The sequence below is a fragment of the Brachyistius frenatus genome, unplaced genomic scaffold (assembly GCF_029030835.1).
Source record: "Brachyistius frenatus isolate BFR_SWC_R1_liver_20210118 unplaced genomic scaffold, ASM2903083v1 Contig_22, whole genome shotgun sequence".
NCBI classification, from domain to species: Eukaryota; Metazoa; Chordata; class Actinopteri; family Embiotocidae; genus Brachyistius; species Brachyistius frenatus.
In genome coordinates this window covers 126,762-339,964 of record NW_027210621.1, presented here as the reverse complement: position 1 = coordinate 339,964, position 213,203 = coordinate 126,762, and the positions used below count along the sequence as shown (strand labels likewise).

Below are 213,203 nucleotides of genomic sequence, written 5' to 3'. Positions count from 1 at the left end.
GCTCTGGTTGTACTTGCTCACATTAACATGCTCACATCTTCCAGTGGCAGAAATATTTAGATCCTCTACTTTGGGTGTAAGTACAAATCCAGAAATGTAAAAATACTCCAGTAAAAATCGTGCTTAAGAAACTCCTACTTTATTAAAAGTAAAGAAGTATGAGCAGCAAAATATAATTAAGCTACCCTCACAGAAAAAACATGAATTTCACATGCAAAAATTGATGTGATCACATGTCCCCACATACATGTGATTGTGCAACATGTGAAATATGTGGTTTTGGAACATTTTCATTGTGTAATGGGTGAAGCTCGTGTAGGTTCCCATGTGAAAACCTTTCCACATATGTTATCATATGTTGTAACATGTGGTAAACATGTGTCATACGTGTGATCACATGTGTCACATGTGAAACAAATTTGAAACTGTGTTTTTTCTGTTTTTCTATGAAAGTAAAAGTTCTGGTTTGATCCCTCTGACTAATTTATTATTGTACATGAGACTATAAATTCTGCTGCATCAATGTGTAAAAGTCATGTTACTGTTGTAGCTGCTGCACGTGGAGCTGGTTTGAACTATTTAACATACAGTTTCATATCCAGGGATATACAGGGCAGGTAAATCACAATGACTGGCTGCAAAATGCCCACAGTGCCTCAGATGACAACCATAAACACACACAGATTACCTGTTTCAACAAATTTATGAGAATCAGTGACACTAAAACAAAAAAAAAAGGAGCAGTCCTAAAAATCTGTAGCAAGAAAAACAAGCCTTTATCTCTTCATCAACAGATTACATCACTGTGTGAAGTCAGGCTCTCACTTAAATATGTTTGTCTTGATACATTATGCCAAGTGTAATTGTCTATTTTGACCATAAGGGCAGCAAACGTCAAAGTAAAGAGTCCAGCTATGTGTGACGCTCCCTGGCTGGCTGATAGAGGGAGACTGTACTCTCGCTGCCTACCAGTGAAAGTGGAAATGTGCTTTGTTGCCCCTCAGTCAGGCGGAAAATTGCAAACCCATTTGTCATTGTGTGCCAAGATGCAGAGGTCAGTCAATGGATTCCTTCATGACAAGCTTATGGAATCGAATGTTTTTCCACGGCCTCACCCTTTCACACCTGCACCTCCAGGTAAAATAACAAAACAAGGGGAGAAGGAGAGAAAAGAGGGCTTAGAGCGAGCAACTTAAAGACAGGGGAGAGAAAAACGATATGCGAGAAGAATTTACCGTGAAACCCTGTACGTCTATTGGCCATTTCAGCTCATTTGAACCCAGTATACATTTAGCTCACAGTGGCAGAGGAAACGCCAGATTCTGGCCTTCGTCCAAACCCGAAGAATACCACTAATTATTCCTGCGTGTGACCACAGAACATTCTTACAGGCTTAAAAAGATGCTGTTTGTTTTCCTCTAAAAAAGAAAGCAACTGCTTAATTTGAGAGAAAAACAGCCACACTTAACAAAACTTTTCTACCGCTTGAACCTGCAGAGAGGCTCCGAGCTGCAGCAACGTTTCCCACTGATCTGACAGAAAGTGACCTTATTCTGCTTCAAATCAGGTTTTAATAGTTTGAGTGAGTCTCAATGTGTGCAGCAAACAAATCCTGCTGAGGTTGAATGGGATCAATGGAAGTGACAAATAGGCTGGTTTTTCTATTTTTGTTTGCTCGAAAGATCCCTTCAGAAATACATATTTCAACAAAGTTTCAAGGAGGACTTCCAAGATCAGTTTCACCAATTCAGTATCCGACTAAAAGTGAAACATGGTCACAATCTCCCCTTCTGTCTGAGAGCTATGCCGTCACGTTTGCGAGAATTGGGTTTGACCTTTGACCCCTGACCACCAAAACTTAGTCATTTCATTCTTGAGACAAATTTAAAGGAATTACATTTTAGTGATCTACTATTATTAATTCATTTTAACCAATACTTTATTGTTGTGGTTGTCCAGGGTGGAAATCTATTTTATTTCTATATTTTTATATTTTTGGGATCATTGGTGATCATTCTTTAAAGAAACCCTCACAGCCTCCTTGTCACCAATGATCCCAAAAAATATGAAAATGAAATAGAACTTGGTTGAACACAGCTGCGGGTCATTTTGACCAGAGGACAACACAAGGGTTAATTTGAAACGAAACTTGTAACTATACGTGTAAATTAACTCTGTAATGTAGTAGAAGTCCAAAATATCATCAAGTGGAATTTCTCAGGTAAAGTACAAGTACATGTACTTAGTTACATTCCATCACCGGTTCAGAAAGAAAGAAAGAAAGCCAGTGCACAGCTGTATAGACTGAACTGAATGTTTGAGATGCAGCATCTGTCTTCAGTCTCCGACTGAACTGACAAGTCACCAGAAACTCCATTTCTTCCTGCTGTTTCCCTCCACTCTCTCTTCTTTATGTTATGTTTTCAGTTTGTCCCTCCGTCTGTCCGTACGTACCAGCTTTGTGAACGCAATATCTCAGGAACTCTGTGAGTGAATTTCTTCAAATTGAGCACAAACACTCAATTCATTTTCAGGAAGAACTGATTAGATTTTGGAGTCAAAGGTGAAGGTCACTGTTACCTCACAGCATCCCGTTCTCCTGAATACAATATCTGCAACTTGCAATTTCACTCAGTTTGAAACATTTTCAACTTGCATGGATTCATCTTTGCATTCATATTGGGCAAGTTTATATCATTCCACTGAATTTGCATGCAATTGCACTACCTCCATTGCTTTCTGCTGGAGCACAGGGTCAGAGGCTGTCTTTGAAGTCTCCCCCTGTTTACTATACAGTGCATTACATTTATTGTCTGCCATTTTATTTGCGTGTCTAAATTGTGCGTGTAAGTATATCCACTTTAGAGTGCCCTGAAAAATTCATCAGCTGATTGAAAAAAGTAGTGTCCTCAGCATACACACTTCTCTCTGCCAACAGTCCCACAATGCAATGCCTGAAGTGCCTGAATCAATATGTCAACAAAGCTCGAGTCTACAGCCAAGATAGCAGCTTAGTGAGGTTGCAATTAGGCAGTCATATACTTAGCACTAACTGCCAACATCAGCTCACTAAAATGCTCACAATGTTGATGTGCTGATGATAAGCAGATATATTGTTTACCATATTCACCATAGTGTTAGAAAATTAATATTTACTGATTAGCATTATATGCAAACTACAGCTCACGCTTTTGGGAATGTCATTGGTTTTGCAAATATTATTTGAAATGTAAATTTTGGAGGACATCTGACCAACAGGCCAATCTTGCCATCCTTTGAGCTGTGCTGCGTGCATGGCTAAAAATTCCCTGTTTTCCAAAAGTAATTTTCCCATAAATCACCATTATAAAAGATACATAAGGAAAAACCCTGACAAGAAGATACATCTAACAAATAAAGTCATATGTTTTACCCTTTAATCCCAGACAGTTTAATGTTCACGTAACATTCCCAGAACCTCGAAATGTACATTTGTGTAATCTGGAGGTCGAGCTGCCCAAAGGACGGAGACAAATGGGCCGTAGGACCCACCAGGGAGAGAAAAGTTTGGTGGAGATTTGCATAGTCTCACTTTAAAGTGTAAAATTCCATTTGCACTGTTCTTAGAAGGATTCTCGTCAAGTAATCCTCAGATTAGGAAAACAGAAATCATTTTCCTTTCCCTTCTAGAAGAATGTGTTAAGTAATTGTGGACAGGTTATCTCCTATGTCAAGACAGTTTAAACACAGCTTTGCCATACAGTGTGATAATCTGCAGCTCTCATATGGTTACATTAGATAAATCACAGGGCTAAACATGAACAAGCCCCGGCGAGTCACGAAGCTCTGAGAGTGCCTCCAGAGTCCCGGTTGTTTTGGAGAATAGTGAGGAGTCTGAGCCAACACAGAAAACCACTTCAGAGGAATCAATGTGAATCAATAGACCTGTAATCTGCTGCGCTGCAAACGCTACATTCAATCTCTAATTATATCACTTATGAATAATATATATGTGAAGCTGAGTGTAAGTGGATTGAAACAGTTTATAAAACTATTGTGATTGTAACCTCAGATCACATTAAAATAGTTCTTTATGAAAACAGAAGACTTTTCGGTGCGTGAGCTCACTGCTGCGGCTGCTCTCGCTGTGATCTCGGGGAGTGTTAGCGGTGCAAAATGTTGTGGGGAACTTCAAACAGGCGTTGTAGCAGAGCTCAGATCCTCCTCCACAGTAATAACTTTGAGTGCTTCTGGAAGGAGGAAATCCCCTGGCCAGGAAAGACATCACTCCACTACAGAGGCAACGAGAGGGGCCGTTGAACACAGCCAACACACAGACTACACCTTCAGATAACAACACACAACGCGAGTGGATGGTGCTAAACCAGTGACACAGTCAGTGTTAACTCAGATACAAACTTCCAATTATTTAAATACCACTGAATGTAAATCTGAGGTACATTATACTTTTGTAAAATAGCAACAAATATTGCCTTTGTGGTGTTTATCGTAAAAGATATACATTACCTCAAATCCAGGTTTCTAAATCAAGTAAATTAAGCTGACTTAGAATCTATACAACAATATCTGGATTTATCCTTAGACCTCGACTCAGGAAAAACTCCATGATGAAAGTAAAGGAATGAAGAAAGAAGGGACAAACATCAGGAGGAGCAACAGAATTTGTCTCTCTCTTCCAGCACTAACAGAGATACAGTATATTAGGTACGATAAAATAATATAAAAAGTACAACTGAGTAAAAGGTAATACAAATTTGTCGTAAGAACTTGATTATTTCCTGGGCTAATAGAGTGACTCCAAAGTCAGTGACAGGATCTGGTCGATCAAAATCCACTCCGGCATGCTGCTTACGACTGCTGTTTTCTCCAGCTTATCACAGATTCAGAGGTTAATCAGTAGAGCCTCGAGCAGGCCTGTGCTTTGCCAAAGCCTGCATTTCCCCCAGTATCAAAGGCAACATGAAAAACCAGAGCGAGAAGCTGCAGCAGGTGATAACTGCGAGAGCTCAAAAAGACTGGAAAGATAGACTTCACCCGTCACAGGAAACTTTTGCACTCTTATATTTATGTCCAGAAGATGGTTAATTCCTGATGTAAAAATATAATTTAATGTGGTTAATGGGATGAAATATTTCTGTTATGAAGGATTTTATGAGATTATTATATTTGTAATTTTTTTTTTAAGTCCTTGAGCTAATGTAAAGTTTGGAATATGTTTAGTCCCAAATAAAAAAAATAATTTTAAGGAGTAAACGAGGGTGTCTGGCCATGCAGCTCTCAGGCACAGTGGTGCTCCAAGCTAAATGCTAAACGTGAACTCAAGGTGCTAACGTACAATCATAATGCGAACACGCAAATGTTTAACAGGCATACTTGTGATCTTAGTTTACTATTTTAACTTCCTAACATTTGCTAATGTATATTCTAAAAAGAATATATCTGGGAATGTTGTTACTTCTGCAGCTATTTGATGATAAAGTAGAGGTCAAGTTCAAATTTATGATCTGACATTTAAATGTCTAAAAGCAATTTGATGGCAATCCATCCAATAAAGCACAGACGTCAACTCCAATGTGACGCTGGAGGAAAAGTGACCAAACTCAGTGGGATTACTAATACCAGTGATATGTTAAGATGTAGCCTTTATTGGGACTGAAATGATCCTTTGACCAGTTTGAGAGACCTTCACAGTTCAGTGGCTGCTATAACAAGAATACATAGATTAGCAGTAGTTGAACACAGAGGGGTTTTGATGAGGCTTTGGCCTCTTCCTCTTTTCCTCCTGCTCATAAGGCGTGCATACCTCTCCACGTCCCAGTAACTAATCATCACACAGATCTGGCCAAGAATAGAGAAGCTGAACACACAGGAAATATCATATTCAAGCTTTCCAGAGCTTCACTTGTGCTTCTCAACTTCATTTCCCATGCCTTGTCTGAGAGGACGTGAGCACTGTCTGCTTCAGTAGGCAGAAGTTTGACTTCAAAGCGTTGAGACTCGGCAGAATAGTTTTGGGGAGTTGTTTAAATGTTCCAGGGGTTTGAGAGGGGAGCCATTTATTTCCTTACCTTTCCCTATAATGTTTAATGTGCTCGCACTAATAGGTTGGTCCTGCTCACATCATTATTCTGTCTGGTTGGCTCTGGTCCTTCTCCAACCCAGGTGTGTTTTTATTGGATTCAGACTTATCAGCGAGGTGATCAGAAACCTGTTGCCAACTCGGCAGGTCGACCTCTCTGTGTTATGAAACCAGAAACTTTTGTTGGGAAAAAGAAAGACAACACAATCCCCATGTGAGGTAGAATCAAGAAGTAAAATCAGCATCAGTGGCCCGAAATGTCACACTTTAACTTCAGTTCTGGTTTAAATTAAGGGAAAACTGAGTTTACCTTCAAGAGAAGTGAGACAGGAAAAGCTGTGGCTTCATCTCTCAGGTAGTTGACACCCACCTGCTCGGAAGGATCAAAGTGCTTCTCTGTGCACATTAGGAAAATACAGGGGACTCATTTCAAGCGCTCAAAGTGCCACATAGATGCTTAGCCACACATTCCCCCTGTCAGAGGCAAACAAAGACAGTTTTCTGGGAGGAGAAAGGCATGCCGTTTCCCCAACATGCCTCACCTGTGGTGACCAATCACAACAGCAGGTACAATCCCGAGCCCTGAAGGAAGATAGGTGAGGGTTTATGTTGTCAATGGTGGACGTTTTACAATCAGGTGTAATACATCTTGCAGTTAATGTTTATTTTCACAGGGACCACCTCATTCCTTTGGTGTGACCCAGAAAGATGCCGCGTGTAATCATAACAGCATTGATAGGAGCGTCTTTAAATGTCTGCAGAGCGGCAGACATTACACATTCATTCAGCTTCTGCTGTGTCAACAAGCGAGCTGTCACTCTGTGAGCTGAAACATTATTTTAGAGGTCTTACTTCGCCTTTATTTGATGTTGCTGTCCATTACGACAGAGGCTGTTCAGTGATAATGAAGAAGAACATCTTCTGAGGACAGTGACTGCAAAGGCCATATTGTGTTTCTGTCTTTCACCCACCTTCATCATGTTTGCTACACCTAAACAGACCAATGTTCAGATCAGTGGTGGAAAAAGTATTCCGATTCTTTGACTTACATATCAGCAACACTATGTAATAAAAGTTAAAGTTCTTACTGTGTTTTTTTGGGCAAAAGGACAAAAATATCATCCACAAAATCCATCCATCCATTATGTATACCTGCGTTATCCTGAGCAGGGTCATGGGGGAGCTGGAGGCTGTCCAGCTGACTTTGAGTGAAGGCACGCTTATATTCACACCCACAGGCAGTTTAGAATCACCAATTAACTTGACATGCATGTTTTTGGATGGTGGGAGGAAGCCGAAGTACCCAGAGAGAACCCACTCAGGCATGGGAAGAAAATGCAGACTCCACACAGAAAGCCCCTCGCTCCAGTTACGGTTCGAACCCTGGACCTCCTGCTGTGAGGCGACAAAGCGAACCAGCATACTGGAGAGATGCATTGGAGGCAGCGCAGCAAACTGTAAACACTGTTCATACACCAATCAGCCACAACATTAAAACCACTTGCCTAATGTTGTGTAGGTTCCTCTCGTGCCACCAAAATAGGCCTGAACCGTCTCCAGAAGACTTTAGAAGGGGTGGTATCAGGCACCAAGGTGTTAGCAGCAGACACTCCCACAGACACTTGATCGGATTGATATCTGAGGAATTTGGAGGACAGTTCAACTCCTTGAGCTCTTTGTCATGTTCCCCAAACTATTCCTGAACAACTTTTGCAGTGTGGCAGGGCACAGGGAATACCGTTGCCATGAAGCTGTGAACGTGATCGGCAAAAATGTTTAGCTAGGTGGTACACGTCGAAGTCCACATGAATGCCAGGACCTCCGGTTTCTCGGCAGTACATTGTGCAGAGCATCACTGTGCCTCTGCTGGTTTGCCTTCTTCCTATAATGCATCCTGATGTCATTTCATCCCCATCTAAACGATGCACACACACCTGGCCGTCCCCGTGATGTTAAAGAAAACGTGATTCATCAGACCTGGCCACTTTCTTGCTCCACTGTCCAGTATCCATTGTAGGTGGAGTGGGTCAGCAGCTACACAGCCCCATATGCAGTAAGCTGAAATGCACTGTCTTATCAGAAACCTTTCTATCATAGCCAGCATTATGGCTTTCAGCTTTTGTGCCACAGTGGCTGTTCTGTGGTATCAGACCACACGGGCCAGCCAGCGTTCCCCGCATACATCAGTGAGCCTCGGATGCCCTCGACTCTGTCGCCTGTTCCCCGGTTGTCCTTCCGTGAACCATTTATGGTTTGGACTAACCACTGCATACCAGGAACACCCCACACCACACACACACCCTGCTGTTTTGGAGAGCCTTTGATCCAGTTACCTATGTTAACTATGGCCTGCTTTGCACCAGCTCTTATTTGTCTGGCTGCAGTTTGAAGCTGAACATCATGTATACGGTGTGTTTGTCCACTTTTTTTTCTTTTTGCTAAGAAACATCTTTCTGCTACGGCTGGAAACAAGACTGATGAAATCCGTGAGGATGAATCAAAACATTAAAAGTAATCAGATGCAAAATCAAAAAGATGATCTGAGACACCAAAACGCTCCATATAGCTGATGTGCACACAGTTGGGTGATCTGCAGGTTTGACACAGAGAGACTGGTTATGGTACATAATGTCATGTGATTTATTGTTACTAGAAATTATGTTTTGATCACAGACGCTTTAAGTACAGTGCAGAGATTTCTACCTCCACCTAATTCCAACGGAAGAGAAAATAATTTCATTCATGGTCCTCAAGGCACTAAAAAACTATTTGAAAAAATTAGCAACATCTTTCCAGAAACAATGCCCTGCTGGTGTAAAGCATTTCTTTGGCGTAAAGTAATTTCAATGAAAAATGTTGGCAGTGTATCAGGAAAGCAGCCAAACTCTATGAAATTAAAATTTCAAGACCTTTGCAAATACAACCCAGAAGTATTTTCAAGGCTGCATACCACTGGGGGTCAGTGGGAAAATATATGTATATTTAAATTTTAAGACTTCTTGGCCTGAGACTAAAGACTGATTTATTCAAAGGAGAAGGGTTGTTGAGAGTGGAAATAACAGCTTTCATGTGAAAAATGAACATGAACCACACCCCTCTGTCTGACGGAGAGCCATCATTGTTTTCAACAGATAAAGTAAGATTAGTCATCTTTGAAGAAACAATGTTTTAAGGGTGAAAACGGAGAGTGTAAATCTGCTGGCTGCTGCTCACAGCCGGCCCGGCACTGGAACTCAGGACCTCCTGAAATCAGCCATAATCTGACAGAGCATCAGATCAATAATAAAACATTACCGCGAGCCTCGAGCTTTAAGACGTCCACAGACACGTACTGTAAATGGTTATAATGGACACAACAACAGAAGAGCCAATGATAATTATGCGAGCAGACGTCTGCACAGCCTTTCATGTTCATTTGAAGCCCTCGTCTTTGGCCTCTGAAAAGCAGAAACATGCAAAAGTATTGTCTATTCGCCCTGCTGTGATGTTGTAGGGCAGAAAAGAGGAGAAGAAAAAACCTGATGACAGGGTACTTTCATGTTACTTATCATGACACCCTATCACAGCCATCTAGATGGGCCAGACAAAGTACCACCAGGTCCCGTAGCTCTGGGGAGAATTTCATCTGTTTCATCATATCTGCCTGCCTCTACTCCTCAGGGGAGATGAGAGGTTGGTGGTCCACGCATTCAGACCACAGTGAAAATAGAGGAGGGAGCCTGAATGACAGATAAGTCTCATCTTATTCAAGAGGAGGCATCTGTGTTTTATGAAGAACTTAGAAATAGGGAGCTGGATGAAAAGAGGGAAAAGAAAAGCTCTGATAAACTCCACACACATCGTCTCACGCAACACTTCTCAGGAGGCGATAGCGTGCTCATCTCTTAAAAGTCTCTGAAGCTTTGAAAGGGTGCATGTGAGGATGGAGCAGGATGAACACGTCACTACCAAAAATAAACATTGTGAGAGACAAACTAATGGGTTGTTGACTTATCAGTGTCGGTGTATCTCTGCTCGTGACGTGGAACAAACTCAGCAGCTTTCATCTCAGAAAGTACTGATTCGCTCGCAGCACACTGTGTCGCCTCTCTCAGCCCTTCAGGATGATGTTCCCAGATGTCACTAGATGTGTATCACACAGTCAGGGAGACGTTACCGTGAGTGCACAGCAGGGATGGGCATAAGGTACCAATACTTTTTTGTTACAATTGTAACGATACCATTACAGATTATTTCTTAAATGGAGACATGATTTCTCAAAAAAAAGGTTAATATTTAGAAAAATAAAAACATCACTACACTTCACATGACACATACCGGCTAGCCTTCTTACAACTTTCAGGGTGTGTTGTTTCCAAATGTTTAGGGAGGTTTCTTGTGTTGCTGCTGTGTGGTACTCTCTTTACCACAAATAGTGCAACCTGTATTTTTATCTCCAGGTAAAAAGTGGCATCACGTGTCAGGTGTTTTTTTTTCTGCCAGAACACTGGTGTTGAGTGGTTTACGTGTGATTCCTTTGAAAGACTGAAATGTTTTTGCGGGTGAACGAACTGAAACGATCAGTTTCCCACAAGATCCTTTCATTTTGTCAGTTGGGCTCAAAGTCAGATGCGAGCTAACGTGCAGGGATACACTCAGTGTAAGGTAACAGCTAAAGAAGCCTGGAGTTAGCAAAAGATAATTGAGGCCCAAACAATGGCTTAATTCCTCACATATTTACACTTCTATAGAACATAAATATACACAACCTCAAGTTCCCCTTAAAGTTGTTTTAACAACCTTCTCCAATAAACACAAACCTAAGAGACACTTCTTTAGTAGAGACTCTTCAGCGCTGCGGCAGCTCAGATTGTTTCTGATACTTTCACTGTGGGGGTGCCGTGCTTGTTCAGTGATTCATTCACTGAACATGTTGAACGTGATAGTCGGTGGCTCAACCTGCCAGAATCAGGCAGCAAGTTCAAGAGTGATGCCAAACTGCAGATAAGATAAAAATACAATAAGAAAAAATTTAATAATCAGTTAGAAAACTTTTAAAATATCAAGAATTATAAATGGAGGTTGGTATGTTTGTCAAAGTGACAGCACTTCAGATTCCTAAGATCATGAGAAAATACACCATTCAGACATGTTTCAGTTTAGTAAGTGGAAATGCAGTCGAGCTCTGAACGATTCGCTGAATGAATCTTTGAATAAATCTTTTTAAATGATTCTAATGATTCGGGACACTGAAAAGAACCTCTTTGCACATCAGCTTTCTGACATCATTTCCTCACATTTTTGATGTGCGATTCAAAAGTACTGCAAACATTTTAGTGGTGCAGCCACTGACGCTTGGTTTCATTTAATTTTACTATCAATATTCTTTGAAGGAATTAGTATCAAACGAGTAGCTTGTGAGTATCGAAGTATCGATCCCACAGTACCGATCTGCCCATCCCTGGTGCCTTGAGTTTCAAATAGTGAAGAGTGAGTGCAAGGTGAGAGAAAAAACAACAACTGTGCGAATCCTAACCTGTAAAAATAAATCTAAATCTGCTGCCAGATTTATGTGACATGGTAATTAAAGAAAACAAGAGGAAGTCTACAGCTATAATACAGCTCCGTGAAACTGTAAACAGTGGTGCTTTAAGCTAAATGCTATCGTCAGCCTTGTAACTTGCTCAAAAAGACAATGCAACACGTATATTAGTTTACCGCTTTAGCATATTAGAGTTTGCTGCCTCGAGCAAAAGCTGATGGTTTGAACATAAACCCAAGAACTGGACCAGTTAAAAGCATGATCTGATGATTGCACCGGTTAAAAAAAATTAAGCTGCACTTCTATTAGCCGTCAGCATGGCTGCAGGCGTATTTACAGCTTGTGCACACAACTCGGCATTAACGTGCAGGAGGTGCATCGTAGCGTCTCTTTGCATATGTCTGCACTGTACTGAGCAGGACGGGAGGGTGCCAAAATCTGCTTGAAACGAGCTGTGCTGACCTTCATGTGCGTACTAACGTGTTACTATGTTGAGATCGGACAAAACAGATATTTGCTTGGTGAAATAGCAATGCAGACGCAGCCACCGGGGTTTTTTTTTTACAAACCAACCAACCAATGAAAACTTTTCATCGCAACATCCTTCTTTTTACGCTGTAATGGAAATACAGTATACCTCCACTGAACATGGCGTACACGAAGCAACGTACTGGCCACTTACCGATCGGTGTGACCACACTAAACCCCTCTCAGTGTTAATAATAATAACTACAAGCACAGTTAAGAGTGCAGATATTTGGCAGTCGAGGCATGTAATTTCCTCTTTTCCGTTGCTCCAGTGCTTGTTCCTGCAAGGCACCGCAGTGGGAAACCCCAGATCCCCGAGATAGAGCACACTCTGCGCACCTGAAACAGTGCTGCCAGGTGTCAACTTGTGACACTGTAATAAAAAAGCATTTTTTCCGTGCTGGTAATGTATGAGTAAGTGAGTCTATAAATGGCTTGAAAGCTGTCTTGATTGGTTTGTTCCTCCTTAGTTTAGTTCGTATTTATAGATTTGTCCCGTGGTGGTAAATTTGGAACATTATGCACTGAGGTATCTGTCATCTTTTATCACACCCGCTCTATCCACTGTTTGCTGTTAAATATAGTACAGCTACTATAAACTGAGCCATACAAAGTCAAACACAATTGCAAATTAGACTAATTTTAGACCTTTTTGCTTTACATTGTTCAAAAACGTGGCCTCAGACACTCCAGTCTCCAGCAGCAGAGGAGGAATTCTTACATGTAGAGATAAGGACAGACTGCTCTATTTGTCAGTGCATGGGGCCCCTTAAGGGCCCAGAGAATCTAATGTCCACACACTCTTTCTCCTGCACTCTGACATTTTCTCAGCAGTATGAGGTTACATACGAGGAAAAAGACATCTACATCATCAAGCCTGCTTTTTGTCCGAACAAAACGGCCTCCCGCTCCTGTTTCTGGGGACGTCAAGCCAAAATGTCAAAAGTTCCCCAAACGGTTTCCCGCAAAACAAAGTATTCTCCAAATGAGAGTGGACAGGAGCTGGTATTTTTAGATGACCTATGTATCAGTAGCTATTTTTATCGGCAACTTCTGTTTGGTACGCTGACCTGTGACCTGTTAGGTTCTTACTGAATTTTAGAAAGGGGCAAAGAGCACAAAGTGTACGGAGGTATATCCGAGGAATTACAAGTGTTCCAGGGTGAGAGTTTCTAACCTGCGGTGGCTGCAGGCAAGCAGGGTCACAGCCCACCCATGGGGGGAGGGAGGACAGGGTCACAAAGGCTGAGGAGGATGCATGTTCCCAGACAGAAAGTCGAAAGCTTCAGAGATCAAAAACACTGGCAGACACAGGCAGGAACGGCTTGATTCTTGATACTTTCAAGCGAAACCTTAAGTTTAGAAAGTTGGCTTTACTGGGTTAAAAGTTTAAGATACCGTCAGTGGATGTGATGAAGCCAACAGAGACCCAATTTCAAGTTAAATCATGCTGACAATTAATTGCACTTTGAATCTGAAGATATCTCTAAGTAGCACAGGAAAGATTACAGTTTGGACAGCGTGAGTAAAGCGAATGACAATACGCTCTGGCATACTAGATTGCAGCAGGGTCCCTCAGGAAGAAAAGGTTATAGGATCTCTGAAAAGACAGCCATTGTTCATCATCTCCAGCAAAATGACTTTGTAAAATTGAGAGGAAGAAAGGCAAACCACTGGACCAGTGTGATAGCAGTCCCTGAAAGTGGAGAGCACTGATGCATGAGTGAAAAGCGCCTTATGTCAAATATAATTGCCCTGCCCTGAAAAACAAGCTAGCAATGTCTGATTTGATTCCCTCCTGTTTGGCTCAAGTTACTTCCTGTCTACTTTAAGCACGTTTGCCGTGACAATGAAGCTCCCAGAGATGTTCAGTGGATGTAATTAATGACCTCTTTTTTTTTTTCCACCTTTGTTTGAAGTGAAATGTCCCTAAAAACTTGCTTTCAAATCTTGAAGCTGTGGTGGACATTTTGGGAAATATCATTTTTTACTTTCTTGCTAAGAGTTTAAATAAAAAAAACTAAATGATGTGTCTATGTAGTAAGCTAGCAGCCAGTTGGCTTAGGTTACCTTAAAGACTGGAAACAGATGTAAAAACTAGCCCAGCCATGTCCCAAGCTAACAAAATCCATCTCAGAAGATTACTCAAATTTAGAAGAAAAAAAATAATTAAATCCCACAAAGGTATAAACATGACATTGTGGTTTTATTAGGAGTTATGAACTGCACTTTTTCCAGTCAACGATGAGCCATTACTTTTAAAACAATGCTGGATGGACAGTTTTGTTACTTGTGGACAGATTCAGGTCGCAGCTTGTTCCTGTTTCCAGTGTAGAGAGCTGTTTGTAGTCTTTGTCCTGAGCTAACTTTTGCCTCTAATTTAATTTGTGATGGACAGGTGGGGATTGATATCAGGTTTCTCATCCACCTCCCAACATTTGGAGACCGATTCTATCATAAAATCTTTAATATATGGCATTGTTAGGGTATAGTTTGGTTACATTTGAGTGAGGGTGATCTGGAAATACAAGAAACACAAACAAGCAACCTTAAATCCTGACTGTGACAACAGCCTTAACTGATGCAGTGAAGTCAATCAAATAATAATTTAGCATTTTACTAAAGTCATAGTCTCAAAGATTTATTTTTGAAAGCTCGGTATGAAAAATTATTGGGATCTATTGGCAGAAATGGAATATGATATTCACAATTATGTGTTCTTTGGTGTATAATCAATTTAATCTAAGAATCGTAACCTTATAATAAGACCTTGATATCTACATAAAGAACAGGTCCTCTTCCACAGCCCATATTGCAGCGCCATGTTTCTACAGTAGCCCAGAAGGAACAAACCAAACACTGCATGGGTCAAGAGAGGGAGTTTCACGTTTTCTGCGATTCTCTTACACACTCATATCTCCGAATGAGGTAACACAGCGGTGATTGAGCTCGTGGCCCTCTGATGAAAACCATTGCATTTGCAGTATTAGAAAGTGAACAAGCTGGGTATCTATAGCAACATACCAGGTTTGATTTATATACTTGGGGTGCAGTCAGGGTGCCAGTACAGGTGGGCGGGCAAAGTGCTCTTGGGGTTTTCAGGTAAATCCTCTGCTTGTTCCTCCCCAGCTCATCCAAATGTGGTCAAATACTGTATGGTCGGGTGCACTTGCAGCCAAATGACTGACATCACACAGACGACACTGCTTGGATCTCTGTAGTGTAGTATAGACTTCACTACAGTAAAACAGAACATATGATGCATATGATGAAATTATTATTATTTCTTACATTAAAACTGAGACAAAACAATCTTAAAATACTGTATTTATCATATTAGTGTGAAACATTTTGCCACAATTTACAAAAAAAACAAACCCATGGTTCTCTAATTCAAACCTCAGTGATTGCAGATGCACGTTGTTTAGATGGAGGAGGTAGACGTCTCCCGAGGACACGTCATGCTCCATCCTGCTTTGGTCTGCTGTCCCGAGCTGTTGGCTCCGTGCTGAGATGTCTGCAGTGGCCCTTCTCCTGGCTTTTCTTTTGCCCGATGCTGCTGGCCTGGAAGCATGTCCAGCTGTCCCATCATTCTGTCAGCGCCGCTGTCTCCCTCAGCCCCAGATTAAAAACGCCAAAGGGGCCGCCAGGAAAAGTGGCTCGCCCCCATCTCTCAGGACTTATGTCAAAAATGTTTCAGTCCTCAGGTAATTTGCTACAGTCTGGGATCCTTTCACTATTTTACTTCAAAGAACCTTGCAAAAAGAGGGAAAGAGAAAGAAAAGAAAGGGAGGAAAAATGATATTTAGTTGTGGGTAGTGACAGATCTACATTCTTGAGTATTGACATGTGATCTGGGTGAGGAGTCCTCCTCCTGTAGGGATGCTGACTGAGTCTACAGCAGTCCTTAAATCTGACTGATAAAAAGCAGTGGGTCCATGGACTGTCTTCCTAAATAGAGCTTAGTCAAACAAATCGACTCAACTCCAAAAGAATGCACAGTCACTCCTACACAAATAGACACTATAATAGAGTTCAAGGCTTGGAGAATCACAAACAGGTACCCAATAGAACAGTTCTTCATTTGTTTTTTAAACATGGTAATATATGACATACAATGTGCATAATGTTGTTTCAGGATTTTTACTTTGCATACTGTTTCATGCAATTAGCAGCAATATCTTTTTGTTGCCAAAATTAAAGAAGGAGCACTTAATGCAAACAAACCTATTCGTGATGTGGAAGTATGTTAAAATGTCTGAATCAGTCTTGGACAAGTGCACTAGTTTTCTTTATTTAAATGTTAGCCAGTTCTGCCCTCTGTGTAAAATAATCTTCTGCTGTTGGACTTTAACACAACTGGTTAAGACCTGTGGAATGAGGAAAAGAAACCAGAAATGTCAGTTCAATTACATTCTCATGTTAAAACTCACGGTGAATTTTGAATTATTAACCCTCCCGTTGTCCTCGGGTCAAAATGACCCGCAGCTGTGTTCGACCAAGTTCTATTTTATTTATATATTTTTATATTTTTTGGGGATCATTGGTGATCATTCTTTAAAGAAACCCTCACAGCCTCATTGTCACCAATGATCCCAAAAAATATGAAAATAAAATAGAACTTGGTTGAACTCAGTTGCGGGTCATTTTGACCCAAAGACAACGGGAGGGTTAACCTTCATTAACCCAATCAGAAAAGAAGAATATTTTTGCCTCCCTTAGTGGTATTTCTTCTGCACTACAATCTGGACACGACTTTGTGCAGAAATTGCTTACATTCTTTTATCTATATTTGCAATTTAACTTTAAATGTTTACTTATACAACCTCTAAAAAAAAAATCCGAAATATTGCACTGCTATGATCATTTCAATAAATGGTATTGAAATGATATTTGTCATATTAAGAATTTACATGACATGCTGATTGGTGGAGCAAGTTTAAGAAATATATAAGAAGGTGATGTGACATTTGGGGGTATTTCTTGGCATTATTTTGTCCTGTCAGCCATGAAACCACAGTGCACTCTGTGTGGTGAGTGGCTCGATCAGGTTAAGTTGACCAAGATTCATTTTCAACTAGTTACTCCAGCTCCTGGTGAGGTTCAAAGAAACCATGTAAATCTGTTTGAGTAGACACGATAAGAACTCTTGAAACAGAGTTAATCAGTTGTAGCTCTGAAGAGATGAGCTGTGGATTTCCCGTTTTCTATGTCAGGATGTCTCTTTCAGGGACGGTCGTGATGACCACCTGTGCTGCCGAGCTGCTGAGCTTCATGACAGCTGAGTACAGCGTGCATGCTGTTTAGTGTATACCAAGGTGAACAAGTGAGCACATGTGTGATGAAAGTGTCTGACTCCGGTTCCGTGTCAGCATCTGGATTTTTGAAATGCACCAACATGAAGGAATTCACAGATTGTCAGCAGGCCGTGACAAACCTGTGACATCTTCACAGCACAGCATCTTGAGTTTTCTCCACGTCAGGAATGCACGCTGGCAAACAAAAAAACACAGTAATTAAAGAGGGTAACTGGATCAGGTCTAATCAGCTTGTCCTGAGAAAATGCCAGGGATTTTTCAGCCATTGTCAGGTCACTCCAAGAGGTGATTTCTTTCCCTATTAATTATGTGCCGCAGAAATCGTCCTCTCCAGCGTGAACGACCTTCTCTGCTTTCATACGTCTGTGCAGGATGATCAAAACACGCAGACAGATGGTGTGGAGAATCAAGCTCCCTGTGATGTGCCTGCCCTCTCATTTCTCTGACAAAGAACAATGGCCACCTCATAACTAATGGCACTCGAACAGAGAGAGTTTTTTTGAGTGCAAAAGAGGAGCGAAGAAGGGGGAGAAAAATAACGATTATCCAAAGACATGTTCTATCATGTGATAAATTCTGTTTTCTCAAGCCAAATCCTTCAGTGCCTCCCTGCTGAAAATATACAGAGCTTGTAATAGAGATTTAATCAGCAGATAGCGAGTGGGCTGAGCACTGAGAGACAAAAAGAGAGAAGAATGATGATCATGCATCTTGAGCTTATCGCTGATGGAATAGCTCAATGACATCCTCTATTCAGCCCAAATGACAGCACCCTTTTATTTTACTCACTGTGAGGTGAGGAAGGAATGGAGATCACCGACTCTGCCACACAGCTGTATGCTGTGTCAATGCTGCCCTCTGTTGATCACTCATCTTCACTCCCTAATAATTGTCTCACTCAGTACCTGCCTGCCACTGGAGGGATTCCTTCTGGGACCTGAATGTGTCCAATTCAGGCTTATCACTCACTATCAAGGATTTCCATGATAAAGCAGCTGTTAGTCCCTGGCAACGATTTACTACAAATTAGTTATACTTTGTAGTATATAATTATACACATGGGATGATTATGAAATGGGATTCCTCTTCAACAGGAGCAGCAACAGTGTGGAACCAAATCAGGACCAAATGTTTTCTTAGTTTTAAAGACTACTTTTATTTTATTTGAATTTGAATTTGAAACTGAAAGTTACAATTTTGCTCTTGAACATTTTCAAACAAAAAAAAAGCGTAAGCAATGTTTTAATATAATTATATATAATAATTTTTAATTCTAAAATTATTTTGAATAAATAATTTATTTTCTTTTTCATTTAATTATATATTCTGATATTTCAGGTCTTTTTTTCAATTGCTGATTTGATATTTTCAGATTAGGATATTATTTTTTTCACTTTCAAATCTAGTTTTCCCTTCCAGATCATATATTTTCAGTTTTAGATTTTTGGCCCAGATTTGGCTTTTGTGTTCAGCTTCAGCCTTCAGATAACACAAAACATGATGCAGTCACAGGTAGAGGGATGATGAAATTTATTGTGCTCATCTCCCAGAACAGTGCAGCTCAGTGGCAAAAATGTAGGTAGGTAGGTAGGTAGGTATATACTTTATTAATCCCCGAGGGGAAATTTAAAAAAAAAAAAAATAATAATGTATTTACAAATAGAAACAATACCAACAAACAAAAAGTGTTTGCAAAAAAAAATAAATTCTAAACCAAAAACTTACAAAAGTTTGTCAACGGTATCTCAACAAAGTAGCTATTACCTTCACTGTATCCAGGCTCATACTGGCACCTCTTCTCCTTCTTCTTGTGGATTTCCAGCAGGCCAGATGCCTTACGGCACATTGCTGCCTCTCAAAGGTTAGATTTCACTTCCAGGAATGTTTAAATCCAAAGGTGTTGCCTTGTTGCGGCGATAAATTGAAGGACTGCTTAAACAATCCTTGGCTGATCCTCTGTTGGATTAAGAAGGCTCTTTAAAGTGACCGTCTTTAACCCAGTTTGTGATAGTGTGGAGTACAGCTGAGCTCTTTGTTCTTCATACATCCCATAATGTTTAACAGTTTGTTGTTTCCTCCAGGTTCCACACAGTCCATCTTCATGATTGCCCTTCTTTGAGAGATCCCACGCCAACCCACAGTGCCCTAGTCTTATTCTGGTCATGATTACACCGTCGTCTCTCGTTGTCTGGGTAGCACTGTTCTGTCTTTACACTCTTTTGTATTGAAAAGTAATGACAACCCTTTTTTTTTCCTTTTCCCACTAATCCTGCCACAAAGCTGTTATGTTTTCCTTGATAATATAATGTCACTCAGATATACCAATGCATGTGGTCAGTCAATATCTCTCTTTAATGCCCTTTTAGCTGCCATGTCTGCCACATCACTCCCTTCCACCCCAACATGGGCTGGCACCCAAAGAAAACCACCACGCCTCCAGCCGGTTCTATTTTATATAAAAGAACCAACAGCTCCACCACAAGGTCAGATCGGGCCCCCAGCTTGTTTCCTCTCCGTGTTGTTAAAACTGAGGCTGAGTCTGAGCATATGGCTGCCCTCCTCATCGTGGCATCCTCTACCCATTGTCGTGCCCATATAATAGCTCTGTTATGTAGACAGAAACCCCCTCAGACAGTGGTTTGAGCTGTATAATTTCAAGGTCTGGGATGGAGCAAGCAAAGCCTGATTTTCCAGTTTTGGGATCTTGGGCCTCATCTGTATAAATGTGGAAGTGGTGTTCCCCGTAGTTTTGGAGCCTTTCTTTTACCACGCCAGAGTATGCTGTGTTGCCATGTGCTCTTATACTTCCCAAAATATTGAAATCTTTTTCTGGTGAAGGTAGCTTATAATCCACAGTGGTGTGCTATAGCCTGCCAGTGTACTTGAGAGGCCATTGACACCTCCATCCTAAAGAGCCCCCTTTAAATGCAGAAAGCCCCTCCCATCAGGCTAGTTGATTATATATGGTAATAAACACAGGCTATCTGTCTGCTTACTGCAGAAAAACAAAACAGGGAAAAAAATTTTTTAATTATTTAATGAAGCAAGTGTGCACCCTTGGAAATCTACCAGGCCGGGTTAAAACAACGTAGTAATCTGTATGGAGAGTGAATGAACCGCATGTGTGTGTGTGTGTGTGTGTGTGTGTGTGTGTGTGTGTGTGTGTGTGTGTGTGTGTGTGTGTGTGTGTGTGTGTGTGTGTGTGTGTGTGTGTGTGTGTGTGTGTGTGTGTGTGTGTGTGTGTGTGTGTGTGTGTCTTTGAATCCTCCATAACTTGCCCCCTCGCCTGCTGTGGTCAGATATGCATCACACAGCCTTTTTTCATGAACCGCTGGACTTTTTTTGTCCCTGCTGGAGATCAAGAAAGGCAACAACAGATTGACATACTATCGTTCTCAGGAGTCGTCAGAGAATATTACAGCAACCTTTGATGCAAGTTAGATTTAGCTGATGTGCAGTTCTTTTACTGTCAAAATATATTTTCTAGTTTTGATTTGACTTCTTCCATCAGATACATCTTATTGGATCAGAACCAGCTAAATTTGATCAGCTGTGAGCTCACTGACAGACACATGTTGATATCAGTTAATTAACACAGAGGCTCAGTGTGCATCTGTGATGTGCAAACATGGATGGCATGATCTGTCAAGTGTTTAACATGCCACCGATTTTTCATAACACAAGCACATAATCCACAGTTGGGATGCAAAGTGGGATTTGTTTGTTCAGTCTGATGATATTCAGCATTTCCATGGAAACCAGCGTGTGACAGGTGTTCCCAGGTAGGAGGCTGTTTGTCGGATTGTTTGTAGGGGGCATCGGGGTGGACGATTACTTTAATTCTTAGCGAGTTTGTTTGCAGCTGGAATGTGTTCTAATTCTTTCATTTATCATCCCACAATCGAGAATGAAATACTGCCTTGAGGGACTTTCCTCACATCTGGACTCAAATGTTCCCTCGGACTCAAGGATGAACTGATACGAGTTTGGTGGTCAAAGGTCAAGGTTACTATGACCTCATGTTCATCCCATGGTCATGAGTGTGACATCTCGAGGAACCCAAGTTGAGACTTTATTGTCATTTAGAACAAACATTCACTCAAACGCAAGGATGAACTAATTACATTTTGTGACCATATTAAACATTCGTTCAGATATGAACTGGTGACACTAATCTAGCTGTCCACCTTGAAACTGTGCTGATTGTACAGATCGCCAGTGCTGTTGGGTTGAAGACGTGTGTGGACCATCCACGACTTCATAGCTTCTTTGCAGCATCTCCAGTCAAAGCTTTCATGGCTGCAACTTTGTGTTCTGTCAAAATCGGCTTTATTGGAGAAATTTATTCAGTCTTCAAAACATTTATTACGAGTCGGGGCAAACAAGGACGTAAAGTGTAAAGCTGGTTGATGGCAGACAATCACAAGGTGCTAAGTGAAGTTATTGCAGCAGAGAGGGAGAGAGAGCTCCTGCTCTCTGCTGGGTGACACGGGGAAATAATCTGAGGTAATATGTTGCAGTGCGGTGCAGACATTTCCTCTGAGACGCTGTAGCCTACATTCACATGTTCAGTACTGTTTTCCTTTCAGTATGGTTCCAATCTTTCACTCTAACACTGTGAGAAAGTACTGCGACAATAGATTTTGCAAAAAGAAATACTTTCTCACTTCATTTAGATCTCACTTTTTCCTGCTATATGTTGGACCTGCAGCACCAGTAAGCACAGACAGCTGATGTATTAATGATCACAGCTGTATTAATGTTCATGCACCTTTGATAACAGATATAACAGTTGTTAGGACGCCTCCCTTTCTGCCTGCAGAGGTTCAGCTGGCCTCTTCCTGCAGCGTCTTGAGTTGATGTGGTGTCATCTGTGTGCGCCTCCAACGAGCCTATAAATATGAACCTGGTCTCACTATCTTTCCTGGGATCCCAATTTTTGGGTTTGGTTTGACATTTTTGCTGCTTTCAACACTATCACTGATCCATGCACTCCTCTCACCACAGATACCATTCATCTCCACACCCTACGCTTTTTTGAATAGCGATATTTGTTTATTTCAAACAAATTATGAATTGGGCGCTTTAACCAGACTGTTGTCTCCTCTTGGTCACAAGCACTGAGCTGGTTTGAAACACAGATGAGGTGCAAAAATACGCTTGTGCTTGTAAAAGTCAACAAACAATGTTTTCTATCTCTACGACTTTCTTTCTCTGGGACTCTTCACCACACAATAGCAGGAAGTGTTTTTAGGTGTAACATTAATTAATGATGACTGCATTGCAATGGACAGCTTAGTGAGATACTTTAATGGAAAAGAGTCATGTGTATTGTTATTTGTTCCATCTATTCTTTTTCTGCTCTGAACAGTCAACATGTATGTTTTAAAAAATGTATATTCCATCTATGACCTTCTAATAAGTTTACTTACAAGCCTCTGATAGAAACTATCATCATTGCAGATGGCCAAATAAAGTCAACACAATGGAGTCTGTTTCAGGTTAAGTTTAAAAAAATACAGTTTTATTTGAACAAAAGTGTACATTTAATAAAGCTGAGTGTACATGAGAGAAGTCAGGAGCTGTGATTTACATTTAAAACCTGGCCATGTTAAATGTATAACTACACAGATACAGTAGATGCATGTACATAGACTCCATTAGGTTTGAGTACACCATTTATTTACAAGAGAAATACAAAATATAGGCAATTATAATACTATGTACACTATACATTCTTGGCATGAAGGGTTTTTTGTCCTCTCCACAATTGTAGTTCGCTCCCACTAGGTGGCTCTGCTGTCAGTTTCTCAGTCCCCTCATCAAAACCAAGGCCTCCACACTGCTGAGGAAGAATTAGGCTCAGACTCCTCCCTGTGTGCAGGGTGTAAGGGGGGTCTCAGTGTGGTGAGTTGGGGGATGGGGAGGCCGGGAGGGCTGCAGAGAGGAAGTGTGGATGGCAAACTAAAGAAAGAGGTGTTGGAAGATGGAGGTGACATGCTGGGGGGGAAGGAGAAGTGACAGGCAAATGACGGGAAAGGAGAAGAGGTGGGGTACGTGGAGAAAGAAGGAGAGAACCAGGGAGACGGAGGAGGGGACAGGTAGTCGTGGCATGGTGTGGAGCAAGAGTGAGGCTGAAATGGAGAATGAGATGGGAAAAGCAACTTGGGAGAGTCTTCTTTGGTGTCAAATGTGCAGATGGCATTCGCAGACGCTGCATCAGGCATCTCAGTGATTCTCTGGTTGAAATCTGTTTTTTTCTGCTGGCTCTCTGTGTGATGTTTCAGCCTCTCAATCAGCCTTTCTCTCTGTGCCGGTGTTACCTTGTGCATGTAGCTGGTCATCTGGGTCACACACTGCTGAAAACCTGCGTTCTCAATGCTGAAGAGAGGAGGAGCGCTGAACTCTGTACAAGCAGGTTGAACCAGAGGAGCACCCGTCCTCGCTCGGCCATTAGTAGAGTCTGCAATAAGTAAAAAGACATCAAGGTGAGGGATAAAACAGAAGAGTCTCATTATTGTTTTTTTTTGTTTTTTTGCTACAGACTTTTATTTAGAAAATTCAGGTAATGAACTATCTGGACTAACCACTGCTCAAGTTTTTCCCCTCTGTCCACTTCTGAAGATATTCCACAGCCAAATCCAGAATCTCTGCTTTCTCTATTTTAGGATTCTGCAGTCGCTGTTGATGATGACAGTTTAAAAAAAAAAGGGACAAATGCATTTCATCATTGTGGTTTCAGCTTTTTATAAATGCATGTATTCTTAATATGTGTTTGCTTTGACTCACTGCATCAGACGTGCAATTCAACAGCAAATGTCTCAGATCAGCGAGACTTTGATTTATTCGATCTCTTCTCTTCTTCTCCACAACTGGCTTTAAAATCTAGAAAGAAGTACATTAGCATGACAATGTTCTTTTTAAATAATGCATATCTGCAATTTATTCTGAATTAATTTCCTTATTAAATCATTAACTATTATTTAGCCTATATCTGAACTTTTGGATTGCCAGGTAGGTAAAAATTATATCATAACTGTAGTTTGAAATGTTAAAAGCCATCACCTTTGTAATAAATGTAAATAACTTGTTAATAAATGAATTTTGGTTCCAAAATTGTTCAGCTCTTTTCCAGAAGATCAGAGGTCGAATGATCCTCTAAACATTTTCTCATGACTTAAACATTTTGGCAGCAACATGGCAGCCCAAGTTTTGACTTCATTAACATTAACAACCAAATTAATCAAAACAACAAACCTTTGTAAAGTGTGCCTCATTTTGAAAGTATAGTCTGTAGATAAAACACAACTTCTTACCCTCTTTCGACTCTTGCCTTCATCCAGAGTTTGGTTTTGTAGCTTCCTCGTCATGTTGAAACGTTTCATCCAAATGTCCTGACGGGGAGCAGCAGAAGCGTAGAAAAGCCTACTAGGCCTGTGGATGCTTATAAGCGGACCTCGTGCTGCCTCTGATTGGCTGACAAGTGTCAGTGACGACACTGAGGAGAGGATGGCCACGGGTTAAATAGAAATTGAAAGCTATTAATACTATACTAAAAATTATATTACATTCTATTTGAAGTGTAACTATTTCTTCGTAAATCGTTTTTTTTAATGGCTTCTAAATTCTTGTCAAAATGGACACAAAATCATGGTTTTATTTTGAAGCTTTATTAGGACGAGGTAAAATTTGAAGTTTACTTTAACAAAACTCTGATACATTAAATGTTAGTATTTGTGTTTAATACATGTTCCCATAGAAATAGAATACAATTGGAAAAATCAAACAGAGTTGTTGAAGTAAATTAAATACTGCACCAATAGTCTTGCGTCATACATGGGCTATTTATCATTAATTTCATTAGTAAATGCAGATATTTCTTGTCTCTTTTTACGTTTCCCAGAAGTGCGACGATGGGAAAGTATTTTTCCCCTCGTGGGAACAGAAGTGAAGTGAGAAAGTGAGCAGCTTCCAGGACGTTTTATGATGTGTGAGACATCAGCACTTTGCATTAAGTGGTAAAAAAAAAAAAAAAAAAAAAAAAAAGACCAAATGAGAGCATGTGAAAGAGCAAATTCAAGAATCTCTGATTGATAAATTTTCAGCCAAGCACGTGAGATTAAAATAAATTCAAAACAACTTTTGACAGCACAGAAACAGAGTTGTATCCGGGAAAAGGGAGAAGATACCGTTCATCTGCTGCTGCTGATGTGACGGAGTGTGAGGATGATTATTACACGTGAGTGTTAAGTGTGTTGCTGCTGCTGCGGGCTTCTGGTCAGCTTGATACCTGATGTTCGGACTTCACACAGGCTCTCTTTTAAAGTACAACCAGTTGTTGACTTGACTTTACTCCACGTTCCCAACCCTGTCGGGTCCAATTGATTTTTGTCTCTTTTTTTTCCAACTCTTTTGTGAGTGTGGCTGACACACACGAGGAGTCACGATATTAGAAGTAAACGCTTCATTTCTCTCCCAACAAAAGACACTTTTTAAACCAATTAGTTCCCATCACAGGTTCAAGCGAGCACATTATAAGGCTCATTTATGGGGCGGGTCCACGTGGTTTAAATCCTGTACACACGCACACACACACACACACACACACACACACACACACACACACACACACACACACACACACACACACACACACACACACACAAAGAGAGAGAGAGAGAGAGAGAGAGAGAATTGTGAATTATTCATTGTCTATTTATTATAATAAATTAAATTAAATGTACGTTTTCCCGAGGCTAGATCTGCACCATCATACTTCACAAAGTATATCTTATAAAGTGAGTTTCCTTCCCAGCTGCCACAGCAGTGATCTCTCATCCTCCACTAATCGCCCTCTCTTTGATTTCAAACGGAAGTATCAGTGCCTCTGAAAAGCCATTTAATCTCTACGGGATCCCCGTGATCCGATCATCCCGGTGTTATCGCCACACTTTAGCCTATTATGGGGATCAGGGTGACCCTAAATGCAGTGCGCAGAAAGCTACCCCCAAACTCAAAGCCCAGTTCGCTCTCAACTTCACTCTGCTTCCTTTGAAATTACGGATAGAGAAATTGTGTGCACATGAATCACCAAGCTGCACAGACAGAGTCCAGTCAAGGGGTTGTTTCACCCATTCAAGACAAACACAACTCAGTCACACAACACAAGCGTTTAGTTGTGTGTGTGTGTGTGTGTGGGGGGGGGGGGAGAGATTTAGCCTTCTTTTAATTGTAGAGGAAGAAAAGAGCAGAACAGCAATAGTACATATTTTCGTGAAAACCGGCCTAAAATGTATCTGAAAAGAAAAGAAATGAAACGAAGTAACAGACAGACCGAGTAATTTCATTCAGATTGAAAGTGGCTATTTCCTGTCAAAGTGAAGGCTTCACCTCTGTTTTCTGAATCAGGCTGTTACTGAAGAGTGTTTTTTTATGATTTGGGTGGACTTTTCCTTGATTTAGAATTTACAGTATTAAATTCATGGCATACTCCCTTAATTTAAGATTATTTTCTGAATAAAACCTTATTTGGAGCAATTTTAATTTACAGATTATAGCCTGCAATTTAAAATAGATTAGGAGATTAGATACTCACACATTTGATGTAATGTGTAGGCTATATATATATATATATATATACATTTAAATGTGACAGACATGCAAAAAAATGTTTTTGCATGTCTGTCACACTTAAATGTTTCAGATCATCAAACAAATTTAAATATTAGTCAAAGATAACACAAGTAAACACAAAATGCAGTTTTTAAATGAAGGTTTTTATTATTAAGGGAGAAAAACAATCCAAACCCACATGGCCCTGTGTGGAACATTTTTTGCCCCCTAAACCTAATAACTGGTTGGGCCACCCTTAGCAGCAACAACTGCAATCAAGAGTTTGCAATAACTTGCAATGAGTCTTTTACAGCTGTGAAGGGATGTTGGCCGGCTCATCTTTACAGAGTTGTTGTAATTCAGCCACATTGGAGGGTTTTCCAGCACCAACCGCCTTTTTAAGGTCATGCCACAACATCTCAATAGGATTCAGGTCAGGACTTTGACTAGGCCACTCCAAAGTCTTCATTTGGTTTTTCTTCAGCCATTCAGAGGTGGACTTGCTGGTGTGTTTTGGATCATTGTCCTGCTGCAGAACCCAAGTTGGCTTCAGCTTGAGGTCACGAACAGCAAAAATGGCTGCACGGCAGAGTTCCAAGACCAAAACCACCGCTGAGCAAAAACAACATTAAGGCTCATCTCATTTTTGCCAGAAAACATCTTGATGATCCCCAAGACTTCTGGGAAAATACTCTGTGGACTGATGAGACAAAAGCTGAACTTTTTGGAAGGTGTGTGTCCCGTTACATCTGGCGTAAAAGTAACACCGCATTTCAGAACAAGAACCTCATACCAACAGTAAAATATGGTGGTGGTAGTGTGATGGTCTGGGGCTGTTTTGCTGCTTCAGGACCTGGAAGACTTGCTGTGATAAATGGAACCATGAATTCTACTGTCTACCAAAACATCCTGAAGGAGAATGTCCAGCCATCTGTTCGTGACCTCGAGCTGAAGCCAACTTGGGTTCTGCAGCAGGACAATGATCCAAAACACACCAGCAAGTCCACCTCTGAATGGCTGAAGAAAAACCAAATGAAGACTTTGGAGTGGCCTAGTCAAAGTCCTGACCTGAATCCTATTGAGATGCTGTGGCATGACCTTAAAAAGGAGGTTGGTGCTGGAAAACCCTCCAATGTGGATGAATTACAACAACTCTACAAAGATGAGTCGGCCAACATCCCTCCACAGCTGTAAAAGACTCATTGCAAGTTATCGCAAACTCTTGATTGCAGTTGTTGCTGCTAAGGGTGGCCCAACCAGTTATTAGGTTTAGGGGGCAAACACTTTTTCACACAGGGCCATGTGGGTTTGGATTGTTTTTTCTCCCTTAATAATAAAAACCTTCATTTAAAAACTGAATTTTGTGTTTACTTGTGTTATCTTTGACTAATATTTAAATTTGTTTGATGATCTGAAACATTTAAGTGTGACAAACATGCACAAAAATAAGAAATCAGGAAAGTGGCAAACACTTTTTCACACCACTGTATGTGTGACTTCTCCTTCTCCTCGTTCTCAAGACCGTGCGCTAAATGACTGAGAGGTGTGTGTCCAGCGGGGCGTGGCTGCACGCTGGGAGATAGGGGAGGATACCAAGTTGCCCCATTCATTCCGTGTTTTGACGGCACGAGTTAACTGTTAGCATGAAGTCTTTATCTCCTCCGGGGTCTCCCGGAAAGAGGACTATGAGAAAAGTAAGTTACATTTAAAGAAAGACAAGTCATACAAATATTGTTCAGGCTTGTCGTTAAGTGTTTTGCTTTTCTCTCAAGGTGTCCAAACCTCTGATGGAGAAACGCAGACGCGAACGCATCAACCACAGTTTGGAGTCGTTGCGACTGCTGATGGTGGACACCACCGACAATGAAGTACGTCTGTGCATCGTGGTTTTTACATCATATTTTAGTTCAGTTAAATGTGTTGATGTGTATATATTCTTTTTTTTCTGAATGTAGAAACTGAAGAATCCAAAGGTGGAGAAGGCAGAGATTCTGGAGAGTGTGGTCGAGTTTCTGAAGACCGAGAAAGAGACGCCGAAGAGTCAACAGGCCATGAAGAGGGCCCTGTCCAGGGAGCCGAGGCCGACCTGTTCCCACGAGCAAAACTACCAAAACGGTATGAGATCATGTCTGCTGAGGGTCAGTCAGTTCATAGCCAGTAAGAGCCAAAAGTCCGAGGACACCGGCGGAAACACAGTTCAGGCTTCTTTTACGCATCCCGAGCCGCAGGCTCACGTCGCGTCGCCGGGGCCTCTCAACGGGTCGCTGATGGCCAGTCCTGCTGGTAACTCGGCCGCTCTGCCTCACCATCACGGCCGACTCTCTCGCCCATACCTGACGCCAAGGACTGACCTCCACTGCAACACGAGCAAGCTGCTCTCCTCCACCGCAGGCTCCGCGCACAACCCTGATCCCGTGTGGAGGCCCTGGCCTTAGTGACGGACAGGAACAAAATAAACGATTGTATGATTATAGTATATATTCTGTGGATGCCAACATACTGTAAATATGGTACACTACGTTAGTGTACAGACTGGCTTCTTTTGCACAGTGAAAACATTTTGTGACAACTCTCAGCTGATGTGATTGATCATTTGTGATTCACCTGTTTTGCACGCGCAGCACGAGCTTCTTGTTTTTTGGTGGAAATATTGCGGGAGTGTTTTTTTTTTTACACTACTCCATAAGAGTAGTTAGCGTTACTGAAACGCGTGCGTAAAAATGACATTTTCTGCCTTCATTTTTAATGGCGATGTGGTGCTGTTTTTTTGTTTGTTTTGTTACAGGTTTTTTTCTTTGCTATATTATTTGCAATATTTAATGATTGTGTTTGCTGAATCTTCTGTCCCCATTTTCATTAAACGCACAATTTCCATCGGAGTGGCCTCTTTGCTGTGTCAACAGCTTGTACTCAGCCTGTCTTTACAGCTGAGCTTTGAAATGAAGGGAAGCATCTACAGGACAGTTAGCACACTTATCCAGACTGGACAGCAGTTATGGCATCTATTGAAATGGTGATAGGGAGCTCTGCAGCGTTTACAATATTCAAAGGAGCTTTTATTCTGTGACTTGAAAAGCAAACGGTCGTCACCATTCGCACTGTCCAGATTACAGACAGTATCTAATCTACAAAAGATCTTTGACCAAACTGTCTCCAAACACGGAAGTGAAGCATTTGGTCACGTGATGAATTTCTACTATGTTAGGATAAATATAACTATTATAACAATACTGTCCATTTTCTGAAAGTAATTCCCTTTTCCTAATGTACTCCCAACTTCCAAGGTGCCCATTGACGCCCAGTCAGGGTATCTCTGTCTAGCCGTCTGCGATATATCTTAATACACTTATAGCCTACTTTGTGTGTCTGCATTTTGCTGCAGTTCTCAGACATCATTGTTTCCACACATTGTGGAGTGTGAAAATGAAAAGTTTTGTAGAATAATTGCAACTGCCTGGGTGCCGTGATAGTTGACATTGTGTTAATGGCCACTGTGGTGTGCTTTTCTACATTTGAAAAACTGCGCAAAGCAGGAGTCTCCCTTTCATCAGCATTTCAATACACACGGCATGTGGTACAACTGTTATCCATTCAATGGTAAGTGGTGGTAACTCCCCTGCGCTCAACTCACTCTCCCTGGCGCGTCTATTGCCTTATCACTCTTCTGGCTGGGCAGAGTGATATATCTACATTTTATATTTAGGCTACTTGAGTAAATGTCTGCAATAGCTCCGGGGTTCCAGTTTACATGTGCGGTACAGAGAGCAGCAAATGTTCTTTTAAAACTCTTCCAGAAGAGGCTACTAACATGCAAATGCTTCGTTTGTGGCTCATTAAAACGAAACACAAACAATCTCAGATCGCATTCCTCATGGAGTTATTACGTCAATTTATATGGCTCGAAAATTCCCATATCCAATTCTTCATCGTGTGGCGCTTTGCTTGGTCTCTGCCCGAAATCCTTCAGTCTGTTTCAAATCAACTTGTATCAAAGGAGGTGTTAGTCCCGCTGTGCTGATCTCTGGACAGGATGCTCTTTTGTGCTCCTTTAAGCTTTAACCCAACGAAGAAAAAGCCCACACAGGATTTAGTAAATCAATTAAAGTTGGAATCAGACTCGGGTTTCATTAGAGGGGCATCTGTCTAAATGAAGATTAAACAGGTCCAGTGTAGAATGATGAGGAATACGGGTGGATCTACTTAGTTTGTTTACTTTAACAAACATATTAACAAACATGCGCAAACGAAGGCTCTGAGAATGATGACAGAGTTGGCTCATACCCGAATTGGCCCACTTCAAAAACAAATATATTATTCAAAGTGTAGACTCAGACGGTGTTAAACATTTAATTTGCAGCTGCTCCTGAACGTGTCGGTTTTTTTTTTTTTTCCACATCAGCGTGAGCACAATAAAACGCCTTTTGGCCTCATCACCATTTGATGCCTGCAGTTCAACTAACCTCCAGATCCGGAAAATAAAATAGTTTCATTGTTTTATAAACTACATCTCCTCAAAACCTCGTGATTTAGTCAAAGTTTTTCTTGAGGCGAAACCGCTTTAGAAGAATTTTCTGGGATGAGAAGCAATCTGTTGACATGATTGTGTCACATCACATCCAGGCTATAAACTAATAAGCGACAGAAGTAGCCACCGTTTGGCTTTAATGGACGCTTCTTTTTCTTTTTTTAAACCTATAATTTAGAGGGTGAGGACCGTGTGGGTCTGCCAGGGGCCACGTGGCGGCCAGTTTCGCAGACCGACTCTGGGTCTGGTGAAACACGCACTTCGGGGTGTTAATGGGTCTGCTGCCACCCACGCGCCGGAACGTGACTCGTGCACCGGCGAGGTCGTGTTCTCCCTGCACGTCTGTGACCTCCTCGTTACCTGAAGTCACGACATACAAACGGGACAAAACATTTTCAGGTTCACTTTTCTTTCAGTGCTGCTAAATGAGTCTTTGAGTGGTGATTTGAAAACAATGATACATCCCTACTGGAAGAAAGATCTTTTTTCTTTTTTTTTTTTTTAGTCGTAAATACACTTCAGTTTTTAGCCCGGCAAGCAGTAACCAACACACATTTGAAGCTACAAACACACACACACACACAAATGAAGGATTTATAGCGGTTTGTATGAAGCAATTATCGGGATTAATTTTTTTTTTTTTCACCTGTTGAACCAAGAGGACTTCGTTTTATATTTATATTATTGATATAGCCAGAACCTCTCTGGTGGTAGATGGCAGAGAGAGCACGTTCACGTGCTCGATGCTGCACCGCTGTGCTTTTGTCACGTCTGAGTTGGGGGGAGCGGGCCGGTGACTGGACAACATCTGCTCTGGTGGCAAACGGACTGCCCTGGTAATTAAAGCAAATGCTCAATAGAAACAAGAGCACACGCACACAAAAGTGCGGCTATACCTTTTGTCTCTGATCTGTCAGCATACATCACTTAAAGGAAAACTCCCCCAAAATGACCTTTCATGAAAAACATGTTTATTAGTAACAAAAGAAAAGTCAGTAATAACACTTGCAAATGAATGACAAGATACAAGTAGAGTTTACTCAGCTTATTGTAGGCCTAACTTACATTACAATCTCGTCTACTGTGTGTGTGTGTGTGTGTGTGTGTGTGTGTGTGTGTGTGTGTGTGTGTGTGTGTGTGTGTCTGTCTGTGAGCATGCAAGCAGGTGGATCACTTGATCAGACTTTGCCAACAGCGAGGCCCTGAGCTTTCTGAAACTCCTGCTGTAAACTAGACAAGACTTCTCGATGTTGTTCAGATTTCTTTTCCATGTCTTTCAGGATCGTCTCATACCTTTGACTGCAACAGAACAAAAACAACAAAAGACATGTGAATTAATAAGAATAACTCAATTATAATAATAATGCTTTCACACATGCTGATCTCAAGTGGGCCAGACCAGTAAAATCGTAGCATAATAACGCATACATAACGACAATATTTCTCTCTGTTTCAATCATTGGTGAAGGTTTTTGGATGATAAACCCTATTTTAAGGTCTTTCTACAATAAACTAGAAACATAAAGAGCAAAAACTCAGACATCAGCCCACTGTTTATCTGCCCGGGCTCTCCTCTGCAGATTCCCTCGCTTTGTGAAAGCGAGCAGCGAGCGCTTCTTCCTCCGGAGCAGACGTCGCATTTACACTGTTTTTGAAGCAATTACTGGATCGATTAAAAAAAATGTACAAAACGTTTGTACTCATAAACCTCCATATTCTCATGGAAATGCAATTTATGTCTTTCTGTAATTTTCACATTTAGCAAAGTCATCCGGCGGGCCGAGCTGGACTCCCTGGCGGGCCGTTTGACACCCCTGATTTAAACACTGGATTTAAGGTGTCAAGCTTGTGCTGTTAGCAAATAGTCTCTGTGCTCCAGTCCGCATTTGAAGACAAGAGTTGTTTCCCCCTTGTACCACCAGAGGGAGTTATGCCCATATGTTAGAGCTCCTGTCCAAGTGGAAGGCACATATGGTCTTGCAAGGAGAAAGGCTGGACAGAAACGTGCAGCAATGTGTGGCAACGTCTGTGTGAGGAAAATAAAGATTCACACTGATTCTTTGTTCAAGTGTGCATTAAATGCATGATGGCAATAAAATGTTGCTATCTTCTATGTACTCGTGGCAGTAGAAGAAGCCACTGTAAAGGCCGAGTCATGCAAAAAAATAAATTGAGAAAAAAAAGAAAGGTGATATAGTGTGCCAGAATCTTAAAATCTTCATATTCATACCGCCCACACTAACACTGAAGTATAATATTTAATAGTCTGTGTAATCAATGTCCTGTACAGCAAGTGAGGAAGATCTCCAGAACACAGTCAGACTTAAAATAATAATAATATTGATTGGAGTTACATTAAATTAAACATTTAAAAGGCACAAGACAAAAGTTTCTGTATGAGAAAACTATAAATATGTAGACTCCTTTTGATCGGCCTGGTATGTGATACAATTTGGAAACACTGACTGATAAACCTTTATTTCAGTCTAAATTGTTAGACCATGGCCTTTTTAATGGGGAGAACACAATGTGCAAGAGTAGGTGGTATTTATTATAGAGGCACCGCTTGTTCTTGACAACTTGTATACAAATAACTGCAACAGTTAGCATGAAAATGAACACATAAACTTCTCTAATGACGCAGAGGTTGTCAGCCCGTTATAAGAGCAGGGAAACGCCTTCATGCTCGTGGAGTCATCAGTCATTCCTTCATCTGTAGATTTGAGGATTTGTGAGCCTGGTCCCACATTGACTGTCATCCAGGGCTCTGAAATCACTTTGATGGACTGAAATGTCTAAATCTTACTCTGTTTCAGATTTTTTTTTTGAACTCTTGTTACGCTCTATTATGTCCCACAATCTGGGTAGGTATTTTCCTGTGTTGTGTGTGATTGACCATTGTTACTGTTGTTTTTAGTGTTTTTATTATGACTACTGTCGCCTGGCTGTAAACCAACGATTGATTGATTGATCAGAAGTCAGGAGCCCTCTTCCCCTCCAACATTATAATGTCGTCTATAGACTTTGTCAACATGCAGACTGACCTTGAGTGAAAATCATAATGACCCAGACCATAGTGGATTATTCAAACAGCATGTGCAGGAAGTCATGGTAGAGATGTCTCCCATTGTGCTGTAGGAAGTTCTCTCAGCATGTCACTCATGTCGGACTGTGAACACGAGCACCATGGGAGGAAACCAAAGCCTGACTTACATCTCTCCGTTGATGTACTCCAGCCTTTTTGCGACTGTGGCTTTGGCCTCATCCGCGTCTTGCTTCACTAAAACGGGTCCGATGAGCTTGTAAACGGTGTTCGAGCTGTCCAGCAGATCGAGCTCCTGGAAGGACACCGAGGACATCACATCTCATCAGTGTGCGACATTCAAACACAGACAACTACCCAACACAAGGGGACATGAGCTCGTACCTCTTTGACGATGTTATTCTCTGTCATCTGCGTCTCCAGCTTCTGTCTGGCCGACATGCTCTTGCTGACATCTGGAAAACACACAGACGTCACACATCAAGTAAAACGTACCGATGACATGTTGATGATGATGCGGTGAACACACGGTGAACGTGGTTAGCCGTCCTGCTGTGGTCGGTTAGCTCGACCCAACCTGACACATTACGAGAAGCCATGCGACGCTAACTAACGCCCACCTTTCTGCATCTGGGTGTATTTTTCTAATTCCGCTTTCAATTTCTTTTGAATGGCCTCCGCCATGTTTGCGTTTGTTCTAAATAGTACTTTAAAGTGAATAAGCGTGTCAGAGAGAGAAGTAGTTAAATTCGGTACGACATGAGATCTCTGGGGGCTAAACGGAAAGGGCTGCGGCCGAACCGGATGTTACGTCATCTCTTCAAAGTAAGATACCTCAGGGGTGTTTTTGTGAGAGAAAATAAAATAAAGGGCACAAACAAAAACAAGCAAAAGCATTAAAACTCTTTTCGGGATGTGCATCATTTTCTGCAATTTATATAAATCTGTTTTGTCGTTTTGATGTATTTCCTGATGCGTTTCGACCGATTTCGACGCTCTCCAGTTTGTGGCTGTTTACGACATAGTTTTACGACATCGTTTTACGACACTGCGCGCAGGTTCTCATCGTCCTGGTTCAAGATGGCATCGTCGTTTTGGAAAGGTGTTGTCGGCGTCGGACTTTTTGCCTTAGCTCACGCAGCTTTCTCAGCGGCACAACGTACGTTTCAGTTTAAAGAGTGAAGACACGCGTCTCGACATCTTCGTTTGTCCCAGTCGGCCTTTGTTACCTCCGAGCAGGTTGATGAAACAGCCGCTCGGGCCTTCCGGTCCGGCGGCGAGCTAACAGGATGCTCCGGCAGCTTAGCTGCTCTCTGAATGAGACTCAAACCTTCACGCGCACTGCAATATTCAAATAACAATGGCAGTTATCGATAACTATTGCGTCAGCAGCACGTGATGCATTTTAAAAACGAGCTCTTGCAGATCAACCTGTCTTACCTGTTAGTTACCCCTGTCACATGATGGTGGTGCTCATCGTACTCGCTGTGGCTAATAATATATTTCTTCCTTCAGACCGATCATACATGCGACTCACAGAGAAGGAGCACGAGACGCTACCGATTGACGTGAGTGAATTCACGTGATGGTTGTTTTGATCATTTCTGCCTTTATTTTACAAAACACTGCAGAGAGTAGTCTGGATTTTATTTTACAACACACTGCAGAGTAGTCTGGATTTTATTTTACAACACTGCAGAGAGTAGTCTGGATTTTATTTTACAACACTGCAGACAGTAGTCTGGATTTTATTTTACAACACTGCAGACAGTAGTCTGGATTTTATTTTACAACACTGCAGAGAGTAGTCTGGATTTTATTTTACAACACTGCAGAGAGTAGTCTGGATTTTATTTTACAAAACACTGCAGAGAGTAGTCTGGATTTTATTTTACAAAACACTGCAGAGAGTAGTCTGGATTTTATTTTACAAAACACTGCAGAGAGTAGTCTGGATTTTATTTTACAAAACACTGCAGAGAGTAGTCTGGATTTTATTTTACAAAACACTGCAGAGAGTAGTCTGGATTTTATTTTACAAAACACTGCAGAGAGTAGTCTGGATTTTATTTTACAAAACACTGCAGAGAGTAGTCTGGATTTTATTTTACAACACACTGCAGAGAGTAGTCTGGATTTTATTTTACAACACTGCAGAGAGTAGTCTGGATTTTATTTTACAACACACTGCAGAGAGTAGTCTGGATTTTATTTTACAACACACTGCAGAGAGTAGTCTGGATTTTATTTTACAACACTGCAGAGAGTAGTCTGGATTTTATTTTACAACACTGCAGACAGTAGTCTGGATTTTATTTTACAAAACACTGCAGAGAGTAGTCTGGATTTTATTTTACAAAACACTGCAGAGAGTAGTCTGGATTTTATTTTACAACACTGCAGAGAGTAGTCTGGATTTTATTTTACAAAACACTGCAGAGAGTAGTCTGGATTTTATTTTACAAAACACTGCAGAGAGAAGTCTGGATTTTATTTTACAAAACACTGCAGAGAGTAGTCTGGATTTTATTTTACAAAACACTGCAGAGAGTAGTCTGGATTTTATTTTACAAAACACTGCAGAGAGTAGTCTGGATTTTATTTTACAAAACACTGCAGAGAGTAGTCTGGATTTTATTTTACAAAACACTGCAGAGAGTAGTCTGGATTTTATTTTACAAAACACTGCAGAGAGTAGTCTGGATTTTATTTTACAACACTGCAGAGAGTAGTCTGGATTTTATTTTACAACACTGCAGACAGTAGTCTGGATTTTATTTTACAAAACACTGCAGAGAGTAGTCTGGATTTTATTTTACAAAACACTGCAGAGAGTAGTCTGGATTTTATTTTACAAAACACTGCAGAGAGTAGTCTGGATTTTATTTTACAAAACTGCAGAGAGTAGTCTGGATTTTATTTTACAACACTGCAGAGAGTAGTCTGGATTTTATTTTACAAAACACTGCAGAGAGTAGTCTGGATTTTATTTTACAACACACTGCAGAGAGTAGTCTGGATTTTATTTTACAAAACACTGCAGAGAGTAGTCTGGATTTTATTTTACAAAACACTGCAGAGAGTAGTCTGGATTTTATTTTACAAAACACTGCAGAGAGTAGTCTGGATTTTATTTTACAACACTGCAGAGAGTAGTCTGGATTTTATTTTACAACACACTGCAGAGAGTAGTCTGGATTTTATTTTACAAAACACTGCAGAGAGTAGTCTGGATTTTATTTTACAAAACACTGCAGAGAGCAGTAGTCTGGATTTTATTTTACAACACACTGCAGAGAGTAGTCTGGATTTTATTTTACAAAACACTGCAGAGAGTAGTCTGGATTTTATTTTACAACACTGCAGAGAGTAGTCTGGATTTTATTTTACAAAACACTGCAGAGAGTAGTCTGGATTTTATTTTACAACACTGCAGAGAGTAGTCTGGATTTTATTTTACAACACACTGCAGAGAGTAGTCTGGATTTTATTTTACAACACTGCAGAGAGTAGTCTGGATTTTATTTTACAACACACTGCAGAGAGTAGTCTGGATTTTATTTTACAACACACTGCAGAGAGAAGTCTGGATTTTATTTTACAACACACTGCAGAGAGAAGTCTGGATTTTATTTTACAACACTGCAGAGAGTAGTCTGGATTTTATTTTACAACACACTGCAGAGAGTAGTCTGGATTTTATTTTACAACACTGCAGAGAGTAGTCTGGATTTTATTTTACAACACACTGCAGAGAGTAGTCTGGATTTTATTTTACAAAACACTGCAGAGAGTAGTCTGGATTTTATTTTACAACACACTGCAGAGAGTAGTCTGGATTTTATTTTACAAAACACTGCAGAGAGTAGTCTGGATTTTATTTTTTCTTCTTCACCTGTTTCTTCTCATTACAGATTGTATTGCAGACCTTGTTGTCCTTCGTGATGACCTGTTACGGTATTGTCCACATTGCTGGAGAGTTCAAAGACATGGACGCTTCCTCAGAGCTGAAAAACAAGTAAGCTGATTGTGCCCTGCAGCACCTCACTCCCCTGATAACAGATGTTTGTATCCTCCGTCAGTGGGGAAACACGCCGCTCAGCACCTCAACTGCATTTAGAGTCACATTAGTGGGACTGCGTTCCCATAGAGACACTAAACCTCTCTGAGGCGATGGGAGGTTTCTGTGGCCGCCGTCTGTTGTGCAGGTCAGGTGCAACTTTTAGGTCCTCTGCTAAATCATCAGGATCTTAAGGACAAAGGTTGTTTACCAAACAACCTTTTTTTTTTTTTTTTTTTTTGTTCCACTGGAGCTTTTATCTGCAGTGTTTTCTGACAAAACTTCATTTATGAGACATAATGTCTGAACTTTGTCCAGTTGGTGGATTTTTGACGAGAAAAAATAAAATAGGTAAAAAGCTGTGACGACTCGATGCCTACTGTAATGCTGCAACACTTAGTGTCCAATTTTAACACTGTTTTCATGAATTGTTCAGTCTGTGAAAAGTCAGAAAACGGTCATGATATTTTGCAGTTTTTTCAGATTAAAATCCCCAAAAACAATTCCAGTGATGGAAAGGAAAGGAAACTGGTTACAGTTCTGTTGCGTGCTCCTGAATGGGTTTCAGGTGTGGTGTTTTTTTTTTTTTTCAAATAATAGAGCCTGTCAGCATGGCGGACGGGTCCGTGGTGCCATGTACAGCTCACACGTTACACGTTTGCTGAAATAGGCCTCTGAAACCAGAAAATGTTTTTCTTTTTTAACTGGAAAATGTCTTGGAAAAAAATCAATCAACTATCAAATTTGTTTGCAAATAAGTAACCTTCAATCTACGTTCTGATTGATTGACTAGTTGTTTTAGCACTAGATAAATATTCAGTATTGTTTTCACATTTGACACAAAATAGCTGTTTTCTTATTGATTTGAACTTTCTGCTAAAAGCAGACGTGGGGAAAAGCTCCTCATGCCCAATTCCCTGTTCACATCATCACGCCAACATTTTCATTCCTGAAGGTTTTTACCTTTTAATTGTAACTTTGCATCAGGATGTGTTGCAGAGTGAAGATATTTCTGACCCTCCTTTTCGAGGGGAGTTAATCATGTTTGACAAATGCAGTCTAATGTCCAACAAATCCAGAACAACCTGTCTGCTTGCGAGCAGCACCAGTCTTTTCATAACTGTGTTCCTTTATTTATTTATTTTTCCAGAACCTTTGACACACTGAGGAACCACCCATCCTTTTACCTTTTCAATCACCGCGGTCGGATGCTCTTCCGTTCGCCGGAGGAGGAGCCGTCCTCTGTACGCAACCAGCAAGCTCTCCCCAACCCCATACGGCTACGCAAGCTGGAGCATTTCCACTGAGACTGGCCTTTTCTTCCTGTAACATGTTCGATAAGATTTGTTTTTGTTAGACAGAGGGAGGGAGGGAGGGAGGGAGGGAGGGAGGGGGAGGGTGGTAGGGGGAATGTAAGAATTCATCTTCCTCCACTTTAATTTTTATTTGTAAATAAACTAATATGCTGTCCGAACATGCATCTCTTTCCATCACCACCGTATTCAACACTGACTGTGCCAACCCTTCAGTTTTTCAAGCAGATTTGTTTCTATATTCAGTATGTGATTGCTTTGGAGTCTTAAGATACTGAGATATTGTCCCCTTTTGTCCCTTCTGAACTGAACTGGGATTTTGCTGTCCTTTGTATATCTTTTGTACGAGGGGCACAACAAGGCCTGTTTTATTACTGCTTCATTTCAACCACACATCAGTCTTCAGTAGCTGTCCGGGCAACGTTTTGCTAACCGAAATGATTTTTGTTGTCTGAACTGAGGACTCTTTTTATTTCCTTGATTATTGCCTGGAAGCATAACGGCTCTGTACATCCTGTAGGCAAGAAAAAGGTTTGGATTCATGCCACAGGAGCTCCAGGTTAGATGTGAGAGCAGGAGACATTAGACGGCCATTCTAATGATACTGTGAAGATGAAGTAGAAAGTTATGGTACATTCAAGTTTATTTTTCCTTCATTTTACATTTTGTTAAGATTCAGACTGTTTTTAATTTAATAAAAGGCATACTGATTTTACAATGTGTCACAATCTCTTTTTTTTTTTTTTGGCTGCTTCTCCCAGAAAAAACAAAACAAATCTGACGGGATCAGACCTTTATTCTCCTGCTGATCTCTGAAGAAGTCAGTGACAAGTGCTGCTGTTATTACCAGTTAATGAGGAGAGTGCACTAATGATTATGCAGAGGTGTGCGGTACCTGTGACCTTGATGCAAGACTGCTGCATCACAATAATTCCCACCTGATAAAAAGGCTACAGTTGGTGCTGTTGACCTGTAGGTGGCAGGAGAGGATGAAACTCGAGGCTGGAAGCTTCTGTTTCAAGTTAAAACTGACAAATATTTTAGCACAAAGTATTTTATGTCTACTGATTGCTTTCAGCTGAATGTGGTTCCTCTTGGGGAACAGTTGCTTCGGTTACAGTTGGGTGACTTTCAGACTAAAACAGTTTATGCTCCCTTTTTTTTGTTCAACCATCAAATGAAAGAATACAGCTGAAAAAAATTGTCTTTAATTAAATATTTATTTTCTATTTAGTAGGAAAAACTGTTTTTTTGTGTTTGCGATCAGAAATGTTCAAATTGATTGCGTGGCACCAGAGCCTGAGGTTCCCAACCTCTGGGTCAGGGCCCCACTGAGGACCGCAAGTTGATTATGAAGTTAAGAGCAAAAAACTCAAATAGTTCTGCTAAACAATTTATTTTTCATATTCTTTTTGTCAGAGTAAAGTCTGACAAAAAGAATATGAAAAATTAATTGTTATGTTCGCTTTCTCTCCTGTGAATAATTTTGTTCCTTCGCTTGTGATTAAAAAAAGGAAAACAAAATCCACTCAGTTAAACTTGAAACAACCAGAGGACATGATTATGCAAACAGTGATGAGGCGTCAGGAGGAGTTGAAGTCAGTCCCACTGCAGTGAGTGTTAGTGACACTCTGCTGAACTTCATTCTTTTGTCATAAATGTTCACATTGTGATTTAATTAAATGAAATACTGCAGACCCAACCGTTTTACTGTAATTATACACTGGGTCTGCAGTATTTGCTCAACTTACAATAGATTTTATGTAGTCGCAATTGACAATGAGGTTGTTTTTTTATGTTGCTTTTTTTTTTTTTTTTTTTAAATGTACGGGAACCTCATTTCATGGTGATTTTACGCTATGAATACCACCAAATTTAATTTAATTTCAAACTCAAACTAAGATACCACGAAGAAATGTGTGGATATAAGTTTGATGTTTCTGTTCATACAGAACATGAATGTGACTGAAGCGTGTACTTAACAGCTGTTGTGGCGTTATAGGCCTTTAAAAACCTCCTTTCAGGGTAGAAATACACACACGGACACACGAAACAGCACGTACCACTCTACCTGTGGTTTATTTTGTTTGTTTTGTTAAAAAAAAGTAGCTTCATAAAACTTTCCACTTTGTATATGTATTTAACAGTTTACAAAAATGGCTTTAAACATTTCTTTCAAAATAGTTCTTATACTCTGAAATAAACAAATTCACAAAAATAATCTATATTCCCTATGAACATTGAAAAGTAGTGTACATCTGTCGTAAAAACAAGGAGAACGAAGGAGGAGCACAGGATGTAAAAAGGACAGACTACCTGTAATAAAAGGAAACTGTCAGCTGAGCCTAGACAGATGCAAGACTTCCTTGGAAAAAGGCTGTAATGCTGAGAAGGTCATTGGAGTGTCTGTGTGGTTGGAGGAGTAAACTCATGGATACCAGCAGCTGCATTCACTGAAGCTGTGTTCTATTGCTGTAATGACAGGTAGGAAGATAATGATCCTCAACCATCCAACCAGGAAACGCCAGTCTGAGAAGGTACGTCCGTTTTTCTTGTTCAAGACAGTTCGAACACTGTTCAAAACACTGTTTCATCTGGTGTCCTTTAAAATCAGTCAAAAAGTTTGTTTTCTGAACATGTCAATACAGGCGTCCAATCAGAAACAAGATGACCCATTGTGGACATTTAAAAGCTATTATCATAAAGTAGGCATGTGACTGGAAAAAAAAATGCCAATAGGGGTCGGGCAATATGGTAACATGTACTAGGAGATAGTTGAGATTTTTCTATTCCATTTATTCTGAGGTACATGTGCCTTTAACTTTGCCTGGATGTCGTGTGGTAACTTTGCTTTGCTGGGACTTTAAAGACCGGATCATCCATAAATACAGTGTTAGATTTGGATATTATATATTTCTGTGGTTTCTCAGATGAATGTCCTGAGAAGTGACTTTACATCACAACATATAGTATATTGTTACTGCGACTTAAATGTACATATGTGCTCATAGACTCCATCCATATTGCCCACCCCTGATGTCGATGAATGTCAGTGTCAACCACTAACAACAACAAAATATTAGATAACAGTATCAACATGGACTAAAAAAAAACAATAACATTAGAAATGTAAGGGCCTGCCTGAATGGACCAGATTTGTCCTGCTAGCCATAAATTTACATGAATGCACAACATTTTATTTATCATAAAACTTGCTGCAGTCATACAAACATTTTTCAGACCAGCTGAATAAAGGTCTGTTTTTGAAGAAGAAGAGCAGCAGGACTAATAAACCAGTCTGTTCTGCCACTTAAGGATCTGCTGGCTTATTGTGTATCTAATGGAGTGTGTGTGTGTGTGTGTGTGTGTGTGTGTGTGTGTGTGTGTGTGTGTGTGTGTGTGTGTGTGTGTGTGTGTGTGTGTGTGTGTGTGTGTGTGTGTGTGTGTGTGTGTGTGTGTGTGTGTGTGTGTGTGTGTGTGTGTGTGTGTGTCTGCTGAAGAGTGTGTCCATACAGACAAAAGCCATATGGATGTTTAAGGCATCTGTCAATATGAAGAGGATTTTCTTTAAAGTCTCTTGCTCGTCCGCTGTGTATTTGTCCTGAAGGCCCCTCCTCCAGTTTAACCCCCCCGGACCCTCTGCCTCTGACAGGATGTGATGTAACAGCACGGGGGCAGCCGGAGCGTCTGCCAGCAGTGCGTTGGTCCTTTTCCCTCTCTGGTTCCTCAGTAAGTCTTTTTGAGGATCGTCATCGTTTATGATGGTGATGTCCAGCGGTCAACAAGATGTACTTCAGAGGAGAGACGCTGCAATCCTTTTTCTGGGGACAACACAAACATGGCTTCCTCACTACGTGCCATAATCATTGGGAAGCTGTGAGGATGCTGCTTGCTTCTCCTCCAACTCAGCGAGGACCGTCTCCAGCTGCTGGATCAGCACCCGCTTCTTGAACCTGTCGGAGAGGAAAAAGAAAATTAGAAAGTGGGGAACGGCGCTTATGCTAAAAGTTTCGACTGAGGGAGGAGACTCCTGCACGGGAGTCTGCAAAAGTTTTAGGCCCTTAAGGTGTTTACATTTTCCACGCAGTACCAAACAAGGAGGGTCTGATCATTCCCCAAAATGATTCTGCAACATGACAACGACTCATGAAGAACAAAAAGGAGTCCTGCCACAGAGCTCAACCTCACGTAGTCGGTCTGGGATTACATGAAGAGTAAGAAGACGGACTGAATCCAAACAAGAACTGCGGCAAGTTCTCCGAGATGCTTCCAACAACCTACGTGAAGGCACCTTCAAAAAAACAGCACGGGCCCACCGAGGACGGGGATGTTTTACAAGTTGTTTGACATTATCAGAGTTCGTTTTTTTTTTCTGTTACTGCACATTGTGCCTAAAGCGTTTGCACAGCACTGCAGGTCAACCTAATTTAAAAGGCTATGAAGATAATTGCAGAGCATGAAGCTGCAGAGCATCAAGGAAACACAGTCTCATATAAGGTGACGGCGGTGGCGCAGGTTTAATTGACATGTTTGGGGACGATTGTGCCGCTTTAAAAAGATGAAAAACTCGCCCACGACTGAAAACAGAGTCACTGTTTCTTACCTGACAGCCTCTTTGATGGCGTGTTGGATGAAGTACCGTCGCACATTTATTGGTCCTTTCACCTGCTGCAGTAGTTGGATTATTGCCTCGTAGTCTGAGAAAAAGCACATGAGCACAGACAGAGATGAAGAAACTGATGTACAACATGACATCTGCTCTACTGGACAACCAGAGAAATGAATGTCACGTGACACACTGCACCGGCTCACGCTCACTTCGTCCAGGTTTGCGGACCTCCTTGATGATCCGAGTCCGCAGCTCTGCTTGGTTGCCGTCCAGTGGAGCTATGAATACGGTGTCGTCCTCGGCAGGGTCGGCTTCAGGGACCTCCAGCTGGCTCTGTGGACTCAGACGGTCACAGTTGTGCTTCTCCTCCGGCGGCTGCTCATCCAGATGATCCTCCACCGGTCTCTCCTCTGTCACGCTGATGTCCTCCCCCTTCACCGCTGCTCCTGTCCCGGCCTTCTCCTCTACGCTCAGTGAAGATGGACTCTCCGGCTCAGTGTCCATCTCAGCGGGCCACATATCCCCCGAATCGAGCCCAAGAACGCTGTCGCCGTTACTCTCAGGGACTACCATACTGATGTCGTCCACTCCTGAATGGGTGACAAGAAATAACATATAACTCGTATCCACCGTCTTATTATGACATGCTCATAGATCACCTGTGTGTCTCCAGTCCAATGATCAACACCTTCACCAAACTCTCGTGCTTTAGCTCTTCGTCTTACCTTTGTGCTGTGGAATGGCTTTGAGGAGATTCTGCTGCCCCTGAACGCCTGTCAGACTCTTTCCAATCACATGGTTGGTGTTCCCTGGCGGAGTCTGCGGCCGCCGCAGCAGCGGCGACATACTCCGCCTTCTCTTCAAAGTAGCACCTGAGTTGGAGTCACCGGAACTTCCTCTTTTCTTGTTCTGAGGGCCGGCTACGAACTCATCGGCCTCATCGATCATCATTCCCTGGAAACCATGAGAGAACACAACATTACAGGGCGTAAATACTGAGGTATAGACATGTGGTATGACAAAACTGTGTACAGCTGAACTGCACTGACCAGTATTTTGGGTTGAAATATTTTTACCTTCTTGTCCTGCTTGAAAGGATTCCCGAACGTGTGCAGCCGTTTAGGTTGATCAGGGTCGATCTCTCTCAAAGGAGACGGCATCATTTTCAGGTACTCCTGATAGTTTCCCATCTGAGCCACTGGAATACTGTGCAGGTAGTCTGACAACCACAAGAAATTCACTCACATTAATCGAATGTTGTAATAACTACACTGGTTTTCTGTTCGGTTCGATTTAAAAGAAACTTTTGGGATATTTGGCATTTGGAGTAAAGTTCCTGCAAGCTTATATAATCGTTCCACCAAACACGTACCAAATACATGAAGATGAATGATCAACGAAAACTTGAGGGTGCATTATTGACGATATAATATACCTTCATCTTGCCCTCGGATCAGTTTCAGTGACGTCCGCAGTAGATTGGAGCGCATCCTGGTGAGTTGGTCCAGGAGGTTCCGTCTCGGGATGTCGTAGGCGTTCCGGTAAGCTTGAGGTTTTACATCCTGTGAACACGTGAGTAGATCTTGTCAGAGGAAACCCAACGCACACTGTACTTGTCCTGTTTACCCGCCGACAGAAAATGTGTCATACTTTTGCTACCTTATTAAGCAGCGCGATCTGGAAGCCAGCAAACTCTTTGAAGTTGATGTCCACCAGGCGCAGGGGCCCCTCCCCGGTGATTCCCTGCAGCAGCTGCTTGAAGTCCGGCCGGTGGGCCAGAGAGAGAGAGCTGGAGTGGTTCTTCACCTTGATGCCGGTTTCCTGAGGAGCCTTCTTCCCCACCGACACAATTAGACGATCCGATTCCATCTTAGCCTTCAGTCAGAAGACATTTTACTGTCAGTTCACGCAACATATTTGACCATTTTGGGGACCTTTTTTCTACTTTGTTTCTTAGGGTATTTTGGAGAATATAATACACAGTAGATCATTGCAGCTACAAGTATTCATGTTAAAAAAAAAAAAAAATCAACAGCAAAGTTTGCTTGTCATACTTTATTGTTTCTACCTCTCAGTTGTATAACAACAGCAATTTTATGAGGGAGGGTTTTTATCACTTTGGCAACGTAGAGCCTCAACAAACCCCACTGTGACTTCATGCTTCGGTTGCACAGCATTCAGAGGAAAAGAAAGCCTGCAGGAAGCACACCACAGCTGGCATGATGTACATGTATGTGTACATACAGCAGAGATTTCCACTTTCATATTGGGCTCTACAGATAAACCAAACGTTGCGCAACAGCCACCTGAGAGGACGACCAGGTAAGACACATGAATTTCCATGTGGTCTATACAAATACTTCCACTCAGACAATGCTGGATTATGCTTCCAGAAATGTAAGACACAAGTCATTACAATGGCACCTGTGAACAGTACTTTTTTGAAGCTGATGTGTTGAAAGCAGAAAGACATATGCCATTCATTTTGAATTGGAAATGTAACCTGAATGATATTCTTCCCCTCAAGGACACCTTGACAAATGATGAACACACTAGCTGTGTGTTACAGCTTGGGAGTTTTCTCTCTCACACGAGCCCTCTATGACTATTATACCTGCGACACTGCTTGGGAACTGTGTTGAAGGACCCTGCGTGTGAACGCAGTATTTACCTGCTGGCTGAGCTTCTTCAGGTAGGAGATGACACTGTAACTCAGGCCGCAGTCCAGGGTGTCTGCGATGAGGTTAGGTGCACCCATCATCCTCAAAGCCTTTTTTAAGGGCTGTAAGAGAATAGCAGGGGAAATTGTGAAAGTCAGTTTTATGAAGAAAATCAGTGGACAGTATAAGTGATGTAGCGTCAGTTTACCAGGAGGTAGTACGGAGGTATTGTCTTCAGGTACATCTCAAAGGACTGTCGCCACTTGAGGTTTGGTTTTAGTTTGTGCACTTTAAAAAAATCATCTGAAAGGAGAAAGAGAAGAGTGGGTTGGATCAGTGACCAGCAGTAAAAACATCCAGCTGTAGCTGGGCTGACTGATGCACACTCATCAATATTGAGACGGTGCTGGTGGTCGTGAGACTACAAGCATCAAAATATGCACTATGATGCACTACTCTTTACCACCAAAAATACCCCAGTATCCCTAAATGTCTATTTCTTGTTTAGAGATATTAAAGGTGAGTTGCTCTGGTAGAAGTCTGGTGTTTGTGATTATGATCATAGCTAAAGATGACTGGGACACTGCAGATGATGAGGTGCACCAGAGAAGGAACGCTTTTTAAGTCTAATATCCGCTCAGACCTACTGACCCAGAAGTTTTGAGGCTACGTTAAAGACAAATTTCCGACAACATGTCTTACCGAGGAGCGGGAGGAGGACCGGGTAGTTGTAAGGCATGGCAAACAGATTAACACAGGTGAGAGCGGTGCTTGCTTTAAGGTAGCCAAATGGCTGCCCCAGGTCGTTCTGCTTCCCACTGCTGTTAACGAACACCTGAACATGACAAGGAAAATTGAAAGTCGAAACAACGTTTGTTTGTGTAACTTTATAAAACCAAGACCGAGCTCTAACTCACAACTGCCAAACAGTGAAAAGATACTATGAATGAAGCTTCAGACCGGTGCCCGAGGCAACACCTGTGACTTTAAAAACAAGGAAACAAAGCTGATGAATGTGTGAGTGTTTACACTACCTGCCAGCACATGTGCGGAGACTTCCTTTCCAGGATGAACTGGGTGAGAGGAGAGGGCTCCAGTTCATACTTATCAAAGGGAAGCTTGTCAATCACCATGGGCTCACAGTCCACACAAGAGAAACGCACCACCGGGTGAGCAGAGCGAGGTGGCTGGGAGCAGCAGATGGGAGATAATTCAAGAAACTGTTAGTCATATTTATTGGTGGTACAGTCCCATCTGATGCCCTCGCAACAGCCGTGTACAACAAAGCATTAAAGATTTACAGGTAATCAAGGTGGCAGACTGAGTTTGTAGGTTGAACACTTGATTATAGTGGCTGTAAGTCAAGGTTACTGACTGATGTTAGAGGAAAAAGAGGACTGCCAGTAAAAGAGAAAAAAGACAGAAAGATAAGGGACAAAGTGAAAATAATAGAGCAGAGGATGTTACATCTATAAAAGGTACACAAAGGCCATATGAATAGCAGAAGATGAACAGCTTTACAACTTTCTGTCCAAGTCAACTTTCTGCATTAATCCAGCACTGAAAGAGGCTTCCGAGATATTTTGAATCTTCTCTGCTCACCAGGGTTGGAGAGTTCTGGTCCGGCCAGAAGGACTCTGGTATGGGCCAATGTCCCACTGGCACCCCCGTCTTTGGGTTTGGTCGCACATAGATTAGTTTGTGGCAGCTGTGCCAGGGCTGCTGGCTGAAGGAGGACACAGGACGGATTGACTCTACGGAGTTATCTGCAAAACAGAAGTATGAACAATATAAACTGAAGGCCAGCAAATACAACTGTAGAAATAATGAATGGACTGACATTAAACTGGCTTTTCTATCATTTTCTAAAATATTTTTTCGGTTTCTCAAGTACCTCAAAGTCTGTTTAGAAACTTTAAAATCTTCAAACAAAATTACATAGAACTTGTAATCTCTTCTTTTAACAATAAAATGAATGATATGCGAGTTAAACTCGCCTACATTTGGTCAAACTATAAAATGCACTCAGCTCTAATTTCTGGGTAAAACTGCACTGTGGAAACACAGAATTAGATTCGGCTCTGCTTTCATCTGTTTTCTTCATGCTCTCAGTGTCTTTGCTCCAACTAACTGTATGAAATGTGATTAGATGATGTGCAATAAAATGTACTTCTTTCGGTGTGATTCATATTTCATGCACCTGACTGGACTCTGGGAGAATTTTGTGCGATTCAAACTGTTATGACAGGAACAGACAGTATTTGAAGATGTTGTGGTTGTTGCCTTGTGTCCACTCAGTGTGCATCCGTCAACAACTCACCCTCCCCGACGAGAGGCGGATCAAGCCCAGTCTTCTCAAAATTAATGACAACACCACTTTGAACTTTTTGGACCAGAGACTCCAGACACTGGTTCAGCATCCTCTGTGTTCGCACACAGTATGATCGCCCTGGAGGGAAAGAGCAGGACGCAGAGCGACACAGCGTAAGAGACTGAATTATTGAGTTTGAACCCAAAGAGCACAGACACAAAATGAAAGAACCAAAGTAGAAAGGAAATGCCAAACCTCCAGTAACTTCACACATCTGGGTGATGGCAGACTCATCTGTGGGGACGCTGCCAAGTTGCTCATTGTCTGGTGTCGCTGCTCCTGGCAGCCTCAGTACCAACGCAAACAGACGCTGGTCCCAGCGAAAAGGCTCTTTGGTCAGCTCGCTGCCAGCCAACGGAGAGTTCAGAGGAAGGTGCAGCTACACAGCAGGCGAGGATGATGGAGGTGATGGAGGTTATTATGTGAAACTGTAATTGGTCACCATCCGAACAGTTTGACAAAGTTTACCTTTAACGTCCTCTAAAGTCCAAACAGATAACAGTGCTTAGCAGCGCCATTGCATTTGTTTGTGCTCTCACCTCATCTGGCACCCCGGAGCTGTGTGTAAGCTTGTTCCCATCAGTGATGGTGATGATCACAGATGGCTCGAGGAAGAATGGGTTGCGGCCCTGAAGGGGAACGGCAATATTCAGCAATTAAATCCAAGTTGAGTCAAACAGTGAGCCTCGTTTTATTCTCACCGCTCTGCGTTCCCGTCTTTACATTTTAAAACACTCTTCTGGGCTCCGGGCCCGAAACAGATTTATTTCTGGTAAAACACAAAATGTAATTGGTCTTTCATGCTTTCACTCATGGCAAAACACTGGATGAAATATTTTAACAGAGATCCACTTAAACACTGTAATTAGTATGGAAACACCATTACACCTCTGTTAACCCTGCGGATACTAATGTGAACTCCAGGCTGCAGCTTGTAATCTTTGAGTTGTGTCAGAATGCATCTGTAAGATGCAGAGTGTCCTTGTGTTACTCATTGAGGACAGAGGCCTCTACCACTGTGCAGCAGAGGTCTGCCTCGTCTAATTCAAACACACACAGAATAGCTAAGTAGATTTACAGGCTACTGAAACACAGAACTTGTGTCACTGCCTGAGAGTAGTAATCCATCTCTGCCTTCGAGCAGGAGTTTAGAGAAAAGATGTGCGTAAGGAGGAAATGACTGCGTTAACTGAGACAAGGTGGAGTAGATTAAAGCTCCAGTCGAGAGTCAATATTCTCCTCGTTGTTGTCAGGTAAAGGAGTAAAGAAAGAAATCCCATCTGAAACATATGTGAATGTCACGCTCATAATTCAAACTTTCAAAAACGTCTTTAACTCCAGGGAAAGTCTTTTCAGTCACACTCGGTTTCACTTGAACAAAGTTTAACCTAAATTTAATTAGCGTGGATTGAGCTGTAAAGGGTCTCGGTTACAGCCACTTCCCATTCTCCACCTGTATCATTTGTAACTGTTCTTGAATTGAAGCGAGTAACTTTTAGTTTCTAAGCCTTCTTCTATGACCTCGAGGTCACTTATTCTTGACATACCTGGCCTCAGTCACCCATTTATCTTTTTAGGAGAACTCCTATTCTGTAACAAGAAGATCACAGGGGATCTGCAAGACCTCTCAACTTGTCCCAATCATCCTAAATGTATCCATAACCATTAATAAAAAGGCTAAATGAAAATATCAAATAATAACATTAAATTCAAATCCAAATCATTTAGAAACCTTTCAAAAACCACTGAAACCCTGAAGAGTAATATCCTCTGTTTGGCCAATGAAATGCATAGAAGCATGCAGTGTGTCAGGGAGTAACTAGTCGGGCCAACATGTGACACTGTTAGGTAATTAAACTGCAAAATGAACATAACTTGAATGTGTTCCAGTTTCTGAGAACAAATATGGAATTAAATTACAGTTACTATTTAAAATGTCGATGATTACAAAGGAGCTACATCCAAATATATTGTTGGAATATAACATTCATTCTGTTGCTTCGAGTCTCTTTGGTTCTCTTGTCTGAGTTCGCACCGCCTCCGATCTGCCGAACAAATCATTGTGCATTGCTATGAGCAACCGCGCCAAGGTGGTTGGCCAAGTAGCCGGTTAAAATGAAGGTCTTTCAAAAGTCCTTCGGGAACCAAAAACCTGTGAACAGCACCGAGCCCTGTTTAGAGTTCTATCATCAGTATGGAGTCGACCTGAAGGTGGACTTTGGTTGAGGTTCTGCGAACATTTTTCCTTCACTGCAGTCTTTGTTTGTGATCTACGTACTTGTAATTTGTTTTGGTGATTGTGCTTTGAAATCAAAACATTCAACTGTTAGTTGGTTTATATTGAATATTTGATATTTATATTCAATTTGACAGTGATAGAAAACATTTGTTTGAAAAGTAATCAAAAAGTAATTAAATGTACCTTAGATTACTTTGATGATGCAATTCAAATAGTCACATTATTTATCAAATTTGTAACAGTGTAACTCGTAATCTGTAATCTATTACAAAAGTAATTGGTAGTACGCCGATGCCAAATACCTGTCCGTAATTGTCGATTCCCGAGACGAGGCGGTTGAGGTTCAGCAGGTCGAAGGCTGTGCGGAGAGCGTGACCTAAGGTGGTCAGCCCCGATGCCTGAAGGTTCTTCAGCTCACACATGAACGTGGCATGGTTCTCCTTCCAGCCTGCCTGTAATACACCGACAGTGTGATGAACATGCCGCACAGCAAACAGCCATACAACGAGCTGCAGAGGAGGCCTGAAGTCACCGTGCATGGTGAACAGGCACAAACCGAAATAGATGCACACCCACAGATACCCATACGGTGTAATTACAAAGAAAACCGGCGAGGTTTTGTTCACTGACAAGCACAAACTCATTATTTCGAGCAGATGACTGTCGCCATCGGTAAGAGGAGTTATAGAGTCTTAGCAACCCATTGATGCTGTGCAGCATGACACAACAGTACCCGTGAAATTAGATCAGGTTGTGTGAAGCTCTGGAAATGGAAGATAATATTGTTGAAATTCAAGCCCACATTTGAGCTGCATGTTGCTGTTTAAGAAAGAGTCTAATGTCATAAATGACAAGCCACCAAAAATACACTTTCCACAGCTGCCTGTCCTGCTGTGACAGAGATATCCTCCCAGTGGAGAGGATGTGAGTGTGTAACTGCTCTTGGACTTTTCTCCAGAGGGGTCAAGTACTTTACTGCTACAGCTTCATGCTTAATCTAAGGATGACCTGCAAGCTTACCACTTCCTTTGTTGGAGCGGGAGGGGAGGAGGCTAAAGACACAGAGAGATGGAGAGCAACAGAGAGAGAGAGAGAGAAAAGCTTGATTTGCCAGTATCAGCGTGTGTGCTCTGAATCAGGCCAATGGGCAGATTTCTGGATTATCGTGGGATATCATTCCAAAGTCATGATTTGGGTGGAATTCTTAAGAAGGCGTAGTGTTACATGAATGACATTTGATAAGTGTTAGACAGTCAGACCTCACTGAGCTGCTGAAGCAAAACTCAAGTTGGAGACATTCACAGGGGCAGCAAAGTAAGTCAGACACAGACCCTTGCGTAGGCCATCAGAAATGTAAGGCTTAGCGTGCGCTCAATAATTCAGACTACAGAATATTTCTGTTTTCTTCCTGCCCAACCTCCTCCCTCTCCCTCTACATCAACAATTTATTGCTTGTGTAACCGTACAATCAGAGTTGCCCCATTCCCTATAACTTTGTCCTTTCATCATAATCCTCAGTGCACAAAGCAGGCAGAAACAACAAAGGGAACGGCAACGAAGACAAAGAGAGGAAGAGCAGGAGGAAGAAGAGTCGAGGAGAGACTTAGCAACGACGGAGAAACACTTCAGGCGGCAGCACCTGGATGATGATCTTATGAGAGGGAGGAAGCCACAACTTGGATTATTGGACTAACGTATTATACATGAGACTGTCTCAGTGAGCCATGTTTACAACTCGTGGTGAATACTATGACGACATGAAGTGGGAAAGCATGACGTGAATGACAGCATCCACTCACGACCTCAATCCAACAAATAGTCCTGAAAATCATACAATTATGTTTTAAGTGTTGGGGCGCAAATGACGTGTTTTATTGTGAAGGTCAATAAAGAGACGGGTACAAGCTCAGTCAATAGTTTCTTGTACAGCACAGCCTGTATATTAGTTCATTGAACAAATATCTGTGTTGTTGTCTCATTAATTAGAATGAGAAGGGTTTTAAAACAGACAGTAGAGGAAAGTATAATAAAAAATACTGTAATAAAACAACAATAAATTGCAGTTTGTTGTTAAGAAAAAGGAAGTAGTTAATCTTATCTATAATGCAAAAAAAGCATTTCATTTGAGATTAATTTATTATAAGTGTATTCTGATTAAAGTAAAGCTGTAAAGCCCTCCAAATGACAAACATTAATAACAGACGAGTCAAAAGTATAATTGAGCGCATTAATCAGAGTGAGTTGAATATTTCAGCTGACTGAACAGAATCAAAAGCAGTTTTCTTAAATCTCTAATCTGCTGATAAAATGCAGTCTATTTATTTAACACCCCGACATTCAAATTTTCCAGCTCTATCTTTCAACTCTTTTGTCCAAATTACTCGTAGCAGACATATCCTCTTCCTTTTGGTGTTTGTGCGATTATCACAAGTGTATACATAATGTCTGGGCATATAAATGAAGCGTGTAAAATGTTACACTATATTATTTTATAGTTCGTAGTCAATCATCATGACATAGATTGTAGGATTTTCACTTCTGGTCTGGCTCTCTTTAAAAATCTGCATGTGTTTAAATGGTTCAGCGAAGTGCATTGAAATTCCACTTCTTTGAGTATTACAAAACACGCATTGTACTTTATAACATATGCCTCTTCATCTCTCTTTCCAGCTCCAGCATTTTCGTCATTCGGTTATGAGGCATGCAAATAAAAATATATATAAAGTGTACAAGGAAAGTAATCTACTCCATGTGTCTTCAGGCACTGATTACATGGGATGGATTGAGCACTCAGCATATGGTGTAGAGTTTGTAGACAGAGTTAGGCTAGTCTAATACAGACCACCCACTGAAACAGATCAGGGGCTTTAAGGTTTCATATGAATACTGAGGATTGGATTTTATTGGGCATGAAACGCTCAGAGAGAGATATGTGCCAGGTCATAAAAGAAGTCCACAGATAGGGATAGCTTGGCTGAAATGAACCCCATTCAATTATTACAGTGATTCACAGGTTGCATGTTTGTTTTTCCTTCTTAATGTGCGTGTCTGTGAATGGAAACTACAGTGTTTCTATGCCGGACCATAGAGCTCTCAGTGTCGGCATGACAAGTATCACATGAATAATGATAATTCTCTTCCAGCGAACTCGTATAAATATTAAAAAAAAAAAAAAAAAAATGTCACGATGAAGAGGGTTTATCAACTTTCAGCCCATATTGGCCAATAGTAATGCGTGGCTGATGCAAGGGGCGGGGTAGAGGATGATTGGCAGGCTACTTGACCAGTCTAGACGTTGTACTCTTAAAAAAAAAGAGCGACGTCATAGCTGATAATCAATCTCTCCGCCTCCATCTCAACGCCCGAGACTTTTCTCAACACAAAAGCAAAATGTCCGCTGGATGTTCGGAGGCAGCGCAGCTCCGGGTCTGCGAGTATTTGGAGCAATAATTTTGCCGTTTTCGCCACCGGGACGCCGCCCAACTCTGACTACAAACCAGAAGGACAATAAAGTCTCACTGACAGAAAAATACGTTCGACTTGTGAAATGTAAAAATGGTATCAGTTGCTAATTACCTTCACTCCGTACGGTGGATCATCGAATGTAACTAGCATGTACCTGTCGCCTCTACTAGCCGGGTCTCGGGCACGCAGCTGTCAAAAAAAAGAAATCCAAAACAACATATGTTAATTTCGACCGACCTTGCCCAAGGAACCCTAAAGTCACCAGCGGAGCATACTTGCTGAAAAAAGTCGGGGTAAAATCATGCTTTACCTTCATAAAGACCTCAACCGCGCCTTTAGCAACGTCCAGATACGTCGTACCCAAATAAGTGCGCTGATTCATAGAGGCGGACGTGTCTAACAGGAAAAGTAAAATAGGCATTTTAAATGTAAAGCCGCGGTTGTATGCTTTTCTAAAATAACTGTTATCCACATATGACCTATCGGGCGGCCAAACAGTTGACACATGTGTATATATATTTGTTATAATAAGCCCCCCCTCCAGAAGAGGGCCGTTGCCTCTGCCCTCTCTCGATCTGCCTTTCGAGAGCTCTGTCTCGGCTCGCGCTGTTCAACTTCTGCTCCGAACCGAAGGGAACGCCCACCTCCGTCCGCTGCCACGCCATTGGTTGATCCCGAGTCCGATGACCACGCCCACCCCCCTCCGAAGTATAAATATATATAACGAGGTCGCCATGGCTCGTGTAGATCGTACGTCCGCCTACATGCTATACGGTTGCATGACTGCTCACGAGCCAAGATATTCAAATTAATTATTGTGCATCCCTGTAAATGTCTGGGACCCTTAGTTGCATGTTTGCCTGGCTTTGAGACCAGACGATTGATGGTTGTAGCTGTGTGGAGATTATATTCATAGACCTGAATTTTCTTGCTATTGGCCCTCGTATCCCGCCCCCCATCCCGCTCACACACACACACACACACACACACACACACACACACACACACACACACACACACACACACACACACACACACACTATCTCTCTCTCTTGCTAACTCCCTCTCCTTTCACTCTTTTGATGCGTTCAAAGGCCCCTCAAAAGGTCCGTCCTTCCGACTCTGAAACACAACAAGAACACGTGGAGTTACCTGACCCAACCAAGTAAACAAAAATATGTAATAAGTTCACGTATTTAGATCTACTGTCATGGAGACATACATGCATGTTGTGCTGCGATGGCAGACTCCAGATAAAATGTATAATTTAAGTCAGAAACGAAAACTGAAGTGGACATTTAACACACAAAGCCAAAACATTGTATTTGAATTTTAAAAGTAATTCTCGCCATCAAGCCTCAAAATTAAAACAAATATGTTTACCCCCTTTTTCCATTTGGTTTGGCAGTTCAAAATTATAGTACATCTGACAGCATCGCATTGAAGGGTGATGTGCCCTTGATGAGAACATTTCCTCAAAGATTACCTGGTACAATACCAGGTACAAGTTTCTTTCCTGGGCATATTTGTCTGCTTAAAGCTATTACTTTATTGTAGTACAAAATTCCTTACAATTACATTTGTTGTTTTCATTTGAAGTCTTTGAAAAACAGGTTGCATGGATGATAAATATGTTTTCCGGAATGATTAATTAACACAACATACTAAAACAATTCTATATGACTGAAAATGCATAGTTATGATTTAAAAACATTTCTGTCTGTTGCAGGCCGAAATAGCCCGATAAACAATGATATCCTTGCGCGAGGGTGAAACACTAAAGACAATTTGGAGCTATTTTGTACGAATAATTTGATTTGATTACAGTTAAGAACTCAAAGTATGACGTCAATAAAACTGAATATGCTTGGCTTATGTGGGGTTTAATAGCATAAAACAAGTTTCACACGCCCTTATTTACGTGCTTTCCAAGCGGCACGTTATGAAATTATGATGTTACTCCGCATGCTTAGACAACATCTGACGTCCGTACGTCGCCTGCTCGCCCTCCGCCATCCCAGAATGCACCGCGAGCTCTGCAGTATAATTATTCACAAAAAAAAAGAAAAAAGAAAAAAGGAAAAGGTCTGAAGAGAAACAACAACAGGGTGGCAGCAGAAGCACAGACTCTTGCTTATAAAGCTCTGACCTTTCACGGACTTGCATGCTGGCAACAAGGTAAAGTCCCACGCTCGTGTTTGTGTTGAGATAAAACAAACCTGTGCGGTGTTTTGTTGTTGTTTTAATTAAACGAAGACAACGTTTATCAGCCTCAACATGGGGCTTTCACAGCCGGCTAACGCTAGCCGACACTATTGTACGACGTTAGCGTTACACTTAAAAGACGTGTTAGTGGCAGCGAGACAACATATAAAACGGTTGATAGGACTTAATGGTGGGACATTGGTACGATATGTATGACTTCAATACCTCCGTAAGGAGCTGCTATGTGGTGTGTGTTTACGTCGTCGCCTCCGATCCCGGTTTAAAGGAAGCTCACGTCCTGTACGTAAGACAGCCGGAGTTATAACCTCACGACACACCGAGCAGCGACTTCACCAACACGTTGCTGTCGGTGTCGTGAATGGATGGAGATCCTTTATATGCGTGTGTGACGTCAGTGAGGGGACAAGTGTTGCGACACCGCGAGCCTCGCTGCTCCTCGAGACGTGTAAACACAGCGAGTCACGTGACCAGCCGCATGGCGTTTACACGCTCGTGCCGTTCACCTTTGTTAAACTTGTGCTTAACCTTCAAAGTTATACACCTTTCCATTTTCCTTCGCTCGTTTGAAGTCGTCCCCCTTTGCAGGAGTACTAGTACATACTTAACAAGGAGCTGCTGCACTGAAGGGTCAAAGGTTATCGTGTGTGTGAGTTAGTGTACAAACATGCCCAATTTTTTTTTATTGAAATCCTATCAATATTGTTGTAGGTCCCAAAAATGCAGTATTAACTGGGTTTTAGTGTAAACCTTTGGAAGTAGGGCTGTGAATAATAATCATTTTTAACGAATTGTTTGGTCTTTAAAATATCAGAACATGCTGAGAAAGGTTGTGCAAAGCCCAACGTGCTGCCTAAAATGTCTAGTTTTGTCCCGACTAACGATCCAGAACTGAAACATATTCGGTTTATTATCACTGAAGACTAAAGAAACTAGAAAAAAAATCATATTTAAGAGAATATAATCAGATATTCTTAGTTTTTTTACAACAAAAATATGATTCAAAATCGATTGATTATTAAAATAGTTGGGGTCTAATTTTCTGAGTATCAACTACTCGATTATTTGCATCATATGAGGCCTATGAGCAGCATTGGAGCCGGCGACACCAACAGACTTAACAAACCGGTTAAGAAGGCTGCAACCTGGACAGTCTGGAAAAGGTGGTGGAGAGGAGGACGCTGAGGAGATCGTTCCTGATCCAGGAGATCATTCCTGATACAGGAGATCGTTCCTGATCCAGGAGATCGTTCCAGATACAGGAGATCATTCCTGATACAGGAGATCGTTCCTGCCCGCTGCAATAAGACTGTACAATAACTCACCTCTGGCAAAATCCATCACACAACAATAACACCCTGGCACTGCTGTCTTGTATGTTGTTTTGTTCTAATCCATTGCACTGTTGTTTAGGTTAGTTTTGTTTAGTTTATTTAATTTTATTATATAGAATGTGCATTTAAAAAAAAAATTATATTACATTTTTTGCCCTGTATATGCTGCTGTGACATTAAAAAAAACTTCCCTCTGAGGGATTAATAAAGTATCTATCTATCTTATCTCTCTCTCTCTCTCTATCTAAATACAGTATATTTAGGTGCAAAGTAACTGGAAAGCATCAGTTGCATAAATAAATGAGATAAAGCATGTAATGTGAAACATGTAGTGGAATAAAATATTGATGTGTCACAAAATGGTAATGGGGTGCTCCGTTAGTGCCTCTTACTAAATTCCCTTTGTGTCTCTCCCCCCCCCCTCCCCCCCATCTCTTCACAGTATCATATCATGGCCTTAAGGAGCTGAGAGAGGGAAGTGGCATTTCTACCTGAAGGGAGTTCACACAGCTTGATAATTGCAAGAGAAGAGTGGGGGGGCCAGGCAGACCGTGGACGGGGAAGGGGCAGAGCACAGCGGGAGCCAATGCAGCAGCAGCATCGACAGCCTGAGCTGGTGGAAGGAAGCCTTCCCGTGTTCGTTTTCCCCACTGAGCTCGTCTTCTACGCAGATGATCAGACGTCACACAAGCAGGTGCTCACCCTCTACAATCCCTATGAGTTCGCCCTCAAGTTCAAAGGTCAGTGAGCAGAGGAGAAGACGATCTACACGTGTCACTAGTTCGCGTTTTGTGAATTACTGCGCTCCAGATCATCCGGATAATTTGTGTGTTGTTTTCTTCTTTGTCAGTGCTGTGCACGGCGCCAAACAAGTACACCGTGGTGGATGCCACCGGGGCCGTCAAGCCACAGTGTTGTGTTGACATGTGAGTTTTTGAGACCTACGACTTTTTTGGACAGCGGTCGAAGGTTATTGTGTCATTTTCATTGGGTTTTTTTTTTTGCCTGCGTTGCTAAATCTTTACTTGTTGTCTTTGTTTGGCAGTTTTGCTTGTTTGTTTTCCACCAGCTAGTAGTTTTGCAGGTCACCTCTCACCCGGTTAAGCAGACCGTCTAACTTTCTGCGTCCACACAGAGTGATCCGACACCGAGATGTGCGGGCGTGCCACTACGGGGTGTACGACAAGTTCCGACTGCAGGTGTCGGAGCAGAGTCAGCGCAAGGCTCTGGGTCGCAAAGAGGTGACGGCCACGCTGCGTCCGTCCGCCTCGCAGGAACCGCCGAGCCCACGACCCCAAGACGAGGATCGCAGAGTCAAGGAGCAGTTTGCAGACAGCGAGTTTTTTGAGCAGACTGCATTTCAGACAGGTAGGGTGAAGGACTGTTCTGCGATGCACCACCAGATGGAGCCAAATGTTCATGAACTTCAACTTGTTGACATTAAGGGGAACATTGATCATTACATCATTTTATGTCGACTTATCTCACTCCGTATGACAATTATGATTTAGTAATATTGAAGGTCGTAACCATCCTCTTGATCTCGTTGCTGACACTTAGTTACCGTATGCACACGTGTACATATATATATATATATATTGTCTGGCAGTAATAGGTTGTCTACACGGGATTAACAGTGGACTGATGACAGAACTGGTTTTAATGTACACATGTTCTGATCAAATACACTACAGCCGTACAATGACTGTTTGGATTTAAGGGTTAAATGAAGTAGATTACATTATTTATCTTTATCCGCCAATAAGCTTATTTTAAGCTGATGTTTGCCCGCCACCAGCACATCATTTAAATTCAGAGCAAAGGCCAAAGGCTCAGTGTATACAAACTGCATTTTTATCCATTCTTAACCTTAACCCTTTTCGAATTTGTTTGTTTGTTTGTTTGTTCAGCAGAGAGCCGTCCTGTTGCTGGAGGTCCCAGTCTGCTGACGGTGCTGCTTGGGCTGGTGTGTATGGCCGCCCTGATGCTCCCCACGCTGGGGGAGCTAGAATCCACTGTGCCTGTCTACCTCCACTTAAGTGTTAACAAGAAACTTGTAGCTGCTTATGTTCTCGGTAAGTACAAAAAAAATGCCAACTCGTGCCGTTGACTTTGCACTGCGTGTGAAACTTAATTCTACACTGCAGTGCTTTTGTTAATGAAATCACTTTGTTGAATGTACCCGATTTTAGGTCTTCTTACAATGGTCATCCTCCGCACATGAAGTGCTGCGAGAGCTGAGAGGAAGGAGAAATGTTCTCGCACACGAAGCCCTACGACGTTCAGCGAGAAGAGCTGACAGCGGGGGGACGGGGGTACTTCTTCGACGACCTCATCCTGAGGAATACATCTTAGAATATTTGTTTTCTAATCTACACGTTTGTGTTAATATATACGTTGGCACAATGCCGACCTGATGCAAAGAGGGGGAGACCTGCAGTGTGTTGGTCAGAGTGGCAATGTGAGTGGATGTGTCCATGAGCCTGTGAGGAAACATGAGGCCACTCAGTGTTGTTTGGGCCTCAAATTCTGTGTGTATTTGCCATTGTGTGACGGAACATGGTTAACGTGAGTGAAGGAATTCACATGCAAACATGTATATAAAGCCATTAAAATTTTGTTATGGTTTTCACCTGTAACCTACATTATGGTTGATGGATTTTTTTTTTTTTGCATTTCTTTTGTAGGCATTTTTAGTGTAGACTGAGGACTAAATGCAGTTGTTTGCATGTGTGGATACGTTACCTGAATGAGCTTTTATGTCATCAGCAGTAAGATACTTCTACATGTCACCAAAGGACAGATCTTCTTTTGAAGGAGGGCTCGCTTGCCGTACTATATCAATGCTCCATCAAACGTTTAATAAAGTCTCAATTACAGCTGTATTCTATTATATCTATAGATAGAATCTTCTTTTTTGTTGTTATTGCACTTTACAAGTTGAGTCAGGAGGCTGGAGATCGCACAACAGGACAATACAGCCTCTGTTAGCTTTGCAACGGTAGTTACTTAAAATAAAAAGTATCCCCCCTCCTGGAGGCTGCATGTGGCATGCTCGTGTACCAGTTAGTTCCAGATCTGTAAATAAGGTTCATCCCGTTTAAAAATATTTAAAACCGCTCCACAGATATAGTAACGAAATAATTTATGCAGTCCTGATGTCCGCTACGACGGCAATCACAAAAGACACGAGCACAGGCAAGGTGTTAGCCAGCTTGGCAAGATTACATCCTTCCCATTAGACATACAGCATAGCATCATCAGTTGCTAAATTCTTGGCCCAAACAGCACGAGAAAAAAAAAAGAAGATCATCTCGGAAAAATATCTTGTTGACAGCAGGGCACATTTTCGTATTTGTAAAAAGGAAAAGACATTCAGTGAATGAACTGCAACCACACTTTTCTTTAAATTAAAGGGCACACGTCCATAAAATGATTTACAATCACTTCCTTTTAAGTACAGAAACAATAAAAGTTACGCAGCCACGAAGGGGTTCAGAAGTTTGAAGTTACACAGGTGGATACGGACACGGGCCATGACAACTGAAAGCAAATATCACAGTGCAGGCTGAACCTCTACAGACGGGATTCCTTGGGTTTGTTCCAAAGAGAAGTTTTACTTGTTTCCTGCTTCAGACTTACGCCGGCTGAAAGCTGCAGGATTGAGCTTCCTGTGCAGTAAGAAACAGTCTCTCCTCTCACAATGGTGCTGAAGGTTCCAGCAGTCAGTTGATTGTGTGGAAGTGACAACACAAATGGGTCACTCTCACTGGAGATAGAAACCTTTCACCAACCATTTCATAGAAACATTTTTTTCTTCTTCATAAATAAGAACACTTTGCCAAAAGAAAAAAGGTCATCTTTTTTTTTGTTTTTTGACTTTTCATATCTACAAAACCCATCCTGACAAGAACTCAGGATACAGAGAAACCTTTAGTGTTGAGAGACTACTAGGAATGACCATCTTATTTCATCCATGATTTACTGCCAGCTGCTTTAATTGCTCATTCTGGGCAAATTAAAGTTGCAGCAAGTCATTCAGAAACTCGTCTTAACAGTCAAATTGAGGGGAAAAAAAAAATCACCACAGTCATCTGCTTAGTATAACAGAAAACCTCCATAGTTGTACCCCCAAAGAAGTTTCTGTTCTTTTACAAAGAAAACATTTGCTGTTGAAGACCTGTGTCTACATTCACCTCACAGCCAAACTCTGTATGACATCTGACAAGGTTCATATGTACATAATTACAAAACAGAGCAGAAAAACAATAAGTTAAATCTTTCCTTACAAAATCTGTGGACTGTGTAGATACAAAGGCCTGTGGACAGAAGTTTAGTTTTCCAGCACTAGAACGGGGAGATGTACACATCCAAACAGTCTTTTATTCGTCCGGTGCGCAATGTCTCTCCCTGGTGAGGGGAACTGGAAGGACAAGTTTGCAGGATGACCACTTAAAAAAAAACAACCACATCATCACTATGAAGCCAAGCACCATCCAAGATCCTCAATTAGCAGCTGCTTCTCACAGTGTCTTCAGTCATTGCCAGTTTCACTCGGCTCACCTCCAACACACAAACTCAGCCATGGCTTTCGTTTTCCTCCGTTCGAACACATCGAGACCCTTCGTGAATGTAGCCATGAAAACAGCCGTTCAGAAGCAGACGTGGGAAACTCGCACTCAAACTAAATGTAGGCGTTGGTGAGGTGAAGGATCGGAGGAGAAAACTGGCTCCCGGGGGAGAGGCGTTATTTTCCCACCTTTTCAAGTGTCTCAAATGACCCCGAGATCATTTTGGAGACAAATCCTGGAGGGAAGCAAAGGGCGAGTTGCTGGATGAGGAAGGTGAGACTCCCTCCATTTTGCCCGGCGAGTCGGTAGAGGAGCCGACGCTGCTGAGGCTGCCATCCAGGCCGTCAGGAGAGTGACTGGAAGGGAAACAAAGGAGAGTTCAGAAGGTCTGCAGGCTGCCATTATGGTAACTGTGGCACAACTCACTCTGAAGGAAGGCGTTGCTGAAATCTCCCTTTTTCTTTTTCTCCCCACTGAGGTTAAAACACATCTAATTCACCTGAAACCACTGCTGGCTAAAATATGCACAATAAGGTTCTCCAACATGACAACACGCCCGCTCACAGGGTGTTGCGTTGTGCACAGGCTACTTTGAAAGACACGGCCGCCAACTACTACAGGTGTAGTGCAAAGAATCACCTCTGCGGTACGGTGTTCAGTCGTTATTGGTGGAGTGAGGCTGCTCTCCTGCCGGAGCATCAACAGGGGGATCGTTATCTTCACAGAAAGTTTCTTACCAGCAACTGAGGTCTGACAGGTTGGAGGCGTCGGAGGACAGCATGGTGGTGGTGCCCTGGAAGAGCCTCTTAGGTTGACTCTCTGTCTCCATCTCACCTGCTGAGGAAGAGGACATGACATTTAGAAATCTGTGACTGATATCAAAATATCCAAAAGTTTTTGTTTTTTTTTCTAATAGTCAGACATTACAGATCAATTTTGAGAAAATACATGTGTCTGAAATACTCAACATGATGGCTCTAACCATCAATGAAATGACACGTGTAACAGTTATATATATTAAGGCATGTTAGCGATCTCACCTTTGCGTTTCATTGGTCCGAGTATGCTGGCTCTGATGCAGTTGATTGGACTTTGACTCCGTCGGCTGCAGAGTTGCAGAAAACACGGCGTTAAACCATTTTATTTTGAGATCCATCAACGACCTGTGGCCGTGAGCTGCAGTTATACATGTTCCTGCACACAGTCTGTCATCTTCAGGTTTAGTAAGCTGCTACAGTCACATATAGCTATCTGAAATAGCTGATGCTATAAATAACTACAGCATCTATTAGGTTTATTAATATCAAGAGCAAAGTGAAACCTGCAGACGATTCGAAAATGGTTTAACTTCCCACACTATCAAAGTGCCGCTCACCTGAACCGCCGTGTTGGGCTGGGGATGGGGCTCGGGGTTAGACCATTGCTGCTCACGAGAATTTGTAGTGAAGGAGAGAAACACTGCTGCTTAAAAAAAAAGGGGCAGAAACAGACAAAATGGCGATGAAGTCAACCGCACCAGATAAAGATTGATTATTGATTATCCTGCTGTGTTCATATATCTTTGTACAATTCATGTCAACATAGAGGAGGCAAATCTATATTGTATGAAACACTTTCCTTCAAAAAAATGCAGCATTAAGGAATGAGTCAGATGCAAAGTATGATTTCGATCGACCAGCATTGATGCGCTCGACACTAATTAAGAGAAAAAGTTGCGTTTTGGACGAGCAGCAAACTGAAAGGGACAAAGTTACCCAGAAAGCTAAAACAAAAGTTCTTGCTTTTCTGTTGCTAATAATTTACTTCCTGCAGACTGATGCACATACCTTCATTCATGAACATTATTAGGAGTTATTAAGTAAAATCAGGTTAAAGCAAACCATAATGCTTTAACTGGTCATCTGGTTATTTGGAGTATAATCAGGTGCATCCAAACACGGGGAGGTCAGACGTACCTTTTTTCCTATTCCTCTGGTGGGAGACGGTGCAGGAGATACAGGCACAAAGTCGATCCGCTTTGGAGATGAAGATGCTGACTTCTCCAAATCATTGTCACTCTGTGAACACATCACCAAACACAGACAGTTAGTGCTTTGCACAGCATACTGTGAGTCCACAGATACTGTGAGTCCACAGTACCACTTAGTCAAGTAGTAAAAAAATCATTGAATGTGGGAGTATTATACTACCAACTCAGCCTGACCTTGAAAGGCTGGTGGCCCTGATAACTCCCTGGTGTTTCACTGTTAATATAGCATGTTTGTACGTGTTGTCCTCTCTATAGAAATAAAGAGGACGCAAAAGGCCCAAGGGCCAAAACATGCAGAGGGACAGCACAGCGGCAATGACTTTGAAGGATCCCGAGCAACAATCAACAATACTTATGTGGGTTTGACACGAAACGTAGTAACGGGCCCTTTTTACCAGGCTGAGGCTTTCTTCCCAGGACTGGCTCATCTGCATGGCAGCTTGAACTTCCCTGTGTGCACAAAAAGATAAAACACACAAAGATGAGGCCTGTTAGCTTTTCTCCTCCAACAAAAATAATGATTCGAGTTCATCTCTTCATCCACCGGCTGTGTGCCGAAATATGTAGCCTCACCGCTCATGAGCAGTTTCTCTGTTCATCACATCTACACCTTCTTCCTGCAAGAGCACAGAGGAGACGATGGTTATAAAGTCATGTCAGCTACTTTCTTTTCCTTACCGAGTCCTCCAATAGATTACAAATGCAACCATGTCATTCAGACTCAAAACAACTTCGATCTCTTCACAAACAAAACAACTGAGCTGTTTTTCACTTCTCTTGTGGAAATGAAATTCAGCCAGTAGTTATCATTTCCTCTGTAGGAGTCCGATACTACCGATTGATCAACTCTGGAAGATCGCCGGCCCTGTGAACTCCCAAAAGTGCTAGTCTTGCATGTTTTTTTTTTTTTTTTTTTAGACAACATCACTCCCTACGGCTTGAGAAGGAGACGGTGGTCTGACATGCTTGTTTTCAGCATTATATGTAAAATCAGAAATAGCCACAACAGCAGATCTGTTCCTTACTTGTTTAATCTGATGAAGTCGGCTACTGGGGATGCGAATAGGTGACGATGGGACCTGTGGAGGATACGAGAGGAGAACATTCAATACTGTGTAATTCAGACATGAATTACCTGAACCTGCATGTGGTTAATAAAGTACCGTACCATGTTGGACTTGTTGACCACTGTGGTGCTATTTCTCCGACTACGTAGGACCTCTCTCTGGAACACCTGCGAGTTATCACTGCAAACACACATGTACAGCCTCCATCACGTGTCTGTTACCCATCAGCCAGAGCAATGCAGCTACTTCAATGTGTATAAAAAAAAAAGGAGAAACATATTTAATGAAAGATTTGTTATTTTTTGCTGTAAATGAATGTCACTGTATCATGTTGTATAACCTTAAGCCATTAATCATGGGTGCACTGTTGGATCTTCTCAGGTGTCCATCGGTCTGGACCGACGACGACGGGATCTCCAGATCCAGCTCCATCTTTTCTTGCGGCGTGATTCCCGAGTCGTTCATTTCTGATCAATAATGTCTGCGTGTCACCAAGTCATGAACTCAAAACGGCTAACCAGCTCCGTGATGTTACATGATCGGTCTGTTTGTTTGAAGAAGTGTTTCACCAGCCGAGCCGCCGAGAGCCAAACACACCGGAGGAAGTCAGAGGCAGCAGCGAGGGCCCGTCGTGAGGGGCTCCGGGTCCGGGGGCGAAGTAACACCGGCGATCAAACACGACAACTCCGTCACGACCAGTCCGGACATAAAACTACGTGTTGAGCATCACCGACCTGCGTTGATAACGTCGGTAACGTCGTGAGCGGCCACCGACCTTCCTGTTAGCGCGCCGAGGCTACATGCCGCACAAAGCCCACAACGACGAGCCTCCGACCCGCTGCGAGGCAGCGACGACCGGACCGACGCAAAAACTACCGCAACCTGGAGAAACACCGCTTCATGTTCGCGCGTGAACTGAGCTCGCGTTTAGTCCAAACCAGCCGGCAGGTCGCTGCGAGCAGAAAGTGAAGTGAAGCCTGAAGTCCGACGGAGGAGTCCAGCTTCTGCCTAGCCTAGCCTAGCCTAGCCGGTCCAGCTACCGAGCCCGATGAGCTAATTAGCTAAATTAGCCACAGTGCTATATCCAAAGAGAGAGGCCGGTTCACCCTTTCCACTCAACGTTTCTGTCCATCCGCCTGATCGTTACCACAGCCAGCAGACAACCAGGAGAGTCTGCTGTAAATGTTGCCCAAATTATCTAGTTTCATTGTAAGTTTCTGCTGGACGCCGCCAAGACTGAACTCAAGTGACCACACAGCAGCTAGCTGCTAGCAGCAAACTACACGCCCCCTTTTTGACGTCATAAGCACGGTCCAATGAAAAGGCTTCATCTGCCTCCTGCGCGTCCTCCACATGTATTTACTGTCCGTCTCCGGTTCCACCGCCTTCACCGTCCAGGTTAACCGGAGGATTCACGTACAAGTCGAGCCATGTCCTCTCGGCTACTGACTGTCTTACAAAATGTGTTGAGAATATTGACACGACATGTGTTTTCTGTTTGGTCTGTAATGATACAGAGGGATCAATGTGCCTTGTTTGTATTCCTGATTTTAAAGCCAGTTAAAGATGAATCAGATGACAACAGCGGGTCAAACATTCCTGGTTGTCGTGATTATTTAGGACCGAACTAGTTAACAAGCGAGTTGACTATTTGGACTTCATTTTCGAGACAGAACAGAGTTGTTAGCTTCTTGACATGATGCAAGAACACAAACCAAATCACGGAATCGTTTTTTCTGGAGGGAAGTCATTTATGTTATGTGCATTACAACTGCATTTCCCTGTAGCAGTTGGATTTTACACTGAATACAGAACTTTGGAGTAACATCACTCGTCACAGGAGGGGTGACAGCATTTAATGGTATTGCAAAGTTCAGGAACACAGAATAACAATGAGAATAGTCGAAAACAAAAAAAATCTAATAAAACAGTGGGTGGGGGGTAAATCATGTGTATGATTCAGTGATTGGTGGATAATGATTGTTTCAAACACACAAATTGATTAACTTTCAACTCTGTTTAAGTATCAATTGAACAATTACTGATCTGCAAACTACATGTTGTCGAGCTTTAAAAGGATCACGTACAAAGAGACAGGATGCATCTAGTGCCGTGTTTGGACAAATATGTCATTCACACATTAATAAAAGGATATTTCATCTTCAGCACACTCGTGTGTTTAATTGGAGACAGCAGTCTGGATTCATGTTACTTTTCGAGATCAATGTATCTGAAGAAAATCTTACAGCACAGCACCACAGAAAAGTTCATGTTTTGTCCCAAAATATACATACAGCCTTGAAGAAAATGCAACATCCTTTTTAAGAATGCCCATAAAACATATGGATAGTTCCAGGTGACAATAGAATTACAATAAAATATCGATTTCATTCAATAGAGGAGTTTGAAAATCTTAAGGTAGCACCACAATTGCGATATTGTACGTTAAGTTAGCAGCACTGAACTGAATAAATTACTCCATTGCTTAAAAAAATAATAATCAGTGTGGGGGGGTTAAAAGCCTTCTACTAATTTCAGGTGCAGCGAGGCTTCATGCTGTTTAACCCAGACTGGGTTCTCTAAGGCAAACAATTTTTAAAAGTTTAATCGTGTGTGTGTGTGTGTGTGTGTGTGTGTGTGTGTGTGTGTGTGTGTGTGTGTGTGTGTGTGTTGACAAACAGAAATGCAGGATTATCACTGTACCCTCAGGGACCCCGAGCAGTCGGAGTACTTGTGTACTTGTACACAATGTGAAGTGATAAAATATAGAATATAGAATGAACAGCAAAAGGAAATGATATGACCATACAATAAAAACCGTTGTGAAGTGTTGCTCATGCCTTGTACTTCTCCTTCCCTGTTTCACTAATGACGCAGATATGCTGAAAATGAAAAAGACAGATCAGTACTGCAGCATATTATCATGACATTATTTGTTGAAAAGGATCTTGCTCCAGTCAGACCAGACTGCACAAAGTGCACAAACTCTTAAGATCATAACACGTAAATAACTTGGCTCATTTTTCTGTGTCTATTTCAAATACTTACATTTAGGTCTCTAAAGTACTCGTTGTAGTCTAGTGCGTATCCCACCACAAATTTGTCAGGGACCTCAAATCCTACAACTGGAAACAAAAACAAAAACAAAAAATAATAATAATGACCAAATCCTTCAATTGGTAAATTTAAAATTAAAGTATGCACAACTTAATTCAACACCACCGATATTGGAGCTATATTTTGTACCATGTAGTATATTCTACTGACTATAGGCTTCCACAGAAAGTTAAATATGTCTTAAACTCACAGTCGGGTCGGTAGCCAACACTTCTTGGTGTTCTCTTCACCAGCAAACTGTGGACAGAAACAAAGTTGATCAAAATATTTTAGTGTGCAAAATTAACCAAAACACACACAAATTTGAAGTAGCTGTTGAGTGAAAATACGCACAATCTGTTGATAAGATGAGATCAGAGAAACATGGAGAAGTAGGTACGTGAAACGATAAAATTACCTCGCTACTTTAACCATTTTGGGATTGTACTGTTTGAGGAGTTGCAATAATGTCTTCATCGTCTTCCCCGTGTCGATAATGTCCTTGAACCACAGCAGGAGAAGCTCATATTAGTCGTCGTGTAACTGAAATCTGCCTCCTTTAATACAGAAGAAAGAAATCAGTACATACCTCCACGATCAGGACATTCTGTGTAAAAAGAAAAAAAACAAAGGAATTAAGTCAAATCTGCAATTAAACTCAAAAAGATCACAATCGCTTGTTCATAACATTGGGAATAACTCCACCAAAAAGTAGCATGAGTAAATGGTAGCCATGACAACGTAAAGACAGTGGCAGGGAGTAAGACATGGAAGATATCGCTTAAAAATACCTTTACAGTCAATCACATGGCCACACCCATCTTAAAAAGAATGCATCATTTTTGCCTTAATCATCTAATGAAAGCAATGGGTTTGTCCAAATGTAGATTTATGTCTTAAAAAGTCTTCAAAATCCTAATCAATAAAAGTGAATATTCATCAGTTCATTTAAAAAATATCTGTTCATGCTGAAAACAGTGGCAACATTAGATAGAGGACATTGTCATTTCCAGCTCATTTAACTTGAATTCATTATTATTAACAGGACTGATGTGTCAGCAGAGGATGTTTCCACACGTCTCACCTTGCCCGTCAGAGTACACAGGTCATCACCACCGATCACTTTGATTTCACCCGTCGACTGGTCGTTCTGGGAAGACAAGATCGACAGCAGAATGAAGTGAACCTGCAGACTTCATATTACATGCTGTACAGTTGTAGGATGAACATCAAGAAACACAACCAAGCAAAGCATGGTGGTCGCACATTATATTCTATGATAAATATGTATGCACTCAAGATTTTTTTTAACCAAAATATCTTTTGTGAAGGATTGATCACACGTAATGAATCCATTTTGTTTCTCATTAAACATTTGCAAGGACAGTTTTTGCATACTTAGTTCCTGCACTGTTTGTTTTTTATAACTGCGGCCTCCATCTGTCATAATGTGGGTTTTACTGAACTGTTGCAGAAGAGAAGTAAAAGAGCACCGGTCCGCCTGAGATGGTGAAAAACAACGAAGAAAACAATGAATGCAAATTATGTTTGTTTTGTGTATTACTTTCATATTGCTTTTGTTTGTGTTGTTTAAATCCCCTGATTCATGTATACGCAGTGGTTCAGGCATTCGATCCGGATGCTTTCCTCGAGGTTTTCTGGGCATGTCTGACTGGTTGACTGGGACACCTGAACCAGCCCCCAGGAGGTAGCAGAAAGTGGGTGTCCTCATGTATTTCTTCCTTTATTTGCAAAGTCTGTTCCCACTGCACTTTGTCATATTTTGCTTTTATTTAGCAAATTTTAAACTTCAGCCAATCGTAAAAATGTTTTTATAATATTTCAGCCTTTTTAATTTTTTTTTATTTTCCACTTTCCATAGAAAGCCACCTTCTGCAACTGTAAACTATGTTTAACAAGAAAACACAAAGGCTTTTCTATATTTCTTCTTCTATGATGACCTCCCCATATATTAGGGAGGAGCCAATGACCATGGAGTCAATTAAACAGACACTCCCCAAACATATTGCTTTTTGAGGCCTAATATCTAATTAATGACAGAATTATTTTCAGATGGCCCTCCAGAAAAATAATAGAAGAAAGACTGACCTTAGTGAATGACACCAATGTGACTTTATGTTTATTTACTTTGTATTTCATGAAAGAAGTTGAATAAGAGCCAATGGAACCGGAGCCTTTCTGGAGCCAGCTCCTGCTGGACATTGATGATGTTGGAGTTTAGGGCACCTATCAGACCTGGACGCTATGTCCACTTTTATATACAGTCTAAGCTTGGTACTTTTTGGGAGAGTTGTGGTAACGTTTAGGATTAAGGATAAAGTTAGGGATTAGTTGATTGACAGTGCAACCACCAATTATAGCTGCGCACATTTTACAACCAATCACAGCAGCTGGGATTGTTTCTTCCCTGTCGCTGATCCAATCTAGCAACAATCTAAACAACAGGTATGAACATATTAATTGTTGCGTGCATCTGCAACAATCAGTCATGAAATCTTTTTAACAAAAATTGTAAAATGACAGAAATAAAATAAAGACAGAAAAACTGATAGATTACACAATAGCTCTTGAGGCGAATGAAGTCCACTGTCATTGGGATGGAGCGATCGCTGTTCCTGTTCAGGGCCTTGATGTAGTCCAGCAGGTCAGCAAAAAACTTGTAGCCCCCTTTGAGCACACAGAGAGCCACGATGTGGTGCCCCCCCATTTCCTTCATGATCTCTCTGGCCAGTCTCTCTGTCCTGGGGTCACGTGGGAGGGAGACACACAGAGAGAGGATAGTCAGCTCAGTTTTCTGCTACAGTCAGCAGAAGTTCACATTTTGTGTCTGTTTGTGTCCACAGGCAAACTGCCTTTTCTAAAGCATACCCAGGTATAATAACCCCAAATTCTACAGACTGACAATAACAGGCTTATTTAAGATACGGGAAAAAATATGATCACATACGCAAACATTTTTTTTCGTTAAAATTCGGTAAACCAAACATGTTGCTAGCACTTTGATCCACCAGTTACTGCACATCTTGAATTCCCTTTTGGAAGACAGACTCAATCACTGCATTTTCATAGCCGTGCGATGAGCCGCAACAAAAACGACAACCCACCTGTCCATGATGAGTCCGTGTGGGATGTAGACACTCTCCAGGTCAGCAGCATAGTGCTTTGGTATGCAGAACAGGTCCAGGTCATAACCCTTCTCCTCGTCACTGATCTGAAATAAAACATGGCACAAAGGGGTTAAATGAGTCTCAGAGTTAGTATCAACTAACTGGGCAGGGACACGGGGCATTCACCTGACACAGGGCAGTACGGAAAGAGGCTGAGGTTAATCTTGATCTACTTTCTCATGTATTTTACTGCCTCAACAGTTTATCGGCCGGAAATCACACAGCATAGGATAATGCCTATTCTGAACAGATTAGAAAGCAACCAGGATCTCCACAGAGCGCCACGCTGGGACTATTGCCAGTAGTTGTAAATACTAATCTGGGATTCCTAGAAAGAGAAGTTTTTACATTTCCTACATCGTTTAAGAATCCTTCCTTTGTCACGACTGAAGGTCTCTTCTGTGTAAACATATTATCCAAATACCAAGAGATTATCAATTTAGTTGACTTTCCAGATTTTGCCTCATGGTACAAACAGCCAGTATTTCCTATATTCGGTCAAATCAAATTTCCTGCTAGAGTTCAACCAGAATGCCACAAGAACCCAAACAACATAACTGGTATCATGTGACAGTTGGTGCAGAGCTCGGGGTGTTGTGGGAACGATGGGAGAGACCACAAGCACAATCACAGAATAAATAAAAGTGCAGAATCCGAATCTTTTCAAGTCAACAAAATCTGTACTAAACAGACACTGGATTATTAAGTGGCCATCCTCACGCCACATGTGGCAAAACTGGAATAAAGCCTTTGTGCCTGCCAGAATGAAAAAAAAAAACATGTGCATCTGTTTGGGCTAAACGCCGTCAGTTACAAATAATAATGACTGATACCGAGCAGATGTCCTCACAGTCACATGATCGGAAAGATTATTTTCCACGGTTACTCACAGGCTTGCTGTCTGTGACATAAGGAATACAGCTAGATGGTAAAACACAGAGCACAACCCCAGTGAACTCATCAGAGGTCAGAGGACCAAAACTTTAATCTTTGCGCTCACAATGTCTGTTTGGCAACTCTGCACTGCACAGCTAATTTCACCTGACATGTGATACAGGTGTCCTGTATCCTGTATCGGTCTTTAACCCTTGTGTGGTGTTCATATTTTTGTTATAAATTGTCGCATGTGATGTTGTGTCCACTGAGTCCCTGAGTCATGTCCAGGACAACTCTCATTCCTTGGTTTTTCTCAGGGGCTCCTCCATCAGGCTTCCCCGTGTAGACTTGTAAATTCCAAGCATATGAGGAAGTGGCATCACAGGCAGCCCAGATCTTTGTACCATATTTTGCAGGTTTCGATGGTGTATACTGCCTGAAGGGTGTGCGATTCTGTGCTAGGTTATGTTTACAATAATACAACATATATATATATATGCCATATCATATTAATTATATATAGGTCGTGTTATTAACTATTAATCCTAAGGGGTAGACGAAAGGCTGTGTTTGTGAATGAAGGTGTAGACAACAGGGTGTGGTTGTGAATGAAGGTGTAGACAACAGGGTGTGGTTGTGAATGTGTGAATGAGAGTGAAAGTACTGTGCCAAACCAAAAGGTCACAGGAGGGGGTCTGCAACTGTGGGGTCACATACTGTTGTTCTTTGAGGCATAAACAGGAACAGACGGCTGTCTGGAGGACTCCAGGGTGTGAAGGAAGACAACCACCACCTCCACCAACCAACAAAGGACACATCAATACACATGACTTTTTGGTGTCTGGACTATAAGAAGACTGGGTCAGGGAAAGTCAGGAGGTCAGACTTCGTGAACTGACACATACTCTGTTGCGGTCAGGGAAACATAGTCTGGACCCCAGAGCTCTGTAAACTGGTTATTCTGCTGCTGTTAAATAAATATCTTGAAGCCTGACATCTTCTCCTATTGCCTCATTAAAGAACACGCAGGACTGGGGGCTGACACATATTGGCTTTGTACTAGCAGGAGCCCGAGTCCAACAAGGGGCAGCGGCCTCGAAATGGCATCAGCTGCTCATCAATGGTGACATTAGGCCCAGGGTTGTAAAACAGGGGCAGGCGGTGCACCCACTTGTCCCACACTGTCCTGATGGCAGCTAGCTTGTCTCTCTGCCGTCGAGCTGGTCTGTCGTCTCGGTTATCAAAGAGGATAATCCTGGAAATTATGTGGAAGTTTTCCAGAGACATTGTTGCAGAAAGGTGTCGGTGCTTGAATTGGTCAACTAAGTTGCACCCTTGTGCGGAACGGCAGGGGCAGAAACACAAAACTCACACACACACACACACACACACACACACACACACACACACACACACACACACACACACACACACACACACGTCTCAGTTTGAAAAAATAATTCATCGTATCATTTTTCTTTTGATAAAAAATGAAAATGGGTCCCACAGACCGAACACCACACAAGGGTTAAACACCGCTTTAGCAAAATGGACATTTACCTTCACTATCTGTGCCAGCAAATGGGTCAGTCTGCTAGCCTGAGTAAATAATAATTAAACTAGTTTCCAAAGGTCCTGGAAAATGGGGCAATGGTTATTCATTTAACGATTATTCCAGTTAAATCCAGTTCAGGGGCCTTCTCAGCCTTGTCTCAGATATTACATGTTGCAAAATACACACAAATCCCACATGGCAGGACCTTTTGATGTGATTATAACCAAAATACTTACAGTTCTTCTTCTACGATACTTACAAATATAAACTGTAATTTAAACATATTTAAATGAATTTCAATCCAGCCTCACATTTATTTATCGAAAAGCTTGTGACAACTTTCGCATAAGGTTCAACCAACACGTATGAAAAGACAGCTCTGTGCCCTGAATTTGTTTTGGCTCTACAGCTTTTAAGCATCCTTCTTACAGTAATCTTTAAGACATTTTCCTCAGATTGTTAACTTCACAAAATCTCATTGAATTGCCAGTTCGTGTAATTTATTTGATTTCCTTTGAAGAAAGCAAATATTTTACAGTAAAGTTTTATCAATTGTGCAAAAACGACACCAAACTGTGTGTTTTGCTTGATTTTTCCTTTAATTTAAAACCTTTTTTACGTGGTTGTAATGAAAAGTACATTCCACCTTCTGACTCGTTGATAAGTCTTGTAACCAGACCACCACCTCACCAGACCACCAGACCACCACCTCACCAGACCACCAGACCACCACCTCACCAGACCACCTCACCAGACCACCTCACCAGATCACCAGACCACCTCACCAGACCACCAGACCAGACCACCTCACCAGACCACCTCACCAGACCACCTCACCAGACCACCAGATCACCTCACCAGACCACCTCACCAGACCACGTCACTGTTTGGAGCCTTTAGAACTGATACGGAAGAATCGCGCGCTCAAACACGCCGAGTTGTTTGTAGCTCGTGCGTTTTAGCTGTCCGTGTGTAATTGTGCATAATAGTGTAATTATATATATATATATATATATATATATATATTCCAGCTGTGAGCTTCAGTCTGACGTAGAAACCCGGACATTAGGTTTTTGTTTTTGTTTTTTAGTTCATCCGAAGACATCTCTTACGTCACTTGTTCCGAGCGTGGAGAGCGCGTGTGTCCACAACGCTGCAGGCCACGCTGCTTGGAAAACATTTACATATTCACTCCCATTTACCAAAACCTCTTTCCAAGGTGAGTGCTGTGGGGAATACACGGAGCATTCAGACATACTGCAGACGACAACAGTGCGTCTTCAGCGAACACAGTCCGCCCATGTGAAGCCTGTTATTGCGGTGGGCGCGGAGAGATAACCTGCTCTTGTTTCACTCACCACAACACAGGGGCTGGATGTCGCCATGTCCGTGTCGGTCCCTGCCGTTCAAACGTATGTAGTCTGTCGTGGTCTTTAGACAATAAAGACCAAAAAAAAAAACGTGTTGGCTTCGCGGACTCTTCACCCTTGTGACAGCGCACACGTGGAAACGTATAGCTCCGTTGCAACAAGAGGCTTCTCTGTCTTTTTCCGCCTTGAGGGTCGACTGGAACCAAACTGTTGTGCGCATGTGTGTTACCAGCAAATCAACGAGCAGGAACAGGAATTAGCCCCGCCCTCTCGCAGTGGAGGGTGTGGTGGTGGTGGTGGTGGTGGTGGTGGGGAGGGGGAGGTCTCGAGCTGCTGCCAACAGCTGATGGCAAACACAGATTTTAAGACTATATCGTTACCGTCTGTATCCCACGTGTTGACACATAAGTTCAGAGCCAGAGCAGATCATTTTAGTTCTGAAGATATAACTTTAGCATTGCAAACAAAACCTGAGCACAAACAGTCCACAGAGGTACATGATTTTTTTTAAATATTGTAAAACAGTGTCCTTTTATAATCAGTTTTTTTTTTTTATTGTACTCTATTAATCCCCGAGGGGAAATTCTCTCCCGAGGGGGAGCTGCTGCAACAGGCTGCCACGACCGCGGTGCCAACTAACCTGAGGTGCATGTTTTTACTGAACATGACAGGACTTCCACCACAGGTAGAAACACAGGTGAAGAGGTGATTAGCTGTCGGTATTGTGCATAATGGCTCACTGTCACACTGTTGTGATTTACTGGGACACGTGAACTAAACAGAGCCGTTATTAGATTATTAACACCTGTCCTTTCTCTATGTGACAAGTCCACACGTCTGATGTGAAAAAAGACTGTTACTATGTAGTACAACACTGGGAATATGTCAATTTCATTTTGATATTTTATGGTATTTTATTATGTTGAGGATACGGACTGCATTTGGAGGAAGAGTCATACTAAAATAAGTAGATCTGCTGATTTATAATTGAAACCTCTATTTATTGGTGGCCCAAAAAACTAATTTGATTATCATGTAAGGCATTTATTTTAAGGTCATGACTGACATATAGTCATTATTTGACATTGAAAGTAATACTATATCATGGTTTTATGATAGACCTAATGATGAAGTGAATAAGATTTGTTTTTCAATGAATTACACGTATATGTGTGAATACAAAATATAACAGCAGAATGAGAGCATACAGCTACTGTAAGATGATTTTGCTGATCTGGATGGTTTGACTTCTTGAACTAGTTAGTGTGACATTCCTTCAACCCTCACCAGAAATCTTCACCTTCAACACTGTAAGCAGCCACGAGTAGTGTTTTGACGACGTTATGGACATACTTTAAAAAGAAAGACTCAAGTCACTCAGTAAACGTGTAAAATAAAAATATTTTCTATTCCAATCATTCATGGATACATTTGTTGAGATACAAGTAACAGTACATCAAACAAAGTCAAGCCAACTCCTCTAAAGGGCTCTACTTTACCCTTTAGCAGCTAAATAAAAAACGCCACCTTTAACAGTGGGCAAATCCAAGTGCATGCTGGCAAAACCTGTAATTGTGACTGTTTGAAATCCACATATTCAAAAGTACTCATGATGATAATACAGTAGCAAAATATTACATATCAAGAAAGAAAGAAAGGCTAACATGAAAAGAGTATTCTTAAGACATGATTACAGAAACAAGGTAATCAAACTGCACGACTTCATAGAGACTAGTAACAAACAGACCCCTCTTAAAAGGAAGTCCTTTCGAAACTAAGGAAGAGGAAGAATGTTTCAACTCTCAGCAAGTGTAGGTCATGTCGTCAGTGGGGACATGGGCAGTGAGTGACAATCAAAAGATCAGTCCATCGGCTCTCCTTCACGGCATTAACAAGTGTGTTTAAAATTGAGCCTACGACAGCATCTTGGGGAAGTTTAGCCGCGGCTCCTCACGATGCTGCAGCTGTCCAGTGCTCTGCAGCACCGGCAGTCTGTCAAAAGCTCGGTCAGTCAACTCAAAACAGGGTTTCATGAAGAGGACATCTGGTGCACATCGAGTCCATTTACTGGAAGAAACCGTGTGAAAGACTCCTGGCAGCTCGTAGACCACGACTTTTGTGAATAGGCTAAGATTTAGAATAAAAAAATATCTCTTCCACGATTTTACATTTTTCTGTCTCCCCCTCCTCCCCCACGTCTCCCCTATTGGATCAAACCTGCAAAAAAAAGAACAACAAAAACTTGAAATGTTTACATTTACTGCAATTCCGCTGCTACTGGAGGAAAACTACATTGATTAAGGTTTAACAATATTGTTTTGTGTGTAACAACCATACCACTGATGCAGTACCTAGTTGCCATTCACTTGTGTTGATGGTGTTCCTCCGTGGTCGATGGCCGCCCTCTCTCTACTGCGATTCTCTCGCTCCTCGTCTTCCTCATCCCTCTCCTCATTTCCGCTGTGGTTCTTGCAGTATAGTCTGAAATAAAACACACACAGTGGGGCTTGTAAGTACGAAAATACAGTAATACAAATTAATACAAGCAGCTCAAACCAGCGATCACTTGAACGTTCTGAGAAGGTTTCTACAGTGCAGGATTTATAAATAAATGAATATCTGTTCCATTCAGGCTGATACCAAACGATATCTCACAATGCATTCAGCATGTTTATCAGATCTGAAGGATACGGTCATGTGTTTTGTCAAGCTGCACTAAAACTAAAGAGTTTAAGGCATAAAACCCTGCGAACACCTTTAATCTCAGCCTCATGCTTAGTTATGATTACAGAATTGAGAAGAAAGGGGTGAGATTATGATTGAGAGTTGCTCGATTTATGATTCAGTCATACCAGAAAATGCTGCCTGTTACAAAATATAATGTATAAAATGTAAACTACTAAACATTCTGACAAAAGCATTAATCAGCTTTGTGATTCAGCAACCGATTTAAGAATCAAGTTCAAGAAATAATGACAACTTTTTTGACGATTACGTGGACAACTTGACAACAAAGTGCAAATGATTGAGTGGTAACTATTCCTGTCAATATGAAGAGAAAATCTCTGTAACAAATACATAAAACAGTCAAAAGATATTTGTCTCGACCTGTTTGTGAAGTGACAGTGTTTATTAAATGGAGATATTTAGTGGGTTTGCTCACTTGTAGATTCCACGCGCCATGTTTTCGATGTACTTGGCTTTGTCCTGCAGGCCGCAGTGATAGTGGTAGGTCTTCACACACGCTTTGATTTCACACCCGATGGTGGCACCCAGCTGAGTGCAGAGTGTGCATTTCTGCAAAAACAATAAGACAATTTAATAAATTAAATCATAAAAAAAAAGAAGATTTGAAACCCAAAACAGTTATTTAAAGTGCTGTTGCATCCGTCTCCTCACCATTCTTTTGCCTCTCTTGATTTCCTGGATGACGGTTTTCACGTCAAAGTTTCCAAATTCAGCCCGTGATGTCGTGGTCAGCTGTACGGTCCCCGATGAAAAAAGCTGCGCGGGATCAGAAATCACAGAGAAATGCAAGTGTTTGTACTTCAAATGCACATTTGCAGAACAGGCTGCAAACAGACGACAGTCTTACCATGCACTTGTAGTGTGCGGCCACTTTTTTGGAGTTATCTGTATGAAGCATGCCTCTCGTTTCGTTCTCTTCCTCGCCAGCGTGGCAGAAGCCACAGCGCTGGCCTCCATCTCCTGGGCTGGCCCGCAGAGGTGACCTGTCCCGCTAAAACACAGTACAACGTTCAGAAAATATCACCACCGTCCACACACAGCTAGCAGACCGTCCACGTCCGTGTCACAGATGGTGTTTGTGAACGTAGCCTTACGTGGGAGGAGCTCTCTTCGTCTGCAGCCTGCGAGGAGGTGGAGCGCGTTTCTTCTGACTGGCCACGAGATCCGACCTTAGCCCTCACTTTCTCAAACCTTCCCCTGCCTCTACTTTGTGGAGGTGATGAGTCTGAATCATTGGCCACTGCTCCTTCCTCATCTGAGGACAAACCAACATCAAGACAAACAATAACTAATTAAAGCAAAGGAGCATGTAAATGGGCGCATTGAAAAAAAAAAAAAAAAAAAAAAGATCAGGAACTAATTTCATTATAAACGTCAAGCGCAAAGTAAATAATTAAGGCAATTACTGTAAGACTATGTTTTGTGATTATAATTTCTTATTTCAATGATAAATATCACCTTGAGGCGGCCTTGTGGTGAACTAAATTACTATACAGCTAAAAAAAAAAATGTCTGTCCTTTGAATTTGTTTTATAACTGAGGAAAAACAGCAGCAAATCGCTGTTAAAACATACTTTACCTTGAATCCCATCCTGAGAAGCATCCCGGTGTTTGCAACAGTAAACACTACAGTTAGGAAGGAAAGACAGAACTTCATTAAAATGATTCTGCTGCTGCGGTTTTCATCTCGCAGCCCAAAAACATCCAAGTTAAGTTAACGGGCGTCTCTAGATGCTGGTGGTGTGAATGTGAGCATGAACATCTGTCTCTACGCGACCTTCCCATCGGGCCCCCTGCTGCTCCCCAACACCAGCTGGGACCTCTCATCCTCCCAAATGAGCAGGGACAGCTAATGAGAGCTTTATTTATTGTACATGAATGTGCGGATGAGTCCGGAGGTGACGTGACTTACAGGTAAATCCCTTGCGAGGGATTCTCTTTGATCTGCGCTTTGTCCTTCACGGCACAGTAATAGTGATACGTCCTCCGGCACGTCTTGACATCGCAGCCGATGGTGGCGCCGGCTCGGTGACATGAAGAGCACATCTGACCAGGAAGAAAACAAAACAGCAACTTTCAGGAAAACGGCCAAACGCACGCAGTTCAAAACCTTCTATTTTCATTCAAAATGTTAATTTAATTAGTAATGAGATTCAATTTAACTGTCTTTAGTCATTTTTCTAACTTAGAATTTAAGGATTTATTTTTCCTCATTATGTATAATACACCAGACATTTAAACTCAAATTAAAACATGGCATTGAAATTGATTGTACCTTGGGTTGTGGGAGATTATAGCATTTTTTTTTACTCATTTTTGACATTTTACAGACAAAACTATGATTGACTATGATCTTAATAAATCAAGATAATAAAGAAAATTGTGATTAATAATAATAAAAAATAAACATAATTACACTGACAAATAAGGTTGGGAAATAAAATAAAGCCATTTTAAAATCTATGTAAATTAGGAATATAATTAGGAATATCTAAACGCATGATGTGTAGTTTTAAGTGGATTAAAGTAAAAAAAAAAAACTACACAGATATTTGAAGAAAGAATGTAAGTATGCATCTTGCTTACATATTATGTGTATGAGTGAACACTGTGGTATGAAAATTTTACAGCAGCAGATCATTATTTTCCTGATTTATTACTCTGTCGAATACTTTTAGGAATAATTGACTTGACTTGGGTCTTTAAATGCCAGAGAATGGTGACAGGTTTTGACCCGTGTTTCTCAAAGCCTGATGTGCAGCAGAAAGTATTTGGTTTTGTCCTGACCAACAGTTCACAGACAAAACTGAAGAAACCAGAAAATTTGCAGCTGGAATTAAAGACTTTTAGCAAAATTAATGCATCTTCGATCATTTGACTTATCGTTGCAGAACTCGAACATTTCAAATAAATAATAAACATTCATGTTTGCTCGTGGTTTCACTAGTAGAAGGTGAAATAAATAAAAAAGACGTAAAACTGAAACTAATTCACTGAAATTTCTCACTATTCTGACATTTACATGCAGGAACAACAAATACATTCAAGTGCAGCACAGACTTACAGTCATCACATATATACATATTTCCAGTGTCAGAACAGATCAAAGGTCTCAGGTCCAAGTTTTTTTTTTTAACAGTTTGTCAAATTGAGGCACGAACCATAACCTGTGGGTTTCAAATCTTTTATTTGATGACAAAAGCTGATATTTCCAAGATAAAACACGATCTGATTTAATGCCACCAGTTAATATCAATACTAGTAATTATCTAAACACACAAACACTGTGTCAAAAGGGAGACAGCATAAATGTGTGCATCCTCATTATTATCTGACTTAACTGCTTTTTAACCTCCCCATATATGCAGTGTTTCCTCAACAATAAACGTACATTTTAATCCACTCTGTCATCTAAATGTGTCACTTTATAAATGCATCAACATAAATACACGATAAAACCTGAAGAACCGAAGTCACAGAGCTCGACTTCATGACCTTAAAACACTCACACACTTCTTCCTCATTAAAGATGACCTGAGGTTAATCTACTCACCAATTTATTTCCCCTCTTGATCTCCTTTTTCACGTCCTCGACGGAGAATCCTCCGATGTTGTCACTGTCTGAGTGTGACGTGACCAGAGCCGAAGAGAAAAGCTGCAAAAGACATTCATAATTTTTTTTTATTACAAATTGGTTTTGTGCTGTGTGTTATATGATGATTACAATGATAACACATCAACAATATGTTCATTTGTATTCATATTAACTACTGCTGATGCATTGTTTTCCCCAAAATTGGGTGCCTTTAGATAAATAGTGGGAGAAGACTTTGTCCCTTTATTTAATGTAGAATTTCTGATGGCTCAACAGAAAACATACACACACATGGGCTGAACTGTTCACTCTTTTGTATACAAGACATGTGCTTGAAGGATCAGAGGCGGAGAGGTTGCGTGTGCTCTCCTCACCATGCACTTATGGTGGGCTGCCACCTTCTGGCCGTCAGACAGCAGCAGCTGCCCGCAGTCCTTGTCCCGGTCGGTTCTGCAGAAGGCACATTTAGGCAGCCGCGTCGCAGCGCCTTTCCTCGGTCCTGACATCACCAAAGGCTTCGCTGCGCACCCAAGAGTCTAATTAAAAAATAAATAACAGCACAGACATGAAAGAGAGAACGACAGGATAGCTTTGCATTACACGGCTGCTAGATCCTTTTAAGAAGATATGATCAAAGCCATTTGAAAAAGAACACAATTGTCCACTTTACTAAATCTTAAAAAATGCTTTGATACACATCTCGCTGATTCATACGGGATGCAATCACTTTTAATGTGTTTATTATCTGAGAGATACCCAGACGACTTGGCAATGTAGGTATGAAATACCTACAAATAACAAAATATATTCTCTATTGATTAATCTGATGCTTATTTTCTTGATTAATCAATTAGCTGTTTGGTTTTTAAAAAGTCTGAAAATGGTAAAATATTGTTGACCAATGTTCCCCAAAACCTAGGGACGAGGTTAAAATGTCTTGTCGATCAACCAAAAGATTTTTAGTTTAATTTCATGCAAGACTAAAGGATCCAGAAAATATTATATATAAATATACATTTTAAGAAGCTGGAATAAGATAATTTTAGCATTTTTCCATAAAAAAAATTAAATAAAATTTTCAAAATAAGTTGTCCATTAATTTTCTGTTGATTAATAATTTAATTAATCGATGGAGCTCTCATCAGAAGTCAATGATGAAAAAGAAGACCCTTCTTATTATCAGCAAGCTTAGCTGTTGATTTGCTCATAATTTATGTAAATCTGTCCGACTGTCCGTCCGCGGTCCGAGTTGCCAAACATTCCTAAAGGATTCTGTTGAGACTAAACTTTGTTCTGGAAATCAGGTTTTCTCTCATCTCACCAGAAGGAAAGAAGTGAGCGCTGCAGAGTAAAAACTAAAGAACTCTGGAAAGGAGCCACGAGAAACTCTTTCCCAGAAGCAGCTGGAGACAAAACTTTGACTCAACTACAACTTCAGGCAACTTCAAAATGGAGCGAGGAAAGTCTCAACCGAACAGCTCCGTGTCCTGAAAACACTTTTGAAGAGTTGCTCAGCAAATCGTCTTGATGGATCACACGGACGTCAGCTTCAAATCCCTTGTTTAATTTAAACTGATTGAATTGATGAATCATTGTTTTCTTTATGAATCCAAAGGTGCAAGACCAGTGTGTTTAAATTGAGTGTCCTAAAATGCGGGCCGACACCAGAACTGCGCAATATGCTGACTTTTGTGTGAGGTAGGCCGTCAAAAAGGATGATGTGTCATGGCTGAAGACAATACTGTTGTAGTCACGCAGCACTGAATCAGACGAAACAGGAGGGGAAACCAGCAGACGCTGAACCTGGTGGGCCAGATCTGATGAGCGCCAGGTTACTCTTGATGACAGCACACAAACCCCCGGGAGGAGTTCTTCTGCAAATGATGCAACATGTTCCCTATTTTGAATAAAGCGTCTGCACCAGTATCCCTGCTCATCTCATCTGACCCAACTCGCCGGTGTCCACTTTTCTGAAGAAGAAAAATATATTATTCAGCGGAATATGTGTAAATTTGACTCCGTTTCTTGTGATAAGCAGTGAAAGCGTGTACATCTCTAAAGAGTTGGGATGATTTGTATTGTTGTTGTTGTTGTTTTTTTGCATCATTTTCAGCTGCATTTTTAATTTCACATTTTAGATGTGTGCTAATCAGCATTTTCTTAAAATACGTGCACAAATCGGCTGCATATCCAATCAATTCTCAGATGAGTGGATCAAACCTCCACCTGTGAGCTGTCATGGGCAGAGAGGCGCTGCTTCCTCTGGTCCATAATGTGCTGCGGGCGAAGCACGTACAATAAATGTGAGGATTAAAAACATCTATTCGATTCTTTCAAGTCCAGAAAACGAAAGTGGGTGTTTTATATATATACATATATATAGTATATATGTATATATAAAAAAAACAAATCACAATAGGGGTGTGCTGCGACGCCTTGATAGAGCCATTACAGCCATGATAGCAGGGCCAGGCTTTCACTGCGGCGGAGCTCAGGGCGCAAACACACGATACCGCCCGTGGAAATAACAACAAATGTGCTTTATTTGATCCTCTGCTCTTCTCTGGAAAACAAACAAAAAAAACCTCGCATCGCAGGTTTTCACTACACGGCGACGATGTGGTGGATTTGTGACGAGAAGCAGCTCCAAAAAAAAACCCATACAACGTGCCTCAAATGTCTCCGACAAAGTTTTGAATTAAAGGGGGTGTGTGTCTCTTTCTCCACCAAACTACCGACGACTGAAAACTATTTTCCCCTCAGAGCATCTTCAACGCCCCGACATGTTTCCTCCCGGGGCCTGTTCGTGGAGGAAAATAAAGGTCGGCGGCGGGGAAATGTGACTTCTTTCGAAACGACTGTTCGTGCCGTAAAGAGAAGAGCTGCGAATATTTCCCTTTAAATGTGGTGAATTAACATGACAGGCGCGGGTCTTCGCAGACCGTTTCGAAGTGAAGAGGCGCCATACGTGATGTGTCCCCGAGAAAAGAGCAGCTCGGCGCGGACGGCAGCAAAACGGCCCGGAGACGACAACAGGCCACGAAACACAGCGGAGACCGGAGAGCCGCGGACACACGGCCCGGGTCTTACCTGCTGGCGTGATCTGATCTCGCCGAGATGGTACCGACGGAGGAAAAGTGGTCCCCGGCCGACGACCGTGTTTCTTTCCGTCCTTCACAAGTGATCGTGTGCTTTTTTTTTTTTTTTTTTTTGCCATTAGCATCAAGCTAGCTGGCGTGACCGCGGCGGCGGGACATCCGGTTTGGGACTTTCAGAATAAAAGTCGTGTCGACGAGCGTATGTTGCAACGTTTGGAACGTGAAAAGATGCAGGAGGTCAAGAGTGCGCAGAATCCAGCCCGACTTTACAATTAAACTCGTGAAAATGACACACAGAAGTGTCAATAACCCAAAACAGATCAGACCCATGGGAAGCCATGTCCGATGCAGATTTGCATGAGGTTTAAAGGAGCTGTAAGCAATTTATTTTTTGTTCGATAAGTTTCAAATATTACAACATGAGTTATGGGTCTCCCGGTCCCTCTGATCTACAGTGAACAGAGAAGACATTTCCTGGTGTCCCGTTCCCACTTCATCCAATCAGGGGAGAGAACTGTGCTCAACTAAATTTCAGTGTATACCTCAGACTGTATTAAAAAAAAAAAAAAGTGGGAGAAGCCTTCACGTGTAATACCACCGAGGGCCACTAGGGGCTGGCTTCAATAAGCCTCTGGCTCCAAAGACATCCATTCAACTTGTCCCATGAAATACAAAGTCAATAAATGATTTTCCACAAGTCAATACGGTGTCATTAGCTGAATTCAGTCCTGATACGTGCTCCGACGGTCCATCTGAACATAAGTGTCAGGTGCAGGAGAGTTTCCGCCCTCCGACGGGCGTTGTGTCCTCAGGTTGTCAGTCAGATCCCGTCGCTCCTCGCCAGCTCATTCATATATGGTCACTTCTGGCTAAAAGAAGAATCAAGAACACGACGGCCGAAATATACAGCTTGGGTTCCCAACCCAGAGAGGTCACGGCCGGTTGCTGCTCGGTGTGTCCTTACCAAAGCGGAGCAGTGGAGCTGACGAGTTCAGCGCTCAGAGATTGCACAACTAAATCTAAATAGTTGTCAGAAAAAAGATCTGCAGTTGCATGGTTAACACTGCCTTTCGTTGGTGGAAAAATCTAATAGTTTTGAAGGGTTTTTAAAAGCAATAGCTGTACAGATATTTGTTATCCTACTAGGTTTGTTGGTGTTTTTTTTGTTTTTTTTTACCCTGATAGATTACATTGATTCATAACTGACTGGACACTTGTCATTTGTGACAGACCTCCGCTTGGTTGATTGTATAAGGAATAACGACAGCAGCTGATATTGGCTGCACATGTGACCACTGAGCTTTCGTGTGGTGACGTGAGGAAACAGAGAGAGGAAGGAGAGGACTGTATTTACTTAATCTCCTTTAACAAACACGAATGTCGGATTTTATTTAAAGTAATATTTGTTGCAGCTCATTTTTGTCTGTTATCAGTTTATTCCAACCGTGGACTTTAAAGGTGACAGCATTACAAAATGATTTTGCAGCCCTTAGTTTGAAATGAAATAATAAAATAAATACTATTTATGTATAACAAGGGACCTAAGATTGATCCCTTTAGCACACCTTCAGTCACAGTACCGGTACTTCAGTTGAAGCCATTTACAGTTACAGTTTGAACTAGAAAGATATTGTTTGAACCATTTATAAACTGAACAATCAAAACCAGAAGAGTGCCTGTTTGACAACATGTTGTGACTGACGGGATTAAAAGACTTGGACATTACAGAAGGAAGTGCTGCACTGTGTTGGGTTTTCAAAGGAAGTCATCCAAATCATCAATAACGGCAGCAGAAGAAGTTGTTTTACTTTCACCTGGTGTGAAGCTGACTGCTGTTGGTGAAAGGTTGTATTGTTCTCCAGAAAGACACACGCTGTAGTTGTGAATCTGTAGGATTTTAGAAAGACAGGACATCTTAATAAAACAAATAAAATCAATATACAGCGCAAATAACACAGTTTAAAGTATAGTCTTGGAAAATGATACATTTTCTAAGCAGTGATGTTCGTCATAAACCTTTCGGTATAAATGACTTCACAAATATATGATTATGTAAGGACAAACCTCCTGAGGTTTTTCAGATTTTTTTTTTGTCGACATCTGGTTTCCTGCTTGTTTAGAAAATGCTGGAGGGTGATTTCCACCCACACTGTCTGTCATCAACTGTTGGTGGGAGCTGTGATGATATGGGCAGCATCTCGATATGATGAGAACCACAATATTCAACATGGTTGTACCTTCAGAGTTATGTCCTACGAGTCCGAGTCATTTGGGGACACAAACTTCATTTAGTTAAATTGTTTGTTGAATTTATCCCGTCAAATGTGTTTTACAGATGCTGTTTTTTTTTTTTCCGTATATTGAATTTTCTTGTGACTTTTGTGAATTATCAAAGGCAGCAATTGTTTTTACTGCAAACACAGAAATATGTCTCATTGATATTGAAGTTTCGACGAGAAAAATACAACAAATATCCCTAATTCTAATAGATATTGTCCCGTGGGCTACTATACGTTTGGATTATATTCAATTTTAATTAAACAAATACAAATTAGATTCCATACACATCAGATTAGTCCGCGCGGCCTGTGAATTTACATGTTTCCCAACTCGTGTCGTTCTCGAAAATTCAGGTGCGCTTGATTTCGTCTCCGCGCCGGTCCGGTGGACCGCGGCGTCCCTTGAGAGCTTCGGTCTTTTCACCCACACGAGGAGACGCGAGCTTACGAAACACGCGCACCCGCAGCGGAGGGGGGCGTTTCCGAGAGTTCGATTCGGTCAACGTGATTGGCTGAATTTTGGTGCCAGTCATTTAGCACAGCAAAACATCCCCGCCCAGTGTCCCCGGGGACACGGAGAGGACGTCTGTTGGTGGACAGTCGAGAACAGGGAAGTGAAGTTATCGGACGGACTCGGGACAAAGTCGGCAAAGCTGGCAAGTTGGGCGACAACGGTCACGAGTACGGAGACTTTACATGACGTATGTCGGACATGAATGTCGTCCGTTTGAGCCACTTGTAGCTCCGGTTGGTGTTTTGAGGTTCACCGCCCTTCTGGGGACATTCAGAGGACCGACAGCGGATAAAGACAGAGGACACGGCTCCTAGCCCGCTAAGCTAACCTGTTAGCCGCCGGTCGTCTTTGAGCTTCAAAACTACGTTCAAGTCGGTGAGTCTCGACAGCCTGAACTAAATGTCTCATCGGCGTGGTGTGTGTGTGTGTGTGTGTGTGTGTGTGTGTGTGTTTGTTTCCTGCGTCCCCACGTTGTCCAACTACGTCCCCTCGTTGTCCAACTACGTCCCGTCGCTAGTTGTCTCGCTACAGCTAACTAGGTCACAAGCTAGCTAAACTCCGCCGACGAGCACGTCGGTACTTCAACGTGTTAAACACCGCACGTCCTTTTAAAAGTTTTATTATCCAAGTGGACAACTTGACGTTAACGTGCGACCTGCTCCTTCAGCGGAGCCGCTGGGAGCTCACCGTGGAGGACGTCGGTGTGAACGTGTCCGTGTTGTCTCCGAGAACGAGCTAACCTGACGCTAGCCGAGTCGGCTAGCTCTTCAACATGTTCACCGTGATGTTTGTGATGTTTGTGATGTTTGATGTAACTCGGCTGCAGCTCTGCTCTTCCGTCAGCTCCTTCCTCCACCCGCGCAGAGGTGGAGGAAGTCGAGCCGCTTTGATTTGACGGTGACGGTTTGTTTTGAGTCCCTGTTTTATGTCCTCAGAGACCCGGGCTCGGACCGCCTGTCCTCAGCCATGCCTTTTCCTTTTGGGAAGTCTCAGAAAAGTCCGGCTGAAATCGTGAGGAGCTTGAAGGAGAATGTTGCTTACATGGAAAAGTTGGATGCCGGAGACAGCAAGAAGTGTGAGAAGGTCAGCAGATGTTTTTAACCCCGCTGACGAGAAATGTGACGTTCAGCTGATTGTCCTTCTGGTTGACTGGTTGTCCCTGTTAAAGGTCGCAGAGGAGGTGTCCAAAAACCTGGCTTCGCTGAAGGAGGTCCTCTGTGGGACAGGTGACAAAGAGCCTCAGACCGAGGCGGTGGCTCAACTTGCACAAGAGCTGTACAACACCAACCTCCTCATTGCCCTCATTGCAAACCTGCAGAAGATTGATTTTGAGGTGAAACAAATAAATGTACTTCTTTCAGCATCGCCTTTATTGGGTGGGAGGGGGTGGTGGGGGTGGGAGGGTGGTGGGGGTTGATTGATTTCTTTGCGCAGACATCCAATGATCAGCGGGATCTGAGCATCTATGACCAAAATCAAAAATATCTTTGCATACAAGCATTCAGTCAGCCGTTCGTTTGTCTGAGTGGTTGTTGTTTTACAGGGGAAGAAGGATGTGGTTCATTTGTTCAGCAACATTGTGAGACGTCAGATTGGCACTCGCACACCCACGGTAGAATACATCTCTACACACCCACAGATCCTCTTCATGCTTCTGAAAGGGTAAGTTCATCTTTTCAGTCTGCAGGAACTCTGTATTTGGCCGTTCGATGTTCAGCGTGAGTGCTTTATTTTTCCGCTTATATCTTGTTACTACAAAAACTAACGTGGCTGCTGTGTTTTACATTACTTGGTAAAACTTTTACTGGTAAACTCACCTTCCTCAAATGCGCCTTATGATTTTCTCCATTACACTGTATGAGTTTCAACAACTCCCGCATGAACAAGCGCGAACTTGTTGCATTCACCTGTGGGTTACCGGCGCAGATGGATGGAGTGATAGTGGAGTGCTGGTTTTACAGCTCTGACAAAACTGAGTCATCGCGCTCACTCGGAGAGCAGCCGTGTGTTACAGCTGCTCTGTGTTATGATCGACTGAAGCTGCTGTCAGTCGATCAAATGCTATCTTCGCTCGGTGATGGATTTTATTCTGCTTTGTTTTTGAACTGTATTCCAGAGTGTCACATCTATAAAGAGGACTTTGATCGTCGGAAGCAGACGTCAAAACCTGATGTTTAATGTTGACGTGTTGGATCTTCCTGCTGCTGCTAATGAACTCTCTCCTGTCAAAATCTTTACATTGTCGCCCGATAGGGCCAGCAGTAATCAGTTTGCATAATTGTTGGAGCCGTTTCTATTCATCTGAATGAAACAAACCAAAATATCAGATTTCAATCACTGTTTCCACAACGACATCATGTCGTTAAGCCCTTTTCTTCTTCTTCTTCTTCTTCTGTGGTTCAAAGGCACCTGAGTGGAGATCTAGTCCCTTGTTTATCTTGATTATTGGTACCTTTTGTTATCAGTACTTTCTTTGTATATTTTAGTAATAGTTTAGTACTTGGGCTGTAATTTATGTCATCTCTGCTCAGTTAAAGGCAAACAGAAATGTATTTTTTTATTTGGATGTTTAATGCCAGGAAGTGGCTCTTTTTCTTTAAAAGCTTTATGTATTTCATTAAACGGTTAAACTTACACTTAACCACTTAATGCCAGCTGTGACTCAGATGGTTGCATACTAGTTGTGAGGCTGGTGGTTCAGTCCTAAATTCCTCCGATAAACGTGTGTGTGTGTGTGTGTGTGTGTGTGTGTGTGTGTGTGTGTGTGTGTGTGTGTGTGTGTGTGTGTGTGTGTGAGAGAGAGAATGGTTAATTAGGAAGGACATTTTAGTTGATCATTATCTATTGCACAAATAATTGCAGTTAACAATTTGATTGTCCTTGCCTGGTCACTATCATGGTAATTGATCTACACTTTTATAATGCATTTTACCATAATAATGGTTCACATAGAAAGGAAAAATGAAAGCACTATTTAAACTATTAAGTTAAAAAGGTGCTGTAAAAGTGTAAACCAATTACCATCGTACAATGAAAGGGACCAGACAAGGACAATTACATTGTTAATTGTAATTATTTGTATCTGTAATCATCAACTAGAATTTCATGATCACAACAGCCGTCAGCAGAACTATCTTCAGGAACAGAAAAAAAACATCTCGCCTTGAAAAATAAGGCCAATAAATGTCTTTTTCATCAATATAAATCCAAATGTAATGTTTGATTAACAGCGATAAAGTCATTAGGGTGGATTTTTTTGATGAATTCTGGTGATGCGTGTAACTGCGCTTGGACCTGACATGTGTTAACCTGTACAGATATGAGAGCGCTGAAGTGGCTCTTAACTGTGGCATGATGCTGAGGGAGTGTCTGCGTCACGAGCCCTTGGCGAGGACTCTGCTCTTCTCTGAAGAGTTGTACTGCTTCTTCCGTTATGTGGAGCTCTCAACCTTCGACATCGCCTCAGATGCTTTCGCCTCATTCAAGGTATTCTCATATATTTTCTTTCTAACGGCAGCGTCGACATACTAACGGTTGTCAGCTAATATCTTGGTCTCTATTCCCACTCAGGATCTTCTCACCAGACACAAGATAATGTGTGCAGATTTCCTGGAGAACAATTATGACAGGGTGAGCTTTCTATTGTGGATTTTGATGTTTAATTGAAGGACGTGCTTCTTTGGGTGCCTAACGTACTTTTTAAATGTCCATCAGGTGTTCACGGAGTACGAAAAGCTTCTGCATTCTGACAACTACGTCACCAAACGGCAGAGTTTGAAGGTACTCGCACCAACTCTGTCAAATCCAAACCGCTGTTAAACCTTTGAGCTACAGACTCTAGTTTAACTGACGTGCTTTCTTGCTTTATTTGTTTGTGCATTGATTCAATCAAATGTTTTTCAGCTCCTTGGAGAACTTCTCCTGGACAGACACAACTTCACCGTCATGACAAAGTACATCAGTCGGGCAGAGAACTTGAAACTGATGATGAACTTGCTCCGAGATAACAGCCGAAACATCCAGTTTGAAGCTTTCCACGTCTTCAAGGTGCGTAAAAATATTATGTATTATGAGTGCTCGGGTTGGCCGATGTCTACAGAGAACCAAAGCGAAGGACGATGACAGGGACGGGGGGGGGGGGTCAGAAAGGTAGTTACTTTATTATGATTAAGAAATCATGTTTAGAGTATTTGTAAGCTCAGTTGTTGGGGAGGGGGAACGGTGGCTGGCTCCCATCACGATGGCAGTCAGCCATCTGATGGACGATGGTATCATCCCTCATCAGAGCCATATTGTCAGATTGTGAAAAGTTACATAAATGTTTCAGAAGCAAACTGCTGCTTTCTGAAATTGGTAGAATTTTGAATGTAGTGGTCTAAAGAGACTTTTTGGCCAATATGGCCTCCGGATTTTAGAAGAAAAATTATCGTTTCACGTAATCCTTCTGTGTCTTCAAAGGTATTCGTCGCGAACCCCAACAAGACTCAGCCCGTGCTGGACATACTGCTGAAGAACCAGACCAAGCTTGTGGAGTTCCTGGGCCACTTCCAGACAGACAGATCTGAGGATGAGCAGTTCTGCGACGAGAAAAACTATCTGATCAAGCAGATCCGGGACCTGAAGAGACCCACAGCGCCCGAGGAGGCCTAACACTGCGGGGGACGACTGCTCTGTCAGGTGGTAGATTTTAGAGGTGGTGGTTGGAGCTGCAGAGGGCTGAGTCTGAAAAACATGCTTCATTAAGAATTAATATTAAGTACAAAATATAGGAAAAAAAACAAACAAGTTAAGATTATTTCCTTCACTTTCTGGTTTAGTGTGGATGTGGAGGTGATTTCCATCCAGCAACCTGAGTGGGCCAAGAACTGTTATTTAAACCGCAGTGCTTCTTCTTTAGCGATAATGAGATGCCTTTAGTTCGTTGTTGTAATGTTGGACCTTAAACTGTTACCCTAACACACACCGCCGCTGGCAGAGACCGTAGAACGACAGAAACGTCACACCGTTCACAGCCAACACGAGCTCTGAGGTGATCTCAAAAGTCCTTTTCCAGAACTTGTTTATATTTTAGAGATTGAAATGCTGAGAAGTAAATATATTATTTTTCTAAACCATTAAAAACAGTAGGTCTTCTCTCTCAACACTGCTTACTCTGGCTAATTGCTTAGGTTTTGGTTTATTGCCCTATTGTAAGCTTCTTTTTTTGTGTGCAGGGACTTAGATGATCTTTAGAAAAATGGCTTTGGCAGAGTGACATGTGGATCTTATTGGCCAGGTTAGCACATAGTAGTAATATCTGGAGAATAATGTGCAGTTATCAGGCTTCTGGTTGCATGTAGGAGGTTACAGTGGTCAGAAATGGACCCGCAGTGCTGCACTGCGATACATTAGCTTTCACAGGAGGAGAAAATCAAAACCATAGAAGAATCAATTAATTGTGCTGTGATTTTTTTTTTTTTATTTTTTTTTTGAGGCTGTGCTCAGCAACGCTTACATGACTGAAATAGAAACAAGGCATCAGATAATGCTACAGGGTGCCAGCCATCCATTCACAGCTAACACGGTCAGCCAGGATATACCGATTGATCTCACTGAGAGCACTCCATTTTTTTATTTTTTTTTTGTAATGTACTGAGCACAGACAGCAAAGATTTAACAAAGCACAACACAAGAAACAACCCTGCTGTTCAGACCGAGGTGTCATAACATCATAATGATGTTACACTGTACATCTGTTATAATCATACCAGAGCACGACGGGGTATTTAAACATGATAAAAAGACTTCATACTGACTTCTCCTTGAATAATTTGACTCTTATTTTTTATTTGCCTCAAAGTGAACATCTGCTCCTCTGGACTTGGACCGCAGTCAATGACTTTGTTCTTTGACTGCTTTAACTAAATCACTTGACACCTTAATTCCATGTAAGCAATAACTCATCCAAACAGTTAGTTCTTTTTAACTCAAAAGATGATGGCAAATACTAGAAAGTTGGGTTTTTGTATCTCCTTTGATATGATTATAATAATACACTGTAACATGTTGGTGATGCATCAGAAAGTCGGTTCAACATTGTCAGAGTAACCACACGCGCTGTTCCAACATGTACGAGTTTGTTTTGGATGACGAGCACTGAATCTGTTCCTCACATGCATCACTGTTTAGCTGCATTTCTTTAAAAGGACTCTGTTGAAAATAATTGCCTTACTTTTGCCATTTTTGTCATTTTAATGGCTGAAATTTGGGATTTCAAGATGTGTTGTCTGTGCAAAGTCTTTTAGGATATACCTCATGGGGTTTGAGTTTGCAAATGCTGTGTTCGACCTTTTCTTTCTCCTTGACAAAATATTTTATTTGACATTTTAAAATGCACAACAGTGGTTTGTATGCATGCCTAAATATGATATGTATCTATATATATCTCTCTCTATATATATATACCTATATCTAGATATATATACAGATATAGATATATCTATATATATCTAGAAATATATATATATATATATATATATATGTTCAAACTTGAACAGGGACTGCAGCCTGGTTTCCGCAATGGAAAACTAGATTTTTAAACTTAAATATTTCATTGGGTGGTGCCGCACAAACGTTAATTCATAATGAATTGCAGCGTGGTACCTTGTAATGAATGTTGCCTTATTTAAAGACATTTAACGGATTGTAATGATCATGTTAAAAATCCAGACCTCTGAATTCGTGTTTTTTTTTTTTTTTTTTTTTTTAACCAAAGTCAATATGAAAAGGGTAAAAACATACATTTCAACCCCCAAATGCATCACTAGTTCCTTTCTCAGGTTCACACATAGAGTAGGTTTTTCCTCTAACTGCATTACGCTCCAAATGTGATCCTGTGAGTGTAAATATATTTTAATAGGCATCACTCAGAGTAGTTTTTCAGTTCTGGTTAACCGGCTTTTTTTTTTTTCCTTCTTTTTAATGGCAATACTGGTCAGTATCAGGCCGTTTAGGAGCCATAAAATAATTAGAGACCTCTGCTGTGAATGTGGTACATTATGCATGAATTGACTGAAGTCCTGCACACAGTACACTGTCATGTCATCAGTTTATGAAAGAAAGTTAGTCTGGAAGTGTGTTTGAGTCTCTTATAATATCTTGATGATATAAATTTCAAATTCTTTGTGACTCCATGATGTGAAACACAATTTTCTAGGACTATATAAATGCATTGGACATAACCCGCACAGACGGCAGTCAGTACTAACGTCTGCTTGTTATGAGCTCAAACAAACTGACTGATCTCTGTCAAACAGTTGATCCTTTGTAATAATGCCCAAGATTATGTGACTGCTGTGTAACAAAAGAATATAACTTTTTGAAGAATCAAGCTCCAAACTATTTTCTGATTGGGTGTGTAAATGTGTAAACCAGCTTTCTTAAAATTTAAGTCCAGTCATGACATGCACTTTGGGAAGGACACCAGGGGGAGCTGTTGGTAACAGCTAGCACCTTGCATTACTTGTACAAACAAAGCATTTCATGTTCCTATAACCCTACCTCCAATTATGAGTATATAAATCACTGGCAATATTATGTAGACATCAATTCAAATTCCTTAAGATCAGTACTATATATTTCATGATTTAGAGTTTTCTGTTTTGTGTTTCACTTTTTTTTTTTTTTTACTCTGTTGCCTTCTTTTTTCCCCTTTCTCTTTCCACACTGGATATTTTATTTACCATGGGAGCGAATTATGTGTACATAACTTTATAAAGGATAAGTGAAGTGTGAAAACATTCATGATAATAAAACGTTATGGCAATTTGCTTGTGTTGCTTCAACACTTGATTAGGCCTCATTATTGTGGGACTACTCCTTAATTTGATTGTAGCTGTTAGACCAAGACAACACCTTCATCCTTCTAATGGATGCTTCTCCTGTAATTTGATGATGTCATGGCAATTACCCGCATAGTTTCCCGTAACTTTAATCGAATCCACCTGAAGTGTATTTACACAAACATGTGTTTTTTTTGTAATACGGCTGCAGGGACGTGTGGGACTAAACCTGCTGTAATGGATTGTTTGGGACCACCAGGCGTCATCGGAAAACAAAGGGAACTTGTTTGCAAACAGTTGCTTATTTACACGCACAGCAGTTACGGAGCAACATTACCATTCAGTTGGAGACTTGTTTCATGCCACGCAGGGACGAACTCCAGTTTTTCTCTGTTTTCGGTCAAATATGTGTCTCTTTAGCTGCTAAATGCCACGAAGGTTTTTACTGAATGTCTTCTCATAACTGAGGCCAGGCAGCTGGTGGACAGTTGGTTTCTAGAGATTTTTCACTGAAAACAGCCGCCTGCTGCAGTTGAGAGTGACGCTATGGGAACATTTGATTGAGTGTTGAACAGTTCAACTTTGAGCTGAGACTCGTTATAAAGCTCCATCAGGCTGAGAAAAGCTGCAGATTCAGGTGAAACGTTGTCAGTGGATGGGTTGTAAAAAAAAAAAAAAGAAGCTTTAAGTCATGGGTTATCAAAGACTTTTTAATCATATGGATTTTGTGTTTGCTTGTTGTGTCTGCAGAATCTAGTCGCATAGTTTCTGAAAAAAAATCGACCCTTCACTCAGCTGTTCAGAAAAATACCTGCTGTAGCTGCCTTAGGTTCTAATTTATTAAACGGTTCTGCAGTGTTTTATAATTGTGGTTGGCCACGGTGCAAATATTTTTCTTGCCACCACAAACACAAGCACACAATCACATGTTTACATATGCTGCTAACGTTTTGCTCATTTGGTGAAGAGCTTCTTGGTAAAAACATTGAACCATGTCACACTCACGTTTTCACAAATGACAGGAAGCAACATCACTGCACAACCAAAACAGCATTTCCCAGCAAGCCTTCTACTTTTGTAACTTTTGAGAATAAAGTACCCAAATTAGTGACAAAAAAAGAGTGATGGTTAGAAATAGTAATTTAGTTTCAATAAAAAAATATATTAAAAGTTATAGGACTTAAAACCATAAGTGTGAAACAAGGTGGGAATGTGGCGTATATCACAAGTTTGTTCCTGGCTCTAAACGTGAGGGTCTGCCTTGAGATACTTCCATGGACTCGTGACAGCTTCTGGGTCTGCTGTATCGAGTATAATTCATTTACCAAACGAAAAGAAGACGTGATGCTTATCCAGGACATTTAGTGTTTGTATATTTGAATGTATATTTACTGCAAGTTCCACATAACAAATACAGTTAGCGACACAGCAGCAAGTCATCTGAACATATGCGTGCTTGTTCTCTCACAGTTTAAGTGAGGACTCAAATGATCAGGATAAACTGATGAAGAGAAGAGTTGCAGCCGTTACAGCAGCAATAGAACCAATCAATATGGCCGATTGTTTTTCCACCGATGAACAACGTGTGATTTGTGGTGTCACCGTTGAGTTGATGGATTTGTGCATAACTTGTGGAATTCAAAGAAAAAACAACCCGCTTTCTGAACCTTCACCTTGACATCTTGTCTAACTTATTTAGTGCAAGTGAGTGGAGGCGTAGATCCCCCTCCTCCCAGTTGTAGCTCAGAGCAGGGCAGTGGTGTCAGCCCAGTTCAAAACACTGGGACACATTCCATCCTACCAGGAGGTATCCAACATGAGGCCCGAGGGCTGCACCATGAACCGGGTTCAACAGACCCAGGCTTTCTGTGCCTGAGCTGGCTCAACAAAGCGGAAACTCGCGGTCAGAGATGATTCGTGCTTCGACGGTGGTTATCAGCTTCCTCTGTTAACTCAGGCTTTCTGCTTTCGGCTGGAGCGCGTGCACATACTAGAGGAGGTTTTTGCAGCATCTGACCAATCGCAAACATGGACAAGTGTACAGACAGCAGAGACACATATTGTGAAAACGAGGAGCGAGCTGTAATTAAAAAAAAAAACAACACATAATGAAGTTAAACACATAATTCACTGAAAGCAGCACAGCTGCTAAATGATGGAAGGATGTGGGGAAAAAAAAAAATCACTGCCTGTGTGAATGTGTATCACCTTAACATAAGTAAGTGCACAGGGAGATCGGACTAATTAAATGTGCGTATTTCATTAAGTTAATTTATTATCAGATATATTCTCATGACGAGCAACTAAGAAATAAATGTAAAATCATAATTCAAAGCGAGAGGTAGGTTTGTTGTCAGATCTTATAAGTATGCAACAAGTGCAATGCTTTAGTGCATCAATCAGTCCCAGATATCTGTGGGGGGAAAACACAATATAGTTAATCTGAAAGATGAAAATCACCGGGGAAACAGTCCCCCCTCTCCTCCTCCCCCTCTGAGGACCGTCTCACTCCGCGCACCGAGCTCCACGGGATCTTCTCCGATTGGTGGTGACAATTTCCGGGGAGAATTGATTGGTCAGTGGGCGGTACTTTCTTACGTTTTAGCTCCAACATAACCTGCTCCCGACCAGGTTAAATTTGCAGCATGAATTACCATGGTGATCTAGCCAGCTTAAAAGAGAGCCAGCTTCGTGACACTGACAACCCTTTAGTCTCAACATGCCTCGCTAATCTCTGTTCAATAAGCCGGCAGGCTGCGAGGACTTCTGCAAACACACTCAAACAAGTATCCAGACTGCACCAGGTCTAACCTCATTTTATATAACAGTTCATCTTGAATCTCTGGACTCGTTTTTTGTTTGTTGTTGTTGTCGTTTGTTTTGCTTATTTTTGCAAACATTGACGACCATTATTAACCCTCTTCTTGTGTGAGTGATAACCAGGCTTCATTAAGTCAGACGTACACTGCAGGGTGGAATGAATTAAGTGAAATGGGCAGCTACAATTTTCTTTCCCTTCAATTGCACCAATCACAGCCTGGAAATCCAGCATGGGAAACTAGGTTAAAGTTCAAGCAGGGAAGAAGGCAAGTAAGGCACCGCTGCAGCCCGTTCCCACAGCGGAGGGGAGTGCCACCATGCTTTGGAAACTCTCTGCATCTCTCAGCTCGGCTCTGCACTGGACCTCAGGAGCATAAACAATTTCATCTGTGAGATGTTAGTCCGCATTAGAGTCGGGACGGGCTCGTGCAGACGGAGCAGAAGGTGGGGGCAGGGTTTTACAAGGGGTGACAGGTCACAAGCCTCCTGGGTTTCTTTGACCAGCCTCGGCGCTGAATGGAGGAGCGAGGTGGGTCTATAAAACTATTCTCGCGTCAGTCTGCAGATTTGAAATTTTTCAGGGGATGCCACCGTCTAGGAAAGCTTTCAATCGGATGCCAAACATCGATCAACAAATACCACCTTATGGTTGTGGGAGGATTTGCAAGGACGACATCCGCAAAGAGTGCGCCGCCTGCGCTCCTGTCCCCCACCCCCACAAAGAGAAAAACAACAAAAAAAGATGCTCTCACAATTTCATGCATGACTAAACTTTTTGTGGCTTGTGCGAAAGGGCTGCAACGAAGGCGGCAGGGGATCCAACATCTGCGGAGTAAGGTAGCGATATAGGAGTTTTGTGCATGACGGGAGAGCAGTGCGGTGGATTCATTCATTTGAACAGAGCTCAACACGACCCGGAGGTAGGCTGGCTGCTGACTCGCTTCATTCATCTACGGATTGCTGCATGTGGTCGATAGAGGGCTATTGTTTTCGTTTTCCAAAGTTTTAATAGTCTGAACAATGACTTTCTAAAGATGATCTCGCCTTGTTTTTTTCTGCTGATTCGTTGAACACGACTCGTGCACTAATCCCAATGTATGTATTACCTTTTTTCGATTCGTGGAATAGTCCAACTTGATTGTATTTGTACTTAAAGAGCTCCAACAGCTCGTTAAAGTTGATCTGCTTCTGCCTTTGTTTGGTGTATTGTCTGCACATGGAGCTCGTATTATTCCCTAAAGACTTACACATTCATCCACCCGCCGCCTGGCAGCCGGCAGCGTGTGCATTAATTACGTAATTGGATAAAAGCGGATGTGATCGTCATTGAGATCCATTTTTTAATTGAGGGGAGTTGACGTGCTCATCATCGCATCATCAGACGCTGTTGGCGCCACTTTGTGAAAGCAGAGCTCTCCCACCACATTTATAAACTCATTAGGCTGCAACTCAGGCATAAAGTCTCCAGATAAAGATGCAAACTGTTTATAGAAAAAAAAAATGACTTCCGTTGTTATATCGTGTGAACATATGTTTGAGAATGGATCTTCTTTTTAAGTTTCAACTGCAGCCTCATGTTGACCCTGCATGGACCTGTGGAGAGGTCTGCAGACATGAAAGAGAAACATCGAGCCTTTATGTAGAATAAGAGGAAGACCAAAGGCACAAAATTGTAAATATACTACTGATAAATTAACATTTCAGTAGCCTAATGTACAAACAGGTAGTGCTTCAAATAAGAGATATTTTTTTCATTAGCCTACTGATGAATCTTTTGGTTAAGAAATTTGCATTTTGATCTTTAATGGTCAGAAAATGGTAAAAGAAAAGACAAAAAGTCGACCAGTGTTTCACAAAGCACAAAATGCAGCCTCTAGTGTCTCAACCAACAGTCCACAACCAGAAGATATTCGGTTCATTTTCATTTAGGAATACAAATCAGAGTATATTCTCATTTTAAGAGGCTGGAATCAGAGAATTTGAGTATTTCTTCATTTAAAATAGTTGGTGATTCTTTCTCTGTTGATCAATTAATAGATCAACTGTTGCAGCTCCAACAATTAGCAGGTCAATGAGATAAACTATGGCATTATCAATAGGGTTTCATTAAACTGTGTAAACATTCAGTAGGATAAAGTAATGAAGCAAGTATATGACACTTTTTGATGTACTTCACTGCTCTGTTTCCATGTTATGTGACTTTATACTGGTACTTTACTAATTTTCTCCAGAAAACATTGTTACTTTAGCTCAATTTACTTCACAGCTATAGTTGGTTTGCAGATTAATATTTTATTTGCTGCATCAGCTGATAAAATATGATGCAGTGTTTAAGATTAGATATTCAGTACATGTGCATAAATGTATCCTAATTAGAATTAGCCCCATCTCATCATACTTTATGATAACTACATAGTTATATGTACTACACAATGTCAATACTTCAACTTACCAGAGTATTTATAAATGGTTATGTTACTTGTACTTGAATTTATCAATGCAAAGCAAACAATCTGGAGTAAAAATCTTTCTGCTTTTTGAGATGTTTCAGCTATTTTAAAGTGTGTTTAATCGTCTGTAAATAAGAGTCTGTTTCAGTTTACCTTCTGTTACATCCTGAGTTTACATTGCTTTTAATGAGTTGCTCCATTACTACATTAAAAGGCTTCATGGTGTTGCAGCCTGCATATCACTACTTCATTCTCCCGTAATGATTCATAGAAACAGGTTAAATATTTATATTCATTTGTCACTATATCAGTTGCTTTTGTTTTAGGTGGTGCACACCGGATGTGTCTGTTGGAGGATTTGGAAGTAATCCTGTCCATCAGTTCCCTCCGACACCCCCCTCACCTCTTATGGTCCTCCAGCTAAGGTGCATCTAGTGTAGTTAGTGAATGAGCTCAGTATCTACTGCCCTAGTTGCTCCTTCTGGCTGGAGGACTTGTTCTTCTTCAGTGTCTGAGATCTTTTTTTCTGCATTCGCCCTAAGAAACTACTTTGTCTCCGTGATGAAAAGCCTCAAATCCTTGTTTTTAAGAACACTTTAAATTAGACTTTGTTCTATTTTCTGTTGGGTGACTATTTGATGACTTGTTTCAGCAGCACAAAGAAGTGACATTATAAAATGTTTGATTAAGTAAAATTAAAACATAAAACAACTTTTGAAATACAACCATAAAACTAAATCATGTAACAGAATGCATGTATTCACGGTTTACAGTAATATATGATTTTTATGATAAAAAAAATACACCATCATTGTTAAGATATGAAGACAAGTATGGCAATAAAACAGTTAACATTTGATTAAACTGTGTTAATGTGAAGGTAAGTAGCTGTCATTGTGTACCACATTTAATAATGTGTGGGAACAGGTCTTACCTCAGATGTCCTCCCTCATCACCTTCTGACACTAAAGCCGAACATGTTGTCGACTCTGCGGTTCCAAAGTGCTCACAGTGCAAGTAGTACCCGCTGATCTACTGCAGTTTGCGCACTTCAGGTACTGCTTGTCAGTCACCTCCCATCAGCCTGCTGGAAGCACTTCCAGGTGGAGCCCAGCTGAGTTTTTACAGCGAGTTTTGTTGGTTTGCTCTCAGCTTCTGCCTGTCTCTGCTGTGCAAATCCATGCAAAGCTCTCTGTTTCTCAGACACACGGACAGATGTAGGGTTTTTTGTTTTCTGGTCTTCAACCTCTAAGGAACACTTGAAAGACAAAAATTTCACTGTGGGTACAAGAGAGGAGCTGCTGTTGTTGTTGGTTTAAGGTTGGAAGCATTTTATTTCTTTGACATTGCTGTTTGTCTCGCTGTTTTCGGATGGATGACTCCGCAATTTCAACACTAGACATGATGAAAGAAATTGCACAGTATCCATCTGCAATCCGCCAGATGCTGTGAAACAGCTACACATAGATTGCCTTAGTTAATTTATTAAAAAATAATCTCAGCCTCACTGGTGCCTGTTGGTACATAGACTGAACACTAGATGGCACCAACTCCACTATAATGTCTCTGGTGCTTAGTGGAAGTGAGATGTGCACTCAAGATAATATTACTGATGAAATAATCAAATGTTAAGTAAAATGTCATTGTTACAGAATTAAAGTGTGATTACTGAAGATAATATCAGACTGTTTATGTTCACTTTTGCTTGGTTTCTACAGATGTCTGATTGTTCATCTTGATTTCTGCACTTTTCCCACGTGCTTTGATAATAAAAGCTAATTTCCAGCTCATACGACGCTGTCAAAGCAATGTGTGATTTTTATTGTTAATATAAGTGCAGTTCCTGGCCACTGTACGCGCCTCTGTTGAGTAAATAGTCAAATCTATATGTACAGTGCCCTAATTGCAGCCTATAATGTACAGTGCCATTCATCTAAAACGACAAGAGCGCAGCGCAATAATCCCCTCCCTTAAGCCTTATATCTCCACTCCTGCATCCACACAGGACCAATGTATCAGCCCACATCACTACTATTTCACGAGAAGAGGGGCGATCGCTCTACGCGCAGCTACTTTCGGTTCACGCCGTGGCGCGCGCTTTTGGGGAGCGCGCACGTGTATCCGGGGCTCGTTCATCTGGGCAGAGGGCTCAGACTCAGTACCGCAAGTGAAGAGGGACTCATAAGTTATCAGCATTGGTGTAGCTTTACCAAGAGAGGCTCAACCAAGCAGCTTTCCATGCAGACAGAGCGTTGGTAGGGGAAACAAGCGGAAGGATGCTGAGCCAAGCAGAGCCCGGAGCTGCAGCTTCAACTCATCAGCGCGGACGCGGGATCCTCCTGTAACTTTTAACGTGCTGAAGTTTATTTCGGCTGCTTGTCGCTCTATTTTGTCCGGTTTGGCGAAGTGCTGCTCGCCTGCCATGGTTGGTTCATCACTCCACGGTGCGCTCTTCCTGTGCGCCTTCCTCCAGCTGTTCTCCCTTCCCGGCGGACAGGTGCCAAACTGCCAAGAGGTGCGCACAGTCTTCCAGTCTCTGCACCCGGGATCCAAGTGGGTCCCCGAAACCCCCGTGTCAGGTAACTCTCATGAATCTTGTACAAACAGGACAGCTCTGCTCCGTGCTTTACGCACTTCTGATTCACTGTAAACTACAGTGGATTTATTATATTTCAGCACTGCTTGAAAACACTTCAATTCCACTGTTCAGTTTCAGAGTATGTTATCATAGTGCCATCGAGCTGTTTTAAAGGCTGACCTCTCATGTATCAGCAGTGAGACCCAACCCACACACACACTCCATCACTCTGGCTAAACATTTACACACCTGCTCTAAAAAATTTAAAAAAAAAAAAAATCCATTGGGTGTTAAATATCTTGCAATAAATGCAGATTGGATTATATAAACCACTGGTTAACTGTTAAACAAGCATACAAAATCGATTTGTTCTAGTATTGATCTAAACACAGTCAAGTAACCTCCTGAAACCTGACGTTGACTTGGTCAGTGTACTTTGAAAACTGCCAGGAGATATGAACATCTTTTTACAGGTGTTTGGTGGAATGTTCTTCTAAGTTTGATGTTTGTTATTCTAAACATGATGATAGAGTGGACACAAAGAAAAAGAGAAACGCCGTTCCGTATGCGACTTGATGAATAGTCATGTTCAGGCTGGCCTTTCCTCAGCCACATTGTCACAGAATATAAATTAGTGGTGTGATGCGAATTGTGACCAAACTGAAAGCAGTTTTGTAAAAGATGGTGCTTTCCAAACAGGATGATTCTTGTTCTGTGGAGCTCAAATGTCACTGACTTCAGTCTGAGGAAGGAGCATGTCTCAACAAAAGTGATTTTGAAAAAAATAGCCTGAGTTAATGGTGAAAGGATTCAGATCTTTGTGGAATAAAAGCTCCATTGCTCTGTCCTGTTTTGTAGAACAGCAGGTTGGCGTGTAGGAGCCATACGCCATACGTTGCGTGCAATCTGATCCAGTATGTAAATGGAGGGTCTTTTCATGTGGCTGAATCACAGCCAACTGCAAATGTTAATTGGGTGTTTTAGTGTCTTGTCAACACAAGAAAGTGCTTCAGGTTAACTGTTTTCTCCGTTCTCGGCATGCAATTCCCACACACATTATTCCCTAATTCAAAGAGGCTTACTAAATAATACTAAAAAAATCACAAGTGTAACAAATCACAAAATGCTCCAAATCAAACACAAGGAAAAAAAAGTGCGATGCACTTTGAAGCATATCTTGTCATGCAGCCTAAGGGGCATGCGGCTCTAACCACTGAGCCCTACATATTTCTCCACGCATCCATCTTTAATCACACACCTTCCACCCCGGCCATCAAGCGTTTTATCTGCCAGCCAAAGGGGGGAAACATCCAAGCAGGCCAAGATAAATATTTTGCCTTCCTCAAATCTGACACTGAGCATTTCAGCTGTCTGTACACCTTCATGAAAGAATCAGTCTGAGCTGGATGCCACGCAGTTACTTACACTGGAAATCAATTCACCTCATCAGCCAGTAAAGGTGTAATTGGTTTTCACAGTCTCATTTATACTCTGCGGCACATTAATTGCTGGTTTTATGAGCTGATTTTATAGTAGGAGACTCACAATAAAGCATCAAATGTATGTACAATAGAAATTCTAGGTTGCTGTATGAATCATTTCAAACCTGATGTTCTGCTTTGTCTCCTGGAGACCCGTCAACTGATGAAATTTGCCAAAGAAAATGAAGCATTAGTTCTGTTTGGGGCTTGAGATCCTTGACGTAAATACAATCATTTTTTAAAATATATTTCCTCACCTGTGATTGGTGTTAATGGCACTTTTTACACAACACTCCCTTCACGTATCCCAAATACCCCTTTTTGGTTTTATGTTAGCAGCAGTTTGTTCAAAAGAGGTGCTACAGGGAGTTAGAAAATATACACTTAATTGCCAGTTTTTAGGGACACTGAGAGATAACTAATCCTCCAGCCTGCAAGAAGCTTCACAAAGGTTGTAATATTCAGGTTTTGTTTCAACTAATTTAGACAGCTGTTGATTCAATTGTGTGTTCATTTTGGACTCAGCGGTTTCTGGCACTGTTGAATTTTACTGATACATATTTCCATTATTGTGACCATCTCATTTCAATCAGTGAGGCTAAATGACAGAAATACCTAATTAACTACAGTTGAACAGCACCACAAACTCCATCTTCCAAAACAATCAGTATAAAGATTAAAACAGTTCCAACAACTAAACATTATAACAATCATAATCAGGGAATTTATTACAGGACTGTTGTCTTAGACTGCATTCGTTAGCACTTATCTCTGTGCCTAATAACCTGGCAAGGAGCAACTGAGTGTATATTTGTTCATGCATAGCCTATTCAAAGCACTAAAGATGTCCTTTTCTGACATAATAATAATAATGATAATGATCGTAATAATAATAATAAATAATGCTTAATGGGAATTTTTTTATTTTATGACCTTCACCAAATGTGCAAATACGTTTCTACAATGCGTTTTAAAAGGTAAAGGATGTCAGTAAAGCCAATGGTTAAATAAAAAAAAATAAAACCCCATGAGTGATACTACATCCTGTTACATGGGTATTACTTCTCAAACCTTTTTTCTCCCTTTGACATTTGCACCATGGAGAATCTTGTGAAAGAGATGTAGGTACATGAAGAATGACTGTAACTGTACCTGCACAGTGACTTAAGACGTAAACCCTTGAGATAAATAGCTGTCACTTTTATTCCAGCTATCTTTTATTAACCAGTGCTTGAACGGGGAGGTACTCACTGTGGGCACCACTTTACATTTTATTATTTTTTTTCTGCCTACCGACTTCTCACAAGCCGCTGTTACGCTTCTGGTTGTTGATAGATTGGATCAGTGGGAGGGAGGCTCTGCTGTGATTGGTTGTTACGGTTTGGGAACAGTTGATTGACACTAAAACAAACCAATCACATTCTCCAGTTGATTCAAAAATCCTCATTTTATACAATGTCTGGAGTGCTGCTGTGCCCTCATGGTGTCAGGGCAGTGGGATTTGATCTCAGCACCAGCAGCCATTACAAAGAAGTCCTCTGAAGAAAGTAAACTAGTTTGCAAAAGATTTAATTGCAAAATATTTTTTTTGTTGCGAAAATCTGCTTTCTTTTGAAGAAAGTGTTCTTCAATGCTTCTAGTTTCAAAGCTTTTCTTTCCACCCAGTGATTACACTGACTTACACATCATGATCCTTAACAGCATGTAAACATTGCATAAACATTTCAAAATTAATATCCTTCCTAAAGTACAGGCATAACAGGGCAGTGCTCGTACTTTAGGAATGATTCCCTTAATTCCCAGCTCTTCCACTTTTGTTTTAATGAGCTGACTTTACTGCATGAAATATGCAGTCACTTTTCATACATTTAGAACATTTTTGTCCTATTTTTTTTTTTCTGGTCACGCCTCATCCATAATACATACTTGTCATTAATTTATACTGAATAAATTGGAGTCACTGTTACATCTTGTGTAATTGTTCTAAACTTTGCGGTCGGTAAAAATTTGGCAAATAAGTGCCGAACCGAGAGCTTGTTGGGCAGTTTAATGTAACACGAGTTCTTCACTGAGGCACACAGCAAATGAAAGATTGATGAAATTACATGTTGTGGATGGCTCATTGTGATCTGACTGAGGGAAGTATCACTTTCCATGTGTGTGTGTGTGTGTGTGTGTGTGTGGGTGTGTGTGCGTGTGTGCGTGTGCATGTGTGTGTGTATGTGTGTGCGTGTGTGTGTTTGTGTGTGAGACGGGGGAAATGTGAAGTGGCCTGTATTGATATGGAGTATTGTGTGGGGGAGGAGGCTGATTCAGAAAGATGTCCGCAAGAAGGTAGAGCAGAATTCGAATAATGCTGCATGTGATGCCGGGAGGCACAACACAAAAAAAGCAGAAGTTTTCTTTCCACCAGCGTTATTCAAAAGAAGTGAAGGGCCGAGAAACAACATTACAGAAGAGATATTGGAAAAAAAAAAAAGTAAAAACCTGACAGCTGTGGGAGTCGTACCACTCACGTCTTTGTTGTGGCTGCTGCTGTGGGTGGTTGGAGTGGCTGAAGGTGAAATGGAGCCCGGGTGTCAGTTCACTTCATTGTGTGCATCAGATATGTGTGCGAGAGAGGCGCACAAGCAGCGCCGAGCACTAACCCCAGGCAGGGCGTGAGCGTGAAAGCGGCTCCATCAGTGTCGAAGGTGGTTCGAGTGGAGGACGCGGTGGATCTCTGACACCAGCAGCCGAACTGATTCACGAGAGGGGCATCAGATTCTCATGAAATGCAAAAGTACTACTAGTTTGCTGGAGGCTGAGCTGACAGCTGCCACTTATTTCAGCAGAAAAGCCAGCACAGTGGTCCTGCAAAGGAGGGCTCTCTCCTTTCTGTTTTTTGTTTGTTTGCTGTGAGCTGAAGCAATTAGAGCTTTATGTTGTTTGATATTTCATAGAAGAATGCCAAAAAAAAGGTCCAAGGGATGTTGACTTCTCAGTAATTAGCTGCAGGGTCAGGTCGTCCAGCCTTGTTGTTTATCGTAAAAAACAACAACAGAGCAGCAAATAACGAATGCGCCTGCTGTTTAACTGACACTGGACATGACTATTAGGTGTCTCCGTTTGACCAGAATCAAGAGGTCTTTTGGTCTAATTAGACACTGATTTGCCTCTTGTTTATTTAGTTCGTCCCTTTTGAAGAATTCCACTTTAACGAAGGGGATTTGTGTTTATTTCCTCATTGTTTTGTGTAGACTTAAAAAACAGAAAACAAATGTTCACGTTCACGCTTTCAGCGTACAGATTAGTGCTTCATCAAATGACTTCGAGTAGGGCAGCGAGCAACGCTCTAAAAATACTTAAAACAATTGTAATCCCCAGTAGCTAATGATATTGTTATTCCTTAGGTTGTAAATTACTCTGTCTTTGTTTCACTTATTGTCTCTACAAAGTGACACCGGCTTATTTTGCCCTCCAGAGGTAACCACATGCTCCCACTCAACACTGGGACGAGTTGTATAATTTATGCTCCTAATGAACAGCTTTTAGCATATTCTATATCTTAACACAACTTGTTTTTTCCCCCGTGGTCTTCATCATTAAACTTGCATAGTGATAGCTTTCTAATTGGAGCAGAAAAACACACTGTATTTGTGGCTGCCCCTGTTCCCTTGACGTGGAGTCCCCGAGCTTGTTAAAAGATGTGAGGAGAGGGACTGCTGTCGTCCGTGTGTACTCGGGGCTGGTGGAAGTCCTGCTGGAGTTTCAGCCAGCGGACTTTTCAAAAGGAGCTCTCAGTCCTGAGGAGCAGCAGCTAAAGGTGGTCAGCTGAGGCTGTGACAGACCGAAGGGCAATCAACGTGTTTTTAAAAGGCATTCAAAGACGCCCATAAAAACAGAAGCTGTTCTGCATGTTGAATTGTACGGCGCCTTTCAGAGTATTGATTGAAAGTATGTAATAATTTAAAGGCGTCACCTTGAGCTGAGGTTGCATGCTGGGGAAATTTACATGCAAATTGCTCCTAGCCTTGCGCCTTGTCTTTCTTCATTTTGTTCAAGAGAATTGGCCATCAGGACACAAAAATCAACCGATTAACCAGTAATAGGCTGGTAGAAAGCTGCTCTCAGTGCCCAATAGCTATTAAGCTGGAGGTAGGTGAGTAGAAACAAGCTCAGAACAAAACTGTGTGGAGATGAAAAGGAATACAAAAATAAGTTAAAAAAAAAGGCAAAGGGGGAGGAGAAATGGAGCTGAGCCTAAAGCAAAGAGGAGCAGGAGGAAGCTTATTCCCAAGTGATGTGTCACTCAGAAAGAAGGCTTTATTTAGACAGTGTGATTTTATTATTTGTGAAACTCCACTGGGAATCATTTCCCTTCTGGATCCTTCACTTATTCCTCACCACGGTGGAACTTGGGTAATGAAACACATTCATCATCTGCAAAACGACACATGTGCAGATGAATCTGTCTGTTTTGCCGGGGATAATTGCTAAATCCTCGTCTCCTTTTCTGCTCCGGCCGCGCTCACCTCACCTGCTGCGTTATTGACAGCTTAATAATTTTGGCCCTATAGCCTGAAATGAACTTGATCTTATCTGTCAGGAGTCTTTTGTCACAATTGATTTAAGATATTAAGCCTGTCAGTATGCATACAGAAGGTGCAGCTTGACAGCTTTATTGCCTCCTTCACTCATTAGACTGTACACCTCAAACCCTGATGGGAGGCAGGACTGAGCAGGGAGTTAGCAGAAGCTGTTCTCTGTTTGATTCCACAGCACTTATTAATTATCAAGACTGTCACTCTGTTGCATCTCCTGGTAGTTTAACTTCGTCCATGCGTGCTGTTTGCATTGTTACAGTCTGAGCTCCGTTTCTGAAGATCTATTGTTTGAAGATCTCAAAGAGACAAAGCCTCAGAGCCATCGAGATATTCACTTTTGTTATTAAGATAAACCCTCGACAAAAGCCTTTCCTTCGTCTTTTGTCACGCTAGTTATCAAGACTTTTCTGATACATTCACAATCTTAGCCTCCTTCCAAATTAATCTCTCTGCTTCTGTCTCTTTATCCTCCGCACCCCAAACAGCGGCAGCTGAAGCTGGCAGACTTCCCTGACATTTGTTTACCACGCCATCAATCAGGCCCTTGTCACTGACGCTTCTCAGGCAGCAGACCTTGCAGACAACTCCTCGACGCAGTTTTGGCACGTTACGACTGCAGCCTCCACTGAGCGCTCAGCAGCCATGTGGGACAGAGAGGCTGAGAGAGGGAAGCACCAGAGAGAGGGGTTTTCACAGGAAATCCTCTCTCTATTTAAACATCGGATGGTTGTGTCTGTCTGTGCATCATTTTAAAGGGGAGATTTGGGAATAAGGAGGAAATGTACAGCTTGCACACATCCCTGGACTTCTCTTTAGACAGAAAGTGTCGTTTCATATTTTGCGAAAGCATCATTGCGTAAATTCGTTTGAACTGCAGTCAAATCTCTTTTTTAAACTTTTAGAAAAGGTTTTATACTTCTTACAGCATGACCGTGACACTGGGATAGTAAAGGCATGTAATAAAACAAGAAAGAGAGGATGTTTGTAAAAAATGTCCTTCACTGCATCATCACATAAAATTGCCGTTCCCTCACCGTCACAGCTGCAGCAGCTGAGGCCCTTTGCTCGGACCAAATTCTCACTGCTTAGTCTTTGTCTCTCTCCTCGCTGGGATTCAATGAATTAATTTCTCCGGGGCATTTGCTCTTTGATCAGGTGTACGGCTTACAGCCCCCCATGAAACATCCTTGTCACCCTAGTTTTGCTTTCGCGGCTTACATCTGCACCTTTCAAAAGAGCTCCGGGAATCCAATTATTTCTCGTGTGTAAACAACCTTTACTGTCTGCAGTCAGGTGCACGAATGTGGTTTCATCGCCCTGAATCTTACTTGTGGCTGGTTTCTTTATGTCATACATAATGAAGGAATGCTGAAATCTCTGTTTGTCTGATGGCTGCACTGCTACCAGTTCTCATCTTTGTGCCTAAAAATCCTTTTTTTAAATTTTTTATCCTCGGAGGGAAATAGTGTAGCCTCGTGTGGTGGAAAAAGTTCCTGTTGACCAAATTGAGAACTACAGATCCTTGGTGTATTGCTTGAATGTGAATCGAAATTACTCTTTTTCTCTTTTCAAAGCAGCAATTTATTTTTGACTTCAACCCTGCCAGATAACGCAGCCTCTACATGATAATCATACACTCATTAAGGCTGCAGAATCTGCTGTAGATAGTGCTCTCTGAGTTCAGCATGCAGAGAAAGCCGCTGAATCGTGTGTGTGTGTGTGTGTGTGTGTGTGTGTGTGTGTGTGAGCGTAAGTGTGCGTGAGAAGAGGCTTCTGTATTTTGAAAATGAAACAACAGTGGCTTTGCAGCTCCTTCCCTCTGCTCATCCAGCCTGCTGTCCTGTCTCTTCTGACTCCCTGCCAGGTGCGGATCTGCAGGTTTGCCAAACCAAAGGCCCGACCTGCTGTTCCAAGAAGATGGAGGAGCGGTATCAGGTAGCCGCACGCAGCAACATGGAGTCTGGTCTGCAGGTTGTCAGCGCACAGCTCAAACGCCTCATCATCCAGAACGCTGCCATTTTCCAAGGTAAGCAGTCAGTACAGTTTCTCCAAACCAGCCTCGAACAGACGCGAGGATTTTTATCTGGCCGGCGGGAAAAAGAGCCGCATCGTAATTGCATAAATTTAAGTTCTCAAATCTACACAGTCTGAATCCACTTCCTTGGCTTCACATCTTTTTTCACGTCAGCAGCTCACTCCTCCAGACAGTGAGTCACACATAAATAAAGCAGAAGCATAATGCACACAGACAGGGATGCGACGTTCAGCTGCTGTTCAACTAAATGTTAGAATGGCAGGGACGTGTGGTTTAAGTGACTTTAGATGTAGTGTGACTGTCGGTGCAAGACGTGTTGTTCCAGAAAGTGACAACCTCCTGAGATTTGGCGCACTGCAGCGGGGGATGACTGTTATTCACAGAGAGAGAAAACGGAGTCGGCAGCAGCCCTGGAAACCTGGATGAGAGCGGTCAGAGGAAACCTTTTGGTACGATTAATTCAAGCTAACAGACGTATGGAAAATATCAGCTCGGTGCAGAAGTGATGTGAAAAAGGTAGAGATCAATAGAGAGCTGAGAGCAGGAAGATGAAGGTAGAGGAGGCAGACGACAGCTGAGAGGGAATCATTGAATAGTGACATGATACCTGGTGTAACGATGGTGGACGTTGATACTGAGGATTCGCAAGAAACAATGTGATGTTATCAAATCAGGAGGTGTTTGCTGATCTGTGGCCTTAAAGCACTTTGGCTGCAAAATAAAACTCCACCTGGTGCCACACCAGTCAGATCCGCTTCCTCTTCCTCCTCTTCCTTCCTTAATATGACCTAAAGCTTTTCTAACTCAGGCCTGATAATTCTGTTAAAAAGATATTTTGACATTTTGGGAGTTGCACTTATTCTTTTTCTCGAGGAGATTTAGATGAAAACATTGACAGCGCTCTCTGGTCAGAATGAAATGTACGAAGCTACAGCCAGCAGCAGATGCAGGTGTTTCCTCTTATCTGCCTTTATGCTAAGCTACGCTAACCACCTTCAAATTTACTGTGTGTGAGACCAGTATCAAGTTTCTCTTGGCAAGAAAGACAGTAATAATACTATTTCTCTTGTATGCGTATATGACTATTAGTGAGTGTGTAAGAGGGACTCCAGACAAAGAAACTGAACACCAATCACAATATTATAAACCAATCAAACCGAATAAGTAAATTTAGATAAATCAGAGATGATTAAATATCTTCAAAGAATCATCTTACAAATATCTTACAAAAGCAAAGTTGAATTCTTAAGCGACAAACCCTTTTTGTCAGTTGGAGACCTACTAACCTGGGAGGTGTTATCAGAAACATTTATTGTATGACTGTTGGGGATTACCAGTGACAGGTGTCCTGTACCGTCTTCGTCATGGTAACAATAATAAAAACATGGGTAATGCTGCAACACAGTCCCAGGTTAGGTTGAGGCAACAGAACTACTCGGTTCGGTGAGGAAAAGGGTTTGGGTTACATGTAAGTTGATGTTAGTAACATGAAACTTTAAAAACGTTACGCAAGTAAACGTAGGTGCACAACTTAAAATAAGTCAATGTTGGCTTTTGCCGGGACACGAACAGCCATCTTCTGCATGAGTATTTGGGTTTTATCCTTCCATCTCCCGCAACCTCCTTCCTATGGAGACTTTCACTTGTGACAGTACATCACATGACTCCCTCCTCTGCTCTCGTCATAACCACTACGGCCACTAGAGGTCGCAATCAATGCAACGTCCTGGCTCACTAACTAGTAAGTGCAGTTTGTCCAATGACTTTAGTGGTCTCTTACTCGCTCGTATATTCGGGACAGATTTGTGATGAAAAGCGACTGGTCAACAGTCCGATAACAGTCAGATCGAGTGTCCCTGCAGTTAACGGGTTCGCTGCCTGTTGTCATTGGTAGTTTATGTTAGCAAACTTTAGCTGCTGTGTTGCTGACATTTCTGACTCAGTTCATTGACTTTTTCTACTGTTATTCTATGTTTTAACCGTTATGACATCCTTTGTGTTGTCCAGCAAAAACTACATGAGCTCACTTTAAACAAAAACTTGACCATAAAATTCGAATTACGCTTGTAAACTTTAAGAACTGTTTTCAAGTAAAGTCCCGGTACACAACTTTACTTTCTCGGTTGCCATATTAGAAACAGTTGTTTTGAAATATCCCTTTCATATTTAATGTTGAGCTCTTTGTTATCCTGCTACACAGGCCTTTTCCATCCAGCAAAGCAGCTCTGTTTATTGTCTCGGGGTTTCCACTTGAAACGGGATGTGCGGACTCACAGGCCCGTCTTTTTATGAGCGTGCACACTCACGGGTTGCGAAACGCAGACCATCCTGACACGCCAATTAAAACTTGAGGTTTAATGGGGACCGTGGGGTTTGCTTGACTTGGTTGTTACACACTAACTATGTTAGAGACTGCTACTGTGGTTTGGCTGCACTTTCCTAGAAGGGGTTCAATACTAATTGCTTTAGCATAGGGCTTGAGAGAACTCCCCAAACAGCCCCCGGACTGAAATCCTTTTAACATCCTGGTCTTATCTGTTTCCCTCTACTTCATTTTCATCTTCTCTGTCTTCTCCTCTTTTCCTCTCCATCTCTCTCTGTGACCCTGTCATTCTCTCTCTCCATCTCCTCTCTGTCTCGCTCAATCTGCCTGACTTTTCTTTCTCCTTCTGTCTTTCTCTCTCTGTCCGTCTGTCTCTTACTCCCGCGTTCGTGCCACCTTTGGGAATTGAGTGCATGCCTTGTTTGCAATCTCCTTTGCTGCTCTCTGTCTCTTTTCTTCGGCATTCACTTCTGCCAGAGATCAAAGGGCTTCCCCTCTCCACTCCTCCATCTCCCATCTCCGAGTGCTCTCTCTATCCCTGCATCCTCCTCTCCTTCCAGCTCCACCTGCCCCGCTCCGCTTTTCCCAAGCCCCAGACTACACCAGAGGTTTTTTACCCTTTTGAAGTCAACTTCTCCAAACAATACAAAAGTAATGTCTCTTGTCTGTTAAGCAGTAAGATGACAGGCTGCCTTAACATTAGGCTTCTCCAAGATCAATACCAGGAAATAGGTACGGCATTAGGAATTTCTAATGAGGCGTGGCTCTTGTGTTTGTCTCATATGCCATCTGACAGTCTAATGAGCCTTAGCTGATCTCTTTATGGTATACCAGGGAAAGACTACATAATGGATAAACTGCAGCATCCTCTCTTATGACCGATGATTGTATTTCCTTCTCATTCACATTACAGATTATAAAACCATCTTCCCCCGTGTACTGAGATTGCTTTGCACTCAATGGCCTGATGTTGTCAATTTAGACCAAAATGAGAATCTGTAAACCTGTGCAGGATGCGCATGTCTAAATCTAATCTTCTAAAATGAGAGGCTGATCTTGTGCATGCTGTGAACTTAATTTAGAAAATAAGTTATGGAGTCCAATATTTCTGATGAGTGTATTAGTATGTGATGCTGCACGTCATTGAACAGGATTTTTATTACAGAGTTTTGAGTAAGCACTGAGGGCAATTTTCAGTGGTGAGGGGAACTTAAGAGTCCTTAAAGGGACATTGCACAGTTTGTACACGTAAAGATCAATACAAGTGCTCATAAGGTGAAATAAAAACTGTTGTCCCCTGTGGCTCTGCAGGAAAAAAAAAAAGAAACAAGTGACGTCATCAGGCTTGAAGATGTTGGTGAAAACCGATGAGAAGATTCTTCTTGTTCAACACTTGCACAGGTTACTCGGTGTTAGTTTAAAGTACACAATACACAGGAGTGAGTTGATTGTCCAAGTCAATGATCATCAAGATTTATTGCCCGCTTCTGATACATATACATACAGATACACAAGTCCATAAATCTGATACATTCTCATGAAGACAACATGGTTTGCAAGCCTTCAGAGACTCTTTTCTTTGGCTTACAGCCTGACTGAACCAGTTGCCAAACAGTATTTTGACACTTTTCTCATTTTCTCCAGCTGAAACACGACATCTGGAATTCTGCTCCTGTCCAATTTCCAACTCTTTCCCAACAATGGACCCTGTTAGATAATAAAAGAGGGAAATGTGTTACTGGAGCATTTCTTGAATCTAAGTATTCACAGCGCTTCACTTTTTCCACATTTTATGTTACAGTTTTATTCCAAAATGGATTAAATTAATTTTTTTCCTCAAAATTCTACACACAATATCCCATAATGATAATGTGAAAAAAGCTTGTTTAAAATTTTTGCAAATCTATTAAAAATAAAGAACGAAACTATAACACGTACATAAGTATTCACAGCCTTTGCTCAATACTTTGTTGAAGCACCTTTGGCAGAAATTACAGCCTCAAGTCTTTTTGAGTATGATGCTACAAGCTTGGCACCTATTCTTGGGCAGTTTCTCCCGTTCTTCTTTGCAGGACCTCTCAAGCTCCATCAGGTTGGATGGGGAGTGTCGGTGCACAGCCATTTTCAGATCTCTCCAGAGATGTTCAATCGGGTTCAAGTCTGGGCTCTGGCTGGGACACTTAAGGACATTCACAGAGTTGTCCCAAAGCCACTCCTTTGTTATCTTGGCTGTGTGCTTTGGGTCGTTGTCCTGTTGGAAGATGAACCTTCGCCCCAGTCTGAGGTCCAGAGCGCTCTGGAGAAGGTTTTTATCAAGGATGTCTCTGTACATCGCTGCATTCATCTTTCCCTCCATCCTGACTAGTCTCCCAGTTCCTGCCGCTGAAAAACATCCCCACAGCATGATGCTGCCACTGTACAGGCCTGCTTGGTGGAGTGCTGCAGAGATGGTTGTCCTTCTGGAAGGTTCTCCTCTCTTCACAGAGCAACGTTGGAGCTCTGTCAGAGTGACCATCGGGTTCTTGGTCACCTCCCTGACTGAGGCCCTTCTCCCCCGATCGCTCAGTTTGGCCGGGCGGCCGACTCTAGGAAGAGTCCTGGTGGTTCAAACTTCTTCCATTTACAGATGATGGAGGCCACTGTGCTCATTGGGACCTTCAATGCTGCAGATATTTTTCTGTACCCTTCCCCAGATCTGTGCCTCGATACAATCCTGTCTTGGAGGTCTACAGACAATTCTTTGGACTTCATGGCTTGGTTTGTGCTCTAACATGCACTGTCAACTGTGGGACCTTATATAGACGGTGTGTGTCTTTCCAAATCATGTCCAATCAACTAAATTTACCAGGTGGACTCCAATCAAGTTGTAGAAACATCTCAAGGATGATCAGTGGAAACAGGATGCACCTGAGCTCAATTTTGAGTGTCATGGCAAAGGCTGTGAATACTTATGTACATGTGATTTTTTTCATTTTTAATAGATTTGCAAAAATTTCAAAAAAACGTTTTTCATGTTGTCATTATGGGATATTGTGTGTAAAATTTTGAGAAAAAAAAAAGAATTTAATCCATTTTGGAATAAGGCTGTAATATAACAAAATGTGGAAAAAGTGAATCGCTGTGAATACTTTCCAGATGCACTGTACAAGCAGCTTGTACCAAAACATTTATTACTGATAGAGACATGGACCTGTCTCTGCTTGAATACACTCACTAACTTGTAATTTATGATCATTAAACTTCCATGTTATGATTATTAACGGCCATTAGTACATTCAATTTAATTATTGGATTGAACACAGTCTGCTTTGCCAGCACTATGTCAGTGTGATAAGATTCAACTGAAAGTGATCAAACTTAAATTATTCAAATACTGCTAACTTGTGGTTGCTGCACAGAAATTTATGACATCATCTTTTTCCATCTGAGCACCAGTTTTGACCACAGAGAAGAGCACAGAGAAAAACAGAAGTACATTAACAGCTCAATGTGAAATAACCCAAACCGAGCTGCAGCAGCATTTTGTGTTGATGTCGGACGCTATCAAATTGAGAATGTTTTCAGTTCCTGTAAATAATTAGTCCTTATTATCAAAATTCTTGCTGATTAACTTTCTGCTGGGAAGCTAATGGATTAAGTGGTGTTTCAGGACTGGAGTACTTAAACAGACTGTTTTCAGTGAGCCTTCAGTTGCCACATTAATTAGTAAGATGTCAAAAAAGTGAGTCTGAGAGTGAATGGGAGTTTGTGTGAGGGTAAGTTTGGTAAACTCAATCCAGTCTACTTTGGTCTTTATAAAGTGGCTTAATAAACTCACAGATTAATGCATGTGACGTGATTATACTCAATCTCTCACCTGTCTTCTCTGCCTGTATCCACTGTACGTCTGCCCGACGATGCAGAAACTCATTCAAAACCATCCTCTGGCATTTTGGGTGATTGGCAGCTCTAATTGTTGTTATTTCCCCAGTGGTGTGTCCTTCAGAGCGGTGCTGCTGCTGTTGCGATGCTCAGCCCGAGCCTGCTGATTGAAAATTAGATTAGCCTTCTCTGTTAAATAGGCAATTTTATTTAACTTTTTAAAATGATTTATTGGAGATATTCTTGCACTGAAAGCCACCGTGGCCAACGGTAGTGCAGGCGCGATCCGAGTGTGTTTTCTTGTGCAGCGCTTGTGTAAAATGACACATCAGAAAGTGAGCCTCCCTTTAACTGCAGTGCTGCTGGTGAGAACAAGACCGCGCCGCTGTCTACTCCGTTTCATCCCCCGAGAAACACTCTTCACCCAGAAGGGAGCCCAAAGAGCAAACCCAATTAATAAACATGAGAGGACAGGATTGGCCCGATTGCTTGTAAAGTGAAATATATGGGGAGGAAAGTTGTGCAGCGTGAGTGTGCCAGCAGATATCAGAGACTCTGTAATATCTGCTGAAAAAAAGTGGGACAGCCAGCCTAGTGCTCCCAAAATGACTCAATGAGTCCATCGAAGGCCGGCTCAGTGGGGTGTTTGAAAACAGGTCTGACTTGGACTACTTTGAGGCAGCATGAGGGCGATCTGTATGTGGCTGGACTCTTTGCTACGAGGCAGGGGAGCTCTCTCCACTTTACTCTGAGCTGACAGCAGCGATGCTCTGTAGATGATCAGGAGTTTAGAAGGAGCTTGAAAGGATGCTTATATCTTTTTTTTTTTTTTTATCAAACATAAAGACACAGCACGACCTGCAATGTGCACCGCTCAACCAACTCGAACATTATCGGCAAGGACGTGCACACACACACGCGCACGCACACACACATGCCATATTTTATAAAGTTCACTCATCAGAAGTGTGAATAGATTTTCTTTTGTGTCCTTGAGTTCCTCATACCTCGTTCCTAGCGGGCCAACAAATTAACATCTCATTAGCAGTCTCAAAAAATTCTGTTGACTTCCCCCGCTTCTTCTAGATGGGTTTTAATTACTCTAAGTGTATGAGGAATTAGAATGGCAGACCCCCTGTGGCCCCGGTGGAGGTATTTGTTGACTTTGAGAGGAGTTTTCCCTCATTTGTCTCCGATAGTGCTGAATAGACATTTGCTGTGGCAGGAACCCAAACGTGATGTGGCAGGAGGCGGATGCTGCAGAACCTGGCAGGTCCGGGCTGCAGCCAGCAATCCAACAGCCAACAATCAAAACTGGAGCTCCCTGCCCTCTGCATCCACTGCCTGTCTGCTGCTCGTTAGCCAGCCGCTCGATCCCTAAGTGCTGCAGGCGTCTGGCCGAAGCGGGCCTTCCCTCCGCTCTTCCCATCATCTGCTTTCCAATAATCATCCCCCAGCCTCACTCTCGCCACGGAGTCATTTTGTCTTCTGGAGAAGTTTCCCAGAGTAATCCAATAACAGTGAGGACTGGTGGGATGTGTGCCCACTGTGAGATGTCTGAAGTTGTTTACTCGCTGCAACGGGCAAATCTAATAACTTAATGATGGGAAGAGGCAGTTTTGCTCTGTCCAATGGGCTCCTTGGAGCATTGTTTACCAGCCATTGCCACATCTTCTTCTATCAGCTCGTAATTCAGTTTTAACTTAATTGCTGTGTTTTATCATTATGCGTCACTTATTCGTTTTCCTGTAATGAGATTTTCGGGACTTTTTGTGCACTCTGCGGAGCTGACAAACTGTTGTACAGATTGATACTTGATAAAGCGGTGTAATTCTGAGGTGCACGCTGCCTCTTTCACTTCTGGAGCTCTGGAGCCACAAAGGGAAAAAGTCAGTGTTTGTCTCTTTGCAGTGAGCTTGAGAAAACATTATAGTGTTTGTGAGCCTGAGGGAGAAACATCAGCTGCATCTTCAGACTCACACAGAAGCACCAAAACATCCAGGTACAGCAAACGCACCAGTGATGCCGCCCTGCCTGTTATTTCCTCTCATTATCCCATCTGCTGTTTGTGGAGAAAGTCTAATATGAAACATGAATTACCAGAGGCTAATACAAAATAGATGTTTGGGTGCAGTTCTCATCTGAATTAAGATCTAATGTGTTTTTCTTGCCATATTTTCACCATGTGTGTCAAGCAAGAGCCTCGGTGCAGTCAGAGCCAGAAACCTTTGAACCCTCCTGCTTCACACTTTGAGACTAAACTATAAGAGGAAGCAGATGATGTGAATGTGTTAAAAAAAAGTTTTATTATGAAACATATAGATTCACACAGAAACAGATGGATGAGATGTTTGCAGCCTTGGAATAAATACTATTCTGCAAGACTAGAGACCAAGTAAGTTAATAGGGTTCCTCTTGTTACTTGTAATGTTTTTTCTTCCCATTAAGAAAACATCTTAATGCACAAAATAAGAAAACAAAAATAGAATTTGAAACAATTCTTTTAAGGAAAAACAACATGTAGTAGTGACGAGTAACTGCATATCCTGGTGATTATTTTCTGGGTGAGCTACACTCTGGTCTTCTGCTTCATCGCCGCTCAATCACTGGCTCCACTTCTTCAACGTGATCTCTGTCTCAGTGTCAAGCATCGAGGTGTCCGGTGAGAGGCAGCCAGGGAGGATGTAGGAGGTGGTGAATATTGCTGCTGTGGATAGTGTGTGATTTCAGTGGAGTGAGCTCTCTGTTTATCAGGGTGAGTATTCATGTTCACATCACACCTGTGAAGTTCCACAGACCATGTCAGTCTTCAGGTGAAGGGCAACAACGACGATCACTTTCTTGCCTTTCTGAGTGACAGGTCGATGTTAGCGAATGGGAGTTGCATTTTACAAAGTCAGCTAAGCGTCTTAACTTCATTCATAATGTTGTCTAATGGGTTTGAGTCCACAGTGACACACGTTAGTCTTCTGGTGTTTCTGTTCCATGTTTATGCATTCAGAAAACAATCTCCGAGTGCAGTATGGTGCTCGGTGGACTGCAGCACGTCGAAAGGCTTGCTGCACTTATACACCGAGAACTTTTAATTAAAACAAATGATTACAGATTGAATGTTACAATTTGTAATATTCAAATTTCAAACAAACAGTGACAGCCTGATAATGGTCATAAAGGTGTATTTACATTATTTTGGAAAGCAGCCTTGTGATGGTTCTTCACGAATGTCTGCGGTGCTTAAAGCAGAAAAGGGTTGCGCTCTAAATTCAACAAATTTGAACTTTCCTTCTTGCTTTTTTGAATTTCCAAATCTGTCCAAATTGGCCTCATAGAGACAAATGTGCTTCATGAAGCATCAGCATGCAGATGCAGCTAACAGATTTCTCACATAAACACTAGTTAACTCGACGGTATGTAGCAATTGATCTTCTGTTAGCATCATTAGCAAAGCAGTAAAATGTGACAGCGTTTAGTCGTTACTATGTTCCCAGAGTCCTTCATGCGCTCCCTGATGACTTGGCCAGCTTCAGTGACAAGGACTTTGTCTCTGTCAAATATGTGAAGGCAGGAAAATGCACTTTGTGTGACCACGGAGTCAATGAAAGCATTGAGGATCATTGTTGTCAGTGAGGACGGCGTGTCTCTGTTATGGGGACTGTTTTTGTGGCGTTCAAGTTGTCCCTTAATGAGCAATGCAGGAAGTGGAAGAACTGCTGGAGCACCGTGAGGATTCCTCGACCTTTGACTGGTCGAGGAACAGGACCAGCTTCGCTCTGTCCTCCGGAGGACGTCTAAGAGTCAAACAGGGTTTCTGATATGATGGGGTGCCTTTAGCAGTATCAAACAGCACAACCTGCTCCATCCAACACACAAGTGGCTTCACCGTCTCGTATTTTTGATCCAGATATTGTTGACGGCTCTGGTGAACATGGTTTTGTAGAATGCTGATGCATCAGGCTCTATGATGCTGCTCACATGGTGCTGGAGAGCAGATGTACACATCTGGGTGTATGAAGAGCCAGTGTACATCTGGAGGGCTCGGTCTAGTTAAACTGGGGAAAACACCCTTCCTGTGAATTGTTTTGCTTTTTATTCACCCAGATAAAACTTTGTTTTTATTCTGACGTGCTTTCATTTTTCATTGTTCACCCTTTCAAACTGTCCGTCTTATCTCTGCGGGCTTTGTGTAGGTTGCCAGGTGCGCCTGTCTCCACAGTAGGCCTCAGCATCATATTCCCGACAGGGCTGGCATCCTGTTTAAAGTGCTGCCGTTGTCTCGTGTGCTTCACAGTACGCCTTTATAATCGCGCCTCCGTCTTTTGATTCAACCACACTCGAACCCAAAAAAGCGACGGCTGTCTCTCTGCTGATAATGTGTCAGCCAGTCAGCACCCTATGGGGTGGATATTTGCATATTATTTCAGCTGTGACTTTGGAAATCTTCAATAGGAGAATTATCACCCCAGAGAGAAATGAGCCAACTCTTTCAGACGAACTCTTTAGGCTCTTCATCTTATTCATTTTCAGCATTATTTTTTAAACAAAGGCTCATTTCTGAATTGAGATCAAGAGCTGGTGTGTTATGGTCATATTAATTTTTAGAAAGACCTGTGGAGGGTCGCTTTCCTTGGCTTTTGAAATTACGTTTTAAAAATGAAGGAAAAAATACTTTTTTTAAAACAGAAAATCGAGTTAAAAAGTTATGAATGCATTTTTGTATGCAGTGCATGTTTTGTCTTGTGTCCTTGAATTTTTTTCTGCTGAGCAAAAATTTCTTACTCAACAAAAAAACCAAAAGTTTTTACTCGTAGTTGCTTCTCCAAATATACTCACCTTCTATTTTCTAGCTGTAAGGCAGGAATATGTTTTTTACTCTTCCCACATTAGAGGCAACACTTAGCTCTTGCAGATCTGCCTCATTAGATTCATTTATTCTCCGGAGTTTTGATTCAGCTTTGGCATCTGTCTGCAGGCAGAATGCCTGATTTCTGTTCGTTTCCACAATTGCAACACCACCCACCCTGTCGTGTTCTTTAAGCAGATGTGACAAAAATTTGTCATGAGTGGTTTCTAGGGATGAGCCTGGCTCTGCGTGTTTGAGCCACATTTTAATGATGTGCCCTGTTGCATGCCTCTCGAGCTGAATTTCATCATAGAGGAAAAACAAACAGCGTGGAGTGAGGATCAAAGTGTCATTTGAAATGCTATCATCAAACAGAGCTGAAGGGACTGACAGCTCCTCCCAGCTCCAGCAAGTATAGAGCCTTTGTTTCTTTCCAAGTCTGATGACTAGTGCATCAGCTGGGACTGAGGAGGAGGGGAGGGGAGGAAAGGAAAGGAAAGGAAAGGAAAGGAAAGGAAAGGAAAGGAAAGGAAAGGAAAGGAAAGGAAAGGAAAGGAAAGGAAAGGAAAGGAAAGGAAAGGAAAGGAAAGGAAAGGAAAGGAAAGGAAAGGAAAGGAAAGGAAAGGAAAGGAAAGGAAAGGAAAGGAAAGGAAAGGAAAGGAAAGGAAAGGAAAGGAAAGGAAAGGAAAGGGTGAGCAGTGAAAGCAGCGTATTGACATGTACACATCTCCTATTGAGCTAATAAGCTCTTTAAATGAATCACCCAGTGTCTCCATACATCATGTGAGACTTTTTTTTTTTCTACTTAATGGATGATACAAATCTGCTTTGCAAAAATGCCCACAGTTCTTTTTAATCAAAGCCTGCTCTGAGCTAAATCAATGCAAATGTAAGCTCACATTTTGAAGAACTGCATTTATTAATAAGACGTGTTTTAGAAAGTACACATTTGTCTTCATATTTAGCCAAATGGAGTATATTCTGAGCTGTCTCTCAGTTTGTATTCTCACTCCGGGGCAGGCATATTCAAGTCAAAATTTTGAGGGAGGATTCTTTCTAGACGATGTGTTGTTGCTGCAGCTCTCTCTCCCTTTGACTCAAAGCTCTCACTCCCTCAATCTGAAGTTATTTGAGCGCAGCTCTGTGGGGGCAACCCCAGCAAGACCTGAAGGTGTTTGCTTGTCAATCTTTTTCTTTGTGCACCACATTTGGCAGGTTGTGGCATGGGACACCTGCTCCAGAATTAATCTTCAAGGTCTCGTTGTTTATGAAAAGCATCCTCTGCTTTGGCAAAATGCTCTCTGCAGTCGGTTCACTCGCAGGTCTAAGACGCTTGAACCTAATTCAGGGTGCAGTTTCATAATATCAGCACCACGAGTCCCCGAGCAGGAAGATTATAAGACTGTCGCAGCAGGGAGAGGCAACCCATTTATTTCTGTTCATCCTTTATTTTCGTGGCTGTTCCCTCACCTCCCGACCCCTCCAGTTTGCCCTCTTCCTCCTACTCCAATCATGCACTTATAGTTCAAAGAGATGCATTTTTCATTTCGATGTATGAAATATTGAAGCGCTTACGCAACATGTGCTCAGCCATGCAGACATAACAAGCATGTCAGGGCTGGGTGGAGCAGGGCAGAGGGGCTGATCTTACATCTTTGGGATGTCATGGTTTATTTCCAACAATATCAATGTTTAACTTCCTCTTCCTTTTCCTCTCCTAAAAAAAAACTACAAGATAATGGAAACAGCTAAAGTCACATGAGTTTACCCTCCTGTGACAAGTGACCTCATGCTGTCATGAGACTTATTGCTTTCTCGAAGCTGCAAAGATTAAGTTGTGTTTTCATTTCAAAGCAATATGTGTGGATGGAAGACGATGGTTGTCGTACCAGCAGTAAAAGCTGGTTTCTTTTAGCCATGTTTTTTTTTTTTTTTTTTTAACTTATTGCCACTTAGTTATGTAAACTGACCTGGATTGTAGGGAGCTGAGGTACACAAGATTGTATTTATATATACAGACTGGATATAAAAATGGACCCAGTATCTGGGTCTGAAAGGAGAAGCCAATGTGTGTGCCTTAAAGCGCATTACCACTGAGGACCACTAGGGGCTGGCTAAAAAAAAAAAAATAAATAAAAAAAAACCTCTGGCTGCAATATTTTCCATTCAAAAAGCTTCAATTCCTCTCATAAAATACTAAGTCAATAAATGTTTTCCACAAGTCTTGGTGTCATTACCAATTATTTAGATATCAGGCCTCAAAGAGAGGTATGTTTTGAGATGTTCGTGGTTTGATTGACAGTCCTGGGGTGCAGTCAGGTTGCCATGGTGAGTGGGCATAGTGTCCTCGGTTGTCAGTCAGATTCACCCTTTGTTTGCTAGCTTGTCCAAATATGGTCACTTCTGTCTCTCTCAAAAACCAAGATGGTGAAAGCTGAAACACCAGACCCCATGCTTCAAAATGGCAGTTCACAAACTGAAGGGCATGTTGGGTTGCCGCTTAGCTGGAACTACAATTTCCAGGTTTTGTTCCAGAGCAAAATTAAGAATTAAGGGAACCTCTTTTAATATCACATTTACAGTTGAAATAACGCAAATTTCATACAAGACAGTGAATAAAAAGCCATGCTTGCAGCTCAACACAGCAATGCTGTGAGCTGAATGATAATGCCATCAAGCTAAAAGGCTCAAAATGACCCTGTAACATGTTCCAGTATCCATGTGTCCAGCAGGTATATCTGTAGTTGTGCTCTTAGTTTGTGATCATACAGTAAACAGCATGAAGCACATCAGCTGACGACATGTTTTTAGACTCTGGAGGAATGGTCATCCTGTTAGGATAACCTCCTCTTAAACAACACCACTGCCTCTACTCCGGCCTGTAGCCAACGTAGGTGTCCTTATGGAAGTGATTGACCCTCGGAATTATTGATGAAGCAGGACACCGTGTTCGCCCAGCAGGAGTGTGTGAAGAGGGCACCGTAGCCCGAGGATGTGCCGGGACCGAACAGCTTCACAACGGGAAGAAAGAGAGGCGGGAGCCGCTCTCCGCTTCGCTGCCCGCATGGCGTGACTGATGTGAGGAGAAATGTTTGGGTGGTGAGGAGTCTGCTCCGAGTCCCGGTGGAGCCTCATCAGTTGGAGAACCCACCCTCATCCAGCGCCGCCCCCTCCCCACAACCCCGGCTGGACGAGAGGCTAAGTGGTGCGAAGCAGGGAGCTCTCCGACAAGCTCCATTACTCCTCCTCAGCCAATTCCCCCGGTCTGCCTGTCAGAGAGGAGGTGATGGGGTGGGTGTCGGGGAGTGGTGGGTCGATCAAAGGAGGTAGAAAACAGCAGAGTCTCATTCATTTACCAGCTCCCTCGTCAGCTATATACGCTTTTTAGTAACTTCCTAATGAAGCCGCTAACAGCTGTTAATTCTGCCTTGTAAGCTTGACTTTTTAGCGCGCGTAAAGGAGCTGGTTCTCCGCTCCTTAGAGGCAGTGAGACGGAGGAGTGGCGGGAATATGGGAGGTGAAAACAAAGGAGAACTGTGTCATGGCTAACTTAGACTTTGTTAGTATTGATCCTCTCAGATTGAGCACCCTTTCATTCATAATTCATCTCCATCTAATGGGCACAGATGGAGGTTGGGGGGGGGGCTATGTTTTAGTGTGTTTTCATTAGTCATCTGCAGTGTTTTCCTGTGAAGACACTGGTAATAATGAGCCACCAGAGGGTTGTGTTGCAGCCCACAGGTCGGGGGGGGGGCTCCGGGTTGACCCCAGCTCTGGCTGGTCTGATGGGTGCTGCGGGAGTCCCTGGTGGCCCCTGGTACATTACAGGAGGCCAGGATGTCACCTCCCCGCTGCAGCACTGTGGTCCACTTCAGGGAACGTCAGTTTGGAGGGGATCACTTCCTATTAATATTTGAGGAGCTCTCGTCGCTGCAGCTGTTTACTTAACAGAACACGCTTCGGGGCTCCCCTGAAGAGCGCACCGCAGAGGAGCTGACAGTGTCACCCTGTCACTCACTCCTCTTGTCCTCCACCCACCTTCCCCCTCAGTCTCTCATGGGTGTTGCGCTGCTACCTGCCCCCCCCCCCCCATCCATCACAGTCCCATCGTGCTGCTTCCTACCTGTCAACCTCTGTCGTGACTGTCATTATTTCCCCTTTGTGCAGCCATGTTATGCACGTGCCGGCTCCGTCAGTGAGAGATTCATTGTTTTGCCGTCTCCCTTTTTAATTTGTAAACATACAGTATCTGTATGTCTGATCTGCTCAGTCAAGATCAAGCTGATGTGTCACAGGGCTGTTTGTTTGTCACCTCCGAGCAGTCCAAGTGGATTAATGGCTGTTATGGCCACGTCCACCTCTCTGAAGACAATGACAAGCCCGTGCAGACCTTTCTAGTCCATGCCTTGTTCACCTGATGTGCATATCACTGCTCTGAAGTCAGACCGAGTTCAGGAGTTCATGCAGCTTTAATAACTGAGATTTTTACCCCCTCATTTCTCACTGTCTTGTCTCTGCAGATATCTCACAATTCATAGTGCTTAACCTTCTGAACCCCACAACCCGCCGGCAAGTTTGAAACTCATGTTATGTTAAAAAAAAAAAAAAAGAAAAAAAGAATTATACCATTTATTATCAGAAACATGAAAAATAAAGAAATTATCGTCAAAGTTTTCACATTTCTGACGGTCCTCGAACTAGATAGATAATAAAAGGGATATTTCATCAAATTCCCTTTGTTTTACATATCTCAATTTAAAATTTCAGCAAACATAAACCATTTGCATGATCCAGTTCTTCCAGACTCTGCGCTCCTTTGAGAATCCTTGAATGATTCGGCTGAGACTAAACAACAATTCAGCAGGTCTTTGACTGAGCTGCAGGCAGGAGCACAGAGGAGGACGGGGAGGTCAGAGATATCGTCCTGGGAGATAGTAGAACCGAAGAAAAAACATACTTGTACAATAAAATGAATGCAGCATGGCTTAAAAAATATCAAATATTCATCTGTTTGTTGTCTCTGCTCCTTCCTGTCCGTCCACACCTGCTTCAGTAGGTGTAACATGTAGAGCCCCCCTTTATTTCCAATACTGGTAAGACTTGTGGTCACTTGGGAAAATAGGTTTCATCTTTAAAAAAATATTTGTAAAAGAAATTCAATTAATTTTTTCTTCTTTTGTGATTTATGACATCATAACTATGTTCTATAGAAACGTCTGTAGAAAAGTTGTAAAAATATTAATTGGTTTTGTCCTTGAGTATTTCTTAGCTCGCCAGGCTTTCAGTTTTTTTCCTGTTTCCAGTCTTTTAATAAGTTAGGCTATATTTACTGTACATAAAAGACATGAAGGTTGCATTGTTTCTTCATATCTGTCTCACGTTAAAATATTATTCAAGCGAATGCCTGCCATTGTGGAGGCCTCATCGCAGAAACAAAAACATGTATAAACAGACCAGTAAAAGACCGGATTTAAAACGGCCTCTTTATACTTTAAGGTCAAACGTTCTTTTTATCTCTGTCTCCCTTTTTTCTTTTGCTTTGCTGCTATCTGGACACTTTTTGTTCTCCTCGGTTGAGCAGGATTTGTCGCAGGAAGGTCTCGTTCCGACTGCACCGCTCCTATTCTGTCCTGTTTTGAACCTCTATTTCATTTTGGTGATCTCAATGGAGAAAGCAGGCTCGATACACGCGAATAGATCGCTTTTAACGGCTGAGTCCACATCGGTGTCGAGAGGCTGTTTATGTGTGTGTGTGTGTGTGTGTGTGTGTGTGTGTGTGTGTGTGTGTGTGTGTGTGTGTGTGTGTGCGTGTGCGTGCGTGTGTGTGTGTGTGTGTGTGCGTGTGTGTGTGTGTGTCTGAAACGTGCCATTAATTGAAGGAACAAGACACGATTTTGAACTCGATGTTGAGCTTTGTCTTGTGCAGCTTAATTTGCACGCCTTATACCACGCTGTTAGCTCTTATGCTGCGTTTCTGTTTGATACCAGCCTGTGTTTTCTCTAAGTGGGCTTATTTGTTGAGCAAAACTGCACAGTCAAATGCACCTGGGGAAGTTTAGAGGCTGGTCACGTGTCTGTCTGTGTGCAGCTACTTTGGGTCAATTTGTTTGATGTTCATATTCTTATCGAGCTTTTTCCATCTTCTCATTTACCTACACACACACGTTCAAATGAGCCACGTTTTCCACAGGAAATAATGTTCTAAATGTTTGTACAGATATAAGAAGAGGTCGAGTTAAATGAAAGTCAAAAGGGAAAGTGTTTTCTTAAATACTACGTGGTGTATCTATTCAATGGAAGGACAGTTATTTTCCTGTTGATAAAATGGCAGCTCTCGTATTGCTGGAATTTTGAGAAGGGCAATGAGAGCAGTTTGTTTAGATGGCAAACACATGCAGTGAGAACTGTCCAAACCCTGATAAACCCCCAGGAGAGGTGTTGGGTTTAACCACGACATTTCAGAGCAAACTGTGAACAAGACCCGCGGGTGCTCTGGTGACTGGATCTCCTTACAAACTCTCCAGTACAACTGCAGATGCCCTCATGAGGTTAAGAGTGTAAAAATTAGAGGAGCGCCTGTGCGGGCTAATGACCAACTCAGGGGAAAAAACTGCTCAGGAACAGAGAGGAAAAGGCAGCAAGCTGCTGGTGAGACATCTGGTAGAAAGATGAAAAATTGAAGGTAATTGCTTTAAAGGTACTATTTCACCTTGTTTGAGAAAATGGAAGGACTTCATGTGAACCATAAAGTCAGTGCTTCCCATACATGTACTTAACTTGGGCGGGGCCCATTGATGCCGCCCGAGTATACTCCACACCGTGTGGGAGAACAGACAGGGATAAGCTCCGCCCGTCTTGAAACACACAGAGATCAGAGGACAGAAACGGATTTCACACTGAGCTGAAAAGAAAAGGGTGCTCATAAATTAGATAAATAACATAAATACTATATTTTTTTTACTGGTCTGCAACAGCTGGTCCAGAGCTGTAAAACAAGTGTCTGTCACTGAGGGAGTAAGAGATCAAAGTTACACCGCTGGTCGGCTGAATACTGTGACGTTTCAAATTAAAACCCTGTAGTTTCACAGAGGGTCCAGCCATGTACCTAGACATGCGTTTCCTTTAAGAGGGGGAGGGGGTCCTAATGGACGGGGAAACATATTGGATTTTTTAATGTAAAATTATAACTTTTCACACACAAGTTGTGTACACTGCAGCAGACATTTAGGGAACATCTGTGTATCTGTACACACAAAATACCCGCATGTGCACGTACGATCAGTTACACGCCGTGCCACCCATCACTCATCCTGTGGGAAACACTGATAGTCATACAATTAGCGCAACATGTGGACTATTATTGTCCATTTTAGTAACCTCAGTAGGCAGTCCTCTAGAGAACAGGCTCACAGGTTTGATCAGGTTGTGTCTTTTTAGTGTTACGAAACCTGCAACACGAGAGAGACAACACACTAAAGAAGGGTCAAAAGGTTATAATGTAAGCTTAAAAACTTACAGTGGATATATGTTAGACATCAGTGATGAGAAGTGTGTGTGGGCAGTTGAAGAATAGGAAAATAACACAAGAGCAAACTAATGTAAAGTCAGGTACGTTGTACTGTGTGACACAGATTTCCAGTTCTTGCATGCCAATGCTATTGAATCACCCATAACCAATCAACACTGACCACCGCATACCGTGTGTTGTGCGCTGAAACTGAACCGCTGCTGCTGTTGGAACTACTTCAATGTCTTTGCACTTGTCCCCCACGCATCGCTGATTTGTCCGCCCCTCACACTGGCTGAGCAAACCTTAACATGAACAGGGTCTCCAGGCTGTAATCACAGAAGAACACTGAAGCTGTGAGCAAAAGTCGTGTGGAGCCACGAATGAGACTGTGCTGTGAAGGCATCCTGGCTGCTCAGCAAAAGAGGGAACACCTTGCATAGCAGCCCTTTTATAACCTGAGACTACTCCCTCCTCAGGTGCAGCCACCAAACTCTGAGCACTCCTGGAAGAACGACAACAGGGAAGAACTAGAGAGGTGAACGAACAGAGATGTAAGCTTTGTTCAGACTGCAGACATCGGATTTGTCACTTAACTCAGATCTTTAGGACAGCCTTCGGATTGGATGTGTCCAAACATCACCAACATATCTGCATGGGTTGCCGTGGTAACGAAGAACATGTAGCTATGCTGGTGATGCGGCTTCCCAGCAGAGCTTCTGGACTCTGATGCATCTGTAGAAATCTGATTGGAATCGCATTTCAAACCACCTTCAAATGTGGATCTCATGTTGTTTTTTTGCTGTCCAGACTTTTAAAAATCACTCTCGATATGACAAAAAACTAATTTGGGCTAGCAGTCTGAACAAGACCGTAGAGAGAAGCTGACAAATGCAAAGAAAGAGCCCTCAAATTATCATGCAGTTGTACTATTTAAGTTTACACTAAATATAAATGAACAGGAATTGTCTAACAAAACAAAATGAATAATTTCAAGGTTCACACTAAATTGGAGTGTAAGGCAGGCAAGCATTGATGAATTCAAGGAGTCTTGAAGGTACAGAAAGGTGTTTTGTGCTTGTGTCATTGGAGTCTACGTCGAATTTCTACACAAAAATGTTCATGGCCACAAAGCCTTCTGCTCTTGGCCGCTGAAAACAAGCCTTTTGTGTGGCTGATTGTAGATATTGACTTTGGCTAGAAATTTTGTATTTCTTTGGTTCATCTAGTGAAAGCGCCACTGTTCTTTGAAAAATAATAGGCAGCCTTGGGAATTTACTGAAATGAAAGGGCCAGACAAGGCATGACAATAAATTACTTTCTCGCTAAATTATTTTATTTAAAAAAAATTCACTTTTCTAAAGCAACGTCTCATATTGACCGTGTCCCTTCAGGTGTCTGTTTTTTGAGTCTCTTTGTGTTTGACATAGAAAGATAAAAAAAACCAAAAAAACAAATTGAATGAAATTTGAATGAAATACGTTTCCTTGTAAAGACAGCACAATCAATAGCAGTTGCCATCATTTGCGCAGCAGGAAAGGCTTTGATTGTCAATGTCATTTGAAAGTCTGCACAGTTTGAATGACAGCCGGGACGCAGCTGCTTTGAGGCCCGCAGTGAGACACTGAAGTGAGGAACACAGAGAAATTAAATGTACGACACAGAGCTGCAGTCTGACTGACAACGGCTGTCACTTCGACTCCGACTTTCTTTTAACCAGGGTGACTCTGCACTTACACTGTGGAGCCACACAGGAAGTTAAACTGGATGACTTAGGAATATGAAATAGATACGTTTTCTTCCTCTTATTATTAGTATTAGTATTATTGGAAACAAACATATTCATGAATGTGTGTGTGTGAGCCAGTTATGCTGCTGTAATGTGTGTGTCCTTGCTCCTGTGGTTGTGGGTCTAATTATCGGGCCTCAGACAGGAGCCAGAGGCCAACAGGTGTCTAGAAGAGGCTGTTCTGGATCAAAGCCAGTGAAAATAATTACACAACCCAACTCTCTCCCTCTCTTAGATAAGACTAACTGCCTGCTGCCTCGCACTCGGACATGCTCAAACCGCAGACCACATATCCGCGAGCCCTTTGACTTGCAGGCAAAATAGCACAATCGGTTGCATTTAAACTCCGTGGTGGCGATGATGACAAGGCAGCAGACGGACGGACAGCCTCACGCTTTGTATGTGCGCGCACATATGTCCGGGTACACAGAGAGCTGAGGGGACGAACGCAGGCAGACAGATGCAGAGCAATGCCACTCAGTTGAATATTTTATCTGTTCATCATTAACACAGCCAGGAAGCCAAGAGCAGACTTTAAAGGACAGACGTGCGCTCCACCAGTGCTCTGGCATTTTCATGGCCTCATTTCAAAGCTCCGCTTTGAAGTTTCCTAACTAGCTACATTCGAGACACATTTATCTAAAACTACTGTAAGATGATAAAACTGATCAGTTCATCAAAAAAGGAGCCTGATTTGATTTGATTCATCGCCAATGGACTCGCCCCACGGTGACTAACCTTGACTCGGTCTGATTCGATTTTTAGTCTCAAAGCGATATGTATGTTGAAAGATTTCCAGCTGCAATCAGAAAATAGAAAATGGAGGTTTTGGAATACACAATTACCAAAAAAAAACCTAATATAATAATAAAACTGAGGGAGGAAACTCAGTATGAAAATAAATGCCTGTGCATCCATATATAACACAACAAGACAACAAGAATAAATCCGAGCTGAATCTGCTCTTTAAATCAACCTTCTCTCCAGCCATGAAGCTGCATCACTCTATATGCACCACAGTGTTTTACCTGGATGGAACTGACACTGACAAGAACAGAAGACGCAGCAGACAGACAGCGATGATTAATTAGGCTAGAACACAGTTTCATCAGCTGGATGTTCAGCAGACATGTACATGTACTGTATGTATGTATGTATGTGAAAAGGATTCAGGTTATCTCTTCAGCCCCGCGATGCTAAGTGATATTCTATATGCATGCCCCACAGTATTATTCGTTCAAACCCTGCAGTTACACACAGGGACATTGTGCCTCCGGCAAGATGCACACTGGATGTGACTGGTATGTAAATGAAGTCTGACTTTACATTATGATACTGCAATTCTGACTTTGACTGCTGTCCTTGCAAAACTGAAATCTTCAAACTATGTTTTTATTGCTCTTCAGTTTTAGGAGAAATTGACATTTAGCTCTGGTTCACTCAAACTATAAAAAAGATTTGATTAATCCAGAGTGTCAGTGCCGTACACTAGTGGCAAGCCATATATATCTTTCACAATAATAATGGCAACAGTCTGACTTATTGATGTAAAGATGTCATACCAGTACGCAGCCCAACTTACTGCAACAACAAGCATGGCTGAAAGCGGCTCCACTGTGGAGGAGGAAGTTTCAAAAAGGGGAGTCAGCAGTGTGGAAGTGGTTTGGTAACAAAGGATCAGTAACATGTTAGGTTTTACTGAATAATTAAAGGCTATCTGTTACTTTTATGCTGACATAGTTCAACTAAAGCAACATTTTGTTTGTCATATTATTTTAGAGTCATATCGCCTGCACACATTGGACCCTGATTAGTGACAAACAGAACCAGATCACACTACTGACATCCCTGCTGTCTTTTTCCAGTTACAGTCACTGTATCTGTCAGAGAGTGAAACCAGCAGTGGTGGAAAGTAACTAAGTACGTTTACTCAATACTGTACTAAAGTACAATTTTAGGTTCTTGTGCTTTACTTGAGGAATAACATTTGCTTTATACTTCCGCTCCACTACATCCCTGAGGGAAATATTGTACTTTCGACTCCACTACCTTTCAGGTGAAGGTTTGACAAAATGGACAATATAGTAAGCTTTTAAAATGCTACACAATGTTAAAGGTTAAAAATCAGTGGTTTCAAATATTTTGTCTTCTGATGTCTTAAAAAAAGCAGTGTGTGGTTCTCATTTCAGATGTCTATGAAATGATTTTTCCCTTTAAACTTCTCACATGGTTTCACTTCATTAAAAGTTCAAATGATCCAATATCTCAGCAGAAATCAAAGAATAGAGTAAAAGTAAAAAAACTGAAAAATAGATTTGTGACTCAAACTTTGTTTTTTCTTCTCTCCTCTCCTCTCCCAGTAATCATCTGACGGCCCCTGGATACTGTATAAAACTGTATATAAAGTAGATCCAACTAGCCCCACCTTCAGCAGCTACAACAGTAACATGCTGCTGACACAATGATGCTTCAGTATTAATAATCTATTGATTTAATATATAATAATAAATCAGTGAGGGATCAAACCAGTTCTTCTACTTGCTTGTTGTTGCTGTACCATCATAGCAGGCAGTGACACATGTGATCTTCCCAGATGTCGTTCGTGTATTGTCTGATGAAGAGAACAATGAAAATGTACAAGAGGAAAGGAAAATGAAAATATCCTGAAATGTTTAGCATGTGTACAATAGTAAGTGACCAGAGTAGATTTCAGTTTTACAGGATATTAAGAGAAAACATGTTCACTGCTTATAAAGTGTGTGAATCATTTTGGATTGTATCTAAAGACGTACTGTATGTATATGAAAGGAGTAGTAACATTATGCTGGGCTATTATCATGCACTGTGGGCCTTGTGGATATCGTTATCTTTGGGATAAACATGGATCCCCGGTGCATCCTCCTCTTGATTTTTAGAGGCAAGTAGATGTTGGGGGTGTGTTGTTGGCCTGATTGTACTTAATTAAACCTTATCAGCACATGCAGAGGGGTCCTGGAACGCAGTCACATCGTTCATGGCTGGTCTGTTGTGTTAAGTCTGTGGAATCATTAGAAAGTGAACAGATAGACTTCATTACCGTAGTTCTCAGAGTACAGATGCAACCACTCATGCTGAGTTTGTTGTTTGAGTATGACGGCCATTTATTTACAGGTAGGTCTGATGGTCTGTTCCAGCTTTTAGTTTAATACCTGGGATAAATCACCTTATCCCAGGTATTAAAATTGATGGTTAGCAGTGCTCATTGTGGGCATTTAGAAAAAAAAAAAAAAAAGGTAACAAATGGTGACGCATGCCTGGGTGTTGCGACTCTCCTCTCCTCTTACTGCCTGTCAGGCTCAGCAATGGGCACCACACACACATATACCACGGAGAAAACGAAATTGATAATATAACCAATCTTCACCCACAAACAGTGATTACAAACATCTTAAACATCTTAACAATCCTCAAAACAAGTATCCAGTTTGCAAAAAAATGAGGACACACACTGTCTTTAAAGGAGGAAACGCATCAAACATCTTCAAGAATCCCTCCATGCAGATCAAAGTATATGTCCCGTTTATAACTTTATTGCCTAACAAAAAAAGTGTAATTGTTTAAAAGGCAATAATAAAATGGTGCCACTGAAATTCTCCATCTTTTGCAGCTCGGGGTGCTGACATCAGTGAGTTTAATGTACAGAGGGAACTGGCTGAGCTGAACGCTCCTCAAGCTGTCAATTTGTTTGGATAATCGCTTAGAGCAATTCTGATGGCACTAAAAACAATGTAAATGATAATTATAATGAAATACAGTTTACAGTGATACCCTGATATTTTTTTAGACAGTTATCATACTGTCAAAAACTCATACCGTTGCAACCCTAGTATACATACAAAATATAACCGTCTCCACGTTCTGTAAAAACTAATCTTTAGCTTTCCCTGTAAAGTGTTTGCATGTGGTGGGATGTTATGCGTCTTACATTGATATTTTACATTATTTTGTGCAGGTATTTATCTATTGTGTATTACAACCTAGACTGATTTTCATCCAGAAGTGATCAACATTTGTTTCTGTATATTTTGCCTCACATTATAAGTGGCTCATTGACTTCAATGATGATGATGTTGTTGTTCTAGCTTCCTTGAGTTAACAATGACCTGAGAAAGGCAGATTTTGTGCTCCACATACCTGGAATGAATTGGAGCAAATACGCTAGAGCCTGCTCTATTGGGAGGAGTGGGACAAATCTGAACATACAGAGTAGGATTTGTTTGAATCAACATTAGAATATTTGATGTGTTTTTTTCATTTTTGGATATGAGCTTGCTTAATAAAAAGCGTATTTCTTCGAATCGCTCTAAAAAGCATGAGAGTGTGTGTTGCGTCAGAGGAAGTCTCTCGTCTGTCTGCCCTAACTGAAATCGCAGCAGTGCAGCACTCACCTCACAGCTCTGATTTCACAGAGTGGCAGGGCCATGTCATGGTGAGATCAGAAATCACTGGAGGCTTGAACTCGCTGCCTGATCCGCCTGCGAGCCAGAACTCCTCCCTGGAGTCTGACTGCCAGGCTCAGCACAGACTGTGTGACAGACAAACTGCCGTCTGCGGCAGCCCACATTGGACCTGAGCAACAGACGAGCAGGCCCAGTACGAGTGTGTGTGTGTGGAGCGGGGGGTAGGGGTGGGGTGGGAGGGGGTCTGTGTGTCTGTATGCAAATAGTCCAGGCTCTGCCCGAGCTACTTAATACAGGCAGAAATGTGATGGGACCCCCCGGTGAGACCTGAACTTGGCTCTCATGGCTCAAGCCCAGAGGCTGTCGGGGCTACTCTTAAGTCTCTCTGCTCTGTGAGTGTAGGATCAAGCTGGAAAGAGTCCTATAAAGTTCCTCTCAGGTGGAAATATACTGCTGCTTTTATCAAATTTTATTAAAGTGGATGAAAAAAATACAGATTCAAACTACATTTTATATGTAGATATTTTAGTTTACAGTGGTGTGTTTGATTTAAGTTGGTTGAGCATGTTGTTGGTGTGTATGCAGTATCAAAGGTAAACCGTGAGCAACACATTCAAATGTAGAAATCCTATTGCAATGCAATATTCAGTGCATGTGTTTTCAGCCAGTTCCCTGGTGGTAACCTGCCAACCTAATGCTCTACGCTTCAGACTTTGTCGTCATTATAGTGTGTTTGCATGATGGTTCACGAAGCCACTCTAAAGGGTGGACCAATCAGCTATCAATGGTGGTGGCTTTTTAAAAAAAAAAGTATTTCTAACAATGGTGGTGTTAGAACTAGATGAAGCTATACGAACAGTTGTAGTAATGCCAGCAAATATCGAGGAATTGAAGCCAGAACAAGAACAATGCCTACAAGTCTGCAGTGGTCATTTGTGGACATGGTGTTGCAATCTGCTCACATTGGGGGAGGGTCGTTGCTTCCCAGTTTGAAAAATGAGGCCAAAACTACGATACCACCGAAGGCCACTAGGACTTGGCACAAAAAGGTTCCTGCTCCATCGACTCCCATTCAACTTCTATTAGGAAATACAAAGTCAATAAATTTGTTCAACAAGTCAATTTGGTGTCGTTTGCTAAACTTCCTCTTTCTTATTAATTTTCTGGTAGTCTGTCTGAAAATAATCCCATCATTTTTTAGGCCTCAAACAGAGCTATGTTTGGGGGCACTTCCATTTGATTGACAGGTCAGTGGTGCAGTCAGGTTTCTGCTATTAGTGGGCGGGCGTAGTGTCCTCGGTTTGCTAATCAGATCAAATCAGATCCACCGCATGCTCCACCCCAGCTCGTCCAAATATGGTCACTTCTTGCTCCAAAATAGCGAGATGGTTGTCCAAACTCGAGGCTTCAGAAGTAAAGTTCACAAAGCAGTGGGTGATGTCACTGTTGGCTGCTGCTTGTTTTTGGTGCACAACTGATTGGTTAAAGGCTGCTCCAATGGTTTTTCAATTAACCTGAGGTCTGCCCCCATTAGGATGCAACAATGATTTGATGATGATTTGAATTTGGTTCAGCTTAGTTTTGTTGCTCTTGTTTGAGAAAGTAGGATCAGGGCTCGATGACAGCAGTATTTAGAGCTCAGCAGTATGCAAGCAGATTTTGAAGGCATTAAGATCCAATGTTAATTGATGTTTTCCAATCCTCTTTGAATTGGACAAAAACACAATAAGTCACACTCAGAACCGAAACTAATTCAGGATGCTCTGCTACTTTGCTGAAATCACAGTTTAGTGTCAGAATGACATTGTTTATTAATAGATGTTTGGATTGTCTTGTCGCTTGAATTTTCCACGGCTGATGGCAGCAACGAGAAAAGCACAACGCATAGGAAGCTGTCTGTAGCGGTGTCTTTGCATGTCGCGGTCCGGCTGGTGAATTCACGGCACGCCTTCTTTGTTGTGTCTACTCGCTGCCCGAGAATGACGACTCAGAGCAGATGACAGAGGCTCCTCATCTTCCCACAGCATCACATCCTGCCTGTCAAAACACAGAGGACGGCCACTGTGACACAGGAAACTGCCATTTTGAAAACAATCTTTGAATATTTTTGAGGATATGCTTCATATGTTTCAGATATACTTCTTAATTTTCAAGCTGCAGTCCTGTAATGACCACACCAAGAAGATACATGCTTATATATACAGTTTACAACAGACTATTTTATTCCGTCAGAGAGTGACAGATCTGATTGGCATAGATGTAGATTATACCATAACTGTCAATAAATATCACTGTTAAGGCAAAGAAAGAGGCCTGCCCAGGTATAAATGATGCCCTGAGCGCGTGCTAAGTAGAACACATTTCCCGTTTCTCCCCGTGAGCCCTGGTGGTGCTGTTTCCTTTGATGATTCCTTAAACAGTCAATCGACTGGTGTGTGAGATGAAGCTGTATCTACATGAGGAGCAGGAAAAGTGCACTTAGACGATCCACTCTGCGTTTCGTGGACTGAATATGCTCTGAATGTCGAGATGATGCTAATGAGTATCGCTTATTTGTGCTTTCATTATTGCTCCTTTATAGTTACATAACATTTAATGTGTAAGACAGCAGTGATCTTCTGCTTCTGCTTGGCCACAGAAGGTTACCCAGTAAAGTCCTCAGTGTTTCTTTGTTCCTCTGTTTCTGTCCAGAGTAACGTGGCTGTAGTTTATTAGTGAACAGACTTCCTGTCTGACATTGAGGAACAGATGGGAGAGCTCACAATGACCAGGTGGACAAACACTGATTTACATATTCACCACCTGGCTGATCTCGCAGGCTGTGATACTGTGAGTGAAGGCTTTATATTAAATTATTAGTTCTTATTAAACTAAGCATCATCCCAACCTTCAATAAACAGGTTCAGCTACTTAAACTTAACTTTTAGCAAACCTTTATAACTTTAATGTTATTGTCCCTGAACGCAGTCAAGCAACAGAATACTTGAATACAAGATACAAAAACATCATAGAATTCACAAAACATTCGACATAAATATGTAAAACTGTCCTCCCTGTCCTGTAAAAAACAAGTACAGTAAACCCTCGTTTTTCGCGGGGGTTACGTTCCAAATAGAAACCGTGATAGGTGAAATCCGTGAAGTAGTAACTTTTATTTTTTTTACAATTATTATACAATGAAATACTCCATAATACATTGAAACCAAAGAACAAAACCTTTTTACAAGCCCAAGCATTTGTTTAACAAATAAAAGTACTGTATAAATGTTTGTTTTTTTACAAATAACTACTGTACTGTAAAATAATAATTTTAATCATCAATACGAACTGAAGGCTTCAAATTGCTGAGATCGGCACCGCCCCACTGCGACCCGAGTCATTGGATTAGAACGGGAGGAAATGAAAAATGATTATGAAAACAAATACAAAGTACAGTCGGACAAATAGTGACTCGTGTATTTCACTGCTCTTCTGACTGAGCCGCTGCATCCTGACTCCGCTCTGCAGCGGTTCTTTCTTCTAAAGCCGGCGGTGCAGGTGTGGTTTTTCGAGAGAAGAACATAGTTATCGGTAGTTGTTGTCGCTCTTTTTTCTTCTGGGCAAAAAGATTCTTATAAACCGACATGCCACCATCGATTATTTTTAATTTGGCAAGCTGTTTTACGTACGTGTACATATTAAACCGCAACGTTATTGACAAACAGGTAGAGAAGAAGCGGAGAGACTGTTTAGCCAATCAGAATGCAGAACACAATGCACGATGCAAATCTGTGAAGCAGCGAGACCGTGAAAGGTGAACCGCGTTATAGCGAGGGTTCACTGTATCTCCATGTTAGATGGTTTTAAATATTTCTGATGAACTGAAGATTAACTACCATAACTGACATCGCTCACCTCCTTCAACTAAAGAAACCATTAAAAAACATTGAATTACTTGAGAGAAGTTGACATTTTGGAGACACACAGGGCAGAAAACTACCACATCTTCTCAACTGAACTACAGTGTGAATAAAGCAACAGGATAACATGATGACACCTGGTGTTACTTGCATTTATCACGTTGTTAAAACTGTAAGTGATAATAAACGCACCATTGAGCTTTGTTTTCAGATTCAGATTCAGACAACTTTATTTATCCCAGAAGGGCAATTCAGTTTTACAATCTAACTAGACCACACACAAACTCACAGACAAGCAGTAAACAGCAGTATGTGTGGGATTATAGATGGGTCAGTACATGGGCAAGAGACTGGCACCCTTTTTTTTATTATTATTGCACACCAGATGGGTGAAAATGCTTTGGATAATCAAAGAATTATTAAAAGTTTGAATCTTTTACACGTCATCATTTTGCCACCTTCAGCCTGCTAATAATGACTGGTGACACGTACATCATGAGTGACGGTGTGTACCTGTACATTCAGCTCATTAGCAGTGAGTAACACATGTACTGAAGCAGTCATCTGCTTGGAAGAAATTGAGATCATTCCTACTCCTGTGCATCTAAATTGTTTATTTGTTGTAAGTGACATTGTTTGCATGCAGACTGTCTGTAAACACATCATCTGACCACTTATATTCATATACTCTCTCTGGTGTGATGAGATTCGTTTATGTAAAACATCTTATTGATCAGTGTTTTGGCTGTAAACACACAGTATCTCATTTAATCTTGAGGCTGATGACTAATCTCAGTTGACTAATCCCTTTTTGGCTGCTTGCGTTCAGCCCGTTTATCTGTTTGTTCAGTTGATTGAGCACAACCACGATGTGTCTTTTGCTCCGTCACATTTCATTTTCATTAATTCCTCAGTCTGTTTTGTTTCTTCTTGTCTGCCACACTTTCATTTTTACCATTCGCTTTGTGTCTTTCTCTGTCTGCCACTCGCTATCTTCCCCTCTCACATCACTTCAAACACATATTTCAGAGAAAACAAGCACTAAAACAGAATGCACAAATATTTCTCCTCACAATCTCAGACTCTAAAAGTAATTCTTTGAGAACTAGAACGTCTCACTTTCAAAACTATAAAGAAAAGGAGATCAAACATAAACTGATTTCGAAGATAGAAAAAGGCCTCTTCTGTTAATTTCGCTGACTGAATGCAGATTGCTTGGTGTGAATATTCAGTGGATCCATATCAATACTTATGTCCTTGTGGAGATTTTTCTTCTGAAAGTGAGCAGATGCTGGAAGAGCATGGACACATAATCCCACTGTTTGAACCCAATGTGCTCATTCTTTCAATATACATTCAAGTATCTGATATGCATTCAGTAATTATACTTCGTTTGTCATGACTTCTTTTCTTTCCCCTTTAGACATGAGATCAAATGTGACATGAATGAGGCAGGAAGTCACACTGACTGAAAATAGTCATTAACCTTAAAGGGTTAATACTGACCTTGGAAATAGCAGTTTGAATGGAGACAAAGTTGGACTTGGTGTAGTGTTTGTACTGGCAACTTACAGTTTCAAATGATCTGTATTGACAGATGCTGTTGTCCAATTCGGCATATAATAAGTGACTTAAACCTCCATAACTTCACTTACTGATCAGCCACCATACTAAAAGCACTAATAGGCAAAGTATTACGTGTTCTTCCTTCATATCAATGATTTATTTTAATGGTCATTTTGGAAACTGTAATTTGTGGTGCTCTTGAACTGTATTGGGTTGTACTAAGAGGCGTGTCTAAGAATTGTCAACCTAATTTATTTTAATAGGAGCGGTAAATAAATCCAAACTGAGCATTACCTCATGAAGGGTTTATTCCTGGACTGCTGAATTATAGTTTGAGCCTCACCTCTCAGTGATTTTAATGTTGTGACTGATCGGTGTAGTTTCTTACTTGACAGGAATATTGTTTGTATTGTGTTCAGGGTATACAGCGCAGTATTGCGCCAAAATGTGTAATACACCCACTAGAGGATAGTGTGTCAGTGTCACGTTTTGCCTCACTGAAGTGTAAGAAGTTCACACATATGTACAACCAGGATCAAAGCAGGAGGTCAAGTCTAAAGAGGTTAGCGAGTAGGTTGAGGATGGTTGGTCGGCTCAAACCTGGTACCCAGGTTGAGAGTCATTTAGAAAGCGACGTGGAAATAATTTACATACATTATGTAATGTGTACGTACATAATACTCTTTTCTTCAACCTCACCCAAGTAGTTTTGGCACCTGACCTAACTTTTGGTGGCTAAGCGTAAGGCACCTTATCTTTCACCCCTAGGCGAAGCGAAATGTGACATGGAAACGGTACATATCCAATTCAACTGATAAAATCCTGGCTCAATATCAGAAAATCTTTAAATTATAAATCTTGAATTTCGTGACAAGATCAAGAGATGTTATTAAAAGCTCTGGAACAGCTACTGACTAGATTGATAAATAGATTGTTTTGTCCAAAAAAAAAAAAAAAAAAAAAGAAAGTCCTCTTTGCTATATGTCTAGTCTGATTATACGTTTCCAGTGCTCGACTCTGCAGAAATGTCATCATCCTTCTCACAAATTAAGCCTGAACTGTCCCCGAGCACACAAAAGCCCTGGGGTCATAATCATGTATTAGGCTGGATTTTGCCTTTAATTGTCCCTGACTGTCTTTTCTTCTCTAATCAGTTGGTTGCCAGAGCTTCCTCTCATCCTCACACTCTGTGTAATTCACCCCTTTTAGTTTCTGCTCTCCCCTTTCACTTCCTTCCTTTCCAAACCTGTACCCTGTGATTTGTTGTCCTCTGCCACTCCTCCACCTCTCACCAGCATCCACTCATATAAATCCTGCCGTCTTTCTTTTCTCCTCTCTTTTCATGTCTCCCTCCGTCTTTTCAGCCTTTTAATGTCAGAGACATTAAAGAGCTTTCCTGGAATGATAAATATTTTATTAGGCCTCACTCTTCTTTTTTTGAAGGGTAAATACAAAGAGGAAGTGAAGGAAAAGTTTGTATCTTTGTCTCCCTCTTGACTTCATTTCCATATCTGTCAGTCTGCGCTCCCATCTGCTGTGACCTCTCATCTCATTTCATCCCTACTCTCCTCTCCTCTTTCATCCAGTCTCTCCATTTCAGTCTCTCATCTCGCTTTACTGGAAACCAGCAACGTGCTTCATAGAAGTCTGGTTAGCTCAGATGAAAAAATAAAAATCTCATGATGGATAAACCTATAGAGAAAACCTCATTTCTCTCTTTCAGCATCTATTTATGGTGCATCAACAATCGCCCTCAGTAGGTGAGCAAGTATCTTTGATAAAATTTTCAAGTAGCTCAAAACCATTTAAGAGTGAGTGGGGGTTTTCTGGTTGGACTTTCAAAGGACTTAACTCTGCTGCACGGTTGCTGAATGCTACATTTAGCCTCTAGGCTTGTAGATGATTGTATTTCCCGTGCTGTAATAGCTGTCTGTCCTCCGGGACTGCATGTGTGCTCCCTGTCTCTGGCACCCCTCGGCTCTGCTGCCGATTGCGCCTCCTTTCTGAAAAAAATAGGTCACGTTATGTGGGCTGCAGCGCGACACCCACATCTACCTGCATTCAGGACAACGTCTCGTATCACTTGATGAGACCAGCTGCTGACTAAGAGGAGGACGCTTCGTGTTGTGAAAACACACAGATGGCTTTTAGCCATGCTGGCAATGTTGGTCTGTCGCTCAGCAGGACGGTCCAACACTTTTTTTCCACACTCTCCTCTATTAGATGGATTGGTTTAAAATGCGGCCCTGGCATTCAGGGTACCCAGAGGATGAATCATAATGACTTTGGCGATCCCTCAACACATGTAGTGTCATCACCAGGTCAAAATATCAACTTGTTCAGCTAGTACTCTGTGCTTTGTGCTAATTAGCAAATGTCAACTAATCCAGAAAGGCTGGACACGGTGTACCTGATGCACATCATCATGTTGGGAGTGTGTCAGCTTTCTCAGCACCATTCAGGCCACAGCACCGCTGAGACAAAGTACAGCTTCACAGAGCTGCTTGCTTGTAAACCAGCGCTTCTTAACGTCCATCACAAGTGGACCACATCTGAGAATCACTGGAGGCTCGTGGGCCGCACATAATACTTTTTCAATCAATGGCCACAAATAACTTTTACAGTACAATTTTGATAAATATATTACTACAATGAATAAACTAGTCACATGCAGCCCTCTTCTTTCACTTTAATGGTATCATTATAACTAGACAGCAGCCAGTTCACAATTTAATACTTGCTGCGGCTGACAAAGTAAATAAATCCGTCCATTTGCTCTGAAATGGCCAGTTTTATATCTCTTTAGCTTCAAGATTGAATTTTTGAAACTCGTTGTTGGCGCTGTTAATGTGAGGTTCTCTGTGGTCCGCCAGTCCAGAGTGCAACGTGAGGCTTGACTGAGCAAAAAGCAGGTGTGCAGCAGGTTTAACCGTGTTGGTGAGTGACAGCAACACACACACACACACACACACACACACACACACACACACACACACACACACACACACACACACACACACACACACACACACACACACACACACACACACACACACACACACACACACACCGGGTTTCCCCTGATCCTCACATCCCCATGCTGTCCTGTCACCAAGGTTACAGGTAGTCCACGACTCAAGATACACAGTACTACCTGATTACATCCTTTTATATGTTTAAACCCGATTAGCAGGAAGCCTCTTGCAGGCCATAGAAAATGAAAAGGGGCCCATGAGCTGCTCGTTGAACAACCAACTGATGTTTTCTTTTTCATTTTCTCAATTTTAAATGAAAGCATTACTTCTTTCACCCACTTTCCCGCGAGCTGCTGTGTACCATGCAACACATGAAAGTTTTACATGAAGCACAATTTCTACTCTTTACAAAGACCTGTGCTGTCAACGACCCCTCCTCCTCCTCCTCTTCCTCCTCCTCTTCCTCCTCCTCCTCCTCTTCCTCCTCTTTGTGCACTCAGACATCCTCCACGTGTTTTTCATGTTTGCTGCAAAATCCAATACTTCTCAGCTACGTTCAATTCATCCCAGAAGGTTGACATATTTCCTTTCCAGTTTCATTTGTGCTGTAATTGCGTCGGCCTTGGCCATTAATACCCACACACAAAAAACCTGGAAGATCGCATACTCAGAGCAGCTCTACAGCATCGAAGCCATTTCCTCCATTTCCCCTCAGTTATCTTATTAGGCTATATGGACATGTGATTGGTATGCTGGCTAGGCCAGGACTAATGATGCATGGAGCTGTAGCCTCTGGTTAGACGTCATGGACCAGAGGGAACCAGCCAGGCGCCTGTGTACGGCGCTCTACACTGCCCTAATCGGTCATCCCCCGAAACATTAAGCACGTCAAACTGGGTAATGGATTGGCCCAATTAACATGGAGCTTTGACGGAGAACACACCTGTTTATACATCCAACTCCTACACATCTTTCATTTACCTCGCAGTTGTCTGGGAGACTCTTATCAAGGTGAATGCAATTTAATTTGGAAGCCGAGTCCTCTCCGCCATCGGCAGACAATTAGACTTTAGTGATTATTCTGAGTAACGGCGCGGACAATGAATTTACTCAAACAAAGGAGCTGAAATAATGGCTCACACCCCCTCCACAATTTCAAAAAGGCTCTCCTCAGCCTTGTTCTCCAGCTTGGGTGATGTTGGATTTCATTGTGTGTGTGTGTGTGTGTGTGTGTGTGTGTGTGTGTGTGTGTGTGTGTGTGTGTGTGTGTGTGTGTGTGTGTGTGGGTAGATGAGCTCCTTAAATAAACGCCACTTGGGTACAGACAGGAGCAGCCAGAGGCAGCACATACAAGACTGTCCTTGAACTCCAGGGTCAAACACACTAAAACGGTCACACACACACACACACACACACACACACACACACACACACACACACACACACACACACACACACACACACACACACACACACACACACACACACACACACACACACACACACACACACACACACACTCAGATGTACGGACACAGCCTAACCTTGTGGTCTGAAACACATCATCCCCAGTTCTACGCAGATAAAAAAAACTCTGTCTGGAGTTTCTATCCTCTGCTTCCAATAATGTACTCCAACACACACACACACACACACACACACACACACACACACACACACACACACACACACACACACACACACACACACACACACACACACACACACACACACACACACACACACACACACACACACACACACACACTCTGTGTCCTGAAGCTCACAGTATGTCCTGCAACCCTGCCTCCCGTCCTACTGGATTAATTACTCTCCTCGCTGCCTGTGATCCCCGAGAGCGTCTGAGCCACGTTAGCCGGCCTCTGCCTCTCGCTGGTGGGCACAGAGATGGCAGCGCTCACCCATTCATCACCGTGACTTTGGAAAGAGAGACACGAGGGATGGGGTGCGTGGGCGAGTTAGAGTGTGAGAGAGAGAGAGGGAGAGTAGAAGTGAAGGTGAGAGAAAGGTGGTGGGAGAAGGGGAGCGGAAAAAGCCAGCTCCCCTCTGACCGAGGCCCTGATTAAAAATTTAAAGTGTTGCCGTTTCACTGGTTCCAGAGGTCCAGATTTGTTGTGATTCCCAGAGGAGGAGCAGGAGGAGGAGGAGGGGGATGGGAGTGGGGTGGTTGACGAGGAGCACCGGGGCTGTGGGAGTATAGGATTAGGAATGGGGGAGGAAAAGTAGGAGATGAGACACATCTTTACCTGGAGATAAATAACCCGACGTAGCACAGCGCAGGGACTCTCCCCATTGTTTCTGCCCAGAAAACATGGTCACACTAATTTTTTATTCTGCTGGAGACGTCTTTTTTCACTGGAGATGGATGAAGGCCGGGGTGGGAGGAGGTTGAGGGAGGGGGGGTGATGGTAGCGGTGAAGGTTAGCGTCATGCTAATTAATGGAGACGAAAAGAAAAGCAAAGAGAGGAGAGAAAGAAAACAGTGTGCGGCGTGGATGTTTGTTTGTGTCTGTCGGCCTTTGATCAAAACACTTGTCAGGCTGCTTCTGAGTGTTTTTCGAGCCCTATTTGTGCATCCGAGTGTCTCATTTGTGTTCTCGTGTTCAGGGGCGCACAACGTGCTAAACTGGCATCCGCCTTAACAAGTGTGCGTGTGAGGCCCGCAAACAAGGGAGTCCTGTTCTGCTCGTGGGATGAGAGACATGCGTGAGAAGAGGCAGTGAAGAAGAGGAGGAGGATGGGGGGGTAGATGAAGGGGGGGTGAGGTGTGTCTCAGCCATTCAGGCAGTGTAGGCGTATGTCTTTCATCTCCTTTCTCACGCAAACAACAAAGAAGCTCTGAGCGTTTTTTTTTTCCTCCCTCCATCGTGTACAATTCAATTTCTAAAGTCTCACCTATTTATAGAAGCCCAGGTTTGAGAAGTACCATACATTTTGCAGAATCACTTAATTAGGCGCTTGTTTACCAACAAACTCGGTAAACACAGCTCAAAAAGTAAAATGTATGAGCAAACTCAACTGTAATGTAGTGATCTGACAGGAGAAGAGGAAGAGGAAGACGGAGGAGGAAGAGGAGGAGGAGGAGGAGGAGGAGGAGGAGGAGGAGGAGGAGGAAGCAGCTCAAGTTTGTTTTTCCAGCAGTGGAAAAAAAGGAGAAAAAGATCATTATTGCAGTTTCTGGGATTCCTCTCATGAACGACACTCCCCGATTACAAAGAGAGGAAAAGCAAAGACAGACAGATAAGCAAAAAAACAACTTCTGCTTGGTGCAAAGTCACAACATTGTGAGAGGAAGTGGTGGATGCTTATTTACACGATGCCTGCAAACAATGAAGTCAGCAGTGCACACAGCAGCAAGAACAGAGCTGCAGTAATGATGTAATCAAAAACTGTGAAGCACTATATTTTTCAAAGGAACACTTGGATATTATTTTTTGTCTGAGGGTGAGAACATTAAAATACAGAGCTGCAGGGGGGGAAAGCTATTAAACTACAGCCGCGCAGAAGGACTCAAAGTCCTGGGAAAAAGCTAGAATGCTTCATGTTTTTTTTAGCATTATTAATTAATACCTTTTATTTTTGTTTTGTTTATTCCATATCAACATGAGGAAGGGCGCATGAAAATGAACAAGCGTGGGCCCATAAAACATTCACATGACAGTGTTTTCCATCCAGTTGAGCTCCTTTTTCTGGGCAGTTAAGTGTTTATTTGTGTAGTTAGGTTAGGTTATATTGTTATATTTCACAAATACTTTATAAAAATGCTTTAATACAGATGGGTTTTTTTTAGCTGTGAGGGAAGGCTGGAGAATTGCTCGGCGGGGGGAGGGGGGTTAGGTGACTAGTACTTAATGATAAATTATTTTCTCAACTAAATGTTATGAATTGACATTTCAAGTAAGTGCTATTCTACATTTGTCAGGAATAGGTGACTTAAAGTATTCAAAAACCTTTTCTTTTTTTTGAAGGAGCTCTTTTAATTAGACAGCTGTAGCCGTCTTAACATGCCAGTGCCACACACGTTTTACCAGCACCTGGTAGTAACGTAGCCTTTTGTTATTTAATGGCAGTTGGCAAACAACTTGTATGTGCATTACCGCCACTTTCTGGCGTGGTACCACATTACTTCAAGGCTCCGGTGGAAACAAAGGAAAGAGGACATAACACAAAGCAAATTACAATACAGACAAATAATTGTCACGTGAGCCATTACATTCACGGTTTAATTACCACTAATAACCCGACTAACCATCCAAAGACATCATAGTAAAGAGAGTTCCTCATGACTGTGAAATTTACTTTGAGAAATATTATGTTTTTATGTTGTCTGCAGTGTCAGAGGAATTCATTTCTGTACATCCAGTGGCGCACACTGTTAACTGTTAATCGCAAATTCAGCATTATTGATTTTCCAGATGTAAGTTGAAAAAATAGGACAAAGGTTGTAGCACAGCATAATTCAATAAATCCATGGCTACATTGTACTTCCTGTTTGGTGTCATAGTTTACTGTTCATATAGCTAATATTTAATGCAATGTACTTAAAAAAATTATGAACTGGCATATGCATTTAATATTTTACTAGTATTTCTATTGTATGATTACACTGAGCTATATACATTTGTACATGATAGATGGATAGATGGAGATTAGCATATTAGCATAATACCACCTTGCGAGCATATTAGCCATTATTTCACCAGCTGAGTAAAAACACAAAAATAATAGTTCCCAAAATGCCAACGTTTTCTTTAAACAAAATTAATAATATTATCACTTGTAGATATGGTAAAAGTAATAGTAGAGCAGGAATTTTGACAGAGTAGTGTTGTTTCAAATCACACACTGCTGTTCTGCGCTATCTGGAAATGACCTCATCATGTGAACACATCATCCTCCAAAATATCTGCAGCTTTAATTATTCTACTCAGAAATTAACATATTTTTTGTGTCCTCTGTTTAAGACACTCCATAAACATTCCTGTGTCCAGCAGCAGCAATGAAAAAGAAACATTTTTGTGTTCAGGAACAGCTGCAGCGTCCTCAGATGTCTTAATTTGAAAATTCTTCACGCCGGTGGCTCCGCCCCTTCCTCTCTGGCGCCAAGATGGTGACCGTTCAGGGTGGAAAGTGTCCAGCATTTCCCACTTCTTATTTGGAGTGTTTGGAGGGCATCATCCTGGTACTTGTAGTACACTGCATGTTTCTGTACTTGACAGTGTGAACGTACTCATACATTCAAAATAGTGAGTGTCAGTGCACAAGTACAGCATCTGGAACACAGCCGCTGGGTTTCAGACTGCACTTCTTGCCATTGTGAGGGTTGCTGTTATCTGAGGTCTGCTGCCCCTTCTTGTACAATAACAGTGTTCCCCTGATGTTTTCCCCAATAAATTCCTCCGTCACCTTGTTGAAATTTAAAAGGGAGATTATGGCACACATTGCAATGACAATTTTCAGGAGGTGCAATGTTGTGGTAAATTCCAGCAGTGAAACGCATTTGAATGTCCTGTAAACAGGTTTAACCAGACTGTGATGTTTGTTGCTTGAAATTATGTTTGGGCTGCACAGTGGTACGAAGCCAAATGCATTTTTCAGATGTCAAAATTAAACATGGAAACATGGGAATCTCTTCTCTGTTGTTTTGCTGATTGAATTTGGTGCCAATCATGCTTGTGTTTTCAAAACCCTGACATGCTTTTACCTCATTCATCTATTTAAAGTTGATGGTTCATTATAATTAGTAGCCAACTACTGTGCCATCATGCTTAAGAAAATAATTGCCTGCAGATTAAAGGGGCTTGTGGGGATGAAGTGATTTCCTTCTAAACAGTCTTTCTGTGTGAGATCAGAACTCCTCTGCCTTCTCTTTGGTCGAGAGAATAATTGTTGCTCTCTCATGTTTCACAAACTCATAATTTCAAAATCTCAGGACATCTGCTGTGCTTGTTGGAGGAGACACCAGGGGCGTTGTTAGGCTCATTTATTGGGAATGGTGCCATGTCAATATTTTACTGTGGTGTATTAAAACAGTAATTGGGAACAAATACTTTGTTGCATCACATCCAACGTCGTGCTACTAGCAACTAGAGTCAGTCTTGTGGTGATCACAGGGTGTTCGGAGCTCCTCGAATCAGATGCTGGTCAGTAGTTTCAGATGGCTCAGATTAATTCATCCCACTGCTCACAATGTAGACCACAATTTTAAAATATCGAGTGTGGCTCTTAAAAAGTTGTTTGTATTTGTGTCAAAAACATAGACATAAACTACTGTAGTTAAATCAATTATAAGCTCAAGTTCATGTAAAAACCTTTACAGAAAAAACACATGTATGACACATGTTGCAAAATATGATAATGTGGAGAATATATGTGGAGAAGTTTTGACACGGGACTCTACATGAGCTTCACACATTACACCATGAAAATGTTTCCAATGGGCAAAACACATATTTCACATGTGCACAATCACATGTGCGTGTGGTCACATGTGATCACGTGAGTTTTAGCACACGTGATCTGTAAATGGTCACATAAGATCAATTTACTCCCTCCTCGCTCTCCATTAGGGAAATGATTGCATCACGTCTTTGTAAAAGCAATTAAGAGGTTTATCATTATGATTATGGTGAAGTTGTAACTACCATATCTGTATGTACATGTACGTGATAACATAGGAGATTGTAATTGTTATATATCATGCTTTTACAACATGTCATTTTCTTTCTGTTCTTTTTTTGGTAAAATGAATTGAGGAGCATGATCCCTCAGCTGCTTCCCACCAAATACTTTACCAATATTTTGGGAATTGAACTCAAAATGAAACCATGTGTCTTTGTGATGGCATAAAGCTTTGTTCAGGTATTTTCGACCACAGGAAAGGCAATGCCCATGAAACATCAAATATAATACATTAAAATAAATAATATGTACTTTATCCATAGTGAATTGAAGTCTATGGCCTTAATATCTGCAAAATCGATGCATCCAAGGTAACATTCATGGACAAAAATTATTTACATCTGCTTTACTATTGTGTAAGAAACTCACAGGCACAGAGAGTTGTGAGAGGTTTTGTAAGGTCAGGCACTGATGTTCTCATCCATACAGATAAAAAAATGTCAGATTCAGTATCAGAACATGAGAGAAAGTTGTGATGCTGGAAACAAATCTGTTGGCGGATTGTTTCCATCTCTCCAGCTCTCCTGCTTCCTCCGTTTGCTGCGGCAGCCAAACAAAAGCCTGGCTTCTTGCTTGTGAGTTTTCTGTGTGGGATGTTTGAACAAGGCTGGAGAACACTTGTTGCATGTTATGTTCAAATTTTGTGCCTCTTCAGATAACCCGGTTTATTCTCTCTCTGTTTAGACACTCACAAATTTCAAGTGAAGCTCAACAGTATCTCATGATTTTTAATCTGATTTATAATTGCCTCCAGAGTTATTGGCACTAACGATGAAAATATTATCACTACAGAACATGATTTAAACCTGACTCTCATTGTTTTGGGGTTTGTGAGTGCTGGTGGCCTGATGCCATGAGCACTACAAGAAACACCCCTAAATTTGATTTAAGCCTCCACCCTGCTGTGTTCTCTCACTATGTCTTATTTTTAAAAATAAAAGTTTGCTCTTCCAAAGTCTTTTCTATTTCACAGTTAACTCACACCTGAGGTACTACTGTCTCCCCCTTCTGCCAGTGGGAGTAAATGCAAAAGCTCCGTCAGCCTGTGCTTACGTCATCGGCTCCGTTGAGTCCTACGTGGTGGATAAATTGTTCTGAGTGCGACCACCTCCCTGAAATGACTAATATCAGAATGTGATCCACTCAGTCCAATAATTTAAGAGCCACATTATTGGATTATTTTATCCCCATTCATGTTAGCGTAGAGCTAAACTAAAAGTTCAGTCTGGTGTTAGTTTTTGTCCATAGACGATTCCCAGTATGCATTCATTTGAATGTCTCACCAGGCACCAGATTTCAAAACTCACCCTGCGTTCAGCTACCCTTAAAAAGTATGTACTGTATGAAGTAGTATGTATGCAGCTGGGACATACTACTTCATAATAAAAATGTACCTTGAACTTTGACCCTTTTGTAGTAAGAAGAAAAAGGAACAAGTACACTTGCCTTTAATTCTTCTTTATTTCTTCTTCTTCCCTTCCTTCTTTCTTTTGAGGGGCGGAGCATTAGCGCCACCAACTGTCTTGGCGGCTCTGTCAATGCGATGTATTTTCTGCCGATGTATGCTGGCCTGCATACTGCAAAATACGACCGGATGTAGTAGGACATCCTGGTACTTTTAGCATACTACGTTTAACATACTATGTATTGGGACATACTAAATCTTTTTCTGGCGTACTAAATAGTTTGGTAGTATAGATACTGGAATGCAAAGTCACTGTACTGTGAACAGCCCTGTATCGTGCCAGAGCGTGTAATACATCTGTCAGTCCACTAGAGGGTACGTTGACAGGGTAACATTTTGCCTCACCTTGGTGAGAAAAATACACGCATGTATGGACAAGTTCAAAGAAGAAGGTCATTAGACAGTCTGAAGTAGGTTGAAGGTGGTTAGATGAATCAAACCCAGACTCTCTCCTTCGATACCAGGGTTCAAGTTCGTGGGAAAATGATGTGGACTGATGTGGATGTGGACTCTTCCTAACCTAACAGGTAGTTTTTGTGCCAAACTACGACCACATGGTTTTGGTTTAGACAAGACAAAACATGACACTAACTATAACTGAGTATCTGTTAGTGGACTGACAGGTGTGTTACACACTCTGGCATGATACAGAATAGCAATATTACACGCTTTGAAGTGATACTGGTTTGCTGTGAAGTAGAGAGAATTTTCTGACGATGGTAGGCTTAATCAGCATTGTGTGAAGGCTTTAATGTAACAGACGTTCATTTTTCTTTTATCATAGTCCTGGTTTATAGGTTTTAATTCAGTTCTTGCATCACCGTTTCTGACTGTCGAAGATTCCAGCAGATGAAAAGAAGAAGTACAAAGAACATGAGGCTGCATGTACTTTGAGATGAAAGAAGGCTGACGGGGCTGTCAGCTACGTGTGCACATATATTGCCAAAAACACGTGTTGCCAGTCGAATGAATGTCGTGAACTCTATCTAAGCTGTGTTTATACTCAATTTGTCTCAGTGAAGAGGAATAACGAGGAACGATTTTGTGAATTTTAAATGAGCCTTGCAAAATGCTGTCTTTGCTCATTTTTACCTTCTTTGGTTCTTCCTTTGTGGTCGTCAGTGCGATCAGGGATTCCTCCCTTTTACACTTAAAACAGCAGTATACTGATGCATTCTCTGTCATCTTCTGAAGTCGGGCTCTTTGAGCTGTCTTCTGCTTTGTACTTGCTGTTTGACTTGTTGCTGCTCCCCAACATTTCTTTCCTCTCTGAGACAGCTGCCTCCTTTTCTTTAACCAACTCCAAAGCGCTCTTCCCTGTAGCTTTACTCTGATAACTTTCCCAGTTAGAGCGAATTGCCTCAGTCGATCTGTCAGCCAATGCTGTTAAATCAGTTCCCACTCCCTCTTTCTAGTAGCCTCTGGCTGTTTCAGTTATTTCCAGCTGATCGTTTTCCTCCTCACCCACCTGACCTCTCTGCCCTCCTGACTATGCGTTTCAGCCCGATACCTCCCTTCTCGGTGATAGCTATACCGATAAACTGTGAGCTGCTGTTTGCTGAACTGTAGGGTCCATCATTTTATTCCGTTCTTGTATCCTAAAGATCCTTTTAAGGTTGCTTTCTGTGCACCACAAAAAAAACCCCAGCAAGCTCCTTTCTTCCTCCACCACGTTTTGAGACTGCTGCTGGTGAAAAGCTCCATATTTTTGTGTTCAACATCAAAGTCTGTGGCCTGTTATTTCTCCCTGAGGCCACCCGTCCTTTCACAAAGTTAAGACTAAAGTTGAAATACTCCTGCTGAAGTGATTTCTTAATGTTGAATCCTTTTTTTTTTTTCCAAATTAATTATCTTCTGGTCCGTCAAACAAGACTCACACTCATTCAGTGTTCTGAGATTGAAGCTGCATTCATGAGGAGAAGATCAAGTAAACACTGGAGCTCTCACTCTGCAGCTCTGCAGCTCTGTAATGAAACTGTCATTGATGTCCTTCAACCCTCAGGGCTTCAGGCAGTCAATTACAAACACAATCACATACCAACACACTAACACACACACTCCAAGTCCATTCGATCTTATGACAAAGGATGAGAATAAGTCATCTTCAAGCTTTCTGACACTATCAAAGTAGCAGTACGTCACAATACATCTCATATACTCTGCATTATTAAGGTGAAATAAGCCATGAGAGCCAATATACATAAGCTAGGATTAATTATTAACGCAGCAAGGCACTGGCCTTTTGAGTCTTTTATTAAATTCTGCTTGTAATAATTACATTTTGCTCTTATCTCATTTGTTCATTTTGTGTTATTTAGCACACACACATGCACAGACACACACTCAGGCATCACAAGAGGTTAGAGTGTAACTCTGTGAGTGTAGTGTAACTTGAGTTATTCTATTAAAGTCGCACACTTCGAGGTAACATCAGCTAAAACAACACGGTGAAGCAGCCGAGCTTCCAGCAGGGTTCAGGTTGAAGGGACAAAAATCTGACATGGAAGTTTTAACATCATTTTTTTTATTATTCACTGAAAGCATGTTTTACAGTCACGGCTGCAGCCATCCCTCCTGCACCCTCACAGTTTCACTCCATCTCTTCTTCTCCATCTTTCGCAGTCCGTGTTTCTCCCTCTCCCTCACACTGTGCACCCATCTGTTTCAAGAACTTCAAAAACCCTGTGTATCCCCTCGCTGCTTGTCTGTATAAGTTCACTTCACATTTCAGTTCGTTTCTCTTTTATGTCTCGTAAGCCTGACTTCAAAAAGGAGCCAATCTCATCTTTTATTATTATTTAATTGCTTCATGAAATGGCAATGCAAATATTTCTCCTGTAACGTTTGTTTCTATGTGAACACGAGCGTCGCAGAATCGAGCCGATGCACGGGCGTGATGCGGCGCAAGTGTGAAAACTACACTGGGGGTGAACGAGTGTGAGTGTATTCATCTTACACCACAGGATCTACTTACAGATGCATATTGGATTATTAGGGCGTGGATGCTTAATTTGGAGTGCAGTACTCAAGACGTGTTAGTCGTGACCTCCCTCATCTCTGCTCGTATCATCTCCACTCTGGATGGGCTTTTTATTCACGTCCTCAAATCACAACCCTGGAGGGCAACAAGAGCTGTGGGTGTGTTTGTGTGTAACTGTGTCTCGGCCTGTGTGCTGGAAATGAATCCATTATTGGAATAGCCTTTCACTCAAGTATCACTTTTCGGAGTAGTAGGATTCCTGGGAGTCCGAGGATGTTTCTACTGTGTGTGTATTTTGTCTGCGAGGCGAGCGTTTGATTGGAGTGTCAGGTCTCTCTCACCCGTGGCTGAGTTTTTGGCGAGAGGTGTGCGATGTGTCTCGCAGCTCTGGCACTGCTTGACTCCAGCTGCCTTTGAATGCAGCTTCAAAGCCTGCCTCGCTGAATGTTTCTCTCCACACGTTCTGGCACCATTCGCTACCCCCCCCCCCACCCCTTCTCCTCCTCCTCTTCCTCCTCCTCCTCTTCCCCACCAGCTCTCTGCTGTGTTTTTCCAGTTCACTTTTGACCTTGTGTCCTTCCCACCTCACTGTGTCCTCTACTCTGCTGTACACTGTGTCCTCTGACATCGCCTGTTTGCCGGTCTGAGATGGAGCACGACTCAACTTTGACCTCGGCAAGGACCGCAGCGCCACAGAGATCAATGGAGTCAATGGTGACGGGCAGCAACATGGAGGCAGAGGAAACAGCTTGGCTGCTGGCGCATTCTGTATCACCTCTGGCAGCAGTTTGTGTGTGTGTGTGTGCGTGTGGAGTAATAACTTTTCACGTGGTTTATTCATATGATTATTTACCTCAGTATGGAAGGTCAAGCACAAAGCACAGTGAATTTCTGCATAAACTTTTATCACAGATCACAAACAGGTCAAATATCATAGCAAGTAAAGATTTAAAGTAACAACTCTTATTGTCATAGTTTTCCCCATAATTGGTAACTGTAGCATCGTCAAAAATATTTGACCAAAAACCAATAATGTGTTTGTCTATTTTTTGAATACAACTATGTGGCTTTCAGCCCAAGTACTTTTGTTTTACTGAGTAAGTAAATCTTTAAGAACAGCTCACAAATAGAGTTTATAGGTTCATTTAAAAAAAGAAGAAAAAAGAGTCAATTAGCACCTGGAAACTTTAGTTTCTAGCAAATGTTCTTCAGACTGAAGTAATGAAAGAACTTGTTTTGTTCTGTGTTTTAACCAGTGTTTGGTATTCAGTGGCATCTACTAGTGCGGATGCAAATAGCAGCTAACTGAACACCTCTCACCTCAACCTGCCCCTCCGAGTGCGCTACTGTAGAAACACGACGTGCTCCGTGGAGGACGTCCTGCTCACTACGGAGATACGAAGGGCTCAGTCTAAACGAATGGTTTCTCCACCTGCTGAGATCCAACATGTATTATTTAGACCAATTTGCTGTGCTAAATTGGTGGAAAATGATGTGAAGCAAAACTAGTGGAGGTCAACAGTTCTTAGTTACATGTTTTTTACACAAACGAAAACATAACCATGAAATTTATTTTCCATTTCTGTCGATAGACTTCCCCTAAATCCTTTGGTCCTCAGCACAAAGTTAGCAAAACATATTTAGCAGAGACAAATGGTAAAATTATTGCATCAAACTGTTTATTGTTTTCATGGTGCCAAGTTTGAAGTGTACTTTAGAATAATTATTGTAGCTGTGTGTGCACAGCAGTGCTGTTAAGGATTGTTATCAACGTTTCTGTTGAGCACACTTTCAGTTTAACCTGTAAACAAAGTGGTTTAGAAAAGTTTCAAGCCCTGTTAGACTTGAAGATTTCTCATTGGGTGTCCAGGTCGCAGCACTCACTTCGTTCAGTGCAGAAATGATGGTGTACACTGTAAAAATAACAAATTATACTATAGCAATACAACACATTTGAATAAAAAGTATTTAATCTGAGGTGTTTATATTTTCCAAAGAGATCAGAGTGGACTGTAAGTTTAAGAAATTCCCGTCTTTAATTTTCCTCATAGGGAGCAGACTACAGTCAGTAACACCACAGGAGGATTTTTCATTGTTTCTTACTTTGTCCAACTGTGAGGAAACATTTTCCAGAAGCTAGCGGGGTGTAAGATAAATGAATGAAAATAAAAATCTGCTACTGTGTGTGTTTGTGTGTGAGTGTGTGACTCTGTAGTCCTTACACCTACCTTAGACCTTGCCCTCCCACTATAGTTTGCCAAATGTTCACCCACACTGTCACCACCTGGCCACTGCCGTGCGCTGTGATTGCATTGTGTTGATCCGTGTGTATGTGTGAGCGTGCTGGTGTGTGTTTGTGTGTGCGACGAGGTGCTCTCTAACAGATGGAGTAACCTAATACACGTCTCATTTCTACCCCGCTGTCCGCTGGCCTCGTGGTCTGCTGGTGATGCTATCGAGACCTTACCAGCATCCCGTCTGCTTTGTTCCTGGAATCAGCCCACCCCTCCCTGCCCTCCTCGCTGCCGCCAGGGCACCCGGACGTAGACACACGCTGGTCCTGCAGGACAGGGGACGTTAGGTGGAGCTGGTCTCAGGTTACCTGGGTACAGGTCTGAGTGAAGTGTGTCTGGAAAAACAACATAGTGTTTACAGTCAATGAACAGATGCTGCTTTTGTTGTAGACGGGCTCATAAAATCAAAACTGATTGTTCAGGCTGCTGGGAGGTAAATGTTTGAGTCAGCTTGTGCTCATTTCTCGGGCTCAATCCGAGGGCTGCTCCTCAATTTATAGTCGTTATTTCCAGACAACAGTCGACCAATAATATTATGAAATAAATGATTTAAGTTTGAGTTCCAGGGCGGACAAAGACAGTAACCAGTAACATTATTAACACTCTGCTGCATTACAGAAAAATACTGAACCGTAAGAATGAACTTTTAAAATCTAACGTTTACGAAGTGAGCTTCCTGTTAGTGACAATGCTAACAGCAAAAGCAGTAATGATTCTGAATGTGAGGAAACAACCAGCAAGCAGACTGAATATTTAGTTAATTTATTGTAACACAGTTACAGTTCGACACTGTTGTAATGTTGCGGTGCGCAACATTTAGTTAGCCGTACTGAAACTTAGGTTTGTATAGATACTTTATGTCTGACTAACCGAGTCACTGCCGTCTGCGTACACTTCACTTCAGCTGCTAATGTTACTTCTCACATGAGAGTTCCCACAACCGGGGTCCACTGGACAAACACCACACCCAGTTTACCCATAAAGCTACTGTCCTGCTTTCCCTGCAGGTAACAAATGTCTCTCTGAACATGCACAGTTTGAGGGTTTGTTTTCTTCCTGCGACTAAACAACTAATGAAAAGTTGGTTGAGTGAGACTTTTCTCTTCAACTATTCTGGGGCATTTCTTCTCAGTACACTAATAAATCCAGTTAAAGCGATGATTTACTGCAGACACCTGATGAGACATTTGGACCACCGCTGGCTTTATAAAGCTCTTTCAAAAAGAAAACATGTCTAATTACCTGACAACTAATCTGACACGTTGGCTCTGGTGCCAGTCCTCTCTCTGCGTCCTGGACAGGTATTGCTTTGTTAGCAGGACCAGGTGGCAGCAGCTCCGCCATCCGTCTCCGTGGCAGCTAGAGGTGAAACTCCATCAGCCAAATGGATTAGTCTCATTGGCTGGGTAATTTACTGATGTTTTCCTCTCTTGAAGATAATGGGTGTATGGGCCGCTGATTGATGAGGCAGTATGGTGCACGTCTGCCTTCGCAGCACATCAGCCTCAGTCAACGGTCAGTCAAGTCTGGTGTGTCGAGAGCCGCGGAGTTTGACTTATGTCTCCGAGACTGATGGCCTCCCTGAACATCAAATAGGTTCATTTGACAGGCCATTCATAGATTATGTGAGAGCCTGTTTTATGTCACTTAGAGCCTTTAGATGTCAGAAAGAAGTGACCTCGTGGATTTATTAGATTTACTGATAACATGAGATCTGCACTACTTGATCACGGTTTAATTGGTCTCTAAGATTAATGACATGATCTGCAGAGAAAGTAGATATTTTAAAGCATTCTCAGTTTAATACTGAGATTCATGTATCCTCGGCTCCACCATATTTTGTGGATCTGGGATGCATATTTTAATGGCCAAGGAAGCTGAGAGGCCCCAAATCCCTTGGAGTAAACCTTATCTGGCTGGGTGGACAGCGGTAAAGGAGGACAGGCAGAGGCATTTTCCTCCGCCGTGTGTCGCTGATCTGACTGCAAAAAGCCTTCAGTCTCAGGAGAAACAAATTTCCAGCAGCCAGCCTTCTGCCTCCATCTGTGACACTGACAAAATAAATACTACTTCTAATTTTAAGTGTGACCCAATATGTTTCTGTGGTCTCTCGATCTGGTAATGTGCGCTCTTGACCTCCTACGGTTGTATCCAGGATGTCACAGGTCCCTGACATGCAGCCCCTTTCCCCTCCATTAATGGATACCTGATCTCTGCGCAGGCTTTCAGCGATGAAGGAGAGTGAGCAGCACCCACAGGAAATGGGCTCACAATGGTTCTTAGCATGACTCAGAGCCATTGAATTGCATTTATGAAGAGCCCTCTAGTCTTTCTCCTCACCATTACAAAGTGGCTCTCGTGTTTATGGTGTAAGAGATACTACAGATAGCAGCTGAATTACAGGGTTTGATGTAAGGGGATTTCATAGACAGCAAGAAAAGAAGAAGCAAATAGCTTTGAGGTGGATGTACATTTTCCCACTGCCTTCTTGTTTCGATCAATACCCTAAATATAAGAGGCCTCCGCTTGTATCTTCCAGGAATAGAAAATGTTCTATCACTATGCACATCTGTGATTTGTGTGTGTGTCTTCCCTGATTTCAGAAAGTCTCCTTTTCTCCGCTGGCAATCTGCACATCTGTCTGCTCACCGGTCTCAGAAGGAAGTGCCTCTCAGGCGCAGCGGGACACCCGCAGCCTGGAAAACCAAACAGATGTGCGCTGCTCCTGTGCATCCTCTCACACCCACCCAAACGTCCTGAAATGCTTTCCTTAACCTCTACTCACTCGGCAACTGTTTCGCTGAGTGTGCATGGTGTTTTCCAGCCTGCTTCACATTCACACACGTGTAAACCTTGAAATGCAGCCTGCTACTTTCCACCACTGACGTGATTTGAAGGACCAGTTTGTAGGGTTTGTGCGGATAATTTGGCAGAAATGGAATTCATTATTTTCAATGATGTTTTCATTAGTTTCTAATAACCTGGAACTAAGAATTGTTGTGGTTTTGTAAACTTCATGTCTACATGGGGGCAGGTTCTCTTACATGGAAGACACCATTTGGCCGCCATGTTTCTACAGTAGCCCAGAAGGGACAAACCAGCTCTACAGTGTACCTTTTCCTGAAGGCCACTGTAGGCTCTGCGACACACTTGGAAGGGAAGGGGACTGTTGGTGGGAGGAGAATTCAGCTTAGGGAGGCATGATGTGGGATATTTTTTGCCCATATCCGTTAAGCTGATATTTTCCAACTCTTTTGGCTGATTGCACAATAATTATCATTCAAATGCATCTTAATGATCGGGATGAAGGTTTCTTCAGATTGGCAATTCAATTTGTAGTGTTGAAGGAATGTAATGTGGATATTGGTCTCGGACACCTAAAAAAATCCTCCACATTGTGGACATATTGTTGCACCATCCTTCACTCTTGACGCACAACACGCAAGTTGGAGACATGACGTTTAGTCGAGCGTCGAGCATTCAGGCATGATTAAAGATGCATTTTTTCGGCCTGTCATATCAGCAGAAATATTTATTTCAGGCTGATACTGATGACGTGCAGATATCCCTGAGTCAGTTGGTTGCAATCTGCAACCTTACAGTTCGATGCCCCCCCCCCCCCCCCCACACACACACACCCATGACCCTGTTCAGGATAAAGCGGGTATAGATGATGAATGGAGTCATTTTACCTCAGAAGAAGTTGAAATCCTTTTAACTCCATCTGTGTTGATGTGTTCACTATTTCCTCTAAAATCTGTTGTTTTGAGTCTGAATAGAATAGAAAAGCATTAAATAGCAAACGCCCTGAACTGAAGTTTAGTTTCTTATGAATTCAACTTGTATTTGGTGCAACAAAGAGAATAATGTGGTCATTCCTCTGTCTGAGGTTACATAGTTTAAATTCACAACAGCATTCAGTTAGTCATCGTGAAATGGTGGTGTTCATTTCAGATATCTTTCGTTTATATTTCCATCTTCACACGGACTTCTTTTTAGTGCACACAGAAAAGCACATTATATGTCAGCTGTCCAAGGACTCAGAGCTGCGTTGGCTCACAAGCTTCATTTGACCTCAGAGAAGCATGAAGAGAAAGAAATTAAACTACCCAAGCAAGAGAAATGGAATAACAAAGATGAAATGGCGAGCTGTTGTAGCACAAAAACCAATAACTTCCTCTAATGTCCCCTAAACCAGCCCCCCCTCCTCTCCCCCTCCTCCTGTCCTCACAAAGCAGTTCACACGTGATGTAGTGGACTAGCTGTGGAATAAATGGGATTTCACTATCCCTTGCTGTTCTCCTGTCCAAAGCTTAATTTCACTGAGTCTCAGCTCCCCTGCTAAGTTCAGTAATGGAGCTTTAAATCCCCTCTGTTGTTGGGTGCTCACTCAGTTTGCTACTGGGTCGATGATAGAGCTCTCCCTTCTTGTGCCACCTTGGTGATAAGGCTTCACTTTGTGCCTCAAAACGATACCGATTATATTCCCTCCTCACATTGGCCACGCGCCCCTCCCTCCTACACGCCCTGAATGCTTTCGTCCTCACAAGCGTCTCCCTCTTGACTAATATATTCACATTAATACTGTTTTTAAGGATTCTCTGAGCTCGTTTTTAGACTGCTGTTTTCTAGTATTGAAAAGTCAAACCTGGATCTTACTTTTCGTCAGAAGCTTTGTTTTCTCTGTATTTCAAGTGATAATCTGCTGTTGCAGTATTTTGTTTGTGTGTTTTTCCTGTGCATGTGTGAGCGGTCCCATTAGAGAAAACCGATCCAGAGTAACTGGGGAGAAGGGAAAGAGATGCTGTGCGTGGGAAGTTTTCTCTGAGATTGCTAAGGATGGGATCGTTGTTTGGAGGGATAAGCATCTATTTGCGTGTTTCGTGTTTGAGCTAAATTGATGCCTATTTTCTAACAGATTGCCGTAGCTGCAGTGATTATTGAGGCATATCATCACCTTGTGAATGCAGCAGCTTTCAGAAGATGGCCCGAGTTTCACCTCATCTGACTGTTTGCTCGTGTTGCTCTCTTACTTTCTTGCAGAGGCCTTCGACCTGGTGCTGCGTCACGGCCGTAACTCTACCCTGTCCATGCTGAAGTCAGACTTCCCAGGACTCGGAGGTGCGGCCCAGAGCTCGGTGGGGCAGCTCTTCCTGGACATGTCCCTCTACATCCTCGGCTCGGACTCCACGGTGGACCACATGGTGGCGGTCCTCTACGGCCGCCTCTTCCCCCTCATGTACCGCCGCCTGTTGGGGGGCAGTGGCTCCTCTGCGTCTGAGGAGTGCGTTAGAGGAGCCTGGAAGGACTCGGCAGCGTTCGGCCCTTATCCTAAACTGATGATGACACGTCTCTCTCGCTCCCTCCTGGCCACGCGAGTCTTCCTGCAGGCGCTGAACCTGGGCATCGAGGTCGTCAACACCACGGACCATCTGCGGCCCAGCCGAGACTGCAGCCGGGCCCTGCTGAGGCTGTGGTACTGCCCGCACTGCCAGGGCATGCTGGGGCCGCCGGCCTGCAGAGGCTTTTGTCAGGCAGTGATGCAGGGCTGCCTGGGGGGAGCGGCCGAGGTGCAGCCCCACTGGAAGAGCTACATCGATGGACTGGGGAAGCTGGCTGGTGCCATGAGGGGGGAGCAGGACATGGAGGCTATCGTTCTCAGACTGCACACAATGATTAGGCTGGCTCTCAAGCATGCTGTGAACTCCCGCAGCCGCATCAGCACCCTGGTGAGTGTAGCACACCAACACACTTAGTAATGTGTCAGACTGTAAATGGCAGTGTACTAATACATGAATGACCTTGCTCTGGTGTGGCCGCGCTCCTGGAGGTTGTGGTGACACTATGAAATTATCACCTGCAGGAAGTCCAGTGAGTTTAAAGGCCTCCCAGATGCCAAAACACTGCACAGATTATTATGCTTACAGTTTCCAACACTGTGAGGGAGGATTTTTATCGAGGCAGCTATAATCTCATCCTCCATCTCAATGGTTTGCAAGATTTAGATAAAGACAAAGACAAACATCAGTCTCACTCACTTCAGTTGGGGGCCATGAGATTAATGAATTAAATGGCGCATTTCCTGTTTTGGGTCCATCCATCATTTATACTCACTTTATCCTGAACAGGGTTACGGGGGGACTAGAGCCTATCCCAGCTCACTTTGGGCGAAGGCGGGGTAAACCTGGACAGGTCGCCAGTCCATCACAGGCGTGGGGTACAGCCAAGCTGCAGATGTAGGTGGACAGCGTAGTGGTCACTAGGTGTCGGTCAGCTCCTCCAAAAATGGTTACTTCAGGCTCCAAAAAAACAAGATGTTGAGAGCCAAAATGCCACAAAAACAGTATGACACTGCCGCACCTTGCGCTGCAGTATCACACTGCCAGTATAGATCTTTTTTTTTTCCACATTAGACCTGTGACATTTCAGCATTCTGTGCCAGCAGACACATTTCCCCTCGAACACCTGAGCTACAACGTGTTATTACCTCCGCATCCAAACCAGGATTTCACTTTAGACTGCACTGAATTTAAGGACCAGCATGTGTTTTTTTATAGGCACGCCGACAGATCGTCCCAGCACGTCTCGCTGAAACCCGTCTCTCACTCCTCAGCGCCACTGACCCGTTATGTGTGACTTCAGCTGCGATAAAACTGTCAGCTTTATTCGTAGCCCACATGTGAAGTCAGAGGGAAGTGCTCATGAAATATGAAGGCCTTTTTCTGCCAGATTCCCAGAGCTGGATCTGCTTTTGCTTCGCTATATCTGCTGAACTTTTCACTCTCACACCCTCAATCCCCGCAGTGACCAGGTTTCCACTCAGAAGCCATCATTTATTAACACACAGGTTGACCTCACTTACTTTTCAGCACGAGGGCGTGGCTGCAGCCATGAATTGCTGACTTAGGGGGAAATAGCTCGCTCTCTTTCTCTCTTGTGTTCGTCTGTTTGAGATCCTTATCCAAAATTAAAGAAGTCCTGCGGACTCCAGTTGCCGTCTCCACAGATTACTTTACATTGTGTTCATGGCTCTGAGTCTGGTTCCAGTTTATGGGATTAAAGCTGCTATGACAGTGCATTGTTTAGCTCTGTGAAAAGGCTGTGTGTGTGTGTGTCTGTGTGTGTTTGAGGGTTTGAATGTAATCATGCAGAGACACTCGGTTCTCAGCGATGTCATTGAAGGAACAGAGGCATCGTTTCCCCTAAACGCTAATTGTGTCCCACTGAGGAGTCACAGGAGATCAAACTAAATTAGACAGCACCTGATTACTTCCCCTCAAATAAACAGATTAACATTTGTCTGAATGAACTTGGGGATTATTGTCTATCAACCACCTTGTAGAGTCTGGCTTCAAATATGTAATCAAGTTCATTTTTGGAAAGATATTTTGAAAAGAGACCATTTTTATTTTCTGGATTCATTGTTTGATAATTTACATCATAGGGTTCAAAAGTTAGAGCCTGATTGATATGTTGATCGGTTGTTATTTGCCTATCCCAGTTACAATACATCAGTATCCGTAAACAGTGCTGGTAACAAATGTTACAGTCCATGTGTTGTTTGCGGCCTTTAATCTTTGTCAGGTTTTTTAAATGTGGGTCGAAGCCACATTGGACTCTTTCGTGACCTTAATATTGACTTGAATGGCCGTCGATCAGTCTGTCACTGCTCAGCTTTGATGACCAGGCATTTTTTAGTTCATGTCTGTCTCTCTACACCAAAGGGGGCATCAAAGTTAGAAATGTTTGAATCTTACACTGGTGCAGTGGTTAGCTTTGTTACCTTACAGCAAGAGGGTTCTGGGTTCGATACCGGCCTTGGGCCTTTGTGTGTTGCATGTTCTCCCTGTGTGGGTTCTCTCCAGGTACTGATGGGCTTCCTCCTGAGATTCATTTCAGGTTCATAGGTGTGAATGATTTTTATTTCTGTCTGTCTCTATGTGTTGGCCCTGTGATAGACTGGCGACCTGTCCACGGTGTACCTTGCCTTCGCCCAAAGTGAGCTGGGATAGGTTCCAGTCGGGGACATCTTGAGTTTTGGAACATAACTGAGTACATTACATCAAGTCCTCCAACCGCTACAATCATATGGTTCAAATACGACCCACAGGAGTGTTTCCTAAATTAGTGTCCCCGGTTAGGTTCAGGCACAAAAACACTTTGTCAAGGTTAAGCAAAGATAATATTTTGGGTTAAAATTATCACTTAGCGGCACAGTGGTGCATTGGTTAGCATTGTCGCCTCACAGCAAAAAGGTTCGAATCCGGTCCTGGGCCTTTCTGTGCGGAGTTCGCATGTTCTCCCTGTGCTTGTATGGTTTCTCTCCGGGTACTCTGGCTTCCTCCCAACATCCAAAAACATCCACCTCAGGTTAATTGGTGGTTCTAGAAATTGCCCTTAGGTGTGAATGAGATTGTGAATGGTCTTTATTTCCGTCAGTCTCTCTGTGGCCCTGTGATGGACTGGCGATCTGTCCAAGGTGTACCCTGCCTTCACCCTAAGTGAGCTGGGATAGGCTCCAGCCCCCCTTCCCCCACTCCACCCATCCCCCCGTGACCCTGTTCAGGATAAAGCGGGTATAGATAATGGATGGATAGATGATCACTTAAATAATGAGGGTGAAAGTTACGTCTTCCTTAGCGTCATGCAGCGTTCATCGTCATGGCAACAGTAAATGTGTGTTTTTTTTTTTAACTGTCCCAACTTGCCACCATTGTATCCACCCAACCCACCTCCTCCTAACAAGAAAAGACACATTATATAGACGTCATCTGAACTGCGTCACCTCTGCAGCTCACATTCATCTGCCTACCGTGACAATGAGTCCTAATTGACCTCCAATTGGCATTGTTTCCACGATACTGACACACATTACGTGCCACCGCTACGTAATCAGGTGTTAATAGGTTGTGGTCATTTCATGTAAGGTCAATGGATATTAGATGACGAGACACCCAAGACAGCAGATTGTTGTTGGTTACACCAACCACTAGAGGTCATTTAACATAACAACCTAACTGTTCTATGGAGTTGTTACTTGGAGGAAGAAAGTCTCCAACATTTAGTACATTTAAAAAAAATCACAGCTGTGTTAAAAATAACCAACAGAAATGGATGGCAAGTAAATGCTAAATCACTATGACACTGTCCTCCCAAGAAGAATGACAGCATCAGTCATTTTCACACAATATATATTTATTTTCTGAGTGACAAAGCCCTCTTGTGTACTTCATATCTGACAATTAGGACGCGGACAAATGAAGAAGTCCGGTGGTGTTGTTATATCTTATTTGGAGAAAACGCTTTTAAGTCACAGTTCATTTCCTGTTTTAGTATTTTTTTTCTTCAATTATGAGTTTATTATTGTCAAACAAAGAACTTTGTTCTGGCCAAACGTGTCCAAGTTGGAGTTTTGTCCCGAAACCTAACCAAACCTTAATGTTGGTGTTGTACCTTGGGAGGCTGTGGCTCAGACAGTAGAGTGGGTTGAACACTAATCAGAAGGTTGGTGGTTCAATCCCCAGCTCCTCCTGTCCACATGCCAAAGTGTCCTTGAGCAAGACACTGAACCCTAAGTTGCTCCTGATGTTGTACCATCAGTGTGTGAATGTTCTCCTCATGGCAGCACCTTGCATGGTGATCTGTCTCATGAATGGGTGAATGGGAAAACCATGTTAAAGCGCTTTGAGACCGAAAGGTGATAAAGCGCTGTACAAGTACAGGCCATTTACCTTGTATATCTGATTTTTTTTGAAGGGCCCAGATTGATGAAGCTGACTGGTTAAAAGAGGAGAAAGAAGTCCCTGCGGATTTACTCAAAATGTATTAAAATTATTAATTTGAAATAAAAGGAAAGTTTATTGGAAATTGTAAAAATGGTAGTCTATATTTTTGGCCAATAAAAAGCAGCAATGTAATCACCACAGTGTAAGTGATGGATCTAAAGTGTAGCATGTCTTGTTTTGTGGTTTCATGTGATTCCAAGTGTGGTGCAGATGTGGTCGCTATGTCTCACTTAACCTCGCCTCTAGTGAGAGTGCAGACCCCTGTTACCAAGGGTGACAGACGGATCGACTCCATCTGAGGAGAAGAGTCCTCGAGGTACGAGAGAGACATCTCTTCTCCTCTCTGCGGGCTTGAAACATGTAACTCTGCTGGCAAGATCACCACTCATCGTGTGCCAGCCCCTCTCTGGCATGTTAACATTCATTTCCTCCATCCGGTGCAACTCCAGCGTGAATAAGCTCGTGTTCAGAGAGATGGCGAGGACAGCCAAGAGGCCCTGCAGCTCCAATCTATTCCCCCTGTCAACTTCCCACCCCTCGCCTGGAGTTTGATGTCATCCACCTCCGTCTCTACATCTCATCCTCAGCATCCCTCTCTCTCTCTCTTTCATCCCCCCACATTTATTTCTTTTCCTCTCGTTCTTACGCGCTGCTGTGCGAGAAGATGCATGATTTATGAAGCTCTATTTTTACCAGTTACTGAGGAGAAAGAAAGGAGAGAAAGAGCGACAGAGAGAAGGAAAGAAAAAGAATAGATGGAGGGGAGTGCGAAGTGCGAGCCCAAGGGGAAGGAGGACAGGAGTGTGGAGGAGACATCCATCACCCTGCGACCCCTCGGCTGAAAATGAAGATGGGAAGTAGGTTGAGACAGAAATATGATGGATCTGACCAAGATTAGAGGAGATATACTGCAGAGGACACGAGTTGTGTGTTGTTACACACTCGACACAGTTGGGTGCTTAGTTATATCAAATACGTCTTTGTGTGCCTGTAACAGTTGTTGTCAGTAACACACTTTTCATCAGCTGTCTTTTTAGGTGTCGTCCTCTTTGTGCACGTAAACATCAAATCACATCCAAACTGTTGCTCCACTGAAGAAACAAAAGCATTGATTAAATCTCTGCTGCATTTTTATGACTTGTTAATCCATTAAAACATGTGGGCAGGAACCAGACCCAGCTTTTAAACATGTAATAAATCATGTTTACATATCATCTAACTTATTGTTTATCATGTTTAAATATTATTAATGTGAGACGTGTTTAATTTGAATTAGAAAAGGCAAACTGTGGTGCTTAAAAGTCCCCAAAGACTCGATCTGGAGTTTGTTTGACAATGTAAATTAAGATACATTTGCATGTATAATTAAAAGCAGAGCATTTGACTTAATGATGAAAAATAAGCCTTTTGTTTGTTTAGCTGATCTAATTGAATAATGGGCCTTTTAGCTGTTTACACGGAGAAATTAACTATTTCTGTCATGGATTTTGCTTTCAGAAGAAAGATGACAATTTGAGCAAATGTTTTGAAAATAATGAAAGCCAGTTCAGCTTTTAAGTTAAATTTGCTTACTGATCATTTAATTATTTCTCATTTTGGTTGCTCATATCATTTGCCATAATATTCTTTGCATCAAAGATCCATTTATCAAACCCTCACTGTTCTCCCAATGCGGCCAATTAGCTCCTCATTGCACCTTTTTAGGGCATCTATCACATTGATCGGGCCTGTTTTCCATCTTACCTTAAAGAGAGCATCACGTCCCAACATCATGTCAGCACTGTTGATAAAACCTAAATTACATGATGCTTTAAAAGCTTTTCACAGCTTTGACTGCAGAGCTGTTAGTAAGAAGTTTGAAATCCATTTTTATCACAAGTGTCTCTTCAAACAACAACAAACAACACATATTTCATTCTGAATTAAACTATCATCCTCACATCATCTATTTTAGTGAGATTAACATCCTCAGTTTAGTCCAGTTTTTAGTCGCCTGTTTCAGCATTGACAGTTTTACCACCTGCCACTGTGTAAGGGTTATGTTTTTACCTTTGATCGGTGTATTTCACTGGTCCATGTACACAGTATACAACCACTCTTACCCTTACATTAGACTTTGACTCACATGTTACCTCTGGCTCAGCAAGTCCCAACCAGGGGGTACATATTCCCTCAGGGGGAACCTCTGGAGCTGCCAGAGGCTACGATTGTGGAGCTCAGCGAGTTGGAAATACTGCATATCGACATTTTTACAAATAAACCAGTTTGATGGAAACCTGTAAAATTACAGTTTATTTTTGACAGACGTCTATCATGGTGAGATAATATGACACAGATTACATTGAGAAACAGCAGCGAGTAGCGATGACAATACCAAGACAGACCACTCAAAGTTAGCACCACAGTAACGGAGCGATGAATGTTGACATGCTGTTTCCCTCCTTCACAAGTTAAGAGCTTTGGTACAGTCATGGTTATCATATTTGTAACATTAGCTGGTCTGAAAACACTGTGTTTTCCTCACAATATACCACACTGGATATACAAATGCTTTATTCATGAAACAACTCATATTAGAGATGGCAGCAGTTTAAAAAGGCAGAGCTGTACACCTGTCAGTTCACCAGAAGATACCGTGTCAGTGTCACGTTTTGCTTCGCCTAGGCGTGAAAGCACACACATATATAACAACTGAAAAAGGAGGTCAGGGTTGATTGGATGAAAAACACAAAACTTTCACCTTGAAGACTGATGTTTAAGTCTGTGAGAAAGCAAACGTCTATGTAGATTTATTTTAATAAACCTAAGTAAGTTATTTACAACTGAATTTATTTAACTTACACAACATACAATACGTAACTCACTATATTATGTATGTATTTACGTACATAACATAGTTAAAGTTATATTTTTTAACCTAAGCCTTGATCTTTTCCTGAACCTTACCACATGGTTGAAAATAGGACTCTTCCTCCCTCCAACCAAGTCATTCATAACCATGGATGTATTGAGAGACAGAAACGGCACCGTCACTCAGCTTTCCTTCCAGTTTATCCAATCAAAATACATAAAGTTAGTTGAGCTCTGCTGTTGTCGTTATCGCTCACATTCAAGTATTTCATAAGTGAGCGACTTCACAACGTAACATCTTTCCTACAGTTTAGACTAAAAAACTGAAGAACCTAAAATGTGGCTCCAGTTGCTCTTTCAGTAATCATTTTTGAAATCCTGCTGCTCAATCAGAGAAGACGAGACACTGAGACATCTGAGTAGTGTGACCCTCACCAGGCATTCTTCTTCTTCTTCTTCTTCTTCTTCTTCTTCTTCTTCTTCTTCTTCTTCTTCTTCTTCTTCTTCTTCTTCTTCTTCTTCTTCTTCTTCTTCTTCTTCTTCTTCTTCTTCTTCTTCTTCTTCTTCTTCTTCTTCTTCTTCTTCTTCTTCTTCTTCTTCTTCTTCTCTGAAATTTTAACAACCCTTTCACGAGATTGGCCGCAATGCATCATGTTAATGTCGGCTAAAAGTGGAAATGTAGAGTTGAAATGTTCATCTTACAACTACAAAGAAAGTATTGTTGTACTAACAGAAGTGGTGTTAACGACATCCGAGTTCAAATCTGACGACAGCTAAACTTTGTAATTTTGATTAAAATCTCAAAGTGCAACAATATCTGTATCTGTGTCTGACAGACTGAATGACTCATCTCCAGCCCAGACAGTACAATATCCATCTCAAGTCTGGCATTACTTTACTTCTGACATACAGTAGAGTGAGACTCCCTCATTTCCTCTTCACTGGGTGAATTTGAAAAGCCTCCAGCTGAAATAGGATGTCTATGATGTGAGCATTTCACCAGAAGGCAGTCGCTGGTGACAACAATCCGAGGAGGAAGAGGAAGAGGAGGAGGATGAAGAGGAAGAGGAGGAGGAGGCGGAGGAGGGCTGAGTGCTGAGTGATGACTCAGTCCCTCCCCTGAGCCTCGACCCCTCTGTAACACAAACATTTCTCACCAAATATTCTGCAATATGTTGTTACAGCTGTGCGTGGCATCTCACCTCCTTCAGCCTCTGATTGGATCATCTTCCCTCTTGAAACTGTTTGCCAGTTAAAAACTCTTCCCCATCAAAATGAATGTGAAACCCTGATCGCAAATCGGTGCCGGGCCCACATGCGTTTCCATTGATTTGTTTGGAGTTTATCTTTACACCATGTTTGCACAAGCAGAGTGCTGCATGCAACGCGAGACGCAGGTGTGCAAGAGCATCAAGGTGTGTAGACTGTGGTGTATGTGTGTGTGTGTGTGTGTGTGTGTGTGTGTGTGTGTGTGTGTGTGTGTGTGTGTGTGTGTGTGTGTGTGTGTGTGTGTGTGTGTGTGTGTGTGTGTGTGTGTGTGTGTGTGTGTGTGAGAGTTGTATTACCGGCCATCAGCACCTCTCTCCCTCCGTGAGGCAGCCTGCTCAGTGCAGATAAAAGTGTACAGATATTTCTGAGCTCTCACGCTGAGCCATGCTTTATCTGCAGACTCTCCTGTTGGTTGTGTTAGTCCAGCCCTGGGTGATATTAATACCCCACTAATGAGCCCCTTCCTTGAAGAATCCGGAAACAATCAGCGGGTTGGGGTGTGCGTGCTGAATCGGTCTCTCCCCTGTGCCACAACTCCCCTACGGCTTGCCGGGAAAGCACAAACAGAAAAAAGGAGGAACGCAGCTCCAATCACATTAATCATGGCCTGCGGGAGCACCGGCACCCGCTGCAGGCGTACGAGAACCAGAGTATCACATGAGAGGAAGATGGGGAGGGAGAGAGTGGGCTGGCAGAGACAATGGGCTGAAGTGTGTGTGTGTGTGTGTGTGTGTGTGTGTGTGTGTGTGTGTGTGTGTGTGTGTGTGTGTGTGTGTGTGTGTGTGTGTGTGTGTGTGTGTGTGTGTGTGTGTGTGTGTGTGTGTGTGTGTGTGTGTGTGTGTGTGTGTGTGTTGTACGCGTGTGATTTCCCCAAGAACACGGTAGGGGTGTATTAGTGGTGAAGGCTAGTCAGGCTGTTAGTAAATGCCTTGTGCAGGAGAAGTCAACCATCTGTGACTGTCAGGTGTGTGTGTGTGTGTGTGTGTGTGTGTGTGTGTGTGTGTGTGTGTGTGTGTGTGTGTGTGTGTGTGTGTGTGTGTGTGTGTGTGTGTGTGTGTGTGTGTGTGTGTGTGTGTGTGTGTGTGTGTGTGTGTATCCTTGGAAGATAAGGCCGTATTGATTAACCCTGATGATTCTGCGTTCCAACTGATCAGCATTTGTCCACTGAACCTGTCTGTGTGTGTGTGTGTGTGTGTGTGTGTGTGTGTGTGTGTGTGTGTGTGTGTGTGTGTGTGTGTGTGTGTGTGTGTGTGTGTGTGTGTGTGTGTGTGTGTGTGTGTGTGTGTGTGTGTGTGTGTGTGTGATATAAGTATATTCTGTGGGAGTATGTGTGTTTATCATGTTAATGGATTACAGTAGGTGCATTATGTTCAAATGAATAATAGCTTGACGATTCATTTTTATTATTCTGGAAACTGTGTGTGTGTGTGTGTGTGTGTGTGTGTGTGTGTGTGTGTGTGTGTGTGTGTGTGTGTGTGTGTGTGTGTGTGTGTGTGTGTGTGTGTGTGTGTGTGTGTGTGTGTGTGTGTGTGTGTGTGTGTGTGTGTGTGTGTGTATGTGGCCTTGGTTACCAGCAGATGAAGATGTCCAGCGGTGCTCTATCAGGCCCCATCAGTATTCAGTAGCAGTGGTGCCCCCCCCCCCCCCCCCCCCCCCCCCCCCCCCCCCCCCCCCCCCCCCCCCCCCCCCCCCCCCCCCCCCCCCCCCCCCCCCCCCCCCCCCCCCCCCCCCCCCCCCCCCCCCCCCCCCCCCCCCCCCCCCCCCCCCCCCCCCCCCCCCCCCCCCCCCCCCCCCCCCCCCCCCCCCCCCCCCCCCCCCCCCCCCCCCCCCCCCCCCCCCCCCCCCCCCCCCCCCCCCCCCCCCCCCCCCCCCCCCCCCCCCCCCCCCCCCCCCCCCCCCCCCCCCCCCCCCCCCCCCCCCCCCCCCCCCCCCCCCCCCCCCCCCCCCCCCCCCCCCCCCCCCCCCCCCCCCCCCAGCCTATTCACTTAAAGGGAAGCTGGGCACAATTAGCTGTTAACATTACATGACAGAATTAAGCCTGGGCCGGTATCCCCGAGGGAAATTAAACCACGGCGAATCATTAAACCACAAGCTAAACATTAACACCCATTTGCATTTTTATTGCACCTGAAAAGAGTGCCAGGTCCATTATCTCTGAGAGACAGAGAGGGACTCCTTATTTATTATTGTTCTGTGGTCCCGGTTGGAAACACAATGGCATTTATATGGGGAAAGAAGCAGCAAACGAGAGGCCTTATTTTCAAGCTCCCGTTTTTGGAGTGTTATGATTACAAATTCGAACAAGGCTGGCAGAGGATACAATGACTTGTTTGTTATGCAAATCCCCCCCCCCTCCCTGCTTTCATCCTTCCCAAAAATAAACAAACCCAAACAGATGACAATTTGCTCAGCTGAGTTAAGGCCGTCGGCTTGACTGCCGACAGGTTCTTACTGTCTGCAGTGTCACTGCTGTTAAGAGTTTGAATAAACAGGCTGAGGACGAGGATGCAGTGAAACATGAGTGGGGTGAAGAGGTGCGTGGAGCTGAGCTGTCGTTTTCTCCTCTCCTCCACAGGTGAGCGGGATGTGTGGACACACTCCTCAGCGGGCCTCTCGCTCCGTCGGATCCCCTCCTCCCCGTCCTCCAGCCGCCTCTGCAGCCCGTAGTGCTGAGCCTTCATCCTCGGACTCTGATGAGACTCTGGCCAGCCTCCGCAGGTGAGCAAATCAGGGTCTGTAATCCAGGACCCCTTCAGATGAATGTTGGAGCAGCGCTGCCTCTCCGGAGCGCTGCAGGGCCAGTATGTGTCTGACAGACTTATATTGCCGCCGACACTGTGGACAGGTTCCCTCCTGTTTCCTTGTGACATTCAGGCTTTCTCCACTTGAGTGTTTTTAACACCTCTGATGCAGTAACTGGCTTAAATGAACAGTGTAATAATGCCCAGCGGGGCGGCTGGCCTCAGCAGCACAATGGCCAGATTAATGTCAATTAGGAATAGAGACGCAGTTTATTCGAGCCTCTTTTCCTCTCTCCTTCTCAAGGGGGATCTAATCGACTTACTTTCACTGTTATCAGGCTGAATTCCCTGTCTCATACTATCTCTGCCTTCCTCATTCGGTAGTTTAATCCCTGCTCCTCTCTCTGCTGATGAATGAGAGTCATATTTAACTGAAGTTTTTATTCTTGGTCTCTTTCTGTGTTGAACATGTCCTCTTCTCACTCACCTCAGGGAGTTCATAACCAACCTGAAAGGCTTCAGCTCCTTCTACAGTGGTCTCGGGGAGGCCTTGTGCAGCCGTGAGCCGGCTCCAGTGAACCACTCCCTCTGCTGGAACGGGCAGGAGATGACAGACAGGTAAACCAGGGGGCCATTTGTTTGGGTTTTGCTGCTATAAAACATACTGCAAAGACTTTATGCACCCAGAGACAAACCCACACCGCTGACAGTGCAGCTGGTTTATTGGCTTTCTAAATGGTCACTTATACAAACAGTCTGCTCTGATTCCTGACTTCCCAACACACCAGCATCACATCCAGGAGTGGAGGTGATTTGAAGGGTAAGTTTGCCCAGAGCTGATGAGCTTCAGCCAAGGCCCCCTCCTCCTCTCCCACCAGTGTGAGTGTAAATCTTGACTTTGGCTCTATGGGATGTTATTAATGTCAGGCGCGCTGTCACCTTCTTCTCGCTTAGTTAATTACCGTTTCGATCGTTCTCTCCTCCTTCATCCCGCATCTCCTGTGCCCCGCTGCACAGCCGCATTCGGTTTCCACAATATTTCAATTCACCCCTGTCCTTTGGCTTCACACATCATAACTTCTCTCTTCCTTCGGCGCGCTGTCGGGCCGGCCCCAATTTCAATTTGGCTTAGATACTTACAGATATCATCGTTTTTTCCTTTTCTTTCTTTTTTTGTTTTTTTTTGGTCTTGTAAATTATGTGTAGAAGTGAATCAATGCAGAGGCTCACATTTCAGATGAGAAGCACTGCAGGTTAATGTTTTACCCCTTGTTCGCAAGTTGGACTGAGAGTAAGTGCTTTTCTCAAACTGCTGAAAAATAAAATTGTCACCAAGATAGAAGAGAGGCTGAATCTGAGGAGGAGACAGCAGGTTGGCAAGGGGGCAGCGCTGTCCTGAGGGGATGATTACAAGCTGGACCAAACGGTGCGATAGGAGGGTGCAGGGAGGCAAGGAAGGAGACAAAATGATGGAGAGATTAGGATGTCTTGCAGCAAGCAATTTTCCATGTCATCTGCGAGGGCATACGCCTGCAAATTCACTCCGGGTGCACTTTCACTCTCCCAGATTTGTTCTGGATCATCTTCCATTATCTTCGGAGATGGGACCCGCTCCACAGACAAACGTGGCATTCACTCAGTGCATTGTCTCACGGAGATAAATTTAGCTCGGGTAGGTGGGGAGGATAAACACCGGAGGGGTCGGGTACTGAATGTCTGCAATACTTGAGGAGTGATCTTTCGGCGCTAAATGAGGCTCTTTTCATTAGGCGTGTTTACCATCCCACCTGAAACCGAGATCAGAGGAGCAACACTTTTCATCACATCAAAGAGCGTTACACTGATAACGGCGATAAAGGCGCCACGGCGGATCAGCTCAAAACATCTCCATTCCTCTATTGGATCTAATGATAGTGTAAATTCAAATGTGTGTGTGATAACTGATAAAAGATAAGATCCGGCACCAACTGTGAACATTTCATTTAAGGATATGAGAGTTAAGATCAGAAAGTGAGGAGAGATTTACATTTTTCTTTTGCGTGAGGATAATCTGACTTTTTGAAGAGATCAGGGGGCTGTCTTTTATTTCAAACTGATATTTGATTTCAGCCTTCCTTTACAAAAAAAAAAAAAAATCATGTTTAGATAAAAAGACATCATGTCGTCACCCCTAAGATTCATAAAGGTGCACTCTGCCATGTGCAAAGGACCTTCTCACTTTTGGGGTTTTATTGTAACCTACATTTATTCATTCTATCAATTTATTTTGATTAGGACCATGTACGTTGGGCGACATGAGTGTAAATGTCTCAGTGCCCATTGTCGTTAAATTGATGTTAAATTAGCTGTTAAAACACGTCACATCAACAAGTGTAAGAGTCTACAGACATGTTGCTGCTCTTTACTGTTCGGTGGTGCTTTGAGCTATATATTTATGTCCGCACGCTAACATGTTTCTCTCCATCTTTTACTAATTAGTGCTAACCATGAAGTGGAACTGAGGCTGATGGGAGTGTTGTACTTTAGCAGGTATTTAGCGTTAAGTCAAAATATAGGAAATAAGATAATTTACAATTCTTCTTGATGGTGAGGTAAGTCAAAGGATCCCCAAAGAGAATCATCATGAATATCATGAGCAAATTTCATCCAATGGCTGTTCAGTTCACAAAAAAGCACAGACGTCAAACTCTGGTGGTATTAAAAGTAAAACTAAATCAAATATTTAAAAAATTTAATTAAAAGTTACATTTTCACGACTGTCCATCCGATAGTTGTTGAGGCTGTTTCACAGCGGAGCACGGACTGACAGACTGAAAAAAATCTCTGAGTTGTGTTTTCAAGCCGAAAGGTTCAAAGAAAACATAAATAACTCAGAGGATGTTGTTGGTTCTTTACAAAGTGAAATCTAAAGTTCAGCTCTCTCTCCACCCCAGTACACAGCTCCTTTTATCAAAATCAGATTTTTTTGCTCACCATGACATTCAGCCAGAGGAGGTGCGGTGTATTAAGAGTAACAACCACACTGTTAACACACCTCATCCGCTGACCTCTGACCTCTGACCCTGACCGTGTGTTTGGTTCCGGAAGCGTGATCCATCAGGTGGTGTGAAAAGTGCCAGTCTTCATCAACTGGACTCCGTCTCTCTTTGTCTCCTCCACCTCTGCCGTGTGCTCTGATGTCTCCTTCAGACCGGACCAAACAAAGCGCGGTAACTGGTGTGAGATTAGATTCGGTTATCATGAGAGTTAAGTGATCTGATCAGCTCTACTAACAGCGAACAACAACACGGAAACGAACTGAGAGCTGACGATGAGACTATCATCAGTGAGGAGCTGTTATACGGCGATACATGTTGAATTATGGTGCGGTAAAATGATCTGACGTGAAACACGAACCTGCCTCGGATCCTTATTCTCACTCACAATCTCCCTCTTCTAATCCTCCTTCCTCGACCCATATTTCCTCTTTTCTTCCCCCTAATTGATCACACACCTTTCCATTATTAATGTAATAATTAGCAGCGGAGAGGGTATGAGATCATGGCTAAAAAGGAGAATAAATAACTGGGGAAATGTCATTTGAGATTAATGAAAAGTCTGACTTAGGGAAGAGCGAAAGACTGATGAACGGAGATGGCAGCTGAAAGGTGTGTGTGTGTGTGTGTGTGTGTGTGTGTGTGTGTGTGTGTGTGTGTGTGTGTGTGTGTGTGTGTGTGTGTGTGTGTGTGTGTGTGTGTGTGTGTGTGTGTGTGTGTGTGTGTGTGTGTGTGTATGTTTGAGCCTCAGAGTGTCACAGAGATGAGAACAGAGTATTCCCTCATGCTTTACACAGCTACACACACACACACACACACACACACACACACACACACACACACACACACACACACACACACACACACACACACACACACACACACACACACACACACACACAAGGCCCTTTTCTTTCTTACTACAATTTTCTCTAAAAATCATTTTTCCCCTCTCCGGCCCATTTGTCCTTCATGTTTCCAACATTTATGACAATATGGGAGATGACGTTTACGCTGCCATGTGACCTCTGCCCTCCTCACCACTCATTTCACTGTGGTGATATGTTGTCAGCCCTGACGCTCGTCCTTCTAAACACGCCTGTCTCTTATGGGCAGCAGTTAGTCTCTTCCTCAGGGCTACGACGGCGTGGTGGGAAGGGGTTAATTCCTGGCACTGCCAGAAGTTGAAGAAACACCTGCAGGAAAGTCTCAACATGAAAGACTCCAGACTGGAGAGAAATGTACTTTTCAGACAGAGCAGCTCCTCCTCCTGATAACATACACAAGTGTCAACAGAGCAGCGTTTCCTCAGTTACAAACAGAGACATGTAAGCACCTGCCTGTAGCCTACAGCCAGCCTGGCTGTACCTAAATATACCCTCCGAGCTGAACAGGGACAAAAATACATCAGTGCTAATGTTCCCTCATTAACTTCAGATGATTAGAGAGTCACTAATTGACCAGTTAATGTGCATGAAATTAATCACAAGACAAACTTTGCATGTTGGTTGAACACCTTTGAGGATTTTGCCTCCTGGAAAAATTCATACTGACCTGAATATATATTTATGAGCATCTCTGTGCATATTGAAAGCAGATGTTTATAAGTTAAACCTATTATCTACCTAAGATAGTTTCCTTATGAGGGCTGATGTTGAAATATATAATTAACAGAGTCCGTTAAGTACTTTTATTCTGCAGAGATGCATGTGGTCTCGGTGCCTTTTGTTAATAACATTAAACCTATCTGTAAATCTCTGTCGATGTTATGTCTCCAGTAAGAGGAAAAGTTAATCCTTTGATTGGATCTCAGTTACAAAATGAACTTTCCAGTTCTGCAGTTTGGCCCCGAAACTAAACGCCAGAAGACCTGCGGTTCATGTTATCAACACTAGATGGTGATAAACGCCTGGTGTGGAGTGACGGAGCGATGGTCAGCTCATGATGTCTTCCACACATGGAGCGTCCGCTGAGGTTTCTAAAGTCACCGAAGCTCCTCACAATGATTCGGCAACAGAAGAACTATTTTAAAATGTTCTTCTCCTCCTGTCAGGTTCCCCGGGCCCGGCCTGAAACGATCGCACCCCGGCTCAGAGGCGAGGAGCAACAAGCCGCCTGAGCCAATCATCAACCAGATCATAGACAAACTCAAACACATCAACCAGGTGAGCTGTGCTGTTTTTAAGTGTTTGTACCACTTTTCTCTGGGAGTCTTGTTTATCTTCAACAGTAGATTTCATGCTCCCCGCTCACAAGCTGCCCGTTTCTCTGAGGAGGTGTAAGTCTACTTTCCCATTCGTTCTACCTCTTGGCTCATAATTGGACATTGATTCTCCGGCTGCTGCAGGTCCCGCTCTGCAGCCCCTGCGGGGGTTAGCACAGGGCAAGTGAAGATGTGAAATGAAGATGCTCTGGGCTGTGATGCATCTTTTTTTTCTCTCCCACTCATTACCGCGTTCAAGGTGATGTCAAAACCTGTCTCTTTTTAAACTGACAGGACACTTCTGAATAGACTTTCTGTTGTCGTCTCATCTGCAGCGCTCAAAAACTATTAGACACCAACATAACATCCAGAAGATGACACGTCCCCTGAGGGTCACAGGGTTTGTTGTGATGGACAGGAGTTATGTTGTCCCTCCTCAGAAAGCCCCAGCTATCATTAAGGCTGAACCCCCCATCCCCACCCCCCTTCTTCTTCTCTTTTTTTTTTGCCACTTCCATCGCCATGGAAACCACCTTTGGAGTGAGCTGGCTGAGAGTAAAGATGCTTGTGGGATCAAACTCAGCCGCTGCAGATAGATGTATCAGCCCACAGATCAGCACGAGTTTCCTGGTTCTTGGTGGTTGCACTTGTAGCTGTCAACACTTCCAGCTGACCACCTACACCGCTGCACACACACACATTGTGTGTTTGCATGTGTGCGGTTTAGTCTGTGTTTTAGTGTGTGTGTGTTTTAGTGTGTGTGTGTGTGTGTGTGTGTGTGTGTGTGTGTGTGTGTGTGTGTGTGTGTGTGTGTGTGTGTGTGTGTGTGTGTGTGTGTGTGTGTGTGTGTGTGTGTATGTTTGAGCCTCAGAGTGCTGCAGACCTGTCTCAGTGGATTACAATCCTTCTCCCCTGTTTAAACAACCTGGGAGATCTAAGGAGGAAGTGTGGGTGCTGCTCTGTTCCTCTCTGACAACCAGAGACCCTCAAGAAATAATACACAGGCTTGTGCGTTATGACACTCTCATTTTTTCCTTTACTTTTGCTGTATTCGCTCATGGATGTGTGTTTAATGCCCCCTGCCATCTTCAAGTCTTCAAAAGTCCCCACACATGACTCATCTTAGATCTGGCTGTAAATGTTTTGCATGTCTATAAACATGGGTCTTATTTTTTTTATAATTTTGGCCATCTTTTCTGTTAGTTGTGAGAAAATTGTTCTTACCAGAGGGCTTTCTTCAAGTCCAAAGGGGGAAAAGAAACAAGCCAGCTGTTTAGCCAGACGCACTTTATTTGATGGTAAAACTAAAAGGGAGAGTAAAACCTCAATAAGAATCCCTCATTGGACTGGGAGACTGCATGCGAACAGCACATTGTCAGCGTTGAACCAAGATGTTGGTCTGGAGACTACGGTGGATGTTTTTGACAGATAGTTTGGCTAATATTTTTTATGTTTACCTTTATTTTCTCTCTTCCTGATAAGTTCAGGTGAATTTAATTTTTTTTTTAAATCAGTATAATGATGGCCTAAATTACCAAAATAGAACCCAGGCTGTAATAAACTAGAATAATCCTTTAATCCTAAAAACATAAGACAGACATTGATTTTTTAAGCCTTTCCAAACTTCCTGCATTGACAGGCACAAACAATTGAACACGTATGATTCCCAGCAGAGCCTGTTTACATGTGGATCAGATTCCTGATTGGCTTTTGATGAGATTTTGCAAGAAAATGCAGTTTGTTGAAATGACTGAGTCTCATTGTGTTACAGACATTCAGACAATCCCTCAAAAACACGGACACGCTCAAATCAGATGTTCTCAGTAACCTAATACTCGTTTCTAATTAGCTCACATGTTGTACTGATGATGTGGTATACATGTGGATATTTGTGTTTACACAAAATGCCTGGTATTAATGCAGGCTGACTATTCACATGGGAGCTTTTAGTCCCATATCTGATGACCATACAGCAGAGTCGAGCACATTTCTGCTTCAACACCAACTCCCCTTCAGATCTCCACTTCAATGGGCTGGATTAACATCTGACAAAAGAATGACTGCGTTTGATTGCATATTTCATGTGCAGTAAAACTGTTTATGGCTTGTAGCTGTGCCTTTTTTTTTTTCATTTGTGATGAAATCAGATTATAATAATATTTTTTAAACCAATCATCACTGTACTGCGATGCACAAAAATGACAGGAACACATTACAGTATTGTGAAATTCAATCCAACAGTGCTGCAAGACATCCTCCCTGTGCGAAGTCTGCAGTGCTTGCTCAAGCTATTGCTAACTATTGGGGCTTCCGTCTATGGTGCTGATTTGTCATTTTTCATTCTATTGTAAGCTGTTCCTTTTATTTAGTTTTATCATTTGGATGTACAGTTGTCTTTGTTGAGAGTCTTCAGACATGCTGGCAGCTCTGTGAGGCTGCACTTAGGCAACGACAACGCTAACATGCTAATGTTTAGCAGGTATAATGTTTTTGTAGCATGCTAAAATTGGCTAATTAACATTAAACACAAAGTGAGGCTGAGGGGAAAGTTTTGAAAGTTGGTCATAAACCGAAATGCTGGACATGCCATCTGGACTTCGAACATGAATTTCTGTCGGTATTTAGTGGCAGTCCATCCAGGGGTTAATGAGGCATTTTACCAAAAATCCACACATCCACCCTCTGGCTGTACTTGAGGAAAAATGACAGGATCATCAAGTCCTCAGGATACATGGAATACATACATGAAACATTTTAACCTACTGATAGTGTTAGATCAAAAGTGTCACCATGCTTCCTCTGGGGATGATGAATGGTTGTGTCAAATTTCATAGAAATCCATCCAACAGTTTTAGAGACATTTCAGTCTGAACCAAACTGGTGCACCAACTGCTATCGACATGCTGCTTCATGACCATAAAAAAAAACAAAGCAGCCGAGATGGAAGAATGATGTCACATTTAACCAGAGAGACCAAACCTTAAACATTCATAATCCTGCTAAAATGTTTATTGACCATACACAGTTGTTCATGACTCGAGCTGCTCTCAGTTTGCATATTGTAAACAACCTCTGAGGGCAGCGGAGAAAGTGATGTTGTTTAGTTAAAAGCAGTTTTACGAGGCCTCCGCCTCCCCGCCAGTTGAAAGACCACCGGCTCTGAATGATGCGAGCCTGAAAGCAAATGGGCTAATTAACCATCTGATATGAGAGCGCAGGCCACGGCTCACAGATAATTACTTTCATCCTCCCCGCTTGTATGCAAAGTGAATGAGGGCCAGCCAGCAGTGAGATAGTGTGTAATGTTCCTAGCAGTCAACCAGCAGAGTGCCATGCTGATTAAAAACTGCAGCGCTTCAGTCTCATGCTGTCGTCTGCAGGATTGATCAACTCGTACAGTATGTTCAGAGCTGCTGGCTGAAGAATACAGAGATTATGATCCTTTATATGCATTCAACTATACATTCAATTCACGGGTCACTTGCATACAGGTTCTTTACAAGCCCTAAAAGGCTCTTTTATTTCAGCACACGTTTTCCATTTGAATGAACATTACTTTCCTTTTGGCTGAAAACAGTGAACACAATCAATGGTTTCTCCAGCTTGTGCTGACCCACTTTCAAACCACGAATCAATCCCAGACCACAGTATGTGAGACTGTGTCATAAAATATAGGAGCTACACTCCCCGATGGTGAGGGGAACATGGGACCCCTCAAACGAATCAACTTCCTTCCAACTTTAATCCCCCTGATGTTTCATTCCTCCACTCCTAAGTGCTCCGTGACGATGGCCCTGTGAAATGCAGCTATGCAGCGGAAATGTGTCATTTCTCACATTGTCAGTGTTGATCAGAGTATCAAGCAGATACAGAGACAGTTTGGCAGGGGGACCCTCGCCTTTGTGCCTGTGTGAGGCTAAACTAAACACCATAAGAAAAAAAAAAAGAAAAAAAAAAAAAGATTCAGAGCCGGTCGTCTCAGCTTTTCTCACGCCTCAAGCAGTTGATGTCATGACTGAGCCGTGGCCAAGTTTAAAGTGAGCTGCACACTATAAATGGATGAAGAGAAAAGGCTTTCTCCTTCAGTTATTACTTCTCCACTTGGAATCTTTAAACAGCGCAGGACTGTGAGGAGCCATGGACGTTTCTGTGTATGCGTACTGTGTAACAAATTCCTGTGAGGTCCCGTGTGTGTGTTGTGACTGCATTCGCATTATGTTAAAGAATGAAGCATAAAGCTGATAAAGACGCTCTCCTCGGCTCTGACGTCATGGTGACGATACGCTCTGATGCCACACTGACAAGTCATGCTGTTTTCTTGACTGTGAATCCGCATTAGTGCTTTGACTTTGTGTCTTTGACTTTGTGTCTTTGACTTTGTGTGAAGTGGCCCAGTGAGTTCCTGTGTGGAGAGACATATCTGCAGTTCTTAAATTAGAACATTTTATTTTGATGATGTGTTCTTGTTCTGCGGGGATGAGTTTGTTTTTCTGAACATCTGTTTAACTTCCCAGAGTATCAGGTTTCCCCCTCTGAAGAACTAATCTGGCAGGAGATGGTTGAGCTAGTGGCAAAATAGAGCAATTATGTGATTGGCCTTTGATTACAGAGCGTTTCATTTGTCAGATGAGTTTGCCATTTGGAGGGTCAGACCTCCTGGGATTACTCTGACAGCTCCTCATTGGCTAAATGACGCTCTTTAGAGAGCCACATTTGGAATGGCATGGATGTGAACATTGTTTTATGAATCTTTTTGAGAATAGCAATTTTTTTTATCTTTCTCTGTTAAAATTGCTGCATCACATTAGGAATCAACATCGTCACATTGAGGCTCAAAGCTTTGTTACTTATCCAAATGAATTTGCATCCATCGCTCTCTGCCTCGCCCTGTTCGCTGCCTTTCTTTCCATCTCCCCAGCTGTGCTGAGTTGTGTGTGACAGACTCCAGTGCTGTCGCCCTTCCCTCCTCTGGCCCCCACCTCCCACCTCTCCACTCCTAAACCCCCTCGATCCCCCTCCTTCTCCTCGCTGCTTCCCAGACTAATTGAAGCCAGAACCTGGGAAAATCCTGCAGGTAGGACAGGAATCCAGGGTGGAAAATAAGCCAGATCCCGAGCGCCACAAATTCCATCACGCAGTCTCACTTCCTCTGAGCCACCAGAGCCTGGGCAGCATGCGCTCAACACCTTGTGCACGCTCGTACAGAATACACTCTTTAATATATAGCTCACACTTCTACTACAACAGGTTTTAATGTGCAGCGATTAATCTTGTATGCGCGCAGGAAGAGAAGTCCAGCAGATACATTTTACAGCTCATATACAGGAGAGATATGTAAACATACAATCGGCTGGAAAATATAGCAACACTTCAGTGCATTTTGAAAGGTATGAATAAATGCAGTGCTGTGTGTGTTGTTATTATTACAGTGGAGATAAAATGGAAGGGCCAGTATGCGGTGGCTTTTTCCTGCAGGGTGTGCTTACAATCAGACTAATAGACACCATGGGTGTCAGACTAGGCCTGCTGTTTTGTAAACTTACACTTGCTAACCTTGTCATTATGCTTGCTCCAGTTAAAGAGGCTGATTTCTGTTTGATGTTATTTACTGAGGGTTTTTGAAGCGTTATTTAATATACCCCCTCAGGGCCTTTGTCCTCTCACCCTCCTCGTTTTTATGTATGTGTGAAGTTCGACTGCTCTGGAAGCAGAGGTTGTAAGAAGAATTTGTTGGAAGAATGGCTGTTATGCCACTATATTTGTGAGCGGGGAGAAGCCATGAAGGTTGTTTAAATGAAGTGTGACACCTGGTGTAAACCTCGGAGGAGCTGCAGGGCGTCTTGTGCAGGCAGAGTCGGTACCCCAACACGCACGCATGTTATCCTTTCGTTTTCCGGAGACTTATCACTTCTCGGCGACTTTAGGATTTAAGGAGTTATGAGGAGTGATGGTTCCTTAACTTTAGAAATCCAACTATCAGATACCCTCCGCCCCCTCCCCCCCCACACACACACACACACACACACACACACACACACACACACACACACACACACACACACACACACACACACACACACACACACACACACACCCCACCCCTCTCCCACCCCAGCCTTCTCCCCTGCTGACTGGGAGGTCAGACGGAGCATGTGAGGGCCCTTTTCCTCCCAATTAGTCTGCCTGCTAATGAGACCCAACCATCTCTTCTACCGCTGCCATCCATTCCTCCTTACCTCCACCTCTCCCTCCCTTTTCCCTCCTCCCTCCCCGCTCCACCATCAATCCTGAGGCCTGACTTGGGTTCGCCTCTCTCTCTACCCACTCCGCCCCTTTGCTCCCACACCACCACCACCACCACCACCACCCCACTGGGTGTAATTATCACACAGAAAAACCCTGCTGCTCAAGTCAGGCACTCGCCTTGCTAACCAGGAACCACAGCATGGAGTATCTTTCACCTGTGAGAGCTGAGATCTTTCTCCTAACTGCATGTGTCTTTGCTGATGCTTTGCTTTTTGTTGGACTGTCAGCGAGCAGGAATGTGAACAACTGAGTCTTCCTGCCACGGCCTCTGGTCTGATCCACACATCCTGGGCTTGTTGTCACTGGGCACAGTCACGTGTTGCTGTGTAACAAGATCCCCGCCGTAGAGGTCAGGGGTCACACTTCCTGTTTCCTGTCTCTGCTAGGTCATCAGAGGGTCTCCCTGTGAGGGTCAGAGACCTCCTCTGTTCCTCCTCTGCCTTTTGTTTGGGACGGCAGTGCTCCGGGGGGCACCGCACAGTTGAGGCTCCTCTCTGGAGCTGTCAAAGTGTTAGCACTCCCTAACTATATCATTACCTCACATGCTCCTTGTCTTTTCATCTCGCCGGACCCCATATCCTGTACTAGTTCTCTGTCTCTCTTTTTCTCATCTATTTCCCCCTCTTACCCTCGGTTTCCTCTGTGTTTCTGCTACGAGCTAAACTAGCCTACAGAGGAGCTTCTGGCTGCTTCTGGTCCACGGATCTTGTGCAACTAACAGGCCACCCCGCCCTTTATTATCCGCTTTCCCAACTGAGCGTCCCCTGTGACGACTCCGGCTAGGTGTTATCATGGGTCATGCAATGACAGTCTGCTGATGTCAAAATGAAGGGTTTCTTAGCAACACATGACTCTGGAAACCACAGCGATAACGTGTAAAGCGGATGAGCAGCAGACAAAAAGAGATTGTCTGAGGGGCGTAATCTGATTTAGCAACCAGCGGCCTGAGCAGGAATGGGACTTTTTAAACTCTTAAACCCCATACAGACAATCAGGCACATTCACAGACATAAGTCAAGATTTTTCATTTGGTTAGCCTCAAAAAAAGTTCAAAAATTGCTGTCATACCAGATATATTTGATACTAGAAGGAGTTAACCCTCTGCATTCATGCGCTGCCTTGATCTGAACTGTTGGCATGCAATGTTTTACTCTTCCAGAAGATGAACAGCAATTTATTTAATATGTATGTACAGGGTTTGAGAGTTTTCATTAGCTTTTAAACATCATACAGCCGAGGAACAGACCCTGCCAACGTCAAAACATCCATTCAGGATTCAGTCCGAACTACAGAAATCTGGAAATAGACTTACGGGCTTAGTCAGAAAGGTGGAGTGGACACACGCCCAGTTTAACGCAGGATCAGAGAGCTACTTTTTTCCCTGTGTGTTCTGTTTCTGACTGGAATGAACATCAGGAAATTAATCTTGTCTGCATTAACCGTCTGAGCTCCCGTTGCGTGACACACTCAACTGCGGACAGATAGAGGAAGACAAGAGGCCGAGGACGAAAAAAAAAAAAACCAGAGAGAAGAATGAGACAGCACTGGTCCCCCCCTCCTCTTTACATTTCAGATTCAATAAGAATTGAGTAATGAGTCGAGGAGAGCGGGTGGGAATGCAGGGCAGGCTGCGTCGCTCCAAACGGCGCTCTGCCTGTTGCGGAGCGTTTCCATGACTCACACGGTGGAAAAGTGCCTCCTGTCATTCCTCGGTCTGCCTCTCTTTCTGTCTCTACTCTCCCACGATGTGCCTCATTCATTTCCACTCTCATGCCTCTTCTCTCCGGGGCTCCAGGCTCCCAAACAAGGACGTCTGCCAACATGATACAAACACAGCAGCTCACAGGACATGTGGGGATTAGGTGTAAGGAAAGTCCATTTCCTTCATTTATCAAGAAAAATAGTCTGTACTGAAAAGCGATGTGTTTGTCTAACACGGTGACCCTCGCATTAGCTCCGACGCAGCTTTAAAAATATGCCGTACATTTATGGTTTTACAGGAGCTCGAATATAAATAGGAGACAATTAGAGCCACTTTGTAAAATGCTGCAGTTTATTATTATTTTTTAACCAGGAGCTGGAAAGTACATTAGCTTTATGCCTGTTACATGAAAATATTAAAATATCGATTAAAAGTTAAGTTTATTTTATATTCTGGAAAATAATTCTAATGGTAATAAAACAGCTCATCCTTGCTCAAAAGATTTATAATAGAGAAGGACACACACAGTCACACAATTAGTCATGTAAAGCCTCAAGTTAGCCAGACTGATTTGTAAGCTAAACAAAGACAAACAGTAAAGTTAATATGTGTTGCAAACATCCCTCACTTTACAAATTAACTTCCTGGTTAAACTTTGACCGGCTTCACTTGTCGTAAATGTGCACGTGCTCATTTCCTCTGCAGAGAGGGATTATTACCAGCATTTCCTCTGCTGGTGTTACTTTCAAATAAAGTGGTTTAGATCATTTGGCTGAACTGCTTGATAAAACCTACCTGGCTGTCTAAGCGCTTGTTTCTTGCCCAGTCTGACAGAACTAACTTGTGGGTAATGTGTCCGTGAACTATTTCCTGTTTAAATATTCATTAGACACAAAGCCTGGTGTTACGAGACTCAAATTCACTTTGTAAATAGATGTATTTGGTCTTCTTCGAGGGTTGCTTCAAGTCGTTGCATCCTATTGAGCGCAGCGGGTACATTTTTAAACTTTTGGAGCAGCATTAACCATATGACGTATACTATACGTGGTAAACAACAGAGACCCTCCCCCAATCTGAGCAGAGTGCATGTTGGTAAATGACCATTGCAGACTTTTAAAATGTATTTTAGACATAATTCTCACTCCGGCTTCAATTTCCCAATATTTGTGTTGCTAAAGTTTGTATGGCTTCATCTGGCTCTACCACTGCTGTCATTGTTAGAGGTAACTTTTAAAACAAACGATGGACTTCATCAGACTGCTCGCTGATTGGTCCGTGCTTCGAAGTGGCTGAACCAACCTTTATGCAAACGGTGTTTCCAGACTATAATCGCAACAAAGACTGAAGCTGTGAGCAACACTGCAGCCACCTGATGAATTAAAGTTTAATACCCACCTCCATTAGAGACACTAAAAAGCTCTGTACTGTGACAATTGTCTGCGGACTCATCATTATGAGCGATACCTTTCACTACACATAATAGTGATCGGTTATACAAACATTTTGATCAGAGCAGCTCTAAAGCAATTTTAAGCCTTCAGCTCAGAGCAGTTATGGAAACCATCAACATTAGATGGCGAAACGGTGACTTTTGTTCTGACCGTACAGTAAGAAGTCCGTTTAGGAACGTGATCCTCAGGTTTTGTAGCTAAGATTTGTCGACATGATGTGTTGAGGCATTGATAGAAACGTTCAGAGCAGCAGATTCTGGCTGGGCATGAGTCATGAGCGGCTTGTCCAGACAAGTCCTCCGCATGGAGAGGAGGACATAACACGGGGCCCTGATCCCATTCACACACACTAACAAGCAGTAACTTTTTTTCTGCACACTTACTGCCTGCATAACTGCATTCAGCGTCACTCAATCACCTCAGCAGGTCCCACATTTAAACTTGTATTTCCCTGTGACAAATGTGACCCGGGCTCTCAGTGCCGGCTTGTGTAAAAGACCACAGCTGATGATCAGTGAGCGCAGGTTGAATTCTCTCAGCGCAGGTCAATCAGTGGCTCTGAGGCTCAGTCGCAGCTGTCGTGTTGAACAGTGACCCTATGTGGAGTTCATGTCATGTGTGGGAGGCAGTGACAGACTTGCGGTTTCTGTGTCTCTGTCTGGGCTGGCCTGCATTGAGCAATCTGCCACATGTTTGGGCTTTGTGTGCAGCCTTTTGAGCCCATGTTTCCTCGGTGTGACTTGCGCTTTTGTGTTAAAGGGAGGTGAACCCTGTGGCCTGCGGGATGCCTGTAGTCGCGCTGATTACATGTGTGTCCAGCTGTCTGTCAGAAGCCAGCTCCCGATGCAACTCTCGAAACCCGGCAAAGAAAGAGAAGGGAAGAGCGAGAGCGCCAGATTTCCTCTCTTAATGGAAAACACACTGAGCATTTCTCCCCAAAAAATGTCTCTTTTATTTGTTTCCTGCCTGCTTCCTTTTGCTTTGGGTTTTTTTTAATTGCAGAAGATTCCAGTTGAGAGCTGCTTGAGGTTTCTCCCTCTTGTGGTAAATCTGGAGGCTCTTGGCAGATCAGGCCGTGGCTCAGCCGTGCCAAAAGCGCAGCGTCACTTTCGACACAAACATACATCCCACCCCTCCCCGCGACCGCAGTCGTGGCAGAGGCAGGCAGCCAGTGGGCAGAAGCCACAGCGCCCTGCCACAGAGGCTCAGCGACCGGGACTGCCTCGCCACCCTCCTCTGGAGAAGGGCACGGCTTCATGCTATGGCTCATTCAGAACAACTTCCCTTTTTTTTTTTTCCTCAAATCCCATTTTCTTTGATTATTTTTTCATCTGCTGTTCATATGCTGCTATTTATAGATGACATGTTTTTGATCCTACTTCACTCACATGTGTCTGATTTGGATTTTCACCCCAAAATGTTAAAACTATCATGTGCTGGAATTTGCAAGCTCCAGCTCTAAGAATTTTTTGATGTCGTTTTTCTGTCAGATGGTTGGTCTGTCTTTATCTTTTTTTATGACTTTATTTTTTAACAATTATCACATGATTGCCATGACATTTAAATAGCCATGCTTTCCACAAGATGAGACCTCATGCCTTATTCCTGTGAGGTTGCTTCTAGTGCAACTACAAGCTTCAGTGAAATATTTCATACACATACTTGATAAACATATTCATGGTCCCCAAATGGTCCATAACAAATTTGGTGACCCACTGACTGTTTTTTTGTCAGCAGCCTTCATGTCCCCATCAGGGTGAATTGTTGTCACTTTGAGGACATTTTCATCTTGTTCCATCACAGTGGTTAACAAAAATGTTGTCCCGTGCGAAACATGCATGTAGAAAATGTGTCCCATGACGAAGACTTGCGGCCAAAGACAGGTCATTTCAGAGAAAGTGTTCATATTGACACTGTACATGTGCAGACACACACACACATGCACACACACACACACAGATACACAGATGTCAATTTCGATATCAAGTCTGATTCAGTGGCAGAAAATCCTGGATTCAAACTTACTATTCCTGCATTGGCAACACTTTGGAGGCAGTGAACCCCTCGTTCAACTCTCACTGCTTGCTCTAACGTGAAGGCGAGCCAAGAGAGGGTGTCGCACCGGCCTCCACGGACTCACAAATGAAGTCTGTCAGCCTTCGGAGAAGGCTGCATGGAATGCGTCACTTAGGTTGAGGCGGTGCGGATGCAGCATAGCATCGTGCTGTTGGGAGCGAGGCCCAGACGAGTGGCAGGTATTTAAACTGTGGCAGGTATTTAAACTGTGACGCCGGTAAGACCGGTCCAGCAGCAGACATCACGAATGTCATGACACCTGCATGGAAGACACAGGGAGAGTGAGAGAGAGAGTTCAGGGCCAAACCCAACATACATATGCATATGAATCACGTGTATATGCCCATGCTTGTGTGGTGGGAGGGGCTTAGGACAGAGGGGAGGGCTGCATTTTTAAATTCAGGTTTTTTTTTGTTTTTTTTTTTAACTGCCTTGCCAAGCTACTAATCGCCTTATTTAGACTTAGACTTAGACTTGGACTTTTATGAGTAAGTGATGTGCAATCTGTCACTAAAAAACAATATTAGACCTGCTAAACATCAGCATGTTAACATTGTCATCGTGAGGATTGTAGGATGCAGACGTGGGCACTTGCCTCAAAGCACCAAGGTGCTAATGTAGGTTTTAGCTTTGTCTCTTCTAACATCAGTTTACAGTGAATCAGACGACAGCATGTCCATTTGTTTGTGTTGAGGAGAGTGTGTGTGTCTATACCGTGAAGCTGGTGAGCTGCACATGTCAGTGTGACACAGACTGAACTCTGCTAAGGGGATACGACAGTTGGTGTCAACAGTTTTCGCCTCGCTGCCCGTTCCTTTTTTAGGTTTTGTTCCTGAACACCCTGAGCCACATCTTTTTCTCCCCCCCACTTTACAAGTGTTTGTTTGCCTGTTAACAGGGTTTGCGAGGCGTCCCCTCCCCTTCAGGGTCCAGACGAGTTGCCAGGATACAAACCATGGAAAGGAATTTCAGGAAATCTATGGAGGACTCTGACAAATGGAGACAAACACATTTCTGTCTTTAACAAAACAGTTCAGTACATTAAAGTCCCATTCATCACCCGGAGAGTTTACTTCTGGGAGATAACGGGGAGTTATCATGTGACAGATCGGCTCTGTCAGCAGGTGGCACTTTGCTATTCGGCCTCAATCCGAAAAGGTTCCTATGGATCCGCAATCCTGTCTGTGACTCACTGTTTGTCCATCCATTGGTCTAAGTGACCAGGCTTTTAGAAATGTTGTGGTCATCGTTTGTGTATGGCCTCAATGTTGTGAGATGTATCGAGGTTTGTTGGGCGGCTGTGCTGGGAACAAGGTGATGTGTGTTCCTCTCTAAACTTTAGAGTTTACGTCACTTGTAAAACCCAGATTGACTCGGCGAAGGGAGCAGGGTTGTTTATCTTCTGACTGACGTAATTCTGTGATTAGCTCTTCAGTTTTTATACCTCCGCTCTCGATCGCACACAATCACAAGTATCTGAGCTGAGACAGACGCTGCAGCTGACCTGAGACGAGACCCATATGAACTCAATTTTCCCCCATAGACAACCAAAACAACCAAAAGCAACAACAAAAAAATGCGTGCTGACGTATGCAGATAGGAAGGAAATCAATAAAAAACAAACAAGAAGGAGGCAGAGCGGCGAGATGAAAGGACGCTCGGAGGGCAGGCGGCTGGAATTTAGCACATCTGTTACTTTGGCAGGGCTCTCAATCATGTGGGATGTTGTGGAGCCTGAAAGATGCTCAGAGTGTAGCTATGTAGGTTGTCTCCAAGCTCACACACATGTTTTTCAGCCATGGATACCAGACAGGATATATTTTCTTTTTTTTTTCAGTGTTGTTCTGAAGCTAAGCTAAAGTTTGCTATTTCTTCATTCTTGGTCAAAAAGAATTCAACATTTGTTTTTAACAAAATTGCTTTGACAGCTCTTGGACATTTTTATTATTTATGAGTTGATTAGTTTACCACAAATCTCAATAAACACTTCTGGTATGTGTTGCACAACACATTATGAGCTTGTGTAAATTGCATGGGAAAATATCTGAGACGAGAAGCAACTGTTTTTACAGCCCAGAGGCCAAAGTGGTCAAAGATGGTTGAAAATGACATTTCTATTACATACATAGACTATTTCAGCTTGTTTGACAGATTTTTTTTTCATGTTTTTTGGCCTTTTTGGTTTTGACATGATTTATGTGCATTTTTAGGGCCCGAGCACCGATGGTGCGAAAGCCCTATTGTTATCCAAGGAATTATTATTCTTTTTGTTCCTTATTTTTCTCCGCAAAGAACTGCATTTTTGGATGCTTCATCATATTTATAAACTCATGAAAGTTGGTACACGGTTGTTTTGCAGCGAAAAATGTTATATTTTAGTGGAGTCGCATGTAGGCGTGGCCAATTGGCTCGCTAGCGGCTCCTACACAGATGCCCCAATGGCTACATTTACGTACATGCATGAAAATCGGTGGATGTGTGTATCACTCCGAGATGTACAAAAAAGTTACATTGTACCATTATGTCAACTCAACAGGAAGGCTGCCATTTTGAATTTAGTTGCGATTTTAGTGGCGATTCGCACATGTTGTACTTTGTTGAACTCCTCCTAGAGATTTTGTCGGACCGACTTGAAATTGAGTCTGTTCACTCTTAACATGTTTGGGATGAAAAGTCATCAAAAGAATTTGTTTTCGTCAATGGGTGTGCCTGTGGCAAGGTGGCCATTTTGAGCGTCTCGCCATGAAACTACAAGTTGCTTTAAATCTTATGTACATGGACCGACCTTCTCCAAACATTACATGTATGATAACAGTCCCGCCCTTAAGACACCTTTATGGTAAAATTCACTCATAGTCATAGCGACCCCTGGTGGCAACTGGAAATTACACTTTTCATACTTTCACATGCTACGTCGAGCTGGTTGATCACATGAACCTAAAGTTCGGGTCATAATAACCTAAACATGTGGTTGCTGATATATTGAGAATTTCGTTCGACTTTGTCAAAGAGCGTCGCCATTGCGATGCGGCAAAGTTTGATGGTTCACCGTAACACAGGGAGTTGATGTTCATCCGTCAAAGGATGCTTGAAACCTCATGAAAAGTAGCACATACATCCGGCGTGGTGAGACAATACATCTGATATGTGTTTTGTGAGTGGGCGTGGCCAAACACCTCGCTAGCGCCCCCTAAACTGCAGCCCCGGCACCTTGTTTCACCTACATGCACCAACATTTTCGGATATGTGTATCACATCAAGATGTACAAAAAAGTCTCTTGGCAGCATGACCTCAACTAAACAGGAAGTCTGCCATTTTGAATTTAATCGGCTTTTTTGGCGAATTGCACCTGTTGTATTTTAACGAACTCCTCCTACAGACTTTGACATACCGACCTGAAGTTTTGTCTGTCCTATCTTAACACCTGGGAAATGAAAAGTTATCAAAGGAATTTGGTTTTGTCGATCGGTGTGGTCATAGTCATATCGCCCCCTGCTGGAGACAGGAAACGAGAAAAAAATTAAAACTGCAAGCTGGGATATACAGTCCATCGCACGCTGCACGTCGGGGAGCCAGCGGCCCCGACCTGCCGGCTTCCCAAGAGCCTGCATATCACTGCTTGCAATTTTAATTTCATATCTGTTGTGTTGTTTTATCTGCAGCTTTTTACGCTGCTGGCCTGGCCTGGTCTTTTTGCAGAACAGGTTTTCAATCTAAAATGGGATTCAACTGGTTCAATAAAATATATAATATGAAAAAATTTGACTATTACAAACATTAAGTCTCATTTTTTTCCTAATCTTTCTTCCAGCTTTTTAGTTTTACATCACAAGGCCTTGGTGTCCACTTCTCAGAGTGTGTTATGTGCTGTTATTGTATCCTTGGTGCCCTGAGACAACCACTCAAGACAATCATGTTTGCCAGTAACAACACAATCGCACCAGTCTGCTTACCCCACAGCTTCTTTTTCTACCAGTAAATTACATGGAGTGAAAGCCACAGCCCTTTGAATGAATCACGTTTGGACAGAAATAACAAAACTGGCACCGATAACGAAACTGTTTTCCTGCCTGGTGATTAAAATAAGAGTTTGGTAAATACCGGCACTTTTAGATCTCACCGAGTTTTTCGTCTGGAATTCCCCTCATACTTTTATAATCATACAGTACACGCTCAGATCAAGACACCCCATATTTATTTTCACAGCTTTGTTAAACCATTAATACACATTCCGACCGCAGAGTGACTCACCAAGAGGCTGAGAGCGGTGCATTTCAACGTCATTACCTTTAACCGCTTCCTGTTTGTTCCACAGCTGCTGCGGATTGTGACGCTGTCTGAGAAGCGCTGGAGAGCCCGAGTGCGTGGAGGTGTAGGAGCGGTGGATGGGTGGAGCGATGAGGGGGAGGAGGGGTTCGAGAGCGGCGACTGTGACGATGAAGACGAGTGCACCGGGATGTCGGGGCTGGGGCCTCCACCGAGACGCAAACGGTTACGCATCTTTGCAGGTTAGACACACACGTTCAAACTGGATGTTCAGATGAACTTTAAGTGCAACTTATGTGGTTTCAAATGAGGTGCTGAATCCACATTGATGACTGGATTTATGAGTTGGGCTGTAAAAAAATGTCGGGCACAAACGATTAAGTTGTTTAAGCCTCTAAAACTGCTGCTCCTTTAAAACTGGTAAGTACTCGAACAGATTTGGCCTCCTCTGCAGTGACTCAGAGCCATCGCAGTCCAAACACAGGCAGTGGGCACAGTAGCGAGGTGTTTACATGACTACTGTACATGTTGACACCACAGTGACACTATGCAGCCGGAGACGTGAGACTTCCGCAGGTAGCTGCTTCACCTCACCCTCGTGACCTCCTCGCCATCAATCCCATGAAAAAACATCAGATGTGCTTCTCTGGAAGACAAACAAAGAACAAAAAAAAGATACAAACTGTTGAAAGAAAAGAAACCAAATAGAAGAAGAGGGAGAAAACAGGCAGGGAGCAGGAACAAGTGGGTTCGATACGCCGACACAAAGCCAGCGCAGCTGAGCAAACACGACAGTGGGAGTAGTCCTCCTGTCGGAGATGTTGTGGCAGAGATTTGGGTTTGCCGGCCAGGGAGCGGGAGCAGGAACCCGGGGTTCACACAGGAATCCTGCAGGGCCATCGCTTCCAGCAGGCTGGGCCGTGAGAGTCTGATGGCCTCTCTTACACGCGCCAGTTAGTCTGACTGTACAGTTCTGCTTCAATACGGTCATTATACTGTCTAATGTCTCTGTGACTTACAAGCTGCTGAACGCTCCACCTCAATCTCTGTACCTACCCAATTTCTCTTATCTGCTCTGTGAATTACGGGGTTGGTTGTTTGTGCTATTAGTGTGTGTGTGTGTGTGTGTGTGTGTGTGTGTGTGTGTGTGTGTGTGTGTCTGCAGGCACATATATGCCTGTTTGCGCCTGTTTGTACACGAGCCAGTCCTGTTTGCAGACCTTGAGAAGTCCCTGATCATTGGCAGACACAGATAGCTGATGATAGCCTGTGATGACCCAGTAAAGCGCTGACCCAGCATGGTCCCTCAGCCCATTTTGGTCAAATAGGGGACTGGAGTTCAAAGGTCAACCTGCAGAGCATGAGGCCTAATGGGCGGCCTGTCTGTGCTCTGCTGCTTCGAGATGGACGAGGCAGATCTGGTTACACAAAGCCCGGAGCGGATCGATGGTTTGGCGCGTACACACACACACACACACACACACACACACACACACACACACACACACACACACACACACACACACACACACACACACACACACACACACACACACACACACACAAACAGAAGAGGTAGGGAAAGGTGACAGAAGGCACAACAACAAGGTGCTGACAGGACTGAGACGCCAAGGCAGCCTGGCTGTCAACCTGCTGACCACACAGAGCATGTTCCCAAACGGGCGTAATGATTGATCTCTCCTCGCTCATTCTCTACACAGATTCCATAACCTTCTGATAACTAATACCACTCACACACAACACACACACACACACACACACACACACACACACACACACACACACACACACACACACACACACACACACACACACACACACACACACACACACACACACACACACACACACACACACACTTCCCCTCCCAACCAATCTAACCCCATGCTACGCATTCCCCAGAGCATTCCAGGCCAGGGGAGCTATTCCAGGACAAGGACCCCCCCCCCCACACACACACACACACACACACACACACACACACACACACACACACACACACACACACACACACACACACACACACACACACACACACACACACACACACACACACACACACACACACCTCCAAAGCCAGACAAACAGCCAGGCACTGGACTGGGAGACACAGATCTCTCTCTTACCCTCACCTCTGGTGATTAGTCAGAAAATTATATTATTTGTTTACTGAGAATACAAAATTTGTCAAAAGTTAATTTTTATTTTATATATGCAAATAAGTTAAAGATTCAAATGTTTATTTGGGCAGTGAATTTCCAGTGTTTGGTGTATGATACAGGAATACTCCAGTACTGTATTGAATTGAAATTTTGTTTGCATTTTATTGCTCATAATTATGACGTTTCATTTCAAAAATTATTCTTAATTCTATTCTTATATTATTATTCTTATTTCGTGCATAAAAAGTCACACAATCAAAACTACAGCTTGTATATTTACATAAATCACCTGTTGCATCTATGTGAATACACAGTAAGGTGTGTTTAATGTGTCTGTAGTTTTCTGTTAATCCATTAATCTGGGATTCCTCATGACGCACGTGATGAGGGCTCACCTGTGCTGCTGTGCTTTCATGCACACCTGCTCTCTGACTACACAGCCTCTGTAGGGAAAAAAGAATGAGCCACCATCTCCACAAAATCCTCCTCACAAGGTTTCTCTCAAAGCCTTTCTTCATTCCCTCATCGTCACTCCAGTTTTTTTTTTTTTTTTTTTTTTTTTTTTATCCCGTTGTCCCATTTTTACTGCAATGTTTTGAGAACACAGCTTCACAAACACAAGAGAAGAGTCTGTAGTAATTTACAGTATAAAGTTTTCAAATTGAAAAAAAACAGAAATCTGAAGTAAAAACCTGCCAGTGAGGTGAATCATTTGTTTCCAGCTTGACGTTTGGCAACTCAGTAAAATGACAGTAAATCACTCCACTTGTTTCAAGGTAATGTTTTTGGATCCAGTCAGTTCACTTTGTGGTAACGAATGTCTGTTCTATAACAAAAGTTCCCAAGCAGTTATAACGATGGCTTTTTCAGACACTAACCACTGGGCTGAATGACTTGTTAAAACGGGTTTTAATGCCGTTTGGAAACATGCGAACAGTCGGTGGGCTCTGCCTCGGCTCAGTAGCCCACAGCTCTGCCTCCTGTGTTTTCTCGCTGAGCTGGACGGGCCCTTGCTGCACCTCACCGTGCTCAGCAGGAGCCGTGTGAATAGACCTCTTGTTATGTTCCTGCGCTCAGACGTTCGGTCACTGTAAGCACCAAGAAGGAAAGCTGTTCTTTTGGGAGCACTGGAGTATTTTTTTTATCAGCGCCAGGGGTTAGCAAAATACAAAGTGGAAATATTCCTGTAATGTGAGGCATGCGGCTTATGATGAGAGGCTGGGCCGGGCTCACCTTTCAGGTCTGCTACAAATTTTGTGGCTAGAACAAAGGAGCGAGTAAAAGAAAGAAGAAGGTGATGAAAGAATGTGCGGAAAGAACAGAAAGAGACAAAAACACCTTTGATAAGTCTAACGGTTGATACACTGGGAAACCTAAACATTCTTTACTCTGGATGTGGGTCGCATTAATGGCTGTACGTGCTGCCAATACGAGAACCTGGTATGTTAATTAACTGCAGCTGTGACCTCTGACCTTCTGCACCTGATAGGTGAGTCACACGGCGCCAATGCTCCACAGTAGTGTTTGCCACATGTCCTCATCAAAGCAGCCATAATCCAGACACTGTTGACATTAGCAGGATGCATCCACCACGTATGCTGTTTCATCCTTGTTTAAGCTCCATATAGTTTCATAGAGCTGATTATCGGAGCTACTGCGCTCGTGAATGTGCATGCAGGGTCACATGTGGTCTGCGTGCCACAGGTTAGGGTGAGACAGACGGAGACGGGCTCAGACGATGCACATGTGAGAGGACGAGTGCAGGTGTCCGGGTGGAGGAGGAATCTGGGCGCCCACATGGTCTGAGTCTTCCGTGGTTTTCAACAGCGAGCAGAGACGGATGATAACATGCGGACTGAACCAAAGTATGACTGTTTGAGGCCCACCTCTGTGAGGATGAAATCATCCGCCACACTTAGAGAATGAGAGGAAGTAGATGAGACTGATGAGGTCGTTGTTCATATAAAATGCTGATGAATCTAAAAGGACAAAGGTTCCCAGATCCTGTAACACTATGTACCAAAGCAAATATCCCCATTACTGCTTCCCACGACAGATACCAACAGGTTCTCTATAAAATACAGTTCACTGATTTACACAGACAATCGCATCAGAAAGGCTAAATAACAACAACTTAAGACTTGTTTCAAAATCAAAGAGTACATTTACATGCCACCCGTCCGCTCAACTAGCCACTCCGAATCCTCTTCAGCACTGAAAGGTTGGTTTGGCTTCTCAGGTCCAGTCCGACTATTTCCTGAAATCAACGACTGACGAGTCCGTATCCGACTGTGTCGAGCTAACGTTAGCATTATGCAATGTCGCACGTGACTCCTGCACAGGCAAATTTGATTTCTAAAATATTGAAATGATTAAAGCTCATTTTTACCTCATAGTAATGTGATGTGCGTGATGTATGCAATATATGTTGTTTGAAATAAACCGAAGTGACAATGTTTTGGATTTAGGACAGTTGGAGCACATTTGGGCCTTGCAGTAGCACTCTTGCGCACCACCAGACGTACATGCACCGCAGTTTGGGAATCACTGTACTGGGCTATCAGAGATTTAGAGCTGAGTCACATGACTTTGACTCACGTCAACAGAAATAACAATATTGTTAAGTTGAGATTTTACTTGACGTGACATGTTTAAGATGTTCCATCGTTAGCCCTGCTATCTGTCGCTACCTCTTTCCACCAACATATGATCACCAGACGATGACACATACTGACTGGTGAACCTTTGACCTCCATGCAGCACCATTAACAGGTCAAAATGTTAGTTTCTTCTGTTTATAACAAAAAAAAACCTGCAAAAGTTCTCATCCGCCTTCGCTGTACTTTGTGGTAAGCACATGTTAACATGCTAAACTGTGCTCGTAACCATGGTGAACTTAATACCTGCTGAACATCCACATGTTAGCATTTAGCTCAAGGTTTCACTGAACGGCGTCTCAGAGACACTATAGCGTGGTTAAGGAGTCTTGATCTTATTTTCTGCCCACTGAAATTACGACCAGAGACGTCGGTAAACAATCAAAGCTCTTTTAAACATCTCCAACACTGAAGCTTTGGTTTCCATGGAATGTATCTTAAGTGTGGCCCTCAACCAGAACAATTATATTTTTTTGTCAGAGAAATATAAGAGATACAAATAAAAGAACAGATGTTGTTGGTCAGTGAGAGGTGGTGTGCAGCCTCTGCAAATCAGAGTCTTCATTCCAGAAAGAGATTTGTACAAAGTGCCGGCTGCTTTCATCCTCGGCTGACACAATGATCGTTCTTCAGACAACCGAAGCCTGTTTATGTTTTAGACGATTAATGGCGAGTTTAAAGTCATAACTATTTTCCAAAATGAATATATAACATTTCTGGAGGAGCTTTAAATTGTTGAAACTGTGAAATCAGTGGGGTCGAGGAGGTGTTGACAGGGTGGGCGGTGGAGGGGCTGATAATGCGTAACACACTGGAAATGTTCTGACCCGATGTTCTCTGCGACCATCCCTCCTTGAGCTTATAAACAACCTCTGTAAATTCAGCCAATCCTCCTCCTTCACCACCTCCTCCACGCCCCTCACAAAAATAATGAAGCTTGCCACCATCTGTGTAAACAGGCTTGGCTAGTCTCTCCATCTCGCTCCATGCCGGAGCCCTCGCTACAAGGCCCCGTGTGTCCCTAGTTCTGGGCCTGAGCGGTGGCAGTGGACGGGCAGATGGGAAATGAGAGGGAAAAGAGGGAGGAGAGGAACAGGGGGATGAAGTTTCCCCTCTTATTGGCCCCGTGTTGGTCTTTCACCATGGAGCTTTCTCAAATCAATCCAGGGATATAACCCTTAAGATTAGCCCTAAGGCAGGAAGAAGAGCCCTGATTTTATTTTCTGTGGATACAAGCGCACAGAGCCGACTGGGTTCTCATCATCGACATGAGGGGGGGCCGTCGGCGTTTGATTCATTTTGTAGGGCTGTGCATTTTTCTGTGTTTGTGTGTGCCTCGCTCGGAAAAGCGTTTGTTTGCTCAAGAGCTTTATTTACATTCACAGGCACATTTTGGACGCTCTAAATTGATTCCAGGCCCATTCCTGGGTCGTGTCCATCAGCTCAGCCACAGTCCACAAACACTCTGCACACAGCGGGACCATTCTCTAGGCCCGCTGCTCTGCTGCTCGCCGGCCACAGTGACACACAGAAGCCATTTTGTGGGAATGTCTTAAAAGCTCGGTTGAGGGTTTGGATGGTTTGCATTTTTAATGTTAACCCTCTACTCACACCTGCATCTTTTAAATGTTCCCCACCCGTCCATCTCTTCCTCCCCCTGCTCTGCTCTGTTTTTCCAGCTCATTCTTGAGATTAAATCAACGATGCAGTGAACATCGCAGGAGTCACGCTGTCAATAGACTCCACGTTGCTGGAGGAAACCGCAGGCTCACCACTAAAAAAGGGCTCAGAACTGTTCGACAGGAGCTCTATGAGTGGACAGTCGGAGCAGCCAAATTGTCCCTGTGAGCTGTAGGTTGGCCTTTCTATGACAGGAATGTTTGGAGTATTTTGCCTGTTTGTCAGCGGGGACATTTGCACGACAAACATAATCAGCCGGCTAGATTTACTTCGCTGGACTGACTGATGGACTGCAGGAGGAGAATGTAAACACACGTGTGGGATGTCAGCTTCACTAATTATTAAAAGATAAAGATAGTATCCGAAGACGATGCCCCTCAGAGGCTCGATGACCAGGACCAGGACGTCCTCGAGGCCAAACTCGAACCTACTGGGAAAACAGCTCAGCTCACAGCCTCTCCTGTCTCTCCTGTCTCTCTCTTTCTAACTCGCTCTGATAAGAACCTCCATTGTCCAATCTCCTCACAAACAGCCTTAAATGACGCTCCCTGCCAACCTCTGACCCTCGGTCAGCGCTGACCTCTGAGCCGGTTCACAGGCCTTCTCTGTACGCAGCACAGCTCCCCACCCTGAACGAGCCCCTTGCCCTCAGCGCAGAATCAACTCTTTGTATGTTTGATTTGTTATGGTTTTTACCTCTCTCGCCTTGTGCATACACTTTCCATCCTCACCGCGTCAACGCTACGAGGAATTCTCGCTTCAAATTTATGTCTCTGTTCCTAACTTTTATTTCTCTTCAAGCTCGTTCTCGATCCCTTCTATGATCTTATTAGCTGTTACTGGAAGCGGAGACTATAAATACATTATCGTAAATCTAATTTGTACAGCGCTGGGAGAGGCTAATGGGTGCAACATGCTGGTCATCCCCTCACTGACACCGCCTCCCTTCATTGACCATGTTAATTAATAGGTGTTGACTTGCATTTGTTCCACAAGCCTCAGTCAGAAAGTGTTTGTGACGGGTTGGTCTTCCCTTTTTGACAGGGCTGCATTCCTAACCCACACTTCCAGTGCTCAGTCTGGAGATCTGTCTCTTTCCTTTATTTTCATCAGTGTTTTCTGTTTTTCTAAACTTCCAATTATTTATGCTTCTTTCTTTTTCAAAGATGACTAATCTCTGTTATCTCTTTCTATGCCCACGTCTCTCTTTGGCATCCCGTCTACTGATCCTACTCTCTAGCCCTTTGTGTGGGAGGGTCCCTGGGCCTAGAATAACAGTGAGTGTTGTGGAAGTTGGGAGGCCAGAGCAGCTCAGAGAGCAGTGCTGTTGGAAAGGCCAGGGGCAGGGCCTCCTCTGGGCGTCCCGTTTGTCTTGGCCTGACATTCCCAGCCTCTCCGAGCGCCCCTGTGGTCGGCCTGTGGGTGTGGAGGCAGACGGTCACATTCCCGCCAGCCCTCGGACAGAGGCACCCGCACTGCTCCCTGGGTTCCCTCCCGCCCCTCAATCAGCAGTGTCCCAGGACAAATAGCCCTGGTTGAGTCTCCGAGTTGCAGAATGTGACCATCAGGCCAATAATCACAGTCCGGCTTCTTATCAGTTAACGTCTGACAGATAAGACCCAATGAGTTCAGCAGCTCCTATCATGTTTTTACCACCGTCTTCCTTGCAGCTGTGAGGGCGGCTCCTGACAAAGGACTACACACACACACACACACACACACACACACACACACACACACACACACACACACACACACACACACACACACACACACACACACACACACTAGCCTTTCAATTCCTAAATTTGCTGAGTTTAATATCCAAGTGAATGGTTTGCTCTGCAAAGATGAGACGAGTGATAAAATATTTGCCTTCCCTCGGAAACCATAATATCTTATAAGCTGTTGAATCTTGAAAACCGAGATCAAATTTGACCAGCTTAGGTGTGTTCTGTGCACACATCGTCTGCCAATGTAGCGGCAATCTAAACCATCTCTCCCGTTTCATAAGAAGCACCTGTGTTTGGAGACTTAACATTCCACATACTTATCTGACCAAAAAAAGGCCTTTGTGCATAGCACACATGTACTGAATAAACTGCACCGCACCGTGAAGGTACACACTCGCCAGCAGGGTTACAATAATGAGTCCACCGGCTACTGATGTGCACCCACTCAAGAGTGATTCAGTTGGATTTAAGCAACATGTTTACTGAGAATGTGAGACAGCACGAACCATGAACCATTTCCTGTGGTTTTCTGTGAACTTGTACTCTTCACCTATAGTCAGCAATGCTAGGAAAATTCAGCTTTCTCCTCACTGTGGCAATTTTTTGACATAGTTTGCTTGTTGTGACAACTGCAAACTGTAAACGACAAGCCTGAGGCACTGCTGAAAACAACCCCCCCCCCCCCGTCCTCTGTCCTCCTTAGCGCACGGACAGACAAGACACACACACACACATAAACATTCACACACACACTTCGGCCACTGTTTGACCTGTTAGGGGGATCCAAACAAACATCCGCCCCCCTCTCTAAAAATCTGCAGCGCCTGGATATGTAGGTCTGTTCTCCTGAGGAAAGGACACTAAAGAAAGCATAAAGCCTGAATGCTGCCTCGGTTGTTGACTCGCATACCATGCCTGCCCATTCAAAGTCCAGAGCCTTTAGCGTTACCAATCAATGGCAGACTGTTGACCTCTCCCCTGGGTCGTAACTCGAGCTCATAAGGCCAAGATAAAGCTAGCAGGGGTACGCTAGCAAGGTGGCGTCCTTTGCAGAGTGATAGCTTCGGAGAGGGAAGTTTGAATGGATGAGCAGGAGGAGGCCTCTGCTCTGCTGAAAGCCACAAGGGCCCACATTGGTCACATTAATCACAGTGGGGACTGTGGCTCTATTTATAGCCAGGAGTTATCCATCTATTTGCCTAATTGTCTGTCCACTATCCCGACTCCTCCCTCAAAGGCCCAGAAAGGAGAAGAAAAATGTGAATGTGGATTACTTCTGTCTGTGTGTTCCTCTCATTCACTCTCACTCTGTCTATACTTTGCTGCGCGCACACACACACACACACACACACACACACACACACACACACACACACACACACACACACACACACACACACACACACACACACACACACACAGAGGCACAGGTGTTCATCACTAATTATACCAGGATATTATTAGTCCCAGCCCAGTGTAGGCGTGTAGGCGATCTAAGTTTGCATCGTGTTCAGTCCCTGTTGGGTTGTTTTTAAATCCTGCAGAACAAGGCCCCTCTGTGGTGCTGCTCATGTCGAAGTGTTTAAACTAGTCAGTGCCCCCCCTACCCCAGGGAATTTTTTTTTTTTTTTTTTCAGAGTAGGACACTTTTTTTTTCACTCACATTATTGCCGCTGCAAAGCACACCAACACAATGCCCTCCCACTTTGTCTCCTGCTTTTTTACAAACACACACAGGAACGGGGTGCACACACTCTACTCAATCATCACACAAATGCAAACGCGCATGCCCCCCAACCCCCTCCCCGCCCTCTCTCTTATCCACCGTGTATATAAAAGCTGTATCGAATTGCACCTCGAGCTTAATTGGCTCGGCGGTACAGTGCGCTGCTGTCGACAGTGACAAATCGCTCTTTCAGAGCCTCAGAGAATGTCTGGCCATTGCCATGTCAGAGGACACAGGCGGAGAAAAAAAGTTAATTGTTCCCTGGCCGGCGTTCAAATGATGTCGTAACGGCAAAGAAATTCGTCAAAGATGCAATTCGGAGCTTTTGGCAGTTTATTTATTTGCCTCATTCCTCTGTTTAAGATGATGCCTGGCAGCGTAGACAAGCCGTTCAGGTGAAAGGGCCCCATTCTCCGTGTTTCTACGCAAGGAGAGCAGGGCGAAGCTTTCCTCGCACTCCTGACTCCTCCATCTGATCACACGGTGGCTGAGATCAGCCACTTCCTCCCACTGGATGGCTCCCATAAGGGGGAACAGTACACTGATCAGATGAGACAGGTAATTCAATTAAGAGCAATCTGTTATTTTTAGGAGCTCGGATGTGACAGAGTGCATGAGTGTGGGTGAGGATGTGATTGTATATATGACAGACCAGGCGGGAGGTATGTCAGAAATGTGTGTGTGTGTGTGTGTGTGTGTGTGTGTGTGTGTGTGTGTGTGTGTGTGTGTGTGTGTGTGTGTGTGTGTGTGTGTGTGTGTGTGTGTGTGTGTGTGTGTGTGTGTGTGTGTGTGTGTGTGTGTTTGGAAAGGTGCTGTGCATCTGGCTGGACAGGAGACAGCTCAGCTCATAGTTGGCGTTCCTAACTGTAGTGCTGCTTTATTGCAGATATCCTCCTGGCCTCTCTCATAATTCTTTTTATTTCGGTCGTGCTCACAGCTTTCTGCCAGACAAAGCAGCACAGATTATGTCTCTCTCTCTCACACACACACACACACACACACACACACACACACACACACACACACACACACACACACACACACACACACACACACACACACACACACACACACACACACACACACACACACACACACACACACACGCGGGGAGGAAGATCTGCTCAGCGTCAGTAGGGGAACAGCTGTGGTTGCTGAGCAATAAGACAGAGCTGAGCAGCAGGTGACCATGAAGTCACTGTAGCAAACAGAACAGACGGAGAGGAGGAGAGGAAACAGGAAAACTAAGGAGTTGTTCGCTTTTTGAAACTTGTATCTGTCTATCGAAGGCTTTCTCGATCTGCCTCAGATCCACAGCACAGTGACACTGATCCCTGATCAGCCTCACTGGAGCAAATGAGTCAGCTGCCTTGCTTCAGGGTATCTTTACAGTCGTTGTGGAAGGAGAGGTGAAAGTTAAAAATAACTGTCTGCTGTCAGTGGATGGCAAACAGAGCACGAGCCCACACAGGTGTAATTTTCTCCACACTATCCCTAATGTCATTTAAGTGCCTTCTGCAGATGTGCAACACTTTATATGATTTACGATATAATGAAAACAAAAGTGTGATCCACTCAAATAAATGATAGCCGCATGTGGGAGGGATTGAATGAATGTCTCCTGACAGCACTACGGCACGACTTTAATGAACAAACTTCTCTGAATATGGCAGTTGTTTGCTTAATGTGGATGGGAGTTTTAGACATTTATAAGGAATGTTTTCAGTGGAGTATAGACTCAGAAGTCTAATCATTTTATTAGATTTAAGGTGGATATATTTTATACTCAAAGACTGTCATCTGTGTTTATCTGGATTCTGCTCAGGGATTCATTTTGCTTTTTCAGGCAGAAATCATAAATTTGTTTTTCAAACCAAGCTCTCAATCACTTTTGCATGCTCTGAGTATGAGTTTACAGTTTTCTGTTGAAGATTTAAAAAAAAAAAAAAGTTTTACATGGGTAATAAAAAAGAGGAAAAGCATGTTACTGCAAGAATAATTTGGGAAAATAGGCTTTTTGTTCTCTTCTCAGGAATTGGATGAGAAGCACTCAGTCCAAAGTTTAAAAATCACTGCGGTGTGAAGCTATTTCTTAACATAGCAAACTATATGTAACTCGTAGTTTTGCCTGGTGGCAACTCACCACCGGTACATCACCCATTTGTTTGTTAACTGCAGTCTTGAAGCCTTGAGTCTGGTGTTTTGGGTGTCACCATCTTGTTTGTCTGGAGTCAATGACCATATTTGGAAGAGAGGGTGGAGCTGGGGAGCACACTGTGCCCGCCCACCTCTACTGACAACCTGACTGCACCCCAGATATGTCAATCAAATCAGGCATGCCTGCAAACATAAATCTCTTTAAGTCGTAATATCTAATTCATTATGGATTTATTTTCAGACGGACCACCAGAAAATCGATCAGAAGGAGTAAATTTAGCGAATGACACCATAATGATTTGAGGAAAAAAATGTAAGCCAGAGATTCTGGAGCCAGCCACCAGTGACCTTCAGTGGTTTGGCACTTTTAAGGCACTTTCACATTGTCTTCCCTTTTCACATCCAGAGACCCAAAGATTTGGTATTCACTCTGTAGGTTTCCAAGCAGTTACATGCTGTAACTTTCCTAGCAAACAGCAAAAAATTTGCTTTAGCGGTGCCGTCAGTTTTGAGCGATGGAGAGAGGGGGGGGGGGGGGGGGGGGGGGGGGGGGGGGGGGGGGGGGGGGGGGGGGGGGGGGGGGGGGGGGGGGGGGGGGGGGGGGGGGGGGGGGGGGGGGGGGGGGGGGGGGGGGGGGGGGGGGGGGGGGGGGGGGGGGGGGGGGGGGGGGGGGGGGGGGGGGGGGGGGGGGGGGGGGGGGGGGGGGGGGGGGGGGGGGGGGGGGGGGGGGGGGGGGGGGGGGGGGGGGGGGGGGGGGGGGGGGGGGGGGGGGGGGGGGGGGGGGGGGGGGGGGGGGGGGGGGGGGGGGGGGGGGGGGGGGGGGGGGGGGGGGGGGGGGGGGGGGGGGGGGGGGGGGGGGGGGGGGGGGGGGGGGGGGGGGGGGGGGGACTCAGCTAGCTGTTTCCCCTGTCTCCACTCTCTATGCTAAGCTGTACTAAATTCCTCCTGACTCTATTTCCAAAGTTAGCACTCAGATGTATGACCGGTATCGATCTTCTTTTGGTAAGGAAGACAAAATGTCTAATGTTTTTTTTTTCAACAAAGCATAACAGTGAAGAAGTAAAAATGGTCACAGTTGGAAACATCATGCCTCTGACTGCTTTCATTTGTCACATGACCCTGGTTGTATTTGTCCCTGGAGAAACTACAAATCCCTACTTCCCTCCCTGGTACTCAAAACATACCCAAAGTCCAAAATTTTGTTGAATTATTACTATAAATAATTCACTGGCAACACATTGCTTTCACAAACAGGTAGCTGTAGACTGTCGTATTTCATCACAATATCACAACATTTCCCTCTTGTTTTATGGTTAATTTAGTTATATTCTACTGAAGGCAGATGATGCACATCAGTCAAATGTTCTGGTTGATTCACACTCGGAGACGTGATCTTGTGCAGCCTCTGCGGTTTTTATTTAGATTTTTTTGTTTTTGGCATCTCACCACTTAAATCCACATTTCAACACTCTCTCAGTAAAATATATGTGTGTGTGATTCAGCATGTGTCTACAACAATAACATGCAACATCTGGTTATATGCGGCGCTCGGGTTTCTCCCGATGTAACATTGTTTTTACAGCTGTGTAAGACATCATGCACAAAAAGGACAGACATGTGTTTTTCAGCTTTTGTCACTGTGTTTGTTCTAATTGTCTCCATCCTTCTTTTTTCCCCGCCGTCTCATATTTTTCATTCTTTCGCCTCCCCTCTTTATCTTCTACCCATCTCTGTCTCTGTCTGTCTCCCAGACCTTTCTGATAACCTGGCAATGGACGACTTCACCTTCCAGGAGCAGCTGTTCACCCCCCGGTTGGCCACAGCTGGAGTCGGAGGCGTGTCATCGCCTGCGGCTCCGCTGTGGAGGAGCTACCTGGTCCCGACCCTCCCTGTCGCTCTGCTCCTGCTCTGCCACCACTGACCCGCCCACTCCTGTCAACTCTTTGCTGTAGGATTTAATGCAGACTGAGTGGAAGGAGACAAACCATTTGGAGTTCCTGATACAAAGTTCAATGACTCATCAAAGGAAGCAAGAACAACCGAAACATTGCTCTTAATCCATCTCAACAAGAACCTGTTTTGTTTTTTTCAGAATCCATGGATGTTCTTAACAGACCTATTAAAGCACAGTAGATAAACCCATGGCATTGTGTAAATAAGAAACGTGCCCACAGGTCCACTCCCACTTTCTCAACTGTTGTGCCCTCTTGCCTCACCTCCTCTCATTCTGACTTCTTCTATATTGTAACCAAGTGATGGACCCTGATCGTTAGACAGCTTTACTGTGGACCTGTAAGTGAGGACCTTTTACAAATACTTCACTCTGAGTCTGTGCTGAGTTATTGCCCTGCAGGAACAACCTGGACGAAAACAAAGTCAACTGCTACCATTTCCCATCATGCCGGTGAATGATCTCCTGAGAGGGCTGGACTTCAGCAAGTTCCAGTGAGCTCCTTGACCCTTAAGTCTGAAGTGAATCACTTATTAAAAGATGCACTGTTCATTAAAATGCTCTGCTACAACTTAAATCTCTGTCTCTCTCTCCTAATGTTTGTGTTCTATTGAGAGCTCGGTTATTTCAGACACTCTCACCTTCACTGTTTGCTTTATTTTGTAAAGCAGGTGCATTTTTTGTAACAGTAACAGCCCTGTGGTGAAAAAGACTGAAGGGCTAAGATCAGAGCACATGTCTCTCAATCAGCCTGATAGCTGTACATATGAATGTTGCTCTGTGTTGGTTTCATGTTTACAAATATGTTTATTTGCAATATTGGCAATATTGGTTTGTGGATCCAATTATTGGCTGCTCCGTGAAGCACTGCTGCAAATTTCTAGCTTATTGTTTAGCACTGTGCATACAGCGAGCAGTATCAAATATAAATATGTATAAAAATGTGTGTAAAATAATTTTGTTTCGTTGGTTTGCACTGGACTGATACATTTTGAAAGTCTGGAAAGTTTGTATTTGAACACTCACTCTCCTGTGTTTTTGGTTTAAAATCAGAAGCTGGGATTCTTTTATTGTTTGATTTTGTTTATTTTTCAAAATAAAGTGTGGTGAAAAATGACATCCGGCTTCCTGGTTGTTAACACATCAGGACGTGTGATGGATGTGTGGAAAGACACCAATTAAAAGCTGCGAGTGCTGCTGACTCCACAGCTGGGAGTGTTGACGGTGCTCACAGCAGACTATTGGATTTGTCATATCAGGAGAAACACAGGTGTGACTAACAACAGTAACAGTAGCTCCGTTCCACGCAAGTGCACCGCTGTGTCGTGCCCACGGTGCATCCTGCAGAGAGCCGGGGTCGTCACACTGAATCACCTCATCAAGACGCAGCCTTCGTCAAGGTGATTAGTTCCACCTGTGTTGGTCATGATAACGGCCCGGGGCAATGTCAGACCTGAGACCGGAGGTTCCAAAAAGTGTATGCACAGTGATGTGTGTGTTTGTTTGTTTCAGTTTAATGTTAATGAAGAAAATACAATGTAAAATAAACTCAACATGTTTTACTGTTTTGTGTTTTTGCTGGTGTGTCTGTATGTGTGGATGGAAACAGTGGAAACGTTGTGGAAAACATACAAAATATTAAATAAAAAAATGTTTTTCAGTGCGGTTTAAAGGAAAGATCTGAGCTGTAACACTTCTCACAAGTCCGTAAATTAAAGCCCATTTAACACTGAATGTCAATGACGAACTAAATAAGCCACAAACAGTGTGAAGTTTGGAAAAAAATATGCTTAGTTGCTAACACTACAAAATAGAGCTGATCTGCTTCGTCATGAATGTGATTGTGGTTTGATGAAATTTGGCAGCAAATCAGACAAACTCTTCCACTACTGTTGTCAAACTTTAATTCAAATGTTGCTGAAACTTGATTGGAGCACTTTTTTTTTTCCAACGAAGTCCCACCCATTTAAAATCAGCAAAAAGACAAAAACATAAATGCAGATATTTTTGTGTGAAGCAAAGAAAACTGCTCTAATTTAGTATTGAATTTAAAAAAAAAAAAGTCATTGGTGTTTGTGTTGATGTTTATGAGTGAGTAGCTATAATTGAGAAAATATGTTTCAGGAAATGTCCAC

At 42.7% G+C, this 213,203-nt stretch overlaps 11 protein-coding genes and 1 non-coding gene across 17 annotated transcripts; 5 read left to right on the top strand and 7 right to left on the bottom strand.

Moving 5' to 3' along the window:
* Positions 1-23,268: 23,268 nt before the first annotated feature.
* her11 (hairy-related 11) lies at positions 23,269-24,816 on the bottom strand. The gene is made up of 4 exons (XM_069696723.1): positions 24,763-24,816; positions 24,236-24,331; positions 24,034-24,127; positions 23,269-23,852 (listed from the first exon to the last, which is right to left on the bottom strand). The coding sequence occupies exons 1-4, from the start codon at positions 24,814-24,816 to the stop codon at positions 23,269-23,271; spliced, it is 828 nt and encodes a 275-aa protein (XP_069552824.1).
* Positions 24,817-28,701: 3,885 nt separating this feature from the next.
* her5 (hairy-related 5) lies at positions 28,702-29,493 on the top strand. The gene is made up of 3 exons (XM_069696733.1): positions 28,702-28,752; positions 28,831-28,926; positions 29,014-29,493. The coding sequence occupies exons 1-3, from the start codon at positions 28,702-28,704 to the stop codon at positions 29,491-29,493; spliced, it is 627 nt and encodes a 208-aa protein (XP_069552834.1).
* A 3,039-nt stretch (positions 29,494-32,532) lies between these two features.
* On the bottom strand, positions 32,533-35,417 carry pfdn6 (prefoldin subunit 6). Its single transcript, XM_069696767.1, has 4 exons — positions 35,247-35,417; positions 35,011-35,081; positions 34,797-34,921; positions 32,533-32,882 (listed from the first exon to the last, which is right to left on the bottom strand). Exons 1-4 carry the CDS (start codon positions 35,308-35,310, stop codon positions 32,762-32,764), a joined length of 381 nt encoding a protein of 126 aa, XP_069552868.1. The 5' UTR covers positions 35,311-35,417; the 3' UTR covers positions 32,533-32,761.
* A 269-nt stretch (positions 35,418-35,686) lies between these two features.
* On the top strand, positions 35,687-40,053 carry mmgt1 (membrane magnesium transporter 1). Its single transcript, XM_069696766.1, has 4 exons — positions 35,687-35,785; positions 36,142-36,194; positions 38,541-38,644; positions 39,837-40,053. The coding sequence occupies exons 1-4, from the start codon at positions 35,707-35,709 to the stop codon at positions 39,991-39,993; spliced, it is 393 nt and encodes a 130-aa protein (XP_069552867.1). The 5' UTR covers positions 35,687-35,706; the 3' UTR covers positions 39,994-40,053.
* A 1,999-nt stretch (positions 40,054-42,052) lies between these two features.
* On the bottom strand, positions 42,053-56,261 carry ints6l (integrator complex subunit 6 like). Of its 2 annotated transcripts, XM_069696763.1 has the most exons (18): positions 55,654-56,261; positions 55,455-55,532; positions 52,181-52,330; positions 50,179-50,268; positions 49,835-50,018; positions 49,589-49,717; positions 48,871-49,034; positions 48,303-48,455; positions 47,971-48,103; positions 47,477-47,571; positions 47,280-47,390; positions 46,268-46,483; positions 46,044-46,170; positions 45,685-45,827; positions 45,334-45,562; positions 44,818-45,198; positions 44,603-44,696; positions 42,053-43,952 (listed from the first exon to the last, which is right to left on the bottom strand). In XM_069696763.1, exons 1-18 carry the CDS (start codon positions 55,762-55,764, stop codon positions 43,850-43,852), a joined length of 2,691 nt encoding a protein of 896 aa, XP_069552864.1. In that variant the 5' UTR covers positions 55,765-56,261; the 3' UTR covers positions 42,053-43,849. The 2 variants fall into 2 exon arrangements, with proteins under 2 accessions (XP_069552864.1, XP_069552865.1); XM_069696764.1 differs by lacking the exon at positions 52,181-52,330.
* A 1,157-nt stretch (positions 56,262-57,418) lies between these two features.
* mospd1 (motile sperm domain containing 1) lies at positions 57,419-61,779 on the top strand. Of its 2 annotated transcripts, none has more exons than XM_069696761.1 (6): positions 57,419-57,521; positions 59,343-59,640; positions 59,751-59,826; positions 60,036-60,268; positions 60,814-60,975; positions 61,093-61,779. In XM_069696761.1, exons 2-6 carry the CDS (start codon positions 59,487-59,489, stop codon positions 61,122-61,124), a joined length of 657 nt encoding a protein of 218 aa, XP_069552862.1. In that variant the 5' UTR covers positions 57,419-57,521; positions 59,343-59,486; the 3' UTR covers positions 61,125-61,779. The 2 variants fall into 2 exon arrangements, with proteins under 2 accessions (XP_069552862.1, XP_069552861.1); XM_069696760.1 differs by having other exon boundaries at positions 60,811-60,975.
* Positions 61,780-62,101: 322 nt separating this feature from the next.
* On the bottom strand, positions 62,102-67,861 carry pabir2 (PABIR family member 2). 2 transcript variants are annotated; one of them, XM_069696758.1, is made up of 10 exons: positions 66,908-67,861; positions 66,669-66,747; positions 66,526-66,579; positions 66,074-66,117; positions 65,896-65,950; positions 65,427-65,528; positions 64,847-64,932; positions 64,512-64,576; positions 64,209-64,308; positions 62,102-63,827 (listed from the first exon to the last, which is right to left on the bottom strand). In XM_069696758.1, exons 1-10 carry the CDS (start codon positions 67,030-67,032, stop codon positions 63,689-63,691), a joined length of 849 nt encoding a protein of 282 aa, XP_069552859.1. In that variant the 5' UTR covers positions 67,033-67,861; the 3' UTR covers positions 62,102-63,688. The 2 variants fall into 2 exon arrangements, with proteins under 2 accessions (XP_069552859.1, XP_069552860.1); XM_069696759.1 differs by having other exon boundaries at positions 64,209-64,305.
* Positions 65,639-65,797, bottom strand: LOC138620149 (small nucleolar RNA U109). The gene has a single exon (XR_011310852.1). It is a non-coding gene; the product is annotated as a small nucleolar RNA U109 (small nucleolar RNA).
* A 1,457-nt stretch (positions 67,862-69,318) lies between the features above and the next one.
* Positions 69,319-76,848, bottom strand: hprt1 (hypoxanthine phosphoribosyltransferase 1). The gene is made up of 9 exons (XM_069696762.1): positions 76,641-76,848; positions 72,789-72,895; positions 72,242-72,425; positions 70,748-70,813; positions 70,253-70,270; positions 70,082-70,164; positions 69,875-69,921; positions 69,616-69,692; positions 69,319-69,449 (listed from the first exon to the last, which is right to left on the bottom strand). The coding sequence occupies exons 1-9, from the start codon at positions 76,665-76,667 to the stop codon at positions 69,402-69,404; spliced, it is 657 nt and encodes a 218-aa protein (XP_069552863.1). The 5' UTR covers positions 76,668-76,848; the 3' UTR covers positions 69,319-69,401.
* A 1,185-nt stretch (positions 76,849-78,033) lies between these two features.
* phf6 (PHD finger protein 6) lies at positions 78,034-86,228 on the bottom strand. 3 transcript variants are annotated; one of them, XM_069696748.1, is made up of 11 exons: positions 86,086-86,228; positions 83,370-83,531; positions 82,954-83,055; positions 81,313-81,446; positions 80,980-81,026; positions 80,495-80,655; positions 80,248-80,391; positions 80,052-80,156; positions 79,816-79,949; positions 78,990-79,133; positions 78,034-78,869 (listed from the first exon to the last, which is right to left on the bottom strand). In XM_069696748.1, the coding sequence occupies exons 2-10, from the start codon at positions 83,499-83,501 to the stop codon at positions 79,004-79,006; spliced, it is 1,089 nt and encodes a 362-aa protein (XP_069552849.1). In that variant the 5' UTR covers positions 83,502-83,531; positions 86,086-86,228; the 3' UTR covers positions 78,034-78,869; positions 78,990-79,003. The 3 variants fall into 3 exon arrangements, with proteins under 3 accessions (XP_069552849.1, XP_069552846.1, XP_069552848.1); XM_069696745.1 differs by having other exon boundaries at positions 79,004-79,133; positions 86,086-86,226; XM_069696747.1 differs by lacking the exon at positions 86,086-86,228 and having other exon boundaries at positions 79,004-79,133; positions 83,370-86,079.
* A 2,706-nt stretch (positions 86,229-88,934) lies between these two features.
* cab39l1 (calcium binding protein 39, like 1) lies at positions 88,935-94,677 on the top strand. The gene is made up of 9 exons (XM_069696744.1): positions 88,935-89,261; positions 89,822-89,969; positions 90,055-90,219; positions 90,430-90,548; positions 92,204-92,372; positions 92,457-92,516; positions 92,601-92,666; positions 92,790-92,933; positions 93,345-94,677. Exons 2-9 carry the CDS (start codon positions 89,853-89,855, stop codon positions 93,534-93,536), a joined length of 1,032 nt encoding a protein of 343 aa, XP_069552845.1. The 5' UTR covers positions 88,935-89,261; positions 89,822-89,852; the 3' UTR covers positions 93,537-94,677.
* A 9,358-nt stretch (positions 94,678-104,035) lies between these two features.
* Positions 104,036-212,632, top strand: gpc3 (glypican 3). Its single transcript, XM_069696749.1, has 8 exons — positions 104,036-104,555; positions 112,486-112,647; positions 164,340-165,025; positions 175,776-175,918; positions 176,434-176,559; positions 181,030-181,141; positions 197,031-197,223; positions 210,869-212,632. Exons 1-8 carry the CDS (start codon positions 104,399-104,401, stop codon positions 211,036-211,038), a joined length of 1,749 nt encoding a protein of 582 aa, XP_069552850.1. The 5' UTR covers positions 104,036-104,398; the 3' UTR covers positions 211,039-212,632.
* Positions 212,633-213,203: the final 571 nt, after the last annotated feature.

Coding starts and splice junctions, on each gene's coding strand:
- her11 (XM_069696723.1), bottom strand. CDS start 24,816: ATGACGAGGAAGCTACAAAACCAAACTCTGGATGAAGGCAAGAGTCGA. Junction 24,332..24,762: donor AAGGCAAGAGTCGAAAGAGG/GTAAGAAGTTGT, acceptor ACTTCTTTCTAG/ATTTTAAAGCCAGTTGTGGA. Junction 24,128..24,235: donor TGAATTGCACGTCTGATGCA/GTGAGTCAAAGC, acceptor CATCATCAACAG/CGACTGCAGAATCCTAAAAT.
- her5 (XM_069696733.1), top strand. CDS start 28,702: ATGAAGTCTTTATCTCCTCCGGGGTCTCCCGGAAAGAGGACTATGAGA. Junction 28,753..28,830: donor GAAAGAGGACTATGAGAAAA/GTAAGTTACATT, acceptor TTTTCTCTCAAG/GTGTCCAAACCTCTGATGGA. Junction 28,927..29,013: donor TGGACACCACCGACAATGAA/GTACGTCTGTGC, acceptor TTCTGAATGTAG/AAACTGAAGAATCCAAAGGT.
- pfdn6 (XM_069696767.1), bottom strand. CDS start 35,310: ATGGCGGAGGCCATTCAAAAGAAATTGAAAGCGGAATTAGAAAAATAC. Junction 34,922..35,010: donor AGAATAACATCGTCAAAGAG/GTACGAGCTCAT, acceptor GTGTCCTTCCAG/GAGCTCGATCTGCTGGACAG. Junction 32,883..34,796: donor GAGTACATCAACGGAGAGAT/GTAAGTCAGGCT, acceptor GTTCTGTTGCAG/TCAAAGGTATGAGACGATCC.
- mmgt1 (XM_069696766.1), top strand. CDS start 35,707: ATGGCATCGTCGTTTTGGAAAGGTGTTGTCGGCGTCGGACTTTTTGCC. Junction 35,786..36,141: donor AGCTTTCTCAGCGGCACAAC/GTACGTTTCAGT, acceptor TTCTTCCTTCAG/ACCGATCATACATGCGACTC. Junction 36,195..38,540: donor ACGAGACGCTACCGATTGAC/GTGAGTGAATTC, acceptor TTCTCATTACAG/ATTGTATTGCAGACCTTGTT.
- ints6l (XM_069696763.1), bottom strand. CDS start 55,764: ATGCCTATTTTACTTTTCCTGTTAGACACGTCCGCCTCTATGAATCAG. Junction 50,269..52,180: donor GAATCGACAATTACGGACAG/GTATTTGGCATC, acceptor GTTCCCCTTCAG/GGCCGCAACCCATTCTTCCT. Junction 50,019..50,178: donor GCTCCGGGGTGCCAGATGAG/GTGAGAGCACAA, acceptor CCTGCTGTGTAG/CTGCACCTTCCTCTGAACTC.
- mospd1 (XM_069696760.1), top strand. CDS start 59,487: ATGCAGCAGCAGCATCGACAGCCTGAGCTGGTGGAAGGAAGCCTTCCC. Junction 59,827..60,035: donor CCACAGTGTTGTGTTGACAT/GTGAGTTTTTGA, acceptor GCGTCCACACAG/AGTGATCCGACACCGAGATG. Junction 60,976..61,092: donor TGTAGCTGCTTATGTTCTCG/GTAAGTACAAAA, acceptor ACCCGATTTTAG/GTCTTCTTACAATGGTCATC.
- pabir2 (XM_069696758.1), bottom strand. CDS start 67,032: ATGAACGACTCGGGAATCACGCCGCAAGAAAAGATGGAGCTGGATCTG. Junction 66,118..66,525: donor GACTTCATCAGATTAAACAA/GTAAGGAACAGA, acceptor GTGCTCTTGCAG/GAAGAAGGTGTAGATGTGAT. Junction 64,933..65,426: donor CCAGAGGAATAGGAAAAAAG/GTACGTCTGACC, acceptor TTTTTTAAGCAG/CAGTGTTTCTCTCCTTCACT.
- hprt1 (XM_069696762.1), bottom strand. CDS start 76,667: ATGGCGACATCCAGCCCCTGTGTTGTG. Junction 72,426..72,788: donor CACGGACTCATCATGGACAG/GTGGGTTGTCGT, acceptor ACGTGACCCCAG/GACAGAGAGACTGGCCAGAG. Junction 69,922..70,081: donor AAAATGGTTAAAGTAGCGAG/GTAATTTTATCG, acceptor TTCTGTCCACAG/TTTGCTGGTGAAGAGAACAC.
- phf6 (XM_069696748.1), bottom strand. CDS start 83,501: ATGTCAGGACCGAGGAAAGGCGCTGCGACGCGGCTGCCTAAATGTGCC. Junction 80,157..80,247: donor CCGCACACTACAAGTGCATG/GTAAGACTGTCG, acceptor GATCCCGCGCAG/CTTTTTTCATCGGGGACCGT. Junction 79,950..80,051: donor TCAAGAGAGGCAAAAGAATG/GTGAGGAGACGG, acceptor TTGTTTTTGCAG/AAATGCACACTCTGCACTCA.
- cab39l1 (XM_069696744.1), top strand. CDS start 89,853: ATGCCTTTTCCTTTTGGGAAGTCTCAGAAAAGTCCGGCTGAAATCGTG. Junction 92,667..92,789: donor CCAAACGGCAGAGTTTGAAG/GTACTCGCACCA, acceptor AATGTTTTTCAG/CTCCTTGGAGAACTTCTCCT. Junction 92,934..93,344: donor AAGCTTTCCACGTCTTCAAG/GTGCGTAAAAAT, acceptor GTGTCTTCAAAG/GTATTCGTCGCGAACCCCAA.
- gpc3 (XM_069696749.1), top strand. CDS start 104,399: ATGGTTGGTTCATCACTCCACGGTGCGCTCTTCCTGTGCGCCTTCCTC. Junction 104,556..112,485: donor CCCCGAAACCCCCGTGTCAG/GTAACTCTCATG, acceptor ACTCCCTGCCAG/GTGCGGATCTGCAGGTTTGC. Junction 176,560..181,029: donor GGGCAGGAGATGACAGACAG/GTAAACCAGGGG, acceptor TCCTCCTGTCAG/GTTCCCCGGGCCCGGCCTGA.